General features: G+C 29.6%; 7 protein-coding genes across 34 annotated transcripts; 2 read left to right on the top strand and 5 right to left on the bottom strand.

The window, feature by feature from the left end:
* Positions 1-4,903: 4,903 nt before the first annotated feature.
* LOC130670975 (hydroxypyruvate reductase) lies at positions 4,904-16,333 on the bottom strand. The gene is made up of 7 exons (XM_057474621.1): positions 16,180-16,333; positions 15,331-15,487; positions 8,397-8,548; positions 7,389-7,741; positions 7,090-7,308; positions 5,711-6,157; positions 4,904-5,613 (listed from the first exon to the last, which is right to left on the bottom strand). Exons 2-7 carry the CDS (start codon positions 15,463-15,465, stop codon positions 5,369-5,371), a joined length of 1,551 nt encoding a protein of 516 aa, XP_057330604.1. The 5' UTR covers positions 15,466-15,487; positions 16,180-16,333; the 3' UTR covers positions 4,904-5,368.
* Positions 16,334-26,449: 10,116 nt separating this feature from the next.
* Positions 26,450-75,360, bottom strand: LOC130670976 (trissin receptor-like). Of its 3 annotated transcripts, XM_057474624.1 has the most exons (5): positions 75,217-75,360; positions 75,039-75,146; positions 45,426-45,598; positions 28,664-29,315; positions 26,450-27,765 (listed from the first exon to the last, which is right to left on the bottom strand). In XM_057474624.1, the coding sequence occupies exons 3-5, from the start codon at positions 45,595-45,597 to the stop codon at positions 27,378-27,380; spliced, it is 1,212 nt and encodes a 403-aa protein (XP_057330607.1). In that variant the 5' UTR covers position 45,598; positions 75,039-75,146; positions 75,217-75,360; the 3' UTR covers positions 26,450-27,377. The 3 variants fall into 3 exon arrangements, with proteins under 3 accessions (XP_057330607.1, XP_057330608.1, XP_057330605.1); XM_057474625.1 differs by lacking the exons at positions 75,039-75,146; positions 75,217-75,360 and adding an exon at positions 46,538-46,555; XM_057474622.1 differs by lacking the exons at positions 75,039-75,146; positions 75,217-75,360 and adding an exon at positions 67,102-67,603 and having other exon boundaries at positions 26,451-27,765.
* Positions 75,361-81,052: 5,692 nt separating this feature from the next.
* Positions 81,053-86,517, top strand: LOC130671474 (glucose-induced degradation protein 8 homolog). The gene is made up of 4 exons (XM_057475385.1): positions 81,053-81,336; positions 81,454-81,572; positions 82,980-83,374; positions 85,069-86,517. Exons 2-4 carry the CDS (start codon positions 81,467-81,469, stop codon positions 85,243-85,245), a joined length of 678 nt encoding a protein of 225 aa, XP_057331368.1. The 5' UTR covers positions 81,053-81,336; positions 81,454-81,466; the 3' UTR covers positions 85,246-86,517.
* Positions 86,109-89,724, bottom strand: LOC130671473 (nucleoporin Nup35). The gene is made up of 3 exons (XM_057475384.1): positions 89,567-89,724; positions 89,255-89,365; positions 86,109-87,856 (listed from the first exon to the last, which is right to left on the bottom strand). Exons 2-3 carry the CDS (start codon positions 89,363-89,365, stop codon positions 87,005-87,007), a joined length of 963 nt encoding a protein of 320 aa, XP_057331367.1. The 5' UTR covers positions 89,567-89,724; the 3' UTR covers positions 86,109-87,004.
* A 5,917-nt stretch (positions 89,725-95,641) lies between these two features.
* Positions 95,642-229,151, top strand: LOC130671971 (basement membrane-specific heparan sulfate proteoglycan core protein). Of its 24 annotated transcripts, XM_057476142.1 has the most exons (45): positions 95,644-96,027; positions 128,853-128,988; positions 130,487-130,590; positions 131,805-131,967; positions 132,060-132,228; positions 132,995-133,155; positions 134,077-134,358; positions 134,524-134,640; positions 166,332-166,439; positions 173,569-173,685; positions 174,443-174,562; positions 175,478-175,591; positions 176,050-176,160; positions 181,610-181,726; positions 182,977-183,144; positions 186,609-186,761; positions 186,928-187,038; positions 187,843-187,956; positions 190,411-190,527; positions 190,643-190,783; positions 194,367-194,474; positions 194,571-194,720; positions 194,788-194,853; positions 197,125-197,139; positions 198,695-200,311; positions 201,302-201,485; positions 202,152-202,359; positions 202,586-202,726; positions 202,801-204,619; positions 206,655-206,797; positions 206,882-207,059; positions 208,415-210,208; positions 210,856-211,116; positions 211,220-211,486; positions 212,492-212,683; positions 212,945-213,220; positions 214,666-214,814; positions 214,893-215,200; positions 215,279-215,748; positions 216,687-216,852; positions 221,292-221,685; positions 221,756-222,155; positions 223,683-223,884; positions 223,958-224,308; positions 226,418-226,709. In XM_057476142.1, the coding sequence occupies exons 1-45, from the start codon at positions 95,944-95,946 to the stop codon at positions 226,692-226,694; spliced, it is 12,843 nt and encodes a 4,280-aa protein (XP_057332125.1). In that variant the 5' UTR covers positions 95,644-95,943; the 3' UTR covers positions 226,695-226,709. The 24 variants fall into 24 exon arrangements, with proteins under 24 accessions (XP_057332114.1, XP_057332108.1, XP_057332116.1 ...); XM_057476131.1 differs by lacking the exons at positions 181,610-181,726; positions 182,977-183,144; positions 226,418-226,709 and adding exons at positions 177,871-180,009; positions 226,994-229,151 and having other exon boundaries at positions 95,642-96,027; XM_057476125.1 differs by lacking the exons at positions 181,610-181,726; positions 182,977-183,144 and adding an exon at positions 177,871-180,009 and having other exon boundaries at positions 95,642-96,027.
* A 1,239-nt stretch (positions 229,152-230,390) lies between these two features.
* On the bottom strand, positions 230,391-234,713 carry LOC130671763 (protein-S-isoprenylcysteine O-methyltransferase). Its single transcript, XM_057475837.1, has 3 exons — positions 234,232-234,713; positions 232,587-233,066; positions 230,391-231,605 (listed from the first exon to the last, which is right to left on the bottom strand). The coding sequence occupies exons 1-3, from the start codon at positions 234,433-234,435 to the stop codon at positions 231,423-231,425; spliced, it is 867 nt and encodes a 288-aa protein (XP_057331820.1). The 5' UTR covers positions 234,436-234,713; the 3' UTR covers positions 230,391-231,422.
* A 6,661-nt stretch (positions 234,714-241,374) lies between these two features.
* Positions 241,375-276,288, bottom strand: LOC130671058 (cadherin EGF LAG seven-pass G-type receptor 1-like). 3 transcript variants are annotated; one of them, XM_057474744.1, is made up of 8 exons: positions 275,929-276,288; positions 273,123-273,323; positions 254,670-254,775; positions 245,763-246,022; positions 244,060-244,161; positions 243,755-243,941; positions 243,585-243,668; positions 241,375-243,516 (listed from the first exon to the last, which is right to left on the bottom strand). In XM_057474744.1, the coding sequence occupies exons 2-8, from the start codon at positions 273,296-273,298 to the stop codon at positions 243,463-243,465; spliced, it is 969 nt and encodes a 322-aa protein (XP_057330727.1). In that variant the 5' UTR covers positions 273,299-273,323; positions 275,929-276,288; the 3' UTR covers positions 241,375-243,462. The 3 variants fall into 3 exon arrangements, with proteins under 3 accessions (XP_057330727.1, XP_057330726.1, XP_057330728.1); XM_057474743.1 differs by having other exon boundaries at positions 275,958-276,288; XM_057474745.1 differs by lacking the exons at positions 273,123-273,323; positions 275,929-276,288 and adding an exon at positions 265,254-265,399.
* Positions 276,289-279,338: the final 3,050 nt, after the last annotated feature.

The following is a 279,338-nucleotide window of genomic DNA, read 5'->3' as shown; positions in this document are numbered from 1 at the left end:
TGGAAATAGTTCCCATACTATTATAGGAACCATTCCCATAATATTATGGGAATGGTTCCTATAATTTATGGGAATAGTTCCTATAAATTATAGGAACCATTCCCATAAATTATAGGAATGATTCCCATAATATTATAGAAAGTATTCCTATAAATTATAGGAACCATTCCTATAATTATAGGAACCATTCCTATAGTGTTATGGGTATCATTCCTATAATTATAGGAACCGCTCCCATAATTTATGGTCGTAATTCCTATGATGGTATAGGAAAAAATTTCACAAAATTATGGGAACCGCTGCTATAATTTTCTTTCCGTGTAGCATTTTTAAATTAATTAAATAATGCTGTTAAGCGGAAAAGTATGTGTTCATGCTCAAACAAATACGTGAATATATACGTGATAATTAAAAAAATTCATTAAATTTTACGTATAATTATTACGTGTTGTATTAATCTGGACAAAAAAATTTGAGGTTATTTTAACTCCAAAAAATATTAATTCTATTAGAATATAATTTGCAGCCAGTTTTCTTAATTATTCATCGTGACAGATAGAATAAGTAAAAAAAATATGAAAAACGGTGGATCTTGTGGGCTAACCCTAAAATTTCCCGCTGTTTTCGACCTCAGCGCATTCGCAAATGTTATTGTTGGTAAACTTTTGAGCTTTTCGAGGTTAAAAACCGATTGGAGTGAAACAACATCCATGTCGCTAAAAAAAAGTAATTTCTGCTTAACGATATCTTCGGAACAAATCGACTGATTTGCACGTGCCTTGTGGCAATCGAAAGAGCTTGTTGAGGTTCAGATTTGAATAAATTTCGAAATAAATCGGTCGAGTTATGCAACGAAAACCTAAAAAAAACTTTGTTTCTACTTTTATTTTTCGTATAACTTATAAACTACTCGACCGATTGACTCAAAAATCTATCAAGATCTAAGTTTTAGTGAGCCCTTTCGATTACCGCACGACATATTCAAATCGGTTGATTCATTCCAAAGATATCGTAAGATAAAAGATTACACACACACGTACATACATCCACATAAATGTGTCTGGATGTCCTCCCGGAAATAGTCAGAATAGCTTCCTAAGACCTCAACACCTGAAGATCTGATGAAAACTCGTTCGTAAAGTCGGACCGAAACCAATAACTTCCCTTTTCTTGAAAATTTTCAAATTTCATAGCGGGAAGTTAAAAATAGGTTATAAAAAATAAATGAATGAAGTTACGTAATAGATTTATACTTACCCATAACCTATACTGCGGTGCTTAGGAAAAGGGCAGTAAGTTCACTTACTGGCTTTCTATCTTACCAATGTTAATTTAACATGAGTTAAACAGACAAGCAGTAAGTGAAGTTACTGCCTTTTTCCTAAGCATGGCAGTATATGGAGCTAATATACTTATAGAGTTCTTTAATAAAGCTCTCTATTATATATGAAATTAAGGGGATAGTGTTCCCAGATGCTGGAAACTACATTGCATAAAGCATTACCTTCCTCAGTCTTTTAAAATTCAAAAGAGCTAGTTTGAACAGCCCAGTACTTTAAGTCTTCTTGAATACAATAGAAGCAAGCGACGAACCTTGGATTGATCGAACGCTCTGTAAGAATCTTATATATTAGTAACTTGATAATATAAAAAAATGTAGATGAAACTGTCGTCTACTAATATATTTTAATTAAAAAAAATTTTATTGTTGTGGATAGATTAAAAAAGAATGACTTTTATTTTTTTCTAAAGTAATATATTTGAAATAGAGTTTAGAAATAAAGTTCGCGGTAGACTGAACATAAAAATAAGTAATCTTTTGTATAAAAAATTATTATCAGATATTTTCGGCTGAGTTTTTTTCGGAAACTAAATATCTAAATACGAACGACAGACTGCACATTGATGCACCACTGTTTAATCTAGTGAAGTGTGCTGTAATTTTTTGATAATATTCGTTTGCGTAAGAGAAAAACTCGACCAATTTTTCCGTTTACTGCTCAAGTGCAACAAAGGTAGTACCGTTTGTGGATTTCAGTGTAATAGAGAAAAAAGTTCAAACACCTCTTAAAGTAATATAATTTTGAACTTCCCGCCATTAAAATTGAAAATTTTATAAAAAATAAGCAAGTTATTGTTTTCAATCCGATTATCGAAAATTTATTTTTCATTGGATGTTGACACGTATATTTGAATCCAATTTATTCAGTAGATTTTAAGTTACTTCCAAAATATCGTAGAAAATATAAATTTTCCTTATTTTTGCTTAATAACTTATACTGTACGGGTTTAAATATTCAGTAATATTTTGTTCTTGCCGTTGTTAATTCATTAATAAATTATCTTTCAAATGGTACGAATTTCGTTCTACGCGAGCATATTTGAATATTTATACATATCATTTTTACGTGAGTGAATCAGCTGGGACTGAGTAAGCGTTAGCAGAATACATACTTCGCAATTAAGTTGCGCAAAACTTTCCCGGTTCCATACCTAATGAACTTCGAAAATTTGAACTTTTACACTTTTGAAATTTGAACTTTGGCAATTCGAATTTTTGTAAATTTGAACTTTGAATAATTTAGTATTTCTTTCATCAAATATAATTTTCATCCATTATCATCATCATCATCATCAATCAAAAGTTGTTTCATTCATAAAAGTTCAAATTTACCAAAGTTCAAATTGTCAAGTTCAAATTGGTAAAGTTCAATTTTCAAAGTTCATTAGGTCGGTCACCACTTTCCCTTTAAGCTCGAAAAGCTCGAAAATATGCATACAATACCGTAACAGTAGAAAGTTCATGGTCTAGCTGGTAGTCAACCGTTATCCAGTTTTTTTTCAATACCATCGACAAAAGTATATTTTCAATGACCGGTCATTGAAACAAGAAAAGAAAAATTTTAAATACTTTCTAATGCTTTTGAATATTTTGAATACTTTCGAATCACCCTTCTTATGGACATTTAACATTGCAAATCGTTTCGAATCGTTTCTTTTAATCAGGGTCAATAAAATAAATCCTTTAACCTCGTTACTAAATCCTCAGTCATCTAGTTAATGATGTTATAGTAGTCAATGATTAATCATTTTACGCTTATTCTAATATTGGGAGTAAGTAATTCATCTTTATAAAAATTACTTCTGATAAAGTATCCATTAAATTTATCTGACGGGCATATGAGAAACTGCTCATCCAGTATTTTAAAGGGCTTAAAATGCTTCGAGTGAAGAGGAATAAGTGAGCGTTTACGTTTAGTTAAAAAAAAAAGACATGTAGGTTAGTACCAATGATCTTCCAATAGTGTTTTCTTGATCTCTTGGGAATTACTCCTGTCACGCGAAACAGAGAGTTATACCTTCACCGAGACTACAGCGATAATTCTGGGAATGAATAAATAGCGATCGCACAACCTATCACTGTGGGCTATTAAGGCTTTGGCTATTCTACTATAACTAGAAGCAAATTGGCACGTATTCCCAAAAGATGTCGATTTAAGCAAAAAAAAAATTATCGATACACGAGTTGCCAAAAGTTAAAAAGTTTAACAGACATTTATAAATGAGCGATTTATATATCGAGATTATTGTGTGAGATGAAATAAGTTCGTTTAATGTGATTTATATTACAACAAAACTTTTACTGCTCGTAGATTATTTGGAAATTTAATTAAATATTTCCGTAAAAATTAGAACTTTGTTATAATCAAATAAAAAAATAAATTCAATGGGAATCGATTAGTTGGAGAGAACTTAAGCAAATATGCGCAATGAGAGAAATTGCTATTACCGCAATTCAGTGAGATCAAATGCAAATAGATGAACGGATGTTTACAGCTAAAAAGGAACATCTTGTTTAAATTGCTCTACGTGTAGTGGAAATGTTTTATTTTAAGTGTACACGAGTTACATTAAATAGAAATAATATATAGAGACAAATGTTTAACTTACAAGTAAAATTCAAATTAATGTTATCGGTTATGTTCAAAGTATGAAAAAGGACTTTTTAAAAGTACTATTTTTTTATTAGTTCGTGAATAATAAATTTTTTATGCTGATTTTATAGGCTTTTATTATTAAAATCAATTAAAAATTTTTTTTCTCTTCATACAAATGTGTTATAATTATAAATATTTCTTTGCTTTAATTATTATTTTAAAACAATGAGTTACATTTTATTTTAAATTCCGTAAATTAAAAGATAGTAAAAAAAATTATATTGTATTTTAAAAATATTAAGGTTATATTCATACACAGTAAAAAATTTTTCGTATTTGTGTAAAGAAAAAAGTGTGTTAAAACTTTTTTTGATGAATGTTTAACATCTGTGTGTGGTAATTTAACATACTGCTGTTGTGTTGTTTGATCAGTTCATTTTTCACACAAAAAGTGTTAATTCCCGTACGAAAAAGGTATATCTGTATACATTCGGGCAAATTTGAATATATGCCGCATATATGAGACATATATTCAATTTTGTCTGTATATATCCCGGATATATACTTTTTTCGTACGGGTTGAAACAAAAGTAACATTTACTCAGTGTTACTGTCCAAACAAGAGTTAACACTGTTAAAATGTTATTTTAACATTGAGCGCGTGTTCATAACCTATCAAAAAAATCCACACGGAAATCCAGCGTAGATTCTTCTGTGGGTTCTCACATGACGTTTTCCGATGGATTCCCATATGGTTTCGTATAAGAATATTAATCTGTTGTTTTATTTTTATACGCATATCAATAGATGATAGACATAGAAATCCAGATACGCCGGATTCTATAGAAATTATTTATATAGAAATCCAGATTCCTGTATGAATTTCCCACCAAGAAATCCATATATCCAAGTTCCTGTATGAGAATCCCAGTACTCAGTTTCCTATGTGAAGTTTCTATAGGGGAATCCCACGATTTTCTATAAGAATCCAGATACCTATGGTTTTCTACATGGATTCTTATATAAATCCGTACACTCCTACATTAATTCCTATGGATTCTTACATAAATCCATACTTTTCTATATGGATTCCTATAGATTCCCATGCAATCCCACATTAATTTTTTTGATAGGCTAGTTATCTGTTAAGTTTGTATATACATCAGTTTTTACAAGTATCAAAATAACACCAATAAAAATGTTAAATCAACTTAACGTGTTGCAGACAACATTTAAGTGTGTAAAAATTTTAGAACCGGTAACAAAAAATACTAACATTTCTTATGTTACTTTTAACATTTTTTGTGTTAGCTTTTTTACACAAATGAATACTGTTAGAACAACATAAAAAATTTCGTAAAATATTGTTTTAACACACAGTTGTATATTAATTGTTGGAAAAGTTTTTTGCTGTGTATTGAAAATACATATTATAAATTTTCCATATTTTCTACTGGAATAGTTACATCTTCATTAGTTTCAATAGCAAGCCAATTTCCGTTCGCATTAATACTGTTTATAATAACAGATTTTGATGAAAATGTGTTAACAATATTAACAAGACCTTCCGGTCCAGTCGATCGATAAAATGACATATAATTTCTTAAAATAATACCATTTTCGAAAGTATTATTGTCAATTGACAGCAGTACGTGATCATTATTACGAACTGTTCCTAAAAAAAACGTATTATAAATTTATTATAATTTATGATAATTAAAAATTTAATAATATATCATTTGCATAAATTGAATGGTAATTAATGAACGTACCTTTAACTTGGTGTGGACCAACTTTTACAACTACTGCATCAACTTCTCCATCAATGTGACTTTCTTTTACCTCAACACCGACATCTTTCGCCAACATTGGAGCATTTACTAAGTTTAGTCCATTTTTAGTTTGACCTTCAAGTAGTCCAACAAGAACCGCAGTATGCACAAACTTTTTAGCAAGCATGCCCATACCAACAGTTTGACTTTCAACAGGAACACTGGAAAGTCGCTGATTAGTGGTTTTTTTGAGAAAACGTGCGCCTAATCGGCCTAACTTTTTCGACAGTTCTATCCACGATCTATTCTCGTCAGATGTTGCCGCTGATAAAATAGGAGCATTAACTATTCCGGTAACTGTGTATTTATCAGATTTACCAGAAATAGCTAGAAATTGTTCGGCTATTTCAACTGCTACACGTTTTTGAGCTTCTTCTGTACTTGCACCTATAACACAAAAAAAAAGGGTTTCGTCGTTATAACAAAAGACGGGATAACTAAAGTTTTTGTTATATAGTCGGACCTCGTTGTAAGACTCTTCCCATCAATTCATAAAAACTCGCTCAGAACGCTTCCCCCACCATCAACTCAATGAAAATTTTGCGCCGAAATCTCGCTATATAAGACTAACGAATAGTACAACTAAAACCGAGATAAAATATACATACATATAAATTGAAGATTAAGTAATTTATTTTCACAAATAATACTTACAATTTCATGTTCACGTAATTAATTAAGAGAAAAGAACGACGAAATTCTGTTTATTTATGATTATACATAAAATAGATGCATTGTATAATAGAGTAGAGTTTAACCAAATAGATAAATAAAACGCAAAACGGCGATAGTCTTATAGCGAGGCTTGGGCGCAAACGCTGTTCAGCATAATAGTGGGGGAACCTCAATTTTAAGAATTTTTTCCCCTACCGTCCCGAACTAGTCTTATAACGAGGCCCGACTGTAGTAACAAACGAAATTACGTTGTAGTTAAGAAGTGAATTTGTTATGAAAATGCATGATATAAATAATAAAAATATCGCCGTATTTCAAAGCCAGCATTTGTTATCGTAACTATTCTTAGCTAATGATTACAAAAAATTACTTAATTGCTACAAATTCCTTTTGTTTCTTCAACAACTCAATTTTTTAGTGTAACGCTACAGTTTTGTTACAGTTATAAACCATTTCTAAGCGCATCAAATAATTTGCTATCATTACAAAAACATTGTAATCAGAATAAATGTTTCGTTATCCATATATTAAGGCGGAAATTTGTTACCATAAGTTATCTTATCTCGAGGTTACAAAAAAACTATTTCCGTGAATATTATCTAAATATTACAATTTAATTTATGGGCATAAGAATATTTTGTTACCTAAATGAGGCGTCGCAATAACGTGCGGATGCTTAATAAGTTCCAAAGTTGTAGGATTTTTTGGTGGCTCTTCAGTAAAAACGTCGAGTGCAGCACCACTGCAATGACCCGATTTAATAGATTGTAGAAGCGCTTCTTCGTCGACAATTCCACCGCGTGCGACGTTTATTATTCTTACGCCTTTCTTACATTTAGCTAAAGTATTGGCATTGATAAGATCTAAGCGAGAAAAAGTGTAAATAAATCAAAATTAATGACATACTTCAATAACTAATCAATAGGAAAAAAAAAATATTAACTTCGTGTCTGAGGAATAAGCGGAGTATGAACGGTGATGTAATCAGCAATTGGCCAAATTTCCTCTAAATTTAATTTTGTCGCACCAACGCTCGCTGTAGCTTCAGCACTAAGCATTGGATCGAAGCAGATAATCTTCATTCCGTATGATTGCATTCTGAGGGCTACATCACGGCCAATACGTCCGAAACCGAGAACTGCGAGAGTCTTGTCTGACAATTCAAATCCGGAGTATAGTTTACGGTCCCACCTGCCTTCTTTCATTGATTGAGCTGCTTGAGGAACGTTTCTTGCAAGTGCTGATATAAATGCGCATGTTAATTCACAAGCACTAATGCTATTACCTCCAGGTGTACTGAAAATAAGAATATTATATAAACAATAAATATGTTCATAGTTCTTGACTTCCCGCTATGAAAATTTTAAATTTTCAATAAAAGGAAAGTTATTGGTTTCGGTCCGATTTCGAATATCGAGTTTTCGTCAGATTCTGACGTTCTGAGGTCCTAGGAAGTAATTTTGACTATTTCCGGGTGGACGTCTGTGTGTGTGCGTGGGTGTAAACTAATTTTGGTCGTACGATATCTTTGGAACAAATCAAGCGATTTGAAAGTACTCACCAATACTTAGAATTGATTTGATTTTGAAGTCGATCGGTCGAGTAGTTTACGAGTTGTACGATATATAAAAATAAATGAATTTTTTTTTAGGATTTTTTTGGTAAACTCGTGAACCTCTGGATCGATTTGCTTCAAAATTTAATCAATGCCAAGTTTTAAAAAGTTACTGTTGATTTTCTAAAGATTTCGTCGAACAAAAATTACTTTTTTTCAGCAAAATAGATTTTCTTTTTAGACCAAACTTTTTTTGAACTCAAAGAGCTCAAAAATTTACAAACAATTTCGAACTTTCGAGCTCAGAAACAGCAGGAAGTTTTGGGGTTGGCCTATAGGGTCAACCGTTTTTCAGATTTTCATACTTTTAATCATTCGTCATAATAAAAAACTTACTTAAGAACAACTATTCCATGACGTGTAGCAGTTTGGAGATCAATATTATCAACTCCTGTTCCGGCACGTCCAATAATACGAAGATTAGGTACTGCCGAAAGTATTTCTGGGGTAACTTTCGTTTCTGAACGAACGATTAAACCATCATGATTCTGCAAAAACACGTTGATTTATTGTTATCGTATGGAATGAATTGTTTCAAAAAATATATGTATATATACATAACATTAATACAAGAAATTTTTTACAAGTAATTATTATAATGATTAAGCGAAACGATTTAATTAAATAATATAGTAAAGCTAATTAAAACTTATACGCCGATGTGTAATTTTATCATGAAACGTAACTTTTTATAGAATTTAAAAGTTGTTTTAAATTTCATAAATAATTCATAAAGCGAGGGTCGAAAAATTCTCTCTCATTTTTACTATCTGCTAAACGATTAGAGCGTCTTTAATATCTAACCCAAATTTTTATGCATGTATGAGGTATAAATTTTTCATTAAATGGGATCTATGCTTGGAGAAAACTTGTAGAAAAAAAAAAAAATAATAAAAAGATAGATAAAAGCTCACATTGCTTGATTCAATTTTTAACATCATATTACTAAAATTGTTTGCTTTATACTTTAAAATATTTTAAAATTAAAAACAAAATAAATTCTTGATATTATCCCTCTTCAAAAGATGAGTTTTATTAGAAAAAGTTATGCAACTCGACTTATCATGTTCTATTTTTTATTTTCATTAATTAATAAATGAAAAAAAAGTGGTTTTCAATAATATGGTTATCGCTATTCATAAAATTTAAAAAAGTCATTTTTTTATTAAAAAAAAAAAATAATAATAAATAAATATGAATACTATGTAGATATTTTACTTCAGAATAAAGTTTTTTTCATAATTTGCATGTATAAAATATTTTTCATCTTTATTTTAGAAGGTAACGGTTCTCTCTTACATTTTTGGTTGCACTGAGAAAACATTCGATTTCATTCAAACAAATAGATTTATTTGAAACTATTGATAAATATCACGGAAAAAAAATTTTGGTTCTACCTCGTATGAAAAAACAATATATGGATAAAATATATACAATCATATATGTTTGCAACAAAAAAATATATGATATATTATATTGTATATTATAAAAAATCATATAGTGATATTTCATACATGTAACATATGTTTTTTTATATTAAGCTATATATACATTTACATGTACCTTATAATATATTGTATTGATATATTTCCTTTTATATTTAAAAAGTATAGAATTTTTATATGAAATGAAATATATGGTAGCATATAATTTATATTATATATGGCACCATATATTTTCTCTGTTATATTTAAGCATATACTTTATTCGGTGTATGCATATGTATATGGATATACATATTTGCATCAAATTAACTAATTTTTAAAATTTTAACTGCAATTTAAAGAGCATATTAAAATTTAGATCTAATTTAATTGGAGTTGGTCATACAAATAAGAATCTTCTTTTTCTATACACAATATAAATATATGTTTCTATATATGATCAGAATATATTTTTCGTATATGACAGAAATTTATATTTTTATGTATGATAAAAATATAGTTTTCGTATATGACAAGAATATATATTTTCATATATGATAAAAATATATTTTTTGTATATGATTGACATATATATTTTGTATAATGACATATATATAAAAATATATCAGGAAATATAGTTAAATTGGCCACATATATTTTCTGATATTTATCATATATTTTTACATATATTTTGACCATATATGTTATTTTCATACGGGTCTAGCCACAATATTGTAGTAAAACATTGTAGTGGCGGGTATTCCAATATGTAGTAAAGGGTACTACGTAACTACAGGAAATGCAAAAAAAATCATTTTATAAAAAACGTGGTTCGGCGGTTTTCTGCTGAGAACGACGATATATATCATCTCATATATTTAACACTGGATACAAACTCTACATACCACATCCACCCGCACCCTCCTTTACAACATCAACCTCAATGTGGTAAAAGCATCTAAGTTTGATTGTTGTTTAGCCGCTACGAAACTTTCATTAAAATTCAATACGCGGCAAGCTAACAAATCCCATTATTAGTTAGCTGTTAATGCGTAGAAAGTTTTATTAAATATTTGAATTGATGCGCACTATATTTATATTATGTTCGAATAATATTACACGAAAATAACCTTTTTTTAAATTTTTTTTTCATGGACCCGTTAGTCTGAATAATTATGTTCTATAAATATTTCATGATTAGAGTAGTAGCCGGAAAATTTCAGTATATAAAATATGAAAACGTTGTAAAGTATGAAACCTTCAAGGTTTAAAATGGACCGAATAATTTCAAAAACCGGTATGATGGCCCGGGTTCATAAATATGAGCTGAGAAACTGGTTAGACAGGACGGATAGAAGTTTCGTGAGTGTAATATTGATTAACAAAAAAAAACAAAATAAAAATAATAATGCGTAAGGTTTTTGTTTACAATACAATGTATTGCTAAATTGAAGGGCAAACTAGAACAAATAAGTCATAAAAAAATGGGTAAACTTTTTTTTTTAATATTTTCTTTGTACTTTCTATTATTTTTAATTACAAATTTGATTAGTAAATAAATATAATTTAATCAATTTTCAAAAATCAGTTAAAATAATATATAGTTCATATATCTATAAATAGAGATCGATTTTAAGCGGAAAATAATAAAAATATGTAGCTCACGTGATTGTAAATATATTTTTGTATCAATATAAATTTGTGATTTTGTTCTGATGAAAATATAATTAATTATTCATTAAATATCGGCAGACCAAAAATGGACCTGATGATCGGAACAAAAATAAAAAATGAAAAGTAAGAAATTTACTGGATCTAGAGTTTTGAAATCTTTTGTACACGCGGTAGAATGTCTACCGAAAACTGCAGGCCATCCCGAACTACCCCTCAAGCAGTCAAATCACATAAATTTTTTTTTTCGTTGCGCGAAAAACGTTCCGATCTTCAGGTACATGACAAAAACGGTGTAGCTGAGTGGTCTACATGCAAAAAAAAAAATGTTGTGATTTGAAGGATCTAGTAGATCGCGAGATGGGTACACGGAAAAAATAGAATATTAAAAATTAATAAATAATAGTAAAAAGTGGAATCTGTTATCAATAATTAGTACTATTATGTACTTAGTGCAAAGTAGTTTACTCATTTTTGTAGAATCCTAAAAACTACTATCAATTATTTCAAAAAGTAAGTAAATTTTTTTACTTTTAGGTATATAAATACGTGACTTATTAGTGAAAATTAATTAATTTATGGCATACATCTATTAAAAAGTAATGATTGGCCAAATTAAGAATTGGTATCTTAGATACTGATTTTTCCAGCCGAAAATTGCAAAAGTTACAAACTTTGATTTTATAAATTCGATATCACTGATCAATTATTAGCTTAAAATATCATTTATTCATCATTATAAATTAATTTACAATATACATAAATCAAAGAAGTGGTAAATAATAAAATGAAAAATTAGTATACTAGATACTGATTTTTTGCTCGTAAAAATACCGAAAATTTTTAACTCTTATTTTATAAATTCTATCCCATTGATTAATAATTAATAGAAAATGTTATTTATTCGTTATTATAAATTAATTTATTATATACATAAATCGAATAAGTGGTAAATTTTTAAAATTTTTCTATGTTTATTTGAATAGTAATAAAGAACTGTAGATACCAATTTATCGATTCTTTTTCATATTAATTTTAATATACGAAATTACAAATTTTGCTCTTCTATGTGTATCAAATTTTAATATAAATAATAGCCATTTTGTAATATATAATGATCCTGGTTCGATATTAGTATACAAATATACTAATTTTAAGTCAAAAATAAACTACAAACTATTAAAATTTTGAGCATAATTTTTTTCCGTGTATCGTGAAGAGTATGCGTTGTAATAGAGTATGAAGAATAAGGTTTTGGAAAAAGTTAACTTGAGCTAATGACGTTCGTAAATAAATATTACAACCTTTTTATATGAAATAGACCCTTCTCATATTTACTTATCCTATCAACTAAAACATGCAGTTGTCTCGGTAATTATTAACTTAAGCTGCACTCTACTTGAATCAATATTCCATTACTGATCGTTCATTAGATAATAACGAGGGATAAAATTCATCAGGATCACTTGGTCATTTTTTACCAATTAAAATTAATTTTTTATCTTCTCTGTACCAGCTTATTTTTTTTTTTAAACTATAACGATGCGATTAATTGGAAAAAAAGTCTGAGCATTGGCAATCACGTCAAAGCTTTGATAATAGAAAGTAAAATAGTTTTTTCTTTAATAAAACAAATTTCGATCAGTTTCAAAGTTAACCTATAATTTTATTTTTATCTACTCAGAGAGTTATCAGACTGAAAAATCTCATTGTCAAATAATTATTATACTTTTTTTTCTACTTTAAAAGTTTAAGTACCATGTATCATATTTATATAAAAATATATATATATATATATATCATTTCTTTTAGATTTATTTGTTTAACTATCGCCGTTTTATTTTTAACGTTTTTAATTTTAGATACTTCGTAAGTTGAGATGAATTTTTTTATTTTTTTTTAAATTCTCATCGTAAAATTTATTATTGAAATAAAATAAAAAAATTTTATAAATATAAAAAAAAAGTTATTTAAAATCTCATTACTATATTTATTATTGGAGGTGTGCAAAATAGTGTTCAAATCGAACAATTAAAATTATTCGAAAATTTTCACATTATTCAATTAAATTTCGATTTTAAAATATAAAAACTTCAATTGACGAGTAGAAAATTATAAAAAAAATTTATTACAATAATTCAGATTTTTCGAATAGTTAAAAAATTTATGAACAATTTAAAAACTGGCGAATATTTCGAATGATTCCTAAGTTCAAATTATTCGAATCGAGGTTTTGATCGAATATTACTATTCGATTCAACACGAATCATTCGTAAATTCTAATTATTCACACACCCTTATACTTAGTATTTGAATATAATTGCATAACAACCTTCCTGAAGCATCTTGTTATCAGACTCACGTGCATCGCTTTAAATTAAATCAGATTTGGCGTGTTGTAATTAGACATCAATCATTGTGTTGAGATTCACATGTCTTAACGGATTTTGAATGAAATAGAGATCTCTTAAGGTCGGATACTATGTCTAGTTGTATACTAGATCTCACCTAGTCTAATTGTTATGCATAAATTAGGATTTAATGATTTTTATACTGTAGAAAATTAGCTGTGTGAACGAGGAATGAATCCGGAGTGAATACACGGAAAAAAAATGAACTATAGAAATTAAGAACGACAAGTAATATAATGATATAGTGATCAGTAAAAATTATCATTCTAAATAGTAATTTTTTCGTTTATTAAAACATGAATAATTACAGGATAAGTATGAAAATTTATTGTCTATGCAAGAAAAATTACTATTCGAACTTTAAACATCGTAACTGATATTTAGAAAATTGACGACACGTATGATAAAATTTATTATTTGGAATGTTAAAATTCCCCATATTGACACCCGGGTTTCGGCTCAGGAAGAAATTGCCAATGGTATCAATTGGCCGAGCCTTGGGCCAGTTGTAATTTCCCAAGCCTTGGAAATGACCAGGGGGCCGGACCTGGACCGAGCTTAGGCCCTATCGTATGATTTTGTTATTCCAAGCCTTGAAAATGGCCATGGGGCCAGACCTGGACCAAATCTAGGCCCTATGGTTTGATTTTGCTATTCCCAAGCCTTGGAAGTGACCATGGGGCCAGACCTGGTCCAAGCTTAGGTCCTATGGTTTGATTTTGTTACCCCCAAGCCTTAGGGGTGACCATGGGGCCAGACCTGGTTCGAGCCCAGGCCCTATGGTTTGATTTTGTTACCTGGTTTATAATCCGGTTTAACGGATTATAATCTGGTTATAACCCGGGTTATAATTTCAAACACTAATTTTTAAAATTTATTTTTTTCCCTGTAAGAAGTGGATATTTATTTAGTTAATCCTCTCGGAGTGAAAGTCACTCCTAAAAATAGCTCACTTTAATTTTAAAACTTTGAATCGGAGTGAATGCAGATTGAATTAAAATCCACGATCACTTCGTATGTACTCCCAATTTTTTAGCGTAAAAAAAAGTTTGAATTACTCGCATTGCTATTTAACTTTCTGTGTATGCCTGTAAGAAATGTTGACTTAAAGTCCATGATCTAATAAAATTAAAAATAGATTTTTTTTTAAAATCAAATCATAAAAAACTAAATGAAATATTCAAAAGTTTTTTCATCAGAGCATCTTTTTAAAGAAGAACTTTCGTATATTTAAGCTGTCTAATAAAACTTGTTAGAAAATTTTTTGAACTCGTGAACTTGTAGTACTTGAGTTAAAATATTTTAGTTAACTTTATATTAAAAAATAATATGTTACATATGTATAGTCGATTGTACGTGTGCATATGTGAAGTTAAAGAAATTAGTAGGGGCAAAGTACAGTCCGTGATAAAAATATTTAATAAATCGTACGTGGGAATAACTTCTGGTTAATTTATACTCTCGGGAGAGTTTAAATTAAAAAATTCTTCTTCCGAATCTTATAAATACACTCGACATATTTTATTCTCCTTTTAATACTGGGCTGTACTAAATATCTAAGTGCAATTCGTTTAGTTTTAACGTGTAAAAAAATTGAATTGTCCGCGACGATTTAAAATTTTTTTTTGTTGCATTTATTTTATTATCTCAGCTCAGCGAACACGCACGTAATAAATTGCGACAGATTATACTTTTATTAAATTTAATTGACTTAATGTATTATTAACAGATGTTTCATTACGATTATTGTCTTATTTATTTTACCTGCAGTTCTTTTATTAATTCGTCTTTTGTAAGTTTGTATTTCGTTGTAACTGGAACCCCATGGCTGGTTAATAAATCGGCACATGAACTATCGACTGGATCACTGATAAAAACACTTCTTAGTTTGATTGACATGTTTGTTTTTGATTTATAAATTCTGAAAAATTCATTCATATCCCAATTATTCCATCAGGTAAAACATGTTTATATATTTATAGAGTAGACCCAATATATAAATATATATAATACTACGTATGTTAAGCTTTCACTGCGATATTTTTTTGTTCGCAAACAACTTTGACTGTACAAGTATTATATTTATCAATATATTTTTTTTATCGCAATGAAAAAAAAGTATCGATTTTGAAATGTTAACTCTCATATCAGTAGATATTAAAATAAATAAAAAATTATTTCAGGCTGATATTTTAACGGGTATAAAAATTTTTTAATTTTTTAATGAAATTTAAAAATTAATTTATATTGTTAATTATATTCATACGTAAAATAAAATGATCGTGTATGTTATCACTTCCTTAAAGAGAATTTAATGTTATCATTAAATGTATGACCTTTTAATTAAAATTAATTTATTAAGTGCTGCAATTAATTCCTTGAATAATTTACGTGATAATGGAATCACGCTAAAAGTGAAGGATAATTTATTTAATAAATATTCATAATTTATATGCAATAATTATTGTAATTGTATTGATGATAAAAATAATTAATCTTATTGTAATTAATGCACTGCTAATATTTTTTTGTGTGATTTTATTCAGGATTATTTTATTTTTAAATAATGAATTGGAAATTTGTATATTTTGAGTGGAAATTTTAGCAAAATACCTGATCCCTTTATAAAATACAGCAGTAATTCTTGAGAAAGAGTTTAAACAAGACTGATCAAAGGTCTGTGTGCCACAATTCTTATAACTTTCAGTTCTGATACTCCCACTCTTCTGCTGAAAGAACTCTCCAACCGCCGGTCTTTAAACTATCTTCATAAAATACTTGTAGATGTTATATTTATCAAGCGCTGATGTTATTCACATGATTTCTAAGAGTTAATGAAAAATAATTTACTTACGTCATTAATATTGCTGAGTTTGGCATGTAATGAAATCATATTATTGTGTTTATTAGTAAAAATTAAATACCACCCGTCAGAACAGAGTTCTCAATTTTATTAACATTAAATATTTATTACCAATTACTTTTTTTAACTCATTGTTATTATGATAAGCAGTGATATTTTTGAAATAATAAAATCATAAACTTTTTTTTTATATTAATAAATTTCATACAGAGACAAAAAGAATTTCTTGGTGAAAAAATGTTTTGCATTATGAATTGAAGGCAAAGATTTGCTAAAAACCAGAAAAATTTTCTTGTACAAAAAATTCTTTGTCCCAAAAAATTTTTTCTTGACCCAAGAAAATTTTAATGTTTAATTAATAATGCAAAAAATTTCTGGGGACAAGTGAAAATTTTTTTTAAAATTAGAAATTTTTTTTATCAATAAATCCTTTTGTTCTGTGGAGAAATCTATCTCCCTTGTAAGAAAAAAAGTTTTTACGACGGGCTCTACTTTGGCAGAATATTGGGCTACTGAGCCTCGGTTCGCCAGTCTTGGCCCAAGAGTTTGCCAACCTTCGATTACCGAGTTTCGTTTTCTAGTCTCGGCCAAGAAGTCAATTTTCTAACAAATTTGTTCGAGTTCGCTAATAATTTTATTTTTATTTGAGTTTAAATAACAAAGCAATAAATATTATTCGAAAATTTAACATACCTTATAATTATAAGACAGCTAAATAACAAATGATTTTTCACAACCTCCGGCTTCTACGTATAACCTCAGCCTAGTGGATAAGAGACTTGCCTAGCAGCCAAGAAGAACGAGGTTCGAGACCCAGCAAATGCAAAAGAAATTATTTCCATCGGTCTACTCGATTTCTCTATGTCCAATTTACCTTCATATGTTACCATCACGCACATGTCTACCGACACAATTTTTTTTTTTTTTCAATTTATTTTTAATAAGTACAGATGCTTCATTATTTAGCTGCAGTCTTGGCACAATACTGGCATTCGATATTGGGCCAGGATAAAGTGTCAAGTCTGGCATAAAGTTGTCATCCCGATACTCAAACAAACTTGGGCCAGGCTTGAATTTCTAGCTTGCCCCAGAATTAGTAAGTATTGGGTCAAGCCTTGACCAAGACTAGGCCCGTTGTCATTTCCTACAAGGTTAAGTATTAAATTAATATTTAAGTTCTTGTCCATGATCAAAATATTTCAAATAACTTAATCTTGGGAATTTTTGACAATAAGTGAAGATGTTATATTATAAAATTTGCAACATTTCGCTGATTTATTTCAGCTTCATCAGGCAAATCTTATGGTAAACATCCTTGTCTAGTTTTTACAAAGTCGATGGATGTAATAGAGTAAAACAGCATATTCATAATCTCAATCATTTCCTCAAATTACAATATCAACTATAAATCAGTTGTAAACACACTTGATAGACAGCCTCTGTTGAATTACATTTTATCTTATTCATTTATTAATTTGAATGGTATTTGAGAGGAATATAAGCAAGTTGTTGATATTGTAATTTGAGGAAATGATTGAGATTATTAATATCGATACTGCCATTCTAATACGTCGTATCCCACAAAATTTGACATTTTCACTTTTCTTGAAAAATGGAATCATTGTAACAATGTGCAGCTTATGTCAAAATTTTAGAGGTCAAATTGTTTATTTAGTATTTTTAAATAAATATTCTAATATGTCGTATCCCACATTCGTATAGGTTCAGTCACGCTTAACATTTTCAATTTTAAGTTAATTTTAAGGAAGCAATTAACGACATCAGTGAGAAGGTAATTATGTATAATTTTTGACTCTTCTTACAGCATACAATTCAAAATTATTTATTCACTACAAATGCCTGTATTTTATGAAAAACATGAAAATAAATTTGTAGGTTATACCAATGTTAACATATTACATAATAATTTTCTTTGCCGACCGTGAAACATTTTTATCGTCTCCAGAAAAATTTCCCAAATGTGGGATACGACGGATTAGAATGGCAGTATCGATATGCTGTTTTACTCTATTACATCCATTGACTTTGTAAAAACTAGACAAGGATGTTAACCATAAGACTCGCCTGATGAAGCCGAAATAAATCAGCAAAACGTTGCAAATTTAATAATATAATATCTTCATCTATTGTCCAAAATTCCCAAGATTAAGTTATTTGAAGTATTTAATCAAGTTGTATCTTAAAACTTCAAAATAAAGGAATAATGAGAAATCCACTTCCATTTTTGATGTCGAATGGCCAGTTCAAAATTTTTACTAAAATTATAATCTAATTTATCTGTAATCATTAGATATTACGGTATACATATTAATTATTATCGCTGTTATTGGACCAAGCCTGGCTGGAGTATTTAATTTCAGAATCTAAACTCGACTCTGAGTTCTTGTAATAAAGTGTAAGTAGACGTAGTCGGCAAGAAGATAAGTACACGCATTAGAGAACACTAATAATGTATCAAATTTTCGATTCGTAAAATATAGACTGAATTCAAAAGATTTAATTTCAAAATGCTAAGAAATCTAAAATTCAAGTTTAAATTTAAAGACTGAAAAAAAAAAATAATTTATAATTAAAGAATAATTTTAGTATTAAAATTTTCTATAATTAATGAGAAATATTAAAATTTCTAAAATGACAAATATTTCTTTTTTTTTTTTCTTTTTTAAAAAGTTCGTTATTTGTAATATGACCGAGATTTGAACCGAAGAAAAAAAAATCGAATATTTTCAAGATAGTGTAAGTTAATAAACGTATTACTTAATGCATGTATTATTGCGCAATGAAAATAAAGATTATTTTCTTCATGTGGAAGAAAAATATTTTCAAACAAGAGGTTATCTTTTATGTTAAGTGATGCAAGTACTGCGCTGGGGGTCCGATCAAATTATAATCAAACTCTGGGGAGATATTTATTTGCATAAATCTCCTTTGTTCTCGTTATTCTGGTTTGTCATTTTTTTTGTTTTCCACATAAAAAACATTTTATGAAATGATAAAAATATACGATTACTTACATCTTTTTTTTTTGTTGAGCAAAACAGCTCATCTACATATTTCATATATTTAATTTTTTATGTAAAGAAAAATTTAAAAGCTTTCCAGCAGAGTAAATTATCTTATCAGCGGTTAATTTTTTATGATAAATTTAAAAAAATATAATTATTGTGATTCAAAATACGATTGATTATCTCTTAACTTTTTTTTTTTAGTTTGATATTTATTTTATTAATTATTTCAACTTGAATTTTATTATCGAGATTTATTTATTTATAAAAAAAGTGATATTAGATAAAAACTGGTATACTTCGTAATGTCAAAATATATTTTTAATGCGGTAAGTATATTTTTATATTACTTTAAAAATAAATTTAATTTACATGAGACAATGAGCAAATATTGACAATAAAAATTACACAACTAATTAGTTACGTATTATGTATTTTCATTCAACTCATCATAAATTCTTATATTTAATACTCTGTTTTTAGCCCATTTTTTTTAACTTCCCGCTAAGAAAATTGAATATTTTCAAAAATTCGGGAAATTATTGGTTTCGATCCGATTTTCGAAAATCGAATTTCTATCAGATCTTGACATTTTGAGGTTCTAGGATGTTATTCTGACTAATTTTAAGATGATGTCTGAGTGAATGTATGTATGTATGTACGTACGTATGTAAATACCTGTATCTTTTGAACGGATGAACCGATTTTGATCGTCAAGGTGGCATTCGACGCGGCTTGTCAATATCTAAAAGCTGTAAAAAAAATAAAATCGATCGGTGGTGTGCGTTCGAAAATATTCCAAAAATAACATTTTTTCAAAAATGTTTTTTTTGGATAACTTCTCATGTGCTCGATGGATTGATTTAAAATCGGTTCATTCGTTCAAGAGAAACTGTTGTCGAAAGAAATAAAAAAAAATTTTTTTTTTAGTTTTTTTGAAATATCTCAGAAACGAACCGATAAATCAATTCCAAAATTTGATCAGCTTTAGAACTCGATAAAACGCGTCGATTGCCACCTCAACCGTCTTAATCGGTCAATTCGTTTACGAGATATCGTTCATTAAAAAAATAGTGAAAAACATTTTTTTTCGGATAACTACAAAAAAATTGAATCATTCGATTTCAAAATCTAAACAGCTCTAGAACTTAATAAAACAACGGCATCCTAAAGTTTTGTCGAGCTCGAAGAGCTCGAAAACGTATTCACAACAATGTTTTCGAGCTCAAGGATCTCGAATATAGCGAGAAGTTTTAGGGTTGACCCGCAGGGTCAACCGATAGACCGATTTTTTTAGATACATATTGCATAAATCGCTCGAAAAAGTCTAAATCTTGACAAAATAGTATATTATATATCAGGCTTATATCTTTAGTTTTTTTGACTATAGAAACCAATAACGAAATTATACAATATATTTTTGAAATAGAATCTATTATTTTTATTTGAGTTTTTTGTATATATTTCTAGTGGCAGACTAACTAAGTGTACCTAGAACATATATAGTGACTAGTTGGGTCGACCACATATTATACAGCAGTTGGAAATAGAAAGGAAAAACAAAGTGACTGAGTATAAGTTAATACTGGCGTACTAAACTCAAGGGAGCTATTAAATCTAATGGGATTTTTAGTAAATGTTACTCGATAGAGCTTTTTTTCGGTACCAATATATATATATATATATATATATATATATACGTATAGGACCAGAATAGCTTCTAGATAAATGACATTGCTATAGAACCTGTTTGTATAGATAGCAGACAACACTAAATACAAACATAATTAATCTAAAGATCATAATTTACAAAAAAATGAGACCGTGTTTTTTGTTCATAGTTCAGAAAAAATTAAGACCGTCTAATACTTTAACGTCCGGACAAAGGAAATAAAAAAATCTATTAATACTAAATGTAACAATTTTGTATTTGAATTTTTGAACAATTAACTTTGTAAAGTATTTGAATGACACTGTGTTTAATATTCGCGTTAAAAATTTTTTTTCTGTATTTTTTTTCGAATCAAAGACTATCACAATTGATGACGATCGATCTCCGCGAAAAAAAAAGTTTTGAAAAAGTTGGACAAGTTAAACTTCTTAATTTGAGACAAATTTGAACTTTCGTCGAATTTTCATGCGGATAAAAACTACTGGAAAATCTCTGAAAATTCAAATTACTTATATGACTTGAATCTGATTTTTTTCTATTCGGAAGAAATTCAAAATTTACAATTTTCTTTGCCTATTAGTATGAAATATAATTGCGTTTTCTGGAAACGTGATTGTAAAATTCTGAATTTTGCTGCCTAATTCCATTCCAATAATTTATGTATTGCTTTATTGTTTTTGGTATTGAGATTTTATAAAAGTTCTAAATTTTCTCAAATTTCAACGTTCAATCCGTCGAACTTTTTTTTTATACGGGAAGTTTTTCATAATTAGATTAAAAAAGAACATTAATTTTTTTATTCTTACAATATATAATTTAGTTAATTTTTATTGTTTGAGAAATTGAATAAAACTTACCATTTTAATTTTTTTAAGTATATTTTTCTATCTATACATGATTATTTTGGAAAGGGAAAGTTAATTTTATTAGACTGTAAAAAATGTATTAACTGATGTAATAAAAATATTAATAGCAATAATAAGTAAAATTATCTCGTTTACATGGGTAATAACTATATAGGAACATAAAATAAAAAAAGAAAGAGTAGAAAGAGAGAGAGAGAGAGTGAGTATAATAACAGAAAAGTAAAGTAATAAAAATATAATAGTCTCAAAACTTTATTAGTCTACAAATCAGAAAAATTTTTCATTAAACAATTCCATGAGATTTTAATTTTCCTCAGAATTGAGATGATTTTTCAATCAAAATGTTCTTCGATTTTATTTATTATTAATAATGAAAAAAAAATAATTGCATTAAAGAATATGAATAGAATTTCATTCTTTGCAGGATCTGTATTTTTGAAATTTTTGCTGTAATAGTATATTGGGCACTCAGGCCTGATTGGATTTAACGATTAATGAGTCAAATAAGTTCGAATTTATATAAAAAAAATTTTTTTTTTTCCAAATATAAGAAACTTTATTTAATTATTAAAAAAATTTTCAATATTTCCACACGCACGCGCTTTTTTAAAAAAAAAATATTTCATTTTACCGATAAAAAATTTAAAAGGATTTGTTTAAATAAATAGACATCAGCCGATACTAGTTAAACAATTTAAACAAAAAAGAGATAGTAAATAATAATTTGATTTACTTGACATTAATAGAGGGAATAGATTTATACTCATAAATATTGTAACTTAGTTATCGAATCAAATTAACAAGTGGCTATCAACTTCTCCCTTGTAAATGCGTTGTGTGTAACAAGAGATAACTGACGCGAGCTGTTATCAGCACCTAGCCGTGTCATATTGACGTACCAACTTGTATTATCTTGCATTGAACTATAATAGTCTCGCGATTTTGTAAATAAATTACTTGTTATAGTTTTTTATCATTAATAGCCAATTTTTTACTGTTTTTATTTAAATAATAAAAAATTACATGGAGGTTTTAAAAATTTTATGTAACTTTTTTTTTTAGTACTAAATATACGAAGTCGTGATAAAATTTTCTTTATCTTACTGATTTGACTTATAAAAATAAAAAGTATAAAAGTCTAATATAAAATTTTTAATTATTTTCATGATACCAGCATCGAAACTTGAAGTTTCAGTGTCTCTACAGTCAGTCGAAACAAGTTAATTTCAAGCCGATGTTGCAAACAACTGCTAGTAAATTCGTAATTCAAAAATACCTTCATACAAAGGGCAGAAACATGCGTGTTTCTTCCCTTGGGAAGAAACACAATTGTTTCTGCCAGGTGTCAGTTGTATTAAATGTTTATTTTCAGCCTTATTACTCTCATTTGTTTACTTGTCATTTCAGTTTACTCATTTCATTTTTCAAGTGACAGTTTTAATTAACCAAATAAAATTACTAAAAAATGAGTGAAAATAATACTTTTGTCTTCTTTACTATTTAATAAGTGACTGTTAATCACATATTTCTCATTCTCTAACAGTTCTCCGCATCATCGGCTTGAAATTAACTTGTTTCTTATTGGCTGCTGATACTGGATCTTCAAGTTCCGATGCAGGTAATCATGAAAAATGAATTGTTTATTTGAGAAACCCCATAAGTCATGTTTTTTACGAAATTGGGTTTTTTGCATTTTTGGGTTCTTTGGATGTCCCTCCATAGAAATCAATCAAAATATGCATCGAATCAGCGTTTAAAAAAAAATTAACGGGGTGACAGCAATTTCATTTAATTGAGAAACCCCATAAGTCAATGACTAAAATAAACATATGCAGTTTTAGTTCTACAGAAATAATTTTTTTTTTTTTATTTAAAATTTGCGCTTTTTTGGGAAATTAATTTCAAATGTTGTTTTATTGTTGACTGTTATATGACTAATTAAAATGTTTAAATTAATTATAATTTTTTGTAATTTCTGAGTTTCAGAGTTCGAATATATATTTAATACTTCATTTTATCAGTGTAATAAATGATTTGAGTGGAAACATTTAAAAAAACAATGATTTTATAACTTTTTTTTTCCGTTTGGTTGAGAAACCCCATAAGTCAATTAACTTTAAATAATTTTTTTAAGTAGTTTCAGTTAAAAAATTAAATTTTTCTTGTTGGAATCTTTTTCAGAGACGCTAACATCATTGTATTCAATTATTTGTTTATTATTTTAATGTCAAGTTTTTCTAAAAAAACGTTTTTTGTGTTTCCTGAAAAATTTTGTTTTCTTGACTTATGGAGTTTCTCAAATAAATGATTCAAATATAGTGTGTGCGATTCAGGATAAATCACGATTTCAGACTGCGGGTGATGTCATGTCTCATCTTAGTCTGGAATCGTCTTGTTTCATCCCTTGTCACACAATATACTGTTCTAAACCGTGAAAATGTGAATTTTTTTCTAAAATTTCGTTTTATGAAAGAAATTAATTCTTGTATAAAAAAGTATTTAATTCAAATTTCTAATATATTTTTGAATTTAAAAAAAATTATTTAAATCATGCTAGTAATCTATTAGCTAAAATGTATCTATACTTTAGTAAAAAAATTACTAATATCAAGATGACTTTATTGCAAATTTATAAAAACAAAATAATATCCCAGCACAAGAATGTTGTCTATTCTCCAAAAAATTTACTTTTTCCTCAGGGTTATAGAATCAATATCTCAACTTCGTCAAGCATTTTAAAATTACAAGAAAGTATGAAGTCTTGAATTTACATAATATATGTTAATAATGGTGATATTAAATTTAGCATGAAATTGGTCATGTTCATATACGATTTTGTGGTACTTCGTTCCTGAAATTCCCCCTTGATGTTGGAAATAGCTCAGGGAATTCCAGAGGGATAACATATGATGTCCTGTTTAATTAATTAAAATTGCATGAGTGTTTTACATACTTACTAACTGTCAGTTCACTAAAAAATAACATGTTATTTAAACCATACTAATATGCTCCAGTTGTACTTTACTTCTCTTACTTTATAATACATTGAGGTATATTATTTCACATTACAAAAAATTAACGTCTTCTCACGTTTCAAACGTTTAATAGTACTTGATAGTCTGTTGGAATACTTGCTATAAATTTAAAAATAACTTTCAACTAAGTGCATGACAATTAATTCTCGAGAGCAGATGTTTCTATTTTTATGAGCTTTTGTGAAAATTTTAATGATTGGAAACTAAAAATTTTAAATCAAAATTCGGTTTTTAATTCAACTTCAAAATTTTCGGTAATGCGAAATTTTTCATTCTATTAAAAAAAATTTTATTTTATATATGTTATTACTTTAAAACATTAAAACTACGTGCTAAAATATATATTTATATATATTACATAGAAGTTAAGTCGAATTTTTAATTTTTTATTTAACAAAATATTTAGTAATTATGATAAAGTTGAAACATCCAAACGTGCACAATTCACTTGCTCATTTAAAGAGTAATCAATAGATGGCGCTCCTGTGTGCAAGAAAGTGGAATTGAAAAAAATCGGCAATCGTAGCCGAGCGGTATAAGGCGTAAGACTTCGACCTCTCGAACATGATCATTTATTTTTTTCTCTACAACTTTTATATAGCACTTTTCGCCGAAATTTATTAAATTCTTCGATAAAACGCTAATCAAAAGTGTTTATTATTTTTTTCACCTGTCTAATTGAAATTTTACCTTGATTTTTTTGTATGTTTTGTAATCATGTTCCGAAGCTTATCTCAAAAAATCAGACCTGGCTGGTCCTGTTTCCGTTTAGGGGGTCTATTTGACTGGACTAAATTGGCCAGGAGTGGGTTCGAATACAAGTGGAAGCCGAAAGAATTTTTCACGCATAAAGTTGTGAGGTCTTTTGGACCTGAGATTCGTCCCGAAGCCGACATTTTGAATTAGATCGGTTTAAAATGAATTTGATTTGGTGTGATGTAATCTGTGGACTGTGTTTTCTTAAGCTCAATGGAATTGTGTTCCTGAGCGTTCTTGTAATTTTAAAGTGACCAGGCTCGCTTTAATTAATAAAAAAAAACCGGTGAACATGGCCGAGCGCTCTAAGGTGTAAGACTTAGGGTGTGGAGACTATTTACTATATGTATATAGTCTCCATAACAGGGCTCTCGAAGTTGATCACTGGCCAGGGGTGGGTTCGAATCCCAGCGATTGCCGATTTGGTTCAAAAATTGAATTTGACTAAGTTGGCCGGATATGGGGCTACCCGAAGCCTAATAATACATATATATACACACCTTAAAAAAAAAAATAAACAAATAAAAATGGCAGTTGAATTTTCTTATGGATTGTCAGCTTTAAGTTTCTATTCATTATAAATAAACCAAAAGGATTTGGATAGTGGTTTTCAAAAGGGTTCTTCTTTTTAATAATCCAAGTATAATACAAATAAACTAGATCAATCAATTGTATATTTTTTAAGTTATAGTGTTTACCAACATCCGTACGTACTGATGGACATTACAGGTTTTTTTTACATTTTTTTTTTTTCAATCATTTTTTTCAAAAAAAGTGACTTAAAATCATGTTCATTTTATTCATTAATAAATTAATCTTTAAATGGCACGAATTTTTTTCTAATTGAGCTTGGACTGAGTAAGCGTTAGCAGAACACATATCATTGCTTCGCAATTGAGTTGTGAAAAAGAAGAAAAAAATTTTATACTCAAAATAGTATTATTTGTTTTCACGATTTTTTTTTTTTTCATTTAATTTATTCGTAATTACAATATTATTAAACAAACATTATTTTAAGATAGTTAATATTTTTAATGTCAATTAACGAGTGTATAAAAATAACGGACTTACTTTAAGTTTGACAATGATAGAAAAAAAGACAACAATTATGATAAAAATTTATTACTATACTTACTGACTTACATATTAATTTATTGGACTTAAAAATATTATATAATACAATTAGGTAATTAATACTTATTATATTTTTTTCTTATTGGCTATTACTCCTTATGAACCATGTGCTAGAATAGTCATAATTCGATTGCTCTATAAATCTTTTAAAACTATAATAACAAAGTTTAAAATATTTTAAGCTCATTGCTTATTATTCTCTTGAAAGCCATACAAAATAGTTTTATAAGTAAGTATTTTTGGCATATGGAGTTAAATTGAAAAAAACTATAATTTAAGTAACTCTTTATATTTAAAATTTTTATGAGAGGTAGATTTATATTCATGGAAAACTTTACACAATAAATACTGTACGCTTTACAATTGAGTTATACCAATATCATGGCAAACTGCCCTCCGTGCCTCAGTACTTTCTGGAGTACTGCAAGAAAGATCGGTCACGGGGTCAGTTAACAAATTTCACGAATGCTTGGTGTACGTGCTTTGTCTTGTAATTGTGTGAGTAGTGCAAGGACTGTCGTACATTGAATTCAATCGTATAACGGAACTGCGAGGTATAGTGTTGTTGCCATTTTGAGCGCCATCGCCGGCATTATAACCTCTACCTTGGATTTGAAAACGACAAGAGAAAAGTTCACGCATTGCCTTTCGGAAATTTCTTGACAGAAAGGCATAAAGTAGAGGATTTAAGCAAGAATTCATATATGAAACAAGATTTGTAGCAACTGTTAGTATAGTGCTAAAGTTAGAAGCACTTTGATAATTAGTACCCCAGTGATGCCAGAGAATCCGTGCTTGTTGAGGTAAATTGCACATGGTGAACATAATTACTACGGCAATGAGCATCCTGTAAGTATGTAAATAAAAATGGTAGGTTAATAAATTAATATATTTATAATAGTATATTACGCACCTAGGAAGGAAAATAGGGCATTCCAATCCGCAGGATTAATTGCTGACCTGAGCCGAAGACGAGGGTCGCAAACACGCAGATTGGAATGTCTTACCTTCGCCTGTAGTGTGGATACTATTTTTCACCAGACCTACACCGAAAGTTAAATTCCTGCTCTACTTAGTAAGAACTAAATCGCACTTTTTTATTATGAAAAAACAGATGATAAAAATGTAAACTTTCAGGTGCACATCTGGTGAAAAATAGTATACACTCTTTGGGCAGTAAATAAGAAAGCCTTAGATCACATGTTTGTTGACCTCGGCTTCGCCTCGGCTAGCAATTGCATGATATCTGAGGCATTTCTTACTTGACTGCCCTCGGTGTGTAATATACTATTTTTCCTTAGTGTGTAATATGTTAATTTTTCACTTGACCCGCGCCGAAAGTTTAAATTCCTGCCCTGTTTACCGGAAGAAGTCATTGGGCGTGTTCGGCCGAACTAAGTCCTGAGTAAACTTAATAAGATTTTGTGTAGTAAAAGCATATTTACTATACCAAATCCTACTAAGTCCTTAGTAAATTTGCTCAGGACTTAGTTCGGCCGAACATGCCCATTCTTTTCTTTTATGAGAAAACGTATCATGAAATTAGCGCATGTGAAATTCTTCCCTTAAATAGAGGCAAAAATTTAAACTTTCAGGTGCAAATCTGGTGAAAAATAGTATGAATACCACGGAGGAAGGTAAGACGTCTCAATCCGCTCGGCTTGGGTAGGCAATTATACACGTGGGTTGGAACCTCCTATTTTCCTCCCTTAGTGTGTAATGTACTAATTTCTTTTTTTTATTACCTTATAACACCTCTGCGTGCTCGAAGAACATTTTTGTTGGATTCATTTGTATGATGAAGTCTTATATTTCTCGACCTCGTTATCAGATCAGGTCCACTCAAAGCCCTTCCACTTTTCCAAAGTCTAATTGCTATTCTCGTATACAGACAACTCATCAAAAATAGTGGTATAATGTAAAGTAATATAAAGTTAACTGTGTCAAGAGCATTCTTGCTATGTTTTTTCATGTTTGGAATACAAATAATATCAATAGTACCGGAGTTAAGTTTATTTTCAATCGTTTCCGCAAATATAAATTTTGGCAGAGCATAAATAGCTGCTAAAATCCATACAATTACAACGATTACTCTAAGACGGCTTCTTGTAAGTAAAGATCTACATTTTAATGGATGGATAATTGCGAGGTATCTTTCCACGCATACTAACACTAGAATCATGATACTTGCTGTATATGAGAGTGCGTGAACAAATATGTAAACTTTGCAAAGGAACTCGCCGAGAAGCCAACTGTTCATGATATAATTAATCAAAGTTTGATAAACACAAAATATTCCAACGCAGAGATCTGCAACTGCTAGATTTGCCAGGAAGAAATTCGTGATACCCCGCATTCTTCTTGAGTACATAACGACTAATATGACTAGAAGGTTTCCTGAAAGCAAAATTTATGCAAAAATACTTTATAAAACTTTTATGTTAATTCGTATCGTTGTATTTTAATGTGATTATAAATAATTTATTGTTAAATTAATGATAATTATCAAAACATATTTTACATTAAAAGTTTAATAAAAGTTCGTAAGTAATAAACTCCATTGAAAACTTCTCAAGATTATTAATAACCTGAGAGCAGTATTAACTTATTACTAAAATAGTAATCACAAACCACAGCGAAATTCAATTTTACTTGTTATGATTATTAAAAAAAATGTTGATAGCTCTATAGACTGAACAATCTTCAATACAATAAAAAAAGTTATATTTCCAACCAAAGTTTTTTTTATTCTTATTAATACTCTTAAAAAGATACTACGAGAAAATATAACTGATGCCAAAAAACATTGGATACCGGTTGGATTTAAAATAGAATAAACTATATACATTTATTACAAAATACTTAGAGGTTAACATATTTCGAATAAAAATAATATAAAATTTATGACTACAGACAAAGTGGCGAGGAACTGTTTGAAAGCTCTTCAATGTCTGGTATTCATTTTTATTTGAAAAGTAAAATAAGTCATTTATATTATTGAGATAAATAGATACAATTTATAGATATATATATTTTTTTTAATTCTTTTCAATAGTTTATGTCGACATTCATTGATTTTTTGAGTATATAGAAGATATTCAAGTTTTTAACATCAACCAATTCTACTTTTCAGAAATATATGCATGTATATACATATATTTGAGCTTAAAATATGATAGTACTGAAAATGAAGCTAATTATAGAGGAAAAAAGAATAAAATATCAAAGGCTTACAGCACAACAGTATAAATCATGATAGATATGGGTTAAACATACATATGTACGATTTAAGCTACTTTTACTAAATTTCACATGTACATATCGGTACACATAACAACTCGAGTAGATGGACTCATTTTTGACTAAATATTAAAATTTTTATAATATCGCGTTACTAATTCCAAAAGGGCTTATAATTTTTTTTATTACCAATCGTTTTGTAGGCTTATTCTAAAGCTAAAAATTAAAAAAAAGAGAATTTGAAAGCTAAAAGGATGTATAATTTAAGTTGTCCGCCCTTTGGCTTTCAAATTTTTTTTTTAATTTTTACATTGAGAAAAAAAAATACTATTTTCCAAACAAGAATTTCTCGGTTCAAGAAATCCGTTCAAAATATTTATTTTATTATTATTAATTATCAATTTTTTGAGAAAAGAGCATTAAATTTATTTTTTTTATTATATGGATTTGATATTACATTATGAGTAAACAAAAAAATAGCTTTATTTGAATTAAATAAAAATTATTTTCTTCAATTCTACGAATTCTTGAGACAAAATTATGTATTCTTGAAAATTATCAAAAATATATATGTTCTTGTATCAAGTAAATGTTCTTAATAAAAATATTTTTTTTTCTCAGTGTAGCTTCGAAATTTGCCTACAAAATGATTGGCAATGAAAAAAATATCTATGCCTTTTTTGGTTTCAAGGAGTTTCTTAAAGCCAAAAAGGCTTATAGAAATATGTCCTTTTGGAATTAGTAACGCGATATATTTTGTTTCATTTTTTCGTAATAAAGTATTTCAGAAAAAAATTTAATTAGCACGTGATCACTGTTTAAATATAATAATATATGAAATTTTTCACCAATTAATAGGGAAATTAAAAGAGGTCAAATAAAGGGCCTGAAAAAATTTCAAATCGCGACTAACATTCTATTGGATTATATAAAATTTGGGCATAAATGTTTTACACAGCCTATTTGAATCAAAATATAAACATCATTTTTTCAAAGCAAATGGTCAAATTGTTACGTTTCAGGAAAAATATTTCGATTAATTTTTTACCTATTGAATTTTATTATTTCTCATATTCATGAATTCGGTATGATAGCAGTATGTAGAATATATATTTTTGAATTATACAATTTTCTGAATTGTAATAAAGATTATTTGGGTCGACCTTTTTTATGTTTATACTTTTCTCTATCTTAGCACTAAATTTTTCTATTTTATTTTTCATCAGTGTTTCGGGATTATTAATTTTATCACGGGAATTTTTTTTGCTCTTCGAGTAGGTTCATTAATTTAAATGTGTTTTGAATTTTAAAATTTACTTTATTATTCATGAATACTATTCACTTTCATAAGGGGAAATGCCACCATGAAATTTGAATAATTTATTTATTTTTTGTTTTTTTGATATTTTTAAAACGTTTGTAATTTAAAGAATATATATTTGTAACATCTATAGAAAGATTAATGTACAAAATTCGTTGAGACTTAGTAATTTTCGTGTCCCTTAGCGGGTAATCAATACAGCTCTGAATATCAGTGCAGCTTCGAAATTTTTTTTACAAATATTTAATTATTCGATTGATTTTGAATTTTAATAAAAAAAAAAGAAAAAAAAAAAACGGCTACTTACGAACGTCCGAAAAATTACCGAAAAAAAAAATGAAATCTGTCAATTTATATCGTATTGAAAAACTTAAATTTTGACTGTAGGTGGGCGCTACTTGGTATTCTAAAGATATACTTCCAAGGGTATAAAAAATGACCGACTTTAAAGAATTCTAATGCAATAATTTTTTTTTTTCATTTTTTCAATTTAAATGATTTGTAGAGAGTTATGCCACCTGCCAACAAATAGCAACTCTAGATAAACGATTATTCAAAAATTGCAAAGACAAAAAAAATGTAGTATTTTATTCTTTAGAAATCCTCGCATTGTTTAAAACCCATTCAGTATGGATCAACACAGGAAGTTGTACATAAAAATACTATTATTTGAGAGTCAATTTTTAAATATATGCTGTTTTTAGATCGCGTTTTGTGGTACTTTTTTTTTACTACGGGTATTGTCGATCATAAAAAATTGTATATGGAGGAAAATACTATCTATAAAATCTATATATAGTAATCCGTCTAAGGAAATTTATGGGTTTTCGTACACAGAAATAAAGGATTTCTTTGCTACAAGAATTTTTTTGCAATCCAAATTTAAAACGAAAATATTTTGAGGCGATAAAAAATTTATTGATGGAAGAAAATTATTCTAGTCCCAAAAAATAAATTTTGTTTTCATTTCATAATCCAAAATTTTTCTTGCGCTAAGAATTTTTTTTTTTGTATCGATATTAGTATGGATTCGTATGAGTTCCCATAAATTTTTTTCAGAAATTTCTTTGGATTCATGACAGTGAAGTTAATAGAATATTCAATACTTTCAATTAATGATTTTACTATACTTTTATTATTATTTTAACACGAAAAATCTATTGGCTGTACCTCTCAATACTACAGAATTAATATCTTAACTTAACAAGCAATTGGCTTTATTTCAACAGAATTTTTTATTATATAAATAAGAATATTTTCCTTAGAACATTTGCTTGAAACTCAACGTTTTATCTTTGTGTACACTGAGAAAAAAAAATACTTTTGTTAAGAACATTTACTTGATACAAGAACATATATTCTTGATAATTTTCAAGAATATATAATTTTGTCTCAAGAATTCGTAGAATTGAAAGAAATAATTTTTATTTAATTCAAGTAAAGTTATTTTTTTGTTTACTCATAATATAATATCAAATTCATATAATAACAAAAATAAATTTGATGCTCTTTTCTCAAGAAATTGATAATTAATAATAATAAAATAAATATTTTGAACGGAATTCTTGAACTAAGAAAGTCTTGTTTGGGAAATAGTATTTTTTTTCTCAGTGTAAGTTACAATTCAATATGCCGGAAGTAAAATACAGTTTTCTAATCAAGTTTTTTAACATTTGTACATTGTGTTAACTGGTCGGTTGAATTTAAACTTAATTTTGTCATTACTGCTTCCGTACCGCTAAGGACTAAAGTGGTACTATTTTGTAATTTGATTCACGTAATTTTATAATAATATCCGAGATAAATTATCATATTATTTTTAGTAGCTAAATTAAACTTTCTGCAATTCTAATTTTAGAATCTAGATTCCTATATAAATTTCTTACAAAAAATCCATGGATTCAAGTTCCTATGTAAAGTTCCTACATAGGAATCCAGATGCCCAAAGTTTTCTATCTGAATTCTCCATATGGATATCCATAGTTTCTTACATGGATTTTTATTATATAAATCCATACACTCGTATATTAATTTCTATGGATTCTTACATAAATCCATACTTTTTTATATAGATTCCTATGGGTTCCCATGCAACCCTACATGGATTTTTTTGATAGGAAACATTTAAAACGGTAATGCGCGTTTTCATCCCCCGACAAATCATCCCCTACAAAATATCCCCGACGAAATATCCCCGACAAAATATAGTACAAATAAAACATTTAAATAAAAACGAAAAATTTTGCTATTAGGATATTTTGTCGGGGATATTTTGTCCGTAGGATATTTTGTCGAGGATATTTTGTCGGGGGATGAAAACGCGCGGAATCATTTAAAACTACAAAAAATAACAATTAAAAAAACGATTTTTCATTTCATTTAGCAATTTATATTGAATGGTTCAATCTCGCTCCAATTAAAACTGAGCGGATAATGGATCTTTCGCCTTATAATTAATGTTCACAATTGGTGCTTTTTGAATTTTTCAATAAATTTAAAATAGACACAGTGTTAATATGCACTTTAACCTCGAGGTATTATAACATGAAGTTCGAAGGTTGCCCTGGAAAAGATCATCTAAACTAACGACTCGTTTACTTTATTTCAAGCACAAGTCCGTTGATATACTGTGCTATATAGTATAAATAAAGATAGTATTACTCGTTCTTCCAATTACAACATAGATATTCTTTGTTAATTTTTTTATTACTTTTCTTAATTGCTGAATAATTTTTTTTTTTTTTTGCTGCAAAACTAATTCTCATAACAATTTCTAAAAATAATGACGCAGTGCACTAATTTTTTTTTTTTGTATCGTATAGTTATAATGTACTAATTTCAAAATTTGTAACAGAAACTACAAACTAATTTATGTTCTAAATAGTTATTAGTTTTAAAAAATGTTTTTTGAAATGAAACAGCTGTGTCTGTCATAAAAAACAAATATATATATATATATATTTATATATTTTACGTAAAATTTACAGCATGTCACGAATAAATTAAATGAAAAATTGTTTTTTTTTTTTAAGGTTTCTAATTATTACGGTGTTTTTTTTTAGGAATCGTTATTGGTAATATAGTATTATCTCGAACATAAGAAAGTTTTCAAAATAGAAGTCTTAATTATACATAACGGTGTAGAAAAATTTTTAATGTGAAATGTGTTTATATTTTTAGAGTCGCTTGTGGCTCTATTTTGTGAACTAAAACTCTTATTCTACACGCAGAAATTATTCTCTTTCGAAATGCTATTACTATGTCTTAGTATATACGGTCTATGTTGGTCACCTGCAGAAATTAATATAAACATACTGCAAAAATGACTATGGCCGTAGTAAAATAGACGATTATATCACAAATTACTGTAACCATTGGAAATTTTACTATGGTCATAGTAATTTTTGCATGTGTTTATATTGTAGTTTAGATCTAGTAGCCAATATGGGCCGTCTTTACTATGATAACATAACATTTAAAACAAGAATAATTTTTCCATGTAGCATTCATATAATTGTAGTATAAATTATTCCGGTAATATAAGATTTGAATTTGTTAATTCTTTAAAGTTTTAAAATTTCACTTATAATGTAGATTTAAGATCTTATGTAGAAATTCAAAATTACTACATAATTTATTAACAACGTTTTTAAAAATTTCTAATTTTTAAGATCTATCGCCTTATTGATTTAAAATTCGAAAAATTTGACGTTAAAAAAAACACATTAATAATTTAATGACATTTTGGTATTACATTTCACCTATTAGTATACATGACAACTCAACGTCTAAACAAAGTCAGCAGCAGATCGACTTAAGCAGGGTTAGGTCTTTTTTCTCTATCATTTTCAAGTGGACTATCTTTGTTGCACTTGTACAGTAAACGGAAACTTTGGCCATGTTTTTCTGTTAACCAAATGAAATTTTCGAAAAAAAAAAGTTTGATTACTAGATTATCGAGCCTCGAGCATTTTTTACGTTCAGAGTTTTTGTTTAAGAGAAATACTTGCACGAAAATAACTAGAGGTCTTGAAAAAACACTAACATGGTGGCCACATTTCTGGAAAACCTGGAAAACCTGGAAATTTCAGGGAATTATAAATATACTGGAAAAGTCACAAACCTGGAAAAATTTTAACTTTCTTTCTTTTGACTGAAAAAGTCCAACAAATTTAGTTTTCTGTCAAAACTGTTCAAAAAGTGACGCGGCGCGAATGCGGTTGTAAAACCATCTTAAAAAAAAATCAGTAGAAATTGTTTCCAATAGCGAAAAAATGGAGCAGTTAAATTTATCAAGGCTGTTAGAAAAAAAAGTCTTAGTAGAGACCAATCGCCAAGATCTTCAAGCTATTAACATCCACATTGACAAGTTAAAAAACTAAAAACATTACATGTATACATAAGTAATGAACTAATAAGTTTCACTATATTTAATATTCGCGTACTTCATTAATACTTTATTAATATTCTATGAAATAATCTTATTTATGAAATTTATTCTAGTGAAAATGAATAGTATATTACACATCGAGGGAAGTAAAGTAAGAAATGTCTCAGATCACATGTCATTGTTGGCCGAGGCGAAGCCGAGGTCAACAAACATGTGATCTGAGGCTTTCTTATTTACTTCCCGAGGAGTGTATGCTATTTTTCTCCTCGACGGAGGCGGAAAGCGGCAACTTCGTTTTGCACAGCGGGAAGAAAGTTGACGCTTTCCGCCCGTCGAGGAGAAAAAATTTATTTATATTTTATTATAGAGTAAGTTATATAAAAACATGGATTTCAAATAAAAAATAAAAAATTATTCATTTAATAAATAAAAAAAACCCATGAACATTGACAAATAATAAAATAAACTTTTATTTAACGACAATGATTAATTATTGATTAAACTGACTTATACTATTTTATTTTAAATTAAATAAATATTTCCAATGATTTAATATTACTACACATAGTCAGGGAATTTTTGAATTGTTTGACTGTAATACCTGGAAAAGTCAGGGAATTTCAATCTCAAAAATCTGTGGCCACCATGACTAATCAAATGGTGCTGATCCACAAGTAATCTATCGTAATCCAGCGATAAAAATTCTCAAATTCTAAGTCACGAGAAATTTATATCATCGCACTCTAAAGTTATTGATTTAAGAAATTTTTTAAAAATATTTTTCTTAAACTGGATTTAAATATTCTACATAAAAAGAGGATATTTTGGGAATTTTTTCAGAATTTTTGGAGTGGGTATAAAGGACCGTCTGTAGTGATTTATACTTCTCTGGTGTGAGGGTAGGTGAGGGGGTTGATTGACTATTTGACGCGTTCAGACTCTACTCTGTACCAATTTTAATCTAGTTTGAGTGTTCCTGGCCTTAGATTATTTTTTTATATTATCTAGATAATTTCGTTCAATGAACGTTCGGAACTTCAGTTACATTTTTCTTGAATATTAAATCTGAAATGTTTATTTTTGTATGGACATAAAAATTATCCTAAATAACTAAAAAGGCTTTTTATTAAAATTTAACTACATTTGTATGCAAATGTATATTCAGTGTCGAACAAATTTTATTGTCCAGTTCCTATAGGAACAACTATTGCATGTATAAACTTCTCTCGCTATTGTGAGGGTGAGTTAGGGTCGAGAGCAGTCACAGATTAATAAATGACTCCTGTACCAGCTCCTACCACAAATTTAAAAAAATTCATTGTTCAGTTTGACAATAAACTATTGTTGTAGCAGCTCGTATTCATAGACATATGATTACTGTACTATCTTTAAGAGTCGAAAGTAAGTCAGACATGATTACAAATCGCGCGTTAAAAAAAATTTTCTTGTTATAACTCTCAGTGTACTACAGAAATGTTCTAACATTTTTTCTAATTTATACTAAAGTATTTCAAATGTCTTTTGTATGTTGGTTTAAAATTCATAAAGTTTTCAATTATAATAAATTAATTTTCACTAAATATTTAATAATTTATATAAAATTATTTTCATTGTTTGATAAGAAAAAATCAAGTGTTGCATTAAATTTTTTTATTAATACCGGAGATGATAATTCTCTATCCTTTCCGCTTCTCAACGAGCTTAAAGATATTATAAAATATTTGCATTGTTAAGCTCGTGAACGTCGAAAATACGCGTTTTATAATGCAGGAATTTTTTCGTGTTCCAAATGCAAAAATATTTTTTTTATGATTAGTAATATAGAGTTATATTATATCATATATAATGCTATATTAAAAGCATATTATTTTTCATTCATAATATTTTTTTAAGCGAATGAATTAACTTGAATAAGTTTTTCAACACAGTAAAAAACGAATTGTCAAAGTGTAAAAAAAAGCGTGTGTTAAAATGCTGTGTTGAATTTTTAACCCTTCGTCCGTCGCGCTATGAGCGCAGCACCGCAATTTTTATTAAAAGATTATTTAAGAAGAAAAAAAAATTTCCTAGTCTTTTGAAATTTTACGAATTCTTCTACTGTACTTTTTAGTATCGAATGAGTGAATGATAATTATTTTTGCGATATTTTAAATATTAAAAAAATAATTATTTTTTGTTAGAAAATCTGAAAAATGCGGCGATGTGCCGCTGACACGAGTAAACTCGGGCGTTGAATTTGATCGGGTTTTCTGTGCAGCGTTGCCAGTTACCACCAGCGACTCATTTCCAGCTCATTTAATTCATCTTTTTCTTTAATATTTTTATTTAATACAAAATTTTTATTTTAGTAAAAAATTAAAAAAAAATTTAGTCCTATAAGCTTGTGTGGTTTTCATTTTTTTAAATCATAGTTATGATACTTGGCAACACCGCAACATTAAATACATGGCGGCAGAACGCCGCGGCGCGACGAACGAAGGGTTAACACTTTTGTGTGTCAATTTAACACACAGTATTTATCTTGTTGAACTGTCGCAATCGATTGATTTTTTAACACACAAAATTGTCATTTTATTCGAAAGTAACACTTTTTACATCTTACTGTCAAATCAACACACAAAATTTGTTAAAAATAATGTCGACCATCACAAAAAAATTCTTGGAACATTTTTACTTGTAACACATACGTGTGTAACTTTTTTTAATACTCACAATGTTAAAGTAACATAAATAATTGTAATAACATACAACGTAACTTATGAATTTTTATGATCCTGAAGTCAGCAGACAATTAACAATTAACAATTTTTTTTTTTCAACAAATCAATTATAAAAAAATATAAACCAAAAATATGCATACGTAGAAAACTAAAAAAGCTATAGGTGCAATTTTTGAAATATTTGTTTTTTATAATTTATCGCTTTAAAAAAAAATCCAACAATTATTAGACGTCGGCTAACTTCAGTATCATGGCTGGTCTTCATTTTTTAATATCTTTATTAACTGTTTGTTTAATTGATTTTCAACGTTATTAATTCTACTTGTTTAAATATGTACATTGTAAACAATTTGTAGTCAATACGAATTCAATCGAGAGTGAATGTAGAGCGGATGACCGTATAATTATTTAATTAGTAAAATTCACTTCAAAAAGAGTTTTTTTTTTAATATTAAAATTCTGAATCAGAGTGAATGCGGATTTAAATAAAATCCTGATCATTTCGAAATCACTCCGTTGAAAAAAAAAAAACTCTATTTTTTCCATATGCGGAGTGATTTTTTCTAAAACTCCGGAACTTCGAGTGACGGAGTGAATTCGGATTCAAATAAAATCCGTAATCACTTCAAATTCACTTCCGATTTCTTACTGTGAACATTGAGATCAAGATAAAATAGCAAAAAATTAATTTTCGATTTATGAAATTTATAAAAGCAGTAACTGACTTCAATAATTCAAATTAATAATCTATAGTAAATTTTTAATTCATTTTTTTTTTTTAATTATAATCGATCGTAATAATTGCTATAGATACATTAAAAAAATTTCAATACGGTTCAATAATTAAGAATCCATTTAAAAGATTATCGAGGCTTAAGGGAATTCTCAATTATTTCTTAATAGATTGTATTAATGTTTCATTGAAGATTTAAGCAAGAAGTATTTCAGTCGAGTAATACAATAAATTTAATAGCTGAAATCGTCTCCATACAATGTCAATTATCCATCTGTCGTTCATGCACAGTCGGATAACGAGACCGGTAGAAAGAGAAAGTTAACAGCAAATCAATATTCACAGACTATTAAATTTTCGACGGATTAATTGAATAATCCAATTACTTTATCATTAAAAAATAACAAGAACAATTTTTTTAACACTCAAGGCCTTGTTTGCGTAAAAAACAAAAAGTAATTTGCATAAAAAAAACCAAGGTTTTTATTGCTTTTTTAAGTATCAAGTGAAATGAGTCAGTGTTCGAGTTATTCGTTCACTCGAAAATTAAAATTATCTAGTAACATATTTTTTAAAGGGAAAATTCTAAGATGGAATTTAATATTTGCACAGAGAAAAATATTTACGGTACATCACTGAAAGTATGGGTTAAAATTATTAAACTGATATTGCAATACTGTAACGCAATTTAAATTTTATGGTTTTTACTATCTTAAGAATTTAATTATTATTCATAATTTCATTGATAAAACAAAATATGTACTGTGAACTATACCGTCAATTTTATCAAAAGACGTCTTTCACTCAAAATTCAGCGTCTTTGAACTAACGGCGGCTTTGATGAGAGAACTGAATCTCGTTCGTGGCACATTTTTTTTCTCAGTTTAATAATTTTTAAAATATGAGTATGTAAGAAATATGTCGCACAGTAAAGTCAGAAATTTATTTATTAATTTGTGCTGTACGATATTGAATTTTAATCTTATAGAGTGAAATGAAATTTAAAAAAATTTTATTGATTTTTCGACTTTTTATTAATGTTAATATGATTATTAGGTATTTGTTTAGAACCATGGCTCCACCTGTTTTTAACTAGTAAAAATCCAGTTTTAGACAAATCGCTTTGAAACCAACCAATCGCAAGTATTTGTCGGCGGCTTGAAGATACCTTTGCAGCATTAGGTGTTTAATAAGTATTTATAGTCTATAAGTGTATACCAGTAGTATATAAAATGCTTATTTTTGAGATTTTCTCGCGTTTGTGCCTGAAATAGGCGAGGTAACGGCCTCCTGTAAAACGGAGTTGGACTTCGGTCCTGTTACACTAATTTTGAGATTTTCTTTTAAATCCGTTCCGTGCTGCACTGCACTAATTGACATAATTTTCTTATTAATCTATGCATTGACTCTTAAGTCAACCACCAAAACTTAAGATATATGCCTATGTGCCATAATAGATAGTAGTTTCGTCCCGAGTACGTTAACAGACTCATCAGTAAGGCTATGTTAACGTACTCTTTAGTGATGAGCAAAATCTGTCTTGGTCTTGGTCTTGTAATTTTGCAAGACCAAGACCAAGACCGAATAAACAAGAACAAGACTGAAACCAAGACCGAGAATGCAAGACCAAGACCAAAATGCAAGACTAAACTAAAAATTATAACTTCCGTTGTAAATAGGATATAGTCATCTAAAGTTTAACTTACGTTAAAAGAAGATGTAATTTTAAAGACACGTTCGAAACTTAAATATAAAGTTGACTTTCATTGGATCAAACTGTTAATTAAATAATTGATTCGCCTTAAACTACACCTATACTATACTAACGGCCTTAGACTACACCTATACTATAGTACGCACTGAACTAAAACCGTGTTGCGGGCTTCAACCTGACACCTAACACTATACTAGCAAAGGGAAGCGGATATCGTCTAAACTACTTGCTTTTCAATGTTAGATAAGCTCTTCTACACACAGAGAGAAAATTATGGCAGCGGTTCCCATAATTTTGTGAAATTTTTTCCTATACCATCATAGGAATTACGACCATAAATTATGGGAGCGGTTCCTATAATTATAGGAATGTTTCCCATAATTATAGGAATAGTTCCTATAATTATGGGAATGATACCCATAACACTATAGGAATGGTTCCTATAATTATAGGAATGGTTCCTATAGTTTATAGGAATACTTTCTATAATATTATAGGAATCATTCCCATAATATTATGGGAATAGTTCTCATACCATTATGGGAATCATTCCCATAATATTATGGGAATAGTTCCCCTACTATTATAGGAACCATTCCTATAATATTATGGGAATGGTTCCCATATTATTATGAAAAAATTAATTTAAAGAAGTGTGGTAATCACTTCTACAATACACAGAAATATTATTAAACATAAAAACAAAAATTCAAACATTGAAAAAAAAATCGTATTTGGCAAAAAAACATTAAAATGTTTAATAAGAATTTTTTGTCAGCACAAAACATTCAAAAAAATTCAAATTTTGGGAAATTTCTACACTATTGTGCAAAAAAAAAATTTTATGATATTATAGGGATGGTTCCCATACCATTATGGGAATGGTTCCCATAATGATATGGGAATCATTCCCATAATGGTATGGGAACTATTCTCATACTATTATGGGGATGGTTCCCATAATATATAGGAACCATCCCTATAGTAGTATAGGTACTATTCCCATACCATTATGGGAACCATTCCCATAATGCATAGCAAAACTTCCTATAATTTTCTTTCCGTGCACCGTAAAAGTGAGTAAAATAGAAATATGACAATTTTCATGTATTACAAGAGCTCTAAAACTATTGTAGCTCTTAAATTGACCTTTAAAATTCCACCGCCGATCTCACGGTATTATATAAAAATTTTAAATAGATATAGAGAAATGTATTTTAGAAAATTTGCACGATTTCTTGTTATTGTTATAAATTTTCTACCGTTGAGTTATAAGGTCTGGATAGGTATCCTACTCTCTAAACCTGAAATAGTGAATTATCCCTAACTCACAGTGTATATTCACTATTTGCCACAGCTTAAAATCGGCCACTTGGAATTAGTGCATATACACTCATTTACCCAGTGAAATGATACACTTATGAAAACATTGAAATTCACTGTAGTTATGAGTAGTAAATAGTTCTAATGATAATTACTTATTAAAAAGTATTGTTTTAAATCTACTGTGTAAAAAGTAAAATTTTCACTATTTATACGTAAGATTCACTTTTTTCCAGTGAATTAGTTGATCATTGGGAAAAACAATGAAAATTCAACTATTTCAAGTTTAGAGAGTATGTCAAAGACAAAAATACATACAGAAAGTTTAATCCGTCGGTAGCTGAATACGGAAAAAATCTAATCGTTGAGATTTAAGGTGTAAGCACTTGAAACTTTGAAAAATGTGTAGAGCCACACATCTAAACAATAACCGATTATTATTCAAGGTGTATATTGGTGTTGGTGTCAATTTAAGGCATAGATGGTAGTATAGATTATATGATAATTTATACTACCATCCGCGTCATATTAGAAATTATTTGACAGCCGAGATTCGTACCCTGATTTCCCGCATACGAAATCTATTCTGTCTGTCGGTCCGACGTCACACTTTAATAAAAATCGCTGAGCTTATAATATATATTTCTGAAATACAAAATAATGTGCCACAAGTAAAATGAGTCAGTTGTTATACGTCAAGTGCATTCTTGAAAGCACAAATCGTAGGCATGTCAAGAATTATGATTATGAATTTTCATTTTGAGCTGATTGTTATTCAACATTTATTGCATAAAAAGAACTTTAAGAAAATGTAGAAAAATAATAATTATTTTGTTCATAACGTAGTGTTAAAAACAGCTGACAAAAATACACGGACAATGACTGGTTGCAAAATGGATTCTTTAGAAAAAATTTAAAAACCTGCTATTCTTCAGACTTGATTAGTCTATACAGTGAAAATAAATTAAAATTTAATAGTAAATTTAATTTCCCGCAAACGATTACTATAAAATAATTTCTCTGATTCAACAATTCAACTTACAGTCATCTAAAGTTTAACTTACGTTAAAAGAAGATGTGATTTTAAAGACACGTTCGAAACTTAAATATAAAGTTGACTTTCATTGAATCAAACTTTTAATTAAATAATTGATTCGCGTAATATTGTACTAGAAATTACTTTTACTGGAGAATAATCTATAGACCAAATAATTTTTACTGTTTACTATAAATGTCAACGTATATAATTCTATAAGTATTTAGTTATCATTTAAAAAAATCATAATTTATAATGGCAATAAAAAATTAACGTTTCACAGTTATTGAGTATTAAATACTATTATAGGCATTATCAGATAATGTTTCCCACTTTTTTCCATTAATGCTTCAATTTTTTTTCTAATTAGTTAATAAAATTTTAATACGCCCGCATGAAAAAACTTTATATTTTATTTTGAAAAAAAAAATGTCCCAATTAGTCAATTTTTGAAGAAGCTATAGCTATTTAAAAAAATAAATGCCTTATTTTTGAAAAACTCATAACTTTTTTTGGGCTGGTCAAAAAAATTTGAAAATTTCCTGAAAAATGATTTTAATGGGGTAGAAAAGAAAAAAAAATTTTCAGCCAAATCGAAAGGGTTCGGGGTCAAAAGTGGTCGATTTGGCGTAGAATGCCCCATATATATCTTAGTATATGTTATTATATATTGATATATTGTATTGAAAGTAGTATATTTATAAATATACAGTATGATGTATATTTTTCATATAAGTTTTTCAGTATATTACAAAATATATGGTACTATACATATTTTTCATACTATGGTATGTTACACTGTAAAAAATCCGGAGTGAATTCGGAGTGAAATTAAATCCAAATTCACTCCGGATTCACTCCGCCACTCGGAGTTCCGGAGTTTTGAAAAAAATCACTCCGCATGCAGAGTGAATTGGGAGTTTTTTTTTTGCGGAGTGATCTCGGAGTGACGCGGATTTTATTTCACTCCCAATTCACTCCGGTTCGGAGTTTTAATACTTAAATAAATTTATATTAATTTATATTAAACTGCTAAACAATGCGTGTGTGTGTGTGTGTGTGTGTGTGTGTGTGTGTGTGTGTGTGTGTGCGTGTGCGAGTGCGCGTGTGTGCCTAAATATGTATGTGTGTATGTGTGTGCATATCAGCTGATCAATAATGTAATACGCGAATTTTTACTTCGATTTTATTGAGTGGAGTTATATTTTATTAATAATATTTACAAAACTTCGCTCCGGAGTGAATTTCACTCCGGTGGGATTATATTAATGAAAAATTATCTACTCCGCGAAAACTCCCATGCGGAGTTAATTTCACTCCGAGGGGAGTGAATAATTAAAAATTCATTCACTCCGCATTCACTCCGTATTTAATCCGCATTCACTTCGCGAATTTTTTACAGTGTACATAATAAAAACCATGCAGTTAGTTTGTAATTTTCATTTCTATGCTATCGGTCAACTTCTCAAGAAATATCGGTATATAAAGATTATAATTTTCAATATATCGAGGAAAATATAATTTTTAATATATTGGAAAAATATAACTTCAATATACCACAAACCATAGATTTAAACATATAAGTTCTTCCATATATGATCAATTATATACAGACAATATATCACTAATTATATGAGTCAAAATATATATAAATTTTATTATATTATACTTTATAAATTACATATATATCATCCATATATGACAAAAATATATTGAGCACTATATGAGATAATATATATAGAGAAATATAAAACATTATATAAAAAGAAATATATTATTAAAAATATATAATCCAATATATGTAAAAAACATATATTCATAAATATATATATTTTTCCCGCCATATATTTATCACATATTCATCATATATATTGTTATATCTTTTTAACAATATATAGCTTTTCCATGTGGGCGCCGCGGTTTCGGCAGTTAAAAATCATTGAATATTTGAAAAAAGTGGGGTCAGTGTCTAAGAATACTCTGAAAGAAAATCTGGGGTATAATACTTTGAATAAATTTTAGATACTCACCAAAAAAACAAAAGAAAAATACGATGGAATAGAGTGTTATGAATATAATTTTGACATCGATCCGATCAAAAATGTAGTCACCGTTGGCGGATGTATTTGAAAAATTTTGTAAAGACTCATTGTTAAAGACGATGTTTTCTGCTTTACTTCCTAATTCCGCTGTTAAGAACATCCTGAAATATAAATAAAATAGTTTATTCTTTTTTTTCCAATACTCGACTGAACGTTTTAAACTTCTTCAAGATTAAAAAAAGTTTCTTTTTATAAGAGAGTAAATGTATTTTTCCCGTGTGAAAAAAATGACAGTGCACGATTCAATATTTAAATTTTAATGAAATTATATTAAGAAAGTCTTAATTTAATATCCTATTCAATATTAAATTGAATGTCGTCCTCTATTGATAATAATTATATATAGACATTTAACTCGTTGATCCCCGAAATATGTATGTACGTAAGCTCTATTCAATACTTAATTTGATTAAACTCAAGATGATATCAGTTGAATTATATCTTCAACGAATTGAAATTTAATGTTATGAATATAATATTAAGTTAATTAACACAATTTTGAAACTTAAACTACACTCTGAAAATTAAGTAATAGAAACTACTATCTAGTTATGGTAAAATTTGTAGCATCAATCCGATAGTAGTGAATATTATCTAGATGATTGTATAAATCATCTAGATTGTAATATTCACCATATTTATAATAATTGTTACAAACCTGTATGTTAACTAGAGTTAATTATTATTATTATTATTCTAAATAGTTATATTTATAATCCAGATGGTAACAGTTACCATCATAAATTATAATTGTTACCATCCTGATAGTAACTGTTATCATCTTGATAGTAACTGTTACGAAATTTATTGCAGAAGTTATCATCCAATAATTATTAATTCTATTAAAAAAATTATAACGCTAACTATTTTTACATTGAAAAACGTTCCAATTATTCTAGATGATTGTGATTAAAAATTTAGAATAAAAAACACAATTACTTAATTTTCTGAGTGTAGCAAAGTCATTTTAAATTATATTTGTATAACTAAATTGAATTCATATATTATATTTTGTCACTAATTCGAGAAAATTTTTATACTTTATTTAGTCATTGGTAATTTCTCCTTGACATACACTGCAAAAAATTTTGAGTCCGCGGCATGATGTGAATAATTTGGTGTTAAAATTTTCAATACTGCGGTGTTCAAGTTACACGACTCACGGTGTTAAATTTTAAACTGTGAATTAGAATGTTCACACCACCAATGGTGTAAATTCATAAGTTCTTTATTTAAAACTCTCGATTACTTCGGCACTAGGTATGTAATTTTTATTTTAAAATAATCTACACCATTAATAATAATGATTTACTAGTATTGCAACTTATATATTATTTATTAATTTTTAATTACAAATCATATTATCGGGCAATATTTGAGCTAATAACACCAAACGGTGTGAAAGAAAACGCTCACACCGTGATAAAAGCACACCGCTTGATATTTTACACCAAGAAGACTGTGTAAAGTCTCCGGGGATGATTTTACACCAAAATTTTTTTACAATGCATCGAACGGTGTAGAAAGAAACACTCACACCGTGTTAAAAGCACACCGCTCAATATTTTACACCAAGAAGACTGCGTAAAATCTTCGGGGACGATTTTACACCAAAATTTTTTTACAGTGCATCGAACGGTGTAGAAAGAAACACTCACACCGTGTTAAAAGCACACCGCTTAATGTTTCACACCAAGAAGACTGCGTAAAATCTTCGGGGACGATTTTACACCAAATTTTTTTTACAGTGCATCGAACGGTGTAGAATAAAACGCTTACACCTTGTTAAAAGCACACCGCTTAATATTTTATACCAAGAAGATTATGTCAAGTCTTCTGGGACCATTTTACACCAAATTTTTTTTACAGTGCACCGAAAGGTGTAAAAAAAATGCTTACACCGAGTTAAAAGCACACCGCTTATTATTTTACACCGGGGAAATTTCACACCGTCAATTCACACCAAGCAAACCGTGTAAAGTTCTTGGGACCATTTTTACACCAAAAATTTTTTACAGATTTTTCGAATTGTTAAACTTTCTAAGCTATGTCACACTAAACTATAAGCTCAAAAAATTTTAACAAATATTGAAAAAATATAAAAAATTATTCCGCAATATTTCACCATTTTTGACTTAAGTTTAAAATACATTAATATAAAAACTCAACCCATATACTGATGCCTCAATGCTATACTTTTATGATGCCGAATTTAAAACGTTTAAAAAAAATATGTTGACACGTTCATAAAGATAATATTATGTAATGTGTGTTAAGAAAATATGTTAATGTATCATAAATTTATCAATATACTCAATAAAAGGTTAAGTAGTTTATTTGCTGAACGTTAATTTTCAGATAAATGGAATATTGTGTCATATTAATCTGAACGTCATACAATCATAAATTATAAATTAAATGTAATGGCATTGCTATATTTAAACTAATTTATCGAGTAAAACATCTGTTTTATACAATGGACATTTCCTGAGTTGTGAATAAATAATTAGTACGACTCACAGTCAGCATTAATAGTTTATCTTGTCTCATGTCAAATATAAATTACGTCGCAAAATATAAAAACAATATTGAGTTAAATTTTAAAAAATTTATGTTTATGTCACGACGAGTAATCACAAAGTGTAGCGTAACTTAGAACGTGAAAAAAGAATTTTCAATTTCAACGGGAGTGAATATTTAATTTAAATATTCTAACGAACGCAAGGACTCCATCATAAGTAAAAAATATGAACTCCTTTTTATTTTACAACAGAGTAATTTAATCTTTTAGATGAAAATGAATACTAACAATCTGGCATTGTAACAAAACACATTTTTATTCTTTAATAAAAATTTATATCATTTACGTTTCTGTTACTCTTGTAAGTTGTTGGGTTATTTATTTATTTAATGTGTGATTCATTCATTTTAATTATTTAAATATTACAAATTGTGTCGGAAATGGAATTCGAATCCACACCTCTAAATGTAGGACGAATTATATATTGCAGTATATACATATTTATAGGGGTAGATTGGGGCACGACGGGATATCTAGGGGAATAATTTATTAATACCTATTTTCAATGCTGCACACGATTTGATTTCGTTTATTGGTTTTACCGAATCTGTAATAGTTTTTTATTATTTTCAATAAAAATAATCCAGTTATTCGAGGCAACACGGAATATCCATGCACTTTAAAAAAAACATATGTAAGTCCGCGAGATCCCGGTGTTGAAGTTGTCGGTGTGAATTCAACTTCGAACACGGTATGAAGAAAGTGGTTTTATTATTTGAGTATCCGAAGTCAAATTTTATTTTCAATACGAAAAAAATGTTATTGTTTAAAAAAATTTATGATACGACAGATTTACTGATTTACAGAGAAATTAAGAGATTATTTTTCTACATTGTTATGTTAATGTTATTGTGTTAAATATGGAGACCAAATTTTTTTAGAATCAGTTTCGTCACGGAGAAAAAAAGTATTGTGACTAACACGATACAGTATTTTGACTGTCACGATACTTGTTAAGCTATTTAGGTGTTAATGTGAGTAGCGATACGCGATACATATAATACAGACAATTCGGATCGTTACTAGGGCTAGAATGAATCGTGACGGTGGCTACAGATCGCTCCCTTCACGATCCATCAGATCCTCTAATCGCAATTTTATTTGAACTTTCCGCTATGGAAATTGAAAATTAAAAAAAAAGAAGTTAGAGTCATGTGGGACAAGTGTGCACAGCGGGTAAGAGTACGTAAACTCATGCATTTCAGTTCGAAATGAATCTTGCCCTACATGACTCTATTGGTTTCGATCCAATTTTCGAAAATCGAGGTTTCATTAGATCTCGACGTTTTTAATCTTTTCCCGAAAGTGTGAATCGAAATGAATCGGTGTGAGCTCTAAATCTGAATATATATACTTTTTCTGTGCGGGCTATTTCCGGATGGACGTCCGTCCGTCCGCGCGTGTAAACTTTTTTTATTCGATGATATCTTTGAAACGAATTAATCAATTTGAAAGTACTGAGGCAAACGAAAGCGCTCATCAGAACTTAAATCTGAATAGATTTCGAAATCAATCGGTCGAGTAGATTAAGAGCTATTCGAAAATTAATATTTAAAAACTTTTTTTTGTAAGGTAATTTTTGTATAACGCATAAACCACTTACCCAATTCGCCTCAAAATGTTATCATTTCGAAGTCTTTGTAAGTTTATAAAATATTTATATTTATCGGAAAATAAAAAAAAATAATCACTAAGAAAAGTATGTTATTTTCGGTAAATTTTTTAATTAACCCATTGGCCTCGGGTACTTTACTTCGCTCGCAACTTAAACATGAATTTAAAAATAATGAAAACTTGACAATGATAAAAAAATGTATTTCTATTCAGTAAATATTCTTTAGTTAATAGTTTAGAAAAAATGTTTTTGTAAAAATAAAAATGAAATCACCGATTCTAATGGATTTGATCTATCATTTGAACTCAGTCATTATCATAGAAAACATTCAATTGAAGTAAATTTACATATTAAATCAGTTGTCATTATCTTCTGTTATTAATTGTTTAGAAAAAAAAAAATAAAGAAATTTCTTTTTGAATTTCTACATAAAAAATAGTATATTATATCGAGCCGTCAGATAACGAGCATAGTAATTAATGTAATCATTATAAATATTAATTTTTTAACATTTTTGTTTAAATTTGATTTACGTGGCCGGAATAGTCCGGCGTTAAAATGAGATCATAATATTTGAATAATGGAGAATTTATCCGTGTTGTGAAAATATTTAATCTTGATTTCAACAGACAGTAAACCAAGTGATGAATTATTGCTATTAAAAGTGAGTAAAATTTAAAAAATGCTAATTACAATAAAATTCAAAAGCACATTTTGAATTTTATTCATCACAAGTTTAATGTAATGAAGTGATTATTATTTCAAACTTAAATTTTTTTTTTTCTCATTTGGTTAGAATTTTTAATTTATTTATCAATTGATTTTGCAGTAAAACAGTTAAGTTTACGTAGAAACACTTTTAAATTGCAATAACAAACGATGAAATCATTTATTAAGGTTTTGTATTTACTCGGCGACAAAACGTCAGTAAAAACTGTTTATTTTAGTCCTTGTTGTGGAAAAGCTGACCAATTGACCATTGATTTGTATTTCGTTGGTTTATTTTTACGAAAAATTTAACAATTCCTTCGGTAATAAAAAAAAAATATGCATTTCAATATTTTGTGGATTAGCGTAAAGTCACTTTTTGGTTATGAAATGAATTTGAATCCAATTCTATGCAGGTAAAAAAAAACTATATAGTATTACATTCAATATGAACTTCAATTTCATGGTTTTATTTTCGTGGTCATGTTTAAAAACTTATTGATCAGTTTTACTAATTATCATTTTATTGGATGTGAAGTGACTTTTAAATGAAATTTTATCGAAAAACTATAATGCTGTAATATATATTCTACGGGGTGATATGACAATAACAATTACATACTGAAAAAATAGCACGGTTACGGCAGCTTTTTTTATTTTTTCTCTGTACTTGTTGCTTTCTCATTATGTATTCTACGTCAGTCATTTAAAATACATCAAGGGACTAGTACCTACACGTTGGGGTTCTTACCATTAAATGTTTAAGCTAGAAGCGAAGAATATAAAGGAACGGACCACCCCCAAAAAAAGTAAAAAAAAACTTGTTGATAAAAAGTTTTGAACACTCAAAATTGTGCAGAAATGAAGTTAAGACTAATTTTGAAGAAAAAAAATTTTGTTTCCAAATTTTTGAGAACTAATTAAGGATGAAAAGATCTATTAAAGAATCGATTTTCGATTCCCACTTCGAGACTGAACTTTTCGGTTCTTGGAATCGATTAATCAATACAGAAAGTCAATTTTAATCGATTTTTGAGTGAAAATCAATATGCTGTATAATTGAAATTATAGTTGCATATGGGGCACTCTACGCCTAATCACTGATGTCGTCGACCCAATTATCAACTTAAAAAACTTCAAAATTGAATTAAATTTCATTTAATTTTACGCTGATCGTGAATCAAACAGTTTCTCTGACATATACTTTTTTTCAAATTTGCGCTATGCGCAGTATCACCTGCACAAAAAAAGACCAGCCAAATATACGAAGACAAAAACTTCATTACAATGGGTCACCAGCTCTTGGACTAATTTATCTGGAAGTCGAATGTTGAGAATCGATTCTTGATCGACTTCAAAAACTAAAAGTCGATTCTAAAAAATCTATTTTTTTGCACAAAACGTCAATTCTCCATAAGAATCAAAATCGACTTTGCCATCCCTAGTACTAATTATTACTTCAATTCCCTGGATATTACAATATTTAAACTACTGCTCAAAAGTATTCGGTCACCTGCAATTTTCATTATATTACAAACAATACATTTATTAAAACAATTTTATTAGGTTTCATTGTTTGTATCTCACCGCAAAATACGTATTGTTATTACGTCTAATAATTTGCTAATAAATAATTAAAATTACTATGAAGTATGAAGTCGTTTCATTTATTCAAACTTTTGCAAAATACCTTTTTTTGAGAGGCCAAATACTTTTGAGCGGTAGTGAAGATAATAAAAGTTTTTTAGAAGGCAAAGGTCACATTACATTTGTACTTGTGTAATCAAAATTTAAATTGGTTTGTAGGTAACAAAAAAATAATCAAAATTTTTCCCATCGGAGAATAATATCTATACATATAAAGTTGAATTTTAATGAAGTATGAATTTATTTTGGAAAATTATTTGAAAACTTGTTATTTAAAGTATGACGTCAATACCACTATTGTAAAATACGTTGCGGTTATTATTATTATTATTATTATTATTATTATTATTATTATTGTTATTTTTTTTTAAATATAAATTATTCGCGTATTACTAACTCGATATAAATTATTTAATAATTAATTAAATATTACTACCAAATATATACAAGTCGAGTTTTGTAACTTTGCATACCCGTGTATTTGAAATAATGAATTACAAAGATACGAGCGTTAAATAAATGAAACCTTGGTAAATATTAATTAAATAGGATTATTTCTATACCGAGATAACATGCAGCGGTAACAAGTTAAAAAAAATCTATTTGTTCTTTCTTTCAGTATTTGTTCAAAAGTAGATTTTTACGTAGGATTTTTATTTATTTTTGTTTTACTTCATCAATCGATAATGCTTGTGATGTATAAGCCAGATTAGATTTTAAAACCCTTTTTCTCTGAAAACCAATCGCCAAGCTAGATTGTTAAAAAATAAAATTGTTATTTTCGTTGTATTCCACAGTCCTACCAAGTTTCAGAGCGATACGAGATACTTGGGGCACTACGGACCCCTCAAAAATTTTTGAAAAGAAAAAAACAAATCACTTTATAATTGATATCGCGAAATCTTCATTATTATTCAAAACAATTTAATGATTGTAGAAAATATCATGATTTAATAAATTTAAGTTATAAGCATTCTAAAATATCATTACAAAAATATATTTATGCACATCAGGTACATAATCGCGCATAGATCGCAGATTTAGATCTAGCCGCATTGTTTGAGCTTCTTTCATTAGTTATTAGATAAAACCCTCTAGCTTTCTTGAAAAAAATCATCATGTGAAAAATTCAACTTGTAGGGTCAAAAAATAATTTTGAAAGATTTTTTACAAATGATATCGTCTATATTAAAATAGATGGACCGAAAATAGTTATAAAGTTAACAGAGTATCGAATTATCGCAAGGATATGGTCCACGATTCCTTATTGGTTAAAATTACGAGTCCCAATTTAAACTTCTAGTTTTAAAAAAAGAACATGTACACGGAAAGAAAATTATGGCAGCGGTTCCCATAATTTTGTGAAATTTTTTCCTATACCATCATAGGAATTACGACCATAAATTATGGGAGCGGTTCCTATAATTATAGGAATGTTTCCCATAATTATAGGAATAGTTCCTATAATTATGGGAATGATACCCATAACACTATAGGAATGGTTCCTATAATTATAGGAATGGTTCCTATAATTTATAGAAATACTTTCTATAATATTATAGGAACCATTCCCATAATATTATGGGAATGGTTCCTATAATAGTATGGGAACTATTCCCATAATATTATGGGAATGATTCCCATAATGCAATTGGAATGGTTCCTATACCATTATGGGAATCATTCCTATAATATTATGGGAATAGTTCCCATACTATTATAGGAACCATTCCTATAATACTATGGGAATGGTTCCCATATTATCACGAAAAAATCAATCTAAAGAAGTGTGGTAATCACTTCTACAATACACAGAAATATTATTAAACATAAAAACAAAAATTCAAACATTGAAAAAAAAAATCGTATTTGGCAAAAAAACATTAAAATTTTTAACAAGAATTTTTTGTCAGCACAAAACATTCAAGAAAATTCAAATTTTGGGAAATTTCTACACTATTGTGCAAAAATAAAATTTTATGATATTATAGGGATGGTTCCCATAACATTATGGGAATAGTTCCCATAATATTAAAGGAATAGTTCCTATACCAATATGGGAACCATTCCCATAATAGTATGGGAACTATTCTCATACTATTATGGGTATGGTTCCCATAATATATGGGAACCATTCCTATAGTAGTATAGGTACTATTCCCATACCATTATGGGAACCATTTCCATAATGCATAGGAAAACTTCCCATAATTTTCTTTCCGTGTAGTTATTTTTTAAAAAAATGTTTACGGGCTTTTTTTTCTGATCATTTATTGGAAAGGGGAAGAAAACCAACCTCGGGCGCAGAGTTAAACAAAAAAACAATACTGAAAAACTAAATATGTTCTTATATAATAACGTGTTTCCTAGGTATCTTATTTCGTGCTAAATACTATGCCCATTATCTTCTTGTACTTCTCTTATTTTTTTTTTCTTTTTTTTTTCTTTTGTTAAAAAAATAATTAATAATAAAAGTATGATCTATATCATTTTTTGGTTTACTATAGAACTTTCACGGCATATATTACTTTTTCCCTCCTAACCCTCCTGTAACCCTCCTGTTCCCAACTCCTAGTTCTTTTATCTCATGCTTGTTACTCTATCACTTTCTTTCTCTTTAGAACACGGAGAAAAATGGGCTTAAGAAATGTACAAATTTTTATTATGCTGTCGACCAAATTTGAAACAGGAAGTTGAGTCGCCAAAAAATGATTATACACTTGAAATTTATCGATAAATTTTAATAAATATTATTTGTGTAAATTAGGAATTATAGTACAAAATAAAAAAAATCTCTAGAGGCTCACAATAATAATTATAGTGCAGCATAATAATTTTTTGACGACTGAACTTCCTGTTTCAATTTGGTCGACAGTATAATGAAAATTTGTACATTTTTTGTCTCCATTTTTCTCCGTGCATGTATTGTGTCTACAAGCAACTTAAAGCACAATTGTGCACAACATATGCGCAATGGCTTTGGAAAGATAAACCTAAAGGACTTGTCAGATATAGTTTAACGTTAACTTAACATCTTCCTAGCTTAGGGTTGCGCACTAGAGCATTCTTTTCTGTATCTACGATTCGATTCTACTTCGTCCGTATGCTAGGTATTGTTAAGCAAACGTGCTGTGCGTCCCAAATCGAGAGCTTTGGCTGCTTTTCTTTTTCCATTAAATGTATTTTTGTACACTAAGCTTTTTTTTCACTGGTGGATTACTTCCTGACTATTTTTTTTCCATCTTAATTTTTATAGATGAACAGATTTGTTTTTATTTTGTTCCTGCTGAGTAGGAAATAAATTTGAGATTCGGAGCCAGAAAATTTTAATTCCATTTATTGATGTAGAAAATGAGAGTTTGTTATAAGTTTTAGCGCTTCAATTTTTTCTCATCTGAAGATATTATATAGAGAAAATAAATCTCCTCGTTTTATCCTCATTATCAAAATAACTCCATCATAACTTTTTTCTTTGTTCTTAGCTAGAAAAAAAAATCTCGTGATAGACTAATTTTGTGGGCAAGCTCCAAAACTTTTCGCTGATTTCGAGTTTGAAGACATTATTAAAACCATACCTTAGATATCTTAAAATTGAAATTTTGAAAATTTTAATTTTTGAGCTCTCATATTTATATCATTAAATTTAAAGAACTGAAATTAAGCATAAAGAAAGTTTTTAAAAACTTTCCTGATTTGCCTGAAGGACTATTAGGACCTTATTGAGTTGAATATATGTTTGCCTCAATAATGCAAACCCGATGATTTCCATATTGAGAGAAAATCAAAACAATATTGTGCAATAAACAGTTACAGTCGAATTCCAGGTACTCAGAACTTCCCCTCATTCTTAACTCCCACCTCCTGTGAGCTATGCTGTCACCCACTGGATGATATCCATTTGAGTGCGTCAGTGTACATTTATTATATACCTTAACGCAATATTTTATATATGCATCATTCATGTAGATATAAGAGCACATGCGAGTATTTTACTCTTTAATGGAGGAGAGACATTCGAAAAGTCGAAATTTCAAGGAAATTTCCGCTCCTCCGAAGACTAACGGTCCGAGTTAATGGATTTCGACTGCTTTTGTCATTAGACCATCATTAATTGAAATAGACTCTTTAAGATGGTTCTCATTATATGATAATTGGAAAGTATTGTTGAAGCGACGGCGTTACAAAGTTTCCCGCTAAATTAGTTAATTCGTTCGAAAAATACGAAATCGCGTGCCAAATGCCAAAAGGGCGTATAAAAGTTATACGCCCTTTTGGCTTTGAAGAACCAAAAGGGCGTATAATTTTTTTGTTTTTGGTGCCAATCGTTTTGTAAACATGTTTTAAGCCTAAAAATAAAACAAATTTGGAAAATCCAAAAGTGCACGCTTCGAAAGCTCATGTTATGTTTTTTTTTTAAAGTTAAATTTCGAATAAAATTGAACATCCCGCTCTTTTCCCATAGAAATTTCCATGGTAAATATACGGTAATAAAAGTAAAAAAAAAATAAATAAGGAGAACATTCCTAAAGAAAAATGGCGGCAGTGTGTGTTTGTTTACATGTAAGATTGCCGGTTTTAACCGTAATGATTTATTTTTAAAAAAACGAGAAGGCCTACAGTAGTGATTTTCGAAAGGAACCTTCTTTGCTTATTTCTGAAAATTTTGAAAAAAAAATTAAGTAGTTTCGTCAAGTCGTTCTCGAGATATCCGTACCACGCCGTTTTTTTGAACCACAGACTAATGGACGTCCACGATAAATTTTTTTTAATGAACTTTTTTTTATATCAATACATATTAGACAAATTAAAAAAAGTATCAGGATTATTTATTAGTGTTTCAGCTTTATATTGATGTGCTTTTCATAATGTGTAAGAGTAATAGCAAAAAATATATGCACTTTAATGAGTGGAAATCGTGTGACCTTGACAGGTCGGTTATAAAGCACAACCTTTCCGCTTCGCTTCCGAGGCGTGCAAAAAAAATTTCCAAAGCCAAAAGGGCGTATATCTTTAGATACAAAGATCTAAAGATATACGCCCTTTTGGCGATAGTACGTCAAAAATTTTTTTTCTGCAGATCTTTACGTTTTGAGCGATTCTAAAAAGAATGACAAAAAAAATTTTTTTATACGCCCTTTTGGCATGGAACTATATCTAACTGCTGTAATACGCCCTTTTGGCATTTGGCACGCGAAATATTTACAGACATACATTATCATTGAAGTAATCAAAAATGCGCTATGAAATACTTCAAAATGTATTTTTATATTTTATCGACAAGACGAAAGAACTCAACAAGATAATTTCAGAAATGTATTCTTTCGTTGAGCTCGAAATACTTGCAAATTTTATGGTTGGTCGGTTAGGGTCAACCGTTTTCCAGTTTTTTATTTTTTTTTATAAATACAACGGGCTTAACAACTATAAATTAATTCATAATATTTACAGACGACGTAAACAAATTTGGCTTAAAATCAAATCCCTACGTTCTAAAATAATGGCCCCGAACATTGTTTATGTATTGTGAGTACGTCGATTGGCTAACAACTTAAAACTTTTAGATCTTCAAGCAAAACACTGTATTCGCATTAAATATAGAGGGTTTCAAGTTTTAAGACATTATATTTGTCACCTCAAATATCGTAAAACTTTAAACTGGAATATATTTTCTTAGGTGGAGAATATTAAATTTAAATGATTATAATTTAATATTCAGAAAAGTATTTTTTTATTTTTTTAAAAGTTAAATGTCGTCTTACAATATCTCAGACAAAGCGATAAAAATTAATGATGCTTTGGGCACAAGTTCTACTTTTGCTTTAAACTTTGAGGCCTATTACAATAAGTTTTTATGTATTACTATCAGAAAAAATATACATTTTAATATACGAAAATTCAATTTTTTTGATAAAATTTAAAAATTACCTATGATCTAGTTGTGAAATGAAATCAGTCCTCCCTGCAATAATAAATTTTTATTGCCATAACTCGATAAGCAATCAATATTTTTCTGAAGATATCGTCAGCTAAAATTTTATATATTCATTGTAATGTTCGTCGGAAAATGTGGTCATAAATATTTTATATGGTTTCGAAAAATAAATTGATATAAATTGAATAATTTTTATTCGCTTTGTGTACTTATCACTAGATAATTATTGATAAATTCATACTAATTGTAAGTATAGAAAATATTATTATATTTATGACTAATAATGCTGCCGTGTTTAGTGCAAACCAACAGGAATATCATAGTAATAAGTCACCACTTTTGTGCTTAGTACAGCACAACAGTGGAATGACTTATACAGTGTTATTATAATAAATAGTATTCGTAAAATCAAAAGTAATATTAAAAGAAAAATATGAATGATTTAAATATCGTCAATATATATATCATATATGAGCATAAACTGTGTTTACGAGTCTTTTTTAAAATATATGAAAATATTTCCCATATTATTGTAAGCTACTTTTTCCTGAATACCGAGCCAGCTTGCAACAAAGTTCACCCCCTCTAGAGAAGGGTGAGAAGGACATTGAAGCGGATGAAGAAGAGGCATTCCGACGGGACCCTCCGAGAGGACCCAACGTGACGTCATCTAGCTACTCTCACCCTTTCCCTTATTATATTACTTATTATTATCTGTCCATATTATACGATTAGTTGTCGGGTTCAATAATGTTTAATTGTTAAATAAATATTAGGTTCTATCTACTAGCAAGTGAAATATATTAAAGTGCCCTTCTTACGTTATAGATCTATCATAAGTAAGGAATTGTCTCTTTGTATGAAGAGTCCCCGCATATATGGATTTATATATATGCGACAAATATGTACACGCTGAAAAAAAGTGTTAATAACCCTCATCTTAACGAAGTAACTATTTCCATCTTTACGATTAAAAGATTCTCATTCTTTTATGTTAACTTTTCGGAGATGGTAACCATTTTTGTCCGGAATGATAATCATTACTATCTCTTATGGCAAAATTCACAAATTTTTCAGATATAAGAAATATAATTATCTAGACGGTAACTATTACTATCGGTAATAGTAAATATCACTACATGATAATGATAATGATGATCATACACAATATGCTAATTATTCACTATTGCAAAATGGTAGTAGTTAGCATTTTTTTTAACTTCTATTTCGACATATGATCATATATATACAAATATAAAATATTATGTAGCATACATTTTTTGAATGTTTATATTTCCATGCAGATTAGAATATGTCTATTGGAAATACCCAAAAATCTATAATAGATTTCCGATAGATTTTTAAAAATCGTAAAGAACCGTCAATCTCTAGCAGATCCGAATTATGGTAAATTACGGTTATTACTGTAATTTACGGTGTTCTACCGTGATTTACGGCATTTTTACCGTAATTTGAGGGATTTCGCCGTAATTTACGGTAAATTACGGTAGATTACCGTATTTTACCTTAGTTACGGTAATTCTGCAGGATACCGTAAATTACGGTAATTTACCGTAATTCGGATCTACTGGGGATTTGTTTTTACGGAACATTAGTCTGTTTTTTATGCGGGTCCATTTATATCTTACAAATTTATTATTTTCACTTGAAAACCGGCGATAATTATGAAAGAAATTAAAAAACCAAAACGTGAAAAAAAACGAATTAGAAGGATATCGTAATAGCGGTTATTAAAGGACCAATTTCACGCAACACAGGAATGAGCATTACTCACATAAAGTTAAGTTTCTTAACTTTTCAACTTTCGGGAGAATAATGAGCTAGAATTAAAAATCCTGCTTTTGTTTGTAATTATCAAAATTCCACGGGCATGGATTTTTTTTTCTGATAATAAGTAAATGTGGGAGAATGCGGCCATTGGGAACAAATTTGTTAATTTAAGATACGTTTTTTAATCGAACAAGGTATAAAGTTATGTTGAAATTATACCTTTCGGTTAAAAGATTATTTTTGGTTCAGTTGACACAGCTTGTAAATTGTATTATATATATATATAGAAAAAAAATTATCGTGCAGAAAAAACTTTGACAATTTACATGCTTCGCTACCGGCGTCAGTTGTTGGAAACAAAAGTATAATATTATTTATTACTATTATCATAATTTTGTTAATGTCAGATTAAAAAAAAAAAGAAAAAGGTCGAGACAGGCATGAAAAATTTAAAAAATGAAAATAACAAAATGTTTTATTTAAAATAATCATAATTGTAAGTGAAAACCGTCAACGAAATTAAAGTAAAATAAAAAACTGTAGTACTTTTATTAAATTCCATATGACAACTAAGGAACTTGACTGAATAAATAAATATATTATTTATATATTACTAGAATAAAAGTTAATATTAATATAGTTCTACTGAAAAAGAATATTATAAATAAAAGACTAAGAAACTCATGCATTATTATTGATAAATATGTATCATAATAGTATGTCAACTAAAAGAGAGTTCATGTGTGCAAAATAAAATCATATACTTAATCATGAAAAATTCCGACTGAGTTAAAGGTTTACAAGAATAAATTTCTTTTTTTGGTGGTATGACATATTACATGATATAGTGTAATAAATATTTTTCGTCGGCTGATTTTTTTCTCGATTTAGGTCAAATATATTACATGTTATATGGCATTTTATATTTTTGGTGTTTCCGAGGTAATGTATAGGTTCAAGTTTATTAAAAAGAAAAAAAAACCATTATTTCAAACAATAATCTAGAAAAGCACACGAAGATTTGTGGAAATTCGGAGTGTGCTAATAATTTTAGCTTATAAATTATTCATGTACCTGAAGATCGAAATGTTTTTCGCGGAACGAAAATAAAAGTAAAACGTCTACAAGATCTAGATTTCTGAGATGTTTCGCATGGGCGCTGGTATGTCAGCTGAAACTTGCAGGCCAACCCCAACTACCCCTTAAGCAGTCAAATTACATAATTTTTTTTTCATTTCCGTTGCGCGAAAAATGTTCTGATCTTCAGGTACGTAATGATTCGTATCAAATCGCACTATTTGTTATATTTCGAACCTTTCACAAAATTTATATTTGTTCATTAAATTTTTTTTATTTTCTGTAAATGTTCCAATTGTTAGAAAAATTCTAATTTTCGGTTAATTATTTTATAATTAATTATATCTGAGTTGGAAATTCGAAATTCGAACCAAACATTCTAACAAAAAATAACAAATAATTAAAATTTGTTGATTCAAAATCAAAAAAATTTCCGTAATCTATTTCCCTGCTATAAGACTTTCAGTAACGGCACCTTTACTTCTAAAAGCTTTGTTTCCTTTACAGTAGTAGGCTATATATAATTTTAGTCTAAATATATTAACTAATGATCAAAGTTGTAAAATAAATTAAGGAGTATTCTACTAAGATTGAGTAAAATTATGTATTCATTAATTTACTTAATTAGAAAATTCGATTTGCATATTTTATTCAATGCTCTAATCACGATCATTAATATTCCCGAGAAATTTGAATTTCTTAACAAACGAAGACATTTTATCATTACTCAAATATTTTTTGACTGTTTTTCAGGTGACATGAGTGTAATGTATGTGTATGTTTTATATACAAGTAAATAATCTATATCTCCCGAGCGAAGCCACTGATTTAGATGATTCGTCTTGCAACTGACAATAGAACACCCATTAAAAAAATAACCTCCGTAGAATACCAAACCCTCTTGGAAATTTCAAAGACACAAAAACGTATTATTGTTGATGTAGAAAAACGCAGTGCCAGATTTTTTACTGACAGGTTTTCATTACTTTATTTTCGATATTCTGTTTCTATATTGTATTATTTTATAAAAATGATACTTCTTTTCAAAAACAATTTCAATCATCTCTTAACCTTTTACAGAAATATTTAACTTTCAATGTAATTTAAATTAATAAAAAGATACGAAAATCGATTCAAATAATAGAAAATAAATTCAAGATGTTTTATATTGAGTTAAATATTTAAATTGGAATAATGTTATTTTTGAAACAAACTACTCTATAGATATTTCTTTTTGTCATCGAGTTTTCTTTGAATATTCATGAATCTCAACTTTCATGATTTCTTAGTACTTTAAGTATATTATACATATAATATATATAAAGTACTACAGTGCTTTTAAGGGTTGGCTCTATGCAAGTTCTACGATAAGTCAATAGAATTTTAAAAATCGTAAGTTACTTATGAATTATTAGAATAAAAAAAATCTGTCTATCGGTTGACCCTGCGGGCCAGCCCTAGAACTTCCCGCTGTTTTCGAGCTCAAGGAGCTCAAGGAGCTCAAAGAGCTCGAAAACATTGTTGTGAATACATTTGTATGCCATTGTTTTCGAAAAAAACCGTTTTTTAGCATTTCTATCTCTCACGATATCTCGCGAACGAATTAACCGATTGAAATGGTTGAGGTCGCATTCGACGCGGCTTATAAAGTTCTAGAGCTGATTAGATTTTGAAGTCGATCGTTCAACTCGTTTCTGAGAAATCAATAAAAAACTAAAAAAAAAAATTCTTTATTTTTCGTAATTCGCCGATATTTTTCGAGCCTACTTGATCAAATGATCTGAAATTTTCAGGAAAGTTGATGGCCAACAAGCTCTTTCGATGGCCGCCTTAACTATCCAAATCGATTCATTAGTTAAAAAGTTACAAAGAGTTTACACACACATACACACACACACATACACACACACACATATATACACAGACTCGGACATTATTCTGAAAATAGTCAGAATAGCTTCCTAGGACCTCAAAACGTCGACATCTGATGAAAACTCGATTTTTGAAAATCGGGGTGAAAACAATAACTTCCCAAATTTTTGAAAATTTACAATTTTCTTAGCGGAAAGTTAAAAAAAAAAAAAAATTTAGTATTGTTCTTTAATTGCTTCTCATTAGTGTTCATTGTGTTAAATAAATGTATGAGGAATTGTATATTTTCCCTGTATATTTTTATCTGGAAAGAAAGCGAAAGGAAAACATATATAAATATAAAAGCAACCATGAATAAAATCATGAAATATACTTTTGTTGTACAGGAATCCGGAAAAACTGTGGGTATCTGTAATTCTTCACTAGAAAATTCATATGGAAACTTTGGGTTTTTGTTGACATATGTGTAGTAGCTGGATTTCGACGTAGATAAATCCTTCTTTCAAATGCTATGATCTTATATTAACATAAAATTACCATTTAAAAAAAATTAATTCACAATAATCATGTCGCACTTAAATAAATTTTGAGTTGAGTCGCAGTAATTAAAACACCTAAACTAAGACGTTTAGTTGAGGCGTTTAACGTTTTCAAATGCACATTTTATAATGTCATCTTGAAATAAAATAAAATAACAAATCCCAGCATGCCGTTAACATAAAAACATAGCATTTGAAACGAGAAAAATTTATCCGTATAAGAGAAATCCATGTAAGGAATTGTGGGTTACTGAATTTCTTACTCAGTTTCTCCAAGGTATTTTCAGCCAATTTAAAAAAAAAAGTATTATTATTATTATTATTTTTATTACTAGGAATTTTCAATGCATTTAAATTCTAGGGTCACTTATTAACCATCCAAACGATGTTTTTTATAGAAAATATATTTTCTCAAATTTATTTATACTTTTATGGTAAATGAAAGGGATAGAAATAATTCAGTTTTCAAATGCGTAAATCGTGCACAAGTAATTCAGATTTGTACATACAAAAAATCCCAGATAAAATCTTGTAAACGGGGTTTCCCATTCATTAAAAAAATTTATTATTGCCTGTATAAAAAAATTCTATGTAGAATGCTATTGAAAACCCATAGAAAATTAAACTGTAATAATTGATTTTTAACTTCCCGCTAAGAAAATTGAAAATTTTCAAAAATTCGGGAAGTTATTGGTTTCGGTCTGATTTGCAAAAACCAAATTTCTATCAGATTTTGACGTTTTGAGGTTCTAGGAAGCTATCCTGACTAATTTCACGATGATGTCCGAGTGTATGTATGTGTGTACATACGTACGTATGTATGTATGTAAATATTCATAACTCTTGAACGGATGAACCGATTTTGATCTTTGATGTGTCATTCGACGCGGCTTGTTAATATCTTGAAGCTGTCAAAATATTTGAGCTTAGTCGGTGGGGTGCGTTCGAAGATATTTCAAAAATAAAATTTTTTCAAAAATGTTTTATTTGGATAACTTTTAATTTGCTCGATGGATTGATTCCAAAATCTAATCAGCTCTAAAACTTTATAAGCCGCGTCGAATTCCACCAAAAAAATCAAAATCGGTTCTTTCGTTCAAGAGAAATCGTTGACGAAAGAATTCAAAAAAAAATTTTTTTTTGGTTTTTTTGAAATTTCTCAAAAACGGCTGGATAAATCAATTTCAAAAGTTGATCAGCTTTAGAACTTGATAAAACACGTCGATTGCTGCCTCAATCGTCTTAATCGGTCCATTCGTTTACGAGATATCGTTGATTAAAAAAATAGTGAAAAACGTTTTTTTTCGGATATCCACAAAAAAATTGAATCATTCGATTTCAAAATCTAAACAGCTCTAGAACTTAATAAAACGTGTCGATTGCCACCTTAACCGCCTCAATTGGTCAATTCGTTTGAGAGATATCGTTGGACAGAAAATGGTAAAAAACGTTTTTTTTTTTAAAGAACGGCATATAAAAGTATTATCGAGCTCAAAGAGCTCGAAAACATCGGGAAGTTTTGGGGCTGGCCCGCAGGGTCAACTGATAGACCGATTTTTTTTTTTCGTGATAGTAACAATTTTTTTTCATTTTCACGTAGTCTCTTAACTTTGAAATACTAGACTATTCACTGTTTACTAGTGATAGTATGTCACTAATTCAAACAGTGGTATACTTTTCTCTGGCAATAAGTGACTATTCACTGCCACATGATTTTCACTAATTTGTTTTTAGAGAGTAGGATTATATCGGAAAACGCTATAAGAAAATCGAGATTGAAATCCAATTACAATTCCTGTGCAAACGTTTAGCATAACGTAAATTTCAACAGGAAATTAAATCTATGCTAGATTCCTACGTGGATTATTTTAATAGAACAAGGCTTGTTTGTTATTGACACATTCTGTATAACAGGTCATAGTTTTTTCACCGCTCAAATACTCTATAAACGGAAATACACCATATCATGTGTCACAAATAAATTATAAATCAAATATATTACAAATGGAATAAATTTATGGTTACTTTTATAATATCTTATCAACTCCCAGTAATAACACAAAAATAGTAAAGTCGCATGTATTAAATAATGATGGAAATTATCTCAAAATAAAAATATTGATACGGACATAACATTAAAAGTATACGATATTTAAGTGTGATAAATACTGTTCATATATTTACTCAATAAATAAAACTATTTTATTACGATCTCAAATAACTACACATGTTATGATTTTCAGACGAATGTAATAAAAAGTACAAACTATTTAAAAGTTAGAGAGTTTGAATGTCATACAGATACAAATGCTTTCGTCATTTATAGAATGTTGATGTAAACAGACATAAACGAACATAATATGTTAATGTATTTAAGATGAATATAACTTGTTTTTTTTTTTTTTTCTATTTTTGTTCTTTCCGTATAAAGTTACGAGTAAGAAACGTTAATAGCGTTAATATTAATATCAATACTTATCAGGACATAACGGTCATTTTCATCATCACTTTATAAAAGTTGTTAAAGTTAAATTTCCGATGGGAATAAAAAAGTTTATATATATATATATATATATATATATTTTTTTTTTTTTTTTAATGAAGTATTTTAACTTCCTAGTAAATAGACACAGTTAAAAATTAGCGGAGTAAATTCGAAGTGGATGATTGTTTATTTATTTAATCCCCTCGGAATAAAATCCACTCCGAAAGGGAGTTTATTTTGATATTAAAACTTCGAATTGGAGTGAATGTGGATTTGAATTTAATTCAGATCACTCCAAAATCACTCCGCTGAAAAGACAAACTCCCTATTTACTCTTTATGCGGAGTGATTTTTTTAAAAACTCTTAGTAAAGGAATGAATTCAGATTAAAATAAAATCTGTCATTATTCCGAATTGACTTCCGATTTTTTTCACAGTGTGAAAAAATTCGCGGAGTGAACTCGGAGGAAATCTATAGAGCGGATGACTGTTTACTTATTTAATCCTCCCGGAGTGAAATTTACTCCGAAGGAAAGTTTAATTTAATATTGCAAATCCGATTCGGAGTAAAATTCACTTCTAAAAAGAGTTTATTTTAATATTAAAACTCCAAATTGAAATAAAGTCCAGATCACTCTGAAATCACTCGGCTGTAAAAACGTACTCCCTATTTACTCCGCATGCAAAATAATTTTTTTAAACTCCGGAATTCCGAATGATGGAGTGAATACAGATTGAAATAAAATGCAAATTCACTCCCAATTTTTCAGTATAAAAAAAATTTCACTTTATAATTTCTCTATTGGTAAATAATTCATTTTTATTTTAACCATTTCATTAAAAAATAATTAGTTTTTAATTCTTATCAATTTAAATATTATCGCGATGATAATAATAATTATAGGATACAATTATACAAATTTAACTTTTATCAAACAATTATACATATAAAATGTTTCTAATGGATCTCAATGCAATCAAATAGATTAAAAGCTCACAGCAGTTATGGAAATCGAGTTTTTTTTCATTTAATTTTTTATGAATAATTTTATCAGTTGCAAATAAATTTAAATATTTATTTAAATAATAATTTTTACTTTTTCTCGGGTAATTATTTTTTTTTTACTCAATCAGTTTCACTGTTCATTACTTCCAATTACGTTTCATTGTTTTATGACAGAAAATCTCATTAATTTGATCCGAATGATAATAAATCATAAATTATTATTTATATTGAATTCGGTAAAATTTGAATACTGAATTTTACTCGAAATTTTTTTTTTTATTTCAAAATATAAACTTTTTTTAAAATTTATTATCGCGACGAAAGCCAAGTAATCATCCAGAATAAACTTACTTATTTTGATATATAAGCAGTCTTATAAATAAATTTTGTTTTCAATGTTGTATTTATTTGTATATAATGTTTTGCATCATAGTATCGTTGTAATTAACTTTAACTATTAAAGTATGTATTTTAAATATATAAGTCAATCAATAATAGAACTTTTGGCACAAGTTCAATTATTTTTTCGACACTTTAATAATATTATGCACTCAAATGGAAACAAACGTTATTGAATTAAAAAATTGTTCTAATACTTAAATTATATTGCAATTTAATTTTATATTTTTTTATGTTACGTAAAATCATTTTCACTACACAAATTTCGGAAAAATTTTCAAAAATGACAACAAAAAAAAATTTTTTTAAATTTGAATGAATTTTCACGAACTTTTTTGAAAACTTCGTTAATTTGAAAAATAAAATTATTTGCACTGTGAATGACTAGAATTTTATCAAGTTTCCTAGTGAATTAAGATCATCGTTCAGAGCGAATCCTACTGTTTAGTAGCCGTTTCACGCGGTACTGCGATCTCTGCAAGTAAACTCATTCTATTTTGACGTAAAAACTTTAGTGACGCGCATGCGTTTATAATCTATACTACTCTCTGGTGATTGTACAAAAAAAATATTATCTCATCGACCCCGAAGGGCTCGAAGATCACAAGTTTTAGGAAAAGATACGTACACTTTTAGTCGGCATTGTTTGGAAATAATAAAAAGTTTCACACCCGATGTTCTTTTATGTTTTTATGTACTTGAGAAAATAATTCATACAGAGGAAAAAAAGATTTCTTGGGGCAAAAATTTTTTACTATTCCCAAGAAATTTTTTGCAGTATAAATTGAAAAAAAATTTTCTTTGGGCGATGAAAGTTTTCTAGGGGAAAAAAAAAAATTTATTGGGGCGAAAAAAATTATTGACAGATTTCTAGATTTTGACATAAAATGAAAATAACTAGAACTAAAAAACAATGTAGAATTTTCTCGTACGAAAATAGTATATAGCCGGGTAAATCTGAATATATGTCGCATATATGAGACATATATTGAATTTCGCCCGGTTATATACTTTTTTCGTACGGGTTGAAAAATTTTATCAGAGATAATTCGTAAGAAATAAAATTGCCTAGAAAAAAGATTCTATGACATTTTGTCATAAGTCTAATATTTTCGCCGAAAAAGTTAAAAGATTTCGAAATTTAATAAAAATTTGACTTCAAGCTCCAATAACTTTTCCACAGATGAATTTATCAAAAAATGATAAGAAACTTTTTGTGTAGAGCGTTTAATTTCCTACGAAATTATATCCTGATCTTATCGGTACAATGGACCATTGTCGAGGTATACAATTCTAAACTTAATGTATATATATGTATATATATATATGTATATATTAAAACATGATATAAACGTTATCATAAGTGGGTGTTTCATTATCTATTTATGTAAATATTTTTTATTGATTTTTTTTTGTTTTACATCAAAAACTTTTTTAATAAAAATTTAGTAAATAAATTTGTTAGGGTTTAAAAATTAACATAGCTGGTGAATGTATTGCATAAAATACGAATTTACTGTCATTTTCTTATTTCGAAATTCTTGAATCTAATTTTAGTTACGAACAGACATCAGTACGAATTTACATAAAGTTATTTGTCGTACCACATATTTGCAATAATGTTTTCGGCTACTTTATAAAGTTTGAAACTACTTTCAGAGTTGAAGATCTCAAATAATATGCTTTTGAAATTCCACTTTAACCCAATGAGTATTACTTTGGATATGTTACGCTTGGATAAATTTCAAATCCGTAAATCTCTAAAACTATAAGAGGCTTGAAAACTTTAATTAAAATAATAACTTTTAGTTTTATCTTTTGTCATGATTCTTTTTGAACTTTCGGGCAAGAAAATTGAAAATTTCAATAAAAATAAAAGTTATTGATTTCAGTTCGATTTTTGACAATCGAGCTTTCAACGGAAATTATGAGTTTCGCCCAAGATAAAATTTTTGAAAAAACATTTTCTGTAAAAAACTTGGAAACTATGGAACTTGTTGATTAGAAAATCTAATCAGATATAAAGCTCAGGAGACTTCGTCGAGTGTCGCAAGATTCATGTGAAGTGGGCTATTTGCTCGAGAGATATCGCCGATGACAAATTTAAAGAATAAAAGTTTATCTGATTTCCCGCGAATATTTTAGAATATATATGTTTGGTTGATTCAAATATAATACTAGGTCTTTGTCATTATAAGACTTCTAGATTACCGCGAGAATCGTTCAGATCGGTTCATAAATTTAAATTATCTTGACAGAAATTTTGCGAAAATACACGGAGAAAAATGGAGACAAAAAATGTATGAATTTTTATTATGCACGGAGAAAAATGTTGGCTCGAAACCTAGCAATTTTTATTATGCTGTCTACCAAACTTGAAACAGGAAGTAAAGCATCCAAAAAATTATTATGCTCATACGAAAAATTATTACACTCATACGAAAAATTATTATGCCTCATCAAAATTATTATAATGTATGAAAGTAACTGTTATTAAAGCTTATCGATAAGTTTCTCGCGTAGTAAGTGTTGTGATACAAAATAATAATCTTTCGTATGAGCACAATAATTTTTTGGATGCTTCACTTCCTGTTTCAAGCTTGGTTGACAGCATAATAAAAATTAGTAGGTTTCGAGCCAACATTTTTTTCCGTGTGCTGTCGATCAAACTGGAAACAAGAAGTTAGGTTGTCCAAAAATTATTATGCTGCACTATAATTATTATTGTAAGCCTCTAGAAATTTTTTATTTTCTACTATAATTCCTAATTTAGACTAATAATATTCATTACAATTTATCAATAAGTTTTAAGTGTATAATATTTTTTGTAGGGTAGCATAATAATTTTTTGGCGACTCAACTTCCTGTTTCAATTTTGGTCGACAGCATAAAAAAAATTTGTAAATTTCCTAGGTCCGTTTTACTCCGTGGATTTCCAATTTTTTTTTTTTTTTAATTAATTACACCTTAGAAATAAATTGTTTTTCAAAGTTTAAAATTGATTACACAGGTATAAATCTACACTAAAAAATTTGCGGAGTGATGCGGATTACATCCGAAGCAACGAAAATAAGCCTTTGGCTCGGGTAGACAATTACACACGTGGGTTGGAATGTCCTATTTTTTTTTCTCAATATGTAATATATACTATTTCTCAGAAGTATTAAAGAAAATAGATCTAAAAAATATAGAAGATATGTTTTTGTTGTGTATAATATACTATACAAAAGTTATGACTTGTACAAACAAATCAATGCCATCTCGATAAAATAATATTTCTTTCCTCTTATTTCAATTCACGTGTCTGGAAAGTTTGTTCTAATTGAGAATCAAAAGCTTCCGTGAGATAAAAGTTTAAAAGTTATAGAGTTTCTTGTCAGAGAATTGTTTTTCGTACGATTTTTAAAAAGTTTAAACCTACGTGATTTTAGATATGAAATACTTATTAAGATTGTAACATATGGCTACACTGGAAAAAAATATTGCTGTAAGAGCCATAGCTTTATTAGGTTATAGTAACCATTTAAAGTTTAAAAAATCGTTAATTGTCAATATTTTAGTCGCGTAAACTCTAGATTATTTGCTACAGTGAAAAAAATTTGGTTATGGTAATCATCTCAAGCTCAAAAAATTATAGATCATTAATATAGTAATACTTTGTTTACGTCAAGTTTAGATTGCTATATTACCCATGCTATATTTAGATTACCCATACATTTTGTCCAATCAACTATCTGCATAGATGGTCGCTACGACAATACGTATTACAACATTAATAATGCGTATCGATATATATACAATCAAGATTGCTATATTAACAATTCGCAATGCTATAAATTAACAATTTCGATTGCTATAATAGCAATCTATATACACGCTGGGACAAAATGCTATTACCATCTTGCAATAGGTAGTGATTACCATATTGTACAAGGTAAGAAATATTTTGCAGATATCACTATGCCAGTATGGGCGTGAACGCCATACTGTATGGTATAGAAGATTTTTATAGGTTATAAAATTGCATGCATAGATGATTCAACCATTGCGGGAATAATAACATTGGCAATAGTTGTCGCGGACGCCGCAATGTCAGTATGGCCATCAGGCCCATACTGCATTGCCGTATCCACATTGCTTCTGGCCGATAAACCTAGTCTAATGACATCTATATAGTTTTGATGGTAATACGATAGTATACATTGATTGATACGCCAGAAATTATGGCGGGAAAAACTAGTAGCATTGTGCCCTCGGGATTGTAGTATAGGTCTCAGGGCCATGCTGTTTCGCCGTGCCTGCTAAGCATACGTGTGAGCGATACAATAGCTCCAGTACCATACAGTATAGTAAATAACGCCATACTTCTGGGAGTCGTTACAATACTGTCTTGGAATATTTCACATACTATTTTAGTATCTGCCTTGAGACCATACCAGCATGCTGATGAACGCCATGTATTTCTTACCGTGTATGTGATAATCATTGCCATGCTTTTGTGTTAACCATTCTTTTCTCGTATAGTAATATTTACTATTGCCAATAGTAATAGTTACCACCTAGATAGTAATATTTTTTATATCTGAAAAGTTAGTAAATTTTGCCGTATGCGATAGTAATGATTGTCAAAAATGGTTACCATCTCCGATAGGAAAAGCTAATATAAAAGAATAAGAATCTTTCAAATGTAAAGAGGGGAATAGTTGCTTCGTTAAGATGCGGGACATTGACACTTTTTTTTCAGCGTGTGAAATAGTAATGATTTTCATCCCGAATAAGAATGCTTGCCATCGCCGATGAAAAAGTTAATTCTCTTAAAATGAATCAGTGAAAAGTACTCCAATCAGTGAATATTTACTGCACAAATACTCCCAAGTATATTACTAATTGAATCAGATATACTTGGGACTGATTTACAGTGGGTATTCACTGATTTGCAGGTCTTCTCACTGATTCGTTTTAAGAGAGAACATAAAAGAATGAGAATCTTAAAAATGTAATGATAAAAATAGTCACTTCGTTAAAATGGGGGTGTTCCCACCTTTTTTTTTAGCGTGATGAGATAGTAATGATTGTCATATCGAATAAAAATGCTTACCATCTCCGATAGGAAAAGTTAACATAAAAGAACGAGAATATTTAAAATGTAAAAATGGAAATAGTTACTTCGTTAAGGTGGAAGGTATTACCACTTTTTTTCAATGTGTAGGAATCGTTAAAACAGCAAAATCCCAATTATGGGGAATATAACCAAATAGGATAGTAAATTTAACTATACTTTTAATCGAAATTGAAAATATTTAATGCAGCAATCTAGTATTGCCAATTTAACGATGCATGTTACATAAAACCAATTTGAAGTGTAAAACAGATTAACGACGGTTCACTTGTTCTATTTGACCAATTTTATATATCATTTATTTTTTTTATTTTCTAATCAAAGCAACGGCAATGCGATCAATATATGTAGAGTAATATTTCGACAAACTATCACTCGCCTTGAACGAGAAGCGAAGAGATAATGCTCGATTTGTGATTACTTTATATTAAACAGCTATCACCCACAGTTTTATCAAGTGATGAAATATTTTAAACCATAAAGTTTAAAATATTTTTACCCAAATAATTGAAAGATTGTTTTTTTTTTCATAAAATTAATGAATTTTTGGAAAGACGTAAATTGGTATTCAATTTTTATGCCAAATTAATATATAAGTAATTCTCAAGCTTTAAGATTATACTTTGAAACGCCTTTAGTTGTTTTGAGAAAGAAAGAAGTAAAGACAAAAAATTGTTTAAATTAATAAATTGAGAACAGTCTGAGCTAAGAAAAGAAAAATTATTGTTGTAAGTAATGAATAATTTGAATTAAATGAATAATATTTTTGGCATAATGAAAAGTTTATAGACAAAGCGGTAAAAATTCAAAATGAACTGAATACTTATATTATATTTCAACGACCGTACGAACATTTCGGGATAAATTTAATTCAATTTTTCTTAGCACTATTTTAAATTTTAGTGGTGTAGCCACCATCTGTTTGAATTTAAAATTGTGCTAAAAAATTAATAATAAATTCAGTAAATTTACTGCTTAAAATTACTGACTTGAATAGTTTTAGCATTAATAATTTTTTTTTTTTTAAAGTTCTCTTTTAAAATTATTTTTTATTTTCTTTAATGATTAATGTTGAAAAATTTCATCATCTTCTACCTTATTAGTTGAAACAAGTTCAATTTATTGAAAAAGAAACTGGTCGTGTACTTGTGTCGGAACTTGCTATGACCTATAGTTTATGATGTGAGTGTGAGAAAGACACAAGTTTATAAAAGTTTATGCTCTAACTTTGCTTAACTACGTAGCATTGAACTTGATATTTTATTCTTAAATTTATTGTTAACAAGTTATTCAACTAGTTGCATAATTTTTTAGAGATGTGAAGATTACAAAAATTTTCTTCCATATAATTCAAATGTTTGATTAATTTATGATACTTTGATTAAAATTTTTGCTTCAATGTTCTCTCTTGAAATGAATCAGTGAAAAGTACTGCAAATCAGTGAATATTCACTCCGAATCAATCACAAGTATATCAGTACCCCAACAATACATGATATCCTGAAGTTAACGACAATTAACAATTTTTAAATTTTTGTAAACAATTTAATAACGAAAATTTTAAAAAAATAAAAATATGCACATGTAGAAAATTTAAAAAACTATGAGTGCAATTTTTTTTTGATAATTTGTCATTTTGAAAAAAAATCTAAAAATTACCAGACTTCAGTTAACTTCAGTATTAACAACAATACGGATATAGGTAATGCTTTTTTTACTGTAACTATACAATATACTTCTGAGAGTTATATTTTTTTCCATGAACTATTTTTTTACTTGGAACCATTTGCACAGTGAATATTTACTGATTGGGGTATTTTTCACTGATTTATTTTGAAAGTCCAGATTTTGTTAATTGAAATGAGTTGAATTGTTTAATACTTAGCCTAGTTTAATGAAAGTAGTTTATGTATACATATTTTTCATTAATTCATAGGAAAGTATTGTTATGATATTTGTTCAGAACTTGTCGTGATTTTAATGCAAAATACTGTAAAATACATACTTTAATCGCACGATTAAAATATACATTTAATCGTATTTTGCAGTAAAATCACGAGAAGTTCTGAAAAAAAAAAAATCTGAACAAAACTTTTTTATAATGCATAAATGCTTTCATAAAAAAATATGTATCTGCGGATGCGATATAATTTTTTCAGAATTTTTGCGATGCTTGTGCTTTTTCCCTGATATAAACTCGTTTCGGAAAAGTACCGGTTAAAGTTTCTAAGTGGTTTACCAATAGAACGTTCATGATCCGGAATACCTTATAAATTTCGCACTCTCTAAAACTGAGTTAGTGAAAATGAATGAATATTCACTATTTTATGATGAATTTTTCTAATTCACTTTTAGAGAGCTGGTAAAACTTTTTTTTACACTGAATGTATAAAATTATTAGATGAATTTTTTCAAAAAACCTTAAAATTATAGGAATATTATCTATAATGTATAGAAATAATGATTCAATAATACAATTCAATGTATACATAAGAATTGTTTCCATGTATTATGGGAATGGCTCCTATAATTTATTAGAACCGTTCCATTAATTTTCTCTCCGTGTAACTTTTTATAGCCCAGAAAGTACGTAATGTCTTAATTTATATCGCTAAGGCGTTACCAACTAATTTCTAAATGATAGCAAGAGCTAAAATCATACACCCACTAGTATGTACTAGTTACTATCGAAAATATTTTAAATTTTCGAACAACTGAAGATTACTCACTAAAGAAATAAATTTTTAAGTAACATTGGCGAAAAACTTACCCATTTCCGAAAATTCTTGGTTTTCTAAACAGAAATTTAGAAAATATAGACTTCGATTTAATAAATCTTTAATCGCCAAGAACAAACTGTGAAAATTGCTTCATTGATCTGTAAAATATTGCGAAGAATTATTAATTTACTCACATACAAATAGATCGACATAGATAAAGAAACTCACGCGCTCAAGCGTAGTCTTGAAAACGGTCGGAAATGATTTCTAAGTTTAAAATGTCGACATCTGTTGATACAACAAAATTTTTAAATTGAACTCAAATCAATAACTCTTCGTTCCTCAGAAACTTGTCTATTTTCCGAGGAAGTTAGAAGTCCAACGTGATAGATAAATGTGTTTTAAGCAAAGAAAAAGCTCAACTAAATAAAAAAAAAAGTTAAACGGTGAAATTGCTGAGGTAGCAAAATTGTAAGGGTAAATTATGCTTACGTGCGATTCTTAAAATATTATTATCAAAAATAATAGATACAATTTTAAATAATTTACTTACTTCGTCAGCGATTATATGACATTCACAAATATATCATTATTATTACGATACAATTTTTCTCTGGTAAGACAGAAAATTGTATGAAATAAGGTACCCGCGGGTAATAAGGCCTAAGTGACAGAAAAGTTATTTAAAATAACCGCCTCCGCTAAAGGCTACTCTAGTAGAAGGGTCTTGCATAGAGATGTTACGACAAGCTTATAGAGTCCCGATACCACGTTCCCTGTCTTCTATATTTCATCATGCGTCATATGATGTCGTAGCGCAGAAGAAATTATAAAAAACAATCTAGTCTTCTGACTCTTAAAAAGGATACTGATAGTTTTAAGTGCTGTTGAGCAAAGCAATCTAGTCTTCTGTCTTTAAAAAAGTATTGTTGCTAAATTTAAGTGATGATTCATCTCTAATACCAATTTTATTAAGTATAGTTCAACTATTACAGTTTGTTTAACCCATAGGCCTTATTACCCTACCGTAGTAAAATAAGGCCTATTCGTATGGTTTTTGTAAAAGTTTAATTTTTTGTTTGTTTATGGTAAAAATTACCATTACTTCATTATATTTTATGGCAAATGTATTGAAATAAAGATTAATGATACACTTCGATAATTAAATGCAATATTTTCGATTCTATTCAAAATCTCCCTTAGCTAGGCCTTATTACCCGTCTGTACCTTATATCATTTATACACTGTAATAAGAGCGGTGTTAAAAAAGGACTCAATTTAAAACCACGCGGTGTTAAATTTAAATAACACCACTGTATGCCATGCAATTTGGCGGTATTGAATCGGTGTAGAAAAAAACATTCCACGCTTAGAAATCAGAAAATGAAATGTATTACATTTAAAAAAATATGAAAATTTAATGAATATTATCTGGAAGAAATTTCACTTTGCTGTGTACTTATTTAAATAATTATTTATGTTATACGTAATTTATTTGAATATATCATAATTTTACACCCACCATTTTAATCATCAATAATTTAATTAATTAATAATATCACTGTTTAATTGTAGTGATCGAGTGTGTAAAAATATTCGCAAAGTAAAATATTTTCAACACCGAAAAATATTTCAACACCGGGAAATTTTTTTAACACCGGTAAAGAATTTTTACACCGGTGGTGGTATTATTTTAACACCGCTTTCAGTTATGAAATTTAACACCGAAAATTTTAACACCTGCACCGCCTGGACTTACCCCTTTTTTTACAGGGTATATCATTTATACATAAGTATAAAAAGAGCTTTTTAAAAATTTTTTAGTAACCCTTAATAAATCTAACAAACCTTCAATAAAATTTTATTATATGAAAAAATAAATAAAGACTTTTCATAAATAATGGCGTTGTCGAATATAAAGTTTACTGATTTTTCAAACTTAGCACTCAAAGTAAGGGAAAAGGTTCAATCTATATAACTGTCATTGATGTCACCATAATAAATATAAAAAAATAAATAAAAAACTTGATAGACGCTAGAAGAGGGGAGTCATGTAAGATCAACGATTCTAATATATTTAAATTTAATACAATATAAAAAAAAAAAAAACGTCGACGAATAGACGATATAAATTCCGAAGTTACCTAACACTTATTTTGAGAATAATTTGACACTGGTTATTTTGATAATGACGAAAAAATATTCATAAAAATAATCTCCTTGAAATGTTGAATATGTAAACAACTTTTCCACTTGACCAACCAGTTATGTGATTTTCGAAATACCTACGCTGTAAAAAATTTTGAATCCGTGTGGTGTGAATGATTCGGTGTTAAAATTTTCAACACTGCCGGTGTGAAACTTACACTCTGTATTGTGTTAAATTTTGGACCGTGTAAATGAGAACATTTACACCAAAATGGTGTAAATGTATAAGTTCTTTACTTAAAACTCTCAATTACTTCAACACTGTCTTTTGTTGCAGACCTCAAGCGCAAAAGCGCTGAAGGTGATTTAAGAACGGTTCTTTTTCGACTATTTTACTTACACAAAAATATTTCTACACTATTTTAGTTGAACCAAAATAGGTTAAATTGTATAATAACATATAGATAATTTATTAAGGAACAATTTGAACCTAATATCAAGTCGGTTTGTAATTTTATTAGTTTAAAATAAATTATTTTAACTCAAGAAACCAGTGCTGTCAATTGTTGTGTATAAAACTTCGTAAACACGATAACTCTCGACAGACACAATTAATCGGCCTAACTTTTTTTTTTTGTCTTTGTGTTTTTTATCACAAGAACCCTTATGAAAATCACTATCTAAATTCTTTTAGTTTGATTGCAATTAATTAAAAACGTACAACTGATTACTCACGAAAAATTTAGCTGGCATTTTTATTTTTACTGTCGTTATTATTTTTGTCATTTTTTCTCTCCATTAACTACTGGCAGCAGCGATAGCATAACAATATAGGTTTGAAAAAAAAGAGCGACATCTAAGGGTACATTTCGAAATGCGCTGCAAGCGGCTGTAGCGTAGCGCATTTCGGAATGCACCCTTATTAAAAGAAATTATTCTCATTACTTATGCGGTAAATTTAAATATTTGGAAAATAAATTATCAGAAATTGAAAAAAACTAAAAATCGTACGTCAAAATAAAATGGCGGCAGAATATGATAGAAAAATATTTAAAAAATTTAAAAAAAAAACACGCAAGTGTTTGAACAAACCTTGGTTGGAAAACTATATGCAGAAGGGTGTCCTAATACACTTGGAGATTTAATTTAAATTGCTCCAAGTGTATTGCAGCTAAAAAAACGTCACTTAACTGCTATTTCCCACCAGACGATGCCAGATGATTTTAGCTCAGGAACTTGGAAGTTATCAGCATCAGCAACTCGCAACACTTCACACTAGCACTGAACACTCAACACTTAACGACACCAGAGACACTTTGCACAATTTAATTAATAAAAGATAAATTTTACAATCACTGCACAATTTTACACGACTTAACTGCAATACTGTGCTTTAATTCAAACGTAAAGAAAGGATCTGGACTACTACTGCCATTGTCGATGATACTGACTGCCGCTATTGGACCACCAGTTGATACCAAGCAATCGACTATGCGATTCATCGCCCTGCCCTCTTTATAAAAAATTTGAACGTCGAATACAGCGACGCGCAGTAGCGCCAACTTGGCGCGAAAGTTCAAAATTGAAATTCAATAATTTCATTAAAATTTATGACCGTGAAGATAGCCGACACCCGCCATTTTAAAAATGAAAAAGCTTATAACTTTAGAAAACTCCGAGTGCTGGGTCTATATTTTCTATGGGATTTCTATGGAATTTCTCTGGGATTTCCAGAGAATTTAACTTGCGATAATTCTATTTATTTTTAAAACTCCGAGTGCTGAGTCTATATTTTCTATGGGATTTCTATGGGATTTCTCTGGGATTTCCAGGGAATTTAACTTGCGATAATTCTATTTTTTTTTTTAACTCCGAGTGCTGGGTCTATATTTTCTATGGGATTTCTATGAGATTTCTCTGGGATTTCCAGAGAATTTAACTTGCGATATTTCTATTTTTTTTTAAACTCCGAGTGCTGGGTCTATATTTTCTATGGGATTTCTATGAGATTTCTCTGGGATTTCCAGAGTATTTAACTTGCGATAATTCTATTTTTTTTTTAAACTCCGAGTGCTAGGTCTATATTTTCTATGGGATTTCTCTGGGATTTCCAGAGAATTTAACTTGCGATATTTCTATTTTTTTTTAAACTCCAAGTGCTGGGTCTATATTTTCCATGGGATTTCTCTGGGATTTCCAGAGAATTTAACTTGCGATGATTCTATTTTTTTTTTAAACTCCGAGTGCTAGGTCTATATTTTCTATGGGATTCCTATGGGATTTCTCTGGGATTTCCAGAGAATTTAACTTGCGATATTTCTATTTTTTTTTAAACTCCGAGTGCTGGGTCTATATTTTCCATGGGATTTCTCTGGGATTTCCAGAGAATTTAACTTGCGATGATTCTATTTTTTTTTTTCCAACTCCGAGTGCTGGGTCTATATTTTCTATGGGATCTCTCTGGGATTTCCAGAGAAATTGACTATGGGATTTCTATGGGAGTTCTCTGGGATTTCCAGAGAATTTAACTGGCGATTTTTGAGACTCTTTCAATCGAAAGTAACAGATAATACCGGAGGAAAAAAAATATTAGAGTCCTCGATTGAGCAATCTTCATCGAATAAAAAATTTCTCACCAAATATGAGCTCTTAATTCCAATGCTAAGTACTTGCCATTAGATTTTAAAGATTTCCCATTTAAAATACACGTAAATTAAATTACTTTTTTTTTAACTTTCTAATACTCAGCTGCGTTTCATGATATCAAGGCAGTTTCGGTCGCAAATTGTAGGGCATTTGGTGTTCTGCAAAAGTGCCCATAGTTACTTAGCTGTAATTCCAGCTGTTTCACTTTTGTCCGTTGCGGAACTCATTTTTCCTATGAAATTGACCTTTATTGGCTTGCAGAACATAAACCAATGAAAGTACATCAAAAATGTTGATAGAAATTTTATAGGAAATTTTATTCCCTTCGAAAAAAGTCCTACGAGTCAAGTCGCTAAAGTCCGAGTTATAATCATTTTATTTAAAATAACAATTCGAGTATTTTTGATCGTTTAAAAAAAATACTCGTTTAGAAAATTGAAAACTCTACACGAGTATTTTTTCGAAATTTCAAAATTTTTGTTTTCTTTTAAATTACAAGACATTTTATTCGAAAACGGTTAATTTCCAGATTAAAAAATTGGAAAAGTGAAAAATAAAAAAAATACTCGTCTAGATTTCGAAAAATTATATATAAAAATCAAAAAGTAATGAGTTTTGTGTAACCTTTTGAATACAAAATAAGTAATCTTACAATTTAATTTCAAATTGTACCTCGAGTATTTATTTTTTGATCTTTTTATAAAAATACTCGTCTAGAAAATTCAAAAATCTACACGAGCATTTTTTTTAAATTTGAAAATTTTTTTTTTTTCTAAAGTTATAAGCTTTTTCATTTTTAAAATGGCGGGTGTCGGCTAACTTCACGGTCATTAAAATTTATATATATCAATAATTATATTAATTAGACTAATTAATTAATCAGATTACGAACTAATAATGAAAAGAATTAATGATTTAAAATAAAATGAGCGATTGAGGTGCGCACTCTTAATATCCCAACATTTGTTTTTATAATTTAGTGAAAAAAATTATGACAAAAATCTTTTGAAAAAAATTCAAAAATTTTTGGACGTCGGCTAATTTCAGTACCATAATATTTTCAATAGTTCAAAAAAATTTGTAAATAATTGAGATATTTTCAAAAGTTTAAAAGTTAGCTCTCATTTCACTTACGATTCGCGCATGAACTTTCTTAACACTTTTCATAAAGTTGCAATATCCAACTTGAAATACTGCTGCCCTCTGCAACGAACTTATTGTAAATGGATCCTCATTGACGACTACAAAAAAAAAATAAAAAAAAAATAGTGAAAACAGAACGAATCATATATGTACACAAACATACAGTGACGTTGAATTTGTTTTGACCTACGTATCTTTATTATGTACAAAAATATAATATCGTATGTAATTTCTCATCGTAGTTTATAAAAAACTAAGAACTTAATTAATTATTTTTCTCGTGAACTTGATTTTAAATAAAAAGTTTTGAAATTTAAATAACATCCATGATAATTCTTTGTAATTTTGCAATTCGTCATTGGATGAGTAAACAAAATTGAGATAAAACTTGGACTTGTGCTCATTAATTTGGTAATTAATAAATATATACCTATATTTATATATATTATATATTTTGTTTTAATATTAATAAATTATTAGCTGAGATTTGTAATTAAAAAAATTTTTTATCAATAACTTTTTTTTTAGGTTTAAAAATTTGATGGATAAAAAAAACGGGAATTCAAAGGATGAATGGGGAGCAGAAGTTGGCTCTCACATCCAACGAGTCTCTATGAATAATTTAATCATGAATTATTTAGTGACAGGTTAATTTTTATACATTCGACTACCCGTCATAAGTCTGCCTGTTATAAGCCTCTTCTTCTCAATCGGGAGTTACTGAGTCCAAACAGCTGCCATCACTTAACCACTCAAGAGTTCATACTAGAGAACCCGTTATAAGCCTCCGTTAAAATTGTCTACATTATAAACTAACAATAGGAAAAATAGACAAATTAATGATGAAAATTTACTATTATGGTTCGCGGATAATAATTTAATCATTACTAAGTAAAATATAATTTATTATTCATAATTCTAACGAGCAACCTGCAGTCACTACGTGACTGCCCAAATATCACTACTAAATTTATAAAATACGCAGAAAAAAAGGATTTTTCGCCGCAAAAAAATTTTAATTTGCACCAAGAAATTTTATGCATTATCAATTAAATACAAAAATTGTCTTGGGGCGAGAAAAGATTTTTTTGGTCAAGAAATAATTCCTTGCACCAACTAATTTTTTCTAGTTCTAAATAAATTTTTGTTTTCAATTCACAATGCAAAAAATTTATTGGGGTAAGTAAAAATTTTCTTTAGGCGAGTAAAGATTTTTTGTGTCAATGAATCTTTTTTTTTCTATGCACACTTTTTTGGCTTTGAGAAGCTTCCTAAAACCAAAAGGGAGTATAAAAATCTGTCATTTTGGAATAAGTTACGCGATATAAATAATATAGATATATATTCAGTGACATTCAATCATATTTAGTGACAGAATAATTAAAGTATTAATTTATTTAAAGAAAATTAATACGATAGTCTTTTTTCTCGCGTAATTTAAATGTAATTCGAATGATATAGATAAATCTATTTATCTCAATACTTGGCAATTAAAAAGAGTTTAAACTATGAAAAGGCACAAATTCAAGTCAAGACCCATATAATGATACCAATTTCAATAACATTAACTAATTCTATCATATAGACATGGCGGGAACAAAATTTTCCTTATTCTCTTAATAATATAGATTATTAATTACATCCAAAGCTTCTGCTACTATTGAAAATTTTTATTGAGCATTAAGTTGATCAATAAAATTATTATTTTTATTATTACTGTAATCAATACCGTTATCATTATAATTTTTTGCATTTAAATTATTATTAATGTAAAAAGATAAGTATTTATTTTAGCGCTAAAAGCATCAGGAAAATCGGGACAGTCGCGTATGTAACAAAATGTTAATTTGACGTTTAAAATTATATAAAATAACACAGGCTTATAACGGGTAGTCGAGAACAAAACTAAACCCACGGTAGTGGGAAGACTGAAATTCAAAGAAAAATTTCCCACGTCCCCTAGACCAGGCTCATGACGGGCAGTCGAATGTATTAAATAATATAAATTTTTTAAACATCTGTTCAATAATAAATTTTTCAATATAATTTTTTAGAAGGATTCAAGGAAGCAGCTGAAAAATTTCAGCAAGAGTCTGGAGTTGGTCCGACAATTGAATTGAATTCTATGGATGATAGGATTCGTATCAGAGACGCTGTACAAAATGGACGTATCCAAGAAGCAACTGATTTAGTCAATCAACTTCATCCGGAGTTACTTGACAATGACAGATATTTATACTTCCATCTGCAGCAATTACATTTAATAGAATTAATAAGAACTGGACGGATTGAAGAAGCGTTGCAGTTTGCCCAGGAACAATTAAGTGAAGCTGGTGAATCAGATGACAATATTCTGAGTGAATTAGAAAGAACTCTTGCTTTATTAGCTTTTGAAGAACCACAGAAAAGTCCATTTAGTGATTTACTGCATCCATCTCATAGACAAAAGGTAAAAATTTATAAAATCAACAAATTTAAATTTTTTCATGTCATCTGCATTTAAACTGCGAGTTTCAATGCCTTTTGGTCAGTTGAATCAGGCCAGTTTAAAACCAATACGATCTAGCGGGCAGAAACTCATCTAGGGTGGCCACGAACCGGGAAAAATGGGAATATCGGGAATTATCAGGGTATTTAATGCAGCCGGGAAATATCATGGAAATGTCAGGGAATTTCGAAAAGTATCCGGGAATCAAATTGTAACAGTTCGAAATTTAAAAAATTTTAAATTATACACTAGTTATAAAAATTAAGGGATATTAAAAAAATTTCAAATTTTAAAGTGATTTTCAACAGGTTGTAACTCGAAGGAAAATGGTCACACGGTAAAAACAAAAACGGCAAATTGTAGCTTCAAGTGTCTAGTTTTCTGATCTGGTCTTTAAATTTTTTTATTATGTGCGGTTCCGGAGTAATCCTAAGAAAACTATCGACAAAGGAATTTACCAAATTTTTGCTCGTCTTAAAAACAGTCTTCGAGCTTCAATAAATTTTTTTCAATAATTATGATTGATTTTTGATTGCTCCGGAACCGTGTATAATAAAAAAATTTTAAGACTCAGATCAGGAAACTAGACACTTGAAGCTACAGTTTGACTTTTTGTTTTTATTGTACGACCATTTTCCTTCGAGTTACAAACTGTTGAAAATCACTTTAAAATTTGAAATTTTTTTAATATCCCTTAATTTTTGTAACCAGTGTATTTTGAATTTATTTAAATCATAAAATTTCTTATTAAATATTTTAACTTATACGTTTTTAACATCGAATAATCAAAAGTAGGCAATATTAATTTATTTTATTGCCATTTTTATGGTTTCTCGCATGATTTAATTATCAAATTTAATTATTAAAAATGAAAATATAATAAAAACTTTGAATATCTAAATGATACGAATAAAATTTCTAAATCAGGAAAAAATGTGAAAAACTTTACTGGAAAACCGGGAAATATCAGGGAATTTTGAAATCAATTCTTTGTGGCCACCCTGTCATCAGTTTCTTGGTGACATGGAAAGAACAAGATGGTACTGGATACAATCCCGGATTATACTCAGTTAAATCTGAGATATAAAAGCGTTAAACCTGAAATATAATTGAGTTAAATCTGGGATAGAACTGAATATAATTCAGATACAAGTGGTTACTATCTGAAATTTTTTTTTTTACTTAAGGGGATACGCTACCGGACCTCTTCCTCACACTTAGAAAAATAAACGGGACTATTTTTGTTGCACTCGTTGAGTAAATGAGAATTTTAAAACAATTTTCTCAGAGACGAATTAGAATTTTTGAAAATACGAAATTTCTAGCGCTTTGTTAAGGTTTTTAAAAACGCTAAAGGCTCTCTATTTTAGGTTTCTAGTGTTTGTCCGTATATTAAATTGAATTGAAAATCGGTTACCGTTACCCCTAGAGATGTAACTGAATATAATTCGGAATAGTAGCCAGTACCATTAACCTGAAGTTAACTTGATCCGGCTGGTCTGAAACATTAAAACTTAGTTACATGAAACATAAATGCAGGTATGGGTGTTGTCAGCCGTCATCTTTAGCTTAGGATGGCCACTTCACTCCTGCATTAATATTCTGTCATCCCTTATCTCTCAATGCACTATTTTTTAATTTGTTTTTTTTTATAGATTGCTAGTGAATTAAATACAGCTATTTTGAAAATGGAACACAGAGAATCAACAAACCCGAGATTAAATAATTTATTGAAAATGATTCTATGGGCGCAAGATGAATTAGATAAGAAAAAAGTCAAATATCCAAAAATGACAGATTTAGGAAGTGCGACTATTGAAAGTCCTAAGTAACCGAATTCAAATAAGGACTGTCGAGGGCAATCTCAGACAGTGCCTCACTTTTTAAAAATATGCAATAACTTTAAACTGTCATAAGCATATCAAAATACTATTAATTAATTTAAAAAAAAATTAAAACCTCAATTGAAAAAAGAGCGACGTCGTTGCAATTTCGCCGAGACATAGAATTTTAAAAAATTACTTACAGTTGTCATCGATTAGGAGTTAAACAAAATTTAAAATTCGAATTATAAAATTGACAAGAATTTACTGAAATTTATTTTCCGAATTTCGTTTGACTCCCGATTGATACCAACCATAAGTAATTTTTTTTAAATCTCTCAGCAAAATTGTTCTTTTTTCAATTAATGTTTCAATTCTTTTTTAATTAATTAATAAAATTTTAATGCGCTTATAACAGTTGTCATTGACAATTTTTAAAAAATGGGGACACTGTCTGAGAATGCCCTTAAATAAATCGAGATCTATTCAATAATAATATTAGTTTGAAAATCATTTATATATATATTTAATATTAGTATTAGCGTTAAATGTAGCTCAGGATTTTTTCACGTGGAAAATAACTAAGGGTCATTTAAATATCAGCTATATTATTATTTGTTTCAATCTAGATTAGTTTTTTTCTTCTTGTTCATCACAATGTAAATTATTTCACCTGTATTCAATTTGCGTAAAATAATATTTGAATACTAAAAGAAAAAAAATAAATTATGAAATACTACTTGAGAAATTGTGAAATATTATTTAATATAAAGACTCTATAATCGTCGATAATTGTATCATATCGTACATGGTAATTAAAACTAAACACTAGAAATGTATTCATTGTAGATATAATATAAGAAATATTCAAATATAATAAAAAAAAATTTAATTACTATCTTATTACAAAAGTTCCAACTTTTAAATATTTATAATTACAAATAAGTAATACAATATAAATGATATTAAAATTATATTATAGCTATAAAATTGATTTATTTATTTATTTATTATGAATATTTATTTGATAACCTATACTAAAACGGAAATGTTTTGAAATACAAATTCATGTGAGCGTCGATATCGCGTTACTAATTCAAAAGTGACATATTTTTATACGCCTTGAGTTTAGATTAATCAAAAGGGCGTATAACTTTTTTTTAATTGCAAGTCATATTGTAAGTTTATTCTGAAAGTGAAAGTTTAAAATAAACATTTGAGCGCCAAAAGGGAGTAAATTACGTACCTGAAGATTGGTAAGGTAAGAGACCTAGTACCCGATCAGGGAACTAGCACCCGATCACTCCATGTATTTGTATATCTATATTTACGAAATTCTACTAAATATAGATATACAAATACATGAATGATAGGGAACTAGTTCCCTGATCGGGTACCAGGTCTGTTACCTGAAAATAAAAAATCTACTGGATGACTAGATTTCTAAAATGTTTCCCATATAGATGCTGGTATGTCAGCCAAAAATCTTAGGCCACTCCAAACATCCAGAAGCAGTTAAATTATAAAATTTTTTTCATTTTCATTGCGCGTTCCGATCTTCAGGTACGTAATTATACTCCCTTTTGGCGCTAAAAATTTTTTTTCAAACTTTCAGCTTTAGAATAAGTCTACAATATGATTTGCAATTAAAAAAAATTATAGGCCTTTTTGATTTGAAACGCGTATAAAAAACTGTCCTTTTGGAATTAGTGACGCGATATACTCACCAATTAAAAGAATTACATTGATCGAGTTTTAAATAAAATGATTACCACCCAAAGACTAATTCCATAGCTTTAGACACAATACCAGAAGCTTTTTGAGGAACATTTTCCGGCGATCGAACTGATTGAGAATTTAAATGATGATTATAACCAGTAGCCAATGGTCGAGCGTTTTGTATTTTTGGAGAACGTACAATATTACTGTAGTCTGCACTTTGATTCAATTTAGTGGGGGATGAAAAGATTCTCATACTTCTATTTAAATTACCGCGATTTTCTTTATCCGGGTTTAGAATAACACCTTCATCAGTACATGGCGTAACTCCAATCATTATTGACCCTGATACAATATTGCCGTTGCACAGTAACGCACGTTGAGCTTCTTGTTCTGTCGCACACTTCAAATGAATCCAATTACTTTGAGGATGAGGTGCTGGATGTTTATCAACAATACGGACTCGGTTTGATATGTGAGATAAGACAGTATTTATGGCGTCAGGTGGGAACCCAAATACAGTTATCCATCTGAGAAGACCGTGCGTCGGTTCGTTGTTGCTAATACTTGTGTTGTTGTCCATAAAAAATAAATCATTTACATTATTCGTGTTAACCCGAGCTTGATTGCGGGACAGATTTAAATTTTCAGCATTTTTATATGGCTCCGAAGGCTGGGTTACGTCTACTGTATCAAAGAGACCTCGAGTCGGTGGACCACCAACATGGCTTTCGTTTCCAACTCTGGGGCTGCCAGGACTTGTGACATTTGCAAATATGGCTTTCTGTCGATTGTGCCGATAGTCTGGAGTTGAATAGCTGGGAATCGGTGATGGTAAATTTGAACTAACTACGTTGGAAAATCTTGTTGACTCAGCTACATTTGGTCCTAATCTTGCCGGCTGGTTTTAAATTTAATGAAGAATTGCTTTTATTAATTTTACAGTACTTAGGTTCTTATAAAGAATATTGTTAATGATATTAATAGACTTATTGTTATTGATATTTATAGACTGTTTTTTTTTCAATTTTATTTTAAGGTCATGATACGACGTTTCACGTACAGTAAGCCGGCGGCATCTTAAAGTATCTTGTGTAAGTTATTAGCCCATCAAAAAACTATATGTGGGATTGCATGGGAATCCATGTGGAAAAGTATAGATTTATGTAAGAATCCATTGGAATTAATATGGAAGTTACCAGGTATGGATTCCCATGTAGGAACTTGGATGTATGGATTTCTTGGTGGAAAATCCATGTAGAAATCTGGGTTTCCATATAAGTAATTTCTATAGAATCCGGGGTAATTGAATTGCTATGTCTATCATCTATTGATACGAATATATGAACCTATGCTGGATTCTTGTAGGAAACCATATGAGAATCCACCCGAAAACGCCATGTGGGAATCCACATAGAAATCTAGGCTGGATTCCCATATAGATTTTTTTGACAGGGTTTAGGCAGTGTTACGGTGACACGATCGTTGATCCGCGACATTTGATCCTAGCGACAATTCATTCGAGCGATAATTCATCCGAAAAAATTTTTGTATTATTAAATGAAGTACAAAATGTCGCATGGATCAATTATCGGCAGATGAATTATCGCTCGGACTAATTGTCGTTAGGATCAATTGTCCACGGATCAATTGTCGCTGAGATCAATTGTCCGCGGATTAACGGTCAGGTAATCGATGTTACAATTCTACTCACAACATCTCTACTCAAAGGAAGTAGCTACAACTCTACTCAGCCTCAACTCTACTCACAGTTTTTTTTACTCAGGTTTAACTCTACTCAGTTATATCTTAACTTTACTTTTTATATCAATAAAATAGCAATTCTTTGTGAGTAAAGTTGTCACTGAGTCTAGTTGAAGTTGAGTAAAGTTCGTAAAGATATAACTGAGTAGAGTTAAACCTGAGTAAAAAAAACTGTGAGTAGAGTTGAGGATGAGTAAAGTTGTTTTCCCTTGAGTAGAGATGATGTGAGTAGAATCGAAACACTGCCAGGATTTACATTTTATTTTTTTATGACACAATAATAACTATCAATATTATCACGAAAGTGCAATGATGTTCTGTAATAAATAAGACTTAATTTAGTTATCAATAATTTACATAAGATACCTGAAGATGCCACAGGCTTACTTTACGCGAAACGTCGTATCATGACTTATTTAAATGAAGTAAAAAAAAAAGTCTATAAATATCAGTTGGTCTTGACTAATATTGTTTATAATTAATCACTGAAAATAGAGGAATATAATAATTATTAATGGAATTATTAATTACTTACAGTAGTAGCTTCACCCAGCAAAAAACTTGGAAGATATGCTGAATTATTACTCGCACTACTAGGGCTTTGCATTGGACTACCTACTGGAGAACCTAAAGTCATTGGTTCCATCTAAAAAAAAAAAGTATTGTTCCATAAATAATTAAATTCTTGATATTAAACAATTCAACAAGTGATAGTTGAACAAAAATTATTTTAAAAATTATTTAGTGGTGGCTTGAGGTTAGAAATAAAATAACTCTAGACAAGTAAATTGTTTCTTGGTTAGAATTTAATTATACTTTTTAAGAATAATGATATTTGAACACTTACTTCAATAATAAGTTACTTAATATTTACAGTATTTCAGTTATAGAATAATAACTAACAAAACGTCCTCACTCTTTTTTGAATTTATAATCTACAATTTCTAGACGTTCCAGACTAAAAATTACAAAAAAAAAAATCAACTAATTTCAATCAACTCAAGGCGAAATTTCATGTAAGAAATCCAAATGAAAATGAAGTTTATTATTGCGGGAAATTTACTACAGAGACTATACATGGATATATTTACCGATAAAGTCGAGAGATAAAACAGAGTCAGTAGCTGATTTTTCTCCCATTTCTAATAATTTATTTTTCAAGTATTTAAATTTACCGCGCAAATAATAAAAATGATTAATAAATTATTGATGAGGATACAAAATTTCTAGTATATTTTGTAGTCTAATTAATATAATTATTGACACAAATAAATTTTAATGAAATTATTGAATTTCAATTTTGAAATTTCGCGCCAAGTTGGCGCTACTGCGCGTCACTGTATTCGACGTTCAAATTTTTTATAAAGAGGGCAGGGCGGTCGATGAATCGCATCGCAAAGTCAATTGCTTTGTATCAGCTGACGGTCCAATAGCGGCAGTCAGTATCATCGACAATGGCAGTAGTGGTCCAGATCCTTCTTTGTTCTTTACGTTTAAATTGAAACACAGTATTGCAGTTAAGTCGTGTAAAATTGTGCAGTGATTGTAAAGTTTATCTTTTGTTGATTAAATTGTGCAAAGTGTCTGTGGTGTCGTTAAGTGTTGAGTGTTCAGTGCTAGTGTAAAGTGTATGCGGATTGCTGATGCTGATAGTTTCCTTGTTCCTGAGCAAAATCATCTGGCGTCGTCTGATGGGAAATAGCAGTTGAGTGACGTTTTTTTAGCTGCAATACACTTGGAGCAATTTAAATTAAATCTCCAAGTGTATTAGGACACCCTTCTGCAAATTATTTCCCCACCAAGGTTTGTTCAAACACTTGTGTTTTTTTTTTAAATTTTTTAAATATTTTTCTATCATATTCTGCCGCCATTTTATTTTGACGTACGATTTTTAGTTTTTTCCAATTTCTAATGATTTATTTTTCAAATATTTAAATTTACCGCATAAGTAATGAAAACAATTTCTTTTAATAAGGGTGCATTTCGAGATGCGCTACGCTACAGCTGCTCGCAGCGCATTTCGAAATGTACCCTTAGATGTCGCTCTTTTTTTTCAAACCTATATTGTTATGCTATTGCTGCTGCCAGTAGTTAATGGAGAGAAAAAATGACAAAAATAATAACGACAGTAAAAATAAAAATGCCAGCTAAATTTTTCGTGAGTAATCAGTTTTACGTTTTCAATTAATTACAATTAAACTAAAAGAATTTAGATATTAATCTTCATAAGAGTTCTTGTGATCAAAAACACAAAGACAATAAAAAAAAAGTTAGGCCGATTAATTGTGTCTGTCGAGAGTTATCTATCGTGTTTACGAAGTTTCATACATAACAATTGACAGCACTGGTTTCTTGAGTTAAAATAATTTATTTTAAACTAGTAAAATTACAAACCGACTTGATATTAGGTTCAAATTGTTCCTTAATAAATTCTCTGTTTGTTATTATAAAAATTAACCTATTTTGGTTCAATTAAAATAGTGTAGAAATATTTTTGTGTGAGTATAATAGTCGGAAAAGAACCGTTCATAAATCACCCTCAGCGCGTTCGCGCTTTGAGGTGTGCAATAAAAGACTTAGTTAACGTGTGTAATTGTTATTAATTTTTCTAAAATTCAATTTTATTATATTTCATGACATCACGGTAGTTATCTAGATAGACTTGTACGACTTATAAACCACATAAAAATTGATATTTGACATTTTAAGTTGCATGTCACCAACGTTGTTAACATAATAGAGTTGTATGTCAGATAATTTATCATTTCTGCGAAACTTACAATTGCTGAAATTAAATATGCCTTGACCACAATAAATAAATCATTTCCTTGTTATAAATAAATATCATACATATATAATCCATACAGTATATACAATAAACTAGACTGTATTTGGACTAATTGGTCTGTATTTGAACTAGTTCATCTGTCTCTTAATTTTCATAATAATTACGGTTGGATTAGCGAGACTTTACGTTTTGGATATTTTCGGTTTTTACCCCCACCATCTAAATTCAATACCTAAGACACTGTGCCTTGATGGTGGGGGTAGAAAACCGAAGCTCAAAGTCTCGCTAATCCAACTATATAAACTGTTTTTGATCTCAAGACAATCAAAAACAGAAAAAAAAAAAAAATAGACATGTATGAGACAGGTACTGAAAAAAAGATTTATTTGAGCCAAAGATATCGTATATTTGGATATGGCCAAATAAATATTTAATTGTAAGAAAGATTACATATATCCCTGATTAAAAAAAGCGATTTCAAACGATTCGAAATGAAAAATTTTAAATACTTTTTAATGCTTTTGAATACCTTGAATATTTTTGAATCCCTCTTCTTATGGGCATTTAACATTGCAAATCGTTTTAAATCGCTTTTTTTTTATCAGGGATATGAGCAATTTAATTGCGTGAAATAAGTGATTAATTTGTGGTAAAGAATGATCCAATTGCTGCAAATAAATGTTAGTTGGGTCATTTGCTTTAAATATATGTTAAGTATCAGCGAATTTCCGTTATTCGTCAAAAATTTAATGTCTTTACCACAAGTATATCATTTACTTACCACAAATAACTGATATATTTCAGTCAAATTATAAAATTATATGAATCAACTGTCATATTTAGTTGTATCAAATATATTTATTTGTCAAGAAATATTTTTAAAAAAGCCACAAAGAAGTTGATTCATTGGGGACAAATATTTCTTTTTTTCAGTGCAGAAAAAGTCTAATTTTGGTCTCCCTGATTCAGAAATCTCATTTGGAATGAGTCAATCCATGCTAAAGTGTATATCTATATATAGTCAATTTTGCCAACTTTGAATTGTTTCGGATCGTGTTTGAATTGTTTCAAATTAGGTTTCTCAATCAGGGCTGGATAAGAACAAAAGATGGCAAAGTATTTTGAAAAAACAGTCCTATTTTGATTTATACGTGACCAAAACCAGACTATAAATTATTGAAAATAAGTATGAAAATAGTCTAAGTAAGGAATAGTATAGACAAAACTCGTTTTAGTTTCACATGTTAATTAAATACAAATAAAAAGTAAAGTTGAATAGAAGTAATTAAAATTTTTATTTGATTTAAAACAGATTACATTTTTTGACCCGGGGTATAATGCAAAGGTAGAAAAGAAAATTGTATGGACGGTTTTTTAATATTTCGGTGTAGATCTTAGATGAATAGGGAAACAATGCTCACATAATATTACGAAAATGGTGCCTATAACATGAGAACCATTCCTTTATGATACAGGGGGTTAATTCCTATACAGGCATTTCGCAATTGCTCCTGTATTATTATGGAGTCCATTCGTTATATATGCAAATGAATTATTCCTAATATATATATAATTTTTTTTCCTTGGCAACATTTAAAGCTTGACAGCTCAAAAGTTGCTCTGCGAATTTTATCGGACGCTCTAAAAAATAACTGATCTCAAATTTTGATCTACTTTAATCGAATTAATAAATTTGTATTAATATTTGCAAAACTATGAATTCAATAATTGGTTTGTTGCGAACTAAACAAAGTTAGTTTTTTATTTAATTAATCATATGAATTAGTTAAAAGACATATAAAATGACATTATTTACATTGAGAACAAACGGCGCCAAGAATAAATCAATATTGCATCATCTTTATAATTGTCTTTGTGGTACTGTTGAGTTTAATGATCGTTTGTTGTATTGATGATTGCAATGATGTAAAGTGGAGCTTGTCTATGTCCCTAAATGAATGCAGGCAGTGTGTGGGTATAGCCTCATAATATCATTATATTAAGTTTCTTCGACTCATTTTAATTTACAGTTAAAGATGTACATTAAAATAAATCGAAGATACTTAATCATAAATATATTTTAGAAAAATATCTATTAAAAATAAGTGACAGTAATATTTTTTAATGAATAGCTTTTATTTTGTATATCAACCCAAGTATGTTGGTCTAATTTCAGTACAACTTATGTCACTTTAGCATATAATTAGTTTGATTTTCTGTTATTTATTGAAAAAACAAAGTTATGAGTTATTCTCACGTGAAATCAGAATTAAAATATTTGAATTGAATCTGACCATAAAAATATAAAAGTTATATTTAACTGCCACTTGGTTTACTCGGTCCAAAGATATTGATACGACAACACACACACACACATGAACGTCCATCCGGAAATAGTCAGAATACTGATGAAAACTCGATTTTTGAATATCGGACCGAAACCAATCTTTCATTTTTTAACTTCCCGCTAAAAAAATTGAAAATTTTCAAAAAAAAGGAAAGTTATTGGTTTCAGTCCGATTTTCGAAAACCGAATTTCTAACAGATCTTGACGTTTCGAAGTTGTAAGGAGTTATTCCGACTAATTTCAAGATGATATCCGAGTGTATGTGTTTATGCACTTACGTACGTGCAGGACGTCGTATTTAACTCACCTGAGCAGTTGTCGCCCTATATCTTTATAGTAAGTATAGCTTCCTAGGACCTCAAAACGTCGAGATCTGATGGAAACTCGATTTTCGAAAATCGGACCGAAACCCATAACTTTCCTTTTTTTTTTAATTTTTAATTCTCATAGCGGGAAGTTAAAAATACAACGTTCCTGAAGGTTTTTTTTTCTCAATCGATCAATTGTATAGATCTTTGGATATTTCTAATAAGATCCATGCGAAATCTTTACAGGGAGAAAAATTTTGGCTCGAAACCTACCAATTTTTATTATGCTGTCGACCAAACTTGAAACAGGAAGTGAAGCCTCCAAAAAATTATTATGCTCTTATAAAAAATAATTATGCCGCATCACAATTATTATAATATATGAAAGTAATTGTTATTAAAGCTTATCGATAAGTTTCTCGCGCGTAGTAAGTATTTTGATTCAGCACAACAATTTTTCGTATGAGTATAATAATTTTCGGATGCTTCACTTCCTGTTTCAAGTTTGGTCCACAGCATAATCAAAATTGGTAGGTTTCGAGCCAAAATTTTTCTCCTTGTAGGAAGAAACTTCCATCTTTTTGATAGATCTATGATAAATATAGGAAATATATTCATATGTTAATCACCAATAACTAATAAAATGCAGATTCGCTGTCAGTTGATAAAGATTGCGTGTCATTTTTACTTAAAACAACCTTTAAAATTTTGATTTATGTTATTTTCGTTAAAAATAATTTCTTAATTCTCAATCCCATTATCGCATTTGCAAATTATATGTCATTATTACTTTCATCTTTAAAATATATATAATTTATATAAGCTCGTGGGCTCAGTGATAAATAATGGTCGATATTTACAATAATCATATTTTATCGACTTTTTAAAAACCAATAATATTCGTAAAAAAATAAAGACCTAGTTATTTCTCTTATCTTTTAAGTTTTAATGAATAGCTAAAAATATATAAGTAGTATGAATATTAAATTTTAATGTTAAAAGCCCAGATTCACAAATCGCATATATCTATTACGGTTTTATCTTAATTTGTTATTAACGTACTCAACGGTTATTAATAATTAAAATTAATTGAGTAATAATTATGAATAAAAAAAAGGTTTTTCTAGCTTCAGGATTAATATTACCCTGGACCAAATAAAACTTACGAGATGGTATGCAGCTGCAATGCCCTGTTCCATCTGTACTTGCAGGAGCGAGTGCGCAGAAGATGAAGCATGACGATGGTAGGGAAAAGAGTAAGAGTCATACACTCTCTTTTAACGCTTGTAGCGATATGGTGGGGACGAAAGTCCGCGAGTAGACGGGAATTGACTTGCTGGCTGATGAAGCAAGAGAATATAACTTTAATATTTGTAAGTGTGAGTGAGATATGTATTCCGAGGCCACAATTGCGGGTGTAAGAGGGGGTCAAACCACCCGGGCTTTTGAAAAAGTTTTATCTTGTCGGCGCGTACGGTCTCTCAGACGCTACCGAACGCCGGTACGGTGCGTATGTTGCGGTTTTAATCGTTCACTTAAATTTTTACTGTGACTATTGAAGAATAATCGTAATCGTTTTAACTTAGTTTCTTTTTTTACATACGCTCGGATAGGCAAATTATTTTACACGTAGTGATGATAAGTATGGTTCTCATTCCTTTTGATTAGAATAATCGGTAATGGCTCGTAATCGTGATTACTGATGAGATTTTAGAGTAAAATTTTTAAATTTACACTAAAAATAGAGTATTTACCGCTCTTATTTTTATTCGTAAGACGATATGGTGTTAATGAAGACTGCCATCGTGGCAATTTTGCTGCTACAATTATTATGTCTGAATGTTGGGATCGTGAATAGTTTTGAGGTGAGATTATTTTTATCATATATAATACAGCCGGACCTCGTTATAAGACTTTTTTCTGTCTTTTATAAACCGGTATCGCGATAGTTTGAGAGAGAAACTAATAGTCTTATAACGAGGTCTTGTAGTAACATTTAATCGTAAAAGTATCGATAGTTGATCGGAAATTTTTTTTATTCAAATTTTTATCATTTTTGGGCAATAACTAGTATAGTTAATTGCGGACTGATTTAAATAGAAAAGTATTTAATGGTTAATTTGATAAAATTTATTTATGTTAAATTACGCGAAATTACGTATAATAGCAAATCGAAGAAAGACTAATCACTGACATGATGTGATTTGATCTTGACGATGTAAGAAGAGCAGAAATAGGCCGAAACGTTGGCACTAAAGTCGCCAGACCGTTTTCTGAGAATTCTCTTCGAACGTTATTGCTCGGTTTATTTAGTTGTGTTGATATTTTTTTAATAGTTTGAACACTGATAATAAATTGCGTGGAATGATCGAGAAAAGTATTACTATCATGTTTAAATTATTAGGATTCGTATCCATTTTTTGTATATAATAGGAATAAGTTCACAGTTTCTTGGATAGTGGGTGTTATAGTTAACGTTTATTTACGATTTTCGCACGTTTTGGTTTTCCGACTTTTTCAAGTACTAGAAAGACAAGAATTGATTATTGACATTTATCAATATACATAAATTGAAGTAATTACACTGAGAAAAAAATCATTTTTGTAAAAACAATATTTTTGCGAGTAATAAATCGATATAAATTATTGCCATATTAATTTCATATCTAGTGCGAAGAATCATTTTCTTGACAAGAAAAAATCAAAATTTATTTACGCTGCTGCAAAAAAAGATCGAAATATCTTGAAATAAACTTGGGTTAAGAAAATGATTTTTAAAGAAATTATCAAATTTTTGCAGCAAAAATATATCAGATCGAAAATTTTTAATAGCATAATTTCTTGTGGTAAAAATATATAATGATTCAAAAATTTTTTTTTCTCAGTGTAGTAAAAATTTTAATTGTTAAATTGAATTCATACTGGTTCAAAGACAAAAATTAACCAGAGTTTTGAATAATTACCTCAATTATTAAAGATTAACTGTCAAGAAAATGATAAATAATTAAGGTAGTGTGATACACTACACAGAAATAAAGGATTTCTTGACGCAAGAAAAATTTTGCATTATGAAATGAAAACAAAAATTTTCTTAGGACTAGAAAATAATTTCTTGCGCAAGAATTTCTAGTCCTAAGAAAATTTTTTCTCGTCCCAAGAAAATTTTTGTTTTCAATTCATAGTCAAAAAAATTTTTTGGGGCAAGTAAACATTTTGTTGGAGCGAGTAAAAATTATTTGCGCCAAAAAATCCTTTTTATTACTAATAGTTGTTGAAAAAAACTTGAAAATGAATAAAAACTTATTTACAAAAATAATATTATTTAAGTTAGTAGTATTATCGTTCACTATATTATTTAATATTGTGTTCTATGAATGCAGTCTTATCGACGTAGATTAAATTATTTTTATAGATTTGAATGCACATGCATGGATTTAGTATTCTGATTTATATTCATTGATATGATCCTGAAGTATGAGTGTGAATGTAGACGACAATTTGCTATTTTTTAAATTAAAGAGTACATAAATGAAATGTAAGTGAAATACAAATTTTAAAATACGTACTTAAATAATAGAAAAAAAAATTAGTACGCCCATTTTTTTAAAATTTCATTACTTCAATTCATTTATTTATTTATTTAAAATATATGAAATGTCTCATATCTGCTACAGTCACACTTATTCCTGAAGTAAGTAGACAATTAACAATTGACTTTGAATAAATCAATTTCAAAGGAAAAAAAATTAAAATATGTACGAAAATTTCGTCGATAATTAAGATAGCTATAGGTGCTAATTTTTTTTTTTTATAATCTATCGTTTTAAGTACAAAAAAAAAAAAAATTAGGCGCCGACTAATCTCAGTATCTTTAATTGGGGACATATTTTGCGATTAGTTTGATTAAATAATTATTTTTATTTCATATTGAATCCCCAGGTCACAATATCTAGCCTCAATCCACCCTCACAGTAAAAAAAGCATTTTGAGCCTCAAATAATGCTCAAAGAGCCTCAATGAGCTTCAAATGGTGATTAAAGAGCCTCAAATAATATTAATCGAATTTAAATTACATAGTCGAGTAGTAGGTTCAATTGAGTCTCATCGAGGCTTCTTGTGAATCTTTGAGAATAATTTGAGGCTCATTGAGGCTTTTTGAACATCATTTGAGGCTCAAAATGCTTTCTTTACTCAGTGAGGCTGGATTGAGGCTTACTTGGGTTCGATGAGGCTAGATTAAGGCTTGATATTGTAACCCGGGTCTATTTAACATGAAAATATAGTTCGTAACTTTATTAAAATTGACAATCGGTTTCTGCGAAAGCATAAGTCTATGTATATATATATAATGATAAAATAAGTTAATTTATATTTTACTGATAAAACTTATGGATTCATTTCAGTTGAAATGTTCTTTATTCTAATAATAAATATATTTGGAACGAAATGTTAACTATTAAAACGGAAGCATCGATATAAATTAGTTAGAAATAATGAAGCGATATTAATTTAGTTTCATTTAATATGGTGGGATATCAATTTGTTACGGTTAATTCATTTATTTTGATTAACTTTTTATTACATCCTATTGATTCACCTTATCTTGAATTATCATTGTTATTATATTATAGGTCATATTTAATTCATGTAAATATATATTTATAAGTCCATACATACATATGTGAATTACATACAGAGCAATGCAAATGATTCAGAAGCTATAGAAATGAATTGTTTTTTATATCGATAAAGAATAATTATGCAGAAGTAGAAATAAGGCTCACCTATTTTGGTCTGGAAAATATTTATGCGGCTTAAGAAGTGAGATTTTTAAAATTATTGTTTTTGTCGGTGGATTGTTAAAAAAAATACATGACAAAATATTAAATTTAAAAAAGATATCGCGTTACTAACTCCGAAAGGGTTTATATTTTTATACGCCCTTTTGGCTTTGAGGAACTTCTTAAAGCCAAAAGGGCTTATAATTTTTTTTTTTAATACCGACTGTTGTATTGGGCACTTATTTGAAAGCTGAAAGCCACAAACAAAATTTTGAAAGCTAAAAGGGCATATAGTTTAATTTAAACGGCCTGTTGGCATTCAAATTTTTTTTTTTAACTTCCCGCTAAGAAAATTGTAAATTTTCAAAAAAAGGGAAGTTATTGGTTTCGATCCGATTTTCGAAAATCGAGTTTTCATCAGATGTTGACGTTTTGAGATCCTAGGAAGCTATTCTGACTGGACGTCCGTGTGTATGTGTGTGTGTGTGTGTGTGTGTGTGTGTGTGTAAACTTTTTTTGTCCGACGATATCTTTGGAACGAATCAACCGATTTGAACGTACTTGGTGGCAATCGAAAGGGCTCACTAAAACTTAGAATTGATTAGATTTTGGGGTAGATTGGCCATGTAGTTTACGAGTTAGACGAAGAATAAAAATAAAAATTTTTTTTGTTTTTGGTTTTTTGCGTATAACTTATAAACCACTTACCCGATTCACCTCAAAATGTAATCAGTGTTAAGTCTTGTTGAGCCCCTTCGATTGCCACCAAGAACGTTCAAATTGGTTCATTCCATCCAAAGATATCGTCGGACAAAAATTATAATTTTTCAGTGAAGGTATGTTTCACCGGCCTAACCAATTTCCGCCCTCAAAGAGCTCAAAAATTTGCAAGTAATAATGTTTCCAAGCTCGCTGAGCTCGAAAACAGCGGGAAGTTTTGGGGCTGGCCCGCAGGGTTAGGCGGATTTCAGATTTTTTTTTTTCAATTTATAGCTTCAAAATTTATCTACAAAACGATTGGCAATAATAAAAAAAAAATTCATCCTTTTTGATATAGAAAACTCGGAAGCCAAAAAGACGTATAGAAATATATACTATCGAAATTAGTAACGCGATATAGAGAATCAAAATTTGAAAAAAAAAAATATTTTTTCTATTAGTCATGGTACCTCTGAGAGCGACACATTTTTGCATATGGATTTTCACAGTTTTTCAATTTTTGTCTAAAACTTGCTAAAAGATTATGACTTTTTTAAATCATCAAGGAGTATATTATAGATGAAAATAATTGGAGCTTTCCGTCTGCATAAATAATAAATAAAGCAATTAAGCGCAGTTATAAGCGATGAGAGATATGAGTTTCGCGACAAATTAATTAAATTATATATAAATGTTTGATAGACTTGTCAATAATTTATAGAGTTGCCGGGCGATAATAAAAGATGATTTTATTCTGCCATTTGGAATTCTAATTAAATTTCATAAACCACTTAATTATTATTGATATATCTATTTTAGTATTATTCAGTTTCTGTTATATCTACTTTAAACACATTTGGTTATTATCGAACACAGTTATATCTTGAAAATGAATGATTTAATAAAAATTTCTGTTTATTGAACTTATAAGTAATAAAATTATTTTTTTTTTTGCGTGTAGTTTAGAAAAATTCAGTAGTAAAAATCAAAATGAAAAGGGCAGTTGGTCAATTTTAGAACCCGCCGAAATTATAATTCATATTTTTTTTCCAATTTCATCACAGGGACAACTTCAGTGATTTGGCTAAAAATTTAATGTTTTTAAAGTCTTGGACTATAAAAAAGATATAGGATATATGTAAATATTTATAGCAATGAATCATAAGATGTCTTAAAAAAAAATTATATTTTTCAATAACTTTCTCTTGGAAGTTTCTCAAAATATGTTCTTCAGAAATAATAAAAATAAAGAAATAATATTTAATGCTTTTTTTATTACTTATTTTTTATCTTTTTTTTTCTGTTCTACGGCTTTTTTAAATTTTTGATGATGAAAACAATGCCGAAGCCAAACTTAACGCGAACCGTAAGATATTTGAGTTGTAAATTAAAGGCTTCACAATTTTAAAGTTTACGCAAAGTTTTTGACATCATACTCATCATATCTTAATAAAAATCATGATAAAATTAAATTTTTCTTTACTCTTTTAAAGATTCAATTAGTATATCTTATGATAACAATAAATTTAATCTTTATTTATAATTATAATTAATGGCTTAATTGTCCGAATAAAAATCATTGATGATAAAATTTTTTATTTGTATGTCTAAGGAACTTATCGCTTAATTTAATTTAAATCAAAATCTGTTTTTTTATCATCTAAGCAGTATATCTCTAACCGATAGTATATTAATGATTCGATACTTTTAGATGAATATTTCGTCGTAATCACACAACTATCATAAGTTTTAAAAATATTAAATTCAAGGAATGTTATAATTTTTTCTAATTTTAAAGAAGAGTAAAAATTTTTTTTTAAATATTAATTGTTGCAATTTCAACTGTATAACTTCCGTTTTCTACAATTTTTATTCTTTACATATAAGCAATTTAACGTCCCTATTTTCTTTGGGTAAATATTTTATATATATTTCTAACAATCTACTCTAAACTTTTTCGTACTATGTTTCCTGGCCATCTTTTTTTTCCTTTTTCTATTCCATATCTCATGATTAGCTATCTTTTCTCATCTCTTTTTTCCATATTTTTTGCAATCACAGAGTGTCTTTAGTGGGCAGGATTGCAGACAGGTGGCAGTCTAGCGGCTATATGGAACGAATCCCACAGGTCAATGCATTATATCAACTTGTGAAAAATATTTAATTTGCTCTCTGTGGGATTCGAACCTGAGCCTGGCCAGTACTTGAGTTCGAAGACAAGAGTGTTATCCACCCGACCACAAGTACTGGTTTTCTAAAAGAAAAGTATTAAAGCCTATTTTATATTTAGGTAAAAAAAATTAGAATCATTCATAAAATTAATTTTGTTTATATGATATATTTTTATCGTTTAAAAAAGAATTTTTTTTTATTCGATAAAGTGACTCTTAATACATTCACTTGCTAATTTTACAAATTACTCGCCGTAAGATTTTTTTTTCAACAAATTATAATTATTATCAGAATGGGTTTTTAGAATAGATTGAATACTTGAAGTCGATGATTAATATTTCTCTTTTTATTTACTGATATAGTATCTGTTTAGATTTGAGATAGATATTTTTTTTTTTTATATAAAGTATAATTGATCAGTTTTGCAATTAGTCAAAACTATTTTTGTAATATCAAGGAATCGAATTAAGAGGAACTTTAAATTTTTAGCTGAAACCTCGAAAAAAAAAAAAATCTATGCTTATAATATTGCTAACATTAAATTCACGTATATTGAAACAATATCCTAATAGAATATTTGATTTGTATTGATTTGGACTCGACTAAATTTGTAATTACTTGAAAAAACTAGGATTTATATTTATACTGGGTGATTATTGTCAATAACTGTCGTTATTTTTGTACATGAAAATTAAAGTCTTGTTGACTATAATTATGTAAATGATATACCATTATTAAAATACCAAATAATATTCATTTTGTTTTGACAGTATGTAAATTATTCATCAGCATTATTTGACAGCTGAAACTTTAACAGTATACACACTAAAAGTTTGTGAATTTATTTTAATAATATTCTTCATGTCTATTTATAGCCTAAAAGACTCCATGTGCAAAATTTACATTTCCTGTAATTATTTAAGTGTAAGTTCGTCATTTCAATGATTTTAATTCGCTCACACTGGGGGTGGAACAATTTAACGAGTCCTTAAAATAAAAAGTTTGTCATTTATTTTAATATAGGACTAAAAATGTGTTTCTTTGTTCAGAATTAGTTATAATTTTTAGCTGTAGCTATAATTTAAAGTAAAAAAAAACTTTTTTTTTTTTAATATTCTGAATATTTATTGATTAAAAACGAAAAAGTGGAAATATACTGCAAATTTCAATGACTGTTTTACCAGGCGAAACCAGCCGATTTCAGATCCATGCGATTTAGCGGATAGAAACTGATTACTTCTTTCTCTAAGAAAAAAAAAAAACTCTGTATTTTATAACTGCTCAATTAGTTTCTGACTTCATATTATCCCCGTCAGAATCTCATTTCTTTATTGTAAACCTCTAAATATTTATGTCATTCTAATAACCAACCAAACTGACAGCTGTGTTTGGAAAATTAAAAATAGTATATTGTGTGACGAGTGATGAAATAAATCGATTTCACACACTATATTTTTCATGATCACCTGCATTAAAACTTAGAGTTCATTGGAAGTAGAGTTGAAATTTCGAATGCTTTTAGTTACCGGGCAGAAACTATTTGTATTTTTCCAAAGGACGAAACACATGTTTCAGCCCCTGACTAAAAGCATTCGCAATTTACGCGCTTGCTAAATTTGTTTGCGACATTGGACTGAAATTCGCTTGTTCCGACTGGCTGTAGAGACACTGAATGAAGTTTCGATGCTGGTATTTCGATGCTGATAAATATATTGTGAGGTACCGGATGAAACACGATCGCAGACTTCGAGTGATGTCAACTTTGTCTTCACCTGAAATTGTCTCGTTTTATCTCTTGTCACACAATATACTATTTTTTAAGTTTTCGTCACATAACTTCTAAACTACTAAACAGATTTACCTTCAAATTTAACCAGATCTAAGTCTTAATATTCATAAGCTCTTTGATTGCCGCAAATCACAAATGAATCGATTAATTAGTTTAAGAAATATCGTAGTACAAAAATATTGAGTAGCTTGGATAGCATAAACAAATATTGTTTTGACACATTATATAACGATGGCTAAAGTTGATATAAGTGTTTGATTTTACCAGAAAAATAGGATGATATGATTAGAAGTATCAAATTTCTATCCAGTAAAAGTATAATGTATTGAGTAAATGACCGGCCTATCCTCTATCAACGGCATACATATCGATGTATATATACTAAGTGCAGACAATAAAAACAACAAAGAGTTGAACAAGCGGAAAGAGAATATTAGATTAAATCGAGTGTATTTAAATAGTTTAATTAATTTTTTTCTTTTTAATTCTTCTTAACGTTATCAATCTCCGGTGTAGATGAATGAGTTCGTTTTACTACTTAACTGGGCAAATCAATATAAAAAACTCGCAGTGAATCGATAAACCGTATAAAAGTATGCGCTGGTTATAAGCTTATCCGAAATAGGATGCAGTCGGTTCTTGCCTCAAGAGGATTTCAATATGATTTTCACCGGGGAACTTCGACGCTTGGGCAGGTAGAGTCCTTAGTGCGGTGTTTGAACCATCACGCATACTCAATCTAAAGATCTCAAATTATCTTATGTACCTCGATTTTCACATTCGCTCACGCGCATGATCTCGTTAAGTTCACTTATTAAACTTTTGCTGACCCTTGCCTCTGTTTGTATTACATGAAAAAAAAAACTGTACTAAAGCAATATAGCTTAATGAACTGACGAGTTATTTTACTTATAAAAATTAGTACTGTAATATCCTTTTTAACGAGCTGAAAATTATCGTCATCAGTTCGTTTTTTCAGTAATTTTATTCATTACAAATGTTGATGTGTTGACGTGAACATGACATTGAATATAATTTTTTCTGCCCTCCGGCCGGAAAGTGGCAACTTTCGGGCCGCTGCCCTAAACGAAGTTGCAACTTTCCGGCTTCGTCGAGCAGAAAAATAGTATACGCACCTTGGCCAGTAAAAAAGAAAGCCTCAGACCACATGTTTGTCAGCCTCGGCTTCGCCTCGGCCAACAATTACATGTGCTCTGAGACTTTTCTTATTTTACTGGCCTAGGTATGTAATATACTATTTACGAGAGGACTTCTGTGTTTGTATATAGATATGATTTAAACTATATTTCACTATGTTTTTTGAAAAAATTAACCGATTTAAATAGTACATGCAGCAATCAAAAGAGTTTATTGAGATTTAGAGCTGATTAGTTCTCGACATTAATTAGTCACCTGGGTTAAAAAAAGAACTTAAATTTTCTTTCCGGTAGCACGACTTGTAATCCGCGACAAACATCCGAAGACATTTTATGCGATAGACAAAATATACCCGGATTCAATATTCAAGAGAGAAAAAATCCGTGACAAAATATCCTGTCGATAAATCTTATTCAGAAAAATATATTTTAATTGAAAAAATAATTAATGGTTTTCGATAAACAGGTATCGTACCATTTCAAGCATATGCGTTGACCTATTTCCAAAACAATACCCACCCAAAATCTGTGAAAAAAAGGCACAGTACGATTTCAAGCATATGTGTTGATCTAGTTTTAATATCACACACTCAAATTTTATGTGCAAATATATTAAACATAAATATATTTTGTCGGGGATATTTTATCTATCGAGTATTTAGTCCGGGGATATTTTGTCTATCGGATAAAATTTCTTCGGATATTTTGTCTTCGGGTAATAAGTGACGGTACCGTCTTTCCGACTTTAAGTCAACTAAGCCAAAACTAAGTCCAAATTGACTTTTTTGACTTTAATGGATACTAAGTAAGTCGTCAGACAAAAACAACTTAAAATCAAATATGTTTTTCATTCATTTTTTATTTGCCTTTGAATGTTGACTCACTTAGTGTCTATTAAAGTCAAAACAGTCAATTTGGACTTGGTTTTGGCTTAGTTGGAAAGTCAAATTTGTTGTTTTTTGACCCAGGCAAGTATTTTTTCATTAATTCAAAGCTAAAAAAAAATTATTCTATTTTTATCGAAAAACTCAAAATATATTAGTTCAAAATATCACTTGTATATTTTAATCAACTTCTTCAATTAGTATATGAAAATTTCTCGTAGCGTCTGAACGTAAGATTTTTGAATAGAGTCCATTCATGTGTAATTTAGTGGCGCTAGACTAATTTATTATGTTATGATTTACATCTTCTATGGATAGCCGCCAAAGTCATCCAGCATAATAAATTTCTTTGGCGGTTATCATGGATCAAGAATTATTTTTTCTAATGACATATTCTAATTAAATCAACCGGTTTTAATTAGTCTTACGATTACCACAAAAATGTGTTGAGATCCAAATTCTCTTTAAATTTTGACTTATTTCACTCATCACTTCAAACGTAATAATTATTGATTGTGTTCTACTTTCACTTAATAACTTTTTGTCTATTTCCTGTGTTTTATTGCCTTACAATTTAAGAGTCTTTCTGAAATCAGAGGTTTTGATCTACGTGATGAATTTAGGTGATGTCAGTTGGTCTATGAGTTAGTATATGTTTCAAATTACTTTAGCAATAAATCGTACTCAAAATTGTTAACGATATCCTTGCTATTTATTTGATATTATTAATAAGAATTGAAGCATTTTTTCTAATCTATAAGATTTTCTTGTCCATTTCGATCTTTTTTTTGACAGATGTGTAATCGGGTATTTATTTTACTTTCTTATATTGTTTGTCTACTATAAATAATTCAATGATGTATAATTTTGACAGACAGTTTTTGAAGATCTTTGAGCTCCAAATCACATATTCCATAATATGTCTTTGAGCTTTCAGACAACAGAAAGTTCTAGGGCTTGGCCGGAGGGCCGACCGGTTTTTGTATCTTTTAACTTTGTAATGTTTAAAAATTCTAATATATTTCTTTTTCTTATTAACGTTCAGTGGCACTATACATCTCTCATGAAATGCGTGGGCGACAAGTCAAACTGGTTTTAGAGGGCGGTGTACTGGTCTGCAGTAAGACTTATACGATAAAATGACGACAAAGAAAAAAAAAAATAATTTGCGAATTTGTTCTACTTGTATTCTATTTTTTTTTTTTTGCAAGTATAGCAGGTCAACCGATTCGCTGTCTTATAATTTTTGTAATTGAGATGAATACTCAAATAAGTACATATAGTAAAGAATAATAAGATGGAATGATAACTTTGTGTAACTATAGTTTGAATTGAGTGAAGTGTGGCGATCGATTCGAGGGGCATTGAAAGCGATAAAGTTGAAAAATTCCAGATACATGAGATGTGAATAATGCACAACACGTTAGCATCACATGGTGTAAGATTTGGCTTCGCTCATGTTTATTTAAAATTTTTTCTTTGTTAACTTATACATGACGCCATATACAATGATGATGTACGCATACGTAAAAACAGTTTATAAGTTAATTCCAAGCGTATTAAAAATATGTTGAATTGTTTTACAAATTTAAACTGTTAACCGATTCTATATCATAAAGAAGAAAAGTTTATGAGTTTGTTAGTTCCGGGTAATCTCAAAAACTACTGAACCGGTTTCAATAATATTTTCACTGTTTTATAGGTAACACTTTCTTTTAGGTCATGAGCTATAAACAAAAATTTCCACGTTCTTCTGAGATCATTCTAAAATATTCGCAAATATTGTGCAATATTCGGTAATATTCTAGGGCTTCCTAAAATAATATTCTGAAAAGCAACAAAGACTCGTGCCAGATTTCTCCTCAATCACTGTACAACACAAGCATTCTTAACATTGTGGAACATGTTAGAGCTTTAATGAAAGTTCTGACATATTCAGAACTATACTATATTAGTAAATTTTTGAATATTTCGTAGCTTCTTAGAAATCGCCCCCATGAAAATATCATATGTGGTAAACATATATTAAAAAACATATGTTGCAGATATAAATATATATGTGACAATACATGAAATCTTATATAGAACTACATATAGATTTTGTCCGATTTCATTATATTTCTATAGATGTTTTCTCTTATATGATTTCATATATTTCCGTATAACTTCAATATATTATTTATATACTTGAAAACTTATAATTTTGCTATGTGTGTGCTAGCTTACAAATTTACATATATAATTATCAATATGTGTAATACATGTATGTGCTAACTTATAAGTATACATATATGATTATAAATATATATAATACATGTATTAACTTATAAACTTACGTATATAATTAATTATATTAAAACTTACTATATTATATATAAGAAAATATATATCGTTTTCGGCCACTTATATGGTCCCATATTGATTATATATTTTTCCATATATATTTATCATATATGGTATTTTCATGCGGGCGGTTTCATAAATTTTTAGAAAATTCTGGTCCATTCAGAACCGGATAAACTCACAATGAAATTAAGCCCACAAGTAACACCTAGTAAATTTAATCCCAATTCCACGTGGGTAAGAGACTAGTTCATACTAAAGTAGTAAAAAGTAAAGGACTGTAAAATTTCGTTCTATTGAATTGAAATTATATTTGGTCAAATAAAACAATATTTAATTTTGTAAATTCAGCAAAATCATTTCTTTTAACTTCTTATTTGTCAGCATATAACAAATGCCGTAAAACGGTAAACTGGACTGTTTGGCGAGGTTGACAGAAAATTTTTTGAAGCATAGTTGAAGCGGTTTGTGAGCGATAGGCGGTACTTTCCAATGAAAACTGAATATTTGTCTTTTATAAACATTACTAATTTAAACTAACGCGCCGAGAGTTTAAATCAACATATGTGAATTTTGGTCTAATCCTTTATTTAATAAAATAGCTCATGATGACTCAGATTCCTTAGTAATACTTCTAATATTAATTGATTAAAAAGTATTTTTCTTTTTTACGATCTATCAATTTTACAGTAGAAAACTTCCATTTTTAGAATAGGTAATAAAATAAGACATAAAACTTGAGAATGTAAATTTATATATCGTAAATTTTGTCAAGATGTTTTTTTTGATAGCTAAAATCATAGTTATTAGACATATCGTTAAACAACTGAATGACTAAGAGATCAAGACAGACGAATATTCATCTTGAAGAAAATTGAATCGCTTTATTACAAAGTTCTACTTATGAAAAGATTTATTAGCGACTTGCCGCCTAGTGATGGTTTCATTAATAAATTCAAATAAATTCTCATCGTTTGCTCTGCAAATGGGTATGAAAAAACCATATGTACTTCAATTCAATGTAAAATGTAAACTTAATTATATTAATAGACATTTGTAACAGCTTTAGAACGTCTTTATGCCAATTGCAATCGAGCAGTTCATTCAACTCTAATAAATTTCACTCAATATTGATTGAAGTGTATTTGAATAAATGCTTTAAACAATTATTTAGATAAGCGAATATAAAAATTTAATTTTTTGAATTCGCTTGATGTCTTTTAATTATTATTAATATTTCATAAACTCAACTACCGCCAGATGTTTGAGTGAATGATATATTTTGATAAGTAAAAATTTGTCTTTTTCCGAGCGACTACAAGGTGATTAAGTTCTCGGGTATTACAGTGAACGAGTTTCGATGCTGTCTTAGTTTATGCAAGATTTATGACGATCATGTCTATTGATTCAATTGGATGTTAATCGTATTCTTCATGGGATCGACGAAAAATTATTTTATTGTTTTCGATCTTCTGAAAATTAAAATTAATACGAAACAAGTAAATGAGAGGTCGAATAAATTGAATAATATATCATTTGAACAGCGAATGAAATTTCAAAAAAGAGTTTTTTCGCTAATAATAATTCTAACGCGTTTTCGTCATGAGGCATTTGAATGTAATTGATTTTGCGATAAAATATTCGTCATTGGGACAGTATTGTATTTTGAAAAAATTAACACATTTTTAAAACACTTGGAATTATGTATTATGCCTTATCATTGCTTATTCTCGAAGTTTTTTACGAAATTAAAAATAAAATTCTTATGAGTGTGCAAAGTTAAAAATAAGTAAATAAAATATAAAAATGAAAATTAGTCACATCTGGCATCCAGCCATTGGTTAATTCATAAATATATCACAACGAATAGCCTAAACAAAAATTAATTCCCAGTTGCTAGCTCCGAGAACAGCATTTATCCGTCATATAATCACATAATTTGATTTTATATGTTTACTTCGAGATGTATATATGTACATATTAGAGTAATTCGTTTTGAACGACCCTTTTTTTTTACTCCCACAGCAAAATATTGATGTATATATCAAGAAAAAAATTCCCTAAAATTTTCAGCCCTTAATCTTACTTCCAAGTACTTCTATTTTGATTTTGAAATTTTTCCATTTAAAGTGCATAGCGAATCTCAATATTTTTTTTCAATTCTCTAATGCTCAGCCGCATTTCTAGTTATTGGGTCACCGTTCGCGGCGGGAATTTAATGATCTTCAAAAATTTCCATACACAGAAAAAACAGATATCTTGAGTCAAGAAAATATTTTTGAAGACAAACGTTTTCGGGAACCAAGTCAAGATTTTCTTGAGCCAAGAGAATTCGTCTTGGTTGGAGAAGATTTCTACCTTATCTGAGAAAATTTAGGTCTCAAAAAAAATTTTCTTGAATCAAGAATATTTACCTTCAGTCGAGAATTTTTTTTTTGTGTCTAGTAATTTTACTGTGACTCTAATTGTTTTTTCTGTATTGGTTCTGAAGTCAATTTTTTGATGATAATTTGAGTTTTTAGTTGATATTGACTAAAAAACGAAATTTACAGTAATGATGCAAACAACAATTTTGTATGAAATTTTATTCTCTACAAAAAAGGCATTCGTTCGCGTGATAAAGGGGTTTTATTAATTTCATAAATGAAACATTTGTCATCAATTTGACTAAATGCCTTTTAATTTTAATTTTAAATCAGTAAATAATTCTTTTTTTATTAATTCGACCCATGTATGATTGTACGAATGTCCTCGACATTTAATTCAGATGTAAATTTGATAATTTTTTTAAGTATTTTCAAATAGACAGATCTAAATTAAGTAGTGAAAATTCCAAACAAGATAATAAATTTTTTTCTTAGTTTTATTGGATATTTATACAAGAATCATCTGCTAATGCCACTTACATATGAACTCGAATTTGTATTTCAGAAGAAGTAAATGTTATAAAATCTTTTATATCAATAAATTATTCGTTATCGAAATAGTCATAAATCTTAGTTACCTTTGAGAATCATTGAAACATGCAAACTTATTTTATTTTCCACGTTTGAAAGAACCCAATGTAATATATGTCAAATTACGAACGAATAAATTTAATTTTTCCATTTCAATTATTATCTATTACGTTTACTACAATTTATATTTGCTCTTGTTTTTTCGAATCTGGTTTTTATAAAATAATATTTGAGCATAGATTTCTATTCATTAACCGTACAACTGTTATCAGTATATTATACACAATGTTCTCTTATCAATAACTTTAGTCAAATTTATTTTTTAGACACAATATACTGCTAGTTTAGGAAACATGAAATTATGATTTTGATCTCTATCCTTCTTAATTTTTGAAAACCGTTGACCCTTTGAACAAATTCGAAAAATTTTCTACTATGCACATGAATTGTTTCAAAATATTATTTTCAAAGAAGTATTTTTGCACATTCGCTCATCAATCCCTAAAATATAGTTCATTTCCCGTTATGAAAAGTAAAAAAAAAAAAAGAAGAAGTTATTGCATTTAGTCTGATTTGTGGAATCCGTTCGCATCAGATCTTGACATATTGAGGTCTTAGGTAGAAATTCCAACTATTTTTAGGATGATGTCCGAGTGAATTGGTGTGTGCATGAGTATGTAATTATCAGAAATATCATGAACACAATTGCAAAATAATAGATTTTCTAGGCTTTTATTTTAAATCTGTCGTAAACTACTCACTGAATTAGTCAAAAAAAAATTCAGTTTTTTTACACGCAGAAAATAAATCTTGATAAATTACAGTGTAAATGGTAAAAACGAGCTCTCCGAATACATAAGTATTAAAATTGGAGCTATGAGTGTCTTTTAAAAATTTTAGTATAAATTTCAATTTTAATGCTGCTTCGTTCGAAAAACTTTGTTTTTTGCTAATTACACTGTAATTTCTGAAGATTTTTTTTGCGTATAAACTAACAATATCTATCGATTGCACAAAGATCACTAATTAATCAATTAGCTCTTGAAGAGCTTAAAAATATATTTGAGTTCTACAAGTCATGACTGCGGAAAATTATGAAGTAGATCTGCAAAATCAATCTTTTTCTAAATTCTTGTAAAATGCCCATTATTTTATAAATTCAATGGTTTAACTGTAAAAAATCAAATAGGTTTATACTGAAATAAGTTCAGAACGTGAATATAACCGGCTTATTAAGCACCCGGTTTCAGGTCGACATTATAGTTTCTGTGTATATCAAATAATTGACTGAAGTTAGCGCTCCCGGAAATCACGAATCAGAATCATCCCTTAAATTTTTATCATTCGTTTTTTTTTTTTTTCTGCTAAATTAGATATTTCTGTAAGACCAGTGATCTATTTCTATCACAAATAAACTTATAATTGCAATGAAAAGAACATTTAAACAAATTTCTGTTTATTATTGTGGGTGTGTTGGATTCTAGTAACGTTTTGTTTAGTTCGAACAGAAGAAAAGTGATGCAATGCACATTGCTAAGGATAAATATTCAAATCTGAATAATGGATGCAGAAAGTTATTTTTATCTTCCCTGAAGAAAAAATCATTTATACACATTAAGTATTTATGGATATTTATGTAAAATCTATTATTGTTTGCTGATAATTAAATACTAATATATAAAATCTATTATGTTTACTTTGAAAAGATGCAAAAGTAGTCTCGCGTTATATGCGCTATTAAGAAATTCATACTTGGCGCCAGTCAATGTGTCTTTTTTTCGAAAATTGAATATATATGAATATATTTTTTTTACTAGACATATATTTTTTTTATTTAAATTTCTTCATAGTAGGCGATGATTAATGAGTATAATTTTTAATTTGTTTATACTAAAATAAATGAATAAGATGCAGTCATGTCTTGTAGACTCTTCTTAAATACTTCTAAGAGGGCAACTGCAAATAACCCGTGACATCATTGCTCGTTTCTAAGCCATAAAATCCAAGTTCGAAAGTTATATACCACATTATTCTTCAGTCGTTCTAAATCTTTATTTATAAAACTCACACTTCGCTATTTCAGCTAAGATCCGACCTCCTTAGTAATATTATTAATCTTTTAGTGTTAGATAAACTATGATAGATCATATAATATCTGATAATATTTATTATACATTGTAAAAAAAGCGGTGTTAAAATTGACGCAATTTAACACCACGCGGTGTTAAAATGGATTAACACCGGTATAGGCGGTATAATTTAATAATAATAATAATAATCTTTATTTAGCAAAAATTGCTATCTTTTTTACATTACAATAATTATAAAACACATAAAATTTACAGTTACATTAAAATTAGAATTACATTTTTCCCAAATGCAATATAAAAAAAAATTTCATTTAAATAGATTCTTTTATATATTCTTTCAATTGTCTTTTAAAGTATGGAAGTCTATCTTCATTTTTTATGTTTTCCGGAAGCTTATTATACATTTCAAAACCTCTACACACTAAACATTTATCTGCTGAGCGTGTTCTAGTGTGTTTAATATTTAAAAAAGATCGATTTCTTGTATTATAATTTCGACAGTTTTAAGTTTTCGTTATTAGTTCATAGATGTAATGAGGCGCTTTATTTAGTATAACTTTATGTATAAATATTAGACTGATTAAAAAAAATCGACTAAATTTTTTTTTCTTCATTATATCGAAAATATTGTTGGAAATGACGAAAAAAAAATACTGTGAAAGTTTGAGCTCTTAATATTAATATTAACAACTGCCGCATCGCAATTTTCTACTTCCCGTTTAAATAACATGGGAAAATTTATTTTTTAAGCTTTGGAATTTTGTAGCTCATGGTGGGACCAATACTTTTGCATGTTCAATACATACTCTTATGGAAAATTTGACGCTCTACAAAAAAGGTCTCTTATAATTTTTCGATATTTTTATTTCTTCCAAAGTAATTCGAAGTTAAAGTTAGATTGACGATAAATTTTCACATTTTTTAAATTTTCTGACGCAACCATCAACTTTATCCGAAAATGTAGTCGATTTTTTTGAATCAGTCTAATAAATATACAACAATTATACGTCAATCTTTGTCTAATATTCAGCCAGCCTAGTGCTTTTAACATACTAATAATACTTGTATATTTATTTACACCTAATACAAGCCTCATTGCCCTATTTTGTACTTTAGCGGTGTTAAATCAGTGTAAAAAAAATTCCACGTATAGAAATTAGAAAAAAAAATGTATTACATCGAAAAAAATATAAAAAGTTAATGAATATTATCCAGAGGAAATTTCAATTTTGCTATGTACTTATTTAAATAATTATTAATGTTATACGCAATTTATTTAAAAATTATACAATTTTACGGCCACCATTTCAATCACCAATAATTTAATTAATTAATAAAAATTCTGTGATATCTGTAGTGATCGAGTAAGTAAAAATATTCATAAAGTAAAATATTTTCAACACCGGTAAAGAATATTTATACCGGCTGTGGGTGTTATTACACCGCCCGGGCTTACCCCGGTTTCTTTTACAGTGTATTTATTATATCATAAAATATTGATTTGACTATTTTATAAAATAAAATAATAACATAATAGTTCAACTATATATATGAGTCACCTTTGATAAAGTACAAGGATTTTCGGTCTACTTTTCTCAGTGGGTGACATTATCAAGAAAAAAATTCTACGCTCACACCTGTTTGTGACTGCGATAAGAATAGATTCTTGTAAAAGATCAACGTTCTTTCTATCCTATGAATTTGTCAAAAAATAAAAAAAAATTATTTTTATGTGATAAATATTAACTTTATTTTATGACCATTTTCCTGTATTAATTTATATATCAGTCAGGTATAAAATTGAAATTTTTTTTTTATTGATTCAGATTAATTTTCATTTTCACTATATGTTAAAAATACATACATAAATAACTTTTTTAGAAGTAATGGATGTCGAACGATAAGTTATCTGCCAAACAGTGGATCTCAACTACATCAGTATACATTACATCTGCGGAATTGATTATTTATTCGTGAAAAAATTTCTGAGAATATAAAAATATATGAATTTTTTAGTTTTTGACTATATTCTAATATCAAATTCAATTATATAAAAAAATATGATATAATTTATTAGTTTGTTTTAAACAATATAATTGTGCTTGTTTTATACAAATATTGGATGAATGAAAAAAAAAGAAATTTTATCGAACTTGTAAAAAAATATAATAACGATTTATTTGAAATTTAATTATTTATTTTTAAATATAACATTTTGTCCCCTTTTTTGGTGTGTAATCAGAGGTGACCTCGGGAGTGCGGTCGAAAGTCGAGGGAGAGAGTCAAAAAAGAGGACAAAAATAAGACACATGAATAAGGAACAGAGATATTATGTATTTTTATTATAAGGTTACAAGATGCTTAAATGACGCGATCCGATATGATGTAAAAATCGATATTTTATATGTGTATAAGCTATATTTTGCAGCAATTCATATACCCGCTGTTTACGCAATATTTTCTTCTTTTCTTTACGGCAGAAGAAAGATTGTTTGACTCATATATAATTTTTGTTTATTTTAGAGAAAGTGCTGTGTCGAATTAGGGCGAGTGTTAAAAGCACTAATGTGGATCGTAATATATGAACACCATAGTCTAGCGATATAAATACAAAGCTGTATTCACTATACAAAAAAATATGAATTTAATTACTCACGTGCTAAAGTTGTATATTTATTTTATATACTACAAATCATTAAATAAATATACACAGTAAAAAAAACGGGGTAAGTTCAGGCGGTGTAGGTGTTTAAATTTTCGGTGTTAAATTTTAACACCGCCACTGGTGTAAATATTTTATTTCATTTATTTCAAAGTCGCATAAACAGAAATAGTCATAAGCGACTTCAGTAATATACATATGGTACAGTTTACATAGTATGAGAATTAGATCTTATTGAGCAATTATAAGTTTCTTAGCAGGTTTAGAACTGTAATTAAATTGTTTTTGTCATTTAAACATTCTGTTATTTCCGTTGGTAGCTTGGTGGTCCTGTCTAAGATGCTAGGACATTCTACTAGAAGATGTTGGATTGTTAGTGTTGATTCAAATTTGGGGCCATTATTGGCGGGTGCTCGTGTCATGAGATGATTGTGTGTCATATTGGTGTGACCAATTCTTAACCGTGTAAAAATATGTTTACTTACTCGATCATTACAGTTAACACAGGGTTTTTTTATTAATTAATTAAATTATTAATGATTTAAATGGTGGGCGTAAAATTATGTAATTTTTAAATAAATTGCGTATAACATAAATAATTATTTAAATGAGTACACGGCAATATTGAAAATCCCTCCGGATAATATTCATTAAATTTTTCTATTTTTTTCGATGTAATACATTTTTTTTTCTAATTTCTATACGTGAAATTTTTTTTACACCGATTTAACACCGCCAAATTACACCGCGTACACGAGTGTTATTTTATTTTAAAACCACGCGGTGTTAAATTGAGTCCATTTTAACACCCCTCTTTTTACAGCGTATTACTCGTTATCAAGTTACTAAAATAAATAATTAAAATTATTAATATGTTATAAAATAACGAAGGGGAACATCGAAATAAAAAATATTCATTCAACAAAGTAATTATGGTTTCATTTGCAGAAACAAGTGGCACAAAGATTGAAACACTATAGATAAGTTTAATTGTTCAAGGGATCATGGATAATGCTATGATATAAACATACATACAATTTCGGAATAAAAAATAATTGCATCACATTGAACTACTATTTGTGCAACAAAGAAAATTGAATCAATAATAAACAAAATATTACCATTGTCATTATTATTATGCATTATATCTCTAAAGTGTCAAAAAATTGGGAGAAATTAATAACAATGATTCTTAGAATAAACTCGAGATAAATTTTTTTCCGTGGCGTAGATACCCCTCATATTATCGCATTAGCTCGCATGAACTCTCCTCTTCCGAGCCCATTATCGTATGATAGCTAACGATGATTACATAGCGATCGAACAAGCAGATATTTGTGGTAAAGTTTACGAAAATTTCAGTTATAATTGGGAATTTGAAACCAACGTGGTCTATAGATGTATATTTCACCGTCCGTATTTCTTGATATAATTAAATATCATGTTTGTTGTTTCATAATGATTTGAACGATTAATTTAAATTCGTAGTATTAAAATATTATTTATAAACTGATTATTAAATGTAAGACTTCCAAAACTCTCATGAATATTAACCTCTTATTTGTATAAGTTGAACGTGGAATGACGCGAGACAATTAGCGTCAATTGCCGGAGGTCGCGAAAGTGTCAAGTGGTAAAAATGAATAAAATGTAAAATTTTCTTCTTTTTTTTTAAGTTCACAGCCATTAGCATCGTTTTTTTTTCAACCGTTTAAAGCTATAATAAAATTATACAAATATAGATGAATATACATGTATGATATTGTATACGATATGTTTTCTCGCATCGGAACAAAATATACAAAAAATTTCAAAGCTCGTAAAATGTACGTGCATATAATATTTATTTAGCAACTGCTGTATTCATCATCTATTCTAACTACTGTACTTTTAATTTTTTGAGCTGAGCATTTCAAACCGACTTTTACTGTTACTTTTATTTTAATGACATCATAGCGATAGTGAGTAAACATATAGAGAATGAGTGACATGTGAGCGAATACTGGTGTCTTGTCGTCAGCTCACTTGTATACCTATAATATGTAACTCTATATATTTATAATAATAATAATAATAATAATACACAGATAGAAATTTTGTGTTACATTTAACACAAATCGTGAGTTGCAAAGGGCCTACACAAATTTTTGAGTTAATTCAACACATTAAGTTTGTGTTGATGTTTAACACAAATTTTATGTTAAATAACTGAACACAAAATCTGTTATTTTGGACTGAAAATTTTTGTAAATTTAACAGACTTTTCGTGTTAAAATTAACTAATAAATATAAGCACATGACCTGATCAATTCAAGTATACTGATCTACCCTTAATATATATAACTTATTAACTTATAACTTATGCCAATTTAGCAAACACCTAGTTCGATTTTCTGTGGTTTTTCTAAAAAACGGAGCTATAAATTATGCTCTCGTAAAATGTGAATAAAAAAATTATTGAACCTGATCATAAAAATATGAAAGTTATCTATGATTATATTTAATTGTAAATCACTTATAATCCAAGTTTCCTTGCAGACAATGCTGCTGCAATGCTTTGCTTGGTTATAGTAATGAAGAAACGCGCGGGAATGTTTAGCTAAACAGCACAAATTTTGTGTTAATTTTCGAATAACACCAGAGATGTTACATTCCAGATTTTCTAATCATTTAACATAAAAAATCAGTTAAAGTAAAATAACACAAACGGTTTGTGTTCAATTAACAGATTTCTGTGTTGAAAATCAACACAAAAAATTCAACCAAATAATTTTTTAACCCAAATAAACAAAATTTCTAACTGTGTATTGATAAAAAAAAAAAAAAAAATGAACGATTTTTAAGCAATCCGATTTATTTGATAAAATTAGAGTAGAACTCGACTAAAAAATGTCAGTGAGATTTATGAGGATGTGGAGAGAGTTAAAAAGGATAAGAAAGGAGAGACGAAGAGAATTAGACTTAACGCAGGATAGAATGAGTTGGTTTGTGAGATGAGGTTTTGTCGCTGCGGTCTTAGACAATGGACTATTAGAGCAGTTCATGGTAAGCTGCTTCTGTTTTTCTCTTTCACTCGCAGACGCGCGATGTCGAGTGTTGTGTAGGAGAGGATTGAGAGGGTGAGCTTGCTTGAGTGTCCTCTTCCTGAACACTTGACGAGTTGCGAGCAGCTCATATAGTAACTCTTTCAACGGTTATTTATCCCCTCTTCTTATATTTCTTTTTTTCATTTTTTCCTCAAACCTGTCGGTCTCATGTCCGCCGGCGACTTTTCGCTATTTCTCCCACGCAATCATAAGATAAGTTGAAAATAAAGTAAAAGGGCACTATTGGAGACAGATATTTTTTTATTTTCTCGTTAATGAAAATAAATATGACAGTAGTCTAAGTTGTTTGTTGAGAAGTTATTGAGAAAATTTAATTCGATAGAGTAAATATAGATTCTAAAGGCATTTGCGCTTATTGATATTCAATGATGTGATCGATAATAATTCACTATTGTGACGGCTAGGTTGTGACGCAACTTATAATCGCTCAACACTTTTCTAATTTACATTACTCGCTAAGTATAACTGGTGATGTCACGGTATGTATTCATACATATACATAAGGAGATATCTTTCTTTGTTTACTTTTTAAAAAACACTTTGAACATAAATACTCTTTCATTTGTCTAATTTACAGTAGTTGAACTTAATATCTCGTGATAATATTTTCCATTTTTAATGTCATAAATTAATCGTTCGAAATGGATAATTTAAAAGAAAATATGACTTTATTTATAAGACAAAAAAAAAGTTGACTCATTGAGTTTGCTCTTTTTTGCAATGTTTTATGTCTGCTGTGACTTACCATTCATAACACCCGGGGCTATTATGAAGTAAGCTCAGTACATCCAGTACATAACTTGACGCGCGTTATAAAGACGACGGAAAAAGTAGAAATTTTCTTTTATCTCAGAATCTGTATGATTCAAATAGTCGAAAATAAGCTGAATACTTTATAAAAATAATAGATTTTGATTTCATTTTTATTCAGAAGTAGGGTAGAGGTGCCGTTTGGGGCCAGTTTTGGACACTTAAAAATTTTAAATACAATAATTTATAAATTACGCAATGATAAAATTCATTTTTAAAATGTGTACAAGGATACTTTTATCACATTAGTACAATGGCAATTTTATTTTAGAGAAAGACCCAAATCATTAAATGAAATATTTCATTCGATGCGTAAACTTATTATTCATCGAATGAAATACTTCCCGTTCGGAAATTTCAGTTTATACCTAAGAACGGTTCATTTGAAATTTCGATTTCCTAGTGTAAGTGCAACAAGGACCTTTTCGTTTGTTCACATGTGTGTGAGAAAGAGAATAGATGGCATGTCCTCCTAACTAAAATGAAGTATGCAATGTCCAAAAATGGAACAGTCGTCACAAATGGTACTTTTACCCTATAGCGTTTTTCACGGGTCGAAAAATTGAACCTCAATTTCAACTTCAAATTTAGGCTGTAAGCAAACGTACTCTGGAATCTCATTTGAATTTTTATGCTGCGCTTGCCTTGTAAGAAATGAAAATGGGCCCAGGCTTGACTCAGTACTTACTAATTCTAGGGCAAGCTAAAAGTTAAGCTAGGCCCAAGCTTCTTTGAGTATGGGAATAATAACTATCTGCCAAGCTTGGCACTATCTAGGCTCAATATCGAGTCTTAGTAATGGGCCAAGACATTATCTAAGTATTGGCCCAATATCGAGTGCCAGTATTGTGCCAAGACTGTAGCTAAATAATGAAGTGCCTGTACTTATTAAAAGTAAATTGAAAAAAAAAAAAAAAATTGTATCGGTAGACATGTGCGTGATGGTAACATATGGAGGTAAATTTGGACAGAGAAATCGAGCAGACCGATGGAAATAATTTCTTTCGCATTCGCTGGGTCTTGAACCTGGTCCTTCATGGCTGCTAGGCAAGTCTCTTATCCACTAAGCTTCAATGATAACAATTTCCATAAATATCTTACTTAAATAGAATTATTACAAGTAGGAGTTTTAGTTTAAATTTGACTTCTCCGATAATTACAATTAAATTTTCCAAAGTTCCAAATTTAGTCTTGTTTTGTTTTCTAGAGATAAAATAATTTTTTTACAGAGCAGACTAAAACAATACAAAATTTATAAAAAGTACAGAAATAGATAAACGATTTCACTAAAAAATCAATTAGTCTGAAAACAGATCAAGTTTTTCGGGGTGAGTGTTTTGAATAAATAAAAAAGCAGGTTAATTACGAAAAGTTTGGCAACAAAACAATAGTTCATCGATTTAAATATGTATTTTTTTATCGTTTTATTTTTAATCTTTTACTCATCTAAAACAATAACTCAATTTATTCAGCTGAACTCAATTTTAGAAATTCAATTGAACCAAACAAAGAATATATTGTAATTATCTATGCTGTGCAATTTAATTTACTTATAGGGTATAAGTACCGTTTGCCGCCACTGCGCTATTTACGGAGCTTTAATTCTGTATTACAAGTAACAATAAAGATAAAAAAGTTTTCTTTGTTCTACTATGCAATTAAAATATTATAAAAACTCTGCTTTGACATTTGGCGACAGTGGAGCACTACCTCTCCGCTTCGCGTTCGAGGTGTGCAATGAATTATGTCATTGCATTTTTTACAACATATTTCATTTAAATTTTTTGAGTGTCAAAAACTGGCCCTAAAATGACCACAAATGGTAGCTCTACACAGAAAAAAAGGATTTTGACTCAAAAAATTTTTACTCATCCAAAGAAAAATTTTATTTACCCTTATGAATTTTGAACATTATGAATTAAAATTAAAATTTTTCTTGCGTCAAAAAAACCTTTTCTTTCTGTGTACCCTACATTCTATGATAAAACTGCGTCAATATTGATATTTTCAAAAGTTGAATAGATTTTTTATTACAGTAGACTACAATTATTGATGCCGATAACCTGAATATCAATTTATCAATAATTAACTATTATATTTCGTATATAATTTCGTCAATACGATAATTTATTGAAATAAAAATTGTTTTATTTTATTTATACTCTATCATTAACTTCATTCTCTTTTAATCAGAAATGAAATATTGGCAGATAAATTTTCGTAGACAAATTATCGTATAATGTGAAGTATTATAATTAGATTGTTAATCTCAATAAATGATAGACTTTGTTAAATTTATACTTGTCAACTTGAATCTTAAATTATCTGATTATTTATCTTCATAAAATTTTTGTCTCATTTTATCTTTAGCATTTTTAAAAATAATTTTTTAATGGGAGGGTTGCAACAATAATATTTTTAAAATAATGCAGTATTAATTTTTTTTTATGGGTAATTTAAATTAGTAGGATAATAAGTAAAAAAAATCGGTCTATCAGTTGACCCTGCGGGCCAGCCCTAAAACTTCCTGCAAAGGAAACTTCCAGAAAATCGTTGTGACGGTTAAAGTGACAATCGACGCTTTTTATTGAGTTCTAAAGCTGATTAGATTTTGAAATTGATTTATCGAGTCGTTTTTGAGAAATTTCGAAAATACTAAAAAAAAAATTTTTTTTAATTCTTTCGACAACAGTTTCTCTTGAACGAATAAACCGATTTTGATGGTTGATGTGACATTCGACGCAGCTTATAAAGTTTTAGAGCCCAGTTGATTTTAGAATCAATCCATTGAGCACATAACAAATTATAAAAAAAAAAACATTTTTGAAAAAATTTTATTTTTGGAATATCTCTGAACGAGCCCTACCGATCAAGCTCAATTTTTCACGGCTTCTAGATATTAACAAGCCGCGTCGAATGACACCTTAAAGTTCAAAATCGGTTCATCCGTTCAAAAGATACAGGTATTTATACATACGTACGTACGTACACACATACACTCGGACATTATCTTAAAATGTCAGAATAGCTTCCTAGAACCTCAAAACGTCAAGATTTGATAAAAATTCGATTTTCGAAATTCAAACCGAAACCAATAACTTCTCAAATTTTTGAAAATTGCCAATTTTCTTAGCGGGAAGTTAAAAATTAATCCGTAATTTTTTTTTAAATTTGTGATCCTGTATAGTACTGTTTTACCAAAAGTAATTCATTATTTGCAATGCTGTTTAAGCGTAATGATAATGATAATTGAATATTATTAGTAGTAAATCGAAGTTTTTAAATAGACCGATAGAGTTTGTTATTATTATTTTTTTTGCACACCTCAAGCGCGTAAGCTTTATTGGCGCTCGATTTTTTCGGGTATTTCACTCATGAGTGCACTTTTAACCATCTCTACACTTTTTACACTACTATTAAAAACGAATTAGTAAAAATCTTGTTGCCAATGAAAAGTATACCAATTTGAATTAGTGACATACTTTTCATTAGTAAACAGTGAATAGTAACTTTTTGCACTATTTCAAATTTAAGAGAGTACATTAAAACGGGTTGGAACTTATATCATCAGATCATCACATAGAGAATTTATTAAGGAATAACTATAATACAACATAAAGTTGATTCCTTAATATGTTATTTTTAAAATAAACAATTTAGCAGAAGAGATCCCTGATATCAATTAATCAACTGATTACTTGTGATTATAATAACTCACTAATAAAACAGCTCATGGACATGATTTTTTTTTATTAGCGTTAGTTTGGTGACTACATGAGCCCTATCGTTAATCACTATTCAACTCTTTTCAGTTCAAATGTAATTAAGGCAGCAACACTAGCCTTAAGACAAAAAGGCGGGATATTTAAAAAAATCAAATTGATGATTTATAAGTTAAATAAAAATTCATAATTAAAAAAAAAATAAACTAGCATAAAATAAAAGTAATGTTAAAAACTAAAATGAGCGATTGAGGTGTGCACTTTTTGATTTTCCAACATTTTTTTTCTTTTTTTATAAAAAGAGTTGCATAACACTTCCTCGAGTTCTTTTCTTTCAGAAGCCGTTAAAATGCAAAGGTGTGGTTAAACGAGGTTTTCTTCGGCAGATTTGGGGACACAGACTCGTTAGTATTCTACTTGAGTATCCTCCTCCCTCATGATCTCTTACTCGTCGGTCGAGTGGCGTCTCTTACATGTAGCATGTTCTTCGCATTAATATACCACAAGTTAAGACAAAGAACAAGAATAGCAACGTCTTCTTATTCTCTCTTTGTTCTCACCTCTATACTCTTCCTGAATACCTCCTTATTTCTAACCAGCGCCAGTCCTGTTACCAAGCTTCTAAGATCCTCGAGAAAAGTCCGCACGTCCAACGGGGCAACGTATATTTTCGTTAAGTTGACACGATACCAAGTCTCTTAAATTGGGAATTTTTCTCGGTTCCGTGTTAGACAACTTTTCTCTCGATCTTTACCAGCCGATCAATTTTATACAGTTACTATCATGGAGTCCAAGTGTCATTTTATGTCCAGGCGAACGCAGAAAGAAAGATGAGAAATCACTATTTTTTTTTTCTTATTCTTTAACTGAGAGAAAGGGAAAACGGCTCGAGATATGAGCAGCTGAGACTGGTTCTCATGATGACTCATCGCTGCTTGCCATTGCATATGCGAATTATTGCTTATCGTATCAGCGAAAAATTTCTATATAACATACATGCAGTAAGAAGTGAATAAATTTTTTAATTACCCGACTTCAAGCACATATATTTTTTTTTTTTTTTGATAATGTCAAGTCACATAAATAAATATTATTAAATAATCATCTCTGACAACATTTTCTTTCATATTAGGTGAGTCAGAAAGTGAAGATATAGCACACTGATATACTATTTATTAAAGCATTTAGATTTGAATATCACGTTTATTAAAACAGAAGTGTATTTCTGTAATCCTGCAGAAGTGTAATTGACACTCTATTATAATTATTATGAGGATAGAAATTAATTGATACTTGAACTATTTTATATTATTGAGGCTTTTTAGCGATAGTTATATAAATATGTTGTGTAACTATGGAAAATATTTGACAAATGACGTGATCGCGAAGTCTCGTTTAACAAGCACAAACACGTATTTCCCATCATCCGCGTCTCAAGGATTTCGGACTATACGCGACGAGCTATGTTTTGTCGAAGTATGAGCACGTAGTTGCCGCGCGAAAAGGATCATGGAGTGGACTTAGCGTTCAAATCCCCGGTAAAACTTGCCTAGAATAACAAAGTTTCGCTAGCACGGAACCACGACAGGACTACAAGCAGTCACTACTTGCGTCCACTTTTTAGAAATACCTTTTTTCTTTTTGAATTAACAGGGGATGAAAGAGAGTCGAGAGTCAAAGTATCTTACAAAGAAATTATCATCAACTAAGATATATCTCCATTAATTTGTAACGCCCTTAATTTATGTATCTGAGGATTGGAACGTTTTCGGGGAGTGAAAATAAATAAACAAAATTAAAAGTAAAGAATCTACTGGATCTAGATTTTGGAAATGTTTCGTATAAGAGCTAGTATGTAAACTGTAAATTGCAACCGGCCACAATTGACCCTCAAGTTACTTTCAAGCAGTGAAATTACATAATTTTTTTCATTTTCGTTAAGTGAAAAACGTTCCGATCTTCAGGTACATCTTAATTTTTCTTTGCAAGTGATCATTAGTGCGTCGCTAATTCCTAAAAGACATATTTTTAGTCACTAAGTTTAAAATTACATAGGCGTATAATTTTTTTTTTAATTGCAAATCATATTGTAGACTTATTCTAAAGCGGAAAATTGAAAAAAAAAATTTTAGCTATAAAATAAATCTACGAAACGATTGGCAATGAAAAAAAAATTATACGCCCTTTTGACTTCAAAAAGTTTCCTAAAGCCAAAAGGGCATATAAAAATGTATGTAAAATTTTTATAATAATCTTTTAAAAAAATCACCAATTCGTTTGGTGATACAAACACAGCATGACTGAACGAGTTCTGCGTACCTCAGCTCATAACGGGTCCTTTTGATGGATAAAACGGCCCTAAGCTGTAAATTTATTGCGTTTATTTATTACAGTTCCATAAAATTGCAGATTTAATTATTGCACTTTGATTCTTTGACGAATTTACTTCGATTTTTAATTAATAAATAACTTTCGACTGTAAAAAATTTAAGGATTAAAAGCGGATTAAATTCAGAGTGAATGATTTTTTATTTATGTATTTAATTCCTTTGGAATTAAATTCACTCCAGAGGAGTTTCTTTTAACACTAAAACTCCGTATCGGATTGAAATAAAATCCGTATTCACTCCGAATCCACTCGCGATTGTTGACAGAGTAAGAAATTTCAAGATTCAAATATTAATTGCATAATTGTCATTGAAAAACACATTAACAAGCAGACGTTATAATATAGTATATTGTGTAGCAAGGGATGTAACAGCGATTTTAGATGAGGGTGCACTCTTAAACCAAGGGTGTCAGAAAAATACAAACAGTTCCAAGTATGCCACTAATTCAATCAGTGATATACTTGGGACTGATTCATAGTCAATATTCACTGATTTGCAGTACTTTTCACTGATTCGGTGTAAAAGAGTATTGTTTGAATGTTTGAAATCAATCAAAATTAGCCGATTGATGACCAGTGCATGTACGAATGCAACTGCCAACTTACTTGGTTACTCTCTAAACTTGAAATAGTTAAATTTTCACTGTTTTTCCCAGTGATCAACTAATTCACTGGAAAAAAGTGAATTTTATGTATGAATAGTGAAAATTTTACTTTTTACACAGTATAGTTAAAACATTAGTTTTTAAAATCACTGGGTAAATGAGTGTATATGCACTAATTCCAAGTGGTCGACTTTTAGCTGTGGCAAATAGTGAATATACACTGTGAATTAGTGATAATTCACTATTTCAGGTTTAGAGAGTAGAACGATGTGATTATTATGTTCCCAAAAAAGACATATAATTATTACGTTTTCAAAAAATGACGTCGATCTTGATAGGTTTGAAATCAAGTCAGAAACACTCTTTTAAAATGTATCAGTGAAAAATTCTTTTATCAGTGATAATTCACTGCACAAATAGTGCCTAGAGTGCCACTGATTCAATCACTTGGTATACTTGGCACTATTTGTGAGCCGTGAATTCTCATTAATTGCAGTACTTTTTACTGATTCATCTCAAGAATCCAAAATTGGCTCTGTGTCGACTGGTTAAACTCGCAGTTTCAATGCAGGCCATATGATCGAAATATTAAATTACTGCGATTCTAATTAATTTACAAATTTTTCTTACGTTAACAAAAATCTGTAAAAATTTTTTTATGATTTTCGATTTTATATATTATTTGAGTTTTTAATTTTTAGCTATCCGTAAAAATCATGACAATTTTATGAATATGTTAAAAATTTATATAAAAGTGAAACATTACAGATAAATTGGGTAATTTTTTAAAATTTTCTCGAAGCTTACATAAGTGAAAGAGGCCTCAGCATGCGTAGGCATATAAGAACCAAATCACTATTTTATTTTTGTCTCTTGTTACTTGATTCTTTCGTCATCGTCCTCATTTCTTCTTTTTTTTTTTTCATCATTGATTTTGTACTTTTTTGTGTTAATCCAAAGTAAATCCCCTGTATATTATTCTCATCCGCTAAAAGTGCCGGTGTAAAGATATACCATCTGCTACACCATTGAAATGTAAAAAAATTCTTAAACTACCGTGAGCAGCTGAGTAAAAAAAATCACAGTGAAATAGTGAGCTGCGATGAGATATGAATGTCTGAATGAAGTGCAACTGTATATAAATATAGGGAGGAAGATCATTCATTCTACTGTTTTTCTTTATAGCTTGCAGAATGGCTCTTCGATCTTGAATTTATATGGTGTGTTTAGGTGGGAATTGGTTCTTTATAAGTCGCACGTGAGGATACTTGATACGACCAAAGCCAAATGCTGAACGTGTAGTTACTATCATAGATTTACATTATTATCACAGAAAACTATATTTATTTACAATTTTACGTTATTATTTAGTAATGAGCAATATATTCAGTTAGATTGATAATTTATGATAATTCACATAAATTTTTACGTTATTCATTTATTTTTAGAATATTGTTGCAAATGAAAATAAAAAATGTTGGAAAATCCAAAAGTGCACACCTCAATGGCTCATCTTACTTTCAATTTATTTTTTATCAAACTTTTAAATTATTAATTCGATTTTCTTATTTTCAGTTTAATTTTTTTTTTAAATATCCCGCCTTTTTGTGTTAGATGCCGCTTTTTTTTTAAATTCTACTGTTACGCTAGTTCTGCTGCCAGTAGTTGGTGGAGAGAAAAAAAAAAATTATAACAATAGTAAAAATAAAAATGACAGCTAAATTTTTCGTGAATAATCAGTTTTACGTTTGTAATTAATTGCAATTGAACTAAAAGGATTTAGATAGTGATTTTTCATAGGGTTCTTGTGATAAAAAAATACAAAGATAATGAGAAAAATTTAGATCGATTAACTGTGTCTATCGAGAGTTATCGTGCTTACTAAGTTTCATACACGACAATTGACATCCCTTGTCTGGGATTAAAATAATTTATATTTAATTAATGGAATAATTAATCGACTTAATATTGGGTCGAAATCTATTAAATTATCTTTGTGTCGGTATACAATTTGACCCATTTTTGCATAATCAAGAGTGTAGAGATAATTCAATGTGAGTGAATGAGTCAAAAAGAATAGACCAACGGGTTTTCGGTTTGTCGATAATTTCATTAGTTTTTTTTTTTTTTTTTTTTTTTTGTATTCATGTGTAGTTTTGAAGCCCTGTTTATTTTGGCCTGTAAGAATACTTGATAATTTTTTTATAATTATATATGTTTCATGAAAGTTCTACATATATGATTTATATACCCTAGTGGCAAAATTAGTCAATTCTGGAGCAAATTTTGAGGAAGTCAAGCAAAATACAGCAGAATATTATATCCATGTATACTGAGCTCTCAAAATCTTGACTTAGATAGCTACTAGGGTATGCCCTGATAGTAATTTTGATCGCAAGTTGACGGAAATATACAACCGAAATAAGATGTCAAGTTTAAAATAATAATCACCATTAAAGTTTATAGTTTTAAAAAATATTAAAATGATTGACTTATATTCAAAATTTCAAATATTTTTTTCAGGCTGACGATTTAGGATTCGAACAAGAGCAAGTGCCGTATAGTGAAAACGAAACAAATGATTTATTCAGTCGAGTAAAACGAGGTATTGCCGATTGGTTTTCATGGGGAGCGCCTACCAGCACTACGCAGGATTCAGGTAATAATTACTAATACAAATATCATTTGACTACCCGAGTCGAAATATTGTGAACTTACATTTAACTTACGTTAACTTATAGAACTTACACCTAACTTAAATAACTTATTGGGCTTGATTATAACTTGAATCGACTGAAATAAAAATACTGACTTAATTATAACTTACCGGAATAAAATTAACCCAAAGTGAACTTGAATGTACTCCCAAGTCGAAATTTGAATCATAAGTTGGAAGTATTAGACGTTGAAATCGTCATCTAGATATTCAATGCTAAAAAAGATGGACAAAATCAATTCCCTTCGGCTTTCCCGTGGGGGATTTTAGTGGGTTGAACAATAAAAATACTCCCGTTTTTGCATTATCCGGCTTACAGACTTGAACTTTGGCACAAATATTCTCAACAATCTAACGTATCACCCACCATCGGTATTTTTTCCGGAAACTAACTCCGAGGGGGGTTTTACCGGAGTGAAAGATTAAAATACTTGCGTTTTGATATTATTTGACTTACAGGCGTGAACCTTGCCACAAATATTTTTAACAATCTCACAAATCACCCACCATCGAAGTTTTCGAAAAAAATACCGATTACTTTGGGTTAATTTTATTCCAGGTGCTATAATTAAGTTAGTATTTTTATTTAAGTCGATTTAAGTTATAATCACGCCCAATAAGTTATTTAAGTTAGATGTAAGTTCATTAAGCGTATGTAAGTTTAATGTAAGTTCTATAAGTTAACGTAAGTTCAATATTTCGACTCGGGATAATTTCAGTATTTAATGAATCAATAAAATTTATTGAAACAAACTTTTTTTTTCGATAACCTCATATTAATATTAATGTTTCGTATCTAAGAATACTTTTTTACAAAATTTATTTTTGAGCTCGGAACGCCAAGTTTCACAAAACTCATAATGAACATAAAAAGTATATATATCTAATGAACGTCTTTAAGATTGTAAATAGCGAAAAGTTCTGTAAGACTAATCTACAGTAAGCCAATTGTCATATTGTTTGAATTACAAGTAACCTACTCTACGAGTGGTGTATAAGTATTAAACATTATGTTATTTAACAAAAGTTAAGTAGCAATTTGTAGCTATTGTTTGAATCTTCTTGGTATAAATGAAACGATAATAATTCAACTCTTATTCAATTCATGTCCTTGTATTCTGTATCAATTGAAACGCTGGTATCTTAAGAAATGTTGTTTGTATGTCAATGATTAAAAATAAACACATTTGAATGTGATATATATGTTATTTTTAAAGGTCACTGCTTATCGTCTATCATGTACATGATGATTAGCTTTTTGTTACTTCATAATTCACATAAGAAATTATGAAAAGAAAAGAAAAAAAAAAGATTGAAATAAAAAGACGATATCTTAATTTATTTTAAGAAATATAGGTCGTGTCTTGATTAAAAACTTAAAAGCTGTTTTTAAAAAGTGATGACCAATTAAAGTTATTTTATTTTTATTTTTCTAAATTAGCAACGACTGAATCATCAGGCGTTCTTCATCGAATCTCAAGAAATAGCGGAGAAGAGACCGATGATACTAATGATGTTCTCATTGACGAGAAGAAGAATGATCAGGTAAAAGTAGTTTATATATTTAGTACCATTATGTATAAGACGCGAGTTGTTAAAATTTAGATCGCAACTGAAGGCGAAAGAAATATTCGAAAGTACTCGAATTAGAGCCTATATACACGGAGAAGTTATTCTTGTTTAAAATCCTATGGTATCATAGTAATACTGGACCATGTTGGCCACCTAACGGAATGAAATAAACACATGCAAAAATTACTATGACCATAGTAATTTTTGCATTCGTATGTTTCAATTTCTGTTAGGTGGCCAACAAGATCCGGCATTACTGTGACACTATAGCATTTCAAACAAGAATAATTTCTCCGTATAGATGAGAAGTTATTTATACTGTAAAAAATCGGGATTGCATGGGAACCCATAGGAATCCATATAGAAAAGTATGGATTTATGTAAGAATCCATAGGAATTAATATATGCGTGTATGGATTTATATAAGAATCCATGTGGGAAGCCATGGGTATCTAGATTCCTGTATGGGAACTTCACATAGGAAACTGTGGATACTTGGATTCCTATGAAGGAACTTCATACAGAAAATTGGGTACCGGGATTCCCATGTAGAAAACCCACAAAGGAAACTATGCTCTCTAAACATGAATTAGTGAAAATAAGTGAATATTCACTAATTCCAAGTACAAACCGAAACACTAATTTCAAAAAGTGGTTTGGTTGGCACTCAGAATTAGTAAATATTCATTTATTTCAGTCATTCATATTTAGAGAGTGGGTACCTGGATTTCCATATCGGAACTTGGATACATGGATTTCTTTATGGAAAGTTCAAGTAATTTCTATAGAATATCTGAATAAAAAAACAGATTAATTTTCCTATAGGAAACCATATGAAATCCATCCGAAAACCCACATAGAAATCTAGGCTAGATCCCCATATAGATTTTTTTGATGAGGGGAATAAAACTAAAATGTAAAAAAGGCGGCGCCACGCTCATTACGCGATCGACTAAGGGTTAAATTACGTAACGCATTTAGGATCATTGACCCCCCTGCCCTTAATTTGTTGCGTAACTTAAGTTTGGCCTCTTATTTGTTTTATGATATCAAATTAAATATTTAATTTTAACCTGCTTGATCATAAGCGCTGTCGTACATTTTAAAGAAGTGTTACAAAGTTATTATTAGATTATTAAAAAAAGATAGCTTCATTTGAAAATTACTTATTGTCTTAATATTTCCAGGACAACAATCTTGGTAATGTAGCTGCGGGTCGATTACCTAGTGGATTATCGTTTGGTAATACTGATGATGAAGATTTAGTAGCTGGATCTGGTGAGGTTGAAGGTAGTGCAACTGAAGAATCAAAACCTCACACTACTCAGGAACCTGAAAGTCGGCAAGCTCGTAAGTTTCGTTTTTAAATTTAAATTTAATTTTTTATACATAAATATAATCCTGTAGCAATATTAAAATTTCAACATATTTTTTTTCTTTAGGTTTCCATCGAGTAACTTTAACAGTAAACGAACCGTACATACCAGAATATGCTGATACTAACAGTCAAGATTATATTACTTTAAGTGGAAACCTGACGCAAGCGTTGGAAGAATTGTTGTCTTCGCGGATTCCAAACTTCGATCATCTAGCTAATGTCGTTAAAATATCGTAAGTTTAATTTTTTAGTTAATCAAAGTTAATGAGAGTTTTAAAACTAGTAAAAAAAATCATCTGATGCTGGATCATCGACTGTTACGTGAGAAGTAGAATAATCATTAAGGACAATTCTAAGTCGGTGTTTTAGTTTTCTTTTGGTTCTTTCAAGTTCTTAAAATTATGCTTTTAATTCTCCTACATTTTACTTACATTTCTTTTAATGCTCTATCTAAAGTTTATAATTCTCAGAATAGAAATTCATGAACAATGATTCGCTTCTGATTCTAATTCGTTTACAAAAAATCAATTTGAAAATTTACAAACTTTTTTAAAATTTTATATTGGTTCTAGTTTACTCTATAAAAAATAATTTCATTCGACGCATGCACGGTTATCCTGTTTTATCATAGTTGTAAAGTGAACCTATAGTATTCCCTAAGTAGCCGTTTATCGACCGATGTACTGTAATAAGTGAGAAGGCAATGCAGATTTTTAGGTTTTCTATTAGTGTGACATAATGAGTTAATAATGACACTCTCATAGGGGTGTGCGAATACTCGAAAATTCGAATTATTCGAGGCGAATCGAATCGAACAATTCGATTCGTGATTCGCCTCAAAGATTCGGAATGTTTGAATAGTTCGAAATATTCGATATTCGACTCGAATATCGAATCAAATCTAACTATTCGATTCGAACAAGATTCGTATACCCCTACACTCTATCTCTTCATGGAGAAAAAAACATCATGGTTAATATCCTTATGGTTACATTACAGACCAACGGAAGATCGATTCAATTCCAAAGTCACAATTGATATTGGCTCGACTTATCCACGTGAACATGAAATACGAAGGATTTTAGAAGATCAATTACATTACCACTCATTAGGCAACATTCAACTTGAGCCAACAGGTTTCACATTCAGACATATCCAAGGTAATTAAATGATTCTGTAAATCTAAGTGTATGTATGTTCATAATTATTTATAAAGTCGAATTCCATTAACTCGGAATTTCCCCTCAATCTTGACCCACACTACGAGCTACGCTGTCTCCCACCCGATTCTATACATTTGTATGTGTCTTTGTATATTTATACATACATTCATGTAGAAAGAAAAGCGCATGCACTAGTTTACTCTTTAAATTCTTTACCTACTGCTAACAATCCTGTTTCACACTACGTTTTTTCGCGCGACCATTGAAAAAAAGTTTGAAAATCCAAAAGTGCACACCTCAATCACTCATTTTATTTTTAATCATTTCTTTTGTTTTATTTTTGTTTAAACTATGAATTTTTATCCAACTTTTAAATTATTAATGTTATTTTTTTTTATTTCTTATTTTCAGTTTAATTTTTTTTAAACATCCCGCGTTTTTGTCTTAGATGTCGCTCTTTTTTTAACCCTACTGTTACGTTAGTGCTGCTGCTAGTAGTCGATGGAGAAAAAAGAAAATAATAACAACAGTAAGAAAAATGGCAGCCAAAGTTTTCGTGAATGACAAGTTTTTGAGTTCTTATTAATTACAATTAAATCGTAAAGAAATGGGTAGTGATTAACGAACGGGCTTATTGTAGTCGCGTCCACGTATACGATTAAATCCTAACCTGACAATGTTCTTATATTACTTTCGTACATTACGCATTTTACCGCGCAGACCTGCGCACATTACACGCGAGTAAGGTATGATCATGGTGAGGATAACAGAATTTGTTAAAATTACGGAGATTTTACTGGAATGGAATTCGACTGTGAATGTAATTTTGTTATAATTATGATTTCTTTGTGTTAAATCAACATTTTATTTTATTTTATTTTTTTTTTATTAATTATTTTTATTAACAATACACGTCAGAATGCTCCGACCCGACCAGTTTGAGGTGTCGAGATGGTTCCTGTGTACCTTTGAATTATCGTTGCGATGGTGTTCCTCAATGTCCTGATCAGTCTGATGAATTAGACTGTCCGTTATTTGAGCATCCTGTCAATGCCACTCGAATCCTTCCAACAAACAATTGCCGTGGTGACGATACAGTACGATGCAGCGATGGTAGTCGTGACATTTGTTCTGTTCAAGTATGCGATGGAGTACCTGATTGTGATGACCATGGCGATGAACAGAATTGTGATGGTTCTAGTATGATTTTTTTTTTGTTTATTTTATGTATTATTTGTTGTTTTTTCTTGGTTTAAAATATTTTATTATTTCGATTTAAAAGAAAATTATTTTGCATTTAATTGAGTGTAATTTTTTATTGATATTTTAATGATAATTAATATTTTTGAAATGTTTTCTTTTCAGGCTGTAGTGAAAACGAATTCAATTGTGACGTATCTCGATGTATTTTGGACAAAGACCGCTGTAATTTCATCCAGGATTGTGAAGATGGAAGTGACGAACGTGGGTGCAAGTATCCAGGTGAGTTTAGTGTAATAAGTTGTTATTATTTCACAAAATTTTTCATAACTATGAACATTTTTATGGTACAATCTAAGGTATCCGTGGGTAATAAGGTAATGCGCGTTTTCATCCCCCGACAAAATATCCTACGGACATAATATCTCCGGACATAATATCCCCGACAAAATATCTTTCACAATTTTCCTGAAAAACTAGCACTCTTATTGGATAGTTATTTTCTATTTATAAATTCCCACAATTTTCCTGAAAAACAAGCACCCAAATTAGTTGTGAATAGTACAAATAAACATATATTCTTCACATCGTTGATATTTCTAAATTTTCATGTTTATTTTAGTGCTTATGATGTTGCGAGTTAGTTTGTCAAGAGAAATTTCGCTGATAGGATATTTTGTCGGGGGATGAAAACGCGCGGAACCGGGTAATAAGGCCTAAGTGCCAGAAACGATATTTAAAATAATCGCCTCCGCTAAAGGCTACTCTAGTAGAAGCGTCTTGCATAGAGATGTTACGACAGGTTTATAAAGTCCCGATACCACGTTCCCTGTCTTCTATATTTCATCATCCGTCATATGCTGTCGTAGCGCAGAATAAATTATAAAAAACAATCTAGTCTTCTGACTCTTAAAAAGGATACTGATAGTTTCAAGTGCTGTTGAACAAAGCGATCGAGTGTTCTGACTCTTAAAAAGTATTGTTGCTAAATTTGAGTGATGATTCATCTCTAAGACCAATTTTATTAAGTATAGTTTAACTATTAAAGTTTGTTTAACCCGTAGGCCTTATTACCCTACCGTAGTAAAATAAGGCCTATTCGTATGGTTTTTGTAAAAGTTTAATTTTTTGTTTGTTTATGGTAAAAATTACCATTACTTCATTATATTTTATAGCTAATGTATTGAAATAAAGATTAATGATACATTTTGATAATTAAATGCAATATTTTCGATTCTATTCAAAATCTCCCTTAGCTAGGCCTTATTACCCACCGGTACCTTAGTTATAATTATGAAGAAATTGGATTCTGTTGTGCACAATATTATTATTTGAAGTGCATTATTTTGAAAATAATAGTTCTGACTAGTACTTACACTACTACTATATTTAATCAATCTTTTTAAATACTTGAATTACAGTATTTAATTTTATAGATTTATAAATTTCGAAAGGTACTTTAACAGAGATCTTTATAATTTTATATTTAAAGAATGAATATCAGTTCTACTGAATGATTGATAACTTTCAAAATAATATTGGCTTAATGGAAAATTTAATGAATTCATATATTACTACTCAGTCTTTTAAAACAACGATTCTCATTTATACTCTAAAATATTAAGGTAAATTTTACACAGTTAATAAGAGCTGTCGCTCTTTTTTTTGCACTTATGCGAAACAATACAATCTTTGATGTGCTTACCGAGTAAATATATTTATATGGCTATAGCCATAATGTATACATATGTTTTTACGAAGTAATATTCATATAGTTTCCGAGACAAAAAAAAAGTAAATGGTGTACTCTGACATATAAATGGGTATATATGACCATAGATAACCATACATAGCCATATATAAAATCACTTGGAAATTATATATGGCATATATGATCTAAATGTGATTTTATATGATCCAAATACGATCATACATCCATTCATGGAATCACTTGAAAACGATATATGTAATATATGATCCATATGTGGTCATATATGATTCATATATGGTCATACATGATCCATGTGTGGTCATACATGATCCATATAAGACCACACATATCCATTTATGCAATTACTTGGAACTTAAATATGGCCATATATGTCATAAATGATCCATATATGACCATACATATTGATTTATGGAATCACTTGGAAATTATATGTGGCATAAATGATCCATATGTAGTCATATATGATCCATATGCGGTCATATATGACAGTACATAGCCATATATAAAATCACTTGCAACTTACAGATGGCCATATATGCCATATGTGGTTATATATGACCATACATATTTTTTAAATAGAATCACTTAGAAATTATATATGGCATATATGGTCATGTATGGCCATGAAGGATTCGTTTTTTCCGGATCGAAACTCCGTTCGTGTTTTTTTTCTTAATAAATGAAAAAAAAATTCTAAAACTAACAACGTAGACTGCTTGATTATAGAGTTTTGGATCAAATCTCACATTTTTAGCCTTTCGATAAGATTCTATACCATTAAAACACTTTTCTTTTTAAATCTTTCTAAATGAATTAAATTAAATCATAAAATTATTTGCCGTTATTATGACCGACAATTCGTAACATCAAAATTAAAAATAAATTCACCAGATAACAACAGTTTTTACGCAACTTAGTTACGGAGAACCAGTTTAGATCAGTGTGCTGTCTAGTTGAGGGTAACATTTAACTTTCCAACTATCGCTGATAGCCAAGCTGACGGCAAACTAGAAACAACCTACTGATGCAACTTGTCGCCAAGTTGGACGCAAAAATTGGCATTTCCACAAGTTGACGACAACTGGACGCCAAGTTTCTGAGAAAGTTGGTGGCAAAAGTTGACATTCCATTAGTTGAAAGAAAGTTGCCTTCAGTTTCCCAGCAAGTGGACGACAAGTTGTGGCAGTAAATTGCCGTCAACTTGATCGCAACTAATTGACGCCAACTTTCTGACCAGAAAGTCTTGCTATCAGGGTATTGGCTATAAGTTGGCTTCAACTTCATCAGAAAGTTGGCAACAATCTGTAGCCGCAATTTGACAAAGAAAGTTTCCGTCAGATCGTTGACGTCAAGTTTCGGCTGCAAATTTACGTCAAGTTGCGGACGAAATGGTTATCTGGGTCCATGTTTCGCAGAAAACTAGTTTTCCTGAGTTTAGTATTGCAATTTACCGACAGTAGCAAGCCGATAACAGAGGAAGTCGTAATAAAGCTATCGTTATATTGAAATAAAAAAATTAATATGAAGTAGTATGGTTTAATTAGCGCTCTGATGTTTATCGTAATCGTTACTTTAATTTATAAAAAATTTTACAAAACGAAAATTAGTCATTTTTATAATAGTATCCATAATAAAGTAATAGATTTTTTATGTTTTGCAAAATAGCATATAATATTTCTGCATGAAAATAAGGTCGCTAGAGTTAGTAGCAAGCAACGCTAGCGGAACGATGAAATGAATATTCATTAGTAAAAAAGAGCTTCGTCTCCTTGACGGCGAGACTCTTGTCGCTTCCACACGACCAACTAGAGGATCATCGTTGAAGTCAACAACGTGGAAAATATCCGGAAATTTCGGAGCTCCATATCCTCAATTCTCTTCTCAAATACTTTTAATACTGAGTTTCTTCTCTATTTCCGAAGCTCAAAACTCTATTCAACTTTCGCGCCAGCCTTTCCATTGTTCTCAGGAACCATAAGCTGCTGTTGAATTTCCGGATAGAATCAAAATCAATTCTCATTACATTCTCTTGCGTCTTATGCATCCCAGCTAATGTTGCTAAGTTTTCACAGATACTACTATTTAATATACATATTGAATACCATTTCAAAACAGTTGTAAATACATGGAGTTCGTTTTTGTCAATTTTAAAAGTTATTTATACATAAAAAATATATAAAACTATTATAGGATTTTATTTAAATCCGCATTCACTCTCGTCCGGAGTTTTAATAAAATTGAAAAATTGAAAATTAGGGGCAAAGTGGGCCCTCCAACGAATTTCGGATTTAATATTTTTTATTCTTTACACGTGTGATATTTGCAAATAACTATAAAACAATTGTATTTTAATAATATAAGAGTCATTTTAATAGTCTTCTGCGATATAACTTTAAAACGTAATTTTATTATCTTTGACTTTCTTAATAAATTATATTTAACGAACAGTTTTGGTGTTCTATTTTAGCCCTCATTATATAGGAAATTTCAATAAGCTTATTATCCGTCCGAATTTATTGATGATCCGAATTATAAAAAATTTTGAGGGGCCTACTTTGCCCCCTCCTCCTCTATATAGTACATAGTGAGAATATTAAATTATTGAATAGCTATAGTGACATAGTTTTTATGGGAATATTTTATATTTCGGTACAATATGAAATGTTATCTCGTGCTATGGTTGATGTAAGTCATACGATAGTTTGTGACTCAGTGAAATTATATTTGTTCAAGTTTTATTATCAGCTGCTTATAATTTTTAAAAATAATTTCGCGTGAATATGTGGAAAGGGAGCTCGTAATTATTTTCGTACTCAATATGAATGCCAAAATATCAAAGACCTACCCGTGTAAAAAAAATTGTTAAAAAAAGGTAAAAAAAGTGTTAACTATTCTAAACTTCAAAACGTGACAACGACGGACATTTTTTATACTTTTGAAAATTCAAGGGAAAAATCTATAAATTTTCTAATATTATTGAGATATGCTAAAACAAAAAATATTCAGAAATAGTTCGAAATCCGTTTTTTCTGAACGTATTTTGCACTGGAAAATGTTAATTTGTAGTATTAAGTCAATTGTTTTTTTCTGTGCATTTTTAGAAGTTTAAAAATCGTTTAAAAAAAGTTCGTCATTGTGTCAAGTTTTGAAGATTAGAATAGTTAACACTGTTTTACCTTTTTTTAACAACTTTTTTTTAAACGGGTAAGCTCACTATGTATTTGTAATTTTTTTTTTATAATTAATATTTTCCGAAACTTCCTTTCGGAGTGAAAGTCACTCCAAGAATATTATATAAATAAAAAATTCACTCCGCGTTCACTCCACAAATTTTTACAGTGAATTGAATAGAAATTTCAGAGTAAAGCTTAAGCTTTTAGAGATGTTTTGAAGTAATCAGTTCAAGGATTAGTTTTATTTTACGATAGATATGTTTTAGGTAGAGGAATGCTTGTTGTCTGTGCATAGAGAAGTTTTAGAGCGACTTGTCATAATGCCTTGTTTTCCTTTCATAATGCCAAGTATTTCTTGCGCCAAGTAATCCTTTTTTTCTGTGTAATCTACATGTCATAAAAGATCTTACAATCGATATTAAATTATTTATCACGGATACTACCCAAAAAAATGAAACAAATATCACGAATCAGAGTATCTTCTATTCTAAAAGTAGTTTTTTTTTCTTAAGCCTTTTTATCTTTTTCTTGTCATAATCCTTGTAGAAAATTTCTCTAGGACAATTATGAATTGCAGACAAGGGGTTGGGTTTTTGATGCACGCAAGGCACCACCACGACAAATGTCAACTTTACTGTCTTTGGGTATTAATTCCTTTTATATGTATATAATTCATATATATATAGATACACATATAGAACACGTATTTTATGACTCGAAGAAAATTTATATCATTTTTGCGTTATATATTCTGCTAAGTAATAATTATATATTTAAAACTACATAAAGATTTTAGGTCATCATTAATTGAATATTAAATTATTTCAGATTTGTTATTTTAATCATTAAATAAAATGTTAAGTAAGCTATTAAATAAAATCAATATCGTGAGATTTTGACGACAGAGTTAAATAGGTTTTAATTGATTTTATGTAAGTTTATTATTAAAATAGTATATTCTTATATATTAATATTGAGTTAAATGTGGTTTATATTGTACACATAAATATGCGGGTGCGAGCTTATGGTTTAGCTCTATTGAATTTTATTATACAACGTTTAAGCGTATGATAGGTGACGGGTATGTAATGAGTCTACGGTTATTTAAGTTCTTTAACGATTATTCTGGCGAGTCTGGTATATTTTAATACATATTTCATGAGTTAAGTATATAGAAATGATGTAATAATTTATATTAAACAATGAGTAAATAAATTCTTGTGAATTGAGAAAGTAATAAAATATAAATAACACAGATTCATTTGATCGTCATCATTGAAATTATTGAATAAATAAACTTATCAAGAATACACTTTAAAATATTTATATATATATATATAATTTAATTATAATTACCGTGAATAATGATACACAACTGTGATGGTTTTAAAGAGCGCGCTTGTGTCTGACGGTCTTGAGATGCGGTCGGGTTTACTCAATGCGATTCATAAGAAAAAATTGATAAGACATAAAGTTAATGTATTTTTTACTAATCTCGACGCATTTTATTTTTAATTATTTATATATATTTTTTTTTCATATTAATGGCGGGAAAATAACAGACGTTTTATAGTAGACAGAAAAAAAAATTTATTGGCGCAAGAAATATTTCGCATTATGAATTGAAGACAAAAATTTTATTAGGACTACAAAGAATTTTTTAACGTAAGAAATTTTTTTGTGCAGCAAAAAAGTTTTTTTTTTAATTTATAATGCGAGAAATTCTTTTTCATCAAAGCACTGCATAGTTTACTAGACTGGGCCAAAAAAATTTTTTTCGATACTGTGAAAATATTATTTCTGATGTCCAAAAAAAATTATTGTGCAAGTTTGAGCCCTTAATATTGATATTAAGAGACGTATCGTTACGACTGTTAGTTTTTTGACAGAAATTTCATTTTTTACCCAAAACTCGTAGATCATCTATCTGAAAAATTTGAGCAATGTATATTCTTAAAGGAAATTGAATTCTCTACAAAAAAACTCTCATAGTAAATTGACGTAAAACGAGCCGTTCCCTTGTAACCGTGCCTTAAACATTGATTTGTTTTTTAAATTCTTTATTTCTATTTTTGATTTTTGTAACTACTAGAAATATCAAAATTTTTTTTAATCAAGATACATATTCTTAAAGGAAATTTAATGCTCTACAAATAAGGTCTCTTAATATTTTTTGCTAAATTCACTCCTTCGAAAGTTATTCAGGATATTGAAGTCTTTTTGACTCAACTTCTACTTTGAATAACTTTCGAAGGAGTGAATTTAGCAAAAAATGTTAAGAGACCCTCGTCTTCGCCTCGGCCAACAATTACATGTGATCTGAGACATTTCTTACTTTACTGCCCTAGGTGTGTCATATACTATTCTTAAAAATGGTATTCTTGGTTCAACATTTTTTCTCTTGAATCAAGCCAACTTTTTTATCAGTGTAAAAAAAAAATTTATTCGAGTAATAAATCGATTTAAATTATTGCATTATTAATTTTAAATTTAACGCGAAGAATCATTTTCTTCATAGAATAAAAACAAAATTTATTTACACCATTGCAAAAAAAAGATCATGATATCTTGAAATAAACTTGCACTGTAAAAAATTTCGGTGTAAAAATGGACCCGGAGAACTTTACACGGCCGTGTAGTGTGAAATAACGGCGTAAAATTCTCTCGGTGTAAATTTTCAATCCGTGTAATTTTAACACGGTGTTATCTACTATTTTTACACCACTCCATGTTACTCGTAATTTTGATTTAGCAACAAACGATCATTGAATATTTATAACTACATTAATTTTATTTAGACATAAAATAGTATTTTGAACATTTAAATATTCTTATGATTAATTTTCTTAACGCAAAATTATCATGAATTATACATTCATGCTTTTGGCGGTGTAAAAAATTTAAATTCACACCGCCTAAATTTAACACCGAATTTGGTGTAATTTTTACACTAAAATTTTTACACTGGAGACATTTACACTACACCGGGTCCAAAAAATTTTTACAGCAAAAATATATTAGATTGAAAATTTTCCATATCATAATTTCTTGTGATTACAATATACAATCATTCGAAAATTTTTTTTTTCTCTCAGTGTAGATAATTTCTTATAGTTTTATTGTAATATTTTCGGGAAATAGTTTATACCAATTTTTGGTTAACATTAATTGCATTAGCCGTTGGCTTGCAAACGATTTCATCAAGCGTACAACGAATAAGTATTAATTTTTTATAATTCATTTTTGGTAAATTAGAAGTACGAAACCGTCTTTCACTTTTGTAGCTTAGGTGTGAGCAATCCACGGAATTAAACTCGCCCTACTCGCATTCTATATCTCTCTCAATGTGATAAGCGACTGCTCGCACTCTCTACTAGTAACTAGATTGGTAGGCGTTACCTTCTGAGAGCTTGCCACCGTAATAATTTTCATAACTCTTTCGCCTATAAAACACAATATGACTTGTATAATATTGTATATACATTCGTGTATACTAAACAATGAAACGATGAAACACCGCGAAGCGACTATACGCATATCCCATGTATGAGTGTTCTTGTTCATGGACAGTGGAGAGATACACATGCCATATTCATTGAATTATATATGTTTACTTTTGTATTGCAATCATATTTTTTTTTTTTAAACATTTATCACAGCTATTTTTTATAAATCGCACCGCACCTTCGCGAATATTACTAGATGAAAAATTTACTATATATACTAGTTCTTGCCACCTTGTAATTAGCGGAACACCAGACCTAATTATTACATTATTCCGAAAATTTGAATAATACTCTTAAGACTCAAAGAGAAACGATGAAGGGATATGAGGTCGGGACAAGTTTTCGTTACACTTTTTTTTTTATTTTATTTTTTATAATTACATAGTCTGTTATTACGGGAGATAATGAAAGAGATGATACATACGGTTCTTAACTTTGAAGGTATAACTTAAAATGTGCACAGTGTGACGTAAAAAAAAAACACATTTTTGAAAAAAAATAATTAAAAAAAGATTAAATATGAGTTTACTCCTGCAATTCAAATGTTGCGTATTTTGATTTTAAATTGTAATTTGAATTTTAACATCACAAGATATATATAGATGCCACAATTTTTGTCTCTTAAATGTATGAGATGCATTAAAAATATTTTTTTTGTAGCCATATTACCTATAAGTTAGCATTCGACACTACGGCTGCCCAATTTCAAAACACAGTAACTGACAAAAATAAAATTTTTGAAATATGCATCGAATCATGTTCACAAGACTCCACTGGAACTAGAAATACTAAAAAATCGATTTCGAAAAATTTTTCACTTACTGTGTTTTGAAATTGGGCAGCCGACTAGTGTAATATTTCATTTTAAAAAACTTTTTTTTTTTTTATTAATTTCTTATTGAAATTTTTCATTAAAATTATTCATTAGTATACTGAGCTATATGATATTTTTTTTCTCTAATTATTGTCTACTCATATTCATCATAAACTAGATGTTTTATCTTCTCTTCGTAATCTTAATTTATTTTTAATAATTAAGTTTTATAAATACTTAAAAATGGTTACGTAACAAATGATCCGAGGACAATTGATCCGCGACAATTAATCCGTGACAATTGATCCTTGCGACGATTGATCCGTCGATAAAATGCATGTAACATGAAAAATTACGCCCTTTTTTCACTAATTTTGTGTGCGTGTAACATAAAAAATATACTCACACACTAATTAGTGAAAAAAGGGCGTAATTTTTCATGTTACATGCAATTTATCGACGGATCAATCGTCGCAAGGATCAATTGTCGCGGATTAATTGTCGCGGATCAATTGTCCTCGGATCATCGGTCGTGTCACCCTTAAAATAAAAATACATGATTTTTAAAATTATTTTTATAAGAGAACTAGATTTTCCACGTCAACTAGAAGAATATTCGTACGAAATTTAGACGATAACATGTCATGCAATACCTGTAATTTTAAAGATCAAGGGTCGAGGAAAGAAAGGATTTGAAGTCTTTAATTAAATTTTTTCGGCAATCAAATAGAATATATTACTAATAAAAATTTTCCAGAATCAATTGATCATATTTTTGTTTTTTACCCGTGTTAAAATTTTATTAAAAAAATTTTTTCTTAAATTTACGCTGATTCTCCAAAATATTGAGATTTTTTTTGAGTTTGAAAAAAATTTTTTTTTATCTCTATGCTAAATTTCATAAGAATATTTTTTACCAGTATTCTACTGAAAAAAATTACTTATGAAGTGCAAGTAGTGATTTGAAAATTTAAATCCATCTAAAGTTGTATTGCATTATATTTTCAAAATATTTCTACTAATATCATTACATTGAATTATAATAAATTTTGATAATAATAATAAAATTTTTCAAGATTTATTTCATATCTAAATTACGTTTTGTTTTACGTTAAAGAAAAATGTTAATAATTGAACAAACACATGGTTCACTTTCCAGAGAATATTTTATTAACTGTTTAACTTATTTCGTAAATACTATTTTTAAAAGTCTTTTAAAGAATAATAGCTTTTAAGGCACGTCTATGTCGAAGAAAAACTGAACGTAAGACTTACCATAGTCAATAAGTTGAAAAAGTCCATTAGTATGAAAATGTGATACGAGATAGGTTTGAATAAACATGCTTTTTTAAACATACTACTTCTTTGTACGTGTATTGTGTACTTTTTTCCAGTCTTGCCATGAATTTTTTTTATCTGGTTTAAACTTTTATACGTCATTATTATTTGAAAATTATTATTTCTCAGACATTAAAAAATATTTCATATGACTATAGTTATTGAAAAATATAATATATATATATATATATATATAAGTATAATCATTAAAAAAATTATTCGTTCATTTATAATCAAGGATTGAAGTACTTATAAGTTGAAGCATTGAGTTTTATAATGGAATAGAAAAATCGGGTAATTGTATAAGTGGGACTGCCTACACTTTCGATAAGCAAAAATCCAATTTTATACATACATATATACTACTCTGACCCAAGGTTTTGCAGCAAGTATGTGTCGGCAGATTGAAGACAATTTTTCTTAATTAGGTCTTAAGCATCAATAATTTATGAACTTGTACATAAATTATAAAATACGCTTAATATCAATATGCGATACGAATACAAATATACGATGTCTTTGGCTCAAATAAATCTTTTTTTTCAGTGTGGGCATAATTTCCTTATTTTTCTTTGCATTGACTCTTGAGCTAACCACCAAAACTTAAGTAATATGTACACGGAGAAATTAATCTTGTTCAAAATGCTATGGTGTCACCGTAATACCGGACCATGTCGGCCACCTATCGGAAGTTGAAATAGACACGTTCAAAAATTACTATTAGCATAGTAAAATTTACGATTATATCCCAAATAACTGTAACTATTGTAAATTTTACTATGGCCATAGTAATTTTTGCATGCTATGGTGTCATTACTATGACACCATATCATTTTGAACAATAATAATTTCTCCGTGTATATGTGCCGTAATAGATAGTAGTTTTGTCCAGAGTATGTTAACAGACTCATCAGCAAGGCTATGCTAAAGTACTCTTGCCTTTGACTACACCCTATACTAGTATGCACTATACTAGTAAAGGGAAGCGGATACTGTCCAAACCACTTGCATCTTTGTGCTAGGTGAGCTGTTCTACACCGTAAGATTTATGAAATAACAGAACTATGTCAATTTTCAAGTACTCAAGAGCTCCAAATTCTTGGAGCTCTGAGATTAATCTTCAAAACCCCACTGTTCATCTTACAGCTTTATCCAAAAATTGTTATTATCTATTCAAAAATTTATTTTGGGAAATTTGTGAGGTTTCATCGGATATTTTCATCAATTTTTTACCTTTTAGGTGCAAAGCTTGGATAGGTATCATATGTTATAAACAAAAGTAAGGCCAGAAAATTGAATCCGCCGTGTAATTCAACACGTGGAAAAAGTTTATTCATAGATATTTGAAATGTGAGCACACGAACTTTGAAAAATAAGAGCCCCACTTTTATATAGTTACCTAGAATCGAGATATTTAATTCTTACCCATAACTTAAAAATTTTCCTGCATCTTTTCAGTTTAATTTTCCGAAAAACAAAATAGTACTTTTTTTGTAATTTTAATTTAATATACAAAAAATGATCATCTTAATTAAAATTACAAATTTCAAATTTTGTGGATAGAAAATATAAATTTTTCAATAGCTATTCCACTAGTTCACTTATTTAGCAATTAAAATTAACAAGAGTACCGTAAGACACTCTATAGATGTTGTATTTTTTTGTATATATTTTAATAAGTAGATGGTGCATACTTGAATTTTTTATACAACATTGGGAACGTGTCGACTTATGTAATAATAAGATACAGTGTTGATATATTGAGATGTTTGTTGATTTAAAAAAAAAGGTTTTTAAAAATAGTGAAATTTCAAATTTAGTATTAGAAAGATGTTAAATTTAGGTGGTAGTTAAATTGAAGATCTATGCGTGCGCATCATCTAAGCGGTAACTCTGAAAAGAAAGCACGAACAATCTCGCTAAAATAACGTGGAAATAATGTGCATTATGTAGTCCCACGAAAGCGAGGGCGTACTATAGTTGTTCGCTTTAGCACTTTACTCTCAGTCAAATTCAATAAAATATACTTTTTGTTAACTAATCGTATCGTGTTCCAACTGTTTCGGTGCTTAAAAAAGAAGAAAATAACATCACGTAGGTGCGTGGCTTAACGCTCTATACTGGAATTTGTTAACTCGACTATTTTTGTCGTTTCTTTGGTTTCGTTGAGCATAAAATAAATAAAAAAGGATAATAATGTCAAACATCGGTTGAAATTAATTCTATGGTTTATCGACTAAACATAGAACGTCTTTGAAAAGTCACTGTACTACTTTTTTTTTTTTTAATTTTACAGTTTTTAGTAGATTTCGTAGAAATCTATCTTTTGCATTTGTCCTCATGGTGGAATTTTCAAAGAATTTTGACATAATCTATCATAATTCATCGAGTAGGTTCCAAAAATACCATTGGTTCAAAAGTTTATATATGTATGTAATATAATGCGCCTTGTTGCGACGATAGCAGCCACAATTTTTAACGGATCTTTATGAAAATTGGCACACTTATTCTGTGAACGATTATCAAGGTTAAGTTCGAAGATGAGCAAAATCAGTCAACTAGTTTAGAAATGGTGGACATTTGAAATTCCAAAAATAACGAAAAATCCTACTTTTTCGGCTTTTTTCGTAAATGACTTTTTAACGGGTATATCTATCCGTATTATGTAAAAAAAACTTGATAGCCAATAGAAAAAGCTATATTTTCCTTTTTTTATTTGTTGTTTTACGATAATTGTTCCACTTTTAATAAGGTTCAAAGTCAGATAATTGATTCATGTGTTATGGTGATACTGCCATTGTTTATATCTTTGAAAATTCTTGATGGGTGATTATTAAATTATATATATATATATATATATATATATATATAGCCATTGTTTATATCTTTGAAAATTTTTGATGGGTGATTATTAAATTATATATATATATATATATATATATATATATATAGAAATCTACTTCCATTTCGGATGCCGAACGGCCTTTTTTTTTCAATTTTTTTTTTCAAGACAGTATTCACACACAGAAAAAAGAATTTCTTGGAGCAAAAAATTTTTACTTGCCCCAAGAAAATTTCCATTTGCCTTAAGAAATTTTTTTCACTATGAATTTAAAACGAAAATTTTCTTAGGTCGAGAAAAAATTTTTTCGAGCCAAGAAATTTTTCTAGTCCTACACAAAAAAAAGTTGAGCCAAGAAAATCTTGAGTCAAGAAAATATTTTGGAAGATAAACGTTTTCGTTGGGGGGGAGGGGGTACTTTATCCCAGAAAATTAAGGTTGTAAAAAAAATTTTCTTGAATCAAGAATATTTACATTCAGTTGATAAATTTTTTTCTGTGTGTAATTATAAATAGTATTTCTAAGTTACAGATAATTACCAAATATTTAATGAAAAAGATAAATTTATTTATAAAAAAATCAGATAGAATATTAAAAGTAACCAAGTGCCTCCCACGCTATTCCTTTTTGTATCAGAGGTGGGGTATTAGTCGCGCGAAGAGCTTTCTAGTTGGTTCAACGCTTGGTAGGTTGTTGGGATATTCACCACGCGACTACCGCCAGTTTCGTCAGGTTGGCTCGGCGCGACAGTTACCCTCCAGTTTTTCTGTACGATACTTTTATTCTTGTAAAAATAGATAAATTCAAAAACCAGGCCATAAAAAAAATTATTTTCACCAAATTGGTTATGATTGATATCAAAAATTACAATAAAAAATTTTTGAAAAATATCGTATCTGGTATTCCATTATTCAGGCAAGTTATCGCAGTCTGTGATTTTTTTTTTTTTCAAAGAATAGTTTGTGATTTTGAAAATAAAACGACCGGAGAATATAAAAGTTTAAGTAAGAAACCAACTTTAGTTATCACGTGCATTTAAGTCAGAACGAATGACGGGTTGAGGAAATTGCGCGAGTCATGACATTTTGAATTTTCGCGCGTCTCTTTGGTTTAAATAAAAGTTTTGTCGAGTGTCGAGAACTAATGATAACATGTTGACATTGCAATTGTTAACAATAATTAAATTTTCTATTGTATTTTAAAACAAAGATTTCTTTTTAATAGAGCGCTGATGAAAAAATAATTAAATTTTACCGTAAGAAATAAAAGAAAAAAAAAGAAACGTATATATATGCCTAAAATTGCTTACTATTGTTTCTGATTAAAATTGTGGCAGGTAAAAATAATTTTTCTAGAGTTTTCTTTACTTGTTCCCTTATTCAATTCAGTTAATCCGTTAGAAGAGAAAAAAAAATAAAATCAACAATAAAAAGAATTCGCCGCCGAGATTAAATAATAAAAAAAAGTGTCAACTCAGAAGCGTGTACTAACTCGACAAATTATCACGGATTGCGAACAATATCCCCGTGTGAATATATACTAGGGAGAATACGAAAGTTTGTTTTTTCATCGCACTTTAATGCGAATAAAATTTCGATGCTAAGTTTCGTATTTTTTTTTTTTTAATAGTAACTTGACCGCATCTTATATACAAGTAGGAAATCATACGTAAACATAATAAATGGAAAGTGAAGCTTGAAAAAAGTTAATAATTCAAGATGAGTAGACGAATGCTTATTTTCCTGATACTATCATGTATTTCGGGTACATTTACTCATGCTCAGAGACGTTATGATGACCGACGTTACAGAGGTAATATTACATGATTAGTGATTCTGAAGTTGGTAGACAATTAACAATTTTTGGATTTTTTTTAAACAAATCAATAACAAAAAAAGAAAAAACTAAAAATATGCGCGTGTAGAGAATTAAAAATGCCGTAGGTGCAATTTTTTTAATTATTTTTTTTTTTATAATTTATCGGTGCTAAAAAAATCTAAAAATTATTAGACATCGGCTAACTTCAGTATCGTATATGATTAGCATATTTTATTATATTATTTATATGATTTTGTTTATTGAAAATTTTTTGGAAATATACACAGAAAAAGATTTCTAGGTGCAAGAAATTTTTTTCCGGCCCAGAAAAGTTTTTCTTGCCTTAAGAAAAATTTTGCTGTCAAATTATAGAGCAAAAATTTTCTAGGGACGAGTAAAAATTTTTTGCGTGAAGGAAAACATTTTTTCTATTTTTTTATATTGATGGATATTTGAGTGGTTCAAAAAATTAAATTTGTTTTTTTTTTTTTTTCAGTCTCACCCTTTAAAAAGTATATAGTGTAAAATGAAATTTCATTATGTTTACACTTAGAATTTTAAATTTAAGTCGTTGGAAAAATTCGAAATTTTCCAAGTTTTCCATATTTTGAAGTGAGTTTCAAAAATTCACATTTTGAAGTGAAAACTTCAAGATATCATATCTTTTTTATGCAATAATATTATTTGTGGTGAAAAAAAAAATGAAATTCAAAATTTTCTATACTATTGTTATTCAAAATTATTGAGCGACTTCTTAAACTTGAATTATTGAACTAAAACTTTTTGAAGGATGAAGTTAAAACTAAAAAAACAAAATTTTTTTCTACAATTTCTCTAATGGAAACATGCAATTGTTGTTTGTTAATTATTTTAAAAAAATGTTTCAAGTTTTTTATCTATTATTTTTCAATGTATCCGTGATATTGTCGCATAATTATGGATTGAAAGAACAGTCGTCACGAATAAAACGAGCACACGTAATCGCTCGTACATCTAGTGAATAATGCAAATATTGTGTCTTTTTAAAATCAGCTGTAGTAAATTTCTAAAGCTTCAATATTTATATATTTCGTTTGAGTTTTAAACTTAAGTCATTTAAGTTAACATTTATACAGTAAAAAATATTGTGTATCTGTGTTAAAAACGATCGGTGTTAAATTTTTTGTGTTGATTATTTCATGCGTTAAATCAACACATGTCACTGCGTTATTTTAAAATTTCAAATCAACTTTTTTTTACAATTTTGACTCTAATAAAAAAAAATTTGTTTACTATCAATAGTTGAATGTTAAGTAATAATTGTTGTCACTTTTGATAACCTCATAAATATCCACTAGAGTGGTCGTTAAAAATTAAATTTTCTCAGGCGCCCCATAAAAAGCTTCTTTTTAGTGCAAAAATACGTGGGGAATTTAGTTTTTTCGTTGTAAGTGAAAAGAACACTTGCCGCAGGACGATCAAAGTTCATTTTTCGATTCAATCGCGGTTTTTTTTATATATCTCCTGGAATATGCAGATTAAAGGAAAAAATCATAGGAACAATTTTGTAGGAAATTAAATTCTTGACAAAAAAAGTCATGTTCATTTTTTTTATAAAATGTGTATTTATGAAGATATTTTAAAAAAACTTTTTTTAGATCTTATCAATTGAGAATTTTAAGGATTACGAATGTTAAAAATAACTTTTTTTCTTAAATATAGGCAACTTCGTAACTCGTAACATATGAATCATTAATGCTTGTTGTAGTTTCTATATACTCAGAAAAATGTTATTTTCAAAATTTGTAATCCTTAAAACGCTCAATTCATCAAATCGAAAAAAAGTTTTTTTAAAAAATCTTCATAAATACACATTTTATAAAAAAAAATGAACATGACCTTTTTTGTTAAGAATTTAATTTCCTACAAAATTGTTTCTATGGTTTTTTCCTTTAACCTGCATATTTCATGAGATATTTAAAAAAAACCGCGATTGAATCGAAAAATAAACTTTGATTGTCCTGCGGCACGTGTTTTTTTTACTTAAAAAGAAAAAACCAAATTCCCCGCGTATTTTTTCACTAAAAAGAAGCTTTTTATGGGGTGTCTGAGAAAATTTAATATTGAACGACCACCCTAATGTCCATGATGTAAAAATAAAATGTAAAAGTTAACATTTTTTTTGCATTGTCAGTAACATTTAAAAAGTGTTGAATTTACTTCTCATTTTACCCAAATTTCGTGTCTAAATTTTAACACTAATGGTGTTTTAAAAAATAACTCAAGTATTGTATGGACCGCTTTAACACACGATCATGTTGATTTTAACAGAATATTTTTAACTGGGTAGCTATCAAGATATAATAAAATTGACTGTAAAAAGAACTAAACAAGGCGAAGTACAAATTGAATCGTATGATTAGTTTAATTTAAGGCGGCGAGTAACGTACGTCCGCATTATTTATAAATACATTTATGGTTCGGTACTAAAAGCTCAGAACTTTCCTTCTGGAATGTACGGGAAAGTGCCTAATGCTCTCGAAACTCAGAAGTTCCATAAACGTACGTTTAATGATGCGTCGTCGCTTTTATATGTAAACTACAATGACAATGGAGTACTAACATGATATTGTTGTCGAATTATGATTCGTTAATTGTTTTTTTTTTTTTTTTTTTTTTAATAATTAAAATAAATTACCAAGCATAGGAATAAAATTAATAATTATTAACACTAAATTACATTTTCACATTATTCTCAAAAGCTCCACGAAGTTGAGTAAAAAAAAAAGTTAATTTTACCATTTTTTATTTTTTCTTAAACTTGAAGCTTTCGTTCTTGTTCTTTCAACGGTAAATTTTCGTGTTTAAAGTCCAACTAAAGAATAAATATACCCTATATCTGTTATATTTTACGACCCATGCATATTACATCGGGCGCGAACGAGTCTAGCATAATCGATTTTATCTGTCAACGCGCATAAGACCACATAAAAATAAAAAAAAACCCGCTACATCTCGCGACAGAATATACATTGAGATTGGGCTGACGACCAGTCAATGTTAGCGTTGTGTTATTATTTTTTTTTTCTTTAGTATAGACTTCTCATTAGATTATATACAATAGTTTTTAATCTTATAGGAAATAGCAATTGGTTGTACGTAATTGATAATAATTTTTAGAACATGCGTTAATTTACTGCACATGTACTCAGTGTACATGTAGTGCACTGAGTGAAAAACGTATATTTCCAAGAAAACATGCTGGATTTAAGTATCTTAGTTACACAGAAAAAAAAGAATTTCTGGGCGCAACAATTTTTTTGTATTATAAATTGAACACAAAAATTTTCTTGGGACGAGAAAAAATTTATTGACTCAAAAAGTTTTTTCTTGCTCTGAGAAAATTGATTGTCGCTGTAAGAAAATTTCTGTTTTCAATTCATAATACAAAAATTTTCCTGGGACGAGTAAAAAATCCTTGTGCCAAGAAGTCCTTTTTTTTCTGTGTACTTCAATATAAGCTTCAGTGACAAGCTATCATTTTCTCAATAAAGTAAAATAATTACTGGATTCAAGTATTTTAATTATTTGTTTAATACTAAGAAAAAAAATTTAATTTTGTCTGAAATAGTAGTTTATCTATCGAGTGCGATCGTGTTTAAGACGCGAGGTGTGAAGATTGGTGCCCGAGCCGAAGGCGAGCTATAAATATATTAGTTTTTGTGAGAGATATTTGAAATGTACTACATTTAGTGCCTATAAATGGCAGGTCATAAACCGCATTTATTTATTTCGTAAGATTGTTTTGAGTATTTGTTAAAAATGAGAGAGAAGTCAGTAAGTGTATTAATTAATTTGATGATGAATTTTGTCACAAGATGGCTCATTGAGTTACTTCGATATTTTTTGGTCGTTTGCTATCGCACATGTAACCAAAAAATATTTTTTGATCCGTTGATGACGTCACTATTAGAACGATTAGGTATCTTTTTTACCAGCTGTATCTTATCTAATATTTTTAGCTGCCGACTATAGGCGCTAAATGTCGTACATTTCAAGTGTCTGCCACAAAAAATATTATTAGACATCCGGATAAAAATATTTGGCCGTAAATACGTCGAAAAAGCTAAATTTGGCCGAAATCATTGAATTTCATTCAAAGAGACCTAAATTTCAGCGAAATCACCGTGAAGCTGTAGATTTTTATTAGAAAAAGCCGAAAGTTGGCTAAAAACAGACCGAAAATTGGCCAATAAATTAAGTCGGTTGATTTTCGGGTTTTTTTTAGGCCGAATTACCGGTCGTTATTCTGCCTAGCCAGTTCTCAGCCTTGTGTTCACTACTCAGGCCACTTTTCGGCCGAGAAAAAAATTCTATTGTTATTTCGGCTTGAAATTTTTTTATCCGGGATACCTTTTTTTTATCAATAAATAATTTGACCCTGCCTAAGATTCGAACCTAGACCGATCACGCGAGACTTTTATGACCTAGGTTATAGCACGCCCCGTCACGGTGGCTTATTGAAAGTCATGTTTTTAATAAACTCTCTTAAGTTATTCATAGATGTTCGTCATCTTAAATATTAATTTACACAACTAAATAATAAAATTTAAATATTTAATATCTTATAGAAGTAGCTCTCGAAAAAAATAATATATTTCAAATTTTTTCCTAAGTGCAAGAATTTTTTTTAATTTTTAATTATATCCTTCTTAAATTCCTCTCTCTTATTCAACCAAATTGCTTCTTTGAAGTTTTTAATTGTAATAAATTTGAGAACGTATCAACTAAATGGAAGAGATATTTGCTTGAATTAAGTAATTCATGCTTCGAGAAATTTATTACTAAAGTGAAGCAATAGTTTACTTAAAATAAAAAATATCAATTTAATTTTAGTAAAAATTACTTATTTTCAGTATTAGGAAAAAAGAAAAATTATAACGAATTTAATTTTTTTCTCTCAGTAGTAATTTTTTTTTTTTTACGAAACGATTTTTAAACTGGAGTGAATAAATAAAAATTCAGTGTTATTATAAGCCTTACAGTTTATCAGAGAAGCTTAAATGGTTTTATGAGTCTCACTAATGATGCAGCTGCTGTAACAAATCAGTTATCGGGAGTTTGCAAGAGACCGCCAGAAACTTTATCGAGAGTTTTGTCTATCTTGACACATGTTTTTCAATTATTTACAAATACATTTGCTTATTCTTAGTTAAACTTTTTTTTCTGTTACAAACGAACACTTGTTACTTTTCTCAATGGTCTCAGATAATTTTCCGAGACTTCTAAACTTATAGATTTTTTTTTTTGAAATGTTTTATTATTGAATATTAAATTTTTTTACGGGTATTAAGTGAAATAATCAATCATAACATCTATATATATACTTATATAAATACATTGTTACATTTTTTAGAAGAATTTCATAGTCGAAATTACCGGAACAATTTAATATTGCAATGCCGCCTTGTAAGCAAGTAAATTTCCTCCATGCAAATTGTTAAATATAAGGTTTATGAACACATATATATATATATATTAGGGTGGTCGTTAAAAATTAAATTTTCTCAGGCACCCCATAAAAAGCTTGTTTTTAGTGACAAAATACCTGGGAAATTTAGTTTTTTCTTTTTAAGTAAAAAGAACACGTGCCTCAGGACGATCAAAGTTTATTTTTCGATACAATCGCGGTTTTTTTTAAATATCTCATGAAATATGCAGATTAAAGGAAAAAACCATAGGAACAATTTTGTAGGAAATTAAATTCTTGACAAAAAAGGTCATGTTCATTTTTTTTATAAAACGTGTATTTATCAAGATATTTAAAAAAAACTTTGTTAGATCTTATCAATTGGGCATTTTAAGGAAAACGAATGTTAAAAATAACGTTTTTTCTTAAAGATAGACGACTTCGTAACTCGTAACATATCGATTATTGATGCTCTTTATAGTTTCCCTATACTTAGAAAAATGTTATTTTCAAAATTTGTAATCCTTAAAACGCTCAATTCATCAGATCTAAAAAAAGTTTTTTTTAAAATATCTTCATAAATACACATTTTATAAAAAAAATTAACATGACTTTTTTTGTCAAAAATTTAATTTTCTACAAAATTGTTCCTATGATTTTTCCCTTTAATCTGCAAATTTCATGAGATATTTAAAAAAAACCGCGATTGTATCGAAAAATGAACTTTGATCGTCCTGAGGCACGTGTTCTTTTTACTTAAAACGAAAAAACAAAATTCCCCGCGTATTTTTTCACTAAAAACAAGCTTTTTATGGGGTGTCTGAGAAAATTAATTTTAAACGACAACCCTAATATTTATGTTAAGATATCATTTTTATGAAGAATAGAGAAAGAAATGATAATTTGTAAAGAAATGAAAAATTTATTTTTCAAGAAAATTATAAACTAGATATTTAAAAAAATATCAATTTCAATTCGTTATACCGACTTTTCATTTAATCTTTTAAAACCTTGAGTTTTTTTTTTTGTTCGTATGAAGATTAAGAAATTCTTAAACATTTTACACAAATAATATGTTTCGAATTATTAGTATAGGGTGATAACAGGTAATAAAAAGAATAAAAAACCATTAAACAGTTGTATTGAAACTGGAACTTTTTTTCTGTTGCTATTTGATATATATATAGACTTTTTTTTCTTTTTCTTTTATTTTCCGGATATACTTCGTCATACCCGGTTCGTACTTCCGTGCTAAGGTGCTCGTGAAATCTCTGTCATATCAATAAATCGGTAACCGGATACGTCATAAAGATTATTGACGATCTCTACCATGCTCATGAATTCCTTTTATTTATTTATATATATTTCTTACTTCATATTTTTTCACAGAAGATACTCCTATTAAAACGCTTGACTAATTAATCAATTTGAAAATCCATTCAAATCAAATTTTTTTTTAATTCCCACAACAATTATTGAGATCTATATAAATATTAATCATATGAAAAAAATTTCACTGAAAAATTTTTAATATTTTTGCAATCTTTGTACCAAAAAATTCGATAGCCCAATTTTGCTTGAAACCCTGAACTTTTATCGCTTTTCCGGCTATTTTTTGACCTTGAACTATTTCAATAAAAATTTCTAGAACCAGTAATATTTACTAAATGAGCAATTCCTTTTTATTTACATTTATTACGTTATTATTATTTTTTTTTTTCAATTTTACTTTCATATAGACTTATTGTGTAAAATGTCACAGGACTCGACAATATCAGAGCAAGCGATATTTGCCCGCCTATGAAGGAAATTTATTAGATTTTCAAGCTTTCGAAGCAAACATACTTTCCGCGAGGTACACGTTTTACCGCAATAGATGTTTCCTTGATATAATACTGTCACAGGAAAATCTTTTGCTACTATCTTTGATACAGAGCTGGCAAGCTGTATTTTTACCACTACTCCTTGTTTCCATGTCTATGTACCACTCCGTTTATTTAAAACCATGTCAATATTTTATGTATATTATGTTCAATGGTTTTTGACAGTTCCGACCACTTCATTAAGTTTTATTTAATTACAATGTAACAAACTGTCATTTTCGACTAATTTAAATGCACTTCCCAATTTTTCTTATTGTTAAATTTAGCACGACATGACAACATGAGATTAAGAAAATTAACAGAAATAATTTATGAATCTTTGTAGGTTAAATATATTTTTGGAGGAAAACATATTTTAGTGTAACAATATAAATTTTATTTTTGTTCATTACAAGCAATTGATATTAAAATATTATCAGGTCACATTTCGATAAAATATTTTGATTACAATAGTTTTATGTTATCTTCTAAATAAATCAACCGATCTCAATGAATGTTACGCCGGCAATCTAAAGAGTTTATTAAGATTTTAATCTTCAACGTTTTGTTGTTTATAGATTGACGAGATATTTTGATAAATTACTCATTCAAATAGTTTAAGTATTTTTTATCAACAAAAAATAAATTCGTTTTTATATATATACACAGTTAGAAATTTTGTGTTAAAGTGAACACAAATCGTGTGGGGCAAACGGCCTACCCAAATTTTAGTGTTAATTTAAAACATTGCGTTTCTGTTGATCATTATCACAAATTTTATGTTAAGGATGTTTGGGAGATATATTAAAATATTCAGTATTTATTAAAAAAATTATAGATTATTCTGTAAAGTTTCCTAAGGCTCTTCAAAAAATTTGAAATTTTTTTACTAAACCGTTCAAAAGTTATACCAGTTTTTATTAACACCAAATTTACACGTAGTCAAATGATGAAAGTCAAATGTACCATCGAGCTGTTTTGTCTCCGATTGTACCTCCAAAACATCCTTAAATAATTGAACACATAAAATCTATTATTTGGACAGAAAATTTGTGAAAATTTAACAGACTTTTCGTGTTTAAATTAACTAATAAATATAAGTACAAAACCTGACCAACTCAAGTATACTGATCTACCCTTAGTACAACTTATGCCAATTTAGCAAACAATTAGTTCGGTTTTCTGTGATTTTTCTAAAAAACGGAGCTATGAATTATCCTCCCGTAAAATGAGAAGAAAAAATCATTGAACCCGATCATAAAAATATGAAAGTTATCTATGATTATATTTAATTGTAAATCATTTACAACCCAAGTTTCCTCCCGGGTTGAAAAATTTGATCTAATTATAGTCTAACGAGATTGTATTAGGACTAATTGGTCTGTCTTTGAATTTTAATAAAAATTTAAAGCCGCTTTTGGTCTAAAGACGATCAAAAACAGACTAATAAAAATAATAGGCAGTAAAAGGCAGATTTTGGTCTGGATTGAAACAAAAGAAGACAATATATTATCAAAACAAAGTCGGATTTTAATCTAGAGGTGACCAAAACCAGACTAAAAATGATTGAAAACAAGTCTGAAAATAGTCTAAATATGGAGTAGTACAGGCAAAACTCGATCAAATTTCACATGTTAATTCAATACAACTAAACAGTAGAATTTAATAGAAATAACTCAACCCGAGTCAAAAAACAAATTCGGAATTAAGTCTCAAAGTTCTCAATGAGGTTTTTGAAGATCAATTTAGAATGTTAAGATTGACAACAGTATAGAAAGTTATCCTAGTTTAGTCCTCAAAGTAGTAGTTACGACCAATTTTACCACTTTGAGGACTAAACTGGAATAACATACTCTGGATTAGAGCCTCAAAATACTCAAAAAATACAGGATTAATTTTATCCCCATCTGAATCTCAAAAGTCTCATTCGTCGTATTCTCTCCCCTCCCTTTTTTATCTCAAAGTTTTCTAAAATCCGAAGTATAACTTTTCATTCGTTGAGAATTTTGAGGTCTAATTATAATTTAAAATCGATAAATTATTCGCATATAGACCTCATAGTTCTCATTGAGGATTTTGAGTACTAAAGTAGAGTTACTTTCTGAGCGGCAAACAAAACATCAAAGGAATTGAGGCTTTAGAAGACTAAACTAGAATTTACTTTTTGACGCGGGAAAATTTTTATTTGATTTAAAACAGATCAAATTTTTTGACCCGGGCTTGCAGGCAATGCTGCAATGCTTTGCTTGGTTATAGTAATGAAGAAACGCGCGGGAGTGTTTAGCTAAACAATACAAATTTTGTGTTAATTTTCGAATAATACAAGAAAGGTTTTACATTACAGATTTTCTAATCATTCAACATAAAAAATCAGTTAAAGTAAAATATCACAATCGGATTGTGTTGAATTAACAGATTTCTGTGTTGAAAATCAACACAAAAAATTCCACCAAATAATTTTTTAACTCAAATACACAAAATTTCTAATTGTTTAATATTTCAAGTTATTTCATTTTGCTTCACCATTTGATATATAATATAAAAATGCAAATTAGTTACTAAAATGAAACACATGCAGACTTAGAGAGATAACGACACATGCAGACTTAGAGAGATAACAATTGACATTTAAACTAAACATTGATCCCTTCTTATACTACTAATCTACATAAATCAAAATCAAATAATTGTTGATTTATCAAAGGCTGGTAATCACATTCTTGCAGTCTTTCATAGTTTGCATATTAACCTTGGCACGTTTCGATAACGAGATGTACATACGTCTTATATCCCGATTTATGCCGTACACGACATAATACAAGTGAGTTTACCAATTGATTTAACGATTAGCGCAAGTGCGCACCGCAATGTCGTTGGAATTCACTTATATGATGCAATTTAATCTGATAGTTTTTAAATTTGTTTTTTTTTCTTTTATTATCGTTATTTTGAATAAAATTAATATATAACGTTTATAAATATTTAAATATTAGTAATAGTTGATGTAAGAAAATATTTTTTACATTTAAAAAATTTTAATTATTCATTTTTGGGATTGCCATCAGGAATGTGTAAAAATCGTCACTCCTCTGATTAGTCATCAGAAAGTTATGCGAATAAGAAATAAGAGTGAACTCATAATAATTAAAGTGGCAAAGGCGCCTCTGACACAATTGATGATGTAGCTAGAGCGAGATTGTACATTACATCGGTTAACTGTACGGTGACGACAGCTAATAAACATAAAACCTATTGCTGATGATTTGATATGACCTGTACTATAAGTGAAATTTATGTTTATTTACATACTTTTTAAGTGATATGACTTTTGCTGATTGAATCTCTGTAGAAACAATTCTTAGAGCTAGTTCTAGTTATGACCCTCGTAAAATATATATTTTATTTTAATAAATTATTGATCAAATCGTAAAATTAATAGCCATTTATCTATTGTCAAAAGCACATATCAGTCATACTATGTAAATATTGACGGTTATTATTATACTCGTATTTCGAATGTGAAGATAAGCGAGGAGGTGTTTCCCCGAGGCCTCGTTAATAATTTGATAGTTACTCGAAAACGATCGCTAACGATAAACAAATTCACTGGAACGTTGACTTGCATTGAATGGTATAGTAGTATAGATATATGTTAAACATTTATATATGAGTCTTTGATGTATATAATAAACTTGTATGAGGTCGTTGTCTTTTCTGAGACGCACTGTCTACATATTTATTATGTGCCGGTTTGTAATTTGAGATTACTTATGATAAACATACCCGGCGCGCGCTTATCTCAAGTTTTGTCTTCATGAAATTCCTTTAGATATGGTACTGAGCTTCAAGCTTCAAGTACTTACTTGTGTTCCATTGATATTGTGCAGATTTCGTTTGTTGAAAGTATTTTTATATTATATGTGTATATATATTTACATTTTAATTAATGGCTAGTTGTAGTATGCAGAAAAAAAATAGAGTTATATAATTTTTGCACAACTCAATTGCGAAGCTATGAGATGTGTTCTGCTAACGATTACTCTGTCCCAGTTGATTCACTCACGTAGAAATCATATTTATAAATAGTCAAATATGATCAGCTAGAACATAATTCGTACCAATTGAAAGATTATTTATTACTAAATAAAAGATGAATTATAATATTAAAAAAATAAGACATCAATATAATTGGATAATTTTAAAACTTATCAAATATAAATATAAAAATTGGATAAAATAAAATGAACTGAATTCAGACATTTGAATATTTATATTTATAAAAATATTGACAATTACTAATTTATGAATTTTTAAACAATAGCCATCTATAAATATAGACCAGCAAATTTAGAAACCTGTGATTTTAGACATCTGTAAATTTTGATTTATATAATTTCATAAATTCAAATAAAAATACGATTAAATATATAATTGCTTGCAATTTATGAGCTAATAAAAAATTAAAACAAAACTTCTATAATGCTCGAGAGCACTAGACCACAACCCTTGGACGTTTACGGAGTCGGTTTTCCAGGAGGTTGCGGATCAGGCAGCGGCGGGATTCCCCGCGCTCCAAAAATTAACCTAGACAAATTTTAAATAGCGAGTGTCGTGTTAATCAGAGTTAGCTTGATCCGCTTGATCCGCAACCTCCTGGAGAACCGACTCCGTAAACATCCATGAGTAGCTAACTCTGATAAATACGACACTTGCTATTTTAAAAATGTCTAGGTTATTTTTTGAAGCACGGGGAATCCCGCCGCTGTCTGATCCACAACCTGGAAAACCGACTCCGTAAACGTCCAAGGGTTGTGGTCTAGTGCTCTCGAGCATTATAGAAGTTTTGTTTTAATTTTTTATTAGCTCGTAAATTGCAAGCATTTATATATTTAATCGTATTTTTATTTGAATTTATGAATTTATATAAATCGAAATTTCCAGATGTCTAAAATCACAGGTTTCTAAATTTGCTGGTCTATATTTATAAATGTCTATTGTTTAAGAATTCATATATTAATAACTGTCAATATTTTTATAAATATAAATATTCCAATGTATTTTTACTGACTTCTCTGAATTTAGTTCATTTTATTTTATCCAATGTCTATATTTATATTTAATAAGTTTTAAAATTATCAAATTATATTGATGTCTTTTTTTTTAATATTATAATTTGACTTTTATTTATTTTATAAAGTGTGTAATTATTTTAATTGCTAATATTTTTAATTTCTATTTTAATCGTGATTGATATTTTGAGTTATTTATTTCCAGTGAATTATTTTTTTAATTTTGTTTAAATTGATGCTTATAAAGATTTTCCTTTTATTGATTTCTTTATTTACAGATGTCGAAATTTTGATTTTTATATTTTACCATAAAATTTTTAACTGGTACGAATCAATGACGCGCACTGTATGTTATCACGTAATCATATATTTTTTTTTACAAATTCCATCGTAAAATCGATGTTACTTTTTTTATAAAATAATTATCACAGCAACCTATGTGACAATAATGCTAACCATACGAGTTTTAACGACAGGATTTCTATTGTCCTTTCAATATTTTCACTAAAACAACTAAAGTATAAGTAAACCACAGATTTTTTTTTTAACGCAAAAAGTAGTACGATATCAAAATATAACTTGCATTGAATATAGATTCACATAGTAAATGTATTTTTAATTTCAAATTTAAAAGCTTAAAATAATAGTGCCATCATATATATTTCTATTTGATTCTAAATCTTAATTCAAATTTGAAGTTAATGAATAAATAAAAAAAAAAAATTACAAAACTTGATGCAAAAAAATTAAAAAAAAAAAAAAACGTGTATATAAACGGTACATAAATGTTATCGGTCGTAGTGGTGGTGTTGGGACAAAAATTTTCCCGGTGGTAGTCCATTAGAAGTGCACGGACGATTTAGCGGGGCAGAGAAGAGGGATTCGTTGCTCTCTGAGCGGCTTTTAGGTTCAGAAATTTGATGTTAGCTGCTTGTCATGCTAATATATGCAGTTTTATACTTACTTTCACAAGTAAATAAATATTTTTTTCCTTTAAATATCTATGTGACATTATTTTCTAATGCTAAAAGAAGAAATAATGGTGGTTTTACGCTAAAAAGTCCAGGACAATGTTGCCACAGACATCAGAACAATGGTATTTTTTCCTTGTTATGGACTTTATAAACGCTCATTACTTAGCCATGTTGTTTTATTATCGTTTGTGTTGCTACACTGATACAAAATTATATTAAGCGAATAGCCAAGTAATGGCTAACCATTACTTGATCGTCTACGCAGATCACATCATCGTATTATTTTCCACGCTGTTATAATATTAATAACAGTCATGAGATTTCTTCAAGCGAACAGTTTAATGCTTTACTTTATTGAACGTTGAAAGAATACACTTTGCAGACTTATTTACAACGCATATTCTAGTATTATGGTATAAATATATATAGCTACATATATAATTTAAACATATTAATCCTTAACTAATTGAAGAGACGCCTTGTGCCATTAATACACTTAACTTCTTTTAATAATTTTTTTTTTGTTCACGCATATTAAATATTTTAGTGGAGTATAGATAAAATATAGTGAATAAATTATTTTTTATAATTCTTACTAGGGGTGAGCGAATCGGGTTCGAATCGAACCAAATATGGGAAAGGAAAAATCGAATAATCCGAAACTTTTCGAATTACTCGATTCGAATCCGAAAATTTTGATCAGCTTTCAAATATTTAAATTTTATTTAATACAGATCTTAGTTGTTTAAATAAAAATTCGAATTATTGTAAAAAATATTAAAATTTTAAATCGTTCAAAAAAAAATTTTGGAATTATTGGTAAATTTTCGAATTACTCGAAGCTTTACAAATTAATCATAGTTTCAAATAATAAAATTTACGAATAATTCGAAATATTTGATTCAAATAATTCGTAAGTTTGGACTATTCGCAAACCCCTGAAATTCCTACGCGTCTGTACGATTTTTTATACTTTGATAAATTAATATTATTTAAAAAAAGTTTTAAAAAAAACGAAATTTATTGAATTTAATTTCATTTTTCATCAAACGTTAAAGCTTAGAGCTTTTTGGAATCATTTTTTATCATCTTCAAGAATACGTTCAGAGAGTGTTTGTAGATGTCATACGAGTTTGGTGAATAAATGTATGCGTAAACACTCTGTATCTCTCAACTGTTAGATAAGATATCAAAATTTTTAGCCCGTGATATTTGTAAGTCAATCCACCGAATAGATTTTTTTTTTTGAAAAAGGAAATGAGCAAACAAATTGTTTTTAAAATTTTTTTTATCAGCAATTTAAAAAAATACATTTATTAAGATCGAAACAATTGAATTTTTTTTTGTACTTATAATTAAATTTTTTTTTTAAATCAAATAATATAAAATTCTATAATTTATAACTCAAAAATTTATATACTGATTGAGAGCTAAAAATTAGACATATAAGAAATGAACGAAAATAGTCGTCAGTTTGGTATAAAACGACCCATATAAATTTCCGACATTATTATTTTTTAGTTGGCATTAAACTACTGATCATTTGATCTAAAACTCAATACAGTTTTAAATTACACGAGATCGAACGATTTTTTATTTTTAATACTTTTTTTTACAGGGTAATGAATTATATTTTGTAAATTTATCGATCATAAATTTTTATGAAATGAATACTTTATATATTTAATAACAATGACGTCTATGTGAGGTCAAGAGGCATTTTTATAGGCCCTGTAGTAAAGGGTTTAATTTGAATCTCAGTTTTGTTGGTATTTACTGGTAAATAACATACCGGTGTCAAGTACTGATATTTAATTCTCGTGTCTTGTGACAAAGCTTGACATACATGGATGATCTCTTGTATAAGGATAATATGATCCTATTCTCTCGCTCAATTTACTATTTTCATTTAATTTCTGAACCACACTGGTTTCGCTTTTCCATAATTTGAACTTTGGAATTTCACAATGTCAAAGCGAAAAATAAAATCTAAAAAATGGTTGACCCTGTGGGCCAACTCCAAAACTTCCCGCTATTTTCGAACTCAGAGAACTCAAAAACGTTACTGTATTTGAACTTTTGCACTCGTCGAGCTCAAAAAACGGTTGGACCAAAGAAATAAACATTTCGCTGAAAAAAAGTAATTTTTGTTCGACGATATCTTTGGAACAAATCGACTGATTTGCTCGTAATCAATAGGGTGCCTTGAGACTTAGATTTCAATAAATTTTAAAACATATCGGTTGCGAGAATCTCGAGCTATGCAACAAAAACCACAAGCAAATTTTTTTTCAATTTTTATTTTCCAAATTATTCGGTAACTACTCGTCCGATCGACTTCAAAATCTATCAAGTTCTAAGTCCTGGTAAGCCCTTCCGATTATCGTCAAGTACGTTCAAATCGGTTGATCCGTTAAGGCTTTATTTGGATTTTCCAAATACTTTTCTTTTATTGTGATCGATAACAAAATATTATTTGTAACAACGTGGATATCGTTAATAATTTCATTGCACTACATGTAGAACAAATTTTCTCGTAGTATTGATATTTTTAATAATAAAGCCTTAAATTTGTATGATTCTGTTTACTCTAGACTTTGATGGCCTGTTAGTATACGAAATATCAAGTTTACAAATTCGACTCCCAGGACTTTTTCTAAAGAAATTTAATGCTATACAAGAATATTCTAGAGCCGAATTTTTATCTCACACGGTTCAAAAGTTATAATGTTTTTAATAAAAAAAAATTTTTTTGCATGTTATTTAAATGGGAAATTTCAAATGGCTACCGACAACTTTTAAAATTGAGCTAAAAATTTTGCCCAATGGAAGAATTTTTTTCTCGATACATAGGTCCTTTTTAAGACATAAATTCGATAGGTTGGTTTTTTTGGCTCACCCTAACATATACACACACATACACATGGACGTCCACCTGGAAATAGAATAGTTTTGTAGGATCTCGAAACGTCGAAATCTGACGAAAACTCATTTCAAAAATCGGATCGAAACCTATAACTTCCCTTTTTTTAAAAATTTTCAATTTCCATAGCAGGAAGTTGAAAAAAACATCTATCGTTTATTAGATCATATTGTAGACAAAAATACTCTCTAGAAATGAATTAGTAAAATTTCCATCACTAATTCAGACAATGGTTTATTTCGTAACTGCTAAACTTGTAATTTTCAATAATAAATAATAAGTATTTCTTCTTTTATTCTCTGAAGAAAATTTAAGACAGAGCAGTCTTATTTTTATAGAATAATGAATTTTACATCATTTTCATAAAACTTATAAACAATTTTTTTTACTCTCGATTCTATTTATTGTCTGTAAAAATACAAAACTGGTTATTTATTTATTTCTAATGAGAATTAAATCTATTTTTATTCCAGCTTGTGTTCAAAATGAATTCAGATGTAGAAATGGTCAATGTATTAATAGTCGATACCGTTGCAATGGAGCCACTGAATGCTACGACAAATCTGATGAATTAAATTGCCGTAAGTATTTATTTTTCATATTGTATATTTCTATGTCGATGATTATTCTCGTAACAGTAGCTGTACATTTTATGTCTTTTCAAATTCATATGTAAAAAAAAAAACATATATATATTCTACACTTCAAATGCAAAACGTTGTGAGTATGCTCTATATTCACTTAAAAAATTCTTTGTAAAAATTTATTAGATTTTTTTTTTTTCTACAAAAGAAACCAATAAATTGAATTGTTTGCGCAGCTATTGTCGAGTCTAACAAATGACAGTCTTCAGGGCTTCTTGAGTTTTGTTATGTCATACTATTTTCATGTACATTATTTACTCGATAAAAATCTCATATACTTATATTATAATATATTATTCTAGCTGTTCATTGTTATAAGCATACCCTGATTAAAAATACTCACTGAAAAGTATTGAAAATTATTTAAATTCTTTTCAATCCATACGGAGATTTTGAAAAATATTAAATCGAATTAAAACTTAGATCATTTGAATACTTTCTAATTCTTATAATGGAATTCAAAAGTATTGAAAAGAATTCAATCTTTCATCATTTCAACATCTTCCAATTCCAAACTATTTTGCTATTGAAAAAGATTCAGAAAGATTCGACAATGTGACTTCATTTTAATTTATTCCAATTCAAGTCATAACTCGAAATATAGAACTATTTTAGTATTGAGAAAGATTCAGAAAAATTGAAAATTTTCAATTTCTTTCAATCCTACACTCGATCCAAAATATGGAACTATTTTTGTATTGAGAAGGATTCAGAAAGATTGGAAAATGTGAATTAATTTTAATCTACACGGTAAGAAATATTTTACGAATATCACTATGCCAGTATGGGCGTGAACGCCATACTGTATGGTATCGAAGATTTTTATAGGTTATAAAATTGTATGCATAGATGATTCAACCATTGCGGGAATAGTAACATTGGCAATAGTTGTTGCGAACGCCGCAATGTCATTATGGCCGTCAGGCCCATACTGCGTTGCCGTATCCACATTGCTTCTGGCCTATAAACCTAGTCTAACGACATCTATATAGTTTTCGTGGCAATACGATAGTATACATTGATTGACACGCCAGAAATTATGGCGGGAAAAACTAGTAGCATTGTGCCCTCGGCATTGTAGTATGGGTCTCAGGGTCATGCTGTTTCGCCGTGCCTGCTATGCATACGTGTGAGCAATAGACTGTTTCATATTAAGCGACTATTTTTTATTTTTTGAAGAACTTTGAAAAATCGAAAGGGTATGTTAAAATATGTTGACAGTTAAGATATGAGCTCTCAATATTGATATTTAGAGGTGGCTGTTTATAATTTTCGGTTTTTCATTTAGTAACATGGTAAAAAATACATAACTTTCGAAAAAATCAAGATACAGAAAATTTCTCCTCAAACATTTTGTAGCAAATTTACTGACCTACAAAAAAGGTCTTCTATGATTTTTGCATAAATTCAACCATTCACAAGATAACCGACGTCACAGTTTGATACAATTCGAAGAACTTGTTGTTGCTCGTTCTGAATTTTATACGATGTCGACTAATGAGAATTCAGGAATTCTTAATACAGTTTTTAGTAGGAAATTGAATGCTCTATAAAAAAAGTTTCTTATCATTTTTTGATAAATCCATCTGTTCGAAAGTTATTGGAGCATGAAGTCAAGTTAGAGTAAATTTTGAGATCTTTTTACTTTTCCGGCGAAACTATCGGACTTATTATAAAATGTCACAGGATATTTTTTGTAGACAATTTTATTATCTAGAAATTATTATTGATAAAGTTTTTTGAAATTCTGCATTGTTTTCTAGTTATTTCCATTTTATTGCCAAGCACCGAAAAAAAAATAATTCTTATCGATTTTAAGAGCTTGGCAATAAAATGGAAATAACTAGAAAACAATGGAGAATTTCAAAAAACTTTATCGATGATAATTTCTAGAAAATAAAATTGTCTACAAAAAATACCCCAAGACATTTTATGATAAGTCCGATAGTTTCGCCGGAAAAGTAAAAAGATCTCAAAATTTACTCTAACTTGACTTCATGCTCCAATAACTTTCGAACAGATGGATTTATCAAAAAATGATAAGAAACTTTTTTTATAGAGCATTCAATTTCCTACAAAAAACTGTATTAAGAATTCCTGAATTCTCATTAGTCGACATCGTATAAAATTCAGAACGAGCAACAACAAGTTCTTCGAATTGTATCAAACTTTGACGTCGGTTATCTTGTGAATAGTTGAATTTATGCAAAAATCATAGAAGACCTTTTTTGTAGGTCGGTATATTTGCTACAAAATGTTTGAGGAGAAATTTTCTGTATCTTGATTTTTTCGGAAGTTATGTATTTTTTACCATGTTACTGAATGAAAAACCGAAAATTATAAACAGCCACCTCTAAATATCAATATTGAGAGCTCATATCTTAACTGTCAACATATTTTAACATACCCTTTCGATTTTTCAAAGTTCTTCAAAAAAAAAAAAATAGTCGCTTAATTTGAAACAGTCTAGTGAGCAATACAATATGCAATAGCTCCAGTACTATACAGTATAGTAAATAACACCATACTTCTGGGACTCGTTACAATACTGTCTTGGAATATTTCACATACTATTTTAGTATCTGTCTTGAGACCATACTAGCATGGTATTGAACGCCATGCATTTCTTACCGTGTATTTCAATTCAAGTCATAATTGGAAATATGGGACTACTTTGGTATTGAGGGAAATTCAGAAAGATTAAAAACTGTCAATTCATTTGAATCTTTTTCAATCCAACTCTTAACCCGAAATATGGAACTATTTTGTTATTGAAGAGGATTCAAAAAGATTAAAAATATCAATTTATTCGAATCTTTTTTAATTCTTTGGAAGTTTAGAAATTATTATATTATTTTTAGATTCAATATAATTTAAAAGTATTAATTTTATGTCCAGATGAAAACCTTGTGGTATAGGAAGTATTCAAAAGTATTCAATTCTCATCTTTTTCAATACTTTTCAATGAGTATTTTTAATCAGGGTATATCTATTCTATTAATAACAAATTTTTTACCTTCGTTAGTATAAACTTATGCACATTTTAAACTTTTGTTTTTTATTACTAAAACTACTAATACGTTACTATGCAAATATGTATACAAAATCTAGATTTTTGCTTAGATTGCAATTTTAAGGTGATCTATAATTTATGTACCATTTTGTCAACTTACACTGTTGATAAAATCTAGTAGGAATCCGCACGGAGAAAAGTATATAGAGTACTTTATTAAAAATTGCTAATGATAGTTACTAAATTGATAGATTGCTAAGTAAAGTATAGTTTATTGTGTAACATGGTATGAAATAAGACGATTTCAGACCAGTGTGAAGTTGGCAGCCTGAGTCGTTGGCAAGGGCAGTGTTACACATGTCTACTTACAAGATCTCTACTCAAGGGAAATAGTTATAACTTTACTCAGTTATATCTTCACTCAACTTCAGCTCAAATTAATTAATGTAACGTGGACCTAAGTCCGCCTCCGCCGACCGGAAGCCGAGACCTCACCCTTTCGGGCATACTCGCGTACAACTTCAGCTCAACAGCGACACCTTCACTCAGCTCAAACTCTACTCACAAAGAATTTCTATTTTATCGATAGGCTAAAATACGTGAGTAGAGTCGAGGCTGAGTAAAAAAGTAAATGAGTAGAATTTCAACCATTTCCCTTGAGTAGAGATGTTGTGAGTAGACATATAATACTGCAGTAAGTGAGGACTGACATCATTCATAGTTTGAAATCGTGTTTCATCCTTTGTCACACACTATGTTTTTCATGATTGCCTTCATTGGAACCTCAAGTTTCAGTGTCAGCAGCCAGTCAGAAACAAGGTAATTTAAGATCAATGGTCAATGGTGTGATCAAATATTAGCGTAAGCTTTAATTGTGATTTGCAATTTATGATTAAGCAGAAACAATAAATACTGTGTATCATTTACACTCAAAACTTGATCACAGTCAGAATTATTACTTACGTAACGAAAGTTAGTAGTCTGAAATTACTAATAAACAAATAAATGACAGCGAACGAAATAAATTTTTTTCTGCCGGCTGATTGAAAGCATTCGCAAATTACACATTCGTTAATCTTTGTCCGCGCAGAAATTTTTTTTTTGACTGACTGTACAGACATTGAAACGAAGTTTTGATCTGGTATCATGAAAAAATTTTTGTTTATTTTCCAACTAGCAATGAAAAAAAAATAATACGCCCTTTTCGAAGCTTCCTAAAGCCAAAAGAGCGACTGAAAACATAAGTCCTTTTGGAATTAGTAACGCGATATATTTAAAAGTTTGAATAGTATTATAGATAACATAACTCTATACTATGATTTTTTATGGCATTGCTACTAACATACATTGCAAGCATACTCGCGTACCTTTTGTAGATTTTAAACATAACCGACTATGGAATGGAGGGTCACCGATCCTCCTTACTAATGTCACCTTTACTCGAGCCATTATTTATGTAATGCTTCTGGGGTCATACGTCACGGTGCTAGTAAATAAATGGGGTTAGAAGCTTTGCATGTCTCACTATTCTGAAACTAATCGTATTGCGGGTTTCAACGCATTATGATGGGACTCAATAATTATAATAATTGTAATAATAATAATGGCGTGACCATGGGTAACTGATGGATCTACATGTACGCACGATGTTACTTTGCCGGCATACCACCGTAACGTTACTGCACGAGTATTTAGTCAGTAAAATACGTAAGGTCACTGCACTGGAATTTAATTCGTTTTTTTTATTCATTTTTACTCCAACAAATCCGTCAGCATAAATATTATGGGTATTTATAAATCTTTCCATGCGAAAATAGATGATAGTTTGTTAAAATAATTAGAGTGATGCTTCAATTTACCAATACTATGTTATGAAAAATATGTTGTCAAGGTACGTTGAGAGGAAAGTCTCTTGGAATGGAATTTCGAATAGCGTTTATTAGTCGGCCTAATAACCGTCCGCATATTAATCTGACGTTAATCTCTAGGGAAACTCTCATGTATTGAAGCCCGAAAGTTTGGAGCGAATATGACTACGATGGATAAAAATTTTAACATTTTACCTCAACGGTTATAATCGAATATACGTTGGGTATTTTCTCTTTCCACGCATTCTTTTTTATTTAAATCGTTTTTACGTGACGTTATTATAATATATGCAGATTTTATTTTATTTTCAAAAATATCGATGTATAAAATCAATTATTTTTTTTTAAATCGTTGCTTTTATTGTGCTTCTTGTATAGTAAAGACATCCGTCCAATAATTGATGTCATTTTACATCTGACTAATTTGTAATTTCATATTTTTTATCTATACACTGTAAAAAATTTTTGGTGTCAAAATAGTCCCCGAAGACTTTACACGGTCTGCTGGTGTGAAGTTTTCTTGGTGTAAAATATCGTGGTGTACTTTTAACACGGTATGAGTGTTTTCTTTTACACCATGCGGTGTTATTAGTTCAAATATTGTCCGATAATATAATCTGTAATTAACAATTATCGAATAATATATAGGTTCCAGCACTACACAGTTAGAAATTTTGTGTTAAATTGAAGACAAATCGTGTGTTGCAAACGGCCTACACAAATTTTATGTTAAGGATGTTTGGGAGATATATTAAAATATTCAGTATTTATTAAAAAAATTACAGATTATTCTGTGAAGTTTCCTAAGGCTCCTCAAAAAATTTGAAATTTTTTTATTAAATCGTTCAAAAGTTATACCAGTTTTTATTAACAAAAAATTTACACGTAGTCAAATGCTATATGTACCATTGAGCTATTTTGTCTCCGATTGTACCTCCGAAACATCCTTTAATAATTGAACACATAAAATCTGTTATTTTGACAGAAAATTTGTGGAAATTTAACAGACTATTCGTGTTAAAATTAACTAATAAATATAAGCGCGACCTAACCAACTTAAGTATACTGATCTATCCTTAGTACAACTTATGTCAATTTAGCAAATAATTAGTTCGATTTTTCTAAAAAACGGAGCTATGAATTATCCTCTCGTGAAATGAGAATAAAACAATCATTGAACCTGATCATAAAAATATGAAAGTTATCTATGATTATATTTAATTGTAAATCACTTATAATCCAAGTTTTCTTGCAGACAATGCTGCTATAATGCTTTGTTCGGTTATAGTAATAAAGAAATGCGCGGGAGTGTTTAGCTAAACAACACAAATTTTGTGGTAATTTTCTACTACCACAAGAAATGTGTCACATTACACACAGTGAAAAATATTGTGTGAAATCAACACAGTTTTTGTCTTAAAAACGGTTGACACGAAATTTGTGTCGAAATTTCGACACAAACTTTGTGTAACCCCTTTTTAACACAAAGATTATGTTGAAATACCGCCACAAGAGGGCGCAAAGAATTCCACAGTAACACACAAAATGTGTTAATAAAGAGTGTATAACACATTTTTTATGTTACAAAATAAAGTGACACAAACTTTGTGTTAGTTTAACACACTACAATTTTTAACACAAACCGTTTTCGACACAAATACACAATATTTTTTACTGCGCAGATTTTCTAATCATTTAACATATAAAATCAGTTAAAGTAAAATAACACAAACGGTTTGTGTTAAATTAACAGATTTCTGTGTTGAAAATCACCACAAAAAATTTAACCAAATAACTTTTTAACTCAAATACACAAAATTTCTAACTGTAGTAAATTACTATTATTATTGATGCAGATTATTTTATAATAAAAATGAAATATCACACCGGCAGTGTTGAAAATTTTAACACCAAATCATTCACACCACACCGTGGACTCAAAATTTTCTACAGCGTAATTTATCGTTTTATGTTATTTCTTGATACATCGTGATCATATCTCATATGAACTGAACATTATATTCTATTGAATACATCTAAACTGTTCTTCTTTTTGTGTCTTTGTGTCATTATTTGTGTTATCGTTTTCTTCATCTCTTCAACTATGTGATGTTAAAATATTCGACAGAAATTTTCATGACTTAACACGATTAAAGAAAAAGAAACAGAACAATAATGTTTACAGCGTGCAAAGAAGATCAATTTGAATGTGCTGCGCTCTATTGTATTCCAAAAGAGCGACAATGTGATGGTGTAAATGACTGCTCCAATGGTCGCGATGAACTCAACTGCGAATTTTACAGTATGAATTATTTATTTGATTAAGTATTAGTTAAATTTTATTCAATCAATCGGTAATCATCTCTGTAATCATGAAATTACTGTAGTTATAGTAAGTCAAGCATAAGAAATAATGGTTTAATTTTTTTTCTTCTGATAATTGGAAATAAAAATTCATAAAATTTTGGCAGAATGAATTTTTTAGCTATTTCGATTATCGATTTCTGAGACATTTTAATACACGCGTAGAAATTTGTTAGGGTGAAACTGTCAGCGGATAATTGACCCGATAAATTATTCAAAGCTGCTAAAGTATAAGATATGGTTTGGATTATTAAACATAATTTTTAAGAAAACTGCATGAAGTATAGCTGACATTAATAATTAATTAAGAATAATATATCAGTCCCACCGTTAAACTTTTATTTAATATTTAAATTGAAGGATTCAATTATTATATCTGTCGTCAATTATTTGAATTTAATTTTTATTATCCTTCAAACAAAATGTATAATTCATCTTATTTTTTTTAATTTTTTTAATTATATTTGTTGCTTAAAAAAAAATCAACGGTTTAAATTTATGAACTCTTATTTATAGACAATTCATCAAAATATATATTATTTTTTTAATATTTTATTTTAGTACTTTTATAAAATATTTTTAGTTTAAAAAATTCCCTCTACTTATTCGTTATTTATTTTAAACATGTGTAATACTTTATGATTTAATTATTCTATGATTTTATTATTTTATTTATTTTTATTTACATCATTTAGCGCCATCATATTGTCTTTCTGGTCAGTTTAAATGTCACGATGGTCGCTGTATTAATGGATCTCTTCAATGTGATGGTCGAAGTGACTGTCCAGATCGTTCTGATGAATTAAATTGCACTGGTATTTTTTTTATTTTATTATTTTTCTTTAACTATTTAATTAACAAAATATGTTTAAATTTAATTTAAACTGTGTTACAATTATTGCACACCTCAAGCGATCGAAATTGATTTTTCGACGAATTAACTCATATTAAATCAACTATACTTTTTTTATTACATTAAAATGGGTTAAATTGTACACTAGTACAAAGATAATTTATAAGGGTATAATTTCGACCTGGTATTAAGTCGATTCATTATTCCATTGATTTAAAATGAATTATTTTAACCTATGAAACCAGTGCTGTCAGTTATTACGTCTGAACTTTTGGAAATACGATAACTTTTGAACAATATTATAAATTGGCCTAATTTTTTATTAGTATCTTTGTATCTTTTGCTGCAAGAACCCTATGGAAAATCACTATCTAAATCCTTTTCGTTTAATTGTAATTAATAAAAAACTTAAAACCGGTAACTCATTAAGAATTTAGCTGCCATTTTTTATTTTCTCTTTTTTTTTCTCCACCAACTACTGGCAGCAGCACTAGTGACAGAATCAAAAAATAACAAGTGACATCTATGAGAAAAAGGCGGGATATTTAAAAAAAATTTGAATAATAAAAATTAAACCGAAAGAAAAAACTAAAAATACACTGATCACAAAAATTCATAATTTGAGGTCCAGATCTGAAAACTAGAAACTTGAGACTACAATTTGATTTTTTTATTTCTTTTCTATGACTATTTTTCACCAGGTTACAGCATGTTGAAAATCACCCAAAAATTTCGAATTTTTTTTCTATCCCTTAATTTTTGTGACCAGTGTAAAAAATAAACTTAATAATTATCATGAGCGATTGAGGTGTGCACTTTTGTATTTTCCACCATTTTCTATATTATATCTTTAAAATATCAATTATTATACTTGCAGTAACAACATGTACCAGTGATCAATTCCGTTGCGCAGATGGCAGCTGTGTGAGTATCGATAAACGATGTAATAACATCAATGATTGCAGGAATGGCGAGGATGAACATCAGTGTGGTAAGTTATTATTGTTCAATTATCAATTATTTTCTTAAATTTAAGTAGATAAAAAAGTTTTAATAGAACTCTACAAAGTTATCATCCAAATGTTAATTACGCTATTAATACCTCAAATCATATCATACGTAATATAGACATATTTTATAATCCAAGTAATCAATCTAAAAAATTAAAACGTAGTATTAAAAGTAACGCGAGTAATGTAAATCCAATGAATTTGTAATTGAAGAAGCGTCGGACCCTCGATTTTTTACGCTGACCGAACTTTCGCGGTAGAGTTATCGGATCGATAAGTTGATTTTTAAAATTTAAACGTTAGTAAAATCTCGTAGAAGATTCTTCCAAGCTTGTAGAGTAGTAGGTGATGGAGCAATCGGAGGGTAAAACGAAGGTGGTAGCTGTTGATTATTGTTATAAAATTTCGCATGAGTGGTGCTTTTTGCTATGTGGATCAGGTTGTGGAGCTACCGAGTTTCGTTGCAACGATGGCCAATGTATCGCCTACGAATTGCAGTGCAATGGCGTGAATGATTGTCGTGATGGATCAGACGAACACGATCAATGTGGTAACTATTATTTATTTTATTTCATCGCGCTATTTATTTACTTACAAAGTATATTATATTTTAATATTTAACAATGACAAGTCATTTACATTCATTATTAGTAATATAATATTATAATCATTAACTAATTACGTATACTAAATAATTTCATATAACATCTCTCTGGTGGATCCGAATTACGATAATTTACCGCGTTTTGTCCTTATTTACCGTAAAATACGGCATTTCTACGGCAAATTTGCCACAATTTACGGTATTTTGCTACAAATTACAGTACTATACGGTATTTTATAGTTAATTACGGTAATGTACTGCAACCTACCGTAATTTGAGGCATTTTTACAGTAAGCATCATATTTTTTTAATTTTACAGTTTTTACAGTACAATACTTCACGTTACGGTAAAAAATCGCAGGCTTGCCGAAATTTCACGGTAAAATACTTTTCTCTTACTGCAAATTTACGGTAAGATACCGCACTTTTGCCGTAAAATACAGTACGTTTACCACAAAAGCCGCATTGAACCGTAAAATGCGATATACTATCGTATTTTACCGTAAAAACAGTATTTTACCGTAGAATATCGTACGTTTACCGTAAAACACCCTGAATTACGGTATTTTACCGTAAAATACCGTATAACATTGTATTTTATCGTAACCTTAGCGAATCCGAATTACGGTAAATTACGGTATCCAGGAGAATTACTGCAAATTGCCGTAAATTAAGTAGAGTACCGTAAATTACGATAAGTTACCGTATTTTACCGTAAATTGCGGTAATTCTGCTGGATACCGTAAATTGCAGTAAATTACGGTAGTTACCGTAATTTACGGTAATTCGGATCCACTGGCGTAAAATATTGTCATTTACTGTAAAACACCGTAAAGTACGGTATGTTACTGCAAAATACCGTAATTTTTCTGAAGAACGTAAATTACGGTAACCACCGTAATTCGGATCCGCCAGGATTTTCACTATTTCATTATTTTCATTCATCCACATATTTTATCGTAGACAAATACACATGGCGTAATTATTACAACGTAAAAAAAATAATTCCATTAATAAAAAAAAAATTATTATCGAAAAAATTGAGAAAATTAAAAAAAATCAGAAGAATTAATTATATAAAATCAATGAAAAATAAAAAACTTATACCACATTCGGGAAAAAATATTATCGACCCAATTCTAGAATCATTTCCGGATTTATTTTCGATGTTGGCAAGTGATATAACGAATGACAAAGATATTAATTCACCCAAACAACAATGGGAACTGATTAATGCTACTGATAGTAAATATCTACTATCTAATCAGCATAAACTTTTTTTATCCTCTCAGGAAAATAAACCACATTTTAATAGAGAATTTAAAATTAAGTCGGCAATGCAAAAAATAACAAAAGTAATTGCGGAATTAGATAAAGATCAAAGTAAACTGACTTCAAATTCATCAGATAATTTTAATAAAATGAAGAAAAATAAACAATTATCTTCACGAATTATAAATCGAAGTAATTTTAATGACATTTATAAAAAACAAATTGCTGAAGACATTATCGATAGGCTATCGAAGTATAAAAGTAATACGAGTGCTGTTTATAAATATATAAGATCGTTATTGGAGTCGCAGAATAATTCAATTGCGAATGTAATCGATCCTAATACTGCTTCACAATCGACTAACATTACGACTATTTTTTCAGTAAATAAAAGTATACCGAAAAATTTCGATGAATGGATCAATCAAACAAATGCGCTGCGAAATAATTGGCTTAAATTTCGGGAAAATTTAATTTATCGTAATAAAAAAAGTCGAGTTACAAAAAAAGATGATAAAAAAAATGAAATATTGGTAAAAATAATAAACTATCCGAAATTTATGATTTCAATGAACTCACCCAGTCGTCGGCAAGTTAATAAGTATCCAAAAAAAGATAACGATAAATTTGACGTTGAAATTCTTAATGAAACTTTATTGAATGTAAATGACAGTAGCAACAGTTCAAGTTATTTTAAAAAAATGGATAATTATTCAATAACAGATTTAAGGAGAAACAAATTTGTCAAAAATAAAACAGTCTCGACGCCACGAATGAATAAATTATCACCTGAATGGCAATTTCGGCCGATAAATTTAAATTTAAAATCAAATATTTCTGATCCCGCTTTTTACACCGACAATGGGTCATTAGAAAATCGTAAATTTTCTCTTAATCATCGCATATTGGATGTTAATTCTTCGCTAATTAATCATCCCAAAAAATATTATTTGAACAAGAATAAAAAAATTTTTAAATATTTTAAAAAATGGAACGTAACAAAATCGACTCCTAATTATTTTGATGAAAATAAAACCTACAATGTGATTAATAAAACTAATGAAGCAGCTCTTTCTCGACATAAAAGATCAAATGATAACAATTTACCAGAGACAGATATAAACTTAAATACCAATAAAGACAAAAGTATCAAAAATCGAAAGTTAAAAAAAGGAACAAATAAAATTAACAAAAAATCAAATAAGTCATCAGTAGATGAAACCGTAACTGAACATTCTGAGTTATCGGATAAAAATATCAACACGTTAACAAGATTTAATTTGGGTAATAATTCAAAGTTACCTGAACGTTTAGAAATATTTAACGTAACAAGTGATGGAAAGACGTCAATTGATTCAAACTTAACGATATGCGACAGTGATTGTATGCATTATCGGAAAAAATTGCATATCGATTCAGACAGTAGTATTACATTGAATGAACCAACGGAAAGCATCAATTCAGAACAGATAAATTTTAAAGAATCCAATCAATCAGTTTCGAATACACTAAAAATAGTGACACCGGTCGTTGAATCAGAAGAGGTAATTAAAACAGAAGCTAAAAATGATAAAAAAGTTAATAAAAAGATACTAAAGCAAGAGAGGAAAAGAAAGGGACAGAATAAATATGCTAATGGAAAAGGTAGAAAAGGAAAAGGAAGTAAAAAAACTACTACTTCTTCATCTACAAGTGTTACCACTTATTTAACCTCATCAACCATTGAAAGTATTACCGCGCCATCTTCAACTGAATATTTTTCAAATTTTTCTGATAATGACATTATAAATACCACCAATATTTCTTCAACACAAGCTACTATTTTTACTACTACTGTATGTTCATGGTGGTTTTTTAATTGGCTATGGGGTTGCCCTGTTCCTGACTTTATCCCGTCTATTTCTGAAGAGAACACAGAAAAATTTAATGATGAACCTGAGTCTAATAAATTGACACCACCGGAAATAAACAATTGGCCAATTTATGGTGAAAATAAGTCATCAGTTATTCCTGATGTTGATAATTTGATCACTGATGAAAATAATTCAAATTTTTCAATAAAATTATTAGCAATGAAAAAAAACGAAGTGATAGCTGATGATAACTTGGAATTTAAAGTTATGGTTACAACACAACCACCAGTATTTGAAGATAATTGTCGTGATAATCAACATTTTTGTGATCATAAAAAATGCATCAATGAAGAAAAGATTTGCAATAAAATATCTGATTGCTTAGACGGTTCTGATGAGAATAATTGTGATTATTTCAATGACTTAACCAACGATATTAAGTCAAGAGCATTGCAATATGCATCGTTTCAAAATTTAAGAGAAAAAGTATCTTCCGATTCTTTATCAGTAACAAATAACGATCAAAGAACATTATCATGTGATAAAAATAATCAATTTACTTGCAATGATAATACATGCATTCCCATGAGTCTCTCCTGCGATGGTATCAATAATTGTGACGATGGATCAGATGAAGATCCGGAGTTGTGCAACTATTATGATTATGAAGGTATCAAAATGTTGTCAATAAAAATAATATGGGATCTTCAATATATTTTTGTCTGTATCTGCACAACTTGCTGTAAAATAATAGCTTTCTTGAGAATGTAAATAAGAAAGCAACCTCGTTATTTTTTCTACAACTTTCAATTTCATTCTGCAAGTTTCAAAATGAAACTAAAATTGGAAAAAAAAAAAACAATGATTATTTATACTATTTTTTGTCAACTATTCTTCGCTTGTTTATATTTTAATTATTCCGTTACTATGAGAGTCCTGTATTACTATATATAAATGTATATATTTGTGTATAGTAAATCATACATTTCAGGTTTATATTACACGGTTACTTGACCGTTGATCCGAAAACAATTGATCCGCCGACAATTGATATGTGATAATTGATACAAGCGACAATGCATACAAAATTATCTAGTGAAACCAATTAACACCAGAATTCAGTATTCTATAAGGATAAATTAAGTCATAAATCAATTAGGTCATAAATCAATTGTCGATGGAACAATTGCCGACGAATGAATTATTGTTCGGACCAATTGTTGCTAGGATCAATTGCCGGCGGATCATCGGTCGTGTCACCATATTACACGCATCGTAATTTACTTTTTCATATTACAGTCATATTCATATCACTTCATTAATAATCGACTACTGTATATAAATTAAAAACGTAGTTTATGATAGGAAGCTTTAATAAGGAAAAATGTAATTGTTATAACAGGGTAATTTAAAATAATTAGATGGCGCTTTACGTATTAATGTTATTTATTACATAGCCGCTTTAAATGTTTACATCTGTTTTTAAACTTAGTACTCACTTTCATTTACCAGCGTCTCAATTTAATTGGATTATTATATCAAGTGCACTGAAAAAAAGAAATATTTGTCCCAAATGAATCAATTTATTTGTGGCTTTTTTAAAAATATTTCTTAATGACATATAAATATATTTGGTACAACAAAATATGACAGTTGATTCAAATAATTTTATAATTTGACGGAAATATATAATTTATTTGTGATAAGTAATTGATATATTTGTGGTAAAAATATTAAATTTGGGCTATTCTTGCGATTAGATCACCCCATTAATTTCACGATTTTTTTCTTCACGATCTTGGCTAACGATTTCGCTCAAAATTTCAGGACATCTTCTTTATGTCATCGTAAAAGACCTGTGAAATTTTGAGCGAAATCGGTAGCCAAGATCGTGAAAAAAAAAATTCTTGAAATCCATGGGGTGACCTAATCGGAAGAATAGCCTAAATTTGTGACAAATAACCTAAAATTTGGCGATACTATACATATATTTGAAGCCTTTATTTATTTGTCGCAATTGGATCATTTCTTTACCACAAATAGATCACTTATTTCACGCAATTAAACTACTCAAATATATTATGTCTTTGGCTCAAATAAATCTTAGTTGGCTCAAATAAGTCTTTTTTCAGTGTGCAGATTGACACTTAAAAAATGATTTTAACGTTAAATTTAAATAAACGTTAATTAAAGGCATCTAATATTTAAAAAAATTGTGAATTGAGACGTTAGATAAAGAGCCATACTTTTATTATAACTGGCCACTGCAGGTTTGGCGCCTTGCCCTTCTATGGACTTCACCTGTGGAGATGGCTCTTGTATTCCACAGAGTTCAGTCTGCGACGGATTCGACGATTGTCCGCGAGCAGAGGATGAGCTTAATTGCGGTATAGAAATTTTATTCGTGAATGCTTTGCTTCTTTAGTTTTTATTTTTTTTAATATAACAAGAAAATTATCACTATTATTAACAAACTAACTTTTTTAAGTCAAACAATAATTAGTTTTTATACTCATCCAAAAATGTATTCTTAATCAGGTTTATTAATTTATTAATTATGTATATATTTTTCTTAGCGTAATGTGATATAAATTTATAGTCAACGGTAATTGATTTTATTTTTTTAGTTTTACTTTAATTCAATTTAGTCATTAATATTCTAGTCATCGATTAAATATAGCAGTAAAGTCATTATTTTGAAAATGTTATATATAAAGTACATTATCTCAATCAATAGTACTCGACGGTCCGTTTATTTTCAAAGATAATTGAGTTGTATATCACACTTATTTTTATACATGAGTACTTAAGGTAGTTTTTTTTATTTTTTTTATTTGATCTTTTATATAATGAATACGTATGCAAGCCAATTGTCGTGTTTCAGTTTGTTTTAATCGATTTAAAGTTCTACCACAAATATAACAAACAAGTACTTGAAACTTGTCGATTTAACTTTTTTTAAGTATCTGTTATTTTCTTATGTTTACGGAGTTAATTTATAGTCACGAAAACCAGTTTACACAGAAAAAAATAACTTAAATCAAGAAGAGTTTACTTGACATTAGAATATTAGAATGAAGAAAAAAATTTTATTTATTAAAGAATATTGATTTTTTTAATTGAAATTCTTAATTCGAGAAAAAATTTCTTCAATTAATAAATTCAAATTCTCGACCCGAGTACTCTCTAAGCATGAATTAGTTAAAATAAGTGAATATTCACTAATTCAAAGTGCAAACCGAACCACTAATTTCAAAAAGTGAATAAAATACTTGCAACAAGAATATCGTGCCATTGGTTAAAGAATAAAATAATTTCGTTCAAATCACAATTTTCGATTAGAGAATAAATTTTCTTAAACGGAAATTAAAATGCATAAATGAAGAATTTTCGCGTTCTTGATGCAAGCGAACACTTTCGAATTGAAACAACGGAATTCAAGTTAAATTTTTTTTCTGTGTAATAGAATACAATAATTATCGTTTTTAATTATTTAATTTTTATGCTTATACATATATTTTAAAAATAAATAATTTTATTTTTCAATGTATCAATTTTAAACAGCCGCTTAATTGCTTATATTATAAGTTTGTGTGTCTATATTTCTTTTTTTGGCAATCATCGCTGCTTCTAACAGATCGAGGTTGCACACCTACGCAGTTCAAATGCGCCACTGGTGGTAAATGCATCGAAGAAATCTATAGGTGTGATGGTCATCCAGATTGTCCAGATAGAAGTGATGAGAACTGTGGAGTGGAGAATCTCTCAAACAGTACCATTACTCACATCACCTACTCACCTCCCAGTACGCTAAATTTGCTCTTTATTTCTTATTTATTTTCATTCTTGTTACTGAATGAATAACATTGTCGATTGTTTATTATCGAATTTCCTAACAAATTATTCAGACCGCTATTTTTATTTAACTTAGCAAACCTTCGCATTAATATTTTTGCTTAATTTAAACTTCTTCAAGCAGCTTGATTATAAAATATTAAAATAACAAAATTTGATACTTATTTTTCTTGATTATTATTGAAAAATTTTATCAAGTAATTATTATTATGCGAGAACTGGGCAAAGTCAAGTAATCTAAAAGATTTTTAATTTACGATAATATTAATATAATAATACATTTCCGGAATCATTGAGTTATTTTCGAAATTCTTTATTTTTAAAAAAAGTTATTGTACAGCCATCGGTTCCTGAGATATTGATTATCAAAGTGATAAATATAATTTTTCATGATACCAGCATCGAAAATTAAAGTTTCAGTGTCTCTACAGCCCGTTGAAACAAGCCAATTTCAAGCCGATGTTGCAAAAAACTGCTAGCGAATTCGTAATTTAAAAATACCTTCATACAGTGGGCAGAAACATGCGTGTTCCTTCCCTTGGGAAGAAACACAATTGTTTCTGCCCGGTGTCAGTTATATTTAATAAGTGACTGTAAATCACATATTTATCATTCTCTAAGAGTTCTCCTTATCATCGGCTTGAAATTAACTTGTTTCTTACTGGCTGCTGACACTGAATCTTGAAGTTCCGATGCAGGTAATCATGAAAAATATAGTGTGCAACTCAGGATAAAACACGATTTCAGACTGCGGGTGATGACAGCCCTTGCCTGCGGCTCGGGTAGCCAACCTCACCCTAGTCTGAAATCGTCTTGTTTCATTCTTGTCACACAATATACTATTAAAAAGTATTTGATGAAGAAATTAATATTCATGATACCAATCGAAATTTCAAGTTTCAGTGTCTCTACCATGACTCGAAACAATGTAATTTCGGTCCAATGCCGCGAAAAAATATTAGGAAACGCGTTAATTATGAATGTCTTTAGTCAGCGGACAGAGACAAGCTTCTTCCGCCCCTTGAGAAGAAACAAATAATGTTTCGCAATTTAAACTCTGATACCTGTCATTTGTTAAATAGTAATTTCAGACCATTCATCTGACTTTTTTTTCAATTGTCATTTTGTGAGGATTTTATCAGCGTTTAAGTTATTTTACTGAAAAATCTTCTTCCGTTTCCGCTGTCAGAAAAAATTCCTTAAAAATAACTCCGTTATTAGGTTGCATTAATTCTTGTAAGTAATGCACTGTCAAAATTATATAGATACTATCAAAATATCAATATGCTGTTAATTTTAAATCTCAATCTTAATTAATTTCCAAGTCTATAAAAAAAAATATAAAAGATTTTTTTTTCTTAAAATAAATTTATTGACGGAAAATTCATTTTTTATTTTTAGCACATAAAAACTTTTAAAAAACGTTATATCTGTAAAGTATAATTGAATCCTTTGAAAAACTATTGTTTAAAAAACATTTTTTGAACATAGGGTTTAAGAGACCAATAGTGAGACAGTAATTATTTTATTTGACAAAATAAAAAGATCAAAAGTATAATTATAATTTTTTTTCTTTGCACAACTGTCCGTATACTAGATGTTTATTATTTCTTCCAAATTTTAAATTCTATTTTATCCCGTCCGAAAAAATATATATCCCGACAAAATAGTATATATCTGGCTTATATCTTTAGTATTGTCGTATGTATGCTATTTTGTCGGCATATATTCCGGGTATATCTTTTTCCATGTGGGATTACCCGACTAGAAATTTTTATGTGAGACTTTTTGGGTCCTTATGGGGTTGCCCTATAGGGACTGAACATAGGGATGTAACGCAAAGACCTATTGGGCAGTCCCAGCTGTGCCCCCATAAGGAAATCCCCAAAAGATCCCACTAGCGCATTCAAAAAACGATTTTTACCCGTTTGATATCTTTCTAATAGAACGTGTCGATTTTTTTTTTACAGTCAAAGCGCGTCATAAGTCCGCCTACACGGAAAGAAAATTATAGGAACTTTTGCTATGCATTATGAGAATAGTTCCCATAATGGTATAGGAATTGTACCCATATTATTACCGGAACTATTCCCATATATTTTGGGAACCATCCCCATCACAGTATGGGTACAATTCCTATACCATTATGGGAACTATTCCCATAATAGTATGGGAACTATTCCCATAATATTATGGGAATTATTCCCATAATGATATAGGAACTATTCCAATAGCATTAAGAGAACCATTCCTATAATATTATGGGAATAGTTCTCATACTACTATACGAACCATTCCTATAATGTTATAGAAATGATTCCTATAAAATATAGGGTTCATTCCTATATATTATGGGAATGATTCCCATAATATTATAGGAACAATTCCTATAAATTATAGGAACCATTCCTATAATTATAGGAACCATTCCTATAACTATAGGAACCATTCCTACACTCTAAAACAAAGTGTGTTACAAGTGTATTATTTTAACACATATTAAGTGTGTTCTATGTTTAAGACCATAAACAAAACTATAGTTTTTTGTAGTCACTTAAAACACGTTTCACGGTGTGTTAAAAATCTATAGATTGCTTATGGCGTTTCAATGTTATTCGGCAAGTGTGTTAATTTCGACTACACACTTGGTTTTAGAGTGTATAATTATAGGAACCATTCCTATAATTATAGGAACTATTCCTATAATGTTATGGGTAGCATTCCCATAATTATAGGAACTGTTCCTATAATTATGGTAAACATTTCTATAATTATAGGAACTGCTCCCATAATTTATGGTCATAATTCCTATGTTGGTATAGGATAAAATTTTATAGAATTATAGGAACCGTTTCCATAATTTTCACTTCTACTCAGCAGTTGAACGCCGTAACTCACACTTCCTCTACTTTGCAAGCGTGTGAGTGTGTACATGATCATTTTCGTAGTCATAGAGAAGGAATATCTTCCAAGAAATATAAGTCGGCGGACTTATAACGCGACTGGACTGCATTCTATCTTCTATATTCTTAAAATTAGCCCATTTTGCCCAGGTCTTTTCTAAATTCGATAGTAACAACTAATCAATCTGCTACAATAATATTTATTGGAATGGTACTAGTAACATTAAATCATTAAATAAATAAATATATGAACGTTTAAACTGCTAATGTGAATTATATAGTTCATGAATTGTCTTTTCATTTATCAACAATTTAAAAATACGATCTGAATATTTTTTTTCTCAGTAGCTAACAATTTAACTCTGCATCACGATGCTACTTTTTGTTTGCTTGTTAACTCATAGCATTATGTTTATTAATAAAATGTGAAAAATATGCTTAATATTTGCTTGCTAGATGTAGATATATTACGGAAAATTATCGTGACCATTGGGTGTGTATATCCGAGTAGATTTACCAGTCCCTGGACGGGTCACGGAAAGGCCAACAGAATGTGACACGGGAAGAACTGAGATGCGATGTGGAGATGGGAAATGCATTTCTCTCCGTCGCAAGTGCGATGGTATTCCCGATTGTTCAGACAACAGCGACGAACGTGATTGTGGTAAGACGGATGCATTGCTTTCGGAAAACTTTATTTATCTTTTTTAAAAAAACAATCAAAGATCAAAGCAGCGGTTTTGCTTGCAATATTTTCGTTATTTTTTTTTATGATTTTGTTTATCTTAAATTTTAAATGCTTCACAAATGCTTATCTATATGGTACAAAGGAAACTGTGCGATCAATGAATGGAGATGTAAAAGTGGTGAGTGTTTACGCGAACATCAAAGATGCGATGGTCTAACTCAATGTCGTGATGGATCTGACGAAGCAAATTGCGGTAACTATTTTTCTGCTTGAGTTTTACACAGTTAGAAATTTTGTGTTAAATTAGTTAAAGTTAACAATTAACAATTAATGGCGTCAAATTTTTAATATTACGGCAAAAATATTGGTCATATAAAAAAATTTTGCACATAAAAGTTGTTCGAAATTTCATTTTATAAAAAAAATGCCTCTTATAATTTTTTTTTTAGGACTAAGAAAAAAGCCGTAATTTCAAAATTAAGATTTTCATAATTAACAAAAATTTGAATCATTCATTAAGAATCTTAATTTTGGAATTGCGGTGAAAATATTGGTCGTATAAGAAAATCATAAGAGACATTTTTTTTATAAAACTAAATTTCCTACAACTTTTGTTTGAAAACTTTTTTTACAAGACCAATATTTTCGCTGTAATTTCAAAATTAAGGTTTTCATAATTAACAAAAATTTGAATCATTCATTAAGAATCTTAATTTTGGAATTACGGTGAAAATTTTGGTCGTATAAGAAAATCATAAGAGACATTTTCTTTAGAAAATTAAATTTCCTACGACTTTTGTTTAAAAACTTTTTTTATAAGACTAATATTTTCGCCATAATATCAAACATTTGAACCATTCGTTTCGAAATTAAGACAAAAATCTTGTCCCAAGTAATCATTTAACATACGAAATCAACACAAAAAATTTAACTTATTTATTTTTTAACACAAACTCACAAAATTTCTAACTGTATTTTATGCTTGATTTTATTGAGGGTTATATAAGTTGCTTTAATATATACGTAAATATATATTCGAATGCAAAAAATATTGTAGTTACCAAATGTCCGAGTGGAATGTTTCGATGCAATGATGGATTATGCCTCGATGAAAGACGTCGTTGTGATGGTCGTCCCCACTGCCGTGATGGATCTGACGAAATAAACTGCCGTACGAATAATTATTTATTCACTATTGATGTATATATTTATTTACTAAAATGTATATCTTGTTTTGATCAACTTAGATATTTCATTATTTTATGCTTTTATAATAACAGATTATTTTTCCGGCACTCATTTCTTAGCACGTCGAATGTCCATTGAGGATTTTCAGGATGTATATTAATATATATTATCGAATTAAATAGCAACTGCATGATAGAATGAAAATGTCACTGACTTAGTCGCGTTATCGCGATGCCTGTTACTAATTAACGTTCTGATAACCGGAATGAAACTTTCGCGCCCTGTAACGTCTAATAAATTTATTTATTACTGTCTTGTATTTTTATATTTCAGCACTAATTATAATTATCTAGTGAACGATTTAATTGTTTACACTATATATCATTAATAAATATTTAAATTTAAAGGTTCTCGATAAATTATAAATAAAAATATGTCAGAAAAAGATTAAAGTAACAGAAAAAAAGTTTTTATCATTAAAAATTTATTGTGCAAGTAAATTTTATAAAGAAATTCTGTTAATTTCAAAAAGTTTTCATGAATAATCGCATTGGAACTGTCAATTTGTCAAATAACGCTCTTGTTCATTAACGTAACAATCTACAATGAAAATTTTTAACTTTAATTAAAACATTGTTTGTCATCAAATCATAGATTATTGATTGTAAAAAAACGTGGCAGTCTGTATAGTAAAACTACACAGAAAAAAAGAATTTCTTGGCGCAAGAAATATTTTGAATTATAATGAAAACATAAATCTTCTTAGGGGTGGAAAAAATGTCTTGGCGCAATAAATTTTTTCTCGCCTTAAGAAAGTTTTTTTTTCAATTTATAATTCGAAAAATTTCTTAGGGCGGATAAAAATATTCGGCGTCAAGAAATCCTTTTTTTCTGTGTACGGTATCAATTAAGGGTGTGCGAATAATTTTAACATGCGAATTATTCGTGTCAAATCTAATAGTAGTGTTCGATTTAAAATTCAAATCAAATTTTTAAAAAATTAAAAATCTTTGAATTATTCGTAAATATTCGAATTTTCGTGAAATTTCGAGTTCTTTGAAAAGTCGAAGTTGAAATCCCGTATGGAAAAAGTATATACCCGTATATATTAGGGCAAATATGAATATATGCCGCATAGATGAGACATATATTCAATTTTGCCCGTATATATCCCGGATATATACTTTTTCCGTACGGGATATTCGAATTATTTGCAAATAACGAGTTATTTGAAAATTTTATGTTAGGAATTCGAATAGAATATTCAAATTTCAATCGAATAATTTGAAAATTTTCAATTCGAAATCTAATGAATACTGTGTTTGAATAACTCGAAAACTTACGAATAATTTAAATTTACAAATTATTCCCGTCGAATCGAATAGTAACGTTCGATTTTAAATTCAAATTGAATTTTCCGTGAGATTTAAAGTTCTTCAAAAACTCGAAGAATTTGAAACATTCAAATTATTTATAAATAATTGTAATAAATTTTTTGTAATTTATCACGAGTTATTTCGAAATTTGATGTGAGAAGTTTGAATAGAGTATTCAAATCCCAATCGAATAATTTGAAAGTTCAAATTATTCGCAGTCTTATGAATACTTCATTTGAATAACTCGAAAACTTACGAATGATTTTAACGTTTGCGAATATTACGATAATTCTAGCTCTTCGATTCGAATACCATTCGCACATCCCTAATATTAGTAATTAAATTGATGAAAAATGAATTAATAGTTTGAAGTATTTAATTTAAATAAAATGTCATTACTCTTTTTAAACATATTTTTAACTTTACACGAGGGTCTTTAATTGCATTTTTAAATATTACTGGCATTCACTGTCTTCTTTTCTGTACATCACTATCTACCTCTTGATCTATTTAAGCACAGGTTGCCTGATTACGTGTACACGATAAATACATTTAAACTAGTACCAATAAGTATATAACTGAGTAGCGTAGCTCTTGGTAGAATCATATGATTATATCATATATATAACACTACTATCTTTATGCACACATCTATTTCCTTTTCACTTTACAGGTCATATTTTCGACCATAAAAAAAAATAATTTGTTTGATTTACCTTTGTCTCTTCCTAGCTTAAAGTCGATAACTTTTTTCGAGTGCAATCAATAATTGCATGACAAACGGCAATGTGCACGTAAATTTATTTTTTTTTCACGTCAACTGGGAGCGCTCAAATTTTTTTTATTGTCTTTTAAATTATAAAAATATTCTTTCGTATTAAAAATTTTTATTCTTTTATTTACTTTTTTTAATTTTTATTTTGTCTATTAAAATAAATTTTACTATCGTGCACATCGCTATTTTGTACATAATTTTTCAGAGTCACGTCAATTTTATAATATAGAAAATAAAAAAAATTATATATAAAATAAATTAAACTGTTAAAGTTAAATTTTTACAGAAAATACTTCCTGTCCTGATGGTCAACTGCCATGTGCCAATGGTGTCTGTATATCAAAACAATTCTTCTGTGATCGTCACGTTGACTGTCATGATGGAAGCGATGAAACAAATTGCTGTAAGAAAGATACATTATTTTTACACACTAATATTAACTATAGTGTAAAAGATTTTCTGCTTAGTAGGTATTATTTTTAAAAAATAATTACCAAGTTTAATTAATTTTGTTATAGCTGGGACTTCACCGCGTCCGCCTGTAACAGAATGTAGAAGCAATGAATACACTTGTCGCGATCGTTCATGTATTCCATTGTCAGCAGTGTGCGATGGTCGACCAGATTGCTCATACAATGAAGATGAACTGGATTGTCACAGTTAGTTTCTGTTATTCTTTTTTAATATTTAATTAATTATTATTTTATTCAATTAAAAGGAAATTTTGTTAGCTATAATTAATTTTAAAAATACTTGTTCTTTCCCTAGCGGATTCGAATTACGGTATTTACCGTAAATTACCGTATTTTACCGCAAAATACTGTATTGCTGCGGCAAATTTGCCACCTTTTACGGCAATTTGCAGCAATAGACGGTAATTTACGGCAATTTACTGTAAACACGGTACAATACTTCACTTTACGGTGAAATATCGTAATTTTGCAGTAAATCGGCATGTTTACGAAGAAATATCGCGATTATACTGCATTTTTACGGTACAATACCGCAGGATTGCTGCAAATTTGCGGTAAACTGCCGTACCTTTGCCGTAAAATACCGCATTTTTACCGCAATTCTTCCCAACGCCGTAAATTGTGGTAATTTAGGCAAAAACGGTAATTTACAATAATTCGGATCCATTAGGGTTACCAAAAATTAACATTTTCATTTTACTTTTATTTACTAAACATAAATTATTTAAATCGAGAATAAAAATTGTAAAAATACCTAGCGGGTCCGAATTACGGTAAATTACGGTCATTACCGTAATTTACGATATCCTGCAGAATTACCGTATTCTGCCGTAAGTTACGGCAATTTGCGGTATATTGCCGCAGTTTACGCTAAAATACCGTAATTTACCGCAACTTACGATAAAATACCGCAAACTGCGGTAATTCTGCTGCATATCGTATTCCGGATCCGCTAGGGATATGAACCTTTAATTCATTGTTTTAGAGGTTGCTTATCGCATCGTTCAATTCATTATTTAAATAACATGAAAAAAATTTTCTCGCGCAATATCTGAGCTTATGCTTTGCAAAAATGAAAAATCATACAGTAATAAACCAAACATGGTTTCAAAAAAAATTCTAAATTCTTTACAAAAATGAACCTCTAATTAACTTTTATTAGAATTGACATTATAAAATAAAATGTGTTGAAGCTTAATTTTATTTAAGTAAAAGAATTTGCGCGAGTATTACTGTCAAATCACTGAATCTTAAATAAATTTCACAAGGAATTTCTTAATTTTTTTTCAAAAACAATTATTACAGAAATTTCTTAGATCAAAAATGTATTTTTTTATAAAAATGATTTCCTCTCAGTGTAAGCGACTTCTAAAACTTTGTACTTTGTTTATATTTTTAATATTTTTTTTTTTACTTGAATGATAAATGAGTAGCCTTAACATATATGTAAATATATTTATTACTATTTTTGATTATTCATACATAATAGCAGTTGTATTTAAATACTATATGAATGAATGAAGTAAAATACAATAACCAACACCGTCGTGCGTGCTTGGGCTACTTCTAGGTTTAGATGCGACTTCTTATAAAAGTTCTACGTCAGTATGGAATCCAGGGAGTATGGCAAAGTCTCAGGATAATGCGAATTTAACTTCATCGAAGAATTGTGAAGTGGGAAATTTTGTTTGTGCTGATGGCACATGTATTCCCGTGGCTCATCGATGCGATAATTTTTATGATTGTCGTGACTTTACGGACGAACAATTCTGTTTTGGTTAGACTCTTCAGTCGACATAAAAATAATAATTTAAAACTTTATTTTGTTATTAAAGTTTTTTATTTGTGACTATACGTATATTCGTTTATTATAAAAACTATTCATCGTTGTTATAGCGTCTAATAGACCATAAGTAGGCCATTGGTGTATGAGTAGAATGTTGAGTATACGTCTCGCAATTATTCTACGGAAGTATTTAGTAGTGCATCTTTGCCTGGTATATTATACATACAATAATTAGATTAATATAATTTGGTTAAAAGTTCGTCCCATTCATCAATTAGATATTCCATGGAATTATTTTTTTTAGGTATCATAAGTAATGAGGGAGTATTTATTTTTTTTTGATTGATTGCAAATTTTAATTGTGTATTGCTTCAAAATTTTACCGAAAAGGTTCAAACTGATGAAATTTTCCGATATTGTTTTAGAAATTCTTTTATATATTTCAATTTATATTGAATTTTTATCAAATGTATACACAAAAAAAAATAATTTCTTGGCACAAGAAAAATTTTTCATTATCAATGGAATACCAAAGTTCTCTTAAAACTAGAAAAAATATTTTGCGACAAGAATTGCTGTCGGATCTGAATTACGGTAAATTACGTTAATTACAGTAATTTACGGTATGTGGCAGAATTAGGCTAAAATACAGAAACTTGCGGTATTTTTCAGTAAAAGTATGGTATTTTTATCGTAAATTTGCAGTAAAGGGGCGGTAATTTACCGAAAAATTGCGCAAGCCTGCGGCATTTGTTCCTCGCGGTAAAAATGCCATAAATTACCGTAAAATATCATAAATTACCGCATATTATTGTCAATTGCCGTAGACTGTAGCAAATTTGCCGTAGAAATACCGGCATTGACGTAAAATACGGGATTCTATGATAAGCGTAGGTAACTTACGGCAAAATTACGGTATTTCACAGCAAAACTACGTTTTTTTCACCGTAAATTTGCACAAAAAGAACGGTAATTTAACGCGAAATTCCGGCAAGCCTGCTGTATTTTACCGTAATGTGAAGTTTTGCACTGTAAAAACTATAAAACTGAAAAAGCAAACGATACTTACGGTAAATTGCCGTAGTTCACCGTAAATTACCGTATATTACTATAAATGGCCGTAAATTGCGTCAAATTTTTCGTAGAAATACCATCTCTTGCGTTCTAGTGGATCTGAATTACGGTAAAATACGTTAATTACCGTAATTCACGGTATCCGGCAGAACCACTGCAATTTACGGTAAAATGTCGCAATTTACCGTACATTACGGCTATATGCGGTAATTCACGGTAAATTGCGGCATTTTACCTTAAATTAGGTAATATACCGCAATTTATGGTAAATTGCCGTCAAATACCGTAACTCACGGTGAGCTACCGTATTTTACCGTAAATTACGGTAGTTTTTTCAGATACCGTAATTCGGATCCACTAGGGATATTTCAAAGGTGAATTATGAAAAAAGCGGTAAATAACCGTAATTCGAATCCGCCAGGAATTCTACTTTTCTATGTATGACCTGATTAAAACAATTAAAATCTGTTCTAAATTTTATGTTCAATAAACTTAATATAAGTAATTAAAGTTTGCAATCATAAAAAAAAAATTAGATTTCATATTTGCATCGTTAATAATGTAATTTTTAGTTATATATTTCAAATAATCAATATATTGGATTAAAATTTTAAATAGTTAATTACAGCTTTCTTTGACTTGTTCGTGTAAATCATTTCTCATTATTCATGTATTTGTAATGATTAATGAATAATAGTTTTTTTATTATCATCGCAACATCTTTGACTTCAGTGTTAGTTCGTTCTAATATGATTTAAGTGCTAGTTTGCAATTTATATTAAAAGTTTTAATGCCGTTGGTATATTTCGCGCGATAATTGAATTTTTTTATGTTTGTTGGAAATTTATTGATATTTATTTTTTTTATTGCCATTATAATGTTACTAAAAATATATACTTTTATTTTTAGGATGCGCAAGAGGTCAATATCAATGCATAAATGGTGATTGTATTTCCGGAGAACAGAAATGCAATGGAGTCATCGATTGTGATGATGGCTCAGACGAGGACGGATGTGGTAACTAATCATGATTGTAATTTTAAATAAATTAAATATCAATTCCAATAATAACACTAACTCTTTTATTTTTTATTTACTCATTATCAAAAATAGAATCTTCTACGATGCCATCTGAACATCGTCCTCATCATCAATGTCCAGCAGGGCAATTTTCATGTATGTCAGACAGAACTTGCGTTCATAATTCAGCTCGTTGTAATGGTATTCCTGAATGTAGTGATGGATCTGACGAAAATAACTGTGGTATGTAAACTAATAAATTAATATTCTTGGTTCCTGATTATGATTAATGTGAAATGTCTATTTTTAGAGGGTGAAGATCAAAAGGGAGAACTGAATCTGAAGACATATCCCAGTGATCAGATCATCAAAGAAAGTAAGTATAGAATTTAGTATTTTTTATATTATAAATTTGAACTATTATGCGATTCATCGATAATTAATAAATGCAATGTATGGTTTTATGGATAAACAATTTACATTAAGAATATTCTGATTAAGATTTCGTCAGTCGAAGGGTCTGCTGAGTTAAGGGGTCTGATATTCAAACCATTTTTTTTTGCCAGCAATTCAAATAATTCGAATTTCGGAACATATGTGCATTAGGCTGTCCGTTGTGACCCAAATTAGATTTTTTTACTTGGACATGATATAAATTATTTATTCGTGGTCCAAAAATAATATAAAAAAAAAAGTTTATTCAAATGCCATTTAACTTCTTCTAAGTAATAGTACTTTCCAATTTTAGTACAATGAGAAAAATTTTATTACTCGCTTAAAAATAAGCGTAAGTACAGCTATGATTAATACAAATTTTTGTAGGAAATTTACCGCTCTTCGAAAAAGGTCTCTTATATTTTTTTCGTGAATACTATTATTTAAGAGATAATGAAGCTCAAAGTTTGATTTGTTTATAAAATTCGGCGTTTTTGTCTGAAATTTGATTACTCTCTAACGCATAGACATACATTTAAGCGTTATGAATTATATTATATTTGCGCTCAAAATGTGTGTAGATTTTTTTTAACCCTTCGTCCGTCGCGCTATGAGCGCAGCGCCGCAATTTTTATTAAAAGATTATTTAAAAAGAGAAAAAAATTCCTAGTCTTTTGAAATTTTATGAGTTCTTCTACTGTACTTTTTTGCATCGAATGAATGAATGATAATTATTAGTTAAATTATGTAACTAACTAATTTTCATATATTAGTTAATTAATAGTTAGTTAGAAAACCTGAGAAACGCGGCGATGTGCCGCTGACGCGAGTAAACTCGGGCGTTGAATTTGTTCGGGTTTTCTGTGCAGCGTTGCCAGTTACCACCAGCGACTCATTTCCAGCTCATTTAATTCATCTCTTTCTTTAATATTTTTATTTAATATGAAACTTTTATTTTATTAAAAAATTTAAAAAAATTTAGTCCTATAAGCTTGTGTGGATTTCATTTTTTAAAATCATAGTTATGATATTTGGCAACACCGCAATATGAAATACATGGCGGCGGAACGCCGCGGTGCGACGAACGAAGGGTTAAGAATTCCATGATTTTACAATTATCGAAATTACAGTAAGACCTCGTTATAAGACTACGCCTTATAAGACTCTTCCCCTCAATTTGTTGAAACTCGCTCGGAACGCTTCCCCCACCAACAACTCAATAAAAGTTTTGCGCCGTAACCTCGCTATAAGACTAACGACACTTACGACTAAAATCGAGATAAAATGTACATACATAATGATTTTAGATTAAATAATTTATTTTCATAAAGAATACTTAAAATTTCGTGGTATCACATAATTAAGTAACAGAAAAAAACGACAAAATCCTGTTTATTTATGATTATATATAAAATAGATACACTGGATAATAGAGTAGAGTTGAACCGAATACATAAATAAAACTCGAAACGGCGATAGTCTTATAGCGAGGTTTGGACGCAAACGCTGTTAAGCACAATAGCGGGGGTACCTCAATTCCAAGAATTTTTTCCCCTACAGCCCCGAGCTAGTCTTATAACGAGGTCCTACTGTAATAAATTTGCGAGTGAATGACAAGATCTGTCTTATTCAGCTTGAATGATAATAAAAATACACAAAATGCATTGCATACCTCTTGAAGTTTGAATCGTTAATTAATAAAATTTATTCATTTATGACTATGAAGCAGATTAGATTATCTTATAAAACAAATCCAATATTTATTATGAAATTACTATAAAATATTTTTATAATTATGGTTGGAAGAACATGAAATTTTTTATAAAATGAATGTGAGAAACCTGTTAGTTTTTAATCAATTAGGTTGAGAATATGAGTGTAGAAGAAGGTTTTTGTAGATAATTTAATTGATACGGAACCGCACTTGAGGAAGGATCTATCGTGACTTTCTTTATAAGGACACTAATAAAAAAAAGTAAAGGGTTCAAATATTATAGATAATTTTATAAAGAATATTTTAGAAAATTGATATAAAATAACTGAGCTTATGTGTATACCAGTACAAAATTTTAAAAAATTATATATTTATATTTGAGTGCTTGGGGTTGATAAAGAATAAATATTAAGTAACGGCATAATCGATAAATACGATAATGATGATGAATTTATTAATAAAACTTTGTATTGTTTGTTTGTTTCTTGCATTGGCCAGACCCGGTACGGCAAGGTAAGATTTTCTTAAAGGAAGTAGTTTTGGGAATCATTGTACGAGTGCGCTATTCGAAATTCATTACACCCATCACAAATGTTCATAATAAAAAATTAATTATTTTATAAAAATATAAAATCCATATCAGTAACATTTATTGAGCCATAGTGATAATAATGGAGATATTTATTGAGGAGTTATAATTAACTAACTAATGTGTTTAGTAAGGGTGTGCGAATAGTCCGAACTTATGAATTATTTTTAAATTCTCGAATTATTAGAAAATTTACAAATAATACCAAAATTTTTTTTCGAATTACTTGAAATTGTAATATTTTTTCCAATAATTTAAATTGTTGTCAGAGGTAAATAAAGCTCAGGCACGAATTTATGAAAAAATTTTTGGTTACTTTAGAAACTAACCTTTTAATTAAATGAAAATTGAATAATTGAATGCCGATCAGACTTTCTCGAATCGAGTAATTTAAAAAGTTACAAATAATTTGAAAACTTTGTGATACAGTAGAATCTCTCTATATTTGTCCCCTCTATATATGACCGCTCTCTGTTTTTGACCAAATTCTCTCTCTATATTTGACAATCCTGTCTCCCACTACGACTTTTCGTTCGGCCAATCAAAAAAAAAAACAGTGGCGGGTAGATTTAAATGTTCTAAGTAAACTTAACTAATTAACTTGGACTATGAATACAAGCATTAAGTTCTATTAATCTAATAAATTTTAATCACTTACTTTAAAGATATATAATATTTAAACTTACGTTACAATTTTCTGAATTATTTAACATTTTTTATTGCACAATACAATATTCTATTTAGTAATTGAGGTTATATACAGATAATATCATAGATACTGTTTTTGCACACTGCGCATTTAGCCGCGCAGACCTGCGCATAAGAAACAACAGTGTTGCTGTAGTGGAGACGAAAGGACGAGTTAAGTACTGAGAGAAATCCTGGACGGATGAGTCAAATATAGAGGAATTCGAAAATTAATGAATAATTTTAAAAATTACGAATACTTTGGACAGTTCCCTGATTAAAAACTCCGATTGAAACCAATGAATTCCGATTGAAAGTCTATCGGATTTCACTCGGAACCAATCGGAATTCAGCGGTTTCAATCGGAATTTTTAATTAAGGTTACGAATTATTCAATTTTATCGAATTATTCAATTCGATTCGATTTGAACACGATTCGCACACCTAGTGTTTAATTTTAAAATTAAAATTATTTCATGTCACAGTAGTCCTAACGAAAGAGTCGTCCTAAAATTGATAGTGGGGGTATAGGAAATACGTGCTAAGTAATGGTAGTGGGACGACGACTTTTTGGTTGGGACGACTATAGAGAATGTACATTTATAATCATTATTGATATATACATACAATTTTACCATTTAATCCATTACCAGCATTATACAGGTATTTTAATCGACATAAATCAATCATGCGGCACAGGAAATATTATTTTTGCATGTGAATTGAGTTCACTAACCATCATCCCAAATATGGATCGGTCAATTAATCATAATTTTTTTTTACTTTACCCAGGTTACGAAGTTGTATTTCATTGTCGCGATGAAGGATATCTTCGTGCTGACGTACGATGGCTACGAGGAAACAATCTGCCTCTTCCGCCTGGTTCTCGCGATATCAACGGCCGCCTGGAAATTCCAAATATTCAAGTAGAACATGCCGGTCCATATATTTGTGAAGCCGTAGGATATCCTCCATCTGTACCAGGGCAGCGTGTTACAGTCCACCTAGAAGTCGAGAAATTCGAATTGTCAACCTCACGGCCTCCCCAAGTTTGCAAGTATGATGAAGCAACTTGTAGCAATGGCGATTGTATTCCGAAACTTTCTGTTTGCGATGGTAAATTTGACTGTACCGATGGCTCCGACGAAATGCGATGTAACCCACACGGATGTGAGCCCAATCAATTCCGTTGTGCAAACAAACAATGCGTCAGCAAGATCTGGCGCTGCGATGGCGATAAGGATTGTGTTGATGGAAGTGACGAGGAAAATTGCGGTACATCACCACCTGGATCTCCTTGTCAATACAATGAATTCAGATGTAATCAATATGATCAGTGTATTCCAAAGAGTTACCACTGTGACATGGAAAGAGATTGTCAAGATGGTAGTGACGAAATCGGTTGCTCGCCAGTATACATCACAAAACCTCCCATTCCCATGGTTGTTCTTGAACCAGGTGACACCATGGTTCTAGTTTGTACGGCTATTGGTGTACCCATACCAGAAATAAACTGGCGTTTGAATTGGGGCCATATTCCCGAAAAATGTAGCTCTGAGTCAACTAATGGCACTGGTACGCTCACGTGTCCTGATATTAGCGTATCTGATCAGGGAGCGTATTCTTGCGAAGCCATAAATATTGGAGGATTTGTATTCGCAGTCCCCGACACAATTCTCGTCGTTGAAAAAACATCCCCAGTTTGTAAAAAAGGAACCTTCAACTCGGAAGCGCGACACCCAGATGAATGTATTTCTTGTTTCTGTTTCGGCGTTGCCACTGAATGTAGAAGCGCGAATCTATTTACGTATCATCTTCCTCCACCTTTTGACCGACACAAAGTTTTAGCTGTTGATGTATCGTCAGCTAGTCCGAGAATCCGCAGTGAACTAGGAAGCCAGTCGTTGGAAGTAGTACCCGTCGGTCGAGATGGCGTAGAAATATCAATTCCTTATTCTAATGAGTTGAGTTCATATGACATTCCGTACTTCGCCTTACCGGAAGTTTATCACGGAAGCCAATTGAAATCTTATGGTGGATATCTGAAATACAACATTCGTTACGGTGGTGATGGAAGAAACAACAGCGCGCCATCTATTATTCTTAAAGGAAACGGTAATTTATTAACACACAGAGGCCAACATGTGGTTCCTAATCAAGAGACAGAAGTGGCTGCTAGATTTTTCTATGGCGAGTGGTATAAAATAAAGGATGGATACGAAAGATTGGCAACTAGGGAAGATATAATGATGACTCTTGCCAATGTTGAGCAAATACTTATTAAAGCTAAATATGATGACTCACCGCAATTAGATATTTCTATTACTGATATCATAATGGACACTGCAGACTCTAGGAATACTGGCTTAGGAAGCGCGTCTTATGTTGAAGAATGCTCATGTCCAACAGGTATTTGTAATTTTCATTTACTTTGAATTTTAAAAAATTTTTTTGTATTTAGAAGCTGAAATGCAGATAATTATTTTAGAATTTTTTATTTTAAATTTTAAAAAATTTTCATCGTGAAATTTTATAAATTTTAGTAGTTTATGCTACATGTGTACTAAGGAGCCAATAATTTGACAGTCATGTTGTCGCGACATGAGCGTAAAGCTTATGTTGAAACCAATTTTTGAAAGTCAGTTTTTCAATCCGAGATTCTTAATCCACGGTTAAAATATTGTTAGTACACTCATATATTTATATATAAATGTACGAGCAATACTAATTTAATCGCGTATTACTAAAATTTCGGACTGACAAACTAGCTTTGAGTAAAATGGGTTAGAAACAAAAATATACATACGTAACGAAATATTTATTGATGAAAACTTACACAATTCATCAAAACTTCGAGATTTATAAATTCATTACAATTGTCGAAATCGGCGCAAGCAAATATTGAGATCTTTAAAAATGAAAAATTAAATATTAAGCTCTAATTATCAAAACCCTGCTATGAAAGTTCAATTTTTGAGAAGTAAAAAATTAAAATTTTTTTTTAATCAAATTTTTCAAGGATATTGAGTTCCCTGATTATGAAAAATGATTTGAAATGATTCAAAACAATTTGAAGTTTACTTGTCGCACTCAAATTTACTTGTCGCACGCAGATAATAGTATAACGCACACAAATGTCGCGGCAACAGTTGAATGGGCAAACAGCTATTTGGCGAACAAAAGAACGTGCGCTAAGATAGCACTTATATCGCACGAATGATAAAAAGTAAAATGTATATCAAGGCTAATTATATTTGGCACTTCCGACACGATCCAGCTCTCGGAAGTTGAACTTTCAAAACAGGTGTTGCAAAAAGCGTTATATATAAAGAAATTGATAATAGTATCTAATAACCATTAATAGATACATTAAAATGTATTCATTTTTATGAAATACAGGATACAGTGGATACTCTTGTGAAGATTGCGCTCCTGGTTATCGCAGACGTAAGAGTGGTTTATGGCTCGGTGAATGTACTAGCGAAAAAGACATGGGATCATGTCCTCCTGGTTACTATGGAGATCCAGTTCGAAACATCCCGTGCTTGCAATGTCCATGCCCTCTGACAAATCCTTCCAATCAGTAAGTTATCTTAACCAATACAGTGCTCCCCCCCTAAGATATCAGACTCGGGGCTCTGGTTTCAGGAAAAATATCTTAGAGAGGTACCCCTTCCACTCTTAAAAGGTGGAGCTATTAAAAATGGAAGCATGCGCAGTCTTACTATCTATAAGTATAACTATGTGTATGTAAACAGCTCACTTATAATAGTGGCTTAAGCGCATGCGCAAGTAAATTCCACTGAGTGTAGTGGAAAAACTGAATTGTGGGGAAATGGTAGTAAAATGAGGGGAAATGATATCTTACAGAGGGATATCTTAGGGAGGAAGCACTGTAATATGATTAGTCGATTCACTAATACACAGAAAAAACAGATATCTTGAGTCAAGAAAATATTTTTGAAGACAAACGATTTCGGGAACCAAGTCAAGATTTTCTTGAGCCAAGAGAATTCGTCTTGGTTGGAGAAGATTTCTACTTTATCTGAGAAAATTTAGGTCTCCAAAAAAATTTTCTTGAATCAAGAATATTTACCTTCAGTCGAGAATTTTTTTTTTTGTGTGTAGACTTGTTTTTATTTATGAGATTTATGATTACTAGGGCTATGTAATTAACAGAAAAATTATATTCTTTTATGTCATAGACAAATCTCACAAGTAATGTTGTGTATTAATTATTTTTTAATAGATTCGCTCGTACGTGTAAACTTGGTTCTAATAATCGACCAATCTGTGACTGTCCCCCTGGATATACTGGAGAGAGATGTGAACGTTGTTCCGTCGGTTATCATGGAAATCCAATAATTCCCGGTGACATGTGCGTACGTGATCAGCAATGCGATCCTAACGGAAGCTTAACAACTTCTCTAGACGTTGATGGAAGGTGTCGATGCAAGGTATGCAAAAGTTTGATCATATTAAAATTCAATATTTGAATGACAAAATAAAAATTACGTTATATACTTTTCACTGCTTTCATATTTATACATTTTTTTATTTGGATTATGGTATTTGAGTAAGTATTTAAAGACCCATGCTAATGAACTGTGAACAGTAGTAAAATTTTAATTTCCGTGACTTTAGCGATAGGAAAATAAACGAAAATAAAATAATTAATTGCAGCAATACGCAACTGGTTTAACTTGCGATCAATGCAAGCCAAATACATTCAATCTAGCTGCGAAAAATCAATTCGGATGCATCAGCTGTTTCTGTATGGGAGTAACTGACCGATGTGTTGCTTCTAATTGGTTCAGAAATGAAGTAAGATTTTATATCAATAAAATAAAATCTTGGAACTTTTTTTTCCTAATGAATTTTATCATTTATAATTCTAGATTCACGTTTCCTTTACTAATTCTATTAGAGATTTTTCACTTATCGAGTCATTAAATCCAAATGCGCCCGCAATAGTATCAGGAATTCGTCTTGATTCACACAAACGAGAAATTATTTACAACGACTTTCCTAACCGCGGAAAAGGTGACGTTTATTACTGGCAACTTCCCAGTATCTTTTTGGGAGATCAAGTCACATCCTACGGCGGTAATCTAAAGTATACTTTAAGATACGTACCCTCTCCCGGCGGACAAAGTTCAAAGAACAACGCGGCAGATGTCGAATTGATAAGTTCCAATAACATAAACCTTCTGTACTACTCCAAGGAATCACTTGAGCCGAACACTTTGCAATCATTTACGGTCCCACTATTAGAACAGTTTTGGCAGCGAGCGGATGGCAGCCCTGCCAACAGAGAGCACTTACTGATGGCATTAGCCGATGTCCAGTCAATAAGAATAAAAGCTACGTACACTACACACACTGACGAAGCCGCATTGTCACACGTGACATTGGATACGGCTGAAAAATACAACACAGGAAAAGAACGCGCTGTTGAAGTTGAAGAATGCAGCTGCCCTGTCGGCTACTCCGGACTTTCTTGTGAGGACTGTGCTGTCGGATATACTCGTGCCAACGAAGGTCTTTATCTTGGTATCTGCGAACCCTGTAACTGCAACGGACACTCGAGTCACTGCGACCCAGAGACAGGAGTCTGTGAAAATTGCGCGGATCATACGACTGGAGATAACTGTGAAATTTGTGAGCCTGGTTACGAAGGCGATGCAACAATCGGAACTTCCGAAGACTGTCAACGAGGATATGGAACACCACCTCCGAGTTGTAACTGTAATCCAGCTGGTTCTCGGTATGATCAATGTATTGGCGGGCAGTGTACATGCAAACCAAATGTAGAAGGACCTGAATGTAACCGCTGCAAACCTTCAACCTTTGGACTGTCGTCAGATAATCCCAATGGGTGTAACGAATGTTTCTGCAATGGTGTTACTGATCAATGTTATGAAAGCTCATTGTATGTACAGCAAATTCCTTCATGGTTTTATGATTCTCCTCATGGTTTCACACTCACCGATGCTTCAAGATCAGACACGATTGATGATGGGTTCGACATTAATGTTACAAGCAATGAAATCGGATATCATTTCACTCGGGCTAATCGTAATCGTAGACTATTTTGGTCATTGCCATCAACTTTTACCGGTAATAGAGTTAAAAGTTATGGTGGTAATTTGACATTAACCCAAAGATTTAGCGCGTATCATGATTCTAAGCCTCTTAAAGATCAAGATGTCATGCTTGGCGGTAATGGTATTACACTTTATTGGGTCAATCCACGAGAACCATATCCTAATACATCAATGACTTACACGGTGCCATTAAGAGAAACTGAGTGGCGCAGACTATCAACAGAAGGCCCTAAAAGTGCGTCGCGATCCGACTTGATGGTTGTACTGTCGAATCTGGAAACAATTCTTGTAAGAGCTTCGTACAGTGAAGGAATGATCAGCACATATATAAGTGACATCAGTCTGGACACTGCGGTGGAAAATCCTACGGGCAATAGAAGAGCTACTCAGGTTGAAGCTTGTCGATGTCCTCAAGGATACACGGGTACTTCTTGCGAGTCATGTGCTCGTGGTTATTATCGCAACTCCACTGATAGATCGGACAGCATTCTTGGATCTTGTAAATTGTGTCCATGCAACGATCATGAAGAAGGCTGTGAATTGAGCCGCGGAGGACAAGTCAAGTGTCACTGTTTGTCTGGTTACAATGGTCAATACTGTCAAGATATTGGTAAGTAGTTACATATATTCATTGAACAATAGTATATTGTGTGACAAGAGATGAAACAAGACGATTTCAGATTAGGGTCAAGTTATCAGCCCTCAGCTACTTCACCCTAGTCTGAAATCGTGTTTCATCTTGAGTCACACACTATATTTTTCATGATTACCTGCATCGGGACTTCAAAATTCAGTGTCAGGAGCCAGTAAAAAACAAGTTAATTTCAAGCCGATGATGCGGAGAACTGTTAGAGAATGAGAAAACTGTGATTTACAGTCACTTATTAGATAGTAAATACGACGAATATATTATTTTCACTAATTTTTTAGTAATTTTATTTGGTTGATTAAAACTGTCACTTAAAAAATGAAATGAATAAACTGAAGCGACAAGTAAACAAATGAGAGTAATAAGGCTGCAGAAGAACATTTTCTCGCCTCCGAGCGGAAAGCGTCAACTTTCGTCCCGCTGTGCGAAACGAAGTTGCCGTTTTCCACCTCCGTCGGGAAGAAATAGTATATTATACACCTAGGGAAGTAAATTAAGAAATGTCTCAGATCACATGTAAACAAACATGTAATCTGAGGCTTTCTTATTTACTTCCTGAGGAGTGTATACTATTTTTCTCCTCGACGGAGGCGGAATGCGGCAACTTCGTTTTGCACAGCGGGACGAAAGTTGACGCTTTCCACTTGGAGGTGAGAAAAATAGTATACACTCCTTGGGCAGTAAATAAGAAAGCGTCAGATAACATGTTTGTTGGCCAAGGCGAAGTCGATTAATTACATGTGATCTGAGACATTTCTTACTTTACTGCCCTAAGTGTGTAATATGCTATAAATATAACTAACACCAGGCAGAAACAATTGTGTTTCTTCCCAAGAGAAGAAACACGATTGTTTCTGCCCGCAGTATGAAGGTATTTTTGAATTACGAATTCGCTAGCAGTTGTTCGCACCATCGGTTTGAAATTAGCTTATTTCGACGGGCTGTGGAGACACTGAAACTTCAAGTTTCGATGCTGGTAACATGAAAAAGTTATTGTTTATTTTTTTGCATTAAGTAACAATGAATTTTATCTGTTGCATTATCTTAATTTTATTGTGTCATAACTTATTATTACTTAGTATCTAACAATTATCTTTGGGAAATAATATTTACAAATAAAATATTAGAAACGTGAAAACGTTAATAACATACACGTATAATACAATAGTGCATGATGATTTAGCTGAACTACGTGTAGGCTTAATGCCTATTAAACCGGAAGTCACACGCAATTCTACTGTGGAGTTTAAGTGTGAATACAATCATCCTTATTCAATGTTTATTCACTTTGAATTGACACCTTATGATGGATCACCCTTGACTGCATGGGCCATGGATCCGGGTCCTGTTGTGCCTACTAACAATGGAGCATACAGAACATTAATTGTTCACGTTGGGGAGTATCCTTGCCACGTTGAATGTTATGTTTCGGATCGCTATGGAATTAAATTAGCCGAAATTTCCACACCGATACTACCAGGTTGGCCGAACGAAGGCTTTTTTCGTTCAGCTTACGTGTTTGTTTAACGTTTATTGTCTCTTCTTTCACTCATTTATTGTCATAAATGTTTTATATTTACAGTCCAAGTCCACTAACTCGGAACTTCCCCTCAATCTTGACCCCCACTACGAGCCTCGCTTTCTCCCACCCGATCCTATACATTTGTATGTGTCTGTGTATATTTATATATGCATCATACATGTATATATAAGAGCGCATGCGTGTAGTTTATCCTTTAAAGGTAAAGTGGCATTCGATAACTCGGGATTCCCAGGAAATTTCCGCTCCTCTGTAGATTAGCTGTCCAAGTTAATGGAATTCGACTGTACTTGAACTTTTCTCTGACGCAAAATTATATTTATTGTGGCTTTAAAAATGGGTGCTCTGTACTTATATATATGTATACATGTAAATGTTTTTGCTTGATTTTAATCATAATTTTAACTTGACAATTATCTCATTGCATGTAAATAAATTTCTTTGTTTTTTTTTTAGCCGATTATCCAACAGCGACGAACCCAACATACCCACTTTTAAAACCACCTAGGATTTCTGCATCAGTTAAAGAAAATAAATTCCAAATAGTGCACACGGGAAGCACAGTGAGATATCATTGTTCTGGACGATCATCAGATAATGTACGGGATATTGTTTTCTTTTACGAAATATTTATAACTGAAACGTACATACTTAATTAGGATAATCTTTATGATTAATTATAGGCACCTCTTAGTATTCGATGGGAAAAAGAAGGCGGAAGATTACCAGCTCGTAGTTTGGATGACGCCAAAGGTCTTTTTATTATTCGCGATGTTAAAGTATCAGATAGTGGTGTCTACATTTGTCAAGTGAGCGACGGTGTCGATGTTGCCATTGAAAAAGTCACTCTTACTGTAGGAGGTAAGTAGTAAAATATTTGTTTCAATCGTTTTGAGTACTTACTTAAAACATGGCTGATTATAATTATAATCTTATCCAAATTACGTTAGAAATTTACAAGCGATGATGAGTATTTCTTTAAGTAGGGTCTATATACAAAAAAGAGGTACTTTAAAAATTAGTGGTTGAAATTATAACCCGGAACGTAGGTGCCAACATACGGAATTTTAAAATTCCAAACGATTAATTTTGTAATACGTCCTACAAATTTTTAATGTTTAAATTATGATTTTTAAAGTTAAAATATTAATTTTTCCTGCATAGACAATAAATTTTAATACTCATCCTATAATTATTTACGTTTTAATAACCGTAATTTACGATATTAGGAAAAATACGGGATTTTACAGTAAATTGCGGTATTTTATGGTAAAGCTACGGTAATTTATCGTGGGTGGGCGGCAGTCCTACAGTATTTTACGCTAAATTTTGGTACTTCGCGGTGTTTCGGTATTTTACGGAAAGTTGCGGAATTTTTACAGCAAGGATGGGTAATTTACCGCAAATTTGCGGCAGTCCTGCGGTATTTCACGGTAATTTTCGGTATGTTACGGTAAAGGTATGGCAATTTATCGTAAATTTGTGACAATGCTGCAGTATTTTACAGTAAAATTCCGGTATTTCCTCGTAACCGTATAGATTTACTGTAAAATTACGGTATTTACCTCAAAGTGAAGTATTGTTTCGTCTTAAAGGTACAAAATGCCGCAACTTACGGTAAATTACCGGAGTTTGCACTCAATTACCGTATATTGTTGTAAATTACCGCAAATTTGCCGTAGCAATACGGTATTTAGCGGCAAAATACGTTAATTTACGGTGAATACCTTAATTTACCGCAAGTCGGATCTGTCAGGGCTTTATCATTATATTACTTGTCATTTCTCAATTTATATAGTTCATATTTCCCGTGCAGTAATTTTTATCCAAGCTTTTTTTTCAAACTAAACTTCTTACCGCAAAAGTAAATACGCAGCTCGGTTCATTACTCTATAGTCTAATAATCTGCGTTTTCATTTCTAAAAAACGTTTATTTGTTAAATTATAATTAAATAGGAGTAAAAAATTTTAAAAAATTCAAAATTTATCGTACAGTATATTTTTAAAAATGTTGATCAAACTGATCCCGCGCTTCTCTTCATTATTGGCAATACGATTATGATTACGATTATAAAAATATTTGGACTCATTTAAATAAATTTAATTTATTTTTAATGGACGCAGCCTTTCCTCAAAGTATGTTATTTACACCAGGTAGTTTATATAACGAATAGTACCAAAATAACTATTAAATTAATAAAATAACTTTCAATTAGGCTCTAGTCCCGTTGAACCAAAAGCCGTAATACGTCCAACATACCAACAAATCAAAGAAGGAGAGCCAGTAGAATTCCATTGCGAAGTAACTGGCAATCCCGTGCCAGAAGTCAATTGGATTCGTATTCAAGGCAGAATGAACCCGGAAGCAATTTTCGAAAACAATGTATGGAGAATTCCATCAGTGTCAAAAAGCGATGCAGCTGAATACAAGTGCGTTGCTAGAAACCGAATCGGTGTTAGTGAACAATCGACAATTCTGTACGTCACTGATAATCCTGATAGACCAGCAACAAATGTTGATTCCAATGAAGGTCCTCTTATAACACCCAACGAGTGGATGGGATCCAGTGGTGACGTCATTCGTATGGTATGTACTCGATCTAATCTCCACGCGAATGTCAGCTGGACCCGATCCTCCGGACTTCCTCTCCCATCATCAGCAAGTCAACGCGACGGTGTGTTGACTATTGATAATCCTGAGCCAAAAGACTCTGGCATTTATGTATGCATTGCAACTAGTTATCAAGGAACTCAAACAAGTACTAGTGCGCAAGTGTCAATACACTCAAAGAAAAGTCGACCAAACGCGAGAGTTGAACCTGAACGGCAGACTGTATCACAAGGAACAATCGCTGAAGTTAAATGTCATATTGATGATCGCGATCCTAATTTGAAAGTTACGTGGGTCAAATATGGAGAGCCGCTTGGTGCTAATGCTCAGCAGTACGGCAATACATTGAAAATCGTCAGAGCTCAGGTGTCCGACAGAGGAGTTTATATTTGTCGAGCTACAAACGGTATTGATACATTTGAAGCCAGCGCTATGATTGAAGTCGAACCACGTGAAGTTCCTGTTCTCGAACTTTATCCGAGAAACGTTCAGACGGTGGTCGTTGGTGGTTCTGCGGACTTGCAATGCCGAGTAATTGCTGGTTATCCTGTACCGGAAGTTCGTTGGTCTCGTCAAGACAACCGGCCTCTTGGTCCAAACGTCGAACAACTATCAGGTGGCTTGTTACGACTTACAAACATAACTGTGAGTGACGATGGCATGTATGTGTGCACTGCATCAAATCCAGTTGGTTCAACGTCAGCTACTGCACGAATTGAAGTACAATCTCCACCTGTCATCACAATCACACCAAGTGGTGGAATTATTCAAGCAAAACTTCGTGACCGATTGAAATTGACTTGTCATGCGGAGGGAATCCCACAGCCAACTGTTGCCTGGACTAAACACAGCCCAGCTTTTCAATTATTTACGCCACTTAGATCATCACCGGCGACACCTCTGTCTGCTGTTCTTGATATCAGATCAATGTCATTGGATGATGAGGGATCGTACACTTGTCAAGCTACGAATGCTGCGGGAATAAGTGAGGAGAGAATCCAAGTTCGTATTGATGATGATTATAATGATGTTGACGTTAATCAACCGTGTCGGGGTGATACGCCTTGTCCGCCTGATCACAATCGTCCTGGATCCGGCTCTCAAACATCACCTCCGAGAAAACCGAACGAAGGAATACGAATCCCTGATGATTTTATGAGGATACCTAATGGTGGAACGGTAGAAATGCGGTGTCAAGCAATTGGTCCGGATGACGCACGTATTTATTTGGACTGGAAGAAAAGCGATCGACAGCCTCTTCCTCCTGGCAGTTCTGTACATAATGGCATTTTAATTATTCCCGATGTTACTAAAGAAGCTGCTGGAGAATACATTTGTTTAGGACTAAATCATGTAGGTGTTGAATTGTTCAGAGCTAAATCTCATTTGGAAATTATATGTAAGTATTTATTATCTCAATATTTATATAGGGTAGAGGTACCATTTTCGGCCACTTTAGGGCAGTGAATAGCTGTTCGGCCGCTCTCGTTATACTTCGTAACTTTTAAACTTATCCTCCGTTACAAGTGCGCTAAAGCGCGCGAGATGTTAGACGCATGCGCATAGGGCGTGAGCAAATCTCTCATCATGAGAGTAAAGATTACCGGAAAGTTCACATGAGTGCTGACGGGTTAAACTAATAAAATAACGAATCCACTTAATATTAGGTCCAAATTGTTCCTTAATAAACTCTCTATATGCTAGTATACAATTCGACCTATTTTGATGTAATTAAAAGAGTAGAAATATTTTTGTGTGAGTACAATAGTCGAAAAAAAAACTGTTCATAAAACATTTTCAGCGCTTTTGCGCTTGAGGTCTGCAAAAAAATAATTTGTAAAGACGCAATAACATAATTAATTTTTTAAATGTTTAAAGACACTTTTACCCCACTATTAAAATGGTAATTTTATTTTGAAGTTTTTCATTAATTAAAATAAAGTATTAATTGTCCAAAAATAGTGCAGTGGCCACAACAGCAGTGATACCTCTACTCTATATCAGCATAAAAAATATCACTAAAAATTAATCTATTCTCTGCTTTAGCTCCACCAAGAATTGAATTGAATCCAAATCGACAAGTAGTAGCACCTGGTGAAAGCCCATCTATTGTCTGCACTGCAACTGGAGATCAGCCATTGAAAATAGAATGGGCTGCAATCGGTCGATCATTGCCGCGCACAGTAACTAATCATCAAGGTTTACTTCAATTCCATGGAATCATGTATGAAGATGCTGGAAAATATGTTTGTAAGGCAACTAATGATGCTGGTACTGCTGAAGCTGTAGCTGAAGTGTTGGTGAATGGTAAGTAAATGTTTTCAAATCCTGCGTGTAAAATTAATTAGGTACCAATAGCTAATGATTAATGATACTTATTTATTATTACTGTTTTTGTTTATTTTTTTAGAAAATACTTATGATGATGTTGGAGTGCGTGCTGTAGAACGAGATGTAAATACTCAGACAGGAAACTCAGTACGATTGCGATGTGAAACAAGAGATCAAGTGTCGATACAGTGGACAAAAGATGGACAACAACTGCCACCTAATGCACGAGTCAGAGACAATTATTTAGAATTAATGAGAGTCAGACCTGAAGATAGTGGCCGTTACATCTGTCAAATTCGTAATGCTCAAAGATTTTCGAGTGATTATGTAAATCTTCATGTTTCACGTAAGTAAAATAAAAAAACGTATTTTTATTTCATATATATTTTATTAGTAATTAATAAGAGATTTTTATAAAAAAAGAAAAAAAAAAGTAGTGTCTTATGCATCATGTGGAATCGATATTATACCCGATGTCTCGATGTATAGTTAAGTCTGCAAAAGAACGGGCTTTTCTCTCACTACTTGGCTACAATGAAGTCTATGAGTTTGCACTAACGCGCATGCGCAGTTACGGCTTAGTTGTAGAAAATACTGGGAGAACAGGTCCTTCTTTTACGGACTTAATTATACAATAGTTTATGTAATGAATGCACGAAGAAAAATGCCGTTACATGTCTAAAGTCAGCGGAGTATATCCCCACTCAATAATTAAAGCCAATAACTAATCTCTCTTATGACGTCACTTTGAATTTAGCTATCTTATTGGTCGTTTTCTTTGAAAAACATTTTTTTCGCGCATTGGTTAATATAAAAATGACTGATTTAATATAAATTAAATCACACTTTTGACCAATCAGAGAGAATTTATTTTAATATAAAATTTAATGCTGACTTTAGCCAATAAGTGGCGTATTCTTCGGCATAATTTACATAAAATATCTTAGTTGCTCATAATTTATATTTAGTTCTTTTAAAGTTTATTGTTATGAAATTTGAATTTTTTCTATTACTTTTCATCATTTTAAAAATTAAAAATTATTTAAATGACGAATATAAAATAAATTATTTAACTAAATTTTTTCATTCAGTATAAAGTATAAATAGTTTAAATAAATATATTCTATAAGATGATGAAAAGTCGTGTGATAATTATTTTTATGCCTCGTTTTGTTTTCAAATTTTATTTTAATATTGAATGGTTTGCTTTGCAATGATAATGAATAATGTTTAAAAAATAGTGTTATATTATTTAATTATGATGGGAAACGTGTGACAATGGCATCATCTCTGACACCATAAATTAATCTTTATGACTTGAAGTTATTTTATAACTCGCGTTATGATTTAGTTGTTTATTCGTTTGCGGATTGCATGCTACTATACCCTTCGGTACAATGCGCTAAGGGAGAGTTCCAATGCGGAAGTCAAGAATGCATTACGTTGGATAACATTTGTGATGGCTATGTTCACTGCAACGACGCTACTGATGAACGCTTCTGCCGCATCTCGCGAAATCGCCAATATCTTCAACGACGACGTGGTTTGTTTTGAGATTTTTGTGTCGTGTGTGTGTGTTTTTATTTAAATATATCTTCCTGTCTCTAGCTAATAGTGCTTTTTTGTTAGTTTAGTTTTATTATTTCTTCAAATTTATTGTATTATTAATATTGTTTTTATTTATTTTTTTTATCTACAAACTTGTCGATAATTTTAAAATTCTTTGTCACTTTTTAACATCCATTTATTTTTCATTTTAAATTATTCTTGGTGTTTAAATATAAATTTTTTTTAAATATTATAGAACCCGCTGGTCCTATTGTTCACATTGAACCATCTGCTGACATCGTAAATGTTGGAGATTCATTTGAACTACGGTGTGTATTTTCTTCACGGCATTCTAGTCGCCCGCGATACCAATGGTTCAGAGCTGACCGTGACCCACTGCCATCTTCCGCACAAGTTTATGAAGATAATTTGAGAATTAGTGATGTACAAATGCGCGACAGTGGTGTTTATAAATGCCGAGTTGATTCATCCGAAGGAGCATTTGAACAAGAATATAATCTTGTTGTTCAAGGTATTTAAAACGTTTAGTATTTTATATATTGTAATGATACACAGAAAAAATTCCCGGGTAAAAAGAATTATATATAATTATTCATATAATTATACATATAATTATGTTTACTTACTAATATTCAACCGGGTAAACCAAATTACATATAATTATATATAACTATATATAAATATAAATAATGGTTTTTTATATATAATCATATACATAGACACGTAAGTGTATAATTATATAAACTCATCCCATTTTACAGAAATGAGCTATAAAGGTGATGCATTCTAAAAGGCAAAGATTTCTTTTAATTTCTTTTTAATCCCTGGAAATTGTGTAAAATGTAAATATAATTGTATATAATTGTATGTATTTTTATTGGGCTATTTGTCACATATAATTGCATATAATTTTTTTTACCGGGGTATAAAATGCATCTATTCTATAAGCTCATTTTTCTACAATGACATGATTATATATAACTGTATGTAATTATTTACAATTACATATAATTATCTGTATTATATGTATGATTATATATAAAAAACCATTATATATGTTTATATATAATTGAGTTATATACATACATTGAGTCGTTTTCTATATATAATTATATGAAACTATATATTATTATATCTAATCTATATAAATACAATGATAGAAGTCTGCAGTTAAGCGCGCATCACGGAAAAACTACTCGATAGATTTCTATTCAGTTTTCTAAGTTTTATTTCTTAGACATTTGGGCCTTATCTAAAAAAAAATCATTGCGATATCTTCGTTTAATATAAAGTTATTGAAAGTTTAAGAAACAATGATTTCTATAAGCATTAAGTGTTCACTGATGTGTTTCCTTGCCTAGCGCGCATGCGTAGGAGAGGGAAAGTCTCTTCTACCTCTGCCTCATGACAAAGTTAGGGCCGACTGTTATGGGGCTATACTAGCCGGAATATTAACTATTGAATCTATCCTGTGGTTTTACCACTTACTTTTTTTTTACATAGAAAAGTGCCAGAGAATAAGAATATTTATTGATGTTCAAACGGTAAATGCTAGAATATTGATATCAATAATCAAAACAAAATATAGAGCCATCTAACATTACAAAATGCCCAGCGAAGCGGGCAGGTAGCAGCTAGTTATATATAATTAGATATGAGTTGCATATAATTATATATAACTTTTTTACCTGGGAAAGGATTTTTGGGCGCAAAAAATTTTTGTCTTTATTTTATAATACAATATTTTTCTTGTGCCAAGAAATTATTTTATTCTGTGTACACAAAAATTAAATTTTTTTAAAATAATATCAATAATAAAATCATTTTGTATTTTTTTCACTCACACAAATTATTTGATCTTTTTTGTAAGTAATATTAAAAGAAAAAAAAACTTACTAAATCATTAATAATAATTTATTTAAATACAAACATTAAACAAAAAAATTTAATGCACAGGTGGGGAAAATGATGAACCAGCAATCGAAGTAAAAAATGTGCCGTACGGTTCGAGTATTGAAATGGAATGTCGGGTCACTCTAGATAAACCGATTACCTACAAGTGGAGTAAACTCGGAGGTTCTCTTCCAATGTCAACAATAAATGACGTACGAGCTTACAAATTATCAAAATTTTTTAATTTTCAGTAAAATAATATTATTACAACTCGGTGCTTTTCTTTTCAGAACAAAATTCAATTAATTAAAGTCCGAGCTGAGGATGCAGGAACGTATATATGTAACGCATCAAATAATTTGGTGAGCACAGAAGTTCCAAAAGTTCTGGTAGTAACGGGAGTAGTACCGAGGTTCAATCAGGCACCGCGTAGTTACATCGCACTACCAACGTTACCAGATTCTTATCTTAAATTCAACATTGAACTGTCTTTCAAACCCGAAAATCCTGATGGAATAATTCTCTATAATGCCGAGTCTCCTGATGGTACCGGAGATATGATTTATTTATCGCTGGCGAATGGATATCCAGAATTCAGGTAAAAAAATAACATATATATTTATTTACTTATTAATTTCCATGAAATATATCTATATAAATTATTAATTTATACTAGATTTGATCTTGGCTCTGGCACGACAATAATTCGATCAAATAAATCTTTATCTTTGGGCGACTGGCATACAATCAAAGTACATCGCAATAGAAAAGACAGTCTTTTGCTGGTTGATGGCGAAGGTCCTTACAAGGCAGCGGCTTCAGGAAGAAAACAAGGACTAGATTTGAAGGAACCGCTTTATATAGGTGGTGTGCCTGACTCAATTATCATCAACGAACGAGTGGGAACGAATCATGTTGGTTTTGTCGGATGCATATCTCGAGTTGTTGTCAATGAAAAGCCACTTGATATTATTGGAGATGAAATTGACAGCGTTGGTGTGTCAACCTGCGACACTTGCACTGAAAATCCTTGTCATAACTTTGGTGTCTGTCAAGAAGCTCCTACTAAACATGGTTACATTTGTCTCTGTCGTACAGGATATAATGGACAGCATTGTGACAACGTTGGACAATCTTGTTATCCAGGTAAATGCTCGCTTTCTTTGAAAAAAATTTTTCTTTAAGATTGCAAAGGAACAAAATAAGTAAGAAATATATTTTACGAACGAAATACTTATTCAGAGTAAGTTTTCAATCGAAGATTACTGATAACGCTGATGTACTATCGTAGAAAAATGTTAATTAGTTTTCATAAAAATTTTCTTTTGAAATACTGGCATTTAAAAAAGATTACCTGACCGTTGATCCGAGGACAATTGATCCGCGACAATTAATCCGCGACAATTGATCCTTGCGACGATTGATCCGCCGATAAAAAATACCCACACACATATAAATGTGAAAAATTACGCCCTTTTTTCACTAATTTTGTGTGCGTGTAACATAAAAAATATACTCACTCACAAATTTTTCACATTTATATGTGTGTGGGTATTTTTTATCGGCGGATCAATCGTCGCAAGGATCAATTGTCGCGGATTAATTGTCGCGGATCAATTGTCCTCGGATCATCGGTCGTGTCACCTTTAAAAAAAGTTCGTGCAGGAACAGTGCGCATCTACATCTGCGCACACACAAAAAAGATTTCAAAGGAAGTGACCAATGATGAATTTTAATTTTTAAAAATAGTATATTACATACCGAGGAAGAAAAGTAGGACATTCCAATCCGTGTGTATAATTGTGCGGATTAGGATGTCTTACTTTTTTTTGTGATGTGTATAAAATTTTTCACCGACCTGCACCTGAAAGTTTAAATTTTTGCCTCTGTGGGAAGAACGGCGCATTCGCTAATTTTTATTATTTGTTTTCTCTTAAGAGAAAAAACCAACTTTCTTCCCTCTAATCATGGCGGGAATTTAAACTTTCGGTGCAGGTATGATGAAAAATATATTATTTTATAAAATTTTATCATTTCTTATTATTTGGACATATTAAAATATCTTATATTATATTTTATATCAGGTCTTTGCGGTAAAGGAAACTGCATTGAAACAGAATCTGGATATGAATGTTATTGTCCTCACGGTACTTCTGGACAGCATTGTGAGCACTCTAGTGAAATTCACCAGCCATCACTTCGTAACGACCGTTCGTTTTTAGCGTATCAAACACCTAAAGCTGTCAGACGGTAAGTAATCATTTCATAAATTATTATTACTGCAGTATTAACGTTAAATTTTACTTTCATTAAGTTGAACCCTTGAGTTTATTCACGTAGAATTTTGCTTCTTCTGTCTTATTATTTATTATTTGTTTTACTATTTCTGTACTTGTTGATAAGTAGTTATCTTATGTTACAGTTATCGTTATTAAAATTTTTTTGGGAATTTATAAATTTTATTTTACTTTATTGGTATAGAAGACAATATTTATAGAATAAAATTCTAGTTCCCAGTTTCCGATGTCATTTTTCGACATAATGATCTGAATGTATCCCTACCCAATAATCCAAATCAATAACTAATCTATCACCTTTCTCTCTTACGACGTAACTTTGAATTTAGCTACCTCGTTAACATGACCAAAATCTCTAGACTGCAAATGCGCATTTAATAAATCAGAAAGTATATTTTCACCATACCTGCATCTAAAGTTTAAATCCCTGCTCTGTTTAGAAGAAAGAAAGTCGTTCTTTTCTCTTATGAAATTATATACGCGGGTTGGAATGCCCTATTTTTCTCCCTAGGTGTATAATATACTATTTTTATCAATCAGTATTTATTTAAAGATCGGGATCTAAATATATGACAGTAAATTTTTAAGGAAATTGGGAATCAGATTATTTATTCTATATATTTAATCATTTAAAAAAATCTGTGTCTATTTCTTCACTATAAAAACAATAGAAATTATTGTCATTGTACATACAAATTAATGATAATATATCATTAAAATGAGTATTTATTTAACCATTAGATACACGGTAAGATTTTAATCTTAACCAATTTTAGATTTTTTAATAATTAACCAAGGGGTTATAATAATCAAATAAATTAATACTAATTGTAAAAAACAATCTCATTTGCTAACAAAAACAAAAAAAAATATGTTTGTAAATATATAATATAGTAAAATTAATATCTTTGAGAGCCGGTCACACAAGTACAGTTTTCATTGTCGGTCTAGACAGTAAGAGCTAAAGAATAAAAATTACATGAATATTCGGTTAAAAAAAAAAATTTCTTCGAGATTTCTACGATGTTTGAGTATACTCGGGTAAAAAAAATTATATATAATTATATATGATTATATGCAATTCATATCTAATTATATAACAGCCATATATAATAAGATACAATAATATGAAATTATACATAGAAAATGGCCCAATGTTATTATATAAAATTATATATAAGTATATATAATGTTTATTTATATATAATCATATAATCATATATGAATTATATGTAATCTATCTAATTATATGTAATCCATATATCATTAAGTATAGTAATTTGTAATTATATAAAATTATATATAAATATACATAATGGTTTTTTGTATATAAGTTATATATAATTATATGTAATTATGTTGGGCCATTTTTCACATATAATAATATATAATTGCATATAAATTTTTTTTTACCCGGGTATAAATAACTGCTAATATTAAAAAATTATTTTCAGGCCGGAAAAGAGAAATACTATTAAAGAGAAACGATCGCATGGTCGGTCATACTTGGCAAACCTTAAAAAATCACGTTCGAGGCATTCACATACAAAATCTGATGAGCTCGGCGTATAAATATTTTTTTTAAAAAAATCATTGCATTTTATTAAGTGAATCATGTTCTTGATAAATGCCAGATTTATTATTTATCTGCTTTTTTAACTGCCATAAGATCATAAATATAAATATATTATTACCGTGGTGCTATTATATATTATATACAATATAATTGCGTTTTACGAATTAATAAATTATATTAGAGCCTTTGTACAGCTTTCAATCGTTATAATTTTTAATAATCAACGCCTTAAGTCATTTACAGTAATTAATTAAAAAGAATATACTATTTCGTTGAGTCACTGCCGAACGCATTAATTATTATAGTTCTGTGTTAAAGCTTATGGTTATACTATATCAAAATATAAACATTACTCATTAACTTCGTAATAAGTGTATAAACAGACAAAAAGGATGAAAAATTTTATATTATACTATTTTATTTGTACTTATTATTTTATGCATAAAATTTTAATGATATTATGAATGTTTTGCTACCTAAAAATAGACATTATGTTAATTATAAGCCAATAAAGTTTGACATTATAATCTCATCAATTTTTTATTTTTATTTCATGTACCTGAAGATCGCAACGTTTTTCGCGCAACGAAAATTAAAAAAATTTATGTAGTTTGACTGCTTCAGGGGTAGTTGGGGGTGGCCTGAAAATTTTGGCTGACGTGCAAAACATTTCGGAAATCTCGATCTAGTAGATCTTTTACTTTCCATTTTTTTATTTTCGTTTCACGAAAAACGTTCCAATCTTCAGTTACATTTTATTTCTGTATTATTGTTTATGTTTTTAATTTTATTTCATACACAGACATTACTCTCTAAATTTAAATCAGTGAGAAATCCACTGGTTTATTCAGTGAATAAAATAATCACTGATGAATCAGTGAGGTTAACACTTGCGCACTGGTAAACCAGTGATAATTGGGTTCACTGATTCAAACCAGTGCGAAATTTAAGTACCTCGAGTGTCCGTTGTCAACAGCGACCTATGATTAGTTATACCAAGTTATCCATAACCTGATGTTTGTTTGTTAATGACAATTGAATTAATTAATAGATTTTAAGCCAAATTGTGGCCCTATTATTGCATTTTCTATTTTACATAAATTATATTATGTTTTTAATTTAAGCTATCCTCCGAGCCTTGATAATTTTTATAATTTAATCGACCATTATATTTGTAAAATTTCGAAGATAGCTCAAAGTGCAGTTTCCTTCTTCCACATTACTTTGAATAATTTTAATACAGTTGATGTAATAAGAGTTTAATAGAGTACATTCGCGTAAATATGTTTTTAATTTATTTATTTTGGGTAAATAATCATGCCCTATATGTATAAATTGAGTTATAATGAAAATTATATCAGCTCACTGTTGAATCAGTGAAACTCACTGATGAATCAGTGGAAATTCTCACTGCTAAATCAGTGACTACGCCCACCATTAAAATTCACTGAGTTTACCAGTGAAGTTCACTGAGTAACCAATGGGATTAAATGGCCGCCAAGACCACTGGTCGAATCAGTGAGTTTTACTAGTAAATCAGTGAGGTTTTACTGGCAAACCAGTGAAATTCCACTGATTCAAATTAAGAGAGTAGAGTCATAAAAAATACGAACTATTTTTTAAACAGGAGATACCATAGATTACTTTGTATCACTTCACGATGAAAGCAGTTGTAGTAACAAAATAATAAATTTAAAAAAATTGAAACAGTAAAAATAAATTATTATTATAATGCTTACATTTATCAAAGTGATTAAAAGTAATCTTATTAATTAGTGTATTATTTTTTATTTTATGTTGATATTTGTATTTGTATATTATGAACTTTTGTACATATTTATGTTTATGGGTTTGTATTATTTCTGTTACTATTATTTTTATTGTTTAATTAGTCGTTACCATGATATTTTTTGGCAATAGAAAATGCACATAAATTCCTGCACCAAGAAGAGATATCTACTGGTTCGTAATTAAAAGATATTAGTTGGGTAAACTAGTAATTTTGAATACTATTAAACTAACTGTGTAATGATAAGCAATTTTCATACTAACTCGTAATATTAAGAAATTTTAACTTGATAATTTCCTAACAAATATTTTTTTGCACACCTCAAGCGCGAACGGGTGCTTTACGATCGAAATTATTTTTTCGACTGATTCACTCACGTGAAATCATCTCTACACTTTTTTTATTACACTAAAATGGATTAAATTGTATACTAGTACAAAGATAATTTATTAAGAAATAATTTCGACCCGGTATCTAGTCGATTCATTATTCCATTGATTTAAAATTAATTATTTTAATTCAAGAAACCAGTGCTGTCAGTTATTGCGTATGAACTTTTGGAAATACGATTACTTTTGAAAAATATTATAAATTGGCATAATTTTTTTTTAGTACCTTTGTATCTTTTGCTACAAGAACCCTATGGAAAATCACTATCTAAATCCTTTTTGTTTAATTGTAATTACTAAAAAACTTAAAGCCGGTAATTCATTAAAAATTTAGCTGCCATTTTTTATTTTTATTCTTTTCTCCACAAACTACTGGCAGCAGCACTAGTGATAGTAGGAATAAAAATTGAAAAGCGACATCTACGAAAAAAGCGGGATATTTAAAAAAATTTGAATAATAAAAATTATACTGAAAAAAAAAAAAACTAAAAATAAAATTACCAGTATAAAAGTTAAATAAAAATTAAATAAAAAAATATTATGAGCGATTGAGGTGTGCACTTTTAGATTTTCTAACATTTTCTTTTTTTAAAACTTACAATCATACATAAATATTAACACAATTTTATGTGCAATAGGTTCAAACTGACAATGAATTTCAACCCTTCGGATAATGGAGATGGTATTTTGATGTATTGCTCGCAAAGTGATGAAGGACACGGTGATTTTATTGCCCTTGTTATCAAAGACCGACTCGTTGAATTTCGCTTTGATATTGGGTCGGGAATGGCTGTGGTACGATCCAATTACGTAATTCAGCCTGGAGTTTGGACTCGGGTTACTCTTAACCGCGACTTCAAAGATGGAAAATTGTCCGTAAATGGCGAACCTTTGGTTGAGGGGCGAGCTCCTGGAATAGCGAGAACTATGACTCTTAACACTCCTATGTACATTGGCGGTGTCAATAGAAGTCGGATAACTATTAACACTAAAGTTGATGTCATTCGAAGTTTCCACGGATGCATTAATGAAGTAAATTATTTATTTTTTTTTAAATATCTTTTTTAATCAAAAAATTTGATATAAAAATATTTTTATACAGCTCGAAGTATCTTCGTTGAATCTACATCTTCTTAAATCCACAATCGATTCATCGACAATCGATGAATGCAAAATTTCGTCAAATCCTTGGCGAATAAATACGACAATTTCCTCAACTTCTGAAACTATGACATCTACTTATTTTCCATCAATCGCGTCAATAGACGAATATGATTCTTGTAGTTTGAAACCATGTGTTCATGGGATTTGTCAAATTTCTAGTAATTTCTATGGCTATTCTTGCACATGTGAATACGGATATGTGGGAATCAATTGCGAAAATATATTGAAGCAGTGTGAATTATTATCTCCTTGTAAAAACGGAGGAACATGTACAGATTTTCAGGGCCCGTATAAATGTGACTGTCCACTAGGATTCAGCGGAAAAAATTGTGAAAAACGTAAATATTTAAAATAATTTTATCGAAAAATAATCGCCCTGGTTAAAAACTCCGATTGGAAAATTCTAATCGGATTTAAGGGGACCACTAGTGTGACCGCCTGAAAAAACGATTATTTTAGGGAATTTTTTTAAAGATTTTTAAAAACTACTGCATGGAATGTTTCAATGTTTTAAGGATATATTTGTAGATATATAATGAATACAAGATAAAATTTTTGAACCCAAAAATTCAAAATTCAGTGAGTTATTCACAATGTCCCAACGCCGAAAAAAAAGTCCCCCTAAAAAACTATTCGATATGCACGAGAAATTGTAGTAGGGGAGGAGGGGGCAAAGTAGGCCCCTCAAAATTTTCTATACGCCAATAAATTCGGGTGGATAATAAGCTTATCGTAATTTCTTATATAACAAAGGCTAGAATAGACCACCAAATCTGTTCATTAAATATAATGTATTAAGAAAGTTAAAGATAGTAAAATTAAGTTTTAAAGTTACATCGCAGCAGACTGTTAAAATGACTTTTATATTATTAAAATAGAATCGTTTTATAATTATTTGCAAATATCACACGTGTAAAGAATAAAAAATATCAAATCCGAAATTTTTTGGAGGGTCCACTTTGCCCCTAATTTTCGATTTTTCAATTTTAATGGGCGCAGCATAATGAAGTGAAAATAAGTATCAAGGGTCTAAAAAGAAGTAAACGCGTAAAAAAAATTAATGATTATAATTATTTTCCTTAAGGGGCCCACTCTGCCCCCCTCTTCCCTATATTATTTTTGAAGGTATATACTATCGAAATATGCAAAAAAAAAATTGATTTTTCAAAATTTTACACTAGTGGTCCCCCTTAATTGCTCTCTTAAAATGAATCAGTGAAAAGTGCTGCAAATCAGTGAATATTCACTGCATAAACAGTCCCAAGTATACTTATTCAATCAGTGGTATACTTGGGACTGTTTATGCAGTGAATATTCATTGATTAGCAGCACTTTTCACTGATTCATTTTAAAAGAGTGGAAATTTCCGATTAACTTTCAATTAGTTTTAATTGGCTTTAATCGGAAAGTTCCGATTGAATCCGATCAAAAGTTAATCAGAAATCAGAATGCTAATCGCTAAAAAAAAGTTATTATTTTCCGATTGAATCTGATTAAAAAATTTCAATCGAATTTATTCAGAATCAGTCAGAAAATAATTGAAAAAAAATTATAATTTTCCGATAAAATATTTCTATTGGATTTAATCGGAAATTAATCAACAAATAAATTCATAAATTCGATTGAAATTCAATCGGATACTTAAGACGCTTTCTAGCAGTTCTGATTGAACGTTTGTTTGCGATTGGATCTTATAGAAATCCTATAGAGTTTCGATCAGAATTAATCGGATTTAATCGGAGTTTGTAATCAGGGCAAATAATCATCTTATTGTCGGTTATATCACGTTATAATTCCAAAAAAATAATAATAGTTAAATTAATAACGCGATATCACTAGAATTGTTATTATTATTTTGATTTCAGCGATCGAAATAGCTTATGATGTATCGTTTCGAGGTGATGGCTGGCTAGAACTTGATCATTCGGTAATGACTCATGACGAACAGCGCGAAGTTCTTGGATTTGAAATTTCAACGAACAAAAGTAATGGTTTGATTATGTGGCATGGTCAAATTCCAACAAACTTTAATCCTGATGATTATGTTGCGCTCGCAGTTGTTGATGGGTATCAAAATTAATTTCATAATTTAACAAAATTATTCTTTACAACAAATAATCATTAATAAAATATACTATAGATACATTGAATATCAATACAATTTGGGTTCTGGGCCAGCAGTGATTCGTGTTCCAACTCAGCGAGTAGATGATGGGGAACGGCATAGAATTATTTTGAAACGACAGGGAAGCGATGGAAGTATAGAATTGAATGGAGATCATACTGAAAGTGGAGTAAGTGATGGTCTTCAACAGATTCTAAATACACGTGGTAACGTGTATTTAGGAGGTGTCCCAGATTATGCTATGACGTATGGGAAATATCATGATGGATTCTCCGGATGTATTTATACGCTCGAAGTGCAAGATTCTGGCGCTATTTACATTGGAGATAAAATGGTTAGGGGTAAAAATGTTGCCTCTTGTACAAAGTAAGTTAAATATCTAATTTTATAAATGAATAAATATAAATATATGTTTATAAATAGATGAGGGTAATAAATAATAAGTACACTGTTAATTAGATAATTTTCTTTATTCAATACTCTGCGAAGTATTGGTATGAATATTTTATGGAGTATTGAATAAATAAAATTGTCCAATTACCTGTAAAAATATTATTTATTTATTTAATATGGATGAGAATATTAAATTTGTTAAAATTAAGTATTAATTTTTTAAATTTGTTGGTCTCTATCAGAATAATATGAATTTTTATTGAAGTAAAATAATAGTACATTACGTAACGAGAGGACTAATAGCCATTATTCGTCAAGCGCAATGGCTTTAGCACGGAGGCGTGCGCGCACGACTGTCAGTCCAGTCACTAACTTCTGAAAATTTTTTTATTGTGGAAAAATTTGGGAAAATCATTTATTTGAACAATAATTAACATATTTTAGATTGAGACAAACAAATTTGAAAAATTTGAGTATTCATTGTCATCCGAATATAAATATTAGGGGTGCGTGAACAGTTCGAACTTGCGAATTATTCCTGTCGAATTTAATTGAACTCGGAAAAAAAAACGGATCTTAAAATTTAGTTATAATTACTATGTGGGAAGTAATCCTAAACCGTTAGTGGATCTGATAGATTTTAATTTTGGCATAAGTAAAAAATGACTATTCCATAAGTAGAAGATACAAACACTTAGTAAAAAATACAAACGCTTAGTAATTTTTGATTTATGATAGCATATTTTACTAATCACATCGGAATGCACCCTTATTAATTATTCTTATTACTTGCGCGGTAAATTTAAATATTTGAAAAGTAAATTATTAGAAATTGGAGAAAACTAAAAATGGTACGTCAAAATAAAGTGGCGGCAGAATATGATAGAAAAATATTTAAAAAATTAAAAAAAAAAACACAAGTAGTTGAACAAACCTTGGTGGGGAAATATTATGCAGAAGGGTGTCCCAATATACTTGGAGATTTAATTTAAATTGCTCCAAGTGTATTGCAGCTAAAAAACGTCACTTAACTGCTATTTCCCACCAGACGATGCCAGATGATGTTGTTCAGGAACTTGGAAGTTACCCTGATTAAAAAAAATGATTAAAAAGTATTTAAAATGATTTGTTTTTTAATCATTTTAAATACTTTTTAATCCTTCAAATCATTTCTAACCCTGTCTCTTATGGACATTTAACGAGTGAAATCATTTTTAATCATTTTTTTTAATCAGGGTATCAGCATCAGCAACTCGCATCACTTTACACTAGCACTGAACACTCGACACTTAACGACACCACAGACACTTTGCACAATTTAAATTTTACAAACACTGCACATTTTAATTAAACAATCACTATGAGCAATAAATTTTATGGATAATTCCGCGAATTAACTGCAATACTGTGTTTCAACTTAAACGTAAAGAAGGATCTGGACCACTACTGCCATTCTCAATGATACTGACTACCGCTATTGGATCGCCAGTTGATACAAAGCAATCGATTTTGCAACCATTAGATTGCCCCCACTCTAGCAAAAATTTGAACGTTGAATACAGTGACGCGCAGCAGCGCCAACTTGACGCGAAATTTCAAAATTGAATTTTAATAATTTTATTAAAATTTATTTATGGCAATAATTATATTAATTAGACTACAAAATATGCTCGAAAATTTTTATTTTCATCAATAATTTATTAATTATTCTCATTACTTACGCGGTAAATTTAAATATTTGAAAAATAAATTATCAGAAATTGGAGAAAACTAAAAATCGTACGTCAAAATAAAATGGCGGCAAGATATAATAGAAAAATATTTAAAAAATTAAAAAAAAACACGCAAGTGTTACATACAGCTGATCGCAGCGCATTTCGAAATGCATTCTTGATTCAAATCGAGTAATTAGAGAAGTTACAAATAATTCGAAAAGTTTCGGACAGTTCTAAAATTGCCGAATAATTTGAAAAGTTACGAATAAACTGAGAAGATTCGAGCCCGATTCGCACACCCCTAATCAACATATAAAATTCTATACATATGTATTCATAACAATAATATTTTCATGCTGCGAATCAGAGTGAGGTGGAATCCATCTTCATTAGTGTTTACAGAAATAGAGTCTGACGGATTTGACGACTTCGAACCACCTCCTCCTGTGAATATAATCCATCCAAAACCCGCAATAAACTTTGCTTCTCGCAATTTCAAAGTCCTATACCCTATTATTATTATTGTCCAAAATCCTGTACAATTAATGACTGATTTGATTATTGGATTAAAAATACAACGCGGTATTTGTAGACTGCTTTTAAATATAGTTTTAGTAAATTTGTTAAAGTGCTGTCTTTATTGAACGTTAATGATTGACTAGTTTTATTATAAAAAAAAAAATTATATGACTATTTTCTTCTAAAAAAAAGTAATTCCATTGTCGGAGTTCTTGTAAATTTAAATAATTTGTTAAATGTTAAAAAAAGAAAGTAATTTGTTATGTACTTGATCAAAAATCACATGGAATCATACAAGTTATTAGAGGTTTGTTGCTACATATTTTAATAGTATAACTATATAATACTACTAATATATTAATATATGATTACTTCTAATGACGAAGTAAACTATACCTTTAAATGACAGTAAATTTTTTTTCAGCAATTCAAATTATTTAACCAACGATCTTCCATCGCGAGGTGATCTTGGAGGTGTAAAAAACATTACCGGATTTGCTTAATAATATTTTAATCGTACCTACCAATTGGTGATTAGATCCGTATAATGAATTCATTATTTAAAATGAAATATCATTGAAAAGACTAATGCTAACTATGCGCATATCAAAATAATCTACATATTTCTTCAAATAAATAAAATTACAAATTGATAATCTTTGCAATTACAGTGCAAATACTTTTTTACATGAATCGTACATAGATTTAGGCATTAAAATTAAAAAATAATATAAACAATTAAAATTTTGCATTTAGTTAGCTAATTTAATGTAAGGGAACTAATGGATTTTTTTTTTACTAATTTATATATTATTTCAAAATGAAAAAATGCGTGATAAATACCTCTTATTAATGTGTAATGATATTTTATGTAACTCATGCCGAAGAATGCGCCGCTAACTGCCTAAAGTCAGCGTTAAATTTTATATTAAAATAAATTCTCTCTGATTGGTCTAAAGTGTGATTTAAAATATATTAAATCACTCATTTTTATATTAAACCTCTGAATTCGAGTAAAATGGGCGGAGTATATCCCTACTCAATAATCTAAGCCAATTATCTATCACTTTTCTCTCTTATGACGTCACTTTGAATTTAGTTACCTTATTAACATGACGAAAATCTCTAGACTGCACATGCGAATTCAATTAATCAGTACACGCATGTTTAGATCAAGGCAACGTCAGCTTAATTTTATAACCTTACATATCTTCATTAATTGATACGACACACAGGATTCTCTTCTCCGTAATGTGACTTTCCATAGTGTTACTTTTTCTCTAAATTTAACAAGATTCTCCCTAATGTTAACAATCTTGTCTCCCACTACGCATTTTTTGTGCGACCAATCAAAATAAATCTCAGTGGCGGGCAATTCAAATCTTCCACATGCACCTTCATCATTATATACGATTCTCTTATTAAAAGAAGCGATTTAAAACGATTTGCAATGTTAAATGCCCATAAGAAGGGCGATTCAAAAGTATTGGTATGGTGCCCTAGCGGATCCGAATTACTGTAAATTACAGTAATTACCTTTTTTAATAATAATATAGTAAATTATTATTATAACTCCGACTGTATGACGCTAACTTCAGACCTTTAATGGCGTTTTTCTTCGTGCATTCATTACATAAACTATTGTATATACATCTAGTGGCATCGAGTATAATACCGATTCAAAAGATGTATAAGATACTATTATATTGTTTAACTTTATCATGATTTATATAAATATATTTATATAAAATTTATTTCCAATGTTTTTTTTAGAATTCTGAAAGTATTGAAAACAATAATCGACCAATTATATAACAAAGCTTTTGATATTATAATAAAGAAAAAACATTTTTTTGACGTACACACTTTTTACATGAACGATATAAATGAATATTGCATAAAAAATGAATACAATTTGAATAAAAAATTGTATTGATAATTGTTTTTGTTTTCTGATAAGAAACAAAGTGGAAAATGCATGAACAGCAGAAAAAAACTTAACCATTTTTAAAGTTTATATAATTACTAATAATGTATAATTATAAATTAGTATATTTTGCTACAAAGTGAGAATGAGCTTCAAAACTTGGGGGTTGATGTCACTTGTCTGCAGCTCGTGATGTCAATGCAGACTTGTTGTTAAAAGATCATCCTCACTCAGCAGCATACAATAGTTTTCTATAAATCGCAAGAGAACATTGTAATTTTTTTCAAAAGAGAGAACCACAATATATAAAACATCTGCTATTTGTAGTCATGCTAGTACTGATACAACTAGACTGATCACAGTCTTGTTGATTTTTTTTTATTAACAAAATAGGAGAGAATATGCGTCGAAGCCTATTTAGCTTCAGGATTATTGATAACATTTATTATTTTGTGGTGCTTTCCTTTGACAGTCCAAATGCATTTTCCTTGCATGAGCTGCGAAAAAATATATATTTGACAATATTATAGATAGACAATGTATTATTTACTAATTTGATAAAACATAATTATGAAAGTAAACGATGAAAAAAATGAAAGTGTAGTGTATGTACTGTTGAATGTATAAATTATGTGAATTGAAATGACAATAAATATAATTTTGATATAAAACAACATGTTATTTAAAGTATCACTTTTTTATTTATCCCCAAAAAATATAATTGTTCTCTACTTGAAACAACCCTGCTTAAAAAATCCGCTAGATTCTTATAGCTGTATGTATAAGGCCCTATACTTAGCTACAATACTTCTCATAGAACTCATTCATTCTTGTAAAATTTCTTTAGGAATTTTTGAGAATTTATTGGATTCTATGAGATTTTCTAAACAGGGAAATTGACCTTCGTTTCATTATTTTGAAAGTTTTATTTAATCCTATAACGGGTTATGAATTTATTTGTAATGCTACAAACATGTACTTAAGAAAAATATTTAGTTCATATGTAATAAATCATATGACAAATTACTACTCAAGACACCTCATCACAACCCAAATTTAATGAATTCTACAGAAATTTGCACAAAATTACATACCAAAGACAATCTTACAACAGCCCAAGTAACACGTGTTTCGGCGAGAGTCTCGAGTAAGTATATTGAGCAAGACCCCTAGCTGCTAGTGTCTTTTTTCACGTATGTGTCTTTTGCAAAATCGTGTTTCAAGAAACCTATGCCAAGATTTGTGTATGTCTTGCTCATGGTATCGTACGTAAGAATATTAAAGATATCTTGAACGGTGCAGTGAAAAAGTGTCTGACGCATTTCTTGCAGCAGTAACTTACAGTAGGTACTTACGCATGGCTTGCTCAAGATCTGCTCAAAGCTCAAGGTCAATTTTGAGCTTTGAGCAGATCTTCATCAAGCCATGCGCAACTATTTTCAACTATAGTCTTCCGCCAGAATTGAGTTATAATCTGGCACAAATTTCTTGTCTAAGGCTTGCACTAGTCTTGCAATTTAAATCTGGTTACAAGTATCTGCAGCAGGACACATAGGTAGGAAAAGACACTAACGTCTATCGAACTTGAGACCAGGCTTGCTCAAGCCTTGAATAAGATTGTTATATGGGTAGTAAGATTATTTTAAATCGATACAGAAATTCTATAGAGAGTTTATACAAATTCTTGAATTCAACATTTTCTTTTTGATTTAAGATTTATGGTCGGTAAGTAAGAAAGTCAATCTGTGTCATCGGGATCTGGGTGATTGATTTTGGAAACCTCAACGCCAGCGTAAGCTACGGATAATTCCAGTACTTTAAGGGGATATTTTATTCTTTTGGCGTATGAAATGGATGTGTTAATTATAATTTTAGTTTTTTAATTAAAAAAAATAAAATGAGCCATCGAAGTTGTTGGGTTTTAAGTATTTTATTTGGTATTTTTTTATTGATCGTACTTATCTCTTGTTAGCTGAACTGATAACAATATATAATAAGAATTTATGAAACTTTTCATTAGCTTTTTATATACATAGAGTTTTTTTAAGATCAAAAATTATAATTTTTAATGCGCACTTTATTAAGTTACATGTTATGATTTATTTAATAGAGTAGATTTATATGATTTAGCTGATTAACACTTAATATATACATATATATCATTTAATTGGACAAATATATTTTACAAAATTTTTATTGCAAGACTACCATTTCTATTTTATGCTCTCAATTTAAACTCACACTTACAATAGTAAATAAAATCGGAACTTCAGTTATTTTTGTCCATGTTTTTTTTTTTTACAAACAAAACTCCAAGTGCAAAATAAAAAAAAGGCTCGACTCGTTACTCTATTATCTAGTAGTAAATCTTTTATTTAAAAAATAGTATTATATATAAATATATTAATGTGTTCAGAAATGTTTAATTATTTGAAACTGAATAATTTATACCGATGGTATTATTGTAGCAAAAACTATAGCACTTTGAAAAATGATTCCCATTTACGCCCGTGTATAAGAACGAACTTTGAAAATTTATTTATCGAAAATGGTGTAGTGAATCGATTTGAAATTTTAACAGTGATCCTTTTTTTTATAACTCTTTCGATAAAAAAAATTTCAGAATTTTGGTATTATTTCGAAAATCGGTATCGAACCTCCTTAAGAGGAAAACGTGTAAGTCTTCATTTACTGAATAAGTGCAACAACATGCTGCCGTTTATCTTCGAGAATGACAGAGCTAAAAGACAGAACTCTTTAAGAGAATATATTATCAAGTGATCAATTATAAAAAAACTCAATTATCTTCAATGAAATAACTAATAAGTTTTTAAATCTCTGCAAAAATCGCGAGCTGTAAAAATACTGCAGATATATATATATAGAATATTAACAATTTATACACAAGAAATTACACCATTGTAAGCTATGTGTTGATTTTATATCCAGAAATAAACGGCAACCCCGTTCCAACCATCTCTTGATATTTAATATAATCTTCTCCGAAAAAGTTTAATAATGTGATTTCTTCCAAGATCACTCGGTTGTGAAAAAATTGCCAGGATGCAATAGCATAAGCCACGAAGCAAACTGGGTTCTTAAGTATTAGCTAGAAAAAATTGTTAATTATTTATAAGGTATTATTTATTAATTAAAAATTAAGGGTATTCTTAAACAGTGTCCTCACTTTTTAAAAATATTGAATTACTTTTAACTGTCGTAGCCATGTTAATATTTTATTAATTAATTAAAACAAAATTAAAGCATTGATTGAAAAAAAGGACAATTTTGCCGAGATATAAAATTATTTAAAAATTACTTGCAGTTGTTATCATTCAGAAGTTGAACAAAATTTAACGAGTAAATTTTAGCTTAAAAAATTAGAGAATTCTAATTATAAAATTGACATGAAGATTTTACTGATATTTATTATTTAAGAAATTTCATTTAACTCCCAATTGATATCAACTGTAATTAATTTCTTTTAAATCTACATCTCGGCAAAATTGTAACTGCATTTTTTTTTTTTTTAAATTATTGATTTAATTTATTTGAAGAGAATTCTCAGACCGTATTAAAATTTTATTTATGAATTACAAAACAATTTAAGTATTAATTACAAAAAGACACGCAGGCACAATTTTGCTGATATAGATTTTTAAAAAAATTACTTACAGTTGTTATCAATTAAGAGTGAACCGAAATTCGGTAAATAAATTCACCCTAAAAAATTTGACATTTAAAATTATAATGTTGGCATAAAGATTTTACTGAAACTTATTTTCCAAATTTCTTTCAACTCCCAATTGATATCAACTGTAAAGAATTTTTTTTAAAAATCCGTCTCGAAATTGTAACAGCGTTGCCCGTTTTTTAAATTAATGCTTTAATTTTTTTAAAATTAATTATCAAAATTATAATAGGTCATTACAATTGAAAGTGATTGAATATTTTCAAAAAGTGGGGAGCACTGTCTGATCATGCCCTTAATTAATTATTTAAATTTTAATACGGTTATGACAGTTCAAGATCATTGAATATTTAATAAAGATGGGGGTATTGTCTGCGAATTACTTCAAGTAATAGTTACCTGAGTACCAATTGACCAATAAAACCATCCAACATAACTTGGATGTCTAGATAGTCTATACACTCCATTAGTAACGAGTTTGTGAGTTTCGGATTTTTCCATTTGTACAAGATGATTGAAATTATCTCTAGCAGTAAACATGGCCAGCTTTCTTACAATTTCTCCGCAGATACAAATTGTTAAACCAGCGTAAGAAATAAAATCAGGAGATTTTATATCAGGAAAGTAATATCTTTCAATTAAAAATTCAACCCAACTGGAGCATGCCGCTATACTATAAGCTAAGCTATGATTAAGGATAAAACTATCAATCGATATCGCTTTGGGGTTCGTCCAAGCGATGCTCAAAAATTCTGAAAAATGGAAAGTTGACAAAACGGATGCATAAATTCCAAAACATCTCCATGACAATGGAGCTGAGAAATAAATAATAATTCCAATTCCAAAAATATAACCGAGAAATGCTGATCTCACTGCAATCTAGAATAAGTAAAATAATTATGGTAATTAATATGATCCTGGTTAGCAGCCAATTAAAAATTTTCGGATTTTTTCTTTTTAACAAATCAATTACAAAAAATAAAAAAATGCACTTGTAGAAAACTAAAAAAACTACGAGTGCAATTTTTTAAAATATTTTTTTTTTCATAAGGTAGAAGCTCCTATACCCGCTCAATACCATTAGTCGCTCACTTTAATTGTTTAAGGCGTTTTTTTATAATTTTTATTAAACAAAATTACAACTAAAAATATGATTATTGATAAATAATTATTTGTGAATCTAAATATATTAAAATATGATGTATCAAATTATTTTATAATAGATTATAAATTTAAATTAAATGACTGTTTTCAAAATCGCGCTCAGCCGGGCATTTTTTACTTTAACATTCATTCGTTAGATTAAATTTAGGCTACGTCAAATTTTTTAAGGATTGTTATAACTATATCTTATTAAATACATTTTTAAAATTCATGAAATTTTATATTATGAAAGAATAAAGTAGTATAATTTATAAATTATTGTCCCAATCAATAAATTTATCATAGTTTGATTGATATTTTCTTTGAGCGACAATAGGGCCATGTGTTGGTCGAGTAATGGTACATCACAACTTTTAGTGAGCGACTATGGGTACACTCAAGGACCTTATTTAAAAAATTAATAATAATTAATTATCAACATTATTCTTCAAACTTAAATTTTATTCTAATACTCGAAACTTCAAAAAATAATGATACTGAAGTAAGTCGACGTCTAATAATTTTTGGATTTTTTTTAAGCGAGAAATTATAAAAAAAAAAATATTTGAAAAAATTGCACTTATAGTCTTTGAAATTTTCTACATGTGCATATTTTTAGTTTTTTCTTTTTCTCCAAATTTAATTGGTAAAAAAAAATCAAAAAATTTTTAATTGTCTGCTAACTTCAGGGTCGTAAAAAATAACTTTAAAAAAAATATTGTTCTTCATTTTATTTATTAATTTATATTGAGTGATTTAATCTCACTCCAATGAAAAGTGAGCGGGTATAGGGGCTTTCACCTTGATTTATTTTTTCTAGAAAAATTCAAAAATTATTTGACGTCTGCTAACTTCAGTACCATGTAGTTAATAACAAATTGAAATAGAAAAAAAAACTCACTTGATATAAAAATCCTTTGAACGTCAGGAATAGTAATATATTTAAAAATCCATATTGAAATAAATGAATTAACCAGACATTTATCAAAACTTCATGAATGTAAGAATTAAATTCAATTCGTAACAAAATTTCTGGTATCGTTGCAATAATTATGGAAATAATAAAACATCCTAAGCCAATTTTTCCTTCACGACACAGTACCATTTTAATTACGCCGCATTTATTAGATTATTATAATAAATTTTAAATCTTTAAACAAAACCACTAATTATGGTGTTAATTTCATAATTTGTATTATTTCTTTGTGCCAAAGTATTTACATTTACTTAAATTAATTTATGTAGAACAAACATGACTAGTATGGTTTCGAGTGTTTAACACATGTTTATATATTTACTTTAGACTTCGGATTTGTGTCATTTATGTATAAATAATATTGATAATCACACAACCATGTGCCATGTTTTGAGTTAGGTTAAAAAAAGGTTACTTCACACAAAATAAACAATTTATTTGTTCGTGCAATGTGCAGAAGGCTTAAAGATAGAATTGGGAACTGAAACATTGATGAGAGTAAATGTAAATGGAGCAGACGTGAGACACTTTATAAATTTTAAATAAATAAATAAATTAAAATAATGAAATTTAAAAACATGTGTGTACTGATTTTTAAATTTCACAAAACACTTGCGTGTTTTTTTTTTTTTTTGTAATTTTCTAAATATTTTTCTATTATATTCTGCCACCATTTTATTTCGACGTGCGATTTTTAGTTTTCTCCAATTTCTGATAATTTATTTTTCAAATATTTAAATTTGCCGCGTAAGTAATGGGAATAATTAATAAATTATTGATAATAATAAAAATTTTCGAGTATATTTTGTAGTCTAATTAATATAATTATTGATATATATACAAATTTTCGAGTATATTTTGTAGTCTAATTAATATAATTATTGATATATATAAAAATTTTCGAGTATATTTTGTAGTCTAATTAATATAATTATTGATATACATATAAATTTTAATGAAATTATTGAATTTCAATTTTGAAATTTCGCGCCAAGATAGCGCTACTGCGCGTCACTGTTTCAACGTTCAAATTTTCGCTAGAGTGGGGGCAATCGAATGGTTGCAAAATCGATTGCTTTGTATCAACTGGCGGTCCAATAGCGGCAGTCAGTATCATCGAGAATGGCAGTAGTAGTCCAGATCCTTCTTTGCGTTTGAATTGAAGCACAATATTGCAGTTAATTCACAGAATTATCCATAAAATTTATTGCTCATAGTGATTGTTTAATTAAAATGTGCAGTGTTTGTGAAATTTAAATTGTGCAAAGTGTCTGTGGTGTCGTTAAGTGTTGAATGTTCAGTGCTAGTGTAAAGTGTTGCGAGTTGCTGATGCTGATAACTTCCAAGTTCCTGAGCGAAATCATCTGGCGTCGTCTGGTGGGAAATAGCAGTTAAGTGACGTTTTTTAGCTGCAATGCACTTGGAGCAATTTAAATTAAATCTCCAAGTGTATTAGGACACCCTTCTGCACATTATTTCCCCACCAAGGTTTGTTCAAACACTTGCGTGTTTTTTTTTTAATTTTTTAAATATTTTTCTATCATATTCTGCCGCTATTTTATTTTGACGTACGATTTTTAGTTTTCTCCAATTTCTAATAATTTATTTCTCAAATATTTAAATTTACCGTGCAAGTAATAAGAACAATTAATAAGGGTGCATTTCGGAATGCGCTACGCCACAGCTGCTCAGTGCATTTCGGAATGCACCCAAATTGGCACAATGAAATTTAAAATCTTTCCGCGCAATTTTAAAGAGGACGCTCTATTCAAAATGGCGACACTGTAAACAAATCTGACACGTTTGTTTGTTTTTTTATTTAAATATAATTAATTTACTCGAAAGTATGAATCAATGGAAATAACAAGTATAAATAATTAATAATATGCAAGTACAAGCATTGGTACTAATGATTTATTGAAAAATGTGTGGAAAAATTAGCGGCAATTATTATTTATTTAATTACTGAGTATTTAAAAAGTTATTGATAAATTTTAAGTAAGTTATTATTTAATAATTTTATTAATTAATATCTATCATATTTTTATCAAAACTTGACAATTAATCGTTTTTGAGTACGTAGACTACTCGAAAATTTAATGCCCTTTAAAATACAGACCAACATGACTCTCGAGGAAATTCTCATCTTAAGCATTTTTCCAAAACCTTAAAAAAACGCTGTAACGATAATCAGTTAATAAATTAACAGAGGTATAAAAATAAAAATTTCTGGGTATGAAAATTAAAAGCTAAAGAAATTTTACACAATTACGTATTTATTAATTTAAAAATAAAGATTCAATTTCGTAGAAAAAAAAAAAAAAGACGTCAACAGCACGTGGTGTTACCAAGCGGTCACCCATCTAAGTACTGACCAGGCTCAATGCTGCTTAACTTTGGTGATCAGACGAAAACCAGTGCATTCAGTTTTTTTTTTTTTTTTTTTTTTTTTATACAAAATTTATTTGAAATCAAAAAGTACAAAGTTTAACAGTACAATATGTGACTCAAACTAATTTACAAAAACCAATACAATATTATTTATGATTGTGAATATAGCAGACATCAGACAAATTTAAAACTATAAATAAATAGAGTAAATAATTTTTAAAAAAATATTTATAAAAAATGCACTTATTAATTTGAAAACTTTTTAAATGCGCATTTTTAAAAAATTATATTTTATTAATTATTGACTCTATTTATTAATACTTTAAATTTGTCTGATGTCTGCTACATTCACACTCATTATCATTTGTTGAACTATTAGACTACTAAGGTAGTAACTCATAGCTTATATTTATTTAAAACTTGGCTGCTTCTATTGCAGTTCTTTGTAATGTTAGTCCCAGAGGTAGACAGCTTTATATCTCGTCAGAGCGATCATAAGTGGAAAAAAAAATTCCTTGTAGAAAAACCACTTGAACATAAATTATATATTAGTAGACTTACAACTAAGGGTGACCACCCTGGTGGAAATTTTTCGGAATTTTCTCTGAAAAACGCAGTTCTAAAGTTCTAAAGACTTTTTCAGAGAAAAGTCCGAAAAATTTCCACCAGGGCAGTAGGAAAAAAGAGAAAGAATGGGTCAGATTGTGGGAATATATACAGAGGATGAATCTTTACACAATTTACAATGGTAGTTCAGTATATACAGCAGTTCACCTATTATGGTTTATTAAACCAGTGCATTCAGCATGATATGGCCGGTGACATTCAATACTGTTCGTAATTTACTATTTAATATAATACCCTATCCAAAAAGCTTCCATAGAATCTACTCAAATGGTAACTTTTGGATAGGGTATTTAAATTAAACTTACACTATTTAAAAAACACCCGTCGAGATGATAAACTGTTGAAAAATTTCAATACTTCCATTTTCCGCATGAGAGGCCTATTTTCATTAATGAATTGATGTATTTCATCATTAATTCGCTGCAGTAGAAAATCAAGTTAAAATTATAAATAAAAATATCATTTTATGAAAAGTTAACTTTTACGAATTTCCGTCTGTTCATATAAGTAGGCAATGATCAACGTGACCTTGACACGATTTCCGTGTAAAGGATTTTACTACGTTGAGACGTGAGATGATGTTGGAACCACTAGACTTCCTGGCACCGTTGCTCGTATCATAATTTCCATTAGAACATTGAAGTAAAAGTAAGAATAAAAAAAATAATAATAATGACAACAATAATAGTTATTTTATTTGTTGTTAAAAGAATTACGTCTCTACTGATCTGCTTAATTGACGGTTTTATTAGATTCTAAACTTCGGACGAGTGATATTACAGGATATCATGACGATGATGCTCACTGTAATCCTATACATAATTAGGAAATAATCGGAGACCTAAAGATAATAAATTTATAACTACGGTTTCACCCCGAGTATACTTGCTGGGCTCATCAGTAAAGTTGATGCGTATATTCGAATTTAGACCATTTGAAAGATGATACGGATAATAGTGAATTTTTTTTTTATGATGGTATTAGAGCAAGTATTACAAGTTTGATGTTATAATTTAAGAACTCCATTTCATTATCCTTATCATATTTCAAACGGTCTAAAGTAGAATATATTACATATTAATACGAAATCGTATTTATAAATTTATCAACATTCACGGAAAAAAGAAAACTGGAATAGTTACAGAATAAAATGTAAAAACGAGCCCGTCATATTCAAAATTACAAAAGTTAAAATGTATACTGTAATTTTTAAATTTTATCCAGTAAAAAATTAGTTGCAAACTAAGCAGTAATATTTACAGTTTGAAAATGTAAATCGAACACAATAAAATTTAAAATATTTATTAAATTCTGCTCACAGAAAATTCTTTTCTTAAAAATCATTTATTCCTCTTTAAAATTGTAAAAATTACCGTTTAACCGGTGTGTAAAAATTAAAGTACCAAATAAGAAAATTTGTTAAGTGGTTCGATAAGATTTACAGTGCGGGCAATCAATTATGATCCTTAATGTAGAAAATGGAACTATTACATCTCACACTAATTTTTAAAATTTCTATATTAAGTATCATCAATGCCTTAGTAATCACGAACTTTTACTAATTAGGTCTCCGATTATTTCCTAACAAAATATGTACAGAAAAAAAGGACCTCGACATAAGAAAAATTTTGCGTTAGCAAATGAAGTTTGCTCTTGGCTCAAGAAAATTTTTTCTCGCCCTAAAAAAATTTTCCTTTTCGATTTATAATGCGAAAAATTTCTTAGGGCAAGTAAAAATTTTTTGCGCCAAGAAATCCTTTTGGTCTGTGTGTGTTTACAGTGAACATTATAGTAATGATATCGATATTTAATCACTCATACAAAGTTTAGAACAGTAGCAGATCAGTAAAACCGTATTTTTTTAAATAAAAAATAATAATAATATTAGAATTTCTTTGTTTAGTATTCGCTACATTATTCACGACTTTTTGGCAAATTTTAAATACTATTATAGCAACAAACAATAATTATTTTACTCTCTAAACATGAATAAGTGAAATAAGTGAATATTCACTAATATTGAGTGCCAACCGAACCACTTTTTGAAATGAGTGGTTCGGTTTGCACTTGGAATTAGTGAATATTCACTTATTTTCACTTATTCACGTTTAGAGAGTACATTTATATTATTTCTTATATGCATATATAATGCTTACATAATCTTCTAAAAGCAACAATCGTCTGTTCTCATATTTTTTGGTAGTTAATATACCACATAAATCTTCGATACATAATAACAAAAATAACAATAATGATAACAATAATTTTTATCATTGATTTTAATACTGAGAAATGAAGTAGAGGAAACAAAAGAAATGAGAGATGTAGTCAGTTGATAGGCGAGGATATTTATAAGATACTTATAGTCACAAGAGAGGTCCATCTATATCTCGATATCGTTGAGTATCCGATATGAGTATATGAGAAGGGTTGCATAATCATCATATCAATATTGGTAGAGCTCGCAAATAGCGGAAAGTTTTGGGGCTGGCTCGCAGGGTCAACTGTTTTACAGATTTTTTGTATAGGATGACTTATATATTATTATACTCACCTTCACATACTTGGATACTTGGACATCTTCCAGAAAATAGTGAGAGTAGTTTTTGATAGTACCTCTAAACTTTGGCATCTGATGAAAATGTCATAGAAAATCGAACTGGAGACAATGCTTCCGTTTTTGGAAATTTACAGTTTCAATAGCAGAAGTTTAAAATACGATACCTTATTCAAATATCAATAAAAATGCATACTTTAAAAAAGTCGAGCATATTCTTTACCGGTTTCTATTGACTTTCTGTGCAAGGATAAGACATTCTTCGCTAATGAAAATAATTGTGTTTAACGAACGCGCACTACATAATTACGTTCGTTAATATGTAAGCTATTAGTTTATGGTAATTGACAATAATACAATTTTCTTCTTTATTTTTTTTCATCTGATAAATCTAGCTACAAATAATCAGATTTGGAATATTGCCTGTGCAGTAATACCTATTCTCAATTATCTAAATAATGACCGTTATTTGATCGCAATTGCATGTAAAACCTAATTACAGTTACCGCGGATACGAAACCAAAACCCTACATGGATTAACATTTCCCCAAACTGAGCAGCTTGGTGGTCCATGTTTCGTGGTACTAATTCCTTATATCAGTCACCAGAGGCGACTTCAAACACGGCCGGGTACAGCTTTGCCTTGAATTAATTCTAAAATGGCTCTTCCTGTTCTCTAGTATGCATTATGGTAATCGCATTTATCCAAGACAGCATTACTTACTCTTTACATAAATTATAAAAGTTACGATCTTTAGATAAAATCAGTTCAATTAACTGTGTACAAATACTTAAGCTTTGAATGAAATTAATTTACTCTGGATTAAGACACACACTCACACACACGCACACACACACACACACAATGAGAGCGCACTCATCGTTAGTGGTGGTACCTCTATAATTTATGCATGTCATCTTTGTTATATTGCTGAATAATCCCCGTTGAACAGAGTGAAATTATTTTATCTTCATAGTAGTGGTAACATTGAGTTCATTTTAACATCGATTTTTTAAAAAATATTGCTGTGAGTAAGCTACCAGCACGGATTTTACCGTACTTAGCTCAATTTCCCTAGAAATTTATGTGTTATGATATGGGCCGTTCAGCGAAGGAATGATTACAGATGAATTGTAAGGAATGTTTATTGGGCGTCTTCAAAATATATGAGCTGTTGAGTAAAAGCCTTTAGATTTTCCATCAGATTCTAAAGGCAAACCATAGAGGTAATAACATCATTATTTTTCAATATGATAGTGAATAGCAAAGACGTAATTGATACCGATAAATTGCATCATGAGAACAGTGATAAATTGTCAAATGCGACGGGGTGTGTTTTCAATTAGACTGATTAGCTATTATTTTTTCTCATACATCTGCTTTTACACTGATTCAAATATCCGACCTAGATTGTCTTGGGTAAAGTTTTCTATCCGTAGCCTTCATACTGTCGATTGCCTGAAAAAAAGACGACATGCAACATTGCAACTCAGTGCGAATTAAGATTCAACAGAGTTAATTTTAATGCTTTTCGTAGCTACATATAAAACATTTTAATACTTAACATAATAATGTAATATAAAAATCATCAACATAATATAAAGGGATCTATTATAAATAAACCTTTTTATACAAGCGTTGAGCATCCGCCCTATGCCAATAACTTAAAATATTTTGATTTTTGAAAAATGTTATTCCACTTTGAGTCATCATTCTGAAAATTCTTTGGTGTCTCGCTCATATTAGCCTAGTTTTCCTTATACATATACAGCAGGACAATGACAAGTATGCAAATTAAAATCAACTTATTGACATTATGGTCTGTAAATACATATTGATGGACATTACTAAAGGTACATATGTATATTAGGCTCAACATTAATTTACATCGACAAAATGTTTAACTAGCTAAAATTTATATAGCTCGTTTTATCTTCTCTCCGAAAATGAAGCAGTGAAATTCATTACGAATTAGTAAATATGCATTGTACTGTAAAAAATTAGTGGAGTGAATGTGAAGCGAATGACTGTTTAATTATTTGAGTGGAATTCACTCCGAAGGGAAGTTTAATTTAATATTGAAACACCGGGTTAGAGTGAATACGGATTTAAATAAAATCCAGATTACTCCGAAATTACACCGCTGAAAAAACAAACTCCCTATTTACTCCGGATGCTCTCTAAACATGAATAAGTGAAATAAGTGAATATTCACTAATTCTGAGTGCCAGCCGAACCACTTTTTGAAATTAGTGGTTCGGTTTGCACTTGGAATTAGTGAATATTCACTTATTTTCACTAATTCATGTTTAGAGTGCGAAGTGATTTTTTTTTTAAACTCCAGAACCCCGAGGAACGAAGTGAATTCAGATTGAATTAAGATCCGTAATCACTCAGAATTCACTCCCAATTTTCCACAGTGTGGGAACCAGCTATAAGTATACCACTGGTTGAAGTCCACGAACGGTACTATTTTTGTTGCACTTAGGCAGTAAATGGAAACTTTGGCCGAGTTTTTCTCTTAAACAAACGAATATTATCAAACAATTAAAGCGCACTTCGCGAAATTAGACAGTAATGTATCAAAGTGCGGTCTGTGTTTTGTATTGAGAGATTTTGTTTCCGAAAGAAACCCAGCCGAAAATGTCTTATTGTGGTCCCAGTAAGAGAATGCACCTCGGAAATTGCCCGCACTACCGAACATTTATGAACTGCGCAAGCGCACAGAAAAGTGGGAGAACATTTAGCACATAAAATACATAGAGTGGGAGTAAAAACCGACGACACCCGAGGTGCATTCTCTTGGTGGGATGACAATATAACTCCTGTTAATGAAAAAATGTTTGGTTATGTTTATCTCCTTATTGTTAACCTAACAAGATTTTAATCACGTTTGGGATTCGTAATCGTTCAATCTACGTTTTGAATAATTAAAAAACGGTCAATTTACGTTCAAAACGTTAAGAACGTTCAATTTACGTCTAATATTTCGACTCGGGATGACAAAGATAGAATTTTTAAAATATGTATTGAATCATGACCATAAGACTCCACTGGAACTAAAAATACTAATAAATCAATTTTGGAAATTTATCCCTTACTATGTTTTGAAATTAGGCAGCCGCACAAATTCGCAGTGAATTTCACTAATTCATTTTTAGAGAGTTATTTTCATCGCCGACATTATTTTATTGAGATTAATAAGGCGTGTCGGTGACCTTTCAACAAAAATTATCTTTATTTTCTATCATTATTGTTATAGAAACCTACACTAAGTTTTTGTTGCCCTTATTTACATCTAGTTTATGATAAATTTTTATTGTTATATTCAACATTTTTTTTCAAATACTTAATATATATTTTAGCTTTCGAAGTAAATAATTTGATAAAGGTTTAAAAATATATACTAAAAATAGTGTGAGTATAAAATAAATAATAATAAATTTGTGTAAAAATATTATTTAGTATCTTCTAAAACAATTTAAATGGAAACGAGATGATAAATAGCACGGGTAATTCGCGCTGTGAATTTTGGTCAATTTTTCAAATATTTTTTTATTCTCGATAGAATTTATTATTTTTACACCGGGTCAGGATGTGGAGCCAATAGCTGCATACTCGATGACTTTGCAATCTGCATTGTAAACAATAGTTCATTCAATCGATATTTTTAATTGTTATTTTTAAAAATTGCATACAAACCTGTTGTTTAGACTGCGTTCGCTTTCTGGCGTAGACTTTTAATACTTTGCAGTTGCAAGCTACGGATAGCGCTACGATGAGACCCTGCAGCACAAAGGTGTGAGTAAATGAGTATGCAAAAGAGTCGTGTCACAGAAGTGTGAAAAAAAGTAATGAACTTAAATCTCGACCTGGAGTGAGTGTCCGGTACAAAAAATCGCCCACAGCAGAGGTATTCTCCATACTCTTGCTGCTACACCACAACCAGCAATGAAACCAACAGTTAAGCAAATCTTCAGGAAAAGTATTAGCTGAAGGGTTTGCCTTTTTTTCATCTTTTCTCGTTGCTTTATTTCCAACTGCATACTATAAGTATATCTGTAATAGTCAAGCAAATGTAAAAAAAAATTTATTACATCTATTACGCTGATATAATCTTTAATTTCTCTTGAGAGTTACTTAATTCCGCTTGAAAAAGATATTATTTATTGATTACCTCGCTATTATAGCAGCATTGAAAAGATAGTATCCAGAGATAAGGATTAGAAGAATGATTGGTAGACTGTAGGTGTAGATTGTAGCCTTAGTACCTAAAAACCTGTCATTAGAAAACATTAATTAATTTGTATTGAGTTTAATTTTAAGGTAAAAACAACTTAATTTAAAACATTCGATTTTCTTGTATCTGTTTGTAAGTGTAGTTATCAAATATTGCGTACTCTTTGCGGTTAATTGCGGATTTGTATTTGAGATGTTGAATATTTTCCTAAATAATTTTTTGAATTTATTTGAGAAAATGATCTATTATTGTTTTCCAAAAAAATTGGTTAAAAATAGTATGTTTTTGCAATTCAAAATTCAGGCCTATAAGCCCGCATCGATGTGTACACAGAAAAAAATTATTTCTGGCACCAGAAATTTTTTCTCACATTCAAAAATTTTTGTTTTCAATTCATTATGCAAAAAATTTCTTAGGACAAGTAAAAATTTTCTTGGGGCAAGTAAAATTCTTTTGTGCCAAGAAATCCTTTTTTCTCGCCTCCGGGCGGAAAGCGTCAACTTTCGTTCTGCTGTGTAAAACGAAGTCGCCGCTTTCCGCCTCCGTCGAGGAAAAAAATAGTATACACACCTCGAGAAATAAATAAGAAAGCCTCAAATCACATGTTTGTTGACATTTCCCACTCTACTGCCCTCGGTGTGTAATATACTATTTTCTGCGTATGTATGCGAAAAACAGATGGATCATAAGGACGCATGTATGTGTGTAGATGTTGAAATATTTGGTGTATATACATTTTCATAAACATCGAAATAAATGCGACAACACCTATGTCGAAAATACATGACCCTATATATACACTGAGAGAAAAAATAACTTCTAGAAATACTGTATTTTCTTCTTATAAGAAATTATGCTATTGTTAATTTTCAGTCTAATATATTTTTAGTGCAAAAATTTGATGACTTTATTCAAAATCATTTTTTAAATCGAAGAAATCTAAACTCAGTTCGAGACATTCTGACCTTTTTTTTTGAGTCTGTAAATAAATTACGATTTTCTTCTGTCAAGAAATTTATTCTTCAGCTTAAATATGAAATTATTAATGTTATACTTTATAATATTGATTTACTACTTGAAAAAATGTTGTTTTTACAGAAGTTAATTTTTTTTTCAGTGTATAAATATATTTATGCGCAAAAAAATAATTGTCATATATTAAATGTTATGTATATTTTTGACGTACATATATAAACATATATATACATATTCATACTAGAGAGTTTAAAGCAAGAGTAAATACACATATGTACGATCCTTTGTTCTTCTATCATTGTCCTAGAATTGCGGCAGTTAAATGCCGCGACCTACAGCTTTTCATGACCAATTTATCATCCATTGTGTCCGTAAATCCAACATTGTTATGACGTTAATAGTAAGTTATGTTTTATTACATTTCATTTCCCAAAATGAAAACTTTATTGAGACTGCATAAAAGTAAAAATAATTTAAAATGAAATTGTGTGTATCTTAAATTGTTAACGAGAAAAAAACATTACAAGGGAAAAGTTCAAGAGCCGACTCTTCAAGATCGACCTATTTTTTTTACTTACGGCTGAATAAGTAAAGTTAAGATATAAAAACCAACGAGTCTTGAATGATAAGTCCTCGAGAGGTGAAAAGGTCACATTAAAGCTTACCAACAGTTGAAGGGTGTAAGATCCGTGACGTTCCAGAAATCGTTGGTCTCATAAGTTTGGACGAGTATAGACGCTCCGAGAGTAAGCAGTGGTGTTCCCCAAGCAAAAATACTGTACTTAAGATACGTTGGTTGGTCATCGCATCCACGAACTGAAGCTATGGTCGCATGAAGATGATGGCACATAGCAACTATCCAACAAACTACTGATATTCTTAAGTATTGAAGGCTTAATCCAAGACCGATGCACAGTTCTGAATCCTGTTAAATCAAACAATATTTATATGATACTAAAATTAGCTGACGTCTAATAATTTAAAAAAAAAAAATATTTAAACAAATTGCACCTGTAGTTTATTTAATTTTCTACAGGTGCATATTTTTAGTTTCTTTTTTTTGAAATTTAATTACTGGTAAAAAAAAATTAAAAAATTGTTAATTGTTGTAATCGAGTAAGCAAAAATATTCACGAAGTAAAATATTTTCAACACCGAAAAATCTTTTAAAAATGGGATATTTTTTTAACACCGGTAAAAAATGTTTACATCGGTCCCGCATGAAAATAAAATATATGATAAATATATATGGAAAAATATATCATCAATATGGGACAACATGTGGCCAAAAACGATATTTATTTTCTTGCATATAATATAGTAAGTTTTACTATAACAGAGAGAGGAAGACAGAAAAGAATAGATTTTATTTATTCTTACATATATGGGAAGACTTATATGGTTCTATATATCGAAAAATATACAAAAATTTATAAAGTTAAATACATGGTACATATATCGTGCCATATAATGATGAATTATATATGTATTCTTATTTGTTTCCATTTATAAATAACATTTATTTTTGAATATATTAAAAATATAAGTTTTTAAATATATAAATAATATATTGAAGTTATACGGAAATATATGAAATCATATAAGAGAAAACATATATAGAAATATAATAAAATCAGCCAAAATCTATACATAGTTTTATATAAGATTTCATCTATTGTCACATATATATGTATATCTGTAACATATATTTTTTAATATTTGTTTACCATATATGATATTTTCATGCGGGGTGGCGGTGTCATTTTAATACCGCTTTCGGTGTTGAAATTTAACACCGAAAATTTCAACACTTACACCGCCTGGACTTGACTCGGTTTTTTTTACAGTGTAGGTATTTTGTAAAGGTTAAATTTATTGACATTTTAAATCTATGAGCAAACCCGATTTTATAATACAATTTAATACATAAATCAATACCGAAATCGAAAAATCCATCATTAAAACTTTTATGATTGTTTTATCTTCCCGCTGAAGAAGTAAAAAATTATAATTGAAAGGGGAAGTTTTTTTAAGCTCGTAGATCTAGATAATAGAAAGTTCAAGGGATGGTCAGTGGGTTTTATAATTTTTTGTATGTTTGTGTCTGTGGCTCGAACAGCCGGAAGAGATTATTGAAAATATGATGATAAGCTATTCGAACGATATTTTTTATTCTTATAATATAAAATTTCTTGATAACTACTAATCTGGATGGTATTGCAATCAAAGTGGATTTTAATTTTAATGAACTTTTTCAACTACTGTTGAAAAAGATTAGTTAGTTAATTGCTAAAAAAATTATCATAAATAACGAACTTTAAAATGTTCACTTTAATTAATTTGAAATGTTTCAATCTTGTAATTTAGACGTAAAAAATCAATACTCTTGGACTCGAAGCTCACAAATGTTTACGTTTCCGAAATTCAATATCTGAGATTAGAAAGTTTGAAAACATTTTTTTTTTTTATTCAGCTTCTAAACATTGGAAAGTTTGGTGCTGGCGCATAGGGTTAATCGATTGCCAGATTTTTCATGCTGCGCGAAAAATTCAGTTATTGTAGGATACTCAATGCATTCGTGATCGAGATGTGCTATTTTTTATTTTCGTATTTTCTTATGTGCACTAAGAGAAAAAAAGTATTTTCGAATCATCGTAAAGTCTTCCTACAAAAAATTATGATATTAAAAGTTTTCAATCTAATATATGTTTGCTGTAAAAATTTGAAGATTTCTTTCAAAATAATTTTCTTAATCGAAAAATCCAAGTTTATTTCAAGATATCATCATCTTTTTTCTGCAATAGTGTAAAAAAAATTTTGATTTATTCTGTCAAGGAAATGATTCTTCGCGTTAGATGACCTTAATGACGCAATAATTTATATCGATTTATTACTCAAGAAAATATTGTTTTTACAAAAGTTATTTTTTTTCTGTGTGCATAGAATTAATTAATAAAGCTAAATAGTAGGTTTAGTTAATTTTTAGAATATTGGATTATATTCATTGAATATTCACACAGAAGAAAAGAATTTCTGGGCGCAAGAAATATTTTGTAATACAAATTGAAAACAAAAATTTTCTAAGGACGAGAAAATGTTTTTTTAGTTCAAAAAATTTATCCTTTTACCAAAAGATATTTTTTTACTGGGTATGAATTTTTGAAGTACACGGTAAGAAATATTTCGCGGATATCACTATGCCAGTATGGGCGCGAACGCCATACTGTATAGTATCGAAGATTTTTATAGGTTATAAAATTGTATGCATAGATGATTCAATCATTGCGGGAATAGTAACATTGGCAATAGTTGTTGCGAACGCCGCAATGTCATTATGGCCGTCAGGCCCATACTGCGTTGCCGTTTCCACATTGTTTCTGGCCGATAAACCTACTCTAACGACATCTATATAGTTTTGGTGGTAATACGATAGGATACATTGATTGACACGCCAGAAATTATGGCGGGAAAAACTAGTAGCATTGTAGTATAGGTCTCAAGGCCATGCTGTTTCGCCGTGCCTGCTATGCATACGTGTGAGCAATACGATAGCTCCAGTCCTATACAGTATAGTAAATAACACCATACTTCTGGGACTCGTTACAATACTGTCTTGGAATATTTCTTGCTATTTTAGTATCTGTCTTGAGACCATACTCGCATTGTGTTCAACGCCATGCATTTCTTACCGTGTATACATTTTTGGAATTTTCCAACGTTTTTACTTTATTGGTTTTTTTTCTTTTCATCTATAAAGTATATAACTTTCTTTCTTTACAATAAGACTTCTCTTATTGGTTTCTAAGTTTAGAAGTTGCACAGAATTTTTTAGCTATTGCACAGTCTTCTCTTGTTCCCAGTGTATCGCATTAAACTAGAAAATTTCAGTTCCTTTAGAATTTTAGTACATTCAGTCAATGATGATTTTTTTAATTTTTTATGATGATTCTTTACTGTCAGATTTTAGTATATTTTAAGCAATAATTCTTGGGTACATCATTTTTACGGTAGTATTACTTACTGTAATAATTATATTTTTCTTTAAATCTATACTATTGAGATTTTTTTTTACCAGCAAATTTTCTCTATATTTTACACAGATGTTCTGCATTTAAATTTTAAATCTTTGAATGGAAACGCTTTTACATTTTCAGTTATCATACCATTATAAAAGGATAATAGTGATAAATTTATATATCTGCTAGGTATTTTGAAAGTAGAAGTTTACTTTACCGAAACGTTTAGTGAGTTTACGAACAATGTCAACATATAAGAGTCGTATAAAATTTAATGGATAGAAAGCGTGAATGCCAGAGCAGATAAAATAAAAAATTGTGTTTATTCGTGACTATGTAGCTGATAGCTAAAAAAAACTACTGGAAGGTCTGAACACCGATAGCTACTATACTTGAACGAGCGTATAAAAGTGCTTTTAACTCAACATTCTCGAGTTTCCTTGACTTTTCCATCACTTGAACAGACTTAATTGCAATTTCCAGTCTCCGTGTACGACCTGACAAACCTTTCGACTTAAATAAGATATTCCTATAACTTCGTCATTCAGATGAACTGAAAAATCCACAATAAATTTTACATCTGGAAATTTTTCAAGATTTTTAATAAATAAAATAGAATTTACCTTCGCATATATTATAGTGGATTGATTTGCGCGTGTTATTAATTTTGCTAAGTTTTTATGATACTGTAACGGAAAATTATATTTAGGAAAAAATAAATTAATTTCGGCTGAACTATAACCTAGAATTTAGAATTGCAAAAAATTAAAATAACTTTATACAATTTATCAAATTTAATTCATGGGTGTAATTCATTTTATTTAATAATAAAATGTTTTCAGGAATTGATTGGGTGTTTTTTTGCCTAAAAACATGTGTTTATACATATGGTGTGAAACAAAGTAAAATTTTTGTGTTGACAGTTCATTGGTTCTCATAATGTCTCGAAACTTTAATAGTACATTACATAGTAAGTGGGCGAGTTGAGTCTTAATACGGAAAGCACAATGTTTTAAACACGAGTCGTAGGTGTTTATGCACGAGTGCCAGCGAATATTTAGTTAGCATAAGAGACGAGTGCTACACGGTAAGAAATGCATGGCGTTGAACACAATGCGAGTATGGTCTCAAGACAGATACTAAAATAGCAAGAAATATTCCAAGACAGTATTGTAACGAGTCCCAGAAGTATGGTGTTATTTACTATACTGTATAGGACTGGAGCTATTGTATTGCTCACACGTATGCATAGCAGGCACGGCGAAACAGCATGGCCCTGAGACCCATACTACAATGCTGAGGGCACAATGCTACTAGTTTTTCCCGCCATAATTTCTGGCGTGTCAATCAATGTATACTATCATATTGCCACGAAAACTATATAGATGTCGTTAGACTAGGTTTATCGGCCAGAAGCAATGTGGATACGGCAGTGCAGTATGGGCCTGACGGCCATAATGACATTGCGACATCCGCGACAACTATTGCCAATGTTACTACTCCCGCAATTGAATCATCTATGCATACAATTTTATAACCTATAAAAATCTTCGATACCATACAGTATGGCGTTCGCGCCCATACTGGCATAGTGATATCCGCGAAATATTTCTTACCGTGTAAGAACATTGTGTTTGCCAGATAATGACAGCTTACGTGCTTTGCACTATACTTTATTCAACAAATGTCTGATTTTTCGCGAATTGCAGATATGATAAGACGCGATAACCAGGCATGCGTTGAATAAAAATTATATACAAATACTTTCCGTATAAGTATTCAAGCTCAGACGTTAACCGCTAGTAAAAACAAACAATACGTTTTACATAAGTTTTATTCTTAATAAATCTATTAATTCTAAGAATTAGCTGAGCTAAAATTCCCGGCTATTTTTCACTTTTTTTATATAATTCGAGGACCCTTTAAAACGCGACGGGATTGTAACCTCTGTAGGGTCGTTGGAATTAGCCGAATAAATCAGTTGAATACGTCGTGCGAAAAAAAAAATACATTTTTATGCGAAATAGCAATGCAATTATAACTGATAATTATAAAAAAAAAAAGCATAATATGAAATATACAGCTAAAAATTGATTAAGTAACTGACATTGTCGGGATTATTAGATATTTCTATTACACGCTAGACAATAAAAGAGAGTGTTTCTGAGTAAAGGAAAGAAAAAAATACCTTTTCATAGATCAGTTTTCAAAAGCTTGATAAATAGTTGACATTGCAGGTCATGTCTGAAACTTCTCGCTGTCATCAAGTGCAAGAAACTCAAATAAGTTTTATTAATAAAATAATTTTGAGTCTCTACAGCTCAAATAAGAATTTTTTTTGCGTTAAAAACAGAACGAAATAATTTTTATTGTATGATTTCTTAAAATCTAACTTAGTTAAAATTTTTTTCTTGCTGTTTCTAAGAAAATGCATCAAGGCTTTTTATATTTGATTAAATTTTTCAATGAACTAGATCAGTGGTTAACGACTTTTTTTCAAAAAAACAAACAAAGCTTGTAATATTTGAATACTTGAATTTTGAAATTTCTCGATTCTAGTTTATCTGAAAATTTAATGAAATTCAAACCTCAATGAATTCTCTCGAGAGCTAGGAGAATTATTTAAATCAGTTGGTTTGTTCAGAGTATATAGTTATATAGAACAGAGATCAATTGAAAAAAAATTTGTTGTGCGACTTCTCTCAAGCACGTTTACCGATTTGAATCTATTTTGCAGCAATTCGAAGTGTTTATATACTCAAATTTGATTAGTTTTTGATAGATCAACTGAGTAGCTTTCAAATTGATTAAAGAAAAAAAAAAGAAACGAAACAGATTTTTGTCGAATCTCATTTTTTAAACAATTTGGAAACTATATGGTCGATTGATCTGAAAAATTAATCTGATTTGTCTCCATAACTTTTACAGTACGAAAGAGATAAAAAAAATACATTCGAGAAAGGAAACAGTGAAAGGACTGATAATAAATAGGGAGAAAAAAAAATGGACAATGGAATTACAAGGAAGTACAGGATTTGCGGTATAATGAGAAATACTAAAGAAAAAATTTTTTTTTTCGGGGAACCGTTTCCTCGATTATTTCAAGTATACACGTGCGGTGAGTGTCCCGTCTTTTCTACCATAATATAATCTAGTGGTATAATCAACATAGTGAATTAGTGAGTATCAGCTCATTATTGGCGTTACCCTAGGATTAGTATGATCCCTGCTTAAAAAATCTGATATATTCTGATACTTAACTATAGCACTTTTCATAGAACTCATTCATTCTTATAAAATCTCTATCGGAATTTATGAGAATCTATTGAATTCTATAAGATTTTCTAAATAGGGATCTTTTTACATGTAAGACCGAACCAGCAGCCATAAAAAAATGATATGTAATTACATATAATTATATACAATTACTTATAACTATATTTTATACAGTTTTTAGGGATTAAAAAGAAATTATAAGGATTCTTGGCCTTTTAGAACGTATGTATTCTATAGCAAATTTCTAAATTCAGGCTTTTATATTTAATACATTTCTTATAATTAAACATATAATTACATTAATTAGTAACTCTTTGCTTTAGAAAATAGAATGCACATATTTTATAGCTCATTTCTGTAAACTGGCATGATTATATATTATTATATACATGTCACCATGATAATTATATGTAATTATATATAATTGCATACAATTATATGTAAAAAACCATTATACGTCTTTATATATAATTTTATATCATAACATTGGGCCATTTTTTATATATAATTATACATCATTTTTTTTACCCGGGCTAGCATTTGGTTTCTCTCGTGTTAGCTTGGAAGATTCGCCTCTAGTTTCATTTCCATGCATTGCTCGACATACCATTTACTCAAGAAGGCACATATTTATTGTATTGAAGAGATTACTATTCTGCACAGCGATAGTTTCTGTATTTTTTCCGTAAGGTCATGGTTGGAAACTTAAGGATTTACAATTTTTTAATGAAATTTCAATTCAATTTAAATTAAAAATGAAATTTACTTTTAATTTCAATACATTATCAAGAGTAAGTCAATTTCATTTCAATAAAGTGATATTTTTACTACTCATTGAAACAGTATTTGTTGGAAATAAGTATAAATTTAAATCTGGCATATAATATGGATTATATGAACTTGATTTGCATCAAGTAAATGAAAAACAGCTACCATTTGCGTGAATAGTAAAATTTAGTGTCTGAAATGTTTATTACTAGATTAACTTAACAAAATTTACTATTATTTGCGGGATTAGTAGAATAATAAATTTCGGTAAAATAAATTATTTTGTTCGATATTTCGTTCGTTGACTTTTTTCAGTATATTATCTTGTATACTCTGACATTTTCGGTAATTGAGAATAGAGTTTTAGGATAGGGGAGATGACAGATGTTATTTTTATACTTGTAGATCCCTTTTCAGAATGGTTGAGTTTTTTTTTCAAGCCCTAAGTCTTGTGTGTTAGTTTTGGGTTTTTCAGGCGGTCGCTTTATCTGTTAAGCCATTGAGCCATAAAATAACAGTAATGTATTAATTAGCTGTATTTATAATTGAGCTGGGCAAATTGTGACAGCCTAAAGTAAAAACATGTTTTTATTTTATATTCATCATCTTTTCTGTTTTATTTCAATTCGTACATCCAAATTTTTAGCTAGAGCTTTCTGACAGCGAAATCTTTTAGGGCTGACCCGTATACGTATATGTGATTTTACTACTGCGGGGTTAATATCGTGCCTTTGCCAGAAAAATTAAACAGTTAGAATATAAACTGTAAAAAATTCGCGGAGTGAACGTGGATTAAATCCGGAGTGAATCAATTTTTAATTATTCACTCCGGAGAGGAGTTTTAAAAATATTATTAATAAATAATAACTAAACTAAATAAAATCGAAGTAGAAACTCGCGTATTACATGACTGATCAGCTGATACGCACACACACACGCACACACATATTTGGACACACGCACACAAACAAGCTCTCGCACACACATGCTCTCGCACACTCGCGCACACAGACACCCGCACGCACTCAGTGTTTAACAGTTTAATATAAATTAATATAAATTCATTTAAATGTTAAAACTCCGAACCGGAATGAATTGGGAGTGAAATCAAATCCGCGTCACTCCGAGAGTTTTTTTCAAAACTCCGGAACTCCGAGTGGCGGAGTGAATGCGGAGTGAATTTGGATTGAAATTAAATCCGGATTCACTCCCGATTTTTTACAGTGTACACGGTAAAACATATTGTGCATCTATGTTAAATTTTTTGTGTTAAATCAACACATTTACTAGGTGTGATTTTAAAATTAATACAAAATTTATGTTAAAAAGTCAATTGATTAGTCATGGAAAATTTTGTCAGAAACGGTTCGATGAATCAATCTAGGTAGATCTAATTTAATTGTATAACATTTTAATTTTTAGATCTACGTATATCTAATCCATTCTTTCACAGTTCTACGTAGGTTTATTTTATTTTTACTCAGCTATGTGAATATCAGAGGAATATTTTACCTGAACTCCGCCAACACCGATAATGAAAAGAAGTTGCACCATAAACAGAGAAGCCAGTAAATTCATCAGCGTTGTTCCCGCCAAACTTCGTAAGTCGGAAAACAGGCTGTAATAAAATATCAAAGGGTTTATAAAGCATTTTCTAGTTACACTGTTTTTTTTTTTATATACATAACAATAAATAAGTGAGATCTAAGAAATATTTCATATGAAACAACTCCCATCTAGCTGTTTTATATTTATTTATTTTTTCTATATGAATTTTCTCATCATAATACATGAAATACTTCTCCGAATTTTCGAGCTCGTTGATTTTCATGGCGGAAAATTAAATTTTTGATATTTCACACCGTTAATTCACACTGAGCAGACCGTGTAAACTCCTCGGGCACTATATTCACACGAAAAATTTTTTACAGTGTAGTCTTTATTGCATTTGTAAAGCAATTTCATATTTGATTAATTTTTCGTTATTGTATGGAATTATAAGTGATACTCGATGGTAATTAATAAACGTATATTTTCTGCCAATATTTTAAATTAAATTCATCAAATATTTATGTTGGCTTATTCAATACTAATAAAATTTGGAATGAATAAAACGTAATTAAACGCTTATTATATACAAATAAATTTAATGAATATTAAATAAATTTTTTTTCAGTGTAGACAGAATAGTATTAATTCGGAATTATTTTTCATATTTTCAACAGTATGATGTTAAGCTTAAATCCATATATATAATAGCGGTACACAAATATTGACGATGTGGATATCAAATACTAATACAAACCATTGCTTATGATTATACGGATATTAATTATACACAAGTACGCGAACGATCATTCCATTTCACTTGTACTATATGTATGGCACTATCGAAAATTACGGCAGAACGTGTAATTGCGGTTCGCCAATCATAGGTATATTATATTGCAAATGAGATGTGATGTGATGAGATGTATGTAGTCGTACAGTCGTTTTATTCGCGACTTCCCACTGACATTCGATGAAATCCAATAATCCTCTACATGCTTCGCCAAGCGTTCAATTGTATTTTCCATCAATAAATAAAACGTAAATTTAATGTATGTTGAAATTTAATTTTAAAATTGACTTTTTTTTGAAATATAAACGATAATAACTGACAGTTATTTAACGTTAATAAAAAATATATCGAAGAAAGGTACGGGACCAAATACAATTTTATGGGAATTAGTACCATAGTTTAATAGCAATACCACAAAGAAACCGTTTCTATTTTAGTGAGATCTTTACTCAGACATCGGAGAAAAGGATCCCATAATGTCATGTGATCATTCCCATAATAGGCATAAAGTGTTATTTCTTATAATCAACTAGGAACCGTACTTAAATATTTCTTTTCGTGTGTTATTATTTGGTTAATTTTCTCGTTGTTAATCGACCATTAATCTGTGTGATTTTACAAGAATAACAATTGCTTACACATGATGAATTTTAAAATATATATTCCAAAATTGACTATTTTTTTTTTCTTAGCTATATCGAAAATATTATTCAGAATGACAAAAAAAAATTTTCATGAAAGTTTGAGCCCTTAATATTAATTTAAAGAGGTTTATCATCGCTATTTATAATTTTAAGTCATAATTTGATGTTTTACGTCAGAACTGCTAAAACATTGGAGTAAAAAAAATTCATTTCCACTTATTCTTATGTTATTAATTAAATTCCCTACAAAAAAGGTCTGATTGAAAATTTTCGTCAGACAAGACGTTTTCGATTAATTAAGCTTAATAAATTGATATATTTTTTCGATTTAACATTTTTACTTTTGACACTCCTTCGAAAGTTATTCAAGGTTGAATTTGAGTCAAAATGATTTCAATAACGTGAATAATTCTATATTATAGAATATGTGTTAATCGAGAAAAATTAAAAAATACGAGCAACCTGCAGTCACTACGCGACTGCCTAAATATCACTACTAAATTTATAACATACTCAGAAAAAAAAAATTTCTTGCCGCGAAAAATTTTAATTTGCACCAAGAAATTTTATGCATTACGAATTAAATACAAAAATTGTCTTGGGGCGAGAAAAGATTTTTTTGGTCAAGAAATAATTCCTGGCATCAAGTAATTTTTTCTAGTTCTAAATAAATTTTTGTTTTCAATTCACAATGCAAAAAATTTATTGGGGTTAGTAAAAATTTTCTTTAGGCGAGTAAAGATTTTTTGTGTCAATGAATCCTTTTTTTTCTATGCACACTTTTTTGGCTTTGAGAAGCTTCCTAAAACCAAAAGGGAGTATAAAAATCTGTCATTTTGGAATAAGTAACGCGATATAAATAATATAGCTATATATTCAGTGACATTCAGTCATATTTAGTGACAGAATAATTAAAGTATTAATTTATTTAAAGAAAATAAATACGATCGTCTTTTTTCTTGCGTAATTTAAATGTAATTCAAATGATATAGATAAATCTATTTATCTCAATACTTGGCAATTAAAAAGAGTTTAAACTATGAAAAGGAACAAAACCAAGTCAAGACCTATCTAATGATACCAATTTCAATAACATTAGCTAATTCTATCATATAGATATGGCAGGAACGAAATTTTCCTTATTCTCTTAATAATATAGATAAATATTTTTTTAATGAACCACAAACTTATCACAAAATATGGATTGCCTTCTTTGTAGTTGTTAAGGAATGCAAAAATTGTCGATAAATAATATATTTTACTACTTTAATCTCTTTGAAAACGTGTACACGTTTTATCCTTTTTTTTCATTAGAAGAGCAAAAACAACTTGCTACAGAGGATATTGAATTGGTGTAATGTATATCTACCATTGTAGTCGTGTACGACGTAATATGAATGCGAGAAAGCTACTACATTTATGTATCGTAAGACTCAAAGCATCTAGTCGTCAGATTAAATTCAAAAGTATCTCGGGTGGGATATTTGCATGTTTCATGAAGTGGAAAGTTTTTTTCCACTTTACCTTATGAATTTAGCTAGATCTAAAATACAACTATTGCGACTGATATACTGTTATATCTCAACCATTTTATTTTATTTTATAAAGCACTACTTTCAAATGACAATCTACAATTTTCCAATTTTCATTTCCCGGTATTAGCATTTATTTCTTTTAAAAACTATTGGACGATCTGTACCCAGGTAGGAGTCGCCAATGCTGACCATAAGCCGAGCCTCGGCAGCTCACCATCGCCCAAGCCTTAGCCCAGAGTTAGCCTGATGGTCTGATTTTTGTTGAGCTAAGTCTTGGTGGGTGACGATTGGTTCGTCTCAACCTGAGCTTGACCTGATAGTTCATTCATACTTGATATATATTTAGCGACGATACTTTAGGTTTAGATTGCAATATCACTGCCTACGTCGCCAAATACCAAAGAGTGAAACGTTGCGAGTGATAATGAGAAAAGGAGAGATGGAAAAAGGAAATTGTGAGGTGAGAGGCGTTTCGTCTAAGTATACGATAGCTGAGACTCCTCAATTAGATGTGTCTATCCTATACCCAACCTAAGACGCCGTGTTGGAATTTACATGTTGGAAATGTTATATATTGAAACAGGCATAGGGACGAGGTACTGCGAGAGGCGCGAGTTGTAAATGCCATCTCGCGGAGTGAAGCCGAACCACCACATATTCATAGAAGGACAACCGGAGCATATTGATCTACCTAGAGCACAATTAATACCAAATTGGATCTTTCGTTTCCCAAGACTGGACCCAGGTTTGGTTTTTTGTTGCCCAAGGCTTAGGCCAGGCTTGATTTTTAAGTTGCCCAAAGCTCGAGCCATTGTTACCATCCAAGCCTTGGGCCAACGCTCAGCCGACGCTCGTCCCTAGGCTGGCCCAAGCCTTTGACGGTTGATTTTCCCTATTTTGGTGACACTTACTTTACTAACACACAAAAAATACGTAAAAGAATTCATACTGTAAATATAGTCAGTCTCTTTACATAATAAGATCATCATTACTATTTAAGTATTATAATACTTATTTTCTTTCTTTTATAAACAATGAATAATTCAACAGATAAAACTATAATGGAATGAATTTTCACATTATCAATCGTTAAGATTCATTCTTTTATCGTTATTCAAGATGTTTGGAGTTAAAAGCGTTATCTACTGATATCTTTGTAATGAAAACGCTCTTTTATTTTCCGAATTATTTAACATTTTATTAAGAAATGCAATTTAAACGGTTCTATGAATTTATATAATAGTAGTCAAGAAAGGGGTTTATGAATGAAGTTTGTGGTTCAATAAGGAACACAAAGAGCTACTAAATACTAAAGGCTTCCATTAACAATGCAACTGAGTCCTTACTGTAGAAGTAAATCGATTCGTTTTGTTTTTTCAACAGTTTTGAAATTTTTCTCAATGTATTTTTATTCTTTTTCACATAAAAATCTGGAAAACGATTGACCCTGTAGAGCAGCCTTGTATCTTTCCTTTGTCCTCGAGCTTAGTGAGCGAATATGATGCAATAAGATATATATTTTAGATATCATACAGCTTAAAAGTATCTTTATTTGGACGCAAAAGAACAGAATATGGTCAGCAAAAAATTTTGTTGAAAATATTTACTTTTATATTTTTCGTAAAATCATTGCATGTCTTTATATAAAACGTATTAGATTTGTGAGTATGTGGGTTAAGTTAGTCCAGAGAAATAAATTGTTTTCATAAGTTTAGAGTTTATATATTTTTTTTTACCCGAAATTTAATGGAGGTCGAGGTCTGAATCTTTTACAATCTTTGTATTTTAATAGTACCTACATTCCCTTAAAACACGGTTCAGATAATCACCTGATATACATTTACTATTTTCCAACCTCAATTTTTTTTTTTATTATTTTTATTTTATGTTACAGATTTATGGGTATGAAATATTTTCAGAAAAATAAGCACTATAGAAAAAAAGCATACAAATATTTCAATAACAAATTTTATTTGAATGGGTAAAAAGCTGAGCTCGTAGCAACGTATCCGTAAAATATTAAGGAAAATCCTCTTGCACAATTTTTTATTTATTTATTTATTTAAAGTCGCACAGTTAGCAATTTTGTTTATTTGTGTTAAAAAAGTATTTGGTTAATTTTTTTGTGTTGATTTTCAACACGGAAATCTATTAATTCAACACAAACCGTTTGTGTTATTTTACTTTGACTGATTTTTTTTGTTGAATGCAGTGCGGTCAGATCGTGGAATATTTTTACTCCCTCCTGGCATTACACTCCATGATATTTCACTCCGGGAAGGGGTAAAAATATCCCACGATCTGGCAGCACTGGTTGAATGATTAGAAAATCTGTAATGTAACAGATTTCTTGTGTTATTCGAAAATTAACACAAAATTTGTGTTGTTTAGCTAAACACTCCTGCGCATTTCTTCATTTCTATAACCAATTAAAGCATTGTAGCAGCATTGTCTGCAAGGAAACTTGGATTATAATTGATTTACAATTAAATATAATCATAGATAACTTTCATATTTTTATGATCAGGTTCAATGATTTTTCCATTCTCATTTTACGGGAGGATAATTCATGGCTCCGTTTTTTAGAAAAATCACAGAAAATCGAACTAATTGTTTGCTAAAATGACATAAGTTATACTAAGGGTAGATCAGTATACTTGAGTTGGTTAGGTCGTGCTTATATTTATTAGTTAATTTTAACACGAAAAGTCTGTTTAATTTACACAAATTTTCTGTTAAAATGACAGATTTTATGTGTTCCATTGTTTAACATAAAATTAGTGTTAAAGATCAACACAAACGCAATGTATGGAATTAACACAAAAATTTATATAGACTGCCCGCACAGAAAAATATATAAATAACATATATGTACCATATAGCCAATACATGATGCATATATGTCACATATATATTTTTTCGTGCGGGTGTTTACAACACGATTTGTATTGAATTTAACCCAAAATTTCTGAAAGTACGTATTGAGAGGTGCATGAATAAAAATTGAACCAAAGACTAATAAAGCGTAACTCTACTCATTAACAGTTCATTGGATTGATCTAAAAAATTTCACAAGATTTGAACTCTGGTGAGGTTTTCCGATTGATTTATTTAATATTTTTCAAGATCGATATATTTAGCGTTTCACCGTCGAAAATGAACATAATCGTTGATATGGTCGTCTCTCATTTTCAATCAAAGTTGAATATATTTTAAGTAACTACACTGGTTATTGAAAAATTTGTCGTAGAAATGAATGAAATATTTCCAAGCTTGGCACGAGTTATGATTTCTATAGAAAAAAAATTTCGTTATTCACATTAAGATAAATCCGTAATTAAAAAAAAATCCCTCTGGAATTACATGTCTGGTATTAAATTAAATCTTATCGTAAAATTCTTCTAGTACTTTTTATTTATAGGAATGTTTAAAAACCTGATGCTCAATAATATACATTTGGATATTATCCTGAAAATAATGAGAAATAGTTTATAGGAACTTGAAATGTCTACATTTCTTTACTACTCAAGTTCTGAAAATCGGACTGAAATCAATAACATCTCTCTCCCTCTCCGTCTCTCTTTTTTTTGTTAATTTTTATTGCAGGAAGTTGAAAAAAATATAAGAATTATTGTAGAGAGGAATATGTAATAAAAATAGTATGAAAAGCAGAGAAAAACCCAGTAAATACTTTGGGAAATGAATAAACTCCGCGCTCGAAAGATTTAGGAGATGCAAAAAATGTTGAAACGTTTTCACAAAATTTAATTAGATTATATCACAACTCATACGGCTTTACGCTTTATAAAACGTTAATCAAACGCAAGTTGTGTGGAGAATAAATCGTTGTCACTTGGAAAATTCAATTCTTTTTTTTTGCATTATAATTTTATTTGATATTGAAGTATGAAAATTTTAAATTCGATTTGAAAAATTGAATTTAATAGTTTATTACTCCTCTTTTTTAAAATAAACAAAAGAATTCTCGGTACTTACTTTTTTTTTTTTTTTTTTTTTAAATAACGTATAAAAGTTACGGTATTAGTAATAGTGCTAACGTGTAGTTTTTGAGTACTTTTTCTGGTATTTTTCTATTATATGCTTCTGTCAGCAATGATAGACGGGAGTTTGTTAAGTTTTTGACTTTTCTAATACTAAAGTTTTAACTCATTTTTTTTCGATCCTTGATTTAATTCAATTATTCACATTTATGCGCTCACTGAATAAACGATAAAACCCGATACCATAATAAAAATAGACCGAAGTATTTAATCTCTGTTGAAGACAGTTATTTTACTTCACTCGTTTCCGCACGAACTTATATTTTTATTTTATTATGCTTCTAAGGCTTTGGTTAGTGGGCGATAAAGCAAAAACGATAGGAATAAAAACAAATTATATTTATTTTATGGAGAATTAATTTTAATTAACGTTTTTCTTCAAAAAGAGATAAATGAACTGTAAATATGTCACCTATAACAAAAATCCACCTCAATTCATAGATAATTTGCATGTATGCATATGAATTTAGTAAACGGAAAAAAATATCAGGAACTTTATTTAAAAATATGAATTAAAATAATTAATTTTTATATTGTAAACTTAAAACGCTATTGAAATTGTGTAATTTTCACTATCTTGTGAAATAAATTTTTATTTATGTTTAGTAATTTTTAGTATTTGAATATGGAAATAAATATAAACTGCGTTAATACACCTGAATATATTCAGTAAATTTTAATATCCCGTTTAGTAAATTTTTCTAAATTAAAATGGAATTAAATAAAATAAAATTTATTTATTTATTTTTTTCAAATTTTCATTACTATCATTATTGTTGTCATTATTATTATTTTAATCATTATCATGAGTGTAGGTGTCAGTTTTTAAATTTACAATTACTTTCGACTTGACTGAGATTCGAACCCTGATCTCCCGCGTATGAATCTGGTCCTCAGTCCGTCGGTCCGACGCCTACTTTAAACAAAGTCGCTGAACTTGTAATACATATTTATACACACTATCTCTATCAATTGTAAATTTTATCGACCTGCTTTAGAAAAATTACAAACCGTTTAGTAATTTTTAGAAATTCACTAGAAAAAACTTTCTTGATTCATAAAAACAGTTTTTGTTAAATTCATCCTATTTTTTTATGCAAACCAATTTTTTTCCGCAATTTATGATAAAATAGATCAATGTTAATTTCAATTCAAAAATATTTGTTTTACGTGCGTATCTTCGGTCAGGTATGAAATTTATTCTTTCTATAAATATAGCATTGACAGAATTGAAGTCTTATGGCTAAAAATTATGACCTTTTTTATAATAAAAAGTAATTTTTCTTTGAAAATATTTTACAAGCTAGAAAATCTATATTTTTAGTATTTCTTAAGACGCGTTTTCATTTGTTTCTCTATTCGCACTCAAGTGGTACTATCTTTGTTGCACTTGTACAGTAAATGGGAAAATTGTCAAGTTTTTCTCGTAAACAAATGGAAGTTATCAAAAAATTGAAGTGCACTTTTCTAGTTCATAGAGTAAAGCATCGGGTCTGTGTCTTTATTTTGCGTTTAGGGCTTTTATTTTAGAGAAAAGCTTGAACAAAATTATCTGATAAGTGTTCTTAACATATTTCTGATGAAAAAACATCCAAAAACAGGAAGGTATTATAGCTAGTCTAATTTTCTAAAATTTTTCGGCTTGTGTTGAATTAAGAGATTTCTGTGTTGAAAATCAACACAAACAGTTTAACCAAATACTTTTCTAATATAAATGCACAAAATGTCTCACTATGTAAATGCGCTCTTTTAATTACAGCAAGAAGCATAGAAATCAGTCAGTTTCTTTGTAAAATGAAGTCAAAACGTTTAAAAAATGACTTTTTTAAATGTAATTTTGAATTTTTATAACAAAGACCACACTCTAAAACCAAGTGTGTTACAAGTGTACACAGTAAAAAATATTGTGTATTTGTGTCGAAAACGGTTTGTGTTAAAATTGTAGTGTGTTAAACTAACACAAAGTTTGTGTCACTTTATTTTGTAACATAAAAAATGTGTTATACACTCTTTATTAACACATTTTGTGTGTTACTGTGTAATTCTTTGCGCCCTCTTGTGGCGATATTTCAACATAATCTTTGTGTTAAAAAGGGGTTACACAAAGTTTGTGTCGAAATTTCAACACAAATTTCGTGTCAACCGATTTTAACACACAAACTGTGTTGATTTTACACAATATTTTTTACTGTGTATTATTTTAACACACATTAAATGTGTTATATGTTTAAGGCCATAAGCGACACTATAGTTTTTTTGTAGTCATTTAAAACACGTTTCACGGTGTGTTAAATATCTATAGATTGCTTATGGCGTTTCAATGCTACTTGGCAAGTGTGTTAATTTTGACTACACACTTGGTTTTAGAGTGCACTTATAAGCTTCAATACAGTGTGAGTATCTATCTTAAATGAATGCATCGATTGGAATAGTTTTTTTCGAAAATTGAAAGGCTTTACTACAATTTTGATTTGATATCGTTTTAAGGCCAATTCGTTCAATCCACTTCTAGTCCGAAGCTCGATAAACTTTTTTGATTGCCCTTTTAACTATTCACAGTTCAAAAGTGCACGTCTGAAATGCCCATGTTGTAACATAATCGCTAACCTTTAAAACAAAGTAAATTCAAAAATAAACAATCAACTGACAGCTGGTTTAGTTTTTTTGATAGGGGGCGCTAGTAGTACATACATGAGCAAAATACATTAATAGTATACGTACAAAAAACAGAGCGAGATGTATCCGAATGTAAATGTGGAAAAAAAAACAGAAAGACATGGATGATAAATTTTAAGAAAAAATCTCAGAAAATTCATCGATTTTTACTGATATCTTTTAAATGGGAAAGAGTTGGTAGCTAATATTCAATAGGGTTTATCCCGAGGATGAATGACAACTTCCACAACAAGAATTAGGTTGATTTATTGTTCGTGATGGCTTAAATCCAGGCGACGCAGACATGCATCCTAAAGGACGTCACTATAATAAAATTTTAAACTGGACTTTTCTTTAATTATAAACAATTACATTTAATAAAAAAATTGACCATCGCATTATTCAGACTTTAAAGTTTCCAAAAATCATTAACAAGCACACAATCAACTAAACTTTTGAGTTATTGAAATTACTTTATGCGAGTATTTTGTGAAACGATGGCTATTCGACCGTAAGACCACCTAAATGCTTCGCATTTGAGGCGTGCGATAATTCTTTTATATAAATAGCTCATATTCATTTGAATATAATAATAACTATCACAATACTGTCCACAGTCATTCAGGGTATGTATTTAAAGCAGTCTCTTTGTGATTGATAAGTTATATAATTGCGCAATGAATGACTCTAACTAAGTTGAGCTGAGATCGAAGTTCCGAGAATTATTAAAATGATATTACATAAAAGTAACATGAGAATGAAGTTATAGCTTTGTTGCAGTTCCTGGCATGCCGCTGTATTCTAAATTGCAATATGTATGTGAGTGCTCGAGAACAAGACTTTTGATTCGATTATCTCACCCCTTCATTGTCAGTTGCAGTCTACTAGCTGTATCACTCTATCTTTAGCACTATCGAGAACATGTTTTTAACAAATTAACAAGAAATTTTAATTTAATTTTTTGTTGCAGTATCAAAGCAATCCGTTTTAAAGCTTTGAATCGTAATCTGTATTAAAATGAAACTCCAATTACCAAACGTTGATATAAAGTTTTTTTTTTTCTGTATAGTTGCAAAGTCACTTATGTAAAGAGAAATTGTGGAAGAGTATCAAGTTACTATCTATTATGGATGTAAACATCATTCAAGTATCAGAGGCCGTCCGCACTCGTGTGTTACTTTAGTAAATTTGAAGTTACATCCCAGTCAATATTAGTCCATAAAAGTTATATTTTAATTGCTTGATGACGTGACTTACTTAGCAATCGATTTAGACCCAGAAAAAAAGAATTTCTTGGCGTAAAAAAATTTAACTTGCCCTGAGAACTTTTTTGCTGTATGAAACGACCCATCGAAAACGATAATTTTTTCTGGCACCGAAAAATATTTTTTTTCTCTGTATCTTATCTTATATATATATTATATATATTTTTTTAACTTTGATATAAAATAGAATAATACATCAACAACTCTTATTGACGTAAAATTATATATATTTTGGTTTCTACTAATAGGGTCAAACAGTGAGATGTTGATTTATTTGTAATTAATCTGTAACTGTATATCTATACAATTGATGTATGATATATATAATATATATTTTACCATATGCACACTGTGTACAGAAATCTAATAGAGGCAGTCAATAATAGTTAATGACAATACTTATTACTATTTTATACTACCCTGAAATAATTTGATAATAGCATGGGGAGAAATAACGACCCTACACATGGAGAAAAAAAAATAGTAACCATTGCTGCGCGGAACGTAATCCAGTCAATGACCGTGTTTGGTCGAATTTAAGTATAGAAGTATGTTTTGCTATATACATAATAACTAGCTTAATATTATGCACAGCAATAGTTTTTTTTTCTCCATGTAGATGTGGTTACTATGGTAGTTCCTTAAAATTTTTTATGGCTATAGTCACTAAAGGGCCATGTGCCAGATGCTGTAGTATTGATCTTCTTGATCCCTTGTTTGTTTATTATTGTTCTACATTTTGTATACTATACTAATATAAATAACTCCTGATTAAGTTTTATTTTTTGTTTTTTTTTTAACCTACTAAGAACTGTACCTAGTAGTTTAAAAGTTGAATGTTTTTATTCAATTGTTGATAATTAAAAAATTAAAAAATAATAGAGTTATTAATAATTGTGCGATTTTCAAAAAATTAAATTCATTCTTCTTTTCTTAGTGAAAGTTATAAAAATTACATGAATCAACTATTCTCTTACAATGAAACCTATTCTAAAATGTCTACATTTAGGGAAAGGGGGGGGGGGGGCAAAATGGAACTCATAAGAAAAAAAAACATATCTCCATTTGTTATCGCTTGTTTTACTTGTTTCTAGCCAAGATCCTCACTCGTTCTCTTGTGACACAGCGCAACCTGTCAGCTCATTCTGGAACCGACCCATGCCATAATCTGTTACTTATCCGACTTGTATCATAAGTAGTTATTATATATTGTTCTGTGCTTCCAGTGAAGGTTAATGTCTTTAGTTGAGAAATTTTCTAATCACTGGTGCAAGTGTGCCACAAGTTTTAATTTTCATATTGTTATTAAAAGTTATGATTCTATTTTTTAATGATACTTTTTCTATATATTTTATGAAAACTGTTTATGATGACGACCACAATTTCAATAATTTTAAGCATTCGGTGAAAATAAAAAATAAAAAATTGATTTATAAGAACATAGGTCAAAGTAAGCAGGTCACAGTTTGTCATTCCTCCATTTCCCAATAATTTCCGGGAATGGGATAACTTTTATCCTGTCTGTCTGTCTGTCGTTTTGGAATAACTGTGAGGTCTGAACCTCCCGCTATCGGGGGAAATGTTTTCCAGAATGTAAATCCTGCCGGGTAAGCTCTATTTTGGAATGAAATACAAATGTACAAGAAAAACTATTTACAAAAACAAATAAGTGAAGAAAAATACAAAATTGAATTTTAAAACTTAGATAGAAACTTACTTGAAGAAACAACTACTCTTTACTGTCTATCTTTAGATTTCTCTAGAAATGTAGCTTTTGCATTGAGTCTTGTGACACAACTTTCAGAAAATTTTTCTGTGATGTGTTTCTCTTAATCAGGTATATAGGTCTTAGAAACATTTGTGCAAAAGTATATTATATTTCCATTTGTTCGATGTAACCCGCTCGGCATGAGTGTCAGAAAGATATCTTATTGGCATCATAAAGTTATCTAAAAAATTATGCCATCTTTCTGATAACAAAAAGATATCTTTCTGACATTCATGCCGACCGGGAACGAATCCTGTGGTCACAAAATAGTGCATTAAGTAATATTTTTGACTTCCCGCTAAGAAAATCGAAAATTTTCAAAAATTCGGGAAATTATTGGTTCAGTCCGATTTTCGAAAATCGAATTTCTACGAGATCTTGACGTTTTGAGGTTTTAGGAAGCTATTTTGACTAATTTCAAGATGATGTCCGAGTGTATGTATGTATGTACGTACGTACGTATGTAAATATCTGTAACTTTTGAACGGATGAACCGAGTTTGATCGCCAAGGTGACATTCGACGCGGCTTATTGTTTTTTAAATGGTTTTCTTAATATATCGTAATTATTTTCAAATAAATAAGCAATATAGTCACATTCAATGTGAAATGAAGTTAAGTGGGATCTTTGAGTATTTGCGAATATTGAATGAAGAAACTAAAACGTCGATTGCAGATCCCTTTTCTGACACCATGTAGTATGATAATACGAAGAGTTGACGGAGGATAATAGGATGAGGATTAAAAGAATAGTGAGATTGATAAATAGATCTTGAGAAACCCTATTCCGTTTGCTTTTATTTATTGACGTCGAAATTCGTATAAATCTATTATGTTTATTTTTATAGACATCACGATTTGAACATACACTTCTGATCGTTAATCAATATCGTTACTAATTCCAAAGGACATAATTTTATATGCCTTTCGAGGTTTAAGAAGCTCCCTAAAACCAAAAGGGCGTTTATTTTTTTTTATTGTCGATCGTTTTGTAGGCTTATTTTAAAGCTAAAAATTAAAAAAAATAAATTTGAACTTATAAGGGCAGTTGGCTTGAATTATACGCCTTTTTAGCTTTCAAATTTTTTTTTTTTTCAATTTTTAGTTTTGAAATGAATCCCCAAAAGGATTGGGAATAAAAAAAAATTGTAAACCCTTTTGGCTTTAGAAAGCTCTCTAAAGCCAAAAGGGCATATAAAAATGTAAGTCCTTTTGGAATTAGTAACGATGTTATGTATAACGAATATTACAATGAATAAATTTCGGATTTAATACTTTGTCTATTTTAAAACCAATAAACTCGTTTTATTGCTTCATATTAAAAGCGGATTTGCGGGTCCCAGCATTTAATGACTTAGTTATTGAATATATTCAAATAAAATATCACGGTGAGTTTGAATGAATCGCGACATTTGCGAATATAATTCTTACTGTAACCATAACTCTTGTGTTCTATGTTCGAAAACATAAATGAGCTCGATTTATTTAATTACGGTGGAGATCGGACGGGAATTGATCGTCTTTATAACTTGGGGATTTATGTAAGACGATTTTTACGAGAAGAAGGGTAAATGAAGGCATAAAAGTAAAACAGAGGGGTGAAACAGGATGAAAATGGTCCATATTAGTTGACACGACCCAGATTTGCGATCAAATATCTCTTATGGAGCTTTATTTATACAATAAAATGGAATTTATTTAGGGTTATAAAGTCAACTATTTGGTATTTTGCGTATTCCAGAAACTTTGATAACTCAAAGAAAAAGAAATAATCGGTAGTGACTATCGATTGGTGTTCTCTTAAATTTGAAATAGTGAAAGTAGTGACTATTCACTGTTTACTAGTGAACAGTATACATACTGTCACTAGTTCAAATAGTGGTATACTTTTCACTGGCAATAACTGACTATTCACTGCCAAATATTGATTGTCACGTGATTTTATTTAATTCGTTTATAGAAACTAATATATTTTCTAATTTTGTCAAATATCTACATGATATTTTACAATACAAATGATTTATTGTTTTTTTGGAAACTAGCGATCATTAAAAACTTGGCGCGAGACACTACCGTGTCTCCTGATTTTTAAGCCATGAGGGTAAATTTCTTTGACCGATACAGTTTTTTTCATAGCATTTTTTTTAAAATTTGTCTTAATAATTAACTAATCAACTTTTTCTTAAATCTCCAATATTTTTTAAAGTAGCGTATTAAGCTCTGCGCCAGAAGTTTTTAAGTGAAAAATTCCGTTAATAGGAACAGTTAAATCCACTGGGTTGTAGTTGACAAAGTAAAAAAAAAGAGATTCGGGAGAAATTTAATACATTAGGGTTATAAACATGATTAGGGGTTTTTTATAAATTATGAAAGACGTTTGAGAGAGAACACTTCTGACAAACGCCTATTTTATAGTAAGGAAATGAGTAATAAGATTTTACGTGATACTCAAAATTAAAATTTTACTAATTTTATGTGTAATAGTCGCGTTATTTATTACCTGAAATTTCAAGAACAAATGTATGTCATACTGACAGCTATAAAGGGAATAAGTACTTTGCAAACCCTTCTCGAAATCTTGTAGAATTGGAATTTTATGTCTTTCTACCAGGCGAAGCGAACATGCGAAAAATCATAATGTTTCTCGTAACAGCTATGAATACTCCCTTGTTACATCAGTACTATTAAGAAGAAATAATTTGATACGTGCTGATGTCATAGATTCCCTATTTTGATTAGAAATTTACTCACCCCTGCAATTTCATGAAGAGTAATTAATTTCTTAGAATAATAAATATTGGAAATTTAATATGTTTCTGTTTTTTAACGTTATATCTTTGGAAAAATCAGTGCTAATTTTAAATTGTTTTTATGCAATGTCTTTTTTTCAAGACATTATATAAAGAAATAGCCAAAATATTGTCAACTAAATTAAAAAAAAATCGGTCTATCGGTTGACCCTGCGGGCCAGCCCCAAAGGTATAAAAAAAAAAACATTTTTGAAAAAATTGTATTTTTGGAATATCTCCGAACGCACCCTACCGATCAAGCTCAATTTCTCACAGCTTTTAGATATTAACAAGTCGCGTCGAATGACACCTCAAAGATCAAAATCGGTTCATCCGTTCAAAAGTTACAGATATTTACATACGTACGTACGTACATACACTCGGACATTATCTTGAAATTAGTCAGAATAGCTTCCTAGAACCTCAAAACGTCAAAATCTGATAGAAATTCAATTTTCGAAAATCGGACTGAACCAATAACTTCCCGAATGTTTGAAAATTTTCAATTTTCTTAGCCGGAAGTTAAAAAGTACACAGTAGAAAAAGGATTTCTTGGCGCAAGAAAAATTTCGGATTAGGAAATGAAAACAAAAATTTTCTTAGGACTAAACAAAATTTTTTCTCGACTTGTTTACGTCGAAAAATTTACGTTTCCAATTCTTCATGCGAAAATTTTTTAAGGCAAGTAAAAATTTTTTGCGCTATGAAATCCTTTCTTTCTTTTTACTGTGAATGCAATTTGAACCTAACATATGTATATGAATCAGTAAATGTGCTAATTATATATGATAGAGTACATATTATTAATACAACATTTCTCCATTAGTGTTTCTATGAAGTTTGCACGGAAGTGTAGAGTTAAAAGTACATTTCTGCTTCTATAAATTCAAATATTTTTTTTCATTTTGACTCTCCTACTTTGGTCTTGAAATTACAAAAGAAAAATTAATTAGTACGATTCAAAAGAGGTTAACTCAACAAACTTTACACAAATATTCGCCCTTTTGCAATCCTTAGGGTGAATAAGTAGTACCAGACTGTACTTCGTAACTACTTGTGCAGTGTTTGAAAGCACCAGAACTACTGCCGCATTGCGCGAAACGTAGATTCAACTCCTTGACGTTATGGACAATAGATGCACTTTGTCATTTGCTATAGAAATCACGCCCAGTTCATACCACTTGGTATATATTTTTTATTTCATTCATAATATTTTTTTCATCTTTTATTAACGTTATGAAATATTTCAGTTATGTGACTTATAATATTCTCTATAAAATTTTTTTTATGTTAATAAAAATATCAGGATGCTTTTATTTATATTTTACTTTTCTCCGAACATCTAAAGCACTAAATAAAATTTATCATAGCTACATTTTTCCATTTTTTTCACTTACGCAAGATACTCAATTCACATGAGAAAATTCTTATTGCTCTCCCCAAATTTAGACCCGACTAAATGTTATTTAATACCCTTAGATCGAATTTTTTTTCTCTTGAAATAATGCGTGAGAGCTCTAATCGATATAGCCAAAGAAACTTATATTACATCACATAAGTTAGAATAAAATGCTAAATAGTAATGAGTTAAAATCAACAATGTAGAAATACTAATAAATAACGATGATTATCACGCTCCAGAAAATTAATAGGGAATTGACGTATGGGTTGGGCTTAATAAATATGACAAAAAAAAAGCTGCATTTTGAAAAAAAATACATGAATGTCAATAGTTTTGATTATTTAAATATTAAGTTTTCGTGAACTAATATGTTGGGCTGGTGAAAATAAAAACCAATGAAATTTATCTGATGGTGAACGAATTTTATCAGTTGGTCATGTGATAAAATGCGGAATTGGTGCTAAAAAAGATAATGATAAAGTAACTGCTGTAACTGTCTGGTGCATCTCTAGCGGGTTCGAATTATGGTAAATTATAGTATTTCCCGTACTTTGCCGCAAAATACCGTTTTGATACGGCAATTTACAGTAACATACGGTAATTTACTGCAAACGATCGTAATTTAATTTAAATTTCGGCAAAATACGGTAATTTTTCGTAATTTGCGACATTCTTACTAGGGGTTTGCGAATCTTGTTCGAATCGAATCGTTAGATTCTATTCGATATTAGACCCGAATATCAAATAGTTCGAAATATTCGAATAGTTCGAAATTTTTCCGAATTTTCGGTAAATAATATTATTGCATCTGAGAAATTTAGTATTTATGGCTTTATTAAATTGAAAAACTATTATATTATTATATTTGTACCTGAAAATAGTCCACATGATCATAAATTCAATGAACGTGAGATTTAAAAAAGTTCGAATCTTTCGAACTATTTGAATCTTTTGAACTATTTCGAACTATTTTGAATCTTCGAGGCGAATCTCGTATCGAATTGTTCGATTTGATTCGCCTCGAATAATTCGAAGTTTCGAGTATTCGCACACCCCTAATTTTTACCGTAAACACGGTGCAACAGTTCACTTTACGGTAAAATACCGCATTTTACCGTAATTCTTGCGAACACATCCAATTACGGTAATTTCCGCACTTTACTGTAATTCTGGCGAAATCTGGCCTCTTTCGTAAGATCGAATCTATTTTTGTGACGGAACGTAAACGATGAAAAAAGTCCTTATACACGGAGAAAAATTTATCGTGACCAGCACGATACAGTATACTGACTGTCGCGATATTTGTTTTGCTATTTGGAGGTTAGTGCGAGTATTGTTACGTATAGTGCTGACAGGAATACGGATCGTGAATGAGACTAAAACGGATTGCGACGGTAGCTCTACAGATCGCTCCCTTTACGATACGCGAATCACTATCCAGTAGATCGTGCCAATCACAATATTTTTTTCTCCGTACACATTAAAATTTATTATATTTTCACTCACCTGTAAGTTATGAAAGCGAAAACAAGTGCAACAAGGGAAAGACTTCCTCCAAGGACAACAATGAGACTGAGCACACCATCTTTATCCCAAGTTGCAGCGATTCCCGATGACATTCCATTTACAACTCCTCGGTGTTCATGGAAAGCATGAATAGCGCGGGTGTAAAATGTATCCATACCTCACCCTCACCTTAAAATGCCCCTAAAAATTTGTTTACACCTTAAAATTATTAAGAAAAAAATGTTTTTATATCGTGCTACATAAACTTTATACATAAGTTATATGTCAAATACATCGATCTAAATAAATCACTTCAATAAGTATTGAAAAGTTACGAACTTTTTCTATAGTATGCGTTTACCAGATATAATATTTATATTCCATTATAACCGTGAAATTTTTAATGTAATTGAATAAAATATTTTGAAAGAAAATACTTTTAAGGATTGGTGGGAGGTTTAAAATATCACCCTATAACATTCACCCTAAGCTACCAGCACTTTAATATTTAATACTGATCAATGATATTACACGCCCCATATAGTTTTAGTGTAGCGTATACTAAGAGAATAAAAAAAAACTTTTGCTAAACGCCTTGATTTTAGCGTTCTGTGCACATACAAAACATACTGCATTATTCAATCGATTTGAGTCTTTATCTACAATTTGAATGAAAAAAAAAGCTCAAAAAGCTTCAATAAATGTCGAATGGCGATGTGATCTAATTTATCTATAAAGTGGGAAAATGTGGCTAAACTGCGCTTTCAATATGACTATTATTGACGTATATATTGTACTCAAATAATACTTGCGAACATAAATGAATAAATGATTGATATTGCTTCAATTTTTTACCATCGTCGTTGTGTTTAAGCGGGAGGTCTGTTATTTAAACTAGATAGTTCAGATTTTTGACATCGTCTGTTAGAGAAAATGATCAGTCTTTTTTATTTTATTGAAATTATTTTTATCAATTCGAATTAAAATAAATAATAATAACAGTAATATCATTATTTTTTTCCATTTTTTAACTTCACACCATGGAAATTGAAAATTTTCAAAAAAAGGGAAGTTATTGGTTTCGGTCTAATTTTCGATAATCGATTTTTCATTCGATGTTGACGTTTTAAGGTCCTAGGGTTATATCCTGACTATTTTTAGATGGACGACCGCGTATGTGTGTATGTGTATGTGTGTGTGTGTGTGTGCGTTGATGTGTGTATATAAACTTTTTTAGTCCGACGATATCTTTAGAACAAATCAACCGATTGAAACCTACTTGGCAGCAATCGAAAAGGCTCATCAAGGCTTAAAACTGATCATAATTTATGAAGTCAATCAGTCGAGTAGGTTACAAGTTACGCGAAAAATCAAAAATAAACAAATTTTTGTTTTGTTTTTGTTGCATAACTCGAAATTCGTTCAACCAATTTGTATTAATGTTTAATCAAATTTAAGTATTAAGAAGCCCTTTCGATTGCTGTAATGAACGTTCAAATCCGTTGATTCATTCAAAACATATCGTCGGACAAAACTTATTCTTTTTTAGTGAAATCTAATTTCTTTCGGTCCAAAATTGAAAAATAATAACGTTTTTGAATTCTCTGAGCTCGGAAACAGCGGAAAGTTTTGGGATTGACTAGAGTTAATCGTTTTTTAGATTTTCTGAACCAGAAGATCAAAAGGAATTAACAATAGATTTAAAAGTTTTTGATTTTAGAAAAAGTTACATTTGCTTTCGAGTATCACGTGGTATCCATTTTATGACTTATTCGATTAGTTTTAAATTTGCAGTAAGGAATGTTGTTTCGACAACTTTCGTATTGAAATTTTTACATAAGATCAAAAAAAAAAAAATAAATAAATAATTAATGCATTCGTATTTATTAACTCCATCAACTAATAAGTAGAGATTTCTATTGTACGACAACATTGCCCTGAGCATCGATCCGTAACTTGACTGAATACTAATTAGAACACTCTATTGACGCAGCTGAGTTAAGCGATGGTGGTTACAGATATCTAAAATCTCTTACAGAATTTAATTTCTGAATTCTTCAATATAACTGAGTATTTAAAAAGATTAAGCTATTACTCGTAAAAAGTCATAGTTCTAAAAAATGTGAACAAAATCTAAGAACAGTTTCACGAAGTTATAAGATTCAAAACTTTCTCATCAAGCTGTAATTAGTTAATTAAGTAATTAGAAAAAGATTTAACGAATACATTTAATCCATCTGTTGCTTGTTCGACTAAGAAACTTGTATTATTCAGGTAATTACACTAGCCGATTGCGGCACTAAAAAGAAAATGAAAAACTTCACGAAGCCGAATCGTATCGACAAAATTACTTAAAGTCCGCACAGAATTATAATTTAATTATTCTTCTGGGTGAATTTATAAAACCTTTTCATTATGGACTAGATGAATAGAAGTGATGATTATATTACGCGCAAATATTTGAAAGAATGACAATTGTTAAGTTCTACTATTTGTAATTGAGAGTAATTTTTAATTAAATTTTTCAAGCAATACTTGAACTGTCGGTTATTTATTTAATAAAATATTAAATATTCTGCCATTAGAAGACTTAATTGTTTTTAAAACGATTGCTTACTTAAAGTAAAATTTTATACAAGGTCACCGCGTTAGAATCAAATCCAAAAACAAAAGTGATGAAACTTTGTTCCGTTAAAAAAAAAACAATATTGTGAATATCATAGGAATTATTTATATTTATTTACGCAGGTTTTAATTATTTAAAAAAATTATTGTCAATTATAAGCCCATTTGTTTGAAAACTTACGTATAAATAATTTATGAAAATTTACTCACTTGGAGTAAGATGTTTTCTTAACGTATTCTTAACAAAGTAATCGATGGCTCACTGAAATTTTTAATGTCCATATTTTTGTTTTATTACGGCAATAAAAATTTACTGAGTTACAGTTTGAATTTATTATTGAAATAGTTATTTATTGAAATTATACAAATAGTTAGAGAAAATTTTAAATTTATGTATCAATTTTCAAAACGAATTTTATTGAATTATTGTTTATATTTTTTGGTATTTCTGATATTATGATTTAATATTTCATATAAATTTTCGGATATGTTTTTCGAATATTATGATACGGATATAAGATATTGTACGGTGACAACAGCTCGAAAGACGGAGCGCAACTGAAGTCTAGCCATGCTTAGGAAACTCGTGCAGCGCATGTTCGTTCCAAAATGTGGATAAAAAAAATAAGGGTGGAAATAAACGCAATACCAAGGCTGTTTTATTCACTAGAATAAATGATTATATACATTAAATTATGAAAATCGCCAAGATTGAAGACCAACAGAAAAACTAAATTTTTGGAGAGAAGAAGGTAGACATGTACAGAAAATGTTTAATTTTTTACGGTGATTTCGCGTCTATTAAATGTTTGATTTAAAGATGAAAAATGTGAATTCAAGTTAACTAATGCCAAAAGCTTAATCTTTTTCTACTTCATTTTGTGTTACGTTTAGCTGTTTAGGTAATTTATAGTCCCCTTGGAAAATGTATACTGTTCTAATGAGACTAAACGTTATTTAAATAAATTTAAGTGCGTGAACTATTATACCAAACTTTCATGAATGTTTTGTCTTCATTTATATTTCAGTTAGTCCGGTTACTCATAGATCATTTTAATATTTTATGGGGAACAAACTATATAGCTATTTTATAAATTCGCCGGTGATCGTCATGTGAAATTTAAAAAAGTTATTGTAAGGAAAGGGAGAAATAAACGGTAGGCTTAACTGAGATGCTAATGAAAAATGGACTTTTGTAAACCCTAAACACTCTGCATTTCCTTTTTTTTACTTCTATTTGAAAAAAATTAAACAAGCTTTAGTGGCTTTGAAATTTCCTTTTTTTTGTTTAGGTGCAAAACGTAACACGCCTTCCCTTTTCACCTCTAGAAAATTTTTTTCATCATTACCACAAAATTTGTTAAGTATGAAGATGAAGATAATTCAAGTGAAAAAGTGATTCGCATAATCATTTTTAAGTAAAACTGATAATTTTTTATTTCCCCAACTTTTCAGAAAAAAGAATACGAAAAACGATTGACCCTGCGTGACAGCCAAAAAACTTTCCGCGGTTTTGAGTTTTTTAAGCTCGAAAAAACGATTGTGAATACAGTAATTTTTCAACTGTTTCGTTGACGGTATTTTCTAAATTATCTATTTACAGATTACAATTAATTATGCAGTGACTAAAAGAAACCATGAAGCCGAAGATCAGTTATAATTTTTTAAATATTGAGTAAATTACAATATAAGTTATCCAGGGAAAATGAGGTAACTTTGCAAGTAAATTTACAGAAAAGTTGAAGGCTGATAAATTCTTTTAATTGTCACAAGATCTATTTCGATCGGTTCATTAATTAAAAAGTTATAGAAAAATCACACACACACGCGCGCTCATACACACACATTGCTTTTAAAATAGTCAGAAGAATTTCAAATCAATGATCGACTAAAAATTATGAGATTGAAACCCAGTTTACAGCAGTACTACACTTTACACTTATGTATCGAAAATATCTATTTTTTGTTTTTGTCTTTTTTTTATTTGTCCTTTTGACATTAACTTGTGTTTCTAATTTTATTAAAAGTTGCTCGACGACAGAAATTGATCCTGGGTCGGTGGGACAACGGATCTCACGCAATATCCAATCTGTTACGCTTCCATTGAAATCGCTCACATTCAATAGTTCACATAAGTTGCAAACACTATTATAAGTGGACAACCATGGAAATAGATGAGGTAAATTTTATTTTCTAAGCAGTGCCATCTATTTATCATACAGTATACCCTCAATTTTCTTCTGGTCTCCAGGGACATTAAAAAGAAAATAAAGAGGCTTTAAGGTGTAGGAATACATAGTGAAGATTAGCTTGTGTGAGATACGTATATCTGCGCGAATATAAAGATTTAAGGAATATCGTACACTGAGAAAAAAATCTGGAAAACGGTTGACTCTGCGGGCCAGCTCCAAAACTTCCTGCTGTTTTCGAATTTCGTAAGCTTGAATATGTTTTCTAACTCTTCGAATTTGAGAATACTCTTGAGGACGTTTTTTTTTTTATTTCTAGAGTTCCAAAAAAGTTATGTGCGCTATGAACAAAGAAATTTCAAAAATTTTAAATGATTGTAAACAACACAACTCAGTTTGGTGTACTTATTTTTTAGAAACCGCATAGATTTAGATAAAAGTAAATCTAAGTAATCGATATAAAGAGTAATAGGAGTTTCAACTTAGATCATAACTTCACAATAGGAAATATCCGAAAAAAATTCAAAGAACAGTAATTTCTTTAATATTTTGTTGACAGTAGTTTCTAAACTAACCCGTAAGGAAAAAGTATATATCCGTATATATTCGGGCAAATCTGAATATATGCCGCATATATGAGACATATTCAATTTTGCCCGTATATATCCTGGATATATACTCTCCAAACATGAATAAGTGAATATTCACTAATTTTCACTAATTCATGTTTAGAGAGTAATTTTTTCGTACGGGTAACTCTAATTAAAGAAAATGATTTACTCAATGATGAACGTATATCTATCTATATAGTATTGAAATTGAACTTTGTTGTAACAATTCTTGTTTTAATGAGGGAACATACTGATTAAAATAAATAAACGCAGTAATTAGAAGAGATCGTGATGACGATGAGGATCTGGTATGATTTTTGAAACATTTAGTATATTACATATATGAGGTATCTAAAAAAAATAACGTAAATTATGATTTTTAAAATTTTTTTGTATTAGATCTCTTAAACGAAGTAACCAATTTTGATGGTACTTACTCTTATTAACTCAGCGGTATGGAAGGCTATCAAGATTGGCTTAACGATGCCAGCAACAACATGTAGTATTGAGCGTTCATTTAATACGTTACGGCGCGTCAAAACGTTAAATCGGTCAACGATAGAAGACGTGAGGCTAAACGGCCTGTGTAGGACTAGTGTTCATAGGAAAATGGAAATTTTAAATCAATTGAAACTCAGTAGATTTATATGAAAATTAGCCAAGTTCGTGGCGTATTTGAAATCAAAACACAAAATTATTTTGAGTTCGAGTACTTGACGCGAGAGTGCGTCTCTTTCTGTGTAAAAAAATTTTTTGCTCATAATGAACTTAGATCTGAATTTCATCACAAG

The sequence above is a fragment of the Microplitis mediator genome, chromosome 7 (assembly GCF_029852145.1).
Source record: "Microplitis mediator isolate UGA2020A chromosome 7, iyMicMedi2.1, whole genome shotgun sequence".
In the NCBI taxonomy this organism is placed as follows: Eukaryota; Metazoa; Arthropoda; class Insecta; order Hymenoptera; family Braconidae; genus Microplitis; species Microplitis mediator.
The sequence above is the reverse complement of the archived record's forward strand: the minus strand, read 5'-3'. Positions and strand labels throughout refer to the sequence as shown.

What these genes read in the sequence shown, in the direction of transcription:
- LOC130670975 (XM_057474621.1), bottom strand. Translation starts at nt 15,465, where the DNA reads ATGTCAATCAAACTAAGAAGTGTTTTTATCAGTGATCCAGTCGATAGT. An exon ending in AATTAATAAAAGAACTGCAG is followed by an intron (nt 8,549 to 15,330) that starts GTAAAATAAATA and finishes GTGTTTTTGCAG; the next exon opens with AATCATGATGGTTTAATCGT. An exon ending in CATGGAATAGTTGTTCTTAA is followed by an intron (nt 7,742 to 8,396) that starts GTAAGTTTTTTA and finishes TCTTATTTTCAG; the next exon opens with TACACCTGGAGGTAATAGCA.
- LOC130670976 (XM_057474624.1), bottom strand. Translation starts at nt 45,597, where the DNA reads ATGTTCTTAACAGCGGAATTAGGAAGTAAAGCAGAAAACATCGTCTTT. An exon ending in ATTTTTCTTTTGTTTTTTTG is followed by an intron (nt 29,316 to 45,425) that starts GTGAGTATCTAA and finishes TTTTGCTTTCAG; the next exon opens with GAAACCTTCTAGTCATATTA. An exon ending in GCACGCAGAGGTGTTATAAG is followed by an intron (nt 27,766 to 28,663) that starts GTAATAAAAAAA and finishes ACATACTTACAG; the next exon opens with GATGCTCATTGCCGTAGTAA.
- LOC130671474 (XM_057475385.1), top strand. Translation starts at nt 81,467, where the DNA reads ATGGATAAAAAAAACGGGAATTCAAAGGATGAATGGGGAGCAGAAGTT. An exon ending in CATGAATTATTTAGTGACAG is followed by an intron (nt 81,573 to 82,979) that starts GTTAATTTTTAT and finishes ATAATTTTTTAG; the next exon opens with AAGGATTCAAGGAAGCAGCT. An exon ending in ATCCATCTCATAGACAAAAG is followed by an intron (nt 83,375 to 85,068) that starts GTAAAAATTTAT and finishes TTTTTTTTATAG; the next exon opens with ATTGCTAGTGAATTAAATAC.
- LOC130671473 (XM_057475384.1), bottom strand. Translation starts at nt 89,365, where the DNA reads ATGGAACCAATGACTTTAGGTTCTCCAGTAGGTAGTCCAATGCAAAGC. An exon ending in TGCTGGGTGAAGCTACTACT is followed by an intron (nt 87,857 to 89,254) that starts GTAAGTAATTAA and finishes ATTTAAAACCAG; the next exon opens with CCGGCAAGATTAGGACCAAA.
- LOC130671971 (XM_057476125.1), top strand. Translation starts at nt 95,944, where the DNA reads ATGGTGTTAATGAAGACTGCCATCGTGGCAATTTTGCTGCTACAATTA. An exon ending in AAGCGATGAAACAAATTGCT is followed by an intron (nt 190,528 to 190,642) that starts GTAAGAAAGATA and finishes ATTTTGTTATAG; the next exon opens with CTGGGACTTCACCGCGTCCG. An exon ending in GCGCTCGCAGTTGTTGATGG is followed by an intron (nt 223,885 to 223,957) that starts GTATCAAAATTA and finishes AATATACTATAG; the next exon opens with ATACATTGAATATCAATACA.
- LOC130671763 (XM_057475837.1), bottom strand. Translation starts at nt 234,435, where the DNA reads ATGGTACTGTGTCGTGAAGGAAAAATTGGCTTAGGATGTTTTATTATT. An exon ending in TCAAAGGATTTTTATATCAA is followed by an intron (nt 233,067 to 234,231) that starts GTGAGTTTTTTT and finishes TACTTATTCTAG; the next exon opens with ATTGCAGTGAGATCAGCATT. An exon ending in ATTGGTCAATTGGTACTCAG is followed by an intron (nt 231,606 to 232,586) that starts GTAACTATTACT and finishes AATTTTTTCTAG; the next exon opens with CTAATACTTAAGAACCCAGT.
- LOC130671058 (XM_057474744.1), bottom strand. Translation starts at nt 273,298, where the DNA reads ATGGATACATTTTACACCCGCGCTATTCATGCTTTCCATGAACACCGA. An exon ending in TCGGTGTTGGCGGAGTTCAG is followed by an intron (nt 246,023 to 254,669) that starts GTAAAATATTCC and finishes TTGATTTAACAG; the next exon opens with GATTCAGAACTGTGCATCGG. An exon ending in AATGCTGCTATAATAGCGAG is followed by an intron (nt 243,942 to 244,059) that starts GTAATCAATAAA and finishes TGACTATTACAG; the next exon opens with ATATACTTATAGTATGCAGT.